The sequence below is a fragment of the Sinohyriopsis cumingii genome, chromosome 6 (genome assembly GCF_028554795.1).
Source record: "Sinohyriopsis cumingii isolate HCF-2022 chromosome 6, ASM2855479v2, whole genome shotgun sequence".
In the NCBI taxonomy this organism is placed as follows: Eukaryota; Metazoa; Mollusca; class Bivalvia; order Unionida; family Unionidae; genus Sinohyriopsis; species Sinohyriopsis cumingii.
In genome coordinates this window covers 51,080,905-51,307,031 of record NC_142966.1, presented here as the reverse complement: position 1 = coordinate 51,307,031, position 226,127 = coordinate 51,080,905, and the positions used below count along the sequence as shown (strand labels likewise).

The following is a 226,127-nucleotide window of genomic DNA, read 5'->3' as shown; positions in this document are numbered from 1 at the left end:
TCTGAGTTGGTGTTCATACTGAAACATCAATTCTACTCTATGTTGGTGTTTATATTGGTACATCAATCCTACTCTGAGTTGGTGTTCATACTGAAACATCCATTATATCCTACGTTGGTCTTCATATTGATACAGCAATCCTACACTATGTTGGTGTTTATATTGATACATCAATTCTACTCTGAGTTGGTGTTTATATTGATATATCAATCCTACTCTACGTTTGTGTTCATATTGATACATCACTCCTCCTTATTTTGGTGTTTATATTGTTACACCAATCCTACTCTATGCTGGTGTTAATATTGATACATCAATCCTACTCTACGTTGTTGTTTATATTGATACATCAATTCTACTCTGAGTTGGTGTTGATACTGAAATATCCATCATATATTAGGTTGGTCTTCATAATGATACATCCATCCTACTCTACGTTTGTATTCATATTGATACATCCATCTTACTCTGCATTGGTTGTCATAGTTATACATCCACCCTAATCTACGTTGGCGTTCAAATTGATACATCCGTTATAGTCTACATTGGTGTTCATAATTATACATCAATCCTGCTCTACGATGGCTTTCATATTGATGCATCCATCCTACTCTACGTTGGTGTTCATATTGAAACATAAATCCTACATTACGTTGGTGTTCATATTGATACATCCATCCTACTCTACGTAGGTGTTCATATTGATACATCCATACTGCTCTCCGTTGGTATTCTTATTGATACATCCATCCTACTCTACGTTGGTGTTCATATTAATACGTTGGTGTTCATATTAATACACCCATCCTACTCTATATTGGTGTTCATAATGATACATCCATCCTACTCTACGTTGGTGTTTATATTGATACATCCGTACTAGTCTACGCTGGTGTTCATATTGATGCATCCATCCTACTCTATGTTGGTGTTCATAATGATACATCCATCCTACTCTACGTTGGTGTTTATATTGATTCATCCGTACTCGTCTACGTTGGTGTTTATATTGATATATCCATCCTAGTCTACGTTCGTGTTTATATTGATTCATCCGTACTAGTCTAGGTTGGTGTTCCTATTGATGCATCCATCCTACTCTATGTTGGTGTTCAAAATGATACATCCATCCTGCTCTACGTTGGTGTTTATATTGATTCATCCGTCCTAGTCTACGTTGGCGTTCATATTGATACATCCATCCTACTCTATGTTGGTGTTTATATTGATACATCCATCCTACTCTGAGTTGGTGTTCATAATGATACATCAATAATAATGCTAATAATGAGGACTTTGTATAGCGCCTAATCTTTAGAAGCTCTGAGCGCTTTCAACATTAGACAACACCTATAAGATAAAAAACATATAATGATATCATTACAAAAACAAACATCATGAAATTAGAAAACATTAAAAAAAACATGGTGATAATATTTAAGGTAGGAAACATTATTAGGTCTTTAAGTTTGTTCTTGCAGATGAAATAAGTGAGTTTTGAGAGCCCTCTTGAATGTGCTCACTGTGTCTTTGTGTCTAAGTTCAGTGGGCAATTCATTCCACGTTGCTGGGCCCTGGTATGCAAAAGAACGCTGTCCATATGACTTTGTTTTCATAGTGGGAATAACGAGTATACTATTGTCAGAAGAGGAGCGTAAGTATCTTGCTGGTGTATACACATGGGTGAGGCGGGATAGGTATGTTGGACTAGAGCCTGACAGTGAAACGTAGCACAGAGAACACATTTTGTGTTTGATTCTGGATCAAATGGATATCCAGTGTAGGGTACAGAGCAGCGGGGAGGTGTGCTCTGATCGTGGTACTCTAAGTATGATCCGAGCGGCTGTGTTTTGAACTTTTGTGAAGTTTCTGGAGCAGATATTGAGATGAACCAGACATAGTTGAGTTACAATAGTCCAGTAGTCCTACTCTGAGTTGGTGTTCATACTGAAACATCCATTATATCCTACGTTGGTCTTCATTTTGATACATCCATCCTACTCTGCGTTGGTTTTTATATTGACACATCCATCCTACTCTACATTGGTGTTGATATTGAAACATCAGTCCTACTCTACATTGGTGTTCATATTGATACATCAAGCCTACTCTATATTGGTGTTCATATTGAATCATCATTTCTACTTATGTTGGTGTTCATATTGATCCATCAATTCTACTCTGAGTTGGTTTTCATACTGAAGCATCCATCATATCTTACGTTGGTCTTCATAATGATACATCCATCCTACTCTACGTTTGTATTCATATTGATACATCCATCCTACTCTGCGTTTGTATTCATATTGATACATCCAACCTACTCTGCGTTGGTTGTCATATTTATACATCCAACTTACTCTACGTTGGCGTTCATATTGATACATCCGTCTTACTCTACACTGGTGTTCATAATTATACATTAATCCTACTCTGTGCTGGCGTTCATATTGATACATCCATCCTACTCTGAGTTGGTGTTCATACTGAAGCATCCATCATATCTTACGTTGGTCTTCATAATGATACATCCATCCTACTCTACGTTTGTATTCATATTGATACATCCATCCTACTCTGCGTTGGTTGTCATATTCATACATCCACCTTACTCTACGCTGGCGTTCATATTGATACATCCGTCTTACTCTACATTTGTGTTCATAATTATACATTAATCCTGCTCTACATTGGTATTCATATTGATACATCCATCCTACTCTGCGTTGGTGTTCATATTGATATATCCATCATACTCTACGTTGGCGTTCATATTGATACATCTATCCTACTCTATATTGGTATTTCCTCATCCCAAGAATACTAAAAGCTTAAGTTGCTATATATGCACAACACACAAGAAATAATAATGTGTCTGTATATTTTTGGTGATGCCCTCGCTTTGCACTTATGTAGTCCTACGTTCAAATTATGCCTCTATCATAGGCTATGTCCGTTACTTATTATAGGTTCTATTCTTTCCTCCCTCTCAAGAACTACACCAGCGAACATTATTTCCAATAGGCTGTTTGTTTAAGCCATTAGACCTCGTATACAAGCAATCTACATACATATATACACACACAAATGTATGTTTCATGATATATATATTTAAAAAGTACATTATTAAGTATTGTTTGACGTTCAGTTACCGTTGCCTCGAAGTATCATCTTGCTTGGGGGCTGATTCTATCAGGCTGTCAGATTGTATTTACCTATTGTGAGCCCTGGGGTTCACCGCTGACACGGGCATGAATATTTCTGTGAGTATTTAGTAGTGACCTGAACAGTCATGATGAATTACGTATATCTGCAAAGCCTAGGTCCAGATGACCCGGACATATTAGATATACACAAAAGTATCGAATAATTTATATATCGCATAGGACCACAGACGCTAAATTGTATGCATAATTTAGAGAGTATATGAAGCCGAACGCGAAGACTGGTGCTCATATTATGCCAAGTTTCCCAAACACCGTTTTACTTAGACTGTCTTTCGTCGTTGTTTCCTTTGGCTTGTAAAATGTTATTTTTCTTGCCTTATATTTTATCTTGTTTGGCTAACTCATTGTTTTATATCACACGATAAATCCTTGACGTCAATGATTTTGCTCCTGGGATTACTTATTTTGTCTGCGTTTCTGGAAAACATAACCTTTCTGAACTGTTCATGGTTGTTATTACTTTAGAACGTATTCAAAGGTTTAAGTCAGTCATTCACAACGTAATGACAAACGAGCTTTAAACATGCATATCTCGTCACAAGAAAAACACAATTTTCCAAACGCTGTGTGCAGGATCACACGTGGCAATAGCTTGGAGCACCGTATCATGAATAAGAAAATTCGTAACAATATGGTCAATCGTCAAATGTAATTCCAATATTTGAAAGGATATGTCTCTTCAAAAAACACTAGTAAAGCAGCTACAACATAAGACTTATACGAGTAAAAGCATATATACAATAGACGTGAGCCCTGCATTCAGCATAAGCAATGTTCTCATGCACTAAGGACAATGTCAAATTGCTACATATTTTATTAGCTACAACCTAAATATCGAGAGTCGAAATAATTTTGAACAAAATCTGCAAGATATCTGATTGTCTTCTAGTATATTCTTCAAAATTTAGCAAGACACAGCCAACTGGCAAGTTTGCTTACCGATGTTATTTCCTATTGTAATTTCTGTCACTCAGCTTGGCACGTTTGGCGTGATACGAATACAACCATAGCTTGAAAACTTTGAAATGTACGAGAGCGGTCTGTGATATTTTGTATGATGATTTCCCATCATTTACATAAACAAGTCCTTCAGGCAAAAACACCAACCTTGGATGTGCATATACTTAGATCAATGACTTTGAGACACGTTAAATTATTGATTTTGGGTTGTTCCCCAAGTGTTTGGACGACCTACTATTTTAAAACGACATAAATACCATTTTCAGATACCAATACTCGCTGCCGTACTTTGCTCCACAGTGATTGGTATGTCGCCATTGGGCTTTATTCTAATAAAATCGGCCGAAGGGATTCCGACAATAGTCTCGCGGGGCTAAACACAGCGAGCAAAACTTTAAAACGTGCCACCTTGCAGTATCCCCAGGAGTAGTTATATCAAATGTATGTGATCCGATAAAACTACCCCCGTTAATACTGTAAGATGCCACGTTTGACATAACAAAAGTCAAAAACTGTTCCATGATTTTTGTTCCACATTTCCTTAAAGGCTAAGATATATGTCTTACAAGAGCTTTTACTTCTGCCTGTTTGGCTTTGTGCACGCGTCTTTAGATAAGCAGAAAGGAAACCGGAAGCCACTATCAAGGAGAGGGGCGAAGATTGACCCCACAGCCAAAAGGCAGAGAGAGGACGTTAGACTCAAATAGACATCAACGCAATCTGAAAGTCGCGCCCCGGTCAAGGGGTTGGGTTGGGTGGGGTTGGGTAGAGTCGCATTAGATATGTGTCGTTACCATACAGAACTTCGGACCGCTCATGCTCGTGCTCGATGACGCCGTGACGAATGATTTCTTCTTTCAACTTTCGGTGGTCTCCTTGCTCCATCAGTAACCAAAACGTTTATTTGGTACTGAGGTTGCTCCTCAGTTACTTCTTTACCTCTCCTTACTTCTCTCGATTGTCTGGCGCCATCATATTTATATATCTATATGGTAAACACATTGCTCTAAATATATTAATTGGCTACCAGTCAATAGCGTTAAGAGTAGGAAATTCCAGAACCGAGCATTTTGTTTTTCCTGTGGAACCGCATTTGCACTCTCACTGCGTACGCACATGGCATATCTTGCCTTGACCTCCACAAAATTACCTTGTATAGGCATAAGCCCCCTCCTTTTCTGTGAATATTTAAGTTGTAGTATGCTCAGAAGCAGCTCCAGCTGCATCTTTCTTCCAGTCAAGCGGGTTCCAAGAGCACGTGCTTGTTGCGCGGATCATTTCGACCAATGTATTCCAGTATATTTAACGGTTTCAATTTTATATACCTTTTGAGGATCACGTTTTTTTTTACCAAACAAGCAATTTCGAACAAGCTAGTTTGTTTTGGTCTTAATATTTAGATAATGAGCTTACATGTGACTCGGACGTTTTAAGCAAAACAGTCAGCCGGCATCAGAGTTTAATATAAAGGCACACAATCTTGAGTTTTCCTATTATATCTAAGGAATTCTGAGGGCTCTACTCAAATTCGAGGAATTGTTCAATTCTTTTTCAAGAATTAGAAAGGTTTCTATTGTTAATTTTTTTAAGGCTTAAAATAGATTTTCACCATTTCCGCTCCTCAACTTGTGACAAAAATATTGATATTATCTCATGTTTTTGTGCAAGATCGTATCAAATCCCAATTCAAGAACGTTAGCGAAAGCGGGGCCTACCGGTCTAATTATTCTTTGTTTAACCTTTCACTCTACTTTTGTTTACATTTTGCACTGCGTTAAGTCACCACCATAAATTAACACATGCATTTTTCTATCGTCATAATACTCCTTCTCGTCATCATAGTCATAATAAATATCATCCTTATCATCGTAACCATTGTTAATATTATTATGACAATTGTTGTTATTTTTCCAGGTTGAATCGCATAATACTCGAAGCATACTTGAAACAGAAGAAATTTTCCAGAAAAATTTCGACATCGATGGAAATATATGCACATGTTGAAAACAAGTTACAACTTATCACAGTTTAAAAGCACAAATACTATCATTTTAATGTAATTTCGTGGATTAAAGCATCGGTTGCATTATTGTTTTTCTGTGACTTCTTTGTATCCATCCTGCTTCTTTATAATATATGAATCTCCTATTAGGTGGACATAAAATACAAAGAAGTATAAACGTTTTTTTTTTCGAGAAAAATATAAACCATGGAAATAAAAGTACAGTATCATCAAACTGAGAAATAATTTTGTTGATATTTTTTATGGCTACAATTTCCTATTTAGTTTGATGACCCATGTTCTTAATTATTTTAAACAGACATCGCAGATCTCCTCATAGTCTGTATAGTCATCTGTCGACAGTATTCAGTTGCAAATTTGGTTGTGAAGTTGAATGTATCTGATGCATAAATATGTTCCAAGGTTTCATTTTTTCATTTGTTTCTATGTAACTGTTTAGAACTTTACCTAATCGGCGTGGCGGAACCACTATTGTGCTGACGTTGGTGTTTGACCATGGTACAAACATACATACTTTCCACCATCTTCTCTTATTAAAAAATACTTTATCTATTTCTCGTAGTATCCATTATGAGAGATGTAAAGCTAAAAGCAAGAAAAGTACAACAATACATTGTAGATGGCGCCATATGAAATACAAAATCCACGATATGACGCAGTTAACTAGGTCACCCCAAACAGCTTATCGACATTAAGCAAATAGCTTTAAGCAAAATATTTTGTCCATTTTTCTTAAAAGATAGATCCCATCCTATAACATATAGTTATTTCCATTTATTCCTTAAGTTTAGACCTTTTCATTATCTTTGATAATGTTTCTTCTCTGTGCCTATGTAAATATTTCATGACATTCACGTGCTACTTTCTGGTATATGTTTATCTGTGAAGATCAATCATTGTTTCCTAATTGGTAAGACCTTACTTAGGTCGAAACATTAGGAAATGTTCTCATGCCTTTTTCCAGTATGTATGTATGTATGCATGTATGCATGTATGTATGTATGTGTGCATGCATGCATGCATGTCTGTCTGTCTGTATGTATGTATGTATGTATGTATGTATGTATGTATGTATGTTTGCGCTAAAGTATGCAAAATATACGAGTATTGTAAAAAAATACCCTTCAAGCGGAAAAATTAGAGGAAAACATTTAATCACCCCAGGGAAAAAGTCAGCGAGAAGGAAATGCTAAAGCAAAACGGTCAAGAAATACATGATAAAAGAAAGTGCAAACATTTTAGAAGAACTGTAATTATTTACATTGGACTAGCACATTGTAAATGAATTATCGAATAAATTATCACGTTAATTGTGAGTGTAATTCTTATCAAGTATATGGAAGGTAGTCAAAAGAGAAATAAGTCCATTGACATAATCTAATAAACAGATCGTTGTTTATTTGTTCTTCTATGCATCAGCTCTAATCCTTCTACCGCCATACACTTGAATTGTTGCCACGTTAAGTCATCCATATAGGCACAGTTTTCCACTTCCTTGCCGAACAGGATGTGACGTAGAGTGTCATCGTTCTGACAGAAAACACAGTGTGAGACTAATGTGACTATTCAGTATATTATTTACTCATTTATAATATTGCGTTCATGGTTTTGGTTTGGCAGAATAGAAACAAATATCTTTAACAAAATCAGTGCTCTTACGCACGTATCAATACTCAAAGTAATCAGATATTCCACACTGGATTAGAACTGATATAGACAACATCTGCTTTATGTTATATGTTCACTGGGGTTTAAGTTCAATGGGAAAATACTTTCAGGGCAGTCTTTTGTCCCCTTCCTAACTCTAGTGATGTCTTTTATTTAATAAATAGTATAGAAAACCTTCTGCATTTATTCTTCAATAAGAATAACATTACACTCTGCTATTTAATATCTAATAAACTGGTAACTACATTAATACAACTGGTGGGATTTACGGAATATACATGAGTTATCGGTGTTCTTTAAACTAATGTACTAAACTAATCAACATCATTCATATTTTTGCTACCTGTTAAAAGATTCATTCAAATACATAATCCAGTTTGCATTTACCATTTGATACTAATTTTGAAACTACTTTTTACCTTTTTGTCATTTCTATAACTTTTCTCTCCCGATACTATTTTTTCATTATAATTTTATTGGCATGTTGTTTCAACGGATTGCGTTATACATGTTTAATTAACGATGTGCAACCTCACGAGCATAACTGCAAATCTAATTATTCAATCACAGAGTGCCGGCTTGTTTAATATTATTTGCCTCTCTGTATTTTATAGCTACCATATTTGCTGCTACTAAAACAACATTTATTATTTGTATTCGATGCAATATACCGTATTTGCTTTTGTGTCCAGTGAGTTTTCATGTTGATCAGCTTTTAGGAGACTTCATACGTACGTGACGTAATTATTCCAGATATGCTTGGTTCGTCATCGGATATTATTTGTATTAAAACTCATCGCAATTATCAGTAGAGTATTAATTACTCGTAGTGATTCTAAATAAATTTTAATATAACTGATGTGTATATGTGATTTGCCACACAAAGGAACAAAGTGAATTCTTCACCATGCGAGCATTCCAAGGTTACACAATCTACTTTTTCTTCATAAATGATCATTGGAGAAAAAAAAATGTCAGGGACGAATAAATGAACATCTTTTATATCATTTGAAATATAATCTTTTTTCTATCTGTTTGGATGATATTCTCATGAAAGACATTGTTCTTTTCAATAATAATAATAATAATAATAATAATAATAATAATAACAGCAGTTATACTAAAAGTTGTGGATGATGAGAAATATAACCCAGTGGGTTTTGTTCTTTATCCTCAGCTATTAGGTTGGATGATGAGACACATAACTCTCTGTTGTGAAAAGAGTGGAAATATCAAAATGGGATTCATAACTGATTTTCATTTTTTTAAAAATGCCATAGTTGCAAAAGTGATACAGAACCAGTCGTCAGAATGGTGCAGGCAGTGTACGATAGGGTATTCTCGATGTGTTGGTACCATCAACTAAAGAAATGGCCAAATAAGATGACAGTAATGTTTGTGGTACGACACTGATTCTTTATATGCATGTATGTATGTATGTATATATATATATATATATATATATATATATATATATATATATATATATATATATATATATATATATATATATATATATATATATATATATATATATATACATAGAGAGAGAGAGAGAGAGAGAGAGAGGGAGAGAGAGGGAGAGAGAGAGAGAGGAATCTTGCCTTTTTGCTAATTTACTTTTCGTATCTCAGTCGGTTCGTACCGGCTAGGTGCATCTCGGTCATCAAGAGACACAGCCATTGCTATTTTCTTTTGGCTTGATGGAATTGTTTTCAAATCAAACGAACGCCGAAAATTTCAGAAATTTACCCAAAAAGTGTTTGGCTGAGAGAAACAAAATAATTTTTAAAAATAGATGATTAGAACAACAAAACAAAAGATAAGACAAAATGAAAATGTACTAAAAGTTAGTGAACAGCTCGTAAATGTGTACAACCGACTAGGTACATATTCCATGTATACTGTACATTTTGGACGGTGCAATTCCTCAAAATTTTGCTAAGCACGAACGCGTAATCTGTGAAAATAAATTCACCAAATCATGAGACACAAGATCTTTCCTCTCTTCATGATGACTGGGAAACAAATGAAATACATGTGTCTCTGAAATCCAAGCAACTTTTATCTGAGAAACAACATTATCCGGTGATGAAATAAGAAACGCAAAACGTTCATAGAAAGCAGATTTACAACAGTAAAGTCATAGATAGCAGATTTACAATTTGTCACAAACTTTGTTTTAGAGCATGAAAATGTGACTACCAAAAGTAAAACACTGAGATACATAAAGCTTCTAGAAAAATATCTGGAGTTAAACAGTGAGATACGCTCTATATATGAAGTGCCAGCACCTGACCTAAGCAACGTTCTCTCAAGAAATTTCTTTTGGATTTGTCAGAGTGATGGAAACGAATATGAGCCAACAACGTTGGGAGGTAATAAAAGGTCAATATATTGACTACAAAACACAAACGTTGAATTTAAATAATACTGTATGAGCAAATAGAATGATGCATAGCTCAAATATAGTAGTTTGAAATTGTTAATAGAGAAATGAATTTGTGAATGAGTACACAAATTAATGAGATAACTAATTACTATAAACATGATGTAATGACCAAAAAGTATGTTTACAGAGAGTTAAAACGTAAATTAAAATACTATATAAAGAACTGGACTATTACATAATTTAAGGTTTCCACAACGTCGATAACACATCATACTAAACATTGAGAGAGAGAGAGAGAGAGAGAGACTTGGTACACCTATATACATGACTTTTTATGGGAAATTTTGAACGGCATCTGAGAAGGCATAAATACAATTGCACCTTGGTTTATGGTCTTGAATTTTACAAGGCAAAATGGCCCTAAAAGGTAAACAGAATGATCTGAGGAAGAATGGGAAATGAAACAAACCCAAAATTGCTTAGGCCGTCACTTATGATGACATTGATAAACTGTTTGAATCTTTGCTTTTGGACCTCAGCACACCAACAAGTTTACTGAAAACTTTATGGTTTATCAATACTTTGCACTTTTGGGTATGGGGAGGGAGTGAAGAACACAGAAGCATCATGTGAGAAGACATCTCATTAAATCAAGATTGCGAACTTACACTAGAATATTTGCAGTTTAACGAGAGACAAATGAAGAGAAGGACATGGGAGGACATACAAAACGCAAGCAATGAAAATCCAAGGATGTATGCTAACTCTCTATATCCAGACAGATGTCCAGTAACTATTTTCAAATGTTATATGAATAAACGTTCGAGTGAAGTTTTTTACTTTGACCATCCATTTTACCTTGCCCCTGTATCTTACGTGTATGTACCTGGGACACATGAGCAATGGATTTACGGGCAGCAGTTGGGGCAAACAAGCTTAACTTATTCATGCAAAATATGGCTATGACTTCTAGTTGACTTCTAAACGCATTACAAACTCGAGCGTGAGAAAATATCTATACCAGAAACTAAAATAAAACAATGTTACAGACACACAATCTATACACATGTCTGGCCACATACATCCTAACTCTCTCTCTAAAACTACCGAAAACTTAATAACAGTCAGAAATGTGTTATGTCGAACATGCTTTCTTCTACCTTTGTCAAAGATCTTCTTTGTGCTCCAGCTGAATCAAAGATGTACATGCAATCACAAATTACAAATAATGCACTTACCAATCACAAAGAATAAGTTATTCGTCCACACGCTATATCACATGCAGATTTCCCTGTTGCATATCCCTGCACTACCAATAGGAACACATATTTCCGAGACCAATATATATATTTTTCCAATAAACCGTAAACGTGAAAGTTCAGCACATGGTTTTCCACTAGGGACTGTGTTTAGAGGGTCTTTCCCACACGGGTTAATTTCGCAATCAATATTAATTACAACACCAGCATGTCATAAACAGATTTACCTCCCCCAAAGAGAAGGAGATAAGAGTTATATATGATAGTGACACAGATTTCTGATCACCAATGAATAATCAAACGCACGGTCATTCACACTACAAGTTACTTTTCATTATGGTATATTTAGAGCTGTGTACCTATTATATAACGTTTATAGAACGTTTACAAATTAGAACTGATGAAATTTGAAACATTTTCTTGGAATAAATATTACATATTTATTGTTAATTTCATATAACATACATCTATTAAATGTGACAATGCCTCAATACTATTTAACGATCTATGTTGTTATTTTCTCACTGGTAAACATTGTGTACTTCGGATGGACAGGTCACGCCACAGCCCTCATTAACACATGGCTTTAAACTCTTTGCGTGATATTTACAATGCGTAACAATCATGACATGTTCCGAATAAATGGCATGTTCAGTTTTAGCTGTTTGTGGAGGAGGGTGTATAAGCGGTAAATATAGTTGGATTCTACGGTAATGATTATTCTGATTTTCTTAAATCATTATAACACCGAATGACCTACAGATAAAGGTGAAGACAATATTATGTTGTTGTTGTTGTTGAGTTTAATTATAGTAGCGTTCGCACAATTGTGCATGTGCCACTTTTTTCTGACTGCACCGCAGCCTGCTAGTTGTTCTTGGGGAAGGGATGGTGCCACCTCCCCCAGGCTTTTATGGATTCAAGGAACCCTGATAGTTTGGCCTCAATCTGTGGGTCCATAAAGGTCCCTACAGTTGAATGGTTGGCTGTCATTAGTGGGAAGGAGAGCTCGGGAACGGTCCTGCTTGCTTTACATCGCTGGTTTCTTGTTACATTTGCCTTTCTTTTTTTTCTTTTTTTTTTTCGAGATTTTTTTTTCCTCTTCAAAATGTTCTAAAAGGAGGGGGGATGTTCTATGCTGTTTATACAGGTTCTTAGTAGATATCATGTATGAAGAGAGATTTTCAAGATTATTATGGTATTACTAGTCCAGGTGTTTAGGGTGTGTTTCCTACGTTATGTTATTTATAAGTTTTTAGATATTACCTCTTTAAGTTATTTATTAATTGATGTTTTTAGAGATTGAATGTTATTTATACTTTATTTAGCAAGAGACCGGAGTCCTAGCCGATTACACGGTTCGTTAAGGACATCTAGGACAGGAATCCTAGCTGATTACTCGGTTCGTTAAGGACATCTAGGGCATCCGATTTTGCGGTTTCCTTAGTTTTTTATAGGTGCTTCGTAAGTGAATTATTTATTAATACTTTTATAAAATTGAATGATATGTTATGGTTTTTTATGTGGTGGCTTCTACATTTATTTAGCTAGTTACTGGGTCTTTTGGTTTTGTGGGGATAGTAATTATATTTTGTTCCTAAGTCCTGCTGAGTCTATGAATTGATTTATATTTTTATATGCTGATTGTTTATTTTTATTAGAGTCCATAAGTAACTCTGCGTATGTGTGTGGTAATCCAATCTCTTTTTGGTTTTTGATAAATATTTTCCGAGCGAGTTGATATTTTGGGCATATATTGAATACGTGGTGTAGATCTTCGGTGGTGTGGCAGTTAAAGCAGTTAATGGTTGCTGGTTTGGGTCCTATAAACCTTCCAAAACTGCTTGCTAGTTTAGTTTTTCCAGTTATTATCCTGTTTATGGTTTTCTGTTCTAAATAGGTACCCTTAGGTAGCTGTATGTTCCTATCTACGTTTTTTTGGGGTTTCATGGTGATTTTTCCCTTTTGTGGAGGAGTTCCAAAAATCTTGCCATGTTTGGTCTATATATGTTTGTGCGAAGTTCATTGCTTCTGTAGAGCTATAGTTAAGCTTGATAGAGTTTTGATCTCCTAGTTTGGTTTTTGCAACTTTGTCTGCTGTTTCGTTGCCAGAGATTCCAGTGTGCGACGGTATCCACATGAGCTCGACTAATTGATGTGCTGTGGTGATATCGTCGATTAATTGGCATGCTCTGTCGAGGAATTGTTCCCTAGAGTGTGTATTGCGATTTTGGATCGATTTGATAACGCTTAGGGAATCGCTTATAATGACTGCTTTAGGTATTTGATTGTCTTTGATCCATTGTAGTGATTCAAGTATAGCCCAGAATTCAGTGGTGTAAATGGAGCAATAGTCAGGTAATCTGGATCCCGTTTGTATATTGAATTCAGGGATGACTATTGCTGCTGCTGTTCTTGGTGGGTTGTTTGTTTTTGATCCATCGGTATATATTTTAACATAGTCCGGGTATTTTTTGTTGATTTCGTTTACCAGTACAGGTTTTAGTAAGTTTTCTTGTCCTTCTTTATTGCCTAATTTGGTAGTTTCAATGTTAATCCTTGGTGATTTTTGAAACCATGGTGATTTGTTCTGGTCTCTATTGTTTGTTACCTGTTTTTTTAGTAGAGGTATCTTTTCTCTTAGTTCAAGGATTACTTTGCCACTTGGTGTGATAGGTATGATTTTGGGTTTGAAGACAACTTTACACTTATTTATAGCTATTTTGGTGGGATGGGTGTCTGGGTGGGTATCTAATCGAATGGAGTATCGGAGGAGCAGTTCTTGCCTACGTAATTTTAAGGGTAGTTCTCCTGTTAGTGTTTGTAGTTCTTCTAATGATGTTGAGGGGAGTGTTCCTGTGCATAATAGCAAGGCTTTTCTCTGGATAGTGTCAAGTTTTTGTAGTACAGGCTGCTTAGCTGAGTTATATGCTTGGCAACTGTAATCCAGTTTTGATCTAATTAGGCTTTTATATATCGTGAGGAGGGTTTCCTGGCTGGATCCCCAGTTAGTCCCTGTGATGTTCCTGAGTACATTGAGATCTTTGTTACAATTCTGGGTGAGTTGTTCAATGTGCTGTTTCCATGTGAGGTGGTTGTCAAAGAACATTCCTAGGAATTTTACTACTGTTACGTATTTGATTAATTGATTTTGTATATAGAAGTTTGGATAGACTAGGTTGTTATTTCGTTTGGGGGTGAATATGATTGCCACAGTTTTTTCATGAGATATTTTGAAACCCCATTTGTCCGCCCATCTCCCTATGTTGTCTAGGCTCTGCTGGATTTCTTTAACTACTGTGTTATTGGCAGGATTTCCATTCCTCCATATGCCACTATCATCTGCAAATTGTGACAAGTTTATTTTTCTGGAGGCTACATTGAGGTCAAGGTCGTTTACCATTAGGTTAAATAGTAACGGACTTATTACACTGCCTTGCGGTGTTCCATTTTCAAGTGAAAATATTCTTCCGAATGGGTGTTGCCTATTCTTGTGGTAATTTTCCGGCCTGTGAGGAAATCGCCAATCCAGTTGAACAAGCGTCCAGTTATTCCAAATTGGTTTAATTTGGCCATTAGTCCATTGGTCCATACTAGGTCGAACGCTTTTTCTAGGTCTAAAAAAAACCGCTATGAGGTTGCGATCGGTTTTCCTATGTGCGTTAAAAGCGAGTTTGATGTCTGTTTCCAATATTCACAATATTATGTGATGAATACTGTGTGTGTTGAATGTGATAAGCTATACTTCAAAATGAAGAGCTTTTTACTCTAATGGAAAATATTGGGTGCGAAAAATAATCTTTATTGGGGATTGCACCGAGACAAGGAAATCCCAGTCGCAGGGTTAAATTATTTGTCCACGAGCCAAGCTCCTTGTAACTCCTTGACTTGGATTTCGTTTGTTTCAATGTAAACTTCACCATCGATTATATTAATCACAGGTGTTTTCCGCGACTATTACGGTTTGGATTTAACACTCATTTGTTTCATTATTTAGTGTTCTAATTCAGCACCTGCTACTGCTTCGATTATAAAAATCAAGGCTAAAAAATCTGGCCAAGTAAACTTGAATCAAATGCTCTGTAATATTTTATGCAATGCAACCAACATTAAAAATTTTCAGGAGTCATTTATTTGGAACAATCAGTCAGACATGCTGTATCTCTCTAATGCCTATGACACATGTCAATTCTCACAGAAGCCAGACTATTCGTAATCAAGAGGAGTGTTGCGTAAGACTTGGATCATTAATAATGCAGTGGTGTGTTATTATTTTTGTAAGTATCGATTTCATTTTGTCTCTTTGTATTTACATCTAATTATTCAATTTCAAAAGCATTTAAGAGCATGAGGTTGGTTATGAAATGGTCTGTTACGTCACAGCAATATAAATAGGCTAATTAGTACCAAGTCTATTAGAGCAATGTGTCTTGCGTAAGGGCACACCACGGTATCTTACCAGGTTGATCCAACGGTAGAATCCAGCACGTTTGCCACTGAACCAGCGCGGCTTCTATAAACATGGGATTCTTCTACTAGAGACAATATTCCATATATTAATATCAGGAGTTACTATTTCAATATGAGAGTGCTGACATCGAGTTCATCGTTTCAAGAACTACAATATTTGGCATCATATGGTGAAATGAAAGAACGAGTGTCATCTATAGCTTATGCTATATTAAATGATTCCTTCAACGTTCATCTTCTAATATATAATCAGGTTACCCATCACACATTTGTATGTTGTTTGGATTTAATTGATTAGTAATTGAAAGTAAATATATATATTTAATAAAACCAAAGTGACTCTACAATGAACATGCAGAATATTACATTTTGTGTCAGGGAATATTTATCGAATATTTGATACCTTTCAGTGACACAAAAAACGCGAGTAGAGCTGGGACAGAGATTTCCAGTTCAAAAACTAAGTTTTAAAATAAGTTTCATTGATTTTGTCTTCGTAGGCTCTATTAAAACCCAGAGTTGACAATAATGTCATCAAAATCAACTCGAATAGTCAAATAAGATTATACTATCAAAACCGTTTGAGCAATACCTGAACAGCTTCTCAGTTATCCAAAATCTAGTTGTAAAAAAAAATTCTTCCCCTAGCCATACTTCAGTGATATAATTTTAAAGCAATACTGAGAGCTTCATTTATTGAATTTTAAAACCAGAAAATCTAATTGGATAAGCCTCTTTCGAACACAAAAACCAAGTGGCTCAAGCCATGACGACTCCATAAGGGCACCACATGCAAATAAACTTGTCATCTATTTACAGTCTCTGTTTTTTCAATAAAGTTTTACGGTATAGCAATACAAGTAGGTTATTTAGTGTGAAGGTAATTCGAGTAAAATGCCTTGCTCAAGGAAACACCATGGTAGTTAACCCGGAATGGTCCGTTGGTAGTATTCGAAAACACACCCTCTCAGTCGTGAGTCGGCACGCCAACCATTGAGCCACCGCAGCTCCATGTTTTAATATACGGTTACACTACTTCATGATATAAAAACCGATGACGTTATTGGTCCTCCTTTTCAAATTCAACACCAACTAGGTTGCGTTTATTATTATCTGAATTGAAACTAACTAGGCGCCACAGCAAACATTTTCAAACTTTAATTCTTTTAGAAAGAATCATATAAGTCTTTGCAGTTTCAATGCCTTCATTGTGTTTATTGTTTGTCTAGTCTCTTTGACAAAGACAGAGTTGTAAGCGCTTAGGCTAGTTAAAAAATATTTTACACTGTTCGGAATCTCTCTCTCTCTCTCTCTCTCTCTCTCTCTCTCTATATATATATATATATATATATATATATATATATATATATATATATATATATATATATATATATATATATATATATATATATATATATATATATATATATATATATATATATATATATATATATATATATATATATATATATATATATATATATATATATATATATATACCACATACATTAAAATGAACATGGCTTTTAAAGTGTAGGTATACAGCAATTTGATAGACCAATGCTATTGTATATCAAACTGTGATTCGCCAATGGCGCAATAATATGCTTATATAAACATTTTTGCAAATGTGTGCTGTTGATTCTAGATCAATGATGAATCTCCAGTAGTTAGTCATTAGTGACGTATGAAAATAATGATAAAAACTAACAATAATCCCCGCTTTCTAAACGAATTTTATATGATACACAATTTCACCGCAATCATTCATGCTTTCAATTTCCCCTCCCCTCTCATGCATAATTGACAAACTACGCAACAATAGAGAGTGAGAGAAAAAAGAATTTGGGCTCGATGAAAACCTTGATGAATATAACAGACTTGAACACTGTCATTTAAAACATGTAGTTTGTAAGTCTAGATATAAAAAAAAAAGAAAGAAAAGAAGAAAAATAAAACCCAAAACAAACATAAACCGATGACTTAATGGAAAAGTTGATGGGGAGCTACAAAATTAAATATTATGTAAATACTGTCCACACTAACAATGTTGTGTGGGCGTTGTAACTGGATATTGACGAAATACATGCAACACATTGCAATGTCTGATGTACACTGGAAGTCTTTATTCAGGCAAAATGGTCTCAGTCTGTCTTAATCAAATATCTGAGTGAGAGCAACATGCATCAGAGTAACGAAAGGGAGGGCATACATTATCGTGCTAGTTGTTGTCTTATAAATCATATATATTCTTTCAAGAATGTTGAGTCCTCTGCCAACAAGATGAGTACATCCAAATGTTGAACACCGGAGCGGTAACATGATGAATCACACCTGAATGTCAGTACAGCTATTTAAAACACTTTTAAATCACTTTTAATATATCACAATACGCGTAAATAGTGTTCATTTTTAGATCTAACTTGTTTCTCAGCTTTGTCTTTTGTTTTGCCAAGAGTAAAGTGCTGTCCATCATGTTTCGCAACTGCATGATGTTGTTTCGTAGAGGACTTCGCTCAGGAACTAGTGGGTCTGGGTCGTCATCTTGCTCCTTTAACAATACCAATGATAGTTGTTTGCAATCTCTGTAACCTCGTGGTGGACACAATATTAAAATTTGGGTCATAACTCTGTTGCTATCGCCATCTTGTACATTCACGTTCAGGTGACAATCATTCTCGTAAACTCGGGTTGTTGTGGTATAGATTCTTGATGCTGCTGTTGTTCCAGACCCGATATATCACTGGAATGTAAGCTTTGAATGCAAGGAAAGGGCGTCTTAAAAGATTTTGAAGTTTACAGGCTCTAGCCTTTTTATTTAATATTTTACGCACAACAAAACCATACTAAACTGTATGATAAATGATTGAATACATGCATTGTAAGAAATATAGTATACATGAGTATATGCATTGGTCTCTCTCTTTCTCACTCATTCCCTCCCTTTCTCTCAAACATGCCATTGTTCATTATTACAAATATACTACAGCATTAAACTTATAACTAAAATATCATCAATACTTAATTTTAATATTTTAAACATATTTGGCTCTCTCTGTGGGGGCTACTCATGGACTAGAATCTGAATGTAAAAAGACTGATTCTCAGTCAATGCTAGGCTGATCCCAGCATTACAGTGTATTCTGGACCGATCCCATCTCAAGTAGAATTGGTGCTAGGCTGATCCCAGCGCAATGTAAAAGACTGATTACCAATCGGTGCTAGGCTGATCCCACCATTACAGTGTATTCTTGGCTGATCCCAGCTCAAGTTGAATTAGCGCTAGGCTGATCCCAGCGCAAGTAAATTCTGTGATATGCTGATCCCAGCATTAGAGTATATTCTGGGCTGATCCCATTTTCAAGTAAATCTATGCTAGGCCGATCTCAGCATTATTGTTTATTCTGGGCTAATCCCAGCTCTAGGATAATTGGTGTTTTTCTGATCCCAGCATTACATTGTAATCTGGGCTCATTGCAGCTTCTACGGACTGTGCTAGGCTCATCCCAGCTCAAGTAAAATCTGTATTGGGCTCATCCCAGCATTCAGGTGTATTCTGGGCTGATCCCAGCTTAAGTAGACTATGTGCTAGGCTGATCGCAGCATGCTAATGTATTCTGGGCTTATCCCATCTTAACTAAATCTATGCTAGGCAGATCCCCGCATAAGAGTGTATTCTGGGTTGATCCCAAATTCGTGGAATAGAGCTAGGCTGATCATAGCATGAAGAAAATATTCTTATATTTTTCCTATTTAAAACTGTAAAAGAAATGTATTTAATGGGCATGACCTTTACGTTATTAGCATAGCTTATGAGTATCCGATTGGGGAAAAATATCCTATCTCATGGTAGTCCCATGCGCATGAACAACATAACGGCACAACCCACGATGTATTCATTAATGGGTGGTGACTAGGGTGGTGGTGGGCCATTACAAATCCATAAGAAAATTTTCCTGACCTTACGGTTCAATATTTGCTTGTAATAATCGTTTTTATTTATTACAATACCATGTTAAACACAAACTGTACTTGGATTTGGTAAGTATTAGGTATATATATATATATATATATATATATATATATATATATATATATATATATATATATATATATATATATATATATATATATATATATATATATTGCAGTCATTGCTTTTGAATGGATTTGTCCGGTCCGAATGGATAAAGGAGGGAGCTTGCAACGTGTCACGCACAGGTAGGTATGCATATATAAAGACAAATAGAATATTTACATATAGCATGTCTTACTTAATATAACAATTACATAAAAATATCCTTCCTCTCTCCCAGCACGCACACACACAGACAGACACCCCCCATAGAGACATCTCTCTCTCTCTTTCTCTCTCTCTCTCTCTCTCTCTCTCTCTCTCTCTCTCTCTATATATATATATATATATATATATATATATATATATATATATATATATATACATACATACATACATACATACATACATACATACATACATACATACATACATATAAAGACGTCATAATGAGACAACTCATGACTGATAAAGATTCATTATAATTTGTTTTCAATTGCTAATTGTAGTGAAAGAATGTTTGCAATAAATATGATTGAAACTGTACACAGTGATGTTTCATCACAGCGTTATAATCTCTCCAACTATTATATCAACCAGTAACTCTAACCGATATTCTAAATTATCCTCTTGATTGATCACCATCACGTTTTCAAGACTAATTTACACGTATTTGTTGTTGCAGTAAAGCCACAGTGTCATCGAAATGAACAATATGTTATGTGTAGAGAACTGCAAAATCTTCTTCTATATTTTCTGAAATATATACACCTCTATTACATTGAAGTTTTAGTTGTAAAACTGAATCATTGGAAAAATGAAGGAACGACAGCAGCATTGTTCGATGCATAAATATAATCAGTGTGGCCCTTATAAAACTTCTGAACCTTTCCATACATACTTCGGTTTTTATAATTTATTCCTTTACCTGTTACTGATATCCATAATCTACTTCATCAAATGTGTTTGTTCTCAAATCGAAAAGAGAAGAAAATACAGCCTAACTTCCGCTTTTAAATATATTTCCACACAGAAGATAAAAGAGTAAACATATTGTCCATCGTCGAAAAATCTTATTTGTAAATCCAACATGTGCATAGCCTATGAAACAATTTTCACCCCCTCCCTCAAGTGTTTAATAGTAAGTTTAAAATAGCAGTAAAAGTATTTCACAAAGTATCTTCAAGAGATATGCATCAAAAGATCCTCTTGTCATTTCTCCAGCCAAATTGACAAATATGACGTATAATATTTGTAGCTACCGTTTCGAAAAGATCATCAAAAACCAGTCAAGGTAGGAACATAAAAAGATGGACGTATATGCATACAATGTGTCATCGGAATCATCTTAAGTCTGGGTAGTTTGTATTTTAGCAAGGACGTATATGCATACAATGTGTCATTGGAATCATCTCAAGTCTGGGTAGTTTGTATTTTAGTCTGCATAAATCGTGTACTATTTCATCATTTCAGATCATATCATTTATCAGACTTTTCATCGCCTTCATCGCCTTCAAACTCTATTTTTTAGAGATTTAAAATAATCTTGCCAATTCTGATAAAAAAATAGAAATTAACATTCCAAGTTATAGGATTTAAATCTTCTCCACGGAATTTAAATGTGTCTACATTTAGATTTTGATTTAACCTATCTTCTGATTAAATAATTCTATACCATCAAGGTAAGGGCCATCAGATATAAAAGGGAACTGTCAGAATGTATGTAATGGACAGCTTTAACATCTGTATTAATCTGCAAGTTGAAGGATTTAACAAGTAGACATGCACAGTCATCCAAGTCAGGAACATTTACGTTACAATGACAATTCTGCACATTTGAATTTGGAAGAAAAGCAGTTAATCTTCGTGAATATAGGCTCCCTCCCCTATTTACGAAATGTACAAGAAGATCGTAACCATCAAGGAGAGGTTTGTAAGTTTCTGTTGATTATCTCCATGCTTCACATTCTCCGATTATGTCATGTCGTCTACGATATTCGATATAGATATCAGAAAAATGTTTTCTTCTGGTGTTCCTTGCTAACAGAAATTTAAATAATTATCTTTACAACTGCTTCATAATCCATTGTTGATGATGGACCATTTGTAAACCCCAATAGATTTTAAAAGTTTGATGCAATGAAACGTTCCAACAGAGTTTTATGTTCCATTTCGAATTGAGTTAATGTTCTATGTGAACCATCTATAGACATCTAGCGGTGATAGCTACACTAAACTAAATATGAAGGTGTTAGTGAAAATAATATAGGCACAGGTTATGTTAGCCCATACTCTCTCTGTAGGGAAAATAAGGTATATGATAGGTAGTAAAATGACTTTAAAAATAGGAAAATGCCATAAACGAAAAATAGAAGATCAGAAGAAACGGGTTGATTAATTCAAGACGGCTAACTTCATTATTGCATAAATCTCGAACAGCGCTGCCAAACATATTTTCCATGTTATACTTTATCATATCATGGACGGAGCCTGTTGTAATAACAACTATTTAACCAAATGTCATTAACATTATCAGATTCTTTTTTATCTTTTGATCGTTTGCAATGTATTTCTTTCATAGTTATCAAAGTCGCACTCGTAGGAGATAGAGGTAAAACTATCTTATATGACAAAAATCCATCAAAAGTATCTCGTGATGTTTGATGAGTACATTTTGTAAAATCTGCAATTGCAGATTGGAAGAAATGTTTTAATTATTGATATCACCATATACGACATCTGGCAATGATCTGGAAATTTTACTATGATTTCATACTACTTCCTGATTTATTTCTCTTCTATTTTCCCGATTCATTTTGAGTACAATGTTTACTAGTTATCTATAACTATGTTAGAATAATTATCTTCAATGCCTCAGTGTACTTTTCCGATTCTTGAAAATTAAAGTTATTTATGGGTTTATGTTCAACAAGTCCCAATTCTTTTTCTATGTATGCTTACCCATTTAAATAGCACAAACAAATGGCTGAGATGGTGGATATTTTTGAGAAAGATTTTAAAGATCCTGTTTACTTTAATGGTTTGGTAGATGCGCAAGTCCAAAGAAAAATAAAAGATTCGGCAAATCTGGCAGATGAGTTTTATGGTCAATATATTGTTACATTGTTTCCTCAAGAACGATACAAAAATAAATTTACTTTTTTCCAGAAATTCTGACTTAAACGTAAACAATGATATTATTTTAAAATATGAAACAAATATGCTCATAGTGCTTGATTTTGAAACATGCCTTATTTAAGGAGCAATAGGAACGTTAGTACAAAACTTTTAGAACCCACGACCTCCCGCCTCCGAGGCGGACGCTCTAACCACTAGGCCACCGGAGCGGTATAACAGGTAATAGAAGCGAATAGAATAACTTATGACTTAAGACAGAAAAAAGTAACTAAAAGGAGTAGAACATCTACTGCAGTGAAAAGATTATTTACAGCACAAGATGAAAGAAAATTAAGCGATTATGTAAATGATGTAAAAGTGTAAAATTTGGTACGTGAAAATAGAATCTATGAAAATTTATGGTGAAACATAATTTTAAAAAAATCAAAGAGCTAGGAAAAACCGTAAGCAAAATCAACACCAAGAAAAACAATGCCAAAGAGTAGAAAACATAAAATAGAACAACAACAACAATAAAGACAACATCAATCTCATTGCCTTTAGTTACTGGTTCTATCATAAACCGTTTGCTTAGGTATATTTTTGAAAATCGAACTTGAAAATAAATAAATAAATAAACATAAATAATATATATATATATATATATATATATATATATATATATATATATATATATATATATATATATATATATATATATATAAATATTGATAAATTTAATCGACTAACTTAAAACAGATATTTTTCTAATATCCAACTATACCATTGGTGAGACGGTCAGGATCTCTTGATATAACTCTGTATTTCCTAAATTTCATTCAAATGTTACAACAGAGATTTTTATAATCAAAGATATTGAATTACGAGACCAGGTAGTAAATAAATTAGAAGACCCTGATTAATGGTCATAAAGTCCGATTACATGTTATGTGTGTCATCAAATTAAGCCAATATTTAAATGGAACGCTGAAATGCTATACACACACAACGAAAAGATTATACAAAGGTAATACCCAAGAGTAATGGAGGCAATGATACAATCAGAGAATGCAACTATAAAAAATAATTATTTATGAATACAGAATAAAGAAAAAGAATCATCAATATTTTGTTACTAAGTAGAACTAACACTAATTTTATGAATAGAAAAATTCTTAAAAAGCAAAATTTATTTAAATAAAAGTGCTGAAATAAATGGCACAATGGTAGTTTGTTACACAAAATACCAAAGTCTGACAGATGGATATTACCGTCTCCTCAAAATCGTTTCCCAACTAAGAGAGAAGTTAAAAATGTGAATGAAAATAGAACGTATTTGCCGAAAGACTATTATTTTAAAAATGTTTAATGAGCATAGATTTGAATCTGAAAAAGACACAGTCCTGTAGGTCTTTAAATCACACTTGAAGAAGTCAGTAACCATTATCGTGAACGTAGGACTGACCAAAATATCAACTAAAGGCTCCTTTTGTTCCTCAGTGTTTTTGAAAGTGTCTTTAAGCCAACAAGACTGAGCCTGGATATTGTCACGACCTAAATATGTAATCGATAATAAGGAGAAAACATACCAGCTGGATTTGGTCCTTCTGTTAAACTAACTCACAAGAGCCGATAGTTTACAGCTAAATAATATGTACATTTTGCATAAATTGCAAAACCTGCTTATGAATAACAAAAACCAAGTAATGCTGCTAAACAATATATAGTAACAAAGATGATAAACATTATAATTCATTTCTCTGAAAATGAGTCCTACAAAAGCATCTACAAAGTATGAGATCATGATAACTTAACCAAAAAATGCAAAAGCTTTTTCACAGTCAATAAATATTGCATAGAATCTACTCCTACATTTTCTTAAATATGTAGAAATTAATGTACATAATATAAATATATTATCTGCCGTGGAATACCCAGCTCTAAATCCTGCTTGTTCTTCGCCCAGTAATTCGTTTTCCTCCACCCATTAATTTATTCTGTTATTTAAAATCGATGTAAACACTTTGCTTAATACAGGAAGTAAACTAATGCCTCTATAATTAGAGATTTCATTTGCATCCCCTTTCTTCAAATTTGGTATGATGATAGCCGTTGACCAATATTCTGGATAATATCCAACATCGAATAATTTATTAAATAATATTGTTAATAATGGTGCAATTATATTGCTCGTACATATATATAAGTCGCTGGATAAAGCATATATTCCCCCAGCTTTGTTATGTTTCAGTTTACTAAATGTTAGGCATACCACTTCTGCAGTGATTGTTCTATCTAAAGTCTTGTGAATTACTTGAATGTTTTCAGTTTCCTGTATCTGGTCAACCGAGCTGGAATAATTAAATAATTCAGAAAAATATTCATACCATATTGCGCCAGAAAAGTTGTTGATCTTTAGAGCATAATGCAGATAAAAGGCTATTTATGTTTTAATTTAATATGCTTTTGCTTGCAATTAGTAAAATATTTATACATATTTCTATAAAATTTATAATCAGCAAGTGATTCACTTGTACGTTTTAATCTAAACTGTTTCAGATATCTTAAGGCTTTGCTTTTGGCGTTTGTGCAAAATGTATCAAACCAAGACTGGCATTTAACAATTCTTCTTGGAGATATCACAGCCGGAATTTGCTTTCTATTGATTGTTTGTATTGTTCTTGCTGCATAATGGTATATATCCGTAATCGTTTCGACACATTCATTAAGTTTGTTATTGTTTATATCATTTAAAATCGTGTTCATATTTTGAGATAATAGATCTTTGCAATTTTAGATAAAAGATAGACCTTCTTGATTGTTCCATATGTATTTATTTATTTCGTTACCCCCAGAGAAACCTAGAGCCTTTTCCTCTGGTTTACCCACGTAGACAAGTGAAAATATAATGGACATGTGTATTGGTTCCAATCTATCATCTATGTCAAAGGATGATATATCGTTTAAAACACATACATCGGCTAAGACATCTATTGTTGAGGCTGAATTGACGTGCAGACGTGTAAATTTCCCTATCCCTTTTTCTGATCCACATCTACCATTGGCGATTCTCAGTCCAGTCATTTGGCACAGTTGTAAAAGTTTTTCTCCGTAGCGATTTATCTCCCTTAAGTCTTGATTAGCCCGATCATACATAATTAAAGTCTTGAAGTTGGACAAAATCATATTTGATAACATCTGGTTCCGAACCAGCATAGGCGTTAAAATCACCTACAATTATTATTTTATTGTCAGCATATTTAATTTTTAGGTGAGCTAACTCATTTTCTACCACTGCGTATGCATTTTTTCTGAATGGATAGAGGACTATTCAGGTGACAAATAGACAAAACCAAAAATTAAGTTCCACTTCAGTATGCAAGCCTTAAACGAAACAACCAAATAATATTTTTGAGGCACCTTTTTATCCAGATATATTAAAATGCTTGAAGAGGGGTTCACGAACGAAAACCGAGATTCCCCTGAATTTCTTCTAGCAGACTGTTATTTAATTCTTACGCTATCAAAGTTTTTGTAACCGTTAATATTAGACTGATCGATAGTTTCTGCCCATGTTTCAACAAAGCCTAATATATCTAAATGTTTCAACATAATTAAAAAAAATCTGACCTCTCTTCTCTAGAAAGTTTCTCACTTAAACCATATATATTCAATACCAAAAAACTTAGCACAGAAGTAGAACCGTTCTCCTCATACACATTTTGCAGTCCTATCTTTTGTCTAAAAGAAGATCATCGTTTCTAACCTCATCAAATACATACGTGTGACCGTCTATTATTAGCTTGTCATATTTGTATAATAGTTTTTTCCTTTGTTCAATGGCTTTTTTCAATGTCGGGTAGAGATTGTCACGAGCTTTCCTCACGCTAAATGGAATATCTTCAGCTACACATACGTGAACTGCTCTACTAGCTGACGCTGTGCTATTGTTCTCAGACGTGGTCCTCCTGGCTATTCTACGGGCTTCTTTCCTTGTTTTTATGTAGCGTTGCTGCACGTTCTGCAATCACGGGTCTTGGATTTTCATTTGATCTCAGCCTATGGGATCTTTCTGAATATAAACCAAGTGCATCCCTCATATACACTTTAATCGATGTTTATGTATCCTCCCACTTCTCTATTTTCTGTTTGTAAGCCTTGTTCTACATAACTGTTGGAGAGATAACGATTGCATAATTAAAGCAATATTTATATTCCAGCTGGTTAAAAGTACTACCGACTTTGTTTCTCCACAATGTATTTAAACACAACACACATAAAGTAATGTCATAATGTTCTTTTAAATACATTATTTCAATGTTTAATAATGTTCTGTGTGAATATCAAATTCAGTATTGGTTTATGTTGTTAACAACTCACTTTGTTATTAGCATATACAGATATAGCAATTCCTTTCATATTATTCGATTGAAGTTTACTTCCTCATAGTTTTAATGTTAAATAGTTTTTTATATTTAGACAAATTTCGAATATATGTTGTATAGAACGAATACAGAGGTTATGTTTTGATCATCGTATGTCAAAATACCTTCTCATTTTCCTTACAGCATAATTCATCATTTAATCATAACAAATGTATCGATGTATTATTAACTTATAGCGTATTTACGTAACTTTATTGTTTGTAAGCATTTCAACCCTACATGCCAAACTCGTCTTCACGCCTTTTTTGTTCAACTGCAGCATTCTTTCAAACATGTAACGATAATACCGTTATGATCATACACATTCCATTTATCCACATCCACGACTTTTTAAAACATTGAAGAGTTAATTAGTTCTGAAAAATCATGAAAGTATCTACAACAAAGTATATATAAATTTATGAGCATCTGCGTATCATTTTGTATTTATCTGCTAGTGTATTAAGCTAACATTGTAAAATCTATATAATACTTCCTGTGTTCTTTCTAAATCGTGCCATATACTATGGTTATTTGTATAAACAAAACAAATATCTACGTTCTGCATACAAAATGTACTTGCTGAATGTTTGTGCCGATGCTTTATTAATGCTCCTCTATTAATGCTACTGGTGTCTTCTATTTAATAGTATCAAGGCTGATTTTTCATCGAGAACATTATATTTCTGAGCTCTTAGTTTGGGATTAAATATGTAATTTGATATAAATTGTATATAAGTCTAATTGTTTAACATTTTAATTATGTACTTTTGTAAAACTATCTATTGTGTGTGACATGTATTCCGAAAAAGGTGATGGCGTATACATAAGGCCGTAAATGTCGCTTAATTATTGAGGTATTGTTTCAGCTTTGTATGTTTCTAATACATTAATATTGTTCTTGAAATGTATCTTTTTAGTCATGATTACTACTACTGTTACTACTTATTCACCATACCTGTATACAAAATAACAATTTTATAACAATACACAACCAGGTATAACTATTGTCTCCACTTCAGACTCCGTTTTGTGTTCTAATTCTATCAAAGGACGCCATATTATTGACAGCCATTACTGTGACCATTTCAGTCAAAAATCTATGATTTGTCCACTTCAGTGCGTCCTTTATCCACTTCACGTTTCAACGAATCCCTTCAGTCGTAAACCGTTGTTCCATATCATTAAAATTTTCTCTTAACCGTGCTCTTCTTTGTCTAATTTGCAAAGATTACCATGTACCACACATATATTTTAACCACTTCTTCATCAATACATATTTTATTATTTGTATCGTGTAGTTCTGTTACAGCATCAAGCTAATTTGATAACAGTGACAAAATCTGTTCATTTAGCACTTTGATCTTTTTCTGAAATCAGTGATAGATAAATCATTAGTTGTTCTCGCTGGTTTGATATTACATTCATACTTTGTCACTGCTTTTCTTAATTTTTACGTTATCTCATTTCAAACATTCATGTTTTGCAACTGTGACCAAGAAAAGTAGTCCTAATTATGACCTTGTTGTTTCAGTCAGCAATTATGTGGTAAAACAAATTATCTTATCCTGAACGTTTTATTGTATCCCTTTGTTTAAATCACATTGTTATTGTTCAAGTTTTGATAATAAAGTATTATAGTGGTTTAGACATTTCTTTATTTTTTCCATTGGAATCACTAATGCATCCATCTTTATATATCATTTGTTTTAATAGGTTTATAAGTATTGTAGAAAGTATAGTATCTCTTCTTGTCGATCTGTATTTGCAATAATAATTTTGCATCAGGTAAAGCGCTAAAGCATGTTTGTTTTGTTGAATATCTATTTCATGCGTTCACTAATCTATTTTTGTATCTATTTTAGCTTTAATGTTTCTTTTGCAACGCCCTGTTCAGTCAATATAATTTTGATATCTGCTTGATCTGTCCTTGTGTGAACATCTTTGAAGATGTTATCATTTAAAATCTTTTTTTTGCATCTGACTACTAATGCGTACAGTTTTAGTAGCAGCATCGTTTGCTAGTTTTGGTTCGTCTGAGTCGATTGATAAGAAGTTCATTCATGTTTAAAGTACGCTAAATATTTAATGCGTACTTTGTTTTCCCTCCGATATTTCATGTCTTTTGTCTTGCAGTAATTTACAATCTCTCTATATTTATTTTGCATGGGAAACGTAGATTATGGTCTATGACATATCCGTGTTCATATTTGACACATATAGTTTGCTTATTGATCCACTTTGTAGCTGCTTGCAAAGGCTATTAACAATTACGAAACTATAATCAACATTCAAACGCTTTTAGGCTTTCACCAAAAAGGTTTCATTTTATTAACATACTTGTTTAAAAGAGATTGGTTTCAACAATATTTGTCTACCAATACTATCATGGTAGAACGTAGGTCAAATTAAACAAGCGATATTGAGGATTTGATCAGCAAGCATAAGCTTATTTTGATCTGTCTCCCCTATAACAATATGTATTGTTGTTATGCGGCTGATGTGAATAACGAAGACATGTTATCGCAAAGATTGAAACATGATAATGAGGTACTAAAGTAACAGATTGTAAATACAATATTGTAATAATGTCAGACAGTAACAAATCAGTGTTTACATGTTACTGCAGACATCCAATTCAACAAAAGAAGAGATAAAAGAAAAGAAAAGAAATAATAAATTAAAAGCATGTTGTCACTTATGGAGCTGGGGAGGGTAGATAAAGTACTTTTAACTTTTTCCTCGGGTGGTATGTATTTATGCCGGAGATATGTCAGCTTAATGTAAAGACGTCATTAATGATCAGTCAAATCTTTTAAATGTAAGTATGTGCTTATGGAACGAATTAGAGATTGAAATCAAACTTTTACATATATGTCAAAGCTACCTTTCCCGTCCAAGAGTAAGCTTGAAATAAATATCAGTTACCTAAATGGTATATGCTTGTTTTAAATTTCGCCTTAAGTGTTCAGCTGCTAAATAATGGGCCTTTGCGTGTGAAGCCTTTAATAATTTCAATCTTATATACTTGTATTACAATTTCCCCATAAGACTTCAGTTGATAAATATTTATAATTTTCTTATGAAACCATCAATTCATCTTGATCATTAAATAGAAATAATTAAAAATAATAGATTATAATGATTGTAAAACAATTTTAAAATAAATGTTTGAAAATTCACAGTGTAACTTTTATGCCCTTGACATTTTGTCCTGCATGCCCAACATTACTATGATAATTCAAATTGTGACTTTTCTGTCCAAAGTGTATTTATAACCTCTTGTGCTATGACTTTCTGTCATTTTTCGTCGATTATCATCTATGTTACCACTTGTGTCCGTAAAACATGTTTCTTTGTCAGGTTATTCTTCTGCCATAGCATGGGTCATTCGTACATAATCAATGTATTTCCCTCTGCTTAGTTGCGCAGTGCTTTTACACAATGTTATGGTGTTCTATCAATCTATGTTCTCTTTAATTTAATCCATTTTTAAAACCTAAATTTAAGTTCTTGCCCTCCTCTATATATTTAATTTAACTCACGTGTGCTTCAATATCTTCAGTAAAGAAACCAGATTAATAAATGTAATTTTTCACTAATTTAAATGACATCTTGAGCCTATTGCAAACTTTAAAATCGTCCTCACTAAACTACAAAGATACCATAAATACTGAATTTTGCGTTCTTTCCTATACTATATTGATAATATTTGTTATTCTGCATGCCATTTATTAGTCTTTTTTGCCAAAGTGTGTAATAATATACACGGATAAAGACATGTTGATTCATGTAATTTTCTATTAAAATAACATAAACTAAAGTTATCATTTGCTTTAGTGATTCGACAGGTGTATAGGTTATTTTAGTCAGATATTAGTTCTCAAGTAATTTTGGCATCAACAACTCCGACTCCAAATCACCAAGTTCTATGTCATGTTTTGGTGAGGGTGTTGCCATTTTATTGTTATGCAAGAAGAATTGAATCAGTTTTTCGTCTCTAGGAGCATCTCAAGAAAGGGACATTTTATGTTTTCGACGTGCGATTACTTGACTGTTGCTGCTTTATTGCAAGTTTTGTGGAATGGTTGTTTGTGGAAAAATACCAGCAATTATAATTTCATCACCTATTAAGTAAAGCTACTTTCTTTTTTCATCTTCAGTTAGTATTCATTTTTCCCTCAGTATGTGTTAAGTTTTCCTGCTTCTTGTGCATTTTTTAAAAGTCTTTTCAATGTTTAACAAGTTGTTAACCATTTTATACCCAACTTGTATCTTTCTTAGTTTGTGTTTTATTTGTTCAATTTTGGAATCATAATTTGTTCCTCTGTATTTTAATTCGAGAGATTCGAAAATGTTATTGGAGATGATATAAAAAATGATATAAAACATAATAGCATAATAAAAAAAATATTATGTTAAAGAAAACAATACGCATTGAAGAAAACAGAGCAAAGGATAGTCAGAAATTGAATGTTAGAGAATGGGAACTAACACGGAAATCAGAAATCGGAAAAAGAACACACTATACTGAACACCAAAATTACCGCAACGACGGACATCGGGTGGATCAATTTGCTAGATATAGAGTTTAAAGACAACTGTCGACGACATGAAATTTGATGATTAAAAAAGTTACAATCGGTAGTCTTTTACCAAAGATATTTCAATTTGCTAAACCTCAAGGTGTATATGTCATTTCAGTCACTGTGCATCTTCTTAAGTTAACCGATCCACAACAACATCAACATGCTTTCACCGGTCAAGCACACGTAATATGAAGGTTAGTGATAGCAGATAAACAAATAATAAAATGCCATCAAAAAAAGAGATAAGAGAACACAATGAGGACTTTAATCTTGTCAATATATCACTTTAATTACTCAGGTGATTTTTCACGATATTCTTTTTGTTCAGATTGCTTGATGTTATGAAAGTAAGATGGTAGTCGTCCTAACTTAAATGACAAAAGTCCCCTTATGTATCGAATACAATTTTAAAGTTATGCGATTTTCTTAAGTTTGTGTGGAATTTACTCAATCCATTAATTCGTTGAACTTTGTTAATTAAACGTGTTGGAAATTGGATGATAACATTTCATAAATACTTTGATATTTTCGGTTATGTTGAACTAACAAAATATTCATATTTTGTCGTGATTTGTGTTCATTCATATTTTCTAACCATTTGTTAGTTAAGATTATTGCACTTATCACTGTTCACGTATAGTTTATAATCTTTAATAGCAGTGGTTGGTCTCTGGATTTTGTTCTTTCAAGTAGAACCTACTTCTTTTTTCAAGTTGTTTATTTCTCATTCAAATGCTTTGAAAATGGCAAAAGGTGCCAGTAAGTGTGATCAGATAAATAGGTAAGCCAAGCTTACGATCTAGGATATGATATGTGTCGGTCTCTGATTCAACCAGTAGGTATGATCACTCCCATAATAATTTACTAATGACGAATTGGAAACTTTGACAAACTCCTTAGCATTAGTGGACGGATGGAAACATTTTCTTAAACATTATGTTAACATATATCAAGCACAATATAAATGAATCAAACCTTTGTAAAAAAACATTAAGGAAATAAACGTTATATTAAGACAAGAATGAGATTTAATACAAAATTATCTAGAAAATATAGTCATAATATATGCTGGCTCCTAACTCTATACAGAGAAGAAGAGGTGGGCCTAATTTTCTTGCGTCTGTAGGCTGAAAAAAGAGTGTGCTGGGCATCAAATGATCAAAACAACCATCTTTGGAACAAGAAGCTACCATCAGACACAACAGAACACTTCCTTAGGATAATTCAAATTAAAACAAAATCCTTGGACCTGCAAGCAAAAGAAGCAGGTGTTCTTACAGATCAAAGAGTAAAAAGAAAGCGGATAAGTCCACAGGGGTAATTATACCTGAGAGGATAAACATATGCCATGAACTTTATAAAATCAGAAACAGATATCAATATAAATATTAAAAATTGGATAGAGGACATTAAGATTTTTTTACAAACAAAGAGATGCACCCAGAATCGATTGGCATGGCGTTGTGGTGAAAAATCCATGACGCGTGGTAAAAGCAATGTGAAGGGGTCTGTCCTCGTTACGATAGGACGTCAGACAGTTCTCTGCATATACTCAGTATGTTAAGTGTTGGAAATTGTGAATCACAAATAACACACACACACACACACACACACACACACATATATATATATATATATATATATATATATATATATATATATATATATATATATATATATATATATATATATATATATATATATATATATATATATATATATATATATATATATATATATATATATATATATATATATATATATATATATATATATATATATATATATATATATATATATATATATATATATATATATATATATATATATATATATATATTATAAGCTGGATAGAGGACATTAAGAAAGATTTTGACAAACGAACATATGCACCAGAACAGATATGTATGTGGTGGTGGTGCAAGAAGTATTATTTGCAATTGCAGTGAATAATGTAAATAAATAAATCTACCCAAACTAAAAATTGAACGCAACTGTAAGACTGAATCCATTTGGATGTTAAGGTAGGAGTGAGTAATGCTTCCAGTAATCAACATTGATATTAAAAACTAAGATACAATAATAGAGCTAAGATATAGGTTAACCTCCTTTCTAAAACATTCAAAGTTGTCAACAAGTTTAGGAATTTCCATTGAAAGATATATGCCCTTGACTCAGATTCAAATAAACATGTTGAATTCCAATGGAAATGATCGGAATATTCAATCTATAATTACAGAGAAATATTAGCTATATTTTAAGCTCTTTACAAAATAAATATCACTAGTCCGCTAGATCATGAAATTGTTTTTGGACTGCGGTCAGTTACCAAGCACAGATACACATAACATATAATCACGGAGAACAGAAAATAAGCAATACAAATTAAATATACAAAACAGTGTAAATGGGGCATACTCCGACATATGTAACAACTACTATACGTTTATGTGACAGTCACCTATTGTTTTTACCAATATCCAGTATGCTACCGATTCTGAAGACAGTTAACATATTTTAAAAGTGATTGTAAAATACTGTGGCCCCAAAGGCTGGGCAAAGGCAATTACCACCATCGCAGTCAATAAATAATGAGAGAGCTGCACAAAGATTTGAAAGGCTTGTTCAGATTCACAGAAAGTGATTGGTTAATATATGACATATCAAACCACAAAGTATGCAAAGTTGACTATTTGGTGAAAGCATTTTCGCAAAGTAATCAAATGAACATAAAGAACAAACAGCCAGTAATTTTTGTATTTCAAGTTAAACATGAAACTTATGTTTTGCACTTAGTGTATATCATTAAGAGCAAAACACAAGTTTCATGTTTACCTTGAAATTTTGTATATTTGTGGATCTTAATGACATTACCATATTCCATATGTTGACATTCATGCTGGCTAATTTCGCGGTTTTTTTCGAAATCTCATCTTACTCTCCGCTCTGTATTACGAATAAAATCACTGACCAGTTGTATAAAACAAATGTTTTTGGCGGTTACTCCTCATGTTACAAGATTTAAGAAAAGCGGTTTATTTAAATGTTGTCCAGAAATTTCATGTCAAGTTTCAGAAATGTAGGAATTATGTCATCCTCAAAAACTGGTAAGTTTGTTTTGTTGTTAGAATATTAGGAGAAATCGAAACTTGTAAGTCAGCTTGCGGTCAATTATCATGTTTATATATATATATATATATATATATATATATATATATATATATATATATATATATATATATATATATATATATATATATATATATATATATATATATATATATATATATATATATATATATATATATATATATATATATATATAGTCACTACTCTATGATCATAATGTAAGCAAAAGAAATAAGTGAAATCAACTTTTAGAAAAATTTGCCAATTTATTATCAAAGTCATCAAATCAAAATATATGAGAAACTTATGAAGCGAATGCAAAATAATTATAAACGGTTCTGCTCAAGCCTAAAAGAATCAAATCTTCCGAATCAATTTCAGAGTTTCGAATGTACTGGTCTGCCAACAGCCCTGATGTATCAAAATGGCATTGTCCAGAACTCCTTTGGATAAATTCACAATAGTCCTATAATAATATTTTAGTCCAATGAGCATATTGTAATTCCAATGAATAATCTAATGTTGACTCTCATATATCATCTAAACCCAATATTAAATACATCTGCAGACTGATGTCGCAAAGAAAACGTAGGAAATAAGAATGAAATACTTGTCCAACTCTACTAACTTATATACAGGCACAGAGTCCTAAAACGCAATTTTGTCGCCTACTCACTACGCGACACTTAGCTAATATCCCACATCGTAAAAGAACCCCTGACCGAACCATCCAATGGGAAATAACTTAATTCTTTTAAGAACCCACCTGGCCGACCTGTTGAATGAGAAATTACCCCAAAGTTGTAAACACGTGTTATTATTAGAGCCTTGACAACATCTTTTTAAAGATCATATGTAATCTAGAATCACTCTTTATATCTTAAAATATAATCTTTACCCGTGTACAAACATTAGCTATGTAACATATTTATATATAATCACTACACTTTATAGCCTTGAACAAAAATACCAATACATATATATATATATATATATATATATATATATATATATATATATATATATATATATATATATATATATATATATATATATATTAAGGAAACAGATGTCTAACTGATACACACGTGACAGTCATCTACTAAGCGGCCACTGAAAAATGTTGAACTAGAAATACAATTCTATCAAGCGGTGAGCAGCCACGTTTACTTGTTCCTATTATTACTCGCAAATACAGGTCGGAAATCACAAAAGCCATTTAATGAGATGAAATTCCTCTGAGGTCATCATGCAAGTTTAAGTTCTCTCACTTGGACTCTTCTCGGACTTTGTTTACTTTGCTCATAGAAATGATCACCGGTACACTGAAATTGTAATATTAAGTATTTATTGGTGAATGACAATTTGTGTTGTTTTGTTTCTGATATAAATATTTGACCAATTTACTTTTCAGGAAACAAGGGGAAAGAGTTCATACTAGTATCTGGCTTCAGTGCCCATGGGCCGTTCGACGTAAAGCTTTTCGTTTCATCAACTGAAAATGTGTCAGTTAGTGTCGAATCCTCTAACCCTGGATTCAGAACGCAGCTTATCATAAACAATGCAGGAACACAAGAGGTTATTCTCGACAGTAGTATCGTGCAGACTGAAAACGGTATCAGTAACAAGACCATTATTATTCGTTCTTCTTCTGAAATATCTGTCCACGGCCTACGCGATCCTATCGATTATTTAGCGGAGGCTTTTACAGCATTACCGATCGAGTCGCTGTCAACAACGTATGTTATATCATCATATCATCCCTTTTACCATAGCTACATTGTTATCGCCAGCGTGAACGACGGAACGTCCGTTTCTATAATATTGAATATTATTGATAGAATAGTATTTGAAAACATCAATTACAATAATGGAGATACTATACATGTACATCTTAAGAAATTTCAATCATTCATGTTAAGACATACATCAGACCTATCAGGAACCATTGTAAAGAGCAACAAGCCGATCTCTGTTATTTCTGGTGGAGAGGTCGAAATTCCGATAACAATGACTGATGAGGATTATATACTATCTCAGCTTCTACCAGTTGAGCACTGGGATACGAAATTCATAATCCCTCCTTTATACCCGCGTTCGGACTCGCTAATAAGGATATATGCTTTTAACCCAAATACAAGTGTCACCATCAGAAACGAAACGCATTATAAGACACAAAACCTTACAAGAGGAAATTTCTTAGAACATCTTTTGGGGAATGGACCAGTTGTAGTGAATAGTAGTCAGCCAGTCAGTGTGGTCCAATATGCCTTCAGTGAGGAACATGATTCCTCTTCGCATGGCGATCCGATAATGATGGTTATACCCGGGATTCATCAATTTTCTTCAGACTACTTGTTTCCTACAAAAACAAATCACAACGAAATGAAGCATTATGTCTCAGTAATTATAAAAAACAATGCACTTTCCGGGCTTAGATTAGACGGACATTTGCTTGCAGATAAAATATTTTCTGTGCACTTCAGTGAAGAAGATTACGTAGTTGTTGTTCAAGAATTGAGAGGATCCTTTCATAAATTAACCCATAATGACCACACGATAAAGTTTGGAGCTTTTGTATACGGATTTGGAGAATATTTGGGATATGGGTTTCCAGCTGGATTCGAATTCACAGATATAGGTACGTAGCACGGTAGAAAAATAATTACGGAATTATATAGCTGTATTATTATTTTGATGAGAATGCTTATTTTTGGCCGTGTGAAATGCAGAAAGGCGAATCTCTGAAAATCTATCTACATGTTATCAGTACAGCAACTTTATCTGCATGCTTGTATGCCATCGAATTTGATTGCAGAAGGAGACTGAATCTCTCGAGACTCATCGGGACGCCATACAAGTTCCATGATAAAAAAGCTATATCGTAACAATCATTGTATAATAATCATACAACATTATGTTGTTGCGATTATTCTTGCACACCTGATACTAGGTGCACGCTGAAGTGAGTGTAAGTTCATCCTCTACTGCACTGTAAACTTCATGGTACTATTCGGCTAAAATCAAAAACGTCTCAGGTCCAGCGTTGCCACATGTATTATGAAAGGAATATACTTGAGGTCAGCATTCTTGTAAAATCTGGCCCACATTAAAAATAAAAGCTTAATGTCGAGTTAAGACTATTCCAAAATAGGAGAACAATTTTAGCGCAATAATAGCAGTTTGGATCTTGTATCTAATAATGAGTGAACCAAGATGTAGTATCTTTTAGATATAATTATGTAATGATTTAAGCCAAGTCCGCGATAAGTTATATCCTTCATATAAGCAAACATTATATTAAAGAGCAAGAACAATAAAAATACAGCTGTTGGTAGATAGTTGGAACTTCAGTTAGTGGATTGCACGAATTAGCATCAACGATAGGCATAAACGGAGCCACGTATAAAGGGGTGAAATTATAGCTAAGCTATCTGTTTCCTAGCAACCGAGACAAACATATATGAACATCTACAATACACTAGCAAAAGTACACAAAGATTAATCTTCCAAAATATTGTACAATTTCATCCACAGCTTGAATATGGGCTTGTAAATGCGAAACAGAAGATCTTTGACCATAAATGTTATGCCCTGTTATGCACTGAATTTGATTCATTGTACACTTTTTAATATGTAATACTTTTGATAGCTACTTTATATAAGTTCTAGAAACTGAGTCTTTGTAGAAGCTCACGTATATTCTTTTCTGAAGTCTTCAATGATCCAGCATCATTGTAATTTCTTAAAAATACCGAACTTGAGAAAGGCATTATTATGTTTATAATTGGTCCTAAAATGAAGCGAGACATATCTGACCTTATGAAAGTCTTCATATTTGCTTGTGAAAAACGGAATTTAAAACATTGACAAATAATATCGAAAGTCTTTGACAAATCTATTGACCCCGTGATTGAACATACACAACACATGAACGGAATCTGATAGTTCAACTCGAATACTTTATTTCGAAATACGGTTAAGTTACAGTCTTATTGTGCCAGTAGCTCGAAATATGTTCCATAGTATTGAACAGGTTTAGAAGAAACCTTGGAAAATGGCTAATACAAATAATTTCGACAAGCCAATGTGAATATGAATTTTCAGTTTTAATTTATATCTTAACATTTTTGTGTCTGAATATGTAAGATAAATATTCATCATATTGGAACAAGGTTTGTCCGGCTCTATAACGATTGTTAAATTGCTGATATGAGACGGACATATTTGATCTTAATATCCGTGAATATATGCCTTATTGTAATTTAAGACGCGTACATTTTCTTGATTATTTGACATTTAGAATTTATGCAAATATATCATATACAATATTGAATTGCAGTTAGCTGTGAAACAACACAAGTCCCCTCAGCAACTACAGATTTCTTTTCGAAAGGTAAGTAAAGAATGAAATTTATACCGAAATATTTGAAGAGTAAGACTGTGGTATTTTTCGATAAATAAAATCTTTTGAAATTGATACCATGGCTCAAGTGTTCTTAGATGAATATATAATTCCTTGAAACATTCAAACAGCAATATCTCAAAATTGTTAAGTTAACTCATTTTTATTATAATTTTAGTGGTATCATTATGGGGCGTATGGAGTTTTGTTACTGATATAGCCTTCTATACCCCATGACTTTACCCTCGAATAACATGCGAGTCCATGAGTTACGCAAGTGAGCGAGAAATAGTGTTGAGACCCATATAAAGAATGCTCAGCTGGCCACCCCAAGCGAAATTACAGTAAAGTTCCCCATTCGGGCCATTACACTACTGGGTAGATTGATATACACTGGCAAAAATAAATTCAATTTTCACTACCTGTTAATCAGTTGCATTGTTTGTGTCTCTAGCGCCGGTGGTTTTCCATTTCCACGAGCACCATTTCAAAATCAGCAATGCTAATTGCTTTATTCTCAATATCATTCGATGACAGCTTGGTATTTGTATTTGAGACCTCTTTATCCCACCGGGAGAAGTTCTGAATAGACATGTATTCGCGTATGCAGACGTAGCGATATTTTTGTCAGCACCACCTGCAGAACCGATTCGTATCGATACACATCCAACAACAATTCCGATAGGTGTATTTATGATAGTTGCAACGCAAACTAAAACAGTGGCCTCTGCGGTGATTCCACATATAACATTTAGAAAAAAGGTACTTGATTAAATTTCACGAGTAGTGCATTTCTTCTGATATCATCTCGCCGCAGTGGTACAATTTCAATACTTTTCCGCTTCGGTAAGTCCGAGGCCATATCTTATTTCTTCTGTCAATAATGTGACGGCGAAGTATAATGGCGTGAAAGGTTGGACTTTTTCAGGTGCAACACGCATCCCACTTCTAATTACTCTTTTTACTTGCACAAGCGCCATACAAGCATGAAAATTATGTACATGGGCAATTGTTCGTTCTGTGGACATAGCACCACATTCACTTAGAACTATATTGATGGGTGTCGAAAACGATTGTTATCACTTTCGCCGAAGAACTGTTACATAGACAAGTACGTCCTTGTTGAATAGCAGTCGAGATTTTTCTCTTCTTGTTTGAGTCACTGTTGGTGCAACATACTTGACTCAGAACGCAACCGGAGTGGATCTGTCGGTGAATTCTACTTTTTCTTTGCAGAAACAAGGACTGAGTGCTTTCACGCCTGGTGGCGTAGTCATCGACAGCGCATTATCACCTGCTAATACAATGTAGCCGTCCGGATAAAAGTTTAACTGAATTTCATCTCTTCTACTAATTTAACTCATGCTGCATATGTAAAAGATGTTTTAAAATTAGTACCTGTGCCATGTACTTTATGTTTAGGATGTTTCATATCAAATTCCCCAAAAGAGTATTGAATATAAATCGACCATTTTTGCGTACTGGCTGGGTATTTTTGCCTCGACGATAATTATGTTGCCGATCTGGTTCTGTGCTATTAGTATGTGTTGTGGTGACAGCAATTCTGCAATGATACATGACAGTCGCTTGAAGGGCACCTACTGCGCTTCCGTGACCAGCGGATAATCCTTATGTGTGTTATTCTGCTCATCTGCATACTCCAAGTCAACATCAAGAAAGTATTCATAGTCGCAGTTACTGTCGTACTTGTGTGCATGTTTGTGAATGTCTCCACCCGAGAGATCGATCCCGTGAACCTCACCAACGAACATTAGTTGCATCATCGTCCATACTTACAAGTTGTTAGTATAGAAATACACGATGAAACTATTTGAACAGCGGTGTCGTATCTATCCACCAGACTAGCGGATTATATAAGCGAGCGAAAACTCATTTATAAGTTCGAACTCGTCCTTAATTTTTATGCAAATATGAGTCTTAGGCCATTCCCGGGGATGAGAAATAGTGCGAGTTTTTATTTTATTTACCAGCATGACTGTATCATGAAACGTCTCGAAGACATCCGCTAGCTGAGGAACATCTGTTCTCAAATACAGATCGTGATAGCCGCCAAGTATTTGAAAATCAAGTGCGGACCAAACATCGTTTTCATTTATGTAGTCGTTGGCTGAAATACCTTCGTGAGACAATGACGAATCGAATGAGTCAGTTGGTGGTAATGGAGTTTCAGTAAACTTTTCCCAATCGCTCATGTACTCGTAGTAATAAACTTCTTTACGAGTAAGCAAGATAAACATTCCATTATCAACAGCGCCACCATATCTACGAGTGATTGTAAAATGATCGCTACCATTCTCAGAAAGGTTGCTTACGAGTTTGTCCAAATGGGAGGGAGTTAGAAACTGCTGAGAATCAATGAACTGCAGGTGGCCCTGCGATAACGTCATGCATTTATTCTTGTTTTTGGGAATGAGAATTATTGGTGTATTCCATGCCTTTGCGATTGCTTGCAGTATTAAATGACCATAATATCCACGAATATTACATATCGCTAGGGGAATTCGTGCTTTATTGGGATAAACTCACAGCGGTACATTATATGTATTGCGTGAGGCTCTTATGTAGTGATCTGACATTGATCAAGATCTTATTCATTCAAGTTGAAATCTCCTTTACAGATCCAGGTAAGAGTGTCATCTTTAGCTAATCATGTCTGTCGGCGACGGGAGCTGTAACCTTGAGCGATTTAAGAACCTCAACCGAGTTCTGACCACGATACGTCATTGGTGGCTCAGCTTCTCTGTCGCATCTGACCACAGTGTAGCCAAACCCACACAAGTTTTGTACAACAACTTGTATTTGTATTTGACTGAACCTGTAGATTGGCGTTTGCAACCTTCATTCTCACGGCGACGTTCAATCAATCAATGTCAGCGTAAATGATATGCAGTACATTTTTTTCTTTGCATACCGTTGAATTTGAAAACATTTGTTCCGCGTTCTGGCATTATTTTGAGCTACGGCTTTTCACTAATTCTACCATAGCTAAAGTCATGGTCTACGGGAAGCTATTGGATGTCAGATATATGCATGCATGAACACTGTGCTACCCTTGTTCTTTCTGTGCAAAAACATTTTATCCACACATAGTGATAGAGTACCACGAAGTTATCTGTGTTGCAGAACAACAACAAACCAATATTATACCGCGCTCTTCTCATCGTGGATAGTTGAATTGGCTGCGGACCTTCATTCCCGACAAACACATTAGCAGTGATGTTAGGGCTGAGTCGCTCAAACTTATTAATGTCAGTGACTTGTACAGGAAATTTAATGTTACCAAACCTACGTTCGCCCAGGTATTGCTCAAATCGTTTAGTTTGGTCTTAAATATCGCAACGCGGAGAAGAGCGCATTTCAAATCGAAGAATTCGTTGTCCGGATTTTTCACATTGATTCTTTGCTGTAGAAGAATAAATGCTGGTATTGGATGTTAACTCGATCCTCGGAAAGTTTTTCACGGGAAAATATAAAGCTGAAGCTCCAAGCATCTGACAAGCACCCATCCTGAACCTCCTCGGGAGTATTTTTCAAACTCTTCGATGATCTTTGCATAACTTGTATCATTTTCATTATCTATTGATTCGGTGTCTTTGTGGTTCAAGATTACACAGGCGCCACTAAGAAACAAATGCTGTGATATCATAAACGGTGCAATGCCGTCTTTTATTACATGACCAGGCATGGTAAATTCTACATTCAGAACAATATTATTTGAGATATATGTTTTAATTATAATATAGTTTTCATTTAAGTCATTTGGGTCCATGTCAGTTATGTTTTAAATTCTATAATTCAGTTGCTGGCTTGTACTCAGTAAAGAACATACACTTCTTTGTAAGAATCTCATTCACAAGTCAAGGCCGATCGCTAAGTCATTACTGTATTCTAATTTCACCATAATTACGGTCATTACACACACACACAATACTGCCTCAACGCATATTGTGTAAGCAAGAGGAAAATAAGCATCATTTGCTCCTTTTCCTGCATATAATCACTGTCAATGTACCATTTTGTTCAGAACATCATACATAATGATATGCAAATAAGAAAATAACTGCTTAAATGTTCGCATTTATTTTAAGGTGGCGCTCACAATTTTCCTTTTCTGCATAGGGTTAAAATTCTAAAGAAAAACAATTTGCCCCGGTTTCATCACTTGTTATACTGGTTATTTAAAAAAGACCTTGTACATCTTAGGTATTATTCAACGAACCTGTAATTCCCTTTATTTTGGTGTATGATTGATGGGTGTAACATTGGTTAAAGAGTATACAGCTTGTCCTTACTTCAGATGTGCCCCTCTCCAAAAAAGTGCTGGTTATTTCCACTTTCTGGCACTTAGAGGGAAATTGTGAAAAAAGAGCTGATATCTGTTTTTACATTTTATATATTCGGTAATTTATTCATCGCACTTTCGGAAGCTGGTATTATCTAGTCTGGCTAAATTCATTTGTCCAATTTTAATAACTGCTGAAGATAATGTACATTATACTAACTCAGGTTGATTTTTTGATCAGTCATTTTTGTTAGTTATGTGTTTAGATCATGTGCACAAGTACAATATCGAAAGAAATTTCAACCAAAGTACTTGAAAGTAACTTATAGGTATACTAACATTCTCTCCGTTGTACATTTTGAAAATGTAAACCACTTAACCGTATACCCAACATTCTCTCTCTGAAGTTCATAGTATCTGTAGAGCGCACCCTAGATAGCTTTTCGTGCTCCTATATAATTTTCTTCAATCCAGAGTTTGGCCAAATGACTGCACGCTGACCGATATAAGTATAATGCCAACCCTTGAATGACCGCCCTTTTACAATGAAATTTAATTATTAGAAAGTCGTGTACTGCTTGTATATAGACTCTGTAGTTTCTGCGTCTTTGCACGTTAATCTCTTCTCATAAAATGTATGACCTTAACTGCATCGCTTAGACTATTCATCTTGTTGATATTTCTCATTCGTAGGTTAAAGTGTCGTTGGTGTTTCCATATATTCTAATGCTGATGGCATCTCTCTAATAAGTTTATTCTTGATAATCTTCGCTCTCATCGTTTTCTTCACTAGTTATTTCAATATCACCATTTTCTTCACTAATCATTTCAATGTCTTTGTTTCAAGTCTTCAAGTTTTCTTACACTATCATACAACGACATACCTGATTTATTATTATAAGTTTCACATAGCATCGTTCTTTCTTCAAGACAATCCCTAAGTCAATTAATTTATCAAACCGGTCCGTATCCGTATTTGAAAACTCATAATCGTTTGAGCATGTTTAGTACATCTGTATGACGCATTGAAGCGAAATACGGATTTGATCTTTTCTATGATGTTACAGACACTCCATTGTTAGGATCTTATATAGATACGCTCATACGTCCTTTCAAATTACTATATGCATCAATCGATGAAGTTTTTGTAATATATGCCGCATTAGTTCTTTTGATAAAATATTAACAGGAAAAAGGAAACAATCACTAAGAAATATAAAGCTTACAAAACAATAAAAAATATTCTCACACAAAGAAAACATTATTACCAGAATATTCTATGCACGGTATAGTTGTAATTAATAATCATATTACTGCAGTAGTAATTTGGTCTCTCAGAAAAGGAATCTCCTCAAAATATATTATACGAGGTATAGTCATGATAAGTAATATTTACTGTAATAACTTCGCTTGGGATCCCCCAGGGGGTTCTCTGTCACTAGGCTCACTACAGGCTCGCATGCACTTGCGTACATCATGCACTCGAGTGTGATTCGAGAGTAAATTCATGGGGTATGGAAGGCTTCGACCAGTATTGTTTGAGGGTAAATGCATGGGGTATGGAAGGATTCTACCAGTATCATTCGAGGGTAAATTCATGAGGTATGGAAGGCTTCGACCAGTATCATTCGAAAAACTACAAGCGCCATAGCGATATTACTTCTTTACACACAGATAGATTAAAGAATCTGTGTCATCATTATTGGTTTGAGCCACTGTCGTTTTAAATATGTCCCATAATACTATATATCTTAGTGTGCATACAAAATAAATACACATCCAAAGTCCAACTACTTTGGCTCATACAACAGTGTTCATAGAAGAGGAAAGAGGGAAAGAAGAAAGTATAATGAACATAAACAGGAATTGGGTACAAAAACGTGGCAAACCCAACTTGCTGATTTTAATTTATTACAAAGAATATAGCAGTTTTTTGCTTTTCCTTTGATAGTCTGAAGCGTGTGGTGCAGTCTATAGAAAACAAGGAGAATATATTTGTAAATGATTAAGATTTAATAATTTTCCGTTGCTTTTTGTTTTATTCAGAGAATCATATAGTTTGTTTCTCATGTACTGAGATGACCCACTTAAAATACTGCGATCAGCTGGAGAAATGCGTTGACGACTTGGTAAGTACAGAAGCATTGAATTAATATTTTCCTATTTATTTTTGTAACCAACATATCCTGTAATATATTTAAAGGTGTGCAAATGAAGACATGATAAAAAAAGAAATTCTAGGAAAATATCGTCGTCTGCTTCCCAGCTAGATACAGATATATGTGCTCTACTAAATGCCCTCGAGCTTGAATACTGGGTTGCATGAATACTGCTTTAATATGATAGGGATTTCTCCAAGGATTAGTAAAATTGACGCATAATAAAGTCAGCATAATAGTTAACCAAAATTTTCTATGATCGATCAAACCTTAGTCGATTTTACTTAATTCAGAGTTTTAAATAACCTTGACATACCGGATGGTCAGAGTTAAAGTGGAGTTATTGTATATTAAAGGAGGAAACTATTTATTTATACAAACCTAGTATAAACACTATCCTTGAAATGAAACGGGTTTATGACCATAAAGGAGCACTTTTAGAAATAATTATTTCTTTCCATGATGGCATGAAACATTTACATAACAAATAAACACAAAATGGATACATATACCCTGAAGAACACACATGCACACACACATATGTAACTCTCATATATAAGTGTTTGTGTGTGTAATCAATAGTTGAAAGATATCAAAAACTTCCAAGAAACTCAATTAATATTCTCGAATTTTATTTGACAAACAGAAAAATAGATCTTAACGTTATTGCTTTCTTAGAAGAGTCACAACATATGTAATTGTGATCAGTAGAAAGATTGCAAAATATTGAATGTATGTCTGACCATTCGCACAAGAGGTTTTTTCCTGGACTCCTTTTCTATTGAACTGTATTTCCCAACTTTGAAATATATATAAATCATTCTTCAGCCACTTCACTGTCTTAATCCATATATGATATACTTCTTGCATTTTAAAGCAAATGTGTAATTTACCCCTCCAATTCAAATAACTACACTTATTGTTATCTAGTATTCTACCCTAAGTACGAGTAAGTACTTGCATGCAAACTTTTGTGCAATATTTTAAATTGAAAATACCTAATGACATATTGTCAGTGTAAGCAAATAGAAATATTTTATCTGAATCAATATTTTAAAACCCCTTCCACTTTTGGTATAGACTTCTACTCTTTTACTCAACAATATTGTCATAATAACTTTAAAATATAATACATAGACTTATAGCATTCTGTAAATGTCTTTGTTATATTCTTGAACCATCCCTATTTCATTCTAATTAAATATCTCCCATTTTGTAGCATTTTCTGTATCACTTATATATACGGTATAAATATTCCTTTCAATCCATACCTATTTTAAAATTCATCATAAGAGTACAAGCAACCATGACCTTCATCCCACGTACAGATGCGTGACTTACAGAGAAGTAAAACCACTGCTCTTACATTTCTTCAACAGTTCTATATGACTTTTCCTTATTACTGTAGTTGACAAAATGCGAATAAGGAATGGACAACTTTTTCTTATTATTGATATTCTGGATCACAGCTTTATTTGTTTTGTTTCGCAGATTGAGAGAGAGAGAGAGAGAGGAACAGGGTTGTCTGGAAATATGCGCCATTGGTCAACGGTGAAAGTCACTGGTCAATTTTCAATGTTGTAAAATGATTATTTGTATTTTGTCACTTGTGAATACCCTGAAAGTTGTTAATCTTTAAACATGATCGACATCAACCATGTATTAACCTCTATATAATACAGCCTGTGTAAATCTAATTAACCACAGCAAATACTTCTACGATGACACAATGTACAAGCAGATTCAATAATATTTAATTCATCCAGACACTCCAGAAAGACATTTCGGCAATATTTATTTGATCCAAACACTTCATAAAGGAATGTTCTTTCAGTATTTGTATCGAAACCATGTAGACGAGAAGTGACAATCATATTAGCATGCATGTATAAGGAAACTATTATTATGGCTACAATTATATTTTGACAGTCCTGGAGTTACTTTGATAAATCAAATTGAGGAGGTAAATTCGAAGAAGAGAGAACAAAAGTATATGCAAGGTTTATACACATACATCAAGGGATGCAATAACTGCACTTATCACAGACCCATAAGCATGATTCTGGTAAAAGATGGTGATGTTCAAAACAGGTCCAATGTATGGTTTATTAGCTTACTTGCAAATGACACTTATGTGAAGGCTTCGTATAGGATAGGTCGCATTTTGTGAACATTTCCAACCACAACACAATCTCTGAAGAGGGATATTTTCATAACTTTACTGTGTATATATATAGTATTGAACTAGCGATATTAGGATACCAGTTCTTTACAAATCAGAAAATGTAAAAGAGAAAATATAAAGTTTTTATTTATCGAAAAAATGTATCATCTGATGTGTTGAAATGCAAACATTACAACTGGGAACTTAAAGAAGCGTTCATTTATTTGAAACATATGATGATCAGAAAGACCTGCACATTCATTCACTTCAGTCATATGAAACCTTCGTTCCCGTCCAAAACCACTTTTACAGTAACATGAAAAGTTTATTCTTTGCAGATCATCCCTATGTAAATAAGTGTCTTACCACCAGGATCTCCAAGCATATTTTCTTTTCCTTTTGGACGATGAGGTCAACACCAGGATTGCCAAAGCCAGAGTAGCATTGGCAGACTCCGCTCAAATGTCTGGGATAGGAGAGGCATCAAGCTTGCCACCAAACTCAAAGTATACGCAGCATTTGTTCTCCACACCCTCCTCTATCCTTGCGAGACTTGGACTGTGTATAGCCGCCATGTTACAAAACTGAACCAGTTCCATGTGAGCTTCCTGAGAAAACTTATGAAAATCAGATAGCAGGACAAGGTACCGAACACAGAGGTGCTCACTCAGGCTGGCATGGCAAGCATCCACACCATACTGTGCAAGGCACAACTCCGATGGGCAAGCCATGTTCTGCGTATGGCGATAGAACTCCTACCTAAGAAGGTCTTCTATGGAGAGCTACGGCAAGGCAAGAGATCTCACGGTGTTAAAAAAAAGAGGTACAAGGATACCCTCAAGGTCTCGCTGAAGAACTTAGGCATTGAACCTGACAACTGAGAGAGTGTCGCTGCTGATCGATCTGCTTGGTGCAGTCAAGTTAATGCCGGTGCGGCAGCCTTTGAGCAGAAAATACTGGTGGACGCAGTTGAGAAACGTAATCTGCGCAAATCCAGGAACAGCAGTTCACAGTCAGCAGCCAGTACATCCATGTCCCCACTGCAACAGACGCTTCCGGGTGCGGATCGGACTGATCAGCCATCTCCGGACCCAACCCCAGTGAATCGATGACATTGAATGGTCCTCATCGACACCGATGGACGAACATCATCATTATCATCATCATCATCACTACTTAAGTTTCTATTTTTACCCGTTTTTGAACTAGTTTGAAGAAATGACTCCATACAGTTAAGAACAATGTTCAATAAATTAACGGACTGGTATGATATTATGATTTTTTAAAGTGGTTTATATTCATTCCCTCTGGTAAAATATACACACAAAAAACAATTAACCCGTGCATAGTCATACAATTGGAGAACAAAGTGTAAGAAATACAACCTATCAGATATATAAAAGGGATTCTAATGCAATAACCTCCATTCATACGTTCTCAGACAAGAAAAAACGTTAAACCGAACAATTCGACACAATGTGAAATATGACTAATAAAAAAGATTTAAAAAAGATGTTATCTTTCTAGTAAACAAATCCATAAATCATGATTGAAAATAGGTTGCGTATGTATACTATAGAGAAATATAAAGACTGTTTTAAAATTGTCCCCTGTAAAAAGGAAGATATTGTAAAATTTGAAAATGAATTTAATCTAAGTTTAATCGTCTATAAAAACTTGAAGAAAAAAAATTAATGTTGAACCAATAGCAATTTATAATGATTAAAATAACAGCCAATCGATATGTTGATAGAGCTTGATAAGGTATATAAGTGGAACATAACATTATTGTGGAATAAGGAATTCATCAGAATTAATGTTTTACCACTTAGACAGAGGTGATGGAAACAAACTGTAAAATATGTTTTAATACTTTTGACACTATAATTAAATAAACATACAACAGAAGAAGATATGTAGTATAATTTAAAAATGTCCATACCAATTAAAATGTCTCTTCTTTAATTATTGTAAATTCGAAAGTATAACCCAACTTGTTTACAAAGAGAAGAACGGCCAAAACGCAACAAAGCGTGAACCCTTCCAACAGCGAGAGACTTATTTTCATTGTTTGATCTTAAGGTCAGAAAGGCCAGTGATGAATGTAACATTATTCTCGACTGTGGGAACTACTAAAAATTTGTGAACAATAACACAAACTGACCAGAATAGTTGATGTTGAATTAAAATCGATAAATACTACTGAATGGTAATAACCGAGGAATACAATATATTTTTATATTTCACCAGCTAATGTCATATTTGTTAGAAAATGATCTATGAAAATTATAAGTGACTACGAATATATTACTCAAAATTAATCATGTGTTCAAACGCAAATTAGACAAGTTATATCTAATTATAGATTATATTATTTTGTGCACCCTTACAATTAAGAAAGTATGCAAATATTTTATTGAAATTTAAAGGTGCCTTTACAGCAAGGTCTAAAACTGACAGAACAACAACCATCACTTAAAATATAAATCAAACTGAATTGTAACGTAATATAAAGGACAACCACTGAGTTCACAATTGTTTTTTTTTTATTTCTTTTGTTGTGAATGATGAATGATTATGTTTATGCACGGTTGTCAGTAATCTCAAATATGTGTTAAACTTGGAGAATAAAATTAATTAAACCCTAATAAAATTACCTTATGTCGATGTTTCCTCTGTGAATAAAATGGTTAATGTAATATTAGAATTATAACCAAATAAAAGCAACTACGACGACCATGTTCTTAGTGTTTCCAACAATTATTCCATTTTCTATACGAATAAATATCGAAAGAAACAATTACGACCATGCCGTAAAAGGTAATATAAATTATATGATAAAAATGTATTCAAAAGACGATATATTTCAGAAGACATCAGCAAACGAAAGATTCCTACATATTAATGAAATAGTGTTGTTTAATATCATCCCAAGAACTTTGAAAATTGAGATAAAAGATTCATTATTTTATGACTGTTAATGCTTTCAAAAAAGTTTACAAATGCATTAAAAATGTGAGAAGAAAGAAACTAAACTTTGACATGAAGAGGGTTAAGTTGTTTAATTGTGATAAATAATTTGAAAGATTTATATTTCTGACTTCCCTACATTAAGGTTTTGAGTGAATAAATATAGTTTTCTATGGCAGAAGATACATATAGCTGCCACATGGATTCACTCCTGTAGCTTTGAATTTTCTAGTCTAGAAGAACAGATAAAATCACAGTTGCCTATCTTTAACATCCATGGTTCAACTTCATGGCATTAAACTGTGACAAGGAATTTTGAGCTATATAGAGTAGGAATCACTAATAGAGACAATACAGTGACTTGTTTGATGGAAAAGGACATCTATTTCTAGCGTGTCAAGGTTTGTAAATTCTGCCATAGTACTACCTACCGTTCGTCCCATTTTATTTTGCATAGTCTTAAATATTTGGTGTCAAAATTGAAGGCTATATACAGCGATACTCCTCGCAAACAAAACCACCCGAGATCATACTTCATTTTCGGTTTCCTGAGGGTATAGCAGACTTGAAATGTATGTGCTTTTATGCGTAAGACTATGTACAAAGTATGTCATCATCATTAAAAGGTTTGATTCTTAACAGCAAAATATTCTTTTCATTCTTAAAATCAAAACAATTTGGTATTTTTTCGTGTGATTTGAGACAGAAAACTGTGTTCGTGTATGTGTGTGTTTGTGTGAAATAGGTTCAAATATTTATGTATGGAGAGAGAGAGGGAGAGAGAGAGATTGAGAGAGAGAAGTTAATTATGGGAGAACATCCTTGTCTGTATGTGCAATATTGCAAACAAGCAGGAAAACTGTTTGGTTTCTTACTGTTTAATGGAAAATTAGCTGAACAACTAACATTTTGTTCAAAACGTTATAGTAATTTCACATGAATTGATACAGCTTGTCCACATAGCGTTGCAATCTTCGTCTTAAGAAATATTCAAGAAATGAGATACCTGTTATAACCTTATTATTATTCCGTTAGAATTATGAATGATAACCAACATAATCTGACTACTTCTCCAGTAATCGGAACGATCCGAATCATTGTTAAAATTATATAGGAGCTCAGCGCCAATGTCCAGTTGTAATCCACGGGCCAGTTTTCCTCATCCTCATCATCATCCTGATTAAAGCTGCCATTGTTCCCATTGATAGAGAATCCGGCATCTTCAAGCAGTCCTTGATTGTAATAGGCTTTGTCTCTTGCCAAGATTTTGAAGTCCAGTTGATAACATTAAATAAAGTGATTTTTATTTTACAATGTTCTCTAGCAAACTACATGCTTAATAAATCAGCATTACTGCATACATATTAAAAATTATAAATTCTAATAAACTAAAAATGGGTAATTTTCTTATTAAAAAAACTTTCTGCCACATAAAACAACATATCAAATATTTGGGCTTTGCATAGACAATCTAAGTAACAGTTCCGGATTTGAAAAGTGGCGACATCGTTTTTGAGTTCTATAAATACACAAATAATGCATACATATTAGAACAACTGCGGATGTTACGAATCAATCAATAATTACTGTAAACATCAGAATAGCGAAGACACACGTCGCAGAAGAAAAAAATGTATTTTATGGAAAATCCGCCTGTATAGGCGGGCTTAGTTTGATCACGTAGACGGAGAAAGAAGAATAGAAGAAACTACGAAATGATACAGTAGAGATAAATGCTTCCAACCAGTCTGGAAAATGGCTATAAGTTGATACGAGAGAACGATGAGCATTAATGATCTAGTTGGTACCACGATTTCCAGTCGACGCTTGCAGCAAATTTAAATCATAATTGAGTGCATAACTGCAGTTCATGCGATCTTCATAACCAGAAACATTTTCTAACATTCTTAATAGTGTTAATTCAGAGAGCGTAACTGTTAAATCACAACTGAGTTACTTTAATCTTTGCTGTGCATTACATGGACTGCAGATGCATTCAACGGGTTCCCATACTTCATGAATTTGTACTAGTTTATATTCCTTATTCATTGTCTATTTCGCGTATTGTTTCACGTAAAGGTCATTAAAAACATTGTCTGACAGAATTATTCAAGCCATCTTAGCAGGGATCTCGCAGTGATTCTCATATACTAGAATCCAAAACAATTTTGTCTCTTCAGACTCAATGTGTAACTCTTCAGACTCATTGTGTAACTCTTCAGACTCATTGTGTAACTCTTCAGACTCATTGTGTAACTCTTCAGACACATTGTGTAACTCTTAAGACTCATTGTGTAACTCTTAAGATGAAGAGTCTATGTATGTTTTTACCCTGATCAGATCTATATTGTACCTGCAGTGGTTACAACGAACGAGTTTTGTTCCTGTTTACGAAATACATTTAGCTTTGTTTTGTTGGAAAGAGGAAAGTGATTGTTCGTATGAATATTTGCACGTAAATAGCGTTTCTGTCCAGTATCACAATATAGATAATAATTTCATTATCTAAAAATGATCATCGGAAGGAAATAAATCCAAATTTGGTGTTTGCCAACATTAGCAGACTTTGAATAGCTAGTAATCTGTGGAGTTGGGCTATCACAAATACCAGGAGTTCACTTACAAACAGTTTCACACAAAATCCACATACTTTTGAAACCACTGTTCCCATTTCTGAAACTAGAGAAAATATCTATACTACTAATACTACTACTAATAATAATAATAACAATAAACTGCAATGCATTTAGGTTGTGTGGTTAACTATTTCCTATTCACTACTTGTATGTACCTCATAACCATTCTTGACTAATACAACCATGCCAATTGACTGGAAAATGTACATTTTATGAAAAATTGGAAGACATTTGTTACGTATTAATGGGCTAAATGGAAAAATAATTGTAGCTATAGTTTTTGTTGTTTATAGTTGTTATAAATGTACACTTTGTATTGAAAATTAAAATAAAAGTCTTGCTATTAAATAATTGTGTGTGGTTTTTAATTATATCATTATGTTCAAATCCAAATTTATATAAAATTGTTTTGTGCTACTTATTTCGTGAAAAGCTGTTGCATAAAAGGTTTACTATTTCAACCAATCAAGGATTTATCTCAAATTTTTGTGCAGCAACACAATTTCACATTTACAGTCAGATACATATTTTATAACTATCTGCTCTACATTAACCTTTCTTTTCCCTCATATTAGTATTTCATTATTTTTTTATTTTTGTCGTGGCTAATTTCTTGAAAATTTGTCGATCGATGACATGTCCATGCATACGATGAGATATTAAGTTAATTTTTGATGTACCAGATTATGTGAGTCTGTTGCACTGTGGGTAAAAATAAATAACCTCAACAAATATACTTATCGAGGGATTTCATTTTATTTCATTGTAATATGTACTTGTCGTCTTAAATGCATAATATTTGATAAACGCAGTGAAAATTAACTTTATTTCCAATACCAGATGATTAATTTATTCACCAAAAATGTAGAAATATGACGAAACTATGAAACAACTGGGGTGTGGTATTACCAAGATACAAAAATTCATCGCAATATACGAACAGAAATAGTTTTACAAATGTACGGATGATCCTGTGAAGGTATACAACTGTTTTGACATTTAATGACTGGTGCATTCTCCTATCCATTAGTAGAAAGCAATATGGCCATCCCTCATTAGTCATGTGGCCATACTGAGTACATCCAAATAGATCTGTAAACGGAATTAGATGACAATATAAATTCATATTTATACTGAAGTGTAGAAATATTTACTGAAATACAATGTCCACGTCAACACAAACGAATTGACTTAAGTGAAACAAACTATATTTTTATTTCAGTGAAATAGTTATTTACATTCAAAAAAGCTGAAAAAGACACAAGTTCAAAATCCAGTTTAGTGATTTTAGTCTGTTTCATGTCTGATCAAGTCTTATTTTTTCAAAGTGACGTCAGGAATTGAACTTCAATTAAGTATTGGAAATACATTAGCAGCTCGAGTCTATGAAGTAATTGCAGTAGACACGTACATACAGAGATATTTTTATTCCCTGGATTCGGGCATCGAATATATTTGGAGACTTGTTCCCCATTGTCATGTACCACGTTTACTGTACGTGTCATTATGATTGCAGGATTGAGGATGAAATGCGCTTTTTTGCATGCCTTAAGATGCGTATAATGGAGACTGATTATCGTAGGTTGTCTCTAAGTGGATGAACCTGTCAGTTGAGCAAAAGAGAAGCTGTTTTGTAATAATAATAATAATAATAATAATAATAATAATTATTATTATTATTATTATTATTATTATTATTATTATTATTATTATTTTAGGGCTGCTTTGTAGAACGGAACCATATTCGAAGCCATGTAAGTTACAACTCAGGATGCGTCAAATCAAATAAAGAGGTGAGCAAGCTCTTATTTCGTCACATTTGAAAGAAATAGTTTATTTCATGGATTTGTTCTCCCAAGGTGCTTTGTACCAGTAGGTGACCTGAATCATCAGAATTTAGTTCCTCGGGAATTTTGAACTGGAATAACATCGAGAGTTGTTTCAAGAAAGAGAGATGGGTTTTATTTGCAAGAAAATTTATTTTTGGTAGAGAGCGTTGTATTAAATGGCAAGGGCCGTAACAATCTCGTTTCCTGTGAGAAAGAGGTAGGGATAATCCAACTTGAACAACTTCCAGATTATTATTTGCTTAAAGACATAGCACTAAGATTAGGCTGCAGTTAAAGATCAAATTAGTAATAATTTATGGTAAAAGCAAGAAAAGTGTTAATATTAAAGCACAAGACAAGTGATAATATGGTAGACTGTTATTGCTCGAATTATAAATAACCACTGTTTCATGTGAAGTCATTAATGTTTCTTTGACTTATTGGCCGCGTGATCGCAGAGTGATTCGTCCGACATAGCGGAATGACACGTTGCTCTTAATAGTAATTTACAGTTACAGGTCTGCATATACCAGAAGTAAATGGCAACAATCAGTGTCTCAAAATGTAGAAAATCGGCTGAGTCCTAAGAAAATAGCCCACCTAGGTCAGTCAATCGCATTTCATGTCGGGTTCTTTAGGTTTTAGATGCTCTATGAATTTCTTCGTTAACCTGGTAGGGTTAGTTGTTTTATATTAGACTTATACGTTGGTGGCTTTTAATATAATATAGCATTATTGGCAACTTTAGCAATGTTATGATTCAAAGACACGTCAAGACAAAGATCTGTTCTTAGCTCCTTGTAAAGATCTAATAGAATAAACGCACCTATTGCATAATAATATTTAGACGATAATGTTTCTAATCCCTTAATTTGTTTTAAAAAACATTTGTCCCATAACCACGTCTTCGCATGTTGTTTTTATTTCAAATACTTTACTGCTGGTAAATGTTTCATCAGATACAAATAAGAACTGAATGACAGTTTTCAACATCAATTTGTTATTTGGAATGTGTAACTTAACTTATTATTTGCTCTTCGATTACATATTTATTAATCATTCTGAACAATAATTAAACAAGTTGCAATTTTAACAAATTCATAAATTTCTGCTGCTATGATTCTTTTTTCTTGTTACTCGATAGAGGCTGAGTGCTCTATTCCTTCTTTTTTAAGTCGTGCGAGGAGAACAATAACGTTCCTGGTAGATGTTCAAGATGTTGTAAGACTTCTTTCTGCAATAGTCATGGATGTGGTGACGATGGTAGGTTGTGACGTTTCCTTATTTCCTTCTTGTGCCTTAATCTCCATTTTATAATTAAATGCTACATCCATCCAAAATTATATTATGCAGACCGTAAATTGTGTTGCTTGTTGTAATTCATTTATATTGATAGATTCCTATTGAATTAAACACATTTTATGTTATTGACTAAAACAAGCAGAGGCTGTGTAATATTTATGGTGATCTCGATCATTCTATGGATTCAGCGCACATGGTTAACTGAAATTATTTTGTAAATGTTGACGTTTCATATTTTATCTCATTATTATTATTATCTGTCTCATTTATATATCTGTCTGTCTCTCTGTCTGTGTGTATGGTATGTTGCGTTATATTTCTTTTCGTACCATTATTCCATTATTTTTAAGTATGATGAATCTTGTTAGCTTCTAAAGATAGAACCGTTCCAGTGGCCTAGTGGTTAGAGCGCATATCATGACGGTTAAAATCTAAAACGGTGACTGTCTCAGTATTTAGCTGAACCTTTTTTTAAAGAAATTTTGTTAACGTTCGTTGACCCCTGATTATGAGAGATTGTTCAAAATTGCTACAACTCCACTTTTAGGATTCGGTAGCAATAACTCGAGAGGGCCTCTCTGTTATGACTGCCAACATTTAAGCCATCCGTCGGAGTGTCTCAATGTTGTGCAATGTGCGCATGGAGAGGTATGGTAAAAATGGCTGTTATGTGATGTAATTGCTCTAATCTTCGGGCTATTTATGATTAAATATTAAGAGAGGTTGTGTGTTGTAATAATTCTTATCTTCGCTTTCGAATAATTAACATATATGTCATTACCTATAACTTTTTCCTTAACAGCAGAAAATTAATTGATGTTCGTTTCTGTGTATATGCTGAAATATAAAGAAAGAAAAGAATGGAGAACACCATACGTTTATTAGGTTAAATATTGCATGAAAAAATAAACTGCAATCAGTGTTATATATAGCGTTGCTGATAAATATATTCATGCTAATTATTGTTTAAAAAAATGAATTACACGTTGTTTGGGATTAAGATTTACACATAATTCATAGTTTATTTTGCATATAAAATATTCCGATGATGCAAATATCAAAATGTTTTTAAAGTCATTATATCAATGAATATTTCTTTGTTATGTGCTAACATGTTGTGAACTTCTTTGCACATTATAGTTCTGCTACATCGAAGAACGTCTGTGGGGTGACAACGATAAAGTCTACTCGGTTGGATGTCGACCTAAATATGTAATATGTTATGAAATGTCTCTTTAGAACATACGTGTATTCAGTACATCTTTTCCATATCTTTAATATTCTATTCTTTTCACTATTTAATAACTGTTCTTTTACATATATGTTACAGTACAGCACAGATATGCCTATCCAAATGTGATATTTCTGCGGTTTGAAAAGTCGCTTTTATGCCACTATATACTAGAAATCAACACATAAATAACATCTATTAGACACGAAATGTATCTGCAGAAATATACGATAAATACTATGACATATTTGGCTGTTTTGCATGTTCTTTTATAGGATAAAAATATGCCTAGTATATCATTGAAAGCTATATCTTAACAAGCATCATATCTTCAACTGATATTTTAAATTTATGTGATGGACTCGAAACAAAATAACTGAATCTCCTATACCTATCACTGCTAGCTAAACTTTTGAGTAATATAAACTTTCTTTTCCCAACCCGAAACTCTATCGGTCACTTCTTTAGATCTAAACATTCTGAGAGAGAGAGAGAGAGAGAGAGAGAGAGAGAGAGAGAGAGAGAGAGAATTAATACGGTTAGGCTGATGGAATACGCACGCTCAGAAGTTTACGTGTAATCTACATTTCAAAGAATGAAACATGAGGCTGGACAAGTCAGTCTACATCTTCTTGAATGAAGACCTTTTTTTGTATATTGGAAGGGTATGCTGGGGAGGTTGGGTCTGGATTACATGGTTCGTCATTATATGACTCATATCACGATACAGAGTCCGGATTCGACATGCATTGTGTGTGTGTATGTATGTATATATATACAGACACACAGACAAATTAAAATATTATTAAAGCATGATGAATGATATTATGATATTTCATGAATTCATAAGGTTTTGAAGCGATTTTCAATTAAATGAACTGAAACTGGACAGTAGGTCGGATGTGCTTTGGTTGTGTGGAATTTAATTCCATTTGTTCAGCACATTATAGGCTATACATGATAGCTAGTATATTTGGTGGAGGAAGAACCCGGGATCACCATGGCAAGAACCACCGACCCACTAGAAGCTCCTAGCAAAGTGACCGAATACTCGAATCCACGCGAACAATGGGAATAATCTGTAAAGGCGAGTTCCTTAGATCATACCGCCGTGAGGGGCCTAGGTTGAGATGGGCGAACTTAACTTAATAAGAAGCTGTTTGATTGGCGATCTTCATAAAATCAGAAACTTTGTTTTATCTTTGACTTCGTGCCATTGTCTAACTAATGTGTGATCATGTTATACGTGATGTCAGTCTATAACCAACAAAGTATTATCACTCGAGTCGCAAGACTGATGCAATGCGTTGCGGAATCAAAATATCAGACTTAAAACAGTGAGCTCGATCCGTGTGCAATTTTAATACATTGCTCGTTATTTTTGTTATTCATTTACTTCATTTATGAGAGTGTGTAAATATGTTTATCTATGGGTGAGCGCTCATATCGTTTGGTTTGCGTATGAGTGGGAATTACTTGCTCCTAACGGTCAGTTGGATAGTAAATGTGGGTTTTGGATGGGTAATGGATATTGGATGACTAAGTGTTGGTTCTTGCAAAAAGCGTGCTGGATGGTAAATGTAGTTTCAAGGTAACATTTCCTGTAAGAGGTCATACCGACACATAACGTTAAACCTAAGGACATTTTTAAGATTAAATTTTCCCCTTTTCTCATACATGCTTCATCATGGAGTCCTGATGTTTAATTCCCCTCATGGCTATAACAACCCTTAATGTTAATTCAATTCTAATGTTAAACCTATGGGTTAATGTTAAATTATCTACGGATAGGTATATAATAATGAGCACCACTTTCTTGACATCAAATATTGTATTTAGTACCTCTTTAAATTTGCTCAAGGTGTATTTATAGAACGTTTCTAACCAATGATCCCTTAAATATTTCGTTATTTATCATTCCAGTAGCGACAGTTTACAGTAAACAGAAAGCTGAAGAACATAAAATGGTTATGTTAACATTTTAGGTACTTTGTTATAATTTTAGGGGTTTTGTTTTATATTGTCATTTAAACTATTGAACGTGGCACATTAGACTAAATTTCAATATTAGTCAACGTCATGTTTCATCTGGTTCAAACGGATCTCAATACATATCGCTTATATGTACATCATTTCATTTCTATTATTTTCCTCAGCATTGCCATTCAGCTTCTAGCTTCCTAAACCCCGACCACGCCATCATTGGACGATCTGTATCTACATGCAGCGAGTGCTGTGAAGGAGATTTCTGTAATACTAACTGCACCGTATTGGCATTGTCCCCTATCATAGGTGATCGCTCTCTCTCTCTCTCTCTCTCTCTCTCTCTCTCTCTCTCTCTCTCTCTAAAGTAATATACATAACAATAAAAGACATTTAATCAAAGAACGTTTCTCTATGTACGTACATAAGTCATTGCTTCCAATGAGAGAATGCTCCTTGACCATATTACAAAAATGACTCTAAGTTGGTGTTTATATTGATACATCAATCCTACTCTACGTTGGTGTTCATACTGATAAATCCATCCTATAAAACGTTGGTATTCATATCAATTCATCTGTACTACTCTACGTTGGTGTTCATATTGATTTATCAATCCTACTCTAAGTTGGTGTTTATATTGATACATCAATCCTACTCTACGTTGGTGTTGATATTGATACATCCATCCTACTCTACGTTGGTGTTCATACTGATAAATCCATCCTATTAAACGTTGGTATTCATATCATTCATCCGTACTACTCTACGTTGGTGTTCATATATATATATATATATATATATATATATATATATATATATATATATATATATATATATATATATATATATATATATATATATATATATATATATATATATATATATATATATATATATATATATATATCGTACTCTACGTTGGTGTAAAAATTGATGCATGAATCCTACTCTACATTGGTGTTGATATTGATACACCCATCCTACTCTACGTTGGTGTTGATATTCATACATCCATCCTGCTCTACGTTGGTGTTCGTATTGATTCATCAATCCCATTCTACGTTTGTGTTTATATTGATACATCCATCATACTCTACACTGCTGTTCACACTGATACATCCATCCTATTAAACGTCGGTGTTCATATTAATTGATCCGTAATACATTGGTGTTCATATATCCTACACTACATTGATGTTCACATTGATACATCAATCCTACTCTGTGTTGGTGTTCATACTGATTCATCCGTACTACTCTACGTTGGTGTTCATATTGATACATTAATCCTACCTATGTTGGGGTTTATATTGATACAACAAGCCTACTCTACGTTGGTGTCCATATTGATTCATCAATCCTACTCTTAGTTGGTGTTCATACTGAAACATCCATCATATCTTACGTTGGTCTTTATAATGATACATCCATCCTACTGTACGTTTGTATTCATATTGATACATCCATCCTACTCTGCGTTGGTGTTTATATTGATACATCAATCCTCCCAACGTTGGTGTTCATACTGATACATCCATCATATTAAACGTTGGTGTTCATATTAATATATCTATCCTACTCTATGTTGGTGTTTTCATTAGTACATCAAGGCTTCTCTGAGTTGGTGTTCATACTGAAACATCAATTATACTCTATGTTGGTGTTTATATTGGTACATCCATCCTACTCTGAGTTGGTGTTCATACTGAAACATCCATTATATCCTACGTTGGTCTTCATATTGATACATCAATCCTACACTATGTTGGTGTTTATATTGATACATCAATTCTACTCTGAGTTGGTGTTTATATTGATATATCAATCCTACTCTACTTTTGTGTTCATATTGATACATCAACCCTCCTTATTTTGGTGTTTATATTGTTACACCAATCCTACTCTATGCTGGTGTTAATATTGATACATCAATCCTACTCTACGTTGTTGTTTATATTGATACATCAGTTCTACTCTGAGTTGGTGTTCATACTGAAATATCCATCATATATTACGTTGGTCTTCATAATGATACATCCATCCTACTCTACGTTTGTATTCATATTGATACATCCATCTTACTCTGCATTGGTTGTCATAGTTATACATCCACTCTAATCTACGTTGGCGTTCATATTGATACATCCGTTATAGTCTACATTGGTGTTCATAATTATACATCAATCCTGCTCTGCGATGGCGTTCATATTGATGCATCCATCCTACTCTACGTTGGTGTTCATTTTGAAACATAAATCCTACTTTACGTTGTTGTTCATATTGATACACCCATCCTACTCTATATTTGTGTTCATAATGATGCACCCATCCTACTCTACGTTGGTGTTCATATTGATACATCCATACTGCTCTCCTTTGGTACTCTTATTGATACATCCATCCTACTCTACGTTGGTGTTCATATTAATACACCCATCCTACTCTATATTGGTGTTCATAATGATACATCCATCCTACTCTACGTTGGTGTTCATATTGATACATCCATACTGCTCTCCTTTGGTATTCTTATTGATACATCCATCCTACTCTACGTTGGTGTTCATATTAATACACCCATCCTCCTCTGTATTGGTGTTCATAATGATACATCCATCCTACTCTACGTTGGTGTTTATATTGATACATCCGTTCTAGTCTACGTTGGTGTTCATATTGATGCATCCATCCTACTCTATGTTGGTGTTCATAATGATACATCCATCCTACTCTACGTTGGTGTTTATATTGATTCATCCGTACTAGTCTACGTTGGTGTTTATATTGATATATCCATCCTAATCTACGTTCGTGTTTTTATTGATTCATCCGTACTAGTCTACGTTGGTGTTCCTATTGATGCATCCATCCTACTCTATGTTGGTGTTCAAAATGATACATCAATCCTACTCTACGTTGGTGTTTATATTGATTCATCCGTCCTAGTCTACGTTGGCGTTCATATTGATACATCCATCCTACTCTATGTTGGTGTTTATATTGATACATCCATCCTACTCTGAGTTGGTGTTCATAATGATGCATCAATAATAATACTAATAATGAGGACTTTGTATAGCGCCTAATCTTTAGAAGCTCTGAGCGCTTTCAACATTAGACAACACCTATAAGATAAAAAACATATAATGATATGATTACAAAAACAAACATCATGAAATTAGAAAACATTAAAAAAAACATGGTGATAATATTTAAGGTAGGAAACATTATTAGGTCTTTAAGTTTGTTCTTGCAGACGAAATAAGTGAGTTTTGAGAGCCCTCTTGAATGTGCTCACTGTGTCTTTGTGTCTAAGTTCAGATTGCAATTCATTCCACGTTGCTGGGCCCTGGTATGCAAAAGAACGCTGTCCATATGACTTTCTTTTCATAGTGGGAATAACGAGTATACGATTGTCAGAAGAGGAGCGTAAGTATCCTGCTGGTGTGTACACATGGGTGAGGCCGGATAGGTATGTTGGACTAGAGTCTGACAGTGAAACGTAGCACAGAGAACACATTTTGTGTTTGATTCTGGATCAAATGGATATCCAGTGTAGGGTACAGAGCAGCGGGGAGGTGTGCTCTGATCGTGGTACTCTAAGTATGATCCGAGCGGCTGTCTTTTGAACTTTTTGAAGTTTCTGGAGCAGATATTGAGATGAACCAGACATAGTTGAGTTACAATAGTCCAGTAATCCTACTCTGAGTTGGTGTTCATACTGAAACATCCATTATATCCTACGTTGGTCTTCATTTTGATACATCCATCCTACTCTGCGTTGGTTTTTATATTGATACATCCATCCTACTCTACATTGGTTTTCATATTGAAACATCAATCCTACTCTACATTGGTGTTCATATTGATACATCAAGCCTACTCTATGTTGGTGTTCATATTGATACATCAATTCTACTCTGAGTTGGTGTTCATACTAAAGCATCCACTATATCTTACGTTGGTCTTCATAATGATACATCCATCCTACTCTACGTTTGTATTCATATTGTTACCTCCATCCTACTCTGCGTTTGTATTCATATTGATACATCCATCCTATTCTGCGTTGGTTGTCATATTTATACATCCAACTTACTCTACGTTGGCGTTCATATTGATACATCCGTCTTACTCTACACTGGTGTTCATAATTATACATTAATCCTACTCTGTGCTGGCGTTCATATTGATACATCCATCCTACTCTGAGTTGGTGTTCATACTGAAGCATCCATCATATCTTACGTTGGTCTTCATAATGATACATCCATCCTACTCTACGTTTGTATTCATATTGATACATCCATCCTACTCTGCGTTGGTTGTCATATTTATACATCCACCTTACTCTACGTTGGCGTTCATATTGATGCATCCGTCTTATTCTACATTTGTGTTCATAATTATACATTAATCCTGCTCTGCGTTGGCGTTCATATTGATACATCCATCCTACTCTACGTTGGCGTTCATTTTTATACATTCATCCTACTCTATATTGGTATTTCCTCATCCCATGAATACTAAAAGCTTAAGTTGCTATATGTACACAACATACAAGAAATAATAATGTGTATGTATATTATTGATTATGCAATCGCTTTGCACTTTGTAGTCCTACGTTCAAATCCTGCCTCTATCATAGGATATATCCGTTACTTATAATAGGTTCTTTTCTTTGCTCCCTCTCAAGAACAACATTCACCAACATTATTTCCAATAGGCTGTTTGTTTAAGCCATTAGACATCGTATACAAGCAATGTACATACATATACACATACAAATATATGTTTCATGATATCTATATTTAAAAAGTACATTATTAAGTATTGTTTGACGTTCAGTTACCATTGCCTCGAAGTATCATCTTGCTTGGGGGCTGATTCTATCAGGTTGTCAGATTGTATTTACCTATTGTGAGCCCTGGGGTTCACCGCTGACACGGGCATGAATATTTCTGTGAGTATTTAGTAGTGACCTGAACAGTCATGATGAATTACGTATATCTGCAAAGCCTAGGTCCAGATGATCCGGGCATATTAGATATACACAAAAGTATCGAATAATTTATATATCGCATAGGACCACAGACGCTAAATTGTATGCATAATTTAGAGAGTATATGAAGCCGAACGCGAAGACTGGTGCTCATATTATACCAAGTTTCCCAAACACCGTTTTACTTAGACTGTCTTTCGTCGTTGTTTTCTTTGGCTTGTAAAATGTTATTTTTCTTGCCCTATATTTTATCTTGTTTGGCTAACTCATTGTTTTATATCACACGATAAATCCTTGACGTCAATGATTTTGCTCCTGGGATTATTTTGTCTGCGTTTCTGGAAAACATAACCTTTCTGAACCGTTCATGGTTGTTATTATTTTAGAACGTATTCAAAGGTTTAAGTGAGTCATTCACAACATAATGACAAACGAGCTTTAAACATGCTTATCCCGTCACAAGAAAAACACAATCTTCCAAACGCTGTGTGCAGGATCACGCGTGGCAATAGCTTGAAGCACCGTATCATGAATAAGAAAATTCGTAACAATATGGCCAATCGTCAAATGTAATTCCAATATTTGAAAGGATATGTCTCTTCAAAAAACACTAGTAAAGCAGCTACAACATAAGACTTATACGAGTAAAGGCGTATATACAATAGACGTGAGCCCTGCATTCAGCAGAAGCAATGTTGTCATGCACTAAGGACAATGTCAAATTGCTACATATTTTATTAGCTACAACCTAAATATCGAGAGTCGCAATAATTTTGAACAAAATCTGCAAGATATCTGATTGTCTTCTAGTATATTCTTCAAAATTTAGCAAGACACAGTCAACTGGCAAGTTTGCTTACCGATGTTATTTCCTATTGTAATTTCTGTCACTCAGCTTGGCACGTTTGGAGTGATACGAATACAACCATAGCTTGAAAACTTTGAAATGTACGAGAGCGGTCTGTGATATTTTGTATGATGATTTCCCAGCATTTACATAAACAAGTCCTTCAGGCAAAAACACCAACCTTGGATGTGCATATACTTAGATCAATGACTTTGAGACACGTTAAATTATTGATTTTGGGTTGTTCCCCAATGTTTGGACGACCTGCTATTTTAAAACGACATAAATACCATTTTCAGATACCAATACTCGCTGCCGTACTTTGCTCCACATTGATTGGTATGTCGCCATTGGGCTTTATTCTAATAAAATCGACCGAAGGGATTCCGACAGTAGTCTCGCGGGGCTAAACACAGCGAGCAAAACTTTAAAACGTGCCACCTTGCAGTATCCCCAGGAGTAGTTATATCAAATGTATGTGATCCGATAAAACTACCCCCGTTAATACTGTAAGATGCCACGTTTGACATAGCAAAAGTCAAAAACTGTTCCATGATTTTTGTTCCACATTTCCTTAAAGGCTAAGATGTATGTCTTACAAGAGCTTTTATTTCTGCCTGTTTGGCTTTGTGTACGCGTCTTTAGATAAGCAGAAAGGAAACCGGAAGCCACTATCAAGGAGAGGGGCGAAGATTGACCCCACAGCCAAAAGGCAGGGAGAGGACGTTAGACTCAAATAGACATCAACGCAATCTGAAAGTCGCGCCCCGGTCAGGGGGTTGGGTGGGGTGGGGTTGGGTAGAGTCGCATTAGATATGTGTCGTTACCATACAGAACTTCGGACTGCTCATGCTCGTGCTCGATGACGCCGTGACGAATGATTTCTTCGTTCAACTTTCAGTGGTCTCTTTGCTCCATCAGTAACCAAAACGCTTATTTGGTACTGAGGTTGCTCCTCAGTTACTTCTTTACCTCTCCTTACTTCTCTCGATCGTCTGGCGCCATCATATTTATATATCTATATGGTAAACACATTGCTCTAAATATATTAATTGGCTACCAGTCAATAGCGTTAAGAGTAGGAAATTCCAGAACCGAGCATTTTGTTTTTCCTGTGGAACCGCATTTGCAGTCTCACTCTCACTGCGTACGCACATGGCATATCTTGCCTTGACCTCCACAAAATTACCCTGTATAGGCATAAGCCCCCTCCTTTTCTGTGAATATTTAAGTTGTAGTACCCTCAGAAACAGCTCCAGCTGCATCTTTCTTCCAGTCAAGCGGGTTCCAAGAGCACGTGCTTGTTGCGCGGATCATTTCGACCAATGTATTCCAGTATATTTAACGGTTTCAATTTTATATACCTTTTGAGGATCACGTTTTTTTTTACCAAACAAGCAATTTCGAACAAGCTAGTTTGTTTTGGTCTTAATATTTAGATAATGAGCTTACATGTGACTCAGACGTTTTAAGCAAAACAGCCAGCCGGCATCAGAGTTTAAAATAAAGGCACACAATCTTGAGTTTTCCTATTATATCTAAGGAATTCTGAGGGCTCTACTCAAATTCGAGGAATTGTTCAATTCTTTTTCAAGAATTAGAAAGGTTTCTATTGTTAATTTTTTTAAGGCTTAAAATAGATTTTCACCATTTCCGCTCCTCAACTTGTGACAAAAATATTGATATTATCTCAAGTTTTTGTGCAAGATCGTATCAAATTCCAATTCAAGAACGTTAGCAAAAGCGGGGCCTAGCGGTCTAATTATTCTTTGTTTAACCTTTCACTCTACTTTTGTTTACATTTTGCGTTAAGTCAGCACCATAAATTAACACATTCATTTTTTATATCGTCATAATACTCCTTCTCGTCATCATAGTCATAATAAATATCATCCTTATCATCATAACCATTATTAATATTATTATGACAATTGTTGTTTTTTTTCCAGGTTGAATCGCATAACACTCGAAGCATACTTGAAACAGAAGAAATTTTCCAGAAAAATTTCGACATCGATGGAAATATATGCACATGTTGAAAACAAGTTGCAACTTATCACAGTTTAAAAGCACAAATACTATCATTTTAATGTAATTTCGTGGATTAAAGCATCGGTTGCATTATTGTTTTTCTGTGACTTCTTTGTATCCATCCTGCTTCTTTATAATATATGAATCTCCTATTAGGTGGACATAAAATACAAAGAAGTATAAACGTTTTTTTTTTCGAGAAAAATATAAACCATGGAAATAAAAGTACAGTATCATCAAACTGAGAAATAATTTTGTTGATATTTTTTATGGCTACAATTTCCTATTTAGTTTGATGACCCATGTACTTAATTATTTCAAACAGACATCGCAGATCTCCTCATTGTCTGAATAGTCATCTGTCGACAGTATTCAGTTGCTAATTTGGTTGTGAAGCTGAATGTATCTGATGCATAAATATGTTCCAAGGTTTCTTTTTTTCATTTGTTTCTATGTAACTGTTTAGAACTTTACCTAATCGGCGTGGCGGAACCACTATTGTGCTGACGTTGGTGTTTGACCATGGTACAAACATACATACTTTCCACCATCTTCTCTTATAAAAAAATACTTTATCTATTTCTCGTAGTATCCATTATCAGAGATGTAAAGCTAAAAGCAAGAAAAGTACAACAATACATTGTAGATGGCGCCATATGAAATACAAAATCCACGATATGACGCAGTTAACTAGGTCACCTAAAACAGCTTATCGCCATAAGCAAATAGCTTTAAGCAAAATATTTAGTCCATTTTTCTTAAAAGATAGATCCCATCCTATAACATAGAGTTATTTCCATTTATTCCTTAAGTTTAGACCTTTTCATTATCTTTGATAATGTTTCTTCTCTGTGCCTATGTAAATATTTCATGACATTCACGTGCTACTTTCTTGTGTATGTTTATCTGTGAAGATGTATCATTGTTTCCTAATTGGTAAGACCTTACTTAGGTCGAAACATTAGGAAATGTTCTCATGCCTTTTTCCAGTTTGAATGTATGTATGTATGTATGTATGTATGTATGTATGTATGTATGTATGTATGTATGTATGTATGCATGTATGTATGTATGTATGTATGTATGCATGCATGCATGCATGTCTGTCTGTCTGTCTGTCTGTCTGTATGTATGTATGTTTGCGCTAAAGTATGCAAAATATACGAGTATTGTATAGAAAATACCCTTCAAGCGGAAAAATTAGAGGAAAACATTTAATCACCCCAGGGAAAAACTCAGCGAGAAGGAAATGCAAAAGCAAAACGATCAAGAAATACATGATAAAAGAAAGTGCAAACATCTTAGAAGAACTGTAATTATTTACATTGGACTAGCACATTGTAAATGAATTATCGAATAAATTATCACGTTAATTGTGAGTGTAATTCTTATCAAGTATATATAAGGTAGTCAAAAGAGAAATAAGTCCATCGACATAATCTAATAAACAGATTGTTGTTCATTTGTTCTTCTATGCATCAGCTCTAATCCTTCTACCGCCATACACTTGAATTGTTGCCACGTTAAGTCATCCATATAGGCACAGTTTTCCACTTCCTTACGGAAGAGGATGTGACGTAGAGTGCAATCGTTCTGACAGAAAACACAGTGTGAGTCTAATGTGACTATTCAGTATATTATTTACTCATTTATAATACTGCGTTCATGGTTTTGGTTTGGCAGAATAGAAACAAATATCTTTAACAAAATCAGTGCTCTTACGCACGTATCAATACTCAAAGAATTTGCGAAAATTATGGATTCAGGCATATTACAAGTAGTCCAAAATATCCACAGAGCAATTGTCTCACCGAAAGGGCCGTTCAAACAATTAAAATAATGTTTAAAAAAGCAAACTCTCCTTACATAGCTCTTTTGACATATCGTGCAACACCATTACCGAATGGATACCGCCCTGCCGACTTATTGATGGGAAGAAAATTACAAACTACTTTGCCAATGGCACCAAAAAACTTACAACTGAAATGGCCAGATTTAATGAAACTGAAGAAATCGGAAAACTATCAAAGGCAAATTTAAAAGAGAAATTATGATCGTCGACATCACGTTCGAAATATGACAAAACTTCAGGTAGGGAATAAACTATTGATTAAAGATCATTTTTCTTCAGGCGTTGTTAAGTTTGATGCATCCACACCTCGTTTATACATGGTAGTAACTGACGCATGAGATACGACGTAATAGGAGAAATTTAATTCCCTTGCCTACTACATTATCGGAGCCACTCAGAGTGACTGTTAGAAACCCTGATACTTTGACTCAGAAGAAATCAAAACAGTGCCAACCAGTCAAAGCGGATATTTCACACGTTCCGGAAGATTGTTAAAACCACCCGAAAGACTGAACTTGTAAAAACGAAACTTATGTAGCTTCTTTAGAAATGCGGTCATCAGATGATATTTTGTTTTAATGTTAACTTACTCAGGAGGGGAGAGGTAGTGTAAGCCTTAATCTAATTAGCTTTGTAATACCACTTGACAGTAAAGGTAATCAGATATTCCACACTGGATTAGAACTGATATACACAACATCTGCTTTATGTTATATGTTCACTGGGGTTTAATTTCCATGGGAAAATACTTTCAGGGCAGTCTTCCCTCCCCTTCTTAACTGTAGTGATGTCTTGTATTCAATAAATAGTATAGAACACCGTCAGCATTTATTCTGCAATAAGAATAACATTACACTCTGCTATTTAATATCTAATAAACTTGTAACTACATTAATACAACTGGTGGGATTTACCGAATATACATGAGTTATCGGTGTTCTTTAAACTAATGTACTAAACTAATCAACATCATTCACATTTTTGCTACCTGTTAAAAGATTCATTCAAATACATAATCCAGTTTGCATTAACCATTTGATACTAATTTTGAAACTACTCTTTACCTTTTTGTCATTTCTATAACTTTTCTCTCCCGATACTATTTTTTCATTATAATTTTATTGGCATGTTGTTTCCACGGATTGCGTTATACATGTTTAATTAACGATGTGCAACCTCAGGAGCATAACTGCAAATCTAATTATTCAATCACAGAGTGCCCGCTTGTTTAATATTATTTGCCTCTCTGTATTTTATAACTACCATGTTTGCTGCTACTAAAACAACATTTATTATTTTTGTATTCGATGCAATATACCGTATTCGCTTTTGTGTCCAGTGAGTTTTCATGTTGATCAGCTTTTACGAGACTTCATAAGTATGTGACGTAATTATTCCAGATATGCTTGGTTCATCATCGGATATTGTTTGTATTAAAACTCATCGCAATTATCAGTAGAGTATTAATTACTCGTAGTGATTCTAAATAAATTTTAATATAACTGATGTGTATATGTGATTTGCCACACAAAGGAACAAAGTGAATTCTTCACCATGCGAGCATTCCAAGGTTACACAATCTACTTTTTCTTCATAAATGATCATTGGAGAAGAAAAAAATGTCAAGGACGAATAAATGAACATCTTTTATATCATTTGAAATATAATCTTTTTTCTATCTGTTTGGATGATATTCTCATGAAATACATTGTTCTTTTCAATAATAATGATAATAATAATAATGATAATAATAATAATAATAACAGCAGTTATACTAAAAGTTGTGGATGATGAGAAATATAACCCAGTGGGTTTTGTTCTTTATCCTCAGCTATTAGGTTGGATGATGAGACACATAACTCTCTGTTGTGAAAAGAGTGGAAATATCAAAATGGAATTCATAACTGATTTTCATTTTTTTAAAAATGCCATAGTTGCAAAAGTGATACAGAACCAGTCGTCAGAATGGTGCAGGCAGTGTACGATAGGGTATTCTCGATGTGTTGGTACCATCAACTAAAGAAATGGCCAAATAAGATGACAGTAATGTTTGTGGTACGACACTGATTCTTTATATGTATGTATGTATATTGACATATATATATATATATATATATATATATATATATATATATATATATATGGAGAGAGAGAGAGAGAGAGAGAGAGGAATCTTGCCTTTTTGCTAACTTTACTTTTCGTATCTCAGTCGGTTCGTACCGGCTAGGTGCATCTCGGTCATCAAGAGACACAGCCATTGCTATTTTCTTTTGGCTTGATGGAATTGTTTTCAAATCAAACGAACGCCGAAAATTTCAGAAATTTACCCAAAAAGTGTTTGGCTGAGAGAAACAAAATAATTTTTAAAAATAGATGATTAGAACAACAAAAGAAAAGATAAGACAAAATGAAAATGTACTAAAAGTTAGTGAACAGCTCGTAAATGTGTACAACCGACTAGGTACATATTCCATGTATACTGTACATTTTGGACGGTGCAATTCCTCAAAATTTTGCTAAACACGAACGCGTAATCTGTGAAAATAAATTCACCAAATCATGAGACACAAGATCTTTCCTCTCTTCATGATGACTGGGAAACAAATGAAATACATGCGTCTCTGAAATCCAAGCAACTTTTATCTGAGAAACAACATTATCCGGTGATGAAATAAGAAACGCAAAACGTTCATAGAAAGCAGATTTACAACAGTAAAGTCATACATAGCAGATTTACATTTTGTCACAAACTTTGTTTTAGAGCATGAAAATGTGACTACCAAAAGTAAAACACTGAGATACATAAAACTTCTAGAAAAATATCTGGAGAAAAACAGTGAGATACGCTCTATATATGAAGTGTCAGCACCTGACCTAAACAACATTCTCTCAAGAAATTTCTTTTGGATTTGTCAGAGTGATGGAAACGAATATGAGCCAACAACGTTGGGAGGTAATTAAAGGTCAATATATTGACTAAAAATACAAACGTTGAATTTAAATAATACTGTATGAGCAAATAGAATGATGCATAGCTCAAATATAGTAGTTTGAAATTGTTAATAGAGAAATGAATTTGTGAATGAGTACACAAATTAATGAGATAACTAATTACTATAAACATGATGTAATGACCAAAAATTATGTTTACAGAGATTTAAAACGTAAATTAAATACGATATAAAGAACTGGACTATTACATAATTTAAGGTTTCTACAACGTCGATAACACATTATACTAAACATTGAGAGAGAGAGAGAGAGAGAGAGAGAGACTTGGTACACCTAGATACATGACTTTTTATGGGAAATTTTGAACGGCATCTGAGAAGGCATAAATACAATTGCACCTTGGTTTATGGTCTTGAATTTTACAAGGCAAAATGGCCCTAAAAGGTAAACAGAATGATCTGAGGAAGAATGGGAAATGAAACAAACCCAAAATTGCTTAGGACGTCACTTATGATGACATTGATAAACTGTTTGAATCTTTGCTTTTGGACCTCAGCACACCAACAAGTTTACTGAAAACTTTATGGTTTATCAATACTTTGCACTTTTGGGTATGGGGAGGGAGTGAAGAACACAGAAGCATCATGTGTGGAGACATCTCATTAAATCAAGATTGCGAACTTACACTAGAATATTTGCAGTTTAACGAGAGACAAATGAAGAGAAGGACATGGGAGGACATAAAAAACGCAAGCAATGAAAATCCAAGGATGTATGCTAACTCTCTATATCCAGATAGATGTCCAGTAACTATTTTCAAATGTTATATGAATAAACGTTCGAGTGAAGTTTTTTACTTTGACCATCCATTTTACCTTGCCCCTGTATCTCACGTGTATGTACCTGGGACACATGAGCAATGGATTTACGGGCAGCAGTTGGGGCAAACAAGCTTAGCTTATTCATGCAAAATATGGCTATGAAAGTAAACTTGCCATAGTTGACTTCTAAACGCATTGCAAACTCGAGCGTGAGAAACTATCTATACCAGAAACTAAAATAAAACCATGTTACAGACACATAATCTATACACATGTCTGGCCACATACATCCTAACTCTCTCTCTAAAACTACCGAAAACTTAATAACAGTCAGAAATGTGTTATGTCGAACATGCTTTCTTCTACCTTTGTCAAAGATCTTCTTTGTGCTCCAGCTGAATCAAAGATGTACATGCAATCACAAATTACAAATAATGCACTTACCAATCACAAAGAATAAGTTATTCGTCCACACGCTATATCACATGCAGATTTCCCTGTTGCATATCCCTGCACTACTAATAGGAACACATATTTCCGAGACCAATACATATATTTTTCCAATAAACCGTAAACGTGAAAGTTCAGCACATGGTTTTCCACTAGGGACTGTGTTTAGAGGGTCTTTCCCACACGGGTTAATTTCGCAATCAATATTAATTACAACACCAGCATGTCATAAACAGATTTACCTCCCCCAAAGAGAAGGAGATAAGAGTTATATATGATAGTGACACAGATTTCTGATCACCAAGGAATAATTAAACGCACGGTCATTCACACTACAAGTTACTTTTCATTATGGTATATTTATAGCTGTGTACCTATTATATAACGTTTATAGAACGTTTCGAAATTAGAACTGATGAAATTTGAAACATTTTCTTGGAATAAATATTGCATATTTATTGTTAATTTCATATAACATACATCTATTAAATGTGACAATGCCTCAATACTATTTAACGATCTATGTTGTTATTTTCTCACTGGTAAACATTGTGTACTTCGGATGGACAGGTCACGCCACAGCCATCATTAACACATGGCTTTAAACTCTTTGCGTGATATTTACAATGCGTAACAATCATGACATGTTCCGAATAAATGGCATGTTCAGTTTTAGCTGTTTGTGGAGGAGGGTGTATAAGCGGTAAATATAGTTGGATTCTACGGTAATGATTATTCTGATTTTCTTAAATCATTATAACACCGAATGACCTACAGATAAAGGTGAAGACAATATTATGTTGTTGTTGTTGTTGAGTTTAATTATAGTAGCGTTCGCACAATTGTGCATGTGCCACTTTTTTCTGACTGCACCACAGCCTGCTAGTTGTTCTTGGGGAAGGGATGGTGCCACCTCCCCCAGGCTTTTATGGATTCAAGGAACCCTGATAGTTTGGCCTCAATCTGTGGGTCCATAAAGGTCCCTACAGTTGAATGGTTGGCTGTCATTAGTGGGAAGGAGAGCTCGTGAACGGTCCTGCTTACTTTACATCGCTGGTTTCTTGTTGCATTTGCCTTTATTTTTTTTATTTTTTTTTTCGAGATTTTTTTTTTCCTCTTCAAAATGTTCTAAAAGGAGGGGGAATGTTCTATGCTGTTTATAGAGGTTCTTAGTAGATATCATGTATGAAGAGAGATTTTCAAGATTATTATGGTATTACTAGTCGAGGTGTTTAGGGTGTGTTTCCTACGTTATGTTATTTATAAGTTTTTAGATATGACCTCTTTAAGTTATTTATTAATTGATGTTTTTAGAGATTGAATGTTATTTATACTTTATTTAGCAAGAGACCGGAGTCCTAGCCGATTACACGGTTCGTTAAGGACATCTAGGACAGGAATCCTAGCTGATTACTCGGTTCGTTAAGGACATCTAGGGCATCCGATTTTACGGTTTCCTTAGTTTTTTATAGGTGCTTCGTAAGTGAATTATTTATTAATACTTTTATAAAATTGAATCATATGTTATGGTTTTTTATGTGGTGGCTTCTACATTTATTTAGCTAGTTACTGGGTCTTTTGGTTTTGTGGGGATAGTAATTATATTTTGTTCCTAAGTCCTGCTGAGTCTATGAATTGATTTATATTTTTATATGCTGATTGTTTATTTTTATTAGAGTCCATAAGTAACTCTGGGTATGTGTGTGGTAATCCAATCTCTTTTTGGTTTTTGATAAATATTTTCCGAGCGAGTTGATATTTTGGGCATATATTGAATACGTGGTGTAGATCTTCGGTGGTGTGGCAGTTAAAGCAGTTAATGGTTGCTGGTTTGGGTCCTATAAACCTTCCAAAACTGCTTGCTAGTTTAGTTTTTCCAGTTATTATCCTGTTTATGGTTTTCTGTTCTAAAGAGGTACCCTTAGGTAGCTGTATGTTCCTATCTACGTTATTTTGGGTTTCATGGTGATTTTTCCCTTTTGTGGAGGAGTTCCAAAAATCTTGCCATGTTTGGTCTATATATGTTTGTGCGAAGTTCATTGCTTCTGTAGAGCTATAGTTAAGCTTGATAGAGTTTTGATCTCCTAGTTTGGTTTTTGCAACTTTGTCTGCTGTTTCGTTGCCAGAGATTCCAATGTGCGACGGTATCCACATGAGCTCGACTAATTGATGTGCTGTGGTGATATCGTCGATTAATTGGCATGCTCTGTCGAGGAATTTTCCCTAGAGTGTGTATTGCGATTTTGGATCGATTTGATAACGCTTAGGGAATCGCTTATAATGACTGCTTTAGGTATTTGATTGTTTTTGATCCATTGTAGTGATTCAAGTATAGCCCAGAATTCAGTGGTGTAAATGGAGCAATAGTCAGGTAATCTGGATCCCGTTTGTATATTGAATTCAGGGATGACTATTGCTGCTGCTGTTCTTGGTGGGTTGTTTGTTTTTGATCCATCGGTATATATTTTAACATAGTCCGGGTATTTTTGGTTGATTTCGTTTACCAGTACAGGTTTTAGTAAGTTTTCTTGTCCTTCTTTATTGCCTAATTTGGTAGCTTCAATGTTAATCCTTGGTGGTTTTTGTAACCATGGTGATTTGTTCTGGTCTGTATTGTTTGTTACCTGTTTTTTTAGTAGAGGTATCTTTTCTCTTAGTTCAAGGATTACTTTGCCACTTGGCGTGATAGGTATGATTTTGGGTTTGAAGACAACTTTAAACTTATTTATAGCTATTTTGGTGGGATGGTTGTCTGGGTGGGTATCTAATCGAATGGAGTATCGGAGGAGCAGTTCTTGCCTACGTAATTTTAAGGGTAGTTCTCCTGTTAGTGTTTGTAGTTCTTCTAATGATGTTGAGGGGAGTGTTCCTGTGCATAATAGCAAGGCTTTTCTCTGGATAGTGTCAAGTTTTTGTAGTACAGGCTGCTAAGCCGAGTTATATGCTTGGCAACCGTAATCCAGTTTTGATCTAATTAGGCTTTTATATATCGTGAGGAGGGTTTCCTGGCTGGATCCCCAGTTAGTCCCTGTGATGTTCCTGAGTAAATTGAGATCTTTGTTACAATTCTGGGTGAGTTGTTCAATGTGCTGTTTCCATGTGAGGTGGTTGTCAAAGAACATTCCTAGGAATTTTACTACTGTTACGTATTTGATTAATTGATTTTGTATATAGAAGTTTGGATAGACTAGGTTGTTATTTCGTTTGGGGGTGAATATGATTGCCACAGTTTTTTCATGAGATATTTTGAAACCCCATTTGTCCGCCCATCTCCCTATGTTGTCTAGGCTCTGCTGGATTTCTTTAACTACTGTGTTATTGGCAGGATTTCCATTCCTCCATATGCCACTATCATCTGCAAATTGTGACAAGTTTATTTTTCTGGAGGCTACATTGAGGTCAAGGTCGTTTACCATTAGGTTAAATAGTAACGGACTTATTACACTGCCTTGCGGTGTTCCATTTTCAAGTGAAAATATTCTTCCGAATGGGTGTTGCCTATTCTTGTGGTAATTTTCCGGCCTGTGAGGAAATCGCCAATCCAGTTGAACAAGCGTCCAGTTATTCCAAATTGGTTTAATTTGGCCATTAGTCCATTGGTCCATACTAGGTCGAACGCTTTTTCTAGGTCTAAAAAAAACCGCTATGAGGTTGCGATCGGTTTTCCTATGTGCGTTAAAAGCGAGTTTGATGTCTGTTTCCAATATTCACAATATTATGTGATGAATACTGTGTGTGTTGAATGTGATAAGCTATACTTCAAAATGAAGAGCTTTTTACTCTAATGGAAAATATTGGGTGCGAAAAATAATCTTCATTGGGGATTGCACCGAGACAAGGAAATCCCAGTCGCAGGGTTAAATTATTTGTCCACGAGCCAAGCTCCTTGTAACTCCTTGACTTGGATTTCGTTTGTTTCAATGTAAACTTCACCATCGATTATATTAATCACAGGTGTTTTCCGCGACTATTACGGTTTGGATTTAACACTCATTTGTTTCATTATTTAGTGTTCTAATTCAGCACCTGCTACTGCTTCGATTATAAAAATGAAGGCTAAAAAATCTGGCCAAGTAAACTTGAATCAAATGCTCTGTAATATTTTATGCATTTCAACCAACATTAAAAATTTTCAGGAGTCATTTATTTGGAACAATCAGTCAGACATGCTGTATCTCTCTAATGCCTATGACACATGTCAATTCTCACAGAAGCCAGACTATTCGTAATCAAGAGGAGTATTGCGTAAGACTTGGATCATTGATAATGCAGTGGTGTGTTATTATTTTTGTAAGTATCGATTTCATTTTGTCCCTTTGTATTTACATCTAATTATTCAATTTCAAAAGCATTTAAGAGCATGAGGTTGGTTATGAAATGGTCTGTTACGTCACAGCAATATAAATAGGCTAATTAGTACCAAGTCTATTAGAGCAATGTGTCTTGCGTAAGGGCACACCACGGTATCTTACCAGGTTGATCCAACGGTAGAATCCAGCACGTTTGCCACTGAACCAGCGCGGCTTCTATAAACATGGGATTCTTCTACTAGAGACAATATTCCATATATTAATATCAGGAGTTACTATTTCAATATGAGAGTGCTGACATCGAGTTCATCGTTTCAAGAACTACAATATTTGGCATCATATGGTAAAATGAAAGAACGAGTGTCATCTATAGCTTTTGCTATATTAAATGATTCCTTCAACGTTCATCTTCTAATATATAATCAGGTTACCCATCACACATTTGTATGTTGTTTGGATTTAATTGATTAGTAATTGAAAGTAAATATATATATTTAATAAAACCAAAGTGACTCTACAATGAACATGCAGAATATTACATTTTGTGTCAGGGAATATTTATCGAATATTTGATACCTTTCAGTGACACAAAAAACGCGAGTAGAGCTGGGACAGAGATTTCCAGTTCAAAAACTAAGTTTTAAAATAAGTTTCATTGATTTTGTCTTCGTAGGCTCTATTAAAACCCAGAGTTGACAATAATGTCATCAAAATAAACTCGAATAGTCAAATAAGATTATACTATCAAAACCGTTTGAGCAATACCTGAACAGCTTCTCAGTTATCCAAAATCTAGTTGTAAAAAAAATTCTTCCCCTAGCCATACTTCAGTGATATAATTTTAAAGCAATACTGAGAGCTTCATTTATTGAATTTTAAAACCAGAAAATCTAATTGGATAAACCTCTTTCGAACACAAAAACCAAGTGGCTCAAGCCATGACGAATCCGTAAGGGCACCACATGCAAATAAACTTGTCATCTATTTATAGTCTCTGTTTTTTCAATAAAGTTTTACGGTATAGCAATACAAGTAGGTTATTTAGTGTGAAGGTAATTCGAGTAAAATGCCTTGCTCAAGGAAACACCATGGTAGTTAACCCGGAATGGTCCGTTGGTAGTATTCGAAAACACACCCTCTCAGTCGTGAGTCGGCACGCCAACCATTGAGCCACCGCAGCTCCATGTTTTAATATACGGTTACACTACTTCATGATATAAAAACCGATGACGTTATTGTTCCTCCTTTTCAAATTCAACACCAACTAGGTTGCGTTTATTATTATCTGAATTGAAACTAACTAGGCGCCACAGCAAACATTTTCAAACTTTAATTCTATTAGAAATAATCATATAAGTCTTTGCAGTTTCAATGCCTTCATTGTGTTTATTGTTTGTCTAGTCTCTTTGACAAAGACAGAGTTGTAAGCGCTTAGGCTAGTTAAAAAATATTTTACACTGTTCGGAATCTCTCTCTCTCTCTCTCTCTCTCTCTCTCTCTCTCTCTCTCTCTCTCTATATATATATATATATATATATATATATATATATATATATATATATATATATATATATATATATATATATATATATATATATATATATATATATATACCACATACATTAAAATGAACATGGCTTTTAAAGTGTAGGTATACAGCAATTTGATAGACCAATGCTATTGTATATCAAACTGTGATTCGCCAATGGCGCAGTAATATGCTTATATAAACATTCTTGCAAATGTGTGCTGTTGATTCTAGATCAATGATGAGTCTCCAGTAGTTAGTCATTAGTGACGTATGAAAATAATGATAAAAACTAACAATAATCCCCGCTTTCTAAACGAATTTTATATGATACACAATTTCACCGCAATCATTCATGCTTTCAATTTCCCCTCCCCTCTCATGCATAATTGACAAACTACGCAACAATAGAGAGTGAGAGAAAAAAGAATTTCGGCTCGATGAAAACCTTGATGAATATAACAGACTTGAACACTGTCATTTAAAACATGTAGTTTGTAAGTCTAGATATAAAAAAAAGAAAGAAAAGAAGAAAAATAAAACCCAAAACAAACATAAGCCGATGACTTAATGGAAAAGTTGATGGGGAGCTACAAAATTAAATATTATGTAAATACTGTCCACACTAACAATGTTGTGTGGGCGTTGTAACTGGATATTGGCTAAATACATGCAACAAATTGCAATGTCTGATGTACACTGGAAGTCTTTATTCAGGCAAAATGGTCTCAGTCTGTCTTAATCAAATATCTGAGTGAGAGCAACATGCATCAGAGTAACGAAAGGGAGGGCATACATTATCGTGCTAGTTGTTGTCTTATAAATCATATATATTCTTTCAAGAATGTTGAGTCCTCTGCCAACAAGATGAGTACATCCAAATGTTGAACATCGGAGCGGTAACATGATGAATCACACCTGAATGTCAGTACAGCTATTTAAAACACTTTTAAATCACTTTTGATATATCACAATACGCGTAAATAGTGTTCATTTTTAGATCTAACTTGTTTCTCAGCTTTGTCTTTTGTTTTGCTAAGAGTAAAGTGCTGTCCATCATGTTTCGCAACTGCATGATGATGTTTCGTAGAGGACTTCGCTCAGGAACTAGTGGGTCTGGGTCGTCATCTTGCTCCTTTAACAATACCAATGATAGTTGTTTGCAATCTCTGTAACCTCGTGGTGGACACAATATTAAAATTTGGGTCATAACTCTGTTGCTATCGCCATCTTGTACATTCACGTTCAGGTGACAATCACTCTCGTAAACTCGGGTTGTTGTGGTATAGATTCTTCTTGCTGTTGTTGTTCCAGACCAGATATATCACTGGAATGTAAGCTTTGAGTGCAAGGAAAGGGCGTGTTAAAAGATTTTGAAGTTTACAGGCTCTAGCCTTTTTATTTAATATTTTATGCACAACAAAACCATACTGAACTGTATGAGAAATGATTTAATACATGCATTGTAAGAAATATAGTATACATGAGTATATGCATTGGTCTCTCTCTTTCTCACTCACTCCCTCCCTTTCTCTCAAACATGCCATTGTTCATTATTACAAATATACTACAGCATTAAACTTAAAACTAAAATATCATCAATACTTAATTTTAATATTTTAAACATATTTGGCTCTCTCTGTGTGGGCTACTCATGGACTAGAATCTGAATGTAAAAAGACTGATTCTCAGTCAATGCTAGGCTGATCCCAGCATTACAGTGTATTCTGGACCGATCCCATCTCAAGTAGAATTGGTGCTAGGCTGATCCCAGCGCAATGTAAAAGACTGATTACCAATCGGTGCTAGGCTGATCCCACCATTACAGTGTATTCTTGGCTGATCCCAGCTCAAGTTGAATTAGTGCTAGGCTGATCCCATCTTCAAGTAAATTCTGTGATATGCTGATCCCAGCATTAGAGTATATTCTGGGCTGATCCCATTTTCAATTAAATCTATGCTAGGCCGATCTCAGCATTATTGTTTATTCTGGGCAAATCCCAGCTCTAGGATAATTGGTGTTTTTCTGATCCCAGCATTACATTGTAATCTGGGCTCATTGCAGCTTCTATGGACTGTGCTAGGCTCATCCCAGCTCAAGTAAAATCTGTATTGGGCTCATCCCAGCATTCAGGTGTATTCTGGGCTGATCCCAGCTTAAGTAGACTATGTGCTAGGCTTATCGCAGCATGCTAATGTATTCTGGGCTTATCCCATCTTAACTAAATCTATGCTAGGCAGATCCCCGCATAAGAGTGTATTCTGAGTTGATCCCAAATTCGTAGAATAGAGCTAGGCTGATCCCAGCATGAAGAAAATATTCTTAAATTTTTCCTATTTAAAACTGTAAAAGAAATGTATTTAATGGGCATGACCTTTACGTTATTAGCATAGCTTATGAGTATCCGATTGGGGAAAAATATCCTATCTCATGGTAGTCCCATGCGCATGAACAACATAACGGCACAACCCACGATGTATTCATTAATGGGTGGTGACTAGGGTGGTGGTGGGCCATTACAAATCCATAAGAAAATTTTCCTGACCTTACGGTTCAATATTTGCTTGTAATAATCGTTTTTATTTATTACAATACCATGTTAAACACAAGCTGTACTTGGATTTGGTAAGTATTAGGTATATATATATTGCAGTCATTGCTTTTGAATGGATTTGTCCGGTCCGAATGGATAAAGGAGGGAGCTTGCAACGTGTCACGCACAGGTAGGCATGCATATATAAAGACAAATAGAATATTTACATATAGCATGTCTTACTTAATATAACAATTACATAAAAATATCCTTCCTCTCTCCCAGCACACACACACACAGACAGACACCCCCCATAGAGACATCTCTCTCTCTCTTTCTTTCTCTCTCTCTCTCTCTCTCTCTCTCTCTCTCTCTCTCTCTCTCTCTATATATATATATATATATATATATATATATATATATATATATATATATATATATATATATATATATATATATACATACATACATGCATACATATAAAGACGTCATAATGAGACAACTCATGACTGATAAAGATTCATTATAATTTGTTTTCAATTGCTAATTGTAGTGAAAGAATGTTTGCAATAAATATGATTGAAACTGTACACAGTGATGTTTCATCACAGCGTTATAATCTCTCCAACTATTATATCAACCAGTAACTCTAACCGATATTCTAAATTATTCTCTTGATTGATCACCATCACGTTTTCAAGACTAATTTACACGTATTTGTTGTTGCAGTAAAGCCACAGTGTCATCGAAATGAACAATATGTTATGTGTAGAGAATTGCAAAATCTTCTTCTATATTTTCTGAAATATATACACCTCTATTACATTGAAGTTTTAGTTGTAAAACTGAATCATTGGAAAAATGAAGGAACGACAGCAGCATTTTTCGATACATAAATATAATCAGTGTGGCCCTTATAAAACTTCTGAACCTTTCCATACATACTTCGGTTTTTATAATTTATTCCTTTACCTGTTACTGATATCCATAATCTACTTCATGAAATGTGTTTGTTCTCAAATCGAAAAGAGAAGAAAATACAGCCTAACTTCCGCTTTTAAATATATTTCCACACAGAAGATAAAACAGTAAACATATTGTCCATCGTCGAAAAATCTTATTTGTAAATCCAACATGTGCATAGCCTATGAAACAATTTTCACCCCCTTTCTCAAGTGTTTAATAGTAAGTTTAAAATAGCAGTAAAAGTATTTCACAAAGTATCTTCAAGAGATATGCCTCAAAAGATCCTCTTGTCATTTCTCCAGCCAAATTGACAAATATGACGTATAATATTTGTATCTACCGTTTCGAAAAGATCATCAAAAACCAGTCAAGGTAGGAACATAAAAAGATGGACGTATATGCATACAATGTGTCATCGGAATCATCTCAAGTCTGGGTAGTTTGTATTTTAGCAAGGACGTATATGCATACAATGTGTCATTGGAATCATCTCAAGTCTGGGTAGTTTGTATTTTAGTCTGCATAAATCGTGTACTATTTCATCATTTCAGATCATATCATTTATCAGACTTTTCATCGCCTTCATCGCCTTCAAACTCTATTTTTTAGAGATTTAAAATAATCTTGCCAATTCTGATAAAAAAATAGAAATTAACATTCCAAGTTATAGGATTTAAATCTTCTCCACGGAATTTAAATGTGTCTACATTTAGATTTTGATTTAACCTATCTTCTGATTAAATAATTCTATACCATCAAGGTAAGGGCCATCAGATATAAAAGGGAACTGTCAGAACATATGTAATGGACAGCTTTAACATCTTTATTAATCTTCAAGTTGAAGGATTTAACAAGTAGAGATGCACAGTCATCCAAGTCAGGAACATTTACGTTACAATGACACTTCTGCACATTTGAATTTGGAAGAAAAGCAGTTGATCTTCGTGAATATAGGCTCCCTCCCCTATTTACGAAATGTACAAGAAGATCGTAACCATCAAGGAGAGGTTTGTAAGTTTCTGTTGATTATCTCCATGCTTCACATTCTCCGATTATGTCATGTCGTCTACGATATTCGATATAGATATCAGAAAAATGTTTTCTTCTGGTGTTCCTTGCTAACAGAAATTTAAATAATTATCTTTACAACTGATTCATAATCCATTGTTGATGATGGACCATTTGTAAACCCCAATAGATTTTAAAAGTTTGATGTAATGAAACGTTCCAACAGAGTTTTATGTTCCATTTCGAATTGAGTTAATGTTCTATGTGAACCATCTATAGACATCTAGCGGTGATAGCTACTTTTAACTAAATATGAAGGTGTTAGTGTAAATAATATAGGCACAGACCATGTTAGCCCATACTCTCTCTGTAGGGAAAATAAGGTATATGATAGGTAGTAAAATGACTTTAAAAATAGGAAAATGCAATAAACGAAAAATAGAAGATCAGAAGAAACGGGTTGATTAATTCAAGACGGCTAACTTCATTATCGCATAAATCTCGAACAGCGCTGCCAAACATATTTTCCATGTTATACTTTATCATATCATGGACGGAGCCTGTTGTAATAACAACTATTTAACCAAATGTCGTTAACATTATCAGATTCTTTTTTACTTTTGATCGTTTGCAATGTATTTCTTTCATAGTTATCAAAGTCGCACTCGTAGGAGATAGAGGTAAACCTATCTTATATGACAAAAATCCATCAAAAGTATCTCGTGATGTTTGATGAGTACATTTTGTAAAATCTGCAATTGTAGATTGGAAGAAATGTTTTAATTATTGATAACACCATATACGACATCTGGCAATGATCTGGAAATTTTACTATGATTTCATACTACTTCCTGATTTATTTCTCTTCTATTTTCCCGATTCATTTTGAGTACAATGTTTACTAGTTATCTATAACTATGTTAGAATAGTTATCTTCAATGCCTCAGTGTATTTTTCCGATTCTTGAAAATTAAAGTTATTTATGGGTTTATGTTCAACAAGTCCCAATTCTTTTTCTATGTATGCTTACCCATTTAAATAGCACAAACAAATGGCTGAGATGGTGGATATTTTTTAGAAAGATTTTAAAGATCCTGTTTACTTTAATGGTTTGGTAGATGCGCAAGTCCAAAGAAAAATAAAAGATTCGGCAAATCTGGCAGATGAGTTTTATGGTCAATATATTGTTACATTGTTTCCTCAAGAACGATACAAAAATAAATTTACTTTTTTCCAGAAATTCTGACTTAAACGTAAACAATGATATTATTTTAAAATATGAAACAAATATGCTCATAGTGCTTGATTTTGAAACATGCCTTATTTAAGGAGCAATAGGAACGTTAGTACAAAACTTTTAGAACCCAGCAAACTAGATAAAATATTTGGAGGATAAACTGTTACGAAAGATTAAAATATGCAAATTGAAGAGAGTGTGTGTGTGTATGTGTGTGTGTTTGTGTGTGTGTGTGTGTGTGTGTGTGTGTGTATGTGTATGCGTGTGTGTGACTTGAATTTTTAAAGTAGTTTTAAAAATTTTTGAGTCGTATCGCAACGATGTCTGAAGTATGGCAGTTTATAGCGATGTCTAGCACTAGGGCATCATGCCACAGACATGTAGCATGATGTCCCACCCAGTCACATTATCCTGACAAAAGGCCGACCAGTCCTAACACTAACCTCTTAATGCTAAGCGCTAAGCGAGGCAATTGTTAGTACCATTTTTGTAAGTCTTTAGTAAGACTCGGTCAGTGATCGAACCCACGACCTCCCGCCTCCGAGGCGGACGCTCTAACCACTAGGCCACCGGAGCGGTATAACAGGTAATAGAAGCGAATAGAATAACTTATGACTTAAGACAGAAAAAAGTAACTAAAAAGAGTAGAACATCTACTGCAGTGAAAAGATTATTTACAGCACAAGATGAAAGAAAATTAAGCGATTATGTAAATGATGTAAAAGTGTAAAATTTGCAACGTGAAAATAGAATCTATGAAAATTTATGGTGAAACATAATTTTAAAAAAATCAAAGAGCTAGGAAAAAGCGTAAGCAAAATCAACACCAAGAAAAACAATGCCAAAGAGTAGAAAACATAAAATAGAACAACAACAACAATAAAGACAACATCAATCTCATTGCCTTTAGTTACTGGTTCTATCATAAACCGTTTGCCTAGGTATATTTTTGGAAATCGAACTTGAATATATATATATATATATATATATATATATATATATATATATATATATATATATATATATATATATATATATATATATATATATATATATATATATATATATAAATATTGATAAATTTAATCGACTAACTTAAAACAGATATTTTTTTAATATCCAACTATACCATTGGTGAGACGGTCAGGATCTCTTGATATAACTCTGAATTTCCTAAATTTCATTCAAATGTTACAACAGAGATTTTTATAATCAAAGATATTGAATTACGAGACCAAGTAGTAAATAAATTAGAAGACCCTGATTAATGGTCATAAAGTCCGATTACATGTTATGTGTGTCATCAAATTAAGCCAATATTTAAATGGAACGCTGAAATGCTATGCACACACAACGAAAAGATTATACAAAGGTAATACCCAATAGTAATGGAGGCAATGATACAATTAGAGAATGCAACTATAAAAAATAATTATTTATGAATACAGAATAAAGGAAAAGAATCATCAATATTCTGTTACTAAGTAGAACTAACACTAATTTTATGAATGGAAAAATTCTTAAAAAGCAAAATTTATTTAAATAAAAGTGCTGAAATAAATGGCACAATGGTAGTTTGTTACACAAAATACCAAAGTCTGACAGATGGATATTACCGTCTCCTCAAAATCGTTTCCCAACTAAGAGAGAAGTTAAAAATGTGAATGAAAATAGAACGGATTTGCCGAAATACTATTATTTTAAAAATGTTTAATGAGCATAGATTTGAATCTGAAAAAGACACAGTCCTGTAGGTCTTTAAATCACATTTGAAGAAGACAGTAACCATTATTGTGAACGTAGGACTGACCAAAATATCAACTAAAGGCTCCTTTTGTTCCTCAGTGTTTTTGAAAGTGTCTTTAAGCCAACAAGACTGAGCCTGGATATTGTCACGACCTAAATATGTAATCGATAATAAGGAGAAAACATACCAGCTGGATTTGGTCCTTCTGTTAATCTAACTCAAAAGAGCCGATAGTTTACAGCTAAATAATATGTACATTTTGCATAAATTGCAAAACCTGCTTATGAATAACAAAAACCAAGTAATGCTGCTAAACAATATATAGTAACAAAGATGATAAACATTATAATTCATTTCTCTGAAAATGAGTCCTACAAAAGCATCTACAAAGTATGAGATCATGATAACTTAACAAAAAAATGCAAAAGCTTTTTCACAGTCAATAAATATTGCATAGAATCTACCCCTACATTTTCTTAAATATGTAGAAATTAATGTACATAATATAAATATATTATCTGCCGTGGAATACCCAGCTCTAAATCCTGCTTGTTCTTCGCCCAGTAATTCGTTTTCCTCCACCCATTAATTTATTCTGTTATTTAAAATCGATGTAAACACTTTGCTTAATACAGGTAGTAAACTAATGCCTCTATAATTAGAGATTTCATTTGCATCCCCTTTCTTCAAATTTGGTATGATGATAGCCGTTGATCAATATTCTGGATAATATCCAACATCGAATAATTTATTAAATAATATTGTTAATATTGGTGCAATTATATTGCTGTTACATATAAATAAGTCGCTGGATAAAGCATATATTCCCCCAGCTTTGTTATGTTTCAGTTTACTAAATGCTAGGCATACCACCTCTGCAGTGATTGTTCTATCTAAAGTCTTGTGAATTACTTGAATGTTTTCAGTTTCCTGTATCTGGTCAACCGAGCTGGAAAAATTAAATAATTCAGAAAAATATTCATACCATGTTGCAGACGTGATACTGTTTTGCATACCAGTGCTTGGGTTCTTTACAATGCGCCAGAAAAGTTGTTGATCTTTAGAGCATAATGCAGATAAAAGGCTATTTATGTTTTAATTTAATATGCTTTTGCTTGCAATTAGTAAAATATTTATACATATTTCTATAAAATTTATAATCAGCAAGTGATTCACTTGTACGTTTTAATCTAAACTGTTTTAGATATCTTAAGGCTTTGCTTTTGGCGTTTGTGCAAAATGTATCAAACCAAGACTGGCATTTAACAATTCTTCTTGGAGATATCACAGCCAGAATTTGCTTTCTATGATTGTTTGTATTGTTCTTACTGCATAATGGTATATATCCGTAATCGTTTCGACACATTCATTAAGTTTGTTATTGTTTATATCATTTAAAATCGTGTTCATATTTTGAGATAATAGATCTTTGCAATTTTAGATAAAAGATAGACCTTCTTGATTGTTCCATATGTATTTATTTATTTCGTTACCCCCAGAGAAACCTAGAGCCTTTTCCTCTGGTTTACCCACGTAGACAAGTGAAAATACAATGGACATGTGTATTGGTTCCAATCTATCATCTATGTCAAAGGATGATATATCGTTTAAAACACCTACATCGGCTAAGACATCATCTATTGTTGAGGCCGAATTCACGTGCAGACGTGTAAATTTCCCTATCCCTTTATCTGATCCACATCTACCATTGGCGATTCTCAGTCCAGTCATTTGGCACAGTTGTAAAAGATTTTCTCCGTAGTGATTTATCTCCCTTAAGTCTTGATTAGCCCGATCATACATAATTAAAGGCTTGAAGTTGAACAAAATCATATTTGATAACATCTGGTTCCGAACCAGTATAGGCGTTAAAATCACCTACAATTATTATTTTATTGTCAGCATATTTAATTTTTAGGTGAGCTAATTCATTTTCTACCACTGCGTATGCATTTTTTGTCTGAATGGATAGAGGACTATTCAGGTGACAAATAGACAAAACCAAAAATTAAGTTCCACTTCAGTATGCTAGCCTTAAACGAAACAACCAAATAATATTTTTTAGGCACCTTTTTCTCCAGATATATTAAAATGCTTGAAGAGGGGTTCACGAACGAAAACCGAGATTCCCCTGAATTTATTGTTATTAATTCTTACGCTATCAAAGTTTTTGTAACCGTTAATATTAGACTGATCGATAGTTTCTGCCCATGTTTCAACAAAGCCTAATATATCTAAATGTTTCAACATAATTAATAAATTCTGGCCTCTCTTCTCTAGAAAGTTTCTCACTTAAACCATATATATTCAATATAAAGGAACAAAACGAACACTGGCTTAATTATAATGCCCAAGAAAATAAAGAAAAATTCTAATTTTTACCGCAACTTGAAACTTTGCATTCACTTTGGATAATAACTTTTCATTGGATAGGATTACTTGACTAAGAATCTTGGTTCAAACAATACTTTAACTTCAATTACAATTTTCAAATAAAAGAAAAATAACAAAACCAAACAAATATATATTTTTAGCTAATGACTAAATCTATATTGATAACGAAGGTGGAAAATGTACTTAAGAGTGTAACTGTTAAACTGTGTTCAGCTGAGCAATTGTTTTCGTCAAATATCAGAAAGCTCTAATATTTGCTACGAAGATAACCAAAGATAAAAATAGATAAATAATTGATATTATACAATATTCAGAAATATATAGTAAAGAAAACGTTTAAAAGGTTATATATACACAAACATTTTTATCTACTCAAAGTAGAAATTAGAAAGAAATGTTTTATTTACGACCGTACTAGTTATATAACATTGCTCTAAATATATTAGCTTTATGATCATAGGATACATTTACTTGATATATTTAGTTGATCAAGTATATTACCTTATCTCACGCAGATCGTTTATGACAGAATTTCATTTCTGCGTTATCACTCGCAGATATGATCCATAACATTTGCTATAAAATGCTACCTTCCTCAGGTCAGTGACCCTTTTTTTAACATCCTTAAGATTAGAATGATCATCTATAAAAAATTAAATATTAGTTCCTTGGTAAACACTGACTAGTAATTCTAATCAGAAACAATCCCAATTACTATGATGTCTTTAAATAACTATTTTCTGTTTGTAAGCCTTGTTCTACATAACTGTTGGAGAGATAACGATAGCATAATTAAAGCAATATTTATATTTCAGCTGGTTAAAAGTACTACCGACTTTGTTTCTCCACAATGTATTTAAACACAACACAAATAAATTAATGTCATAATGTTCTTTTAAATACATTATTTCAATGTTTAATAATGTTCTGTGTGAATATCAAATTCAGTATTGGTTTATGTTGTTAACAACTCACTTTGTTATTAGCATATACAGATATAGCAATTCCTTTCATATTAATCGATTGAAGTTTACTTCCTCATAGCTTTAATGTTAAATAGTTTTTTATATTTAGACAAATTTCGAATATATGTTGTATAGAACGAATAGAGAGGTTATGTTTTGATCATCGTATGTCAAAATACCTTCTCATTTTCTTTACAGCATAATTCATCATTTAATCATAACAAATGTATCGATGTATTATTAACTTATGGCGTATTTACTTTAACTTTATTATGTTTGTAATCATTTCAACCCTACATGCCAAACTCGTCTTCACGCCTTTTTTGTTCAACTGCAACATTCTTTCAAACATGTAACGATAATACCGTTATGATCATACACATTCCATTCACCCATACCCACGACTTTTTAAAACATTGAAGAGTTAGTTAGTTCTGAAAAATCATGAAAGTATCTACAACAAAATATATATAAATTTATGAGCATCTGCGTTTCATTTTGTATTTATCTGCTAGTGTATTAAGCTAACATTGTAAAATCTATATAATACTCCCTGTGCTCTTTCTAAATCGTGCCATATACTATGGTTATTTGTATAAACAAAACAAATATCTACGTGCTACATACAAAATGTACTTGCTGAATGTTTGTGCCGATGCTTTATTAATGCTTCTCTATTAATGCTGCTGGTGTCTTCTATTTAATAGTATCAAGGCTAATTTTTCATCGAGAACATTATATTTCTGAGCTCTTAGTTTGGGATTAAATATGTAATTTGATATAAATTCTGTATATGTCTAATTGTTTAAGATTTCAATTATGTACTTTTGTAAAACTATCTATTGTGTGTGACATGTATTCAGAAAAAGGTGATGGCATATACATAAGGCCGTAAATGTTGCCTAATTATTGAGGTATTGTTTCAGCTTTGTACGTTTCTAATACGTTAATATTGTTCTTGAATTGTATCTTTTTAGTCATGATTACTACTACTGTTACTGCTTATTCACCATACCTGTATACAAAATAACAATTTTATAACAATACACAACCAGGTATAACTATTGTCTCCACTTCAGACTCCGTTTTGTGTTCTAATTCTATCAAAGGACGCCATATTATTGACAGCCATTACTGTGATCATTTCAGTCAAAAATCTATGATTTGTCCACTTCAGTGCGTCCTTTATCCACTTCACGTTTCAACGAATCCCTTCGGTCGTAAACCGTTGTTCCATATCATTAAAATTTTCTCTTATCCGTGCTCTTCTTTATCTAATTTGCAAAGATTACCATGTACCACAGATATATTTTAACCACTTCTTCATCAATACATATTTTATTATTTGTATGGTGTAGTTCTGTTACAGTATCAAGCTAATTTGATAACAGTGACAAAATCTGTTCATTTAGCACTTTGATCTTTTTCTGAAATCAGTGATAGATAAATCATTAGTTGTTCTCGCTGGTTTGATGTTACATTCATACTTTGTCACTGCTTTTCTTAATTTTTACGTTATCTCATTTCAAACATTCATGTTTTGCAACTGTGACCAAGAAAATTAGTCCTATTTATGACCTTGTTGTTTCAGTCAGTAATTATGTGGTAAAACAAATCATCTTATCCTGAATGTTTTATTGTATCCCTTTGTTTAAATCACATTATTAATGTTCAAGTTTTGATAATAAAGTATTATAGTGGTTTAGACATTTCTTTATTTTTTCCATTGGAATCACTAATGCATCCATCTTTATATATCATTTGTTTTAATAGGTTTATAAGTATTGTTGAAAGTATAGTATCTCTTCTTGTTGATCTCTATTTGCAATAATAATTTTGCATCAGGTAAAGCGCTAAATCATGTTTGTTTTGTTGAATATCTATTTCATGCGTTCACTAATCTATTTTTGTATCTATTTTAGCTTTAATGTTTCTTTTGCAACGCCCTGTTCAGTCAATATAATTTTGATATCTGCTTGATCTGTCCTTGTGTGAACATCTTTGAAGATGTTATCATTTAAAATCTTTTTTTTTTGCATCTGACTACTAATGCGTACAGTTTCAGTAGCAGTATCGTTTGCTAGTTTTGGTTCGCCTGAGTCGATGATAAGAATTTCATTCATGTTTAAAGTACGCTAAATATTTAATGCGTACTTTGTGTTCCCTCCGATTTTTCATGTCTTTTGTCTTGCAGTAATTTACAATCTCTCTATATTTATTTTGCATGGGAAACGTAGATTATGGTCTATGACATATCCGTGTTCATATTTGACACATATAGTTTGCTTATTGATCCACTTTGTAGCTGCTTGCAAAGGCTATTAACAATTACGAAACTATAATCAACATGCAAACGCTTTTAGGCTTTCACCAAAAAGGTTTCATTTTATTAACATACTTGTTTAAAAGAGATTGGTTTCAACAATATTTGTCTTCCAATAATATCATGGTAGAACGTAGGTCAAATTAAACAAGGGATATTGAGGATTTGATCAGCAAGCATAAGCTTATTTTGACCTGTCTCCCCTATAACAATATGTATTGTTGTTATCCGGCTGATGTGAATAACGAAGACATGTTATCGCAAAGATTGAAACATGATAATGAGGTACTAAAATAACAGATTGTAAATACAATATTGTAATAATGTCAGACAGTAGCAAATCAGTGTTTACATGTTACTGCAGACATCCAATTCAACAAAAGAAGAGATAAAAGAAAAGAAAAGAAATAATAAATTAAAAGCATGTTGTCACTTATGGAGCTGGGGAGGGTAGATAAAGTACTTTTAACTTTTTCCTCGGGTGGTATGTATTTATGCCGGAGATATGTCAGCTTAATGTAAAGACGTCATTAATGATCAGTCAAGTCTTTTAAATGTAAGTATGTGCTTATGGAACGAATTAGAGATTGAAATCAAACTTTTACATATATGTCAAAGCTACCTTTCCCGTCCAAGAGTAAGCTTGAAAAAAATATCAGTTACCTAAATGGTATATGCTTGTTTTAAAATTTCGCCTTAAGTGTTCAGTTGCTAAATAATTGCCCTTTGCGTGTGAAGCCTTTAATAATTTCAATCTTATATACTTGTATTACAATTTCCCCATAAGACTTCAGCTGATAAATATTTATAATTTTCTTATGAAACCATCAATTCATTTTGATCATTAAATAGAAATAATTAAGAATAATAGATTATAATGATTGTAAAACAATTTTAAAATAAATGTTTGAAAATTCACAGTGTAACTTTTATGCCCGTGACATTTTGTCCTGCATGCCCAACATTACTATGATAATTCAAATTGTGACTTTTCTGTCCAAAGTGTATTTATAACCTCTTGTACTATGACTTTCTGTCATTTTTCGTCGATTATCATCTATGTTACCACTTGTGTCCGTAAAACATGTTTCTTTGTCAGGTTATTCTTCTGCCATAGTATGGGTCATTCGTACATAATCAATGTATTTCCCTCTGCTTAGTTGCGCAGTGCTTTTACACAATGTTATGGTGTTCTATCAATCTATGTTCTCTTTAATTTAATCCATTTTTAAAACCTAAATTTAAGCTCTTTCCCTCCTCTATATATTTAATTTAACTCACGTGTGCTTCAATATCTTCAGTAAAGAAACCAGATTAATAAATGTAATTTTTCACTAATTTAAATGACATCTTGAGCCTATTGCAAACTTTAAAATCTTCCTCACTAAACTACAAAGATACCAAAAATACTGAATTTTGCGTTCTTTGCTATACTATATTGATAATATTTGTTGTTCTGCATGCCATTTATTAGTCTTTTTTGCCAAAGTGTGTAATAATGTACACTGATAAAGACATGTTGATTCATGTAATTTTCTATTAAAATAACATAAACTAAAGTTATCATTTGCTTTAGTGATTCGACAGGTGTATAGGTTATTTTAGTCAGATATTAGTTCTCAAGTAATTTTGGCATCAACAACTCCGACTCCAAATCATCAAGTTCTATGTCATGTTTTGGTGAGGGTGTTGCCATTTTATTGTTATCCAAGAAGAATTGAATCAGTTTTTCGTCTCTAGGAGCATCTCAAGAAAGGGACATTTTATATTTTCGACGTGCGATTACTTGACTGTTGCTGCTTTATTGCAAGTTTTGTTGAATGTTTGTTTGTGGAAAAATACCAGCAATTATAATTTCATCACCTATTAAGTAAAGCTACTTTCTTTTTTTATCTTCAGTAAGTATTGATTTTTCTCTCAGTATGTGTTAAGTTTTCCTGCTTCTTGTGCATTTTTTAAAAGTCTTTTCAATTTTTAACACGTTGTTAACCATTTTATACCCAACTTGTATCTTTCTTAGTTTGTGTTTTATTTGTTCAACTTTGGAATCATAATTTGTTCCTCTGTATTTTAATTCGAGAGATTCGAAAATCTTATTGGAGATGATATAAAAAATGATATAAAACATAATAGAATAATAAAAAAAATATTATGTTAAAGAAAACAATACGCATTGAAGAAAACAAAGCAAAGGATAGTCAGAAATTGAACGTTAGAGAATGGGAACTAACACGGAAATCAGAAATCGGAAAAAGAACACACTATACTGAATACCAAAATTACCGCAACGACGGACATCAGGTGGGTCAATTTGCTAGATATAGAGTTTAAAGGCAACTGTCGACGACATGAAATTTGATGATTAAAAAAGTTACCATCGGTTGTCTTTTACTAAAGATATTTCAATTTGCTAAATCTCAAGGTTTATATGTCATTTCAGTCACTGTACATCTTTTTAAGTTAACCGATCCACAACAACATGAACATGCTTTCACCGGTCAAGCACACGTAATATGAAGGTTAGTGATAGCAGATAAACAAATAATAAAATGCCATCAAAAAAGAGATAAGAGAACACAATGAGGACTTGAATCTTGTCAATCTATCACTTTAATTACTCAGGTGATTTTTCACGATATTCTTTTTGTTCAGATTGCTTAGTGTTATGAAAGTAAGATGGTAGTCGTCCTAACTTAAATGACAAAAGTCCCCTTATGTATCGAATACAATTTAAAGTTATGCGATTTTCTTAAGTTTGTGTGCAATTTACTCAATCCATTAATTCGTTGAACTTTGTTAATTAAAGGTGTTGGAAACTGGATGATAACATTTCATAAATACTTTGATATTTTCGGTTATGTTGAACTAACAAAATATTCATATTTTGTCGTGATTTGTGTTCATTCATATTTTCTAACCATTTGTTAGTTATGATCATTGCACTTATCACTGTTCACGTATTATTTATAATCTTTAATAGCAGTGGTTGGTCTCTGGATTTTGTTCTTTCAAGTAGAACCTACTTCTTTTTTCAAGTTGTTTATTTCTCATTCAAATGCTGTGAAAATGGCAAAAGGTGGCAGTAAATGTGATCAGATAAATATGTAAGTCAAGCTTACGATCTAGGATATTATATGTGTCGGTCTCTGATTCAACCAGTAGGTATGATCACTCCCATAATAATTTACTAATGACGAATTGGAAACTTTGACAAACTCCTTAGCTTTAGTGGACGGATGGAAACATTTTCTTAAACATTATGTTAACATATATCAAACACAATATAAATGAATCAAACCTTTGTTAAAAAACATTAAGGAAATAAACGTTATATTAAGACAAGAATGAGATTTAGTACAAAATTATCTAGAAAATATAGTCCTAATATATGCTGGCTCCTAACTCTATAGAGAGAAGAAGAGGTGGGCCTAATTTTCTTGCGTCTGTAGGCTGAAAAAAGAGTGTGATGGGCATCAAATGATCAAAACAACCATCTTTGGAACAAAAAGCTACCATCAGACACAACAGAACACTTCCTTAGGATAATTCAAATTTAAAAACAAAATCCTTGGACCTGCAAGCAAAAGAAGCAGGTGTTCTTACAGATCAAAGAGTAAAAAGAAAGCGGATAAGTCCACAGGGGTAATTATACCTGAGAGGATAAACATATGCCATGAACTTTATAAAATCAGAAACAGATATCAATATAAATATTACAAATTGGATAGAGGACATTAAGATTTTTTTACAAACAAAGAGATGCACCCAGAATCGATCGGCATGGCGTTGTGGTGAAAAATCCATGACGCGTGGTAGAAGCAATGTGAAGGGGTCTGTCCTCGTTACCATAGGACGTCAGACATTTCTCTGCATATACTCAGTATGTTAAGTGTTGGAAATTGTGAATCACAAATAACAGATATATATATATATATATATATATATATATATATATATATATATATATATATATATATATATATATATATATATATATATATATATATACATTTTATAAGCTGGATAGAGGACATTAAGAAAGATTTTGACAAACGAATATATGCACCAAAACAGATATGTATGTGGTGGTGGTGCAAGAAGTATTATTCAGCACTTTGCAATTGCAGCGAATAATGTAAATAAATAAATGTACCCAAACTAAAAATTGAACGCAACTGTAAGACTGAATCCATTTGGATGTTAAGGTAGGAGTGAGTAATGCTTCAAGTAATCAACATTGATATTAAAAGCTAAGATACAATAATAGAGCAAAGATATAGGTTAACCTCCTTTCTAAAACATTCAAAGTTGTCAACAAGTTTAGGAATTTCCATTGAAATATGCCCTTGACTCAGATTCAAATAAACATGTTGCATTCCTACGGTAATGATCTGAATATTCAATCTATAATTACAGGGAAATATTAGCTATGTATTAAGCTCTTTACAAAATAAATATCACTAGTCCGCTAGATCATGAAATTGTTTTTGGACTGAGGTCAGTTACCAAGCACAGATACACATAACATATAATCACGGAGATCAGAAAATAAGCAATACAAATTAAATATACAAAACAGTGTAAATGGGCCATTCTCCGGCATATGTAACAATTACTGTACGTTTATGTGACAGTCACCTACTGTTTTTACTAATATCCATTATCCGATTCTGAAGACAGTTACCATATTTTAAAAGTGATTCTAAAATACTGTGGCTCCAAAGGCTGGGCAAAGGCAATTACCTCCATCGCAGTCAAGAAATAATGAGAGAGCTGCACAAAGATTTGAAAGGCTTGTTCAGATTCACAAAAAGTGATTGGTTAATGTATAACATATCAAAGCACAAAGTATGCAAAGTTGACTATTTGGTGAAAGCATTCTCGCAAGGTAATCAAAAGAACATAAAGAACAAACAGCCAGTAATTTTTGTATTTCAAGTTAAACATGAAACTTATGTTTTGCACTTAGTGTATATCATTAAGAGCAAAACACAAGTTTCATGTTTACCTTGAAATTTGTATATTTGTGGATCTTAATGACATTACTATATTCCATATGTTGACATTCATGCTGGCTAATTTCGCGGTTTTTTTTCGAAATCTCATCTTACTCTCCGCTCTGTATTACGAATAAAATCACTGACCAGTTGTATAAAACAAATGTTTTTGGCGGTTACTCCTCATGTTACAAGATTTAAGAAAAGCGGTTTATTTAAATATTGTCCAGAAATTTCATGTTAAGTTTCAGAAATGTAAGAATTATGTCATCCTCAAAAACTGGTAAGTTTGTTTTGCTGTTAGAATATTAGGAGAAATCGAAACTTGTAAGTCAGCTTGCGGTCAATTATCATGTTTATATATATATATATATATATATATATATATATATATATATATATATATATATATATATATATATATATATATATATATATATATATATATATATATATATATATATATATATATATATATATATATATAGTCACTATTCTATCATCATAATGTAAGTAAAAGAAATAAGTGAAATCAACTTTTAGAAAAATTTGCCAATTTATTATCAAAGTCATCAAATCAAAATATATGAGAAACTTATGAAGCGAATGCAAAATAATTATAAACGGTTCTGCTCAAGTCTAAAAGAATCAATTCTTCCGACTCAATTTCAGAGTTTCGAATGTACTGGTCTGCCAACAGCCCTGATGTTTCAAAATGGCATTGTCCAGAACTCCTTTGGATAAATTCACAATAGTCCTAGAATAATATTTTAGTCCAATGAGCATATTGTAATTCCAATGAATAATCTAATGTTAGCTCTCATATATCATCTAAACCCAATATTAAATACATCTGCAGACTGATGTCGCAAAGAAAACGTAGGAAATAAGAATGAAATACTTGTCCAACTCTACTGACTTATATACAGGCACAGAGTCCTAAAACGCAATTTTGTCGCCTACTCACTACGCGACACTTAGCCAATATCCCACATCGTAAAAGAACCCCTGACCGAACCATCCAATGGGAAATAACTTAATTCTTATAAGAACCCACCTGGCCGACCTGCTGAATGAGAAATTACCCCAAAGTTGTAAACAGGTGTTATTATTAGAGCCTTGTCAACATCTTTTTAAAGATCATATGCAATCTAGAATCACTCTTTATATCTTAAAATATAATCTTTACCCGTGTACAAACATTAGCTATGTAACATATTTATATATAATCACTACACTTTATAGCCTCGAACAAAAATACCAATACACACACACACACACACACACACACACACATATATATATATATATATATATATATATATATATATATATATATATATATATATATATATATATATATATATATATATATATATATATATATATATATATATATATATATATATATATAATGAGAAAATTAATTGCCGATTTAAGAGATAGTGTATCTCAGCAACGCTGATGGGTTAATGAAAATATGGTGAAACTGATGCGTCTTACGAATATTCATATTAAGGAAACGGATGTCTAACTGATACACTCGTGACAGTCATCTACTAAGCGGCCACTGAAAAATGTTGAACTAGAAATACAATTCTATCAAGCGGTGAGCAGCCACGTTTACTTGTTCCTATTATTACTCGCAAATACAGGTCGGAAATCACAAAAGCCATTTAATGAGATGAAATTCCTCTGAGGTCATCATGCAAGTTTAAGTTCTAATCTCTCACTTGGACTCTTCTCGGACTTTGTTTACTTTGCTCATAGAAATGATCACCGGTACACTGAAATTGTAATATTAAGTATTTATTGGTGAATGACAATTTGTGTTGTTTTGTTTCTGATATAAATATTTGACCAATTTACTTTTCAGGAAACAAGGGGAAAGAGTTCATACTAGTATCTGGCTTCAGTGCCCATGGGCCGTTCGACGTAAAGCTTTTCGTTTCATCAACTGAAAATGTGTCAGTTAGTGTCGAATCCTCTAACCCTGGATTCAGAAAGCAGCTTATCATAAACAATGCAGGAACACAAGAGGTTATTCTCGACAGTAGCATCGTGCAGACTGAAAACGGTATCAGTAACAAGACCATTATTATTCGTTCTTCTTCTGAAATATCTGTCCACGGCCTACGCGATCCTATCGATTATTTAGCGGAGGCTTTTACAGCATTACCTATCGAGTTGCTGTCAACAACGTATGTTATATCATCATATCATCCCTTTTACCCTAGCTACATTGTTATCGCCAGCGTGAACGACGGTACGTCCGTTTCTATAATATTGAATATTATTGATAGAATAGTATTTGAAAACATCAATTACAATAATGGAGATACTATACATGTACATCTTGAGAAATTTCAATCATTCATGTTAAGACATATATCAGACCTATCAGGAACCATTGTAAAGAGCAACAAGCCGATCTCTGTTATTTCTGGTGGAGAGGTCGAAATTCCGATAACAAAGACTGACGAGGATTATATACTATCTCAGCTTCTACCAGTTGACCACTGGGATACGAAATTCATAATCCCTCCTTTATACCCGCGTTCGGACTCGTTAATAAGGATATATGCTTTTAACCCAAATACAAGTGTCACCATCAGAAACGAAACGCATTATAAGACACAAAACCTTACAAGAGGAAATTTCTTAGAACATCTTTTGGGGAATGGACCAGTTGTAGTGAATAGTAGTCAGCCAGTCAGTGTGGTCCAATATGCCTTCAGTGAGGAACATGATGCCTCTTCGCATGGCGATCCTATAATGATGGTTATACCCGGGATTCATCAATTTTCTTCAGACTACTTGTTTCCTACAAAAACAAATCACAACGAAATGAAGCATTATGTCTCAGTAATTATAAAAAACAATTCACTTTCCGGGCTTAGATTAGACGGACATTTGCTTGTAGATAAAATATTTCCTGTGCACTTCAGTGAAGAAGATTACGTAGTCGTTATTCAAGAATTGAGAGGATCCTTTCATAAATTAACCCATAATGACCACACGATAAAGTTTGGAGCTTTTGTATACGGATTTGGAGAATATTTGGGATATGGGTTTCCAGCTGGATTCGAATTCACAGATATAGGTACGTAGCACGGTAGACAAATAATTACGGAATTATATAGCTGTATTATTATTTTGATGAGAATGCTTATTTTTGGCCGTGTGAAATGCAGAAAGGCGAATCTCTGAAAATCTATCTACATGTTATCAGTGCAGCAACTTGATCTGAATGCTTGTATGTCATCGAGTTTGATTGCAGAAGGAGACTGAATCTCGCGAGACTCATCGGGACGCCATACAAGTTTCAAGATAAAAATGCTATATCGTAACAATCATTGTATAATAATCATACAACATTATGTTGTTGCGATTATTCTTGCACACCTGATACTAGGCGCACGCTGAAATGAGTGTAAGTTCATCCTCTACTGCATTATAAACTTCATGGTACTATTCGGCTAAAATCAAAAACGTCTCAGGTCCAGCGTTGCCACATGTATTATGAAAGGAATATACTTGAGGTCAGCATTCTTGTAAAATCTGGCCCACTTTAAAAATAAAAGCTTAATGTCGAGTTAAGACTATTCCAAAATAGGAGAACAATTATAGCGCAATAATAGCAGTTTGGATCTTGTATCTAATAATGAGTGAACCAAGATGTAGTATCTTTTAGATATAATTATGTAATGATTTAAGCCAAGTCCGCGATAAGTTATATCCTTCATATAAGCAAACATTATATTAAAGAGCAAGAACAATAAAAATACAGCTGTTGGTAGATAGTTGGAACTTCAATTAGTGGATTGCACGAATTAGCATCAACGATAGGCATAAACGGAGCTACGTATAAAGGGGTGAAATTATAACTAAGCTATCTGTTTCCTAGCAACCGAGACAAACATATATGAACATCTACAATACACTAGCAAAAGTACACAAAGATTAATCTTCCAAAATATTGTACAATTTCATCCACAGCTTGAATATGGGCTTGTAAATGCGAAACGGAAGATCTTTGACCACAAATGTTATGCAATGTTATGCACTGAATTTGATTCATTATACACTTTTTAATATGTAACACTTTTGATAGCTACTTTATATAAGTTCTAGAAACTGAGTCTTTGTAGAAGCTCACGTATATTCTTTTCTGAAGTCTTCAATGATCCAGCATCATTGTAATTTCTTAAAAATACCGAACTTGAGAAAGGCATTATTATGTTTATAACTGGTCCTAAAATGAAGCGAGACATATCTGACCTTATGAAAGTCTTCATATTTGCTTGTGAAAAACGGAATTTAAAACATTGGCAAATAATATCGAAAGTCTTTGACAATTTAGCCAAATCTATTGACCCCGTGATTGAACATATACAACACATGAACGGAATCTGATAGTTCAACTCAAAGATTTTATTTCGAAATACGGTTAAGTTACAGTCTTATTGTGCCAGTAGCTCGAAATATGTTCCATAGTATTGTACAGCATTAGATGAAACCTTGGAAAATGGTTAATACAGATAATTTCGACAAGCCAATGTAAATATGAATTTTCGTTTTTAATTTATACCTTAATATTTTTGTGTCTGAATATGTAAGATACATATTCATCATATTGCAACAAGGTTTGTCCGGCTCTATAAAGATTATTAAGTTGCTGATATGAAACGGACATATTTGATCTTAATATCCGTGAATATATGCCTTATTGTAATAGAAGAGGCGTACATTTTCTTGATTATTTGGCATTTAGAATTAATGTAAATATATCATGTGCAATATTGAATTGCAGTTAGCTGTGAAACAACACAAGTCCCCTCAGCAACTACAGATTTCTTTTCGAAAGGTAAGCAAAGAATGAAATTTATACCGAAATATTTGGAGAGTAAGACTGTGATATTTTTCGATAAATAAAATTTTTAGAAATCGATACCATGGCTCAAGTGTTCTTAGATGAATATATAATTCCTCGAAACATTCCAACAGCAATATCTCAAAATTGTTAAGTTAACTCATTTTTATTATAATTTTAGTGGTATCATTATGGGGCGTATGGAGTTTTGTTACTGATATAGCCTTCTATACCCCATGACTTTACCCTCGAATAACATGCGAGTCCATGATTTACGCAAGTGAGCGAGAAATAGTGTTGAGACCCATGTAAAGAATGCTCAGCTGGCCACCCCAAGCGAAATTACAGTAAAGTTCCCCATTCGGGTCATTACACTACTGGGTAGATTGATATACACTGGCAAAAAAAAATTCAATTTTCACTACCTGTTAATCAGTTGCATTGTTTGTGTCTCTAGCGCCCCAGTTCCGTAGCTGTGCATGGAGGCGTCGGTGGTTTTCCATTTCCACCAGCACCATTTCAAAATCAGCAACGCTAATTGTTTTATTCTCAATAGGATTCGATGACAGCTTGGTATTTGTATTTGAGACTCCTTTATGCCACCGGGAGAACTTCTGAATAGACATTTATTCGCATATGCAGGCGTAGCGATATTTGTGTCTGCACCACCTGCAGAACCGATTCGTATCGATAAACATCCAACAACAATTCCGATAGGTGTATTTATGATAGTTGCAACGCAAATAAAAACAGTGGCCTCTGCGGTGATTTCACATATAACAATTAGAGAAAAAGGTACTTGATTAAATTTCACGAGTAGTGCATTTCCTCTGATATCATCTCGCCGTAGTGGTACAATTTCAATACTTTTTCCGCTTCGGTAAGTCCGAGGCCATATCATATTTCTTGTGTCAATAATGTGACCGCGAAGTATAATGGCGCGACAGGTTGGACTTTTTCAGGTGCAACACGCATCCCACTTCTTATTGCTCTTTTTACTTGCACAAGCGCCATACAAGCATGAAAAATATGTACATGGGCAATATTTAAGTGTATGGCAATTGTTCGTTCTGTGGACATAGCACCATATTCACTTAGAACTATATTGATTGGTGTCGAAAACTATTGTTATCACTTTCGCCCAAGAACTGTTACACAGACAAGTACGTCCCTGTTGAATAGCAGTCGAGATTGTTCTCTTCCTGTTTGAGTCACTGTTGGTGCAAAATACTTGACTCAGAACGCAACCGGAGTGGATCTGTCGGTGAATACTACTTTTTCTTTGCAGAAACAAGGACTGAGTGCTTTCACGCCTGGTGGCGTAGTCATCGACAGCGCATTATCACCTGCTAATACAATGTAGCCGTCCGGATAAAAGTTTAACTGAATTTCATCTCTTCTACTAATTTAACTCATGCTGCCTATATATAAAGATGTTTTAAAATTAGTACCTGTGCCATGTACTTTATGTTTAGGATGTTTCATATCAAATTCCCCCAAAGAGTATTGAACATAAATCGACCATTTTTGCGTACTGGCTGGGTATTTTTCCCTCGACGATAATTATGTTGCCGATCTGGTTCTCTGCTATTAGTATGCGTTGTGGTAACAGCAATTCTGCAATGATACATGACAATCACTTGAAGGGCACCTACTGCGCTTCCGTGACCAGCGGATAATCCTTATGTTGGTTATTCTGCTCATCTGGATACTCCAAGTCAACATCAAGAAAGTATTCATAGTCGCAGTTACTGTCGTACTTGTGTGCATGTTTGTGAATGTCTGCACCCGAGAGATCGAACCCGTGAACCTTACCAACGAACATTGGTTGCATCATCGTCCATACTTACAAGTTGTTCGCATAGAAATCCACGAGGAAACAATTTGAACAGCGGTGGTCGTATCTATCCACCAGACTAGCGGATTATATAAGCGAGCGATAACTCATTTAGAAGTTCGAACTCGACCTTAATTTTTATACAAATATAAGTCTTAGGCCATTCCGGGGGATGAGAAATAGTGCGAGATTTTTTTTATTTACCAGCATGACTGTATCATGAAACGTCTCGAAGACATCCGCTAGCTGAGGAACATCTGTTCTAAAATACAGATCGTGATAGCCGCCAAGTATTTGAAAATCAAGTGCGGACCAAACATCGTTTGCATGTATGTAGTCGTTGGCAGAAATACCTTCGTGAGACAACGACGAATCGAATGAGTCAATTGGTGGTAATGGAGTTTCAGTAAACTTTCCCAATCGCTCATGTACTCGTAGTAACAGACTTCTTTACGAGTAAGCAAGATAAACATTCCATTATCAACAGCGCCACCATATCTACGAGTGATTGTAAAATGATCGCTACCATTCTTAGCAAGGTTGCTTACGAGTTTGTCCAAGGGGGAGGGAGTTAGAAACTGCTGCAAATCAATGAACTGCAGGTGGCCCTGCGATAACGTCATGCATTTATTCTTGTTTTTGGGAATGAGAATTATTGGTGTATTCCATGCCTTTGCGATTGCTTGCAGTATTAAATGACCATAACATCCACGAAGATTACATATCGCTAGGGGAATTCGTGCTTTATTTGGATAAACTCACTGCGGTACATTACATGTATTGCGCGAGGCTCTTATGTAGTGATGTGACATTGATCACGAACTTATTCATTCAAGTTGAAATCTCCTCCTTTACAGATCCAGGTAAGAGTGGCCGTAGGAAACATGTGAGTGTCATCTTTAGCCGTAATCATGTCTGTCGGCGACGGGAGCTGTAACCTTGAGCGATTTAAGAACCTCAACCGAGTTCTGACCACGATACGTCATTGGTGGCTCAGTTTCTCTCTTGCATCTGACTACAGTGTAGCCAAACCCACACGAGTCTTGTACAACAACTTGTATTTGTATTTGACTGAACCTGTAGATTGGCGTTTGTAACCTTCATTCTCACGGCGACGTTCAATTAATCAATGTCGGCGTAAATGATATGCAGTACCTTTTTTTCTTTGCATACCGTTGAATTTGAAAACATTTGTTCCGAGTTCTGGCATTATTTTGAGCTACGGCTTTTCACTAGTTCTACCACAGTTAAAGTCATGGTACACGGGAAGCTATTAGATGTCAAATATATGCATGCATGGACACTGTGTTACCCTTGTTCTTTCTGTGCAAAAACATTTTATCCACACATAGTGATACAGTACTACGAAGATATCTATGTTGCAGAACAACAACAAATCAATATTATACCGCGCGCTTCTCATCGTGGATAGTTGAATTGGCTGCAGACCTTCATTCCCGACAAACACATTAGCAGTGATGTCAGGGTTGAATCGCTCAAACTTATTAATGTCAGTGACTTGTACAGGAAATTTAATGTTACCATACCTACGTTCGCCCAGGTATTGCTCAAATCGTTTAGTTTGGTCTTAAATATCGTAACGCGGAGAAGAGCGCATTTCAAATCGAGGAACTGGTTGTCCGGATTTTTCACATTGATTGTTTGCTGTAGAAGAATAAATGCTGGTATTGGATGTTAACTCGATCCTCGGAAAGTTTTTCACGGGAAAATATGAAGCTGAAGCTCCAAGCATCTGACAAGCATCCATTATGAACCTCCTCGGGAGTATTTTTCAAACGTTTCGATGATCTTTGCATAACTTGTATCATTTTCATTATCTATTGCTTCGGCGTCTTTGTGGTTCAAGATTACACAGGTGCCACTAAGAAACAAATGCTGTGATATCATAAACGGTGCAATGCCGTCTTTTATTACATGACCAGGCATGGTAAATTCTACATTCAGAACAATATTATTTGAGATATATGTTTTAATTATAATATAGTTTTCATTTAAGTCATTTGGGTCCATGTCAGTTATGTTTTAAATTCTATAATTCAGTTGCTGGCTTGTACTCAGTAAAGAACATATACACTTCTTTGTAAGAATCTCATTCATAAGTCAAGGCCGATCGCTAAGTCATTACTGTATTCTAATTTCACCATAATTAAGGTCATTACACACACACACACACACAATACTGCCTCAACGCATACTGTGTAAGCAAGAGGAAAATAAACATCATTTGCTCCTTTTCATGCATATAATCACTGTTAATGTACCATTTTGTTCAGAACATCATACATAATGATATGCAAATAAGAAAATAATTACTTAAATGTTCGCATTTATTTTAAGGTGGCGCTCACAATTTTCCTTTTTTGCATAGGGTTAAAATTCTAAAGAAAAACAATTTGCCCCGGTTTCATCACTTGTTATACTGGCAATTTAAAAAAGACCTTGTAATCTTAGGTATTGTTCAACGAACCTTTAATTCCCTTTATTTTGGTGTATGATTGATGGGTGTAATATGGGTTAAAGAGTATACAGCTTGTCCTTACTTCAGATGTGCCCCTCTCCAAAAAAGTGCTGGTTATTTCCACTTTCTGGCACTTAGAGGGAAATTGTGAAAAAAGAGCTGATATCTGTTTTTACATTTTATATATTCGGTAATTTATTCATTGCACTTTCGGAAGTTGGTATTGTCTAGTCTGGCTAAATTCATTTGTCCAATTTTAATAACTGCTGAAGATAATGTACATTATACTAACTCAGGTTGATTTTTTGATCAGACATTTTTGTTAGTTATGTGTTTAGATCATGTGCACAAGTACAAGATCGAAAGAAATTTCAGCCAAAGTACTTGAAAGTAACTTAGAGGTATACCAACATTCTCTCCGTTGTACATTTTGAAAATGTAAACCACTTAACCGTATACCCAACATTCTCTCTCTGAAGTTCATAGTATCTGTACCCTAGATAGCTTTTCGTGCTCCTATATAATTTTCTTCAATCCAGAGTTTGGCCAAATGACTGCACGCTGATCGATATAAGTATAATGCCAACCCTTGAATGACCGCCCTTTTACAGTGAAATTTAATTATTAGAAAGTCGTGTACTGCTTGTATATAGACTCTGAAGTTTCTGCGTCTTTGCACGTTAATCTCTTCTCATAAAATGTATGACCTTAACTGCATCGCTTAGACTATTCATCTTGTTGATATTTCTCATTCGTAGGTTAAAGTGTCGTTGGTTTTTCCATATATTCTAAAGCTGATGGCATCTCTCTAATAAGTTTATTCTTGATAATCTTCGCTCTCATCGTTTTCTTCACTAGTTATTTCAATGTCACCATTTTCTTCACTAATCATTTCAATGTCTTTGTTTCAAGTCTTCAAGTTTTCTTACACTATCATACAACGACTTACCTGATTTATTATTATAAGTTTCACATAGTTAGCATCGTTCTTTCTTCAAGACAATCCCTAAGTCAATTAATTTATCAAAACGGTCCGTATCCGTATTTGAAAACTCATAATCGTTTGAGCATGGTTAATACATCTGTATGACGCTTTTAAGCGAAATAAGGATTTTCTATTTTCTATGATGTTACAGACACTCCATTGTTAGGATCTTATATAGATACGCTCATACGTCCTATCAAATTACTATATGCATCAATCGATGAAGTTTTTGTAATTTATATAATATACGCCGCATTAGTTCTTTGATAAAATATTATCAGGAAAAAGGAAACAATCACTAAGAAATATAAAGCTTACGAAACAATAAAAAATATTCTCACACAAAGAAAACATTATTACCAGAATATTCTATACACGGTATAGTTGTGATTAATAATCATATTACTGCAGTAGTAATTTGGTCTCTCAGAAAAGGAATCTCCTCAAAATACATGGTACGCGGTATAGTCATGATAAGTAATATTTACTGTAATAACTTCGCTTGGGATCCCCCAGGGGGTTCTCTGTCACTAGGCTCACTACAGGCTCGCATGCACTTGCGTAAATCATGCACTCGAGTATCATTCGAGGGTAAATTCATGAGGTATGGAAGGCTTCGACCAGTATCATTCGAAAAACTACAAGCTCCATAGCGATATTACTTCTTTACACACAGACAGATTAAAGAATCTGTGTCATCATTATTGGTTTGAGCCACTGTCGTTTTAAATATATCCCATAATATTATATATCTAAGTGTGCATATAAAATAAATACACATCCAAAGTCCAACTATTTTGGCTCATACAACAGTGTTCATAGAAGAGGAAAGAGGGAAAGAATAAAGTGTAATGAACATAAACAGGAATTGGGTACAAATACTTGGCAAACCCAACTTGCTGGTTTTAATTTATTACAAAGAATATAGCAGTTTTTTGATTTTCTTTTGATAGTCTGAAGCGTGTGGTGCAGTCTATAGAAAACGGGGAGAATATATTTGTAAATGATTAAGATTTAATAATTTTCCGTTGCTTTTTGTTTTATTCAGAGAATAACATAGTTTGTTTCTCATGCACTGAGATGACCCACTTAAAATTCTGCGATCAGCTGGAGAAATGCGTTGACGACTTGGTAAGTACGGAAGCATTGAATTAATATTTTCCTATTTATTTTTGTAACCAACATATCCTGTAATATATTTAAAGGTGTGCAAATAAAGACATGATAAAACAAGAAATTCTAGGAAACTATCGTCGTCTGCTTCCCAGCTAGATAGAGATATATGTGCTCTACTAAATGACCTCGAGCTTGACGGAGAATCCGAAGTTCGGTAGGGTTGCATGAATACTGCTTTAATATGATAGGGATTTCTCCAAGGATTAGTGAAATTGACGCATAATAAAGTCAGCATAATAGTTAACCAAAATTTTCTATGATCGATCAAACCTAAGTCGATTACTTAATTCAGAGTTTTAAATAACCTTGACATACCGGATGGTCAGAGTTAAAGTGGAGTTATTGTATATTAAAGGAGGAAACTATTTATTTATACAAACCTAGTATAAACACTATCCTTGAAATGAAACGGGTTTATGACCATAAAGGAGCACTTTTAGAAATAATTATTTCTTTCCCTGATGGCATGAAACATTTACATAACAAATAAACACAAAATGGATACATATACCCTGAAGAACACACATGCACACACACACATATGTAACTCTCATATATAAGTGTGTGTGTGTGTGTAATCAATAGTTGAAAGATATCAAAAACATCGAAGAAACTCAAATAATATTCTCGAATTTTATTTGACAAACAGAAAAATAGATCTTAACGTTATTGCATTCTTAGAAGAGTCACAACATATGTAATTGTGATCAGTAGAAAGATTGCAAAATATTGAATGTATGTCTGACCATTTGTACAAGAGGTTTTTTCCTGGACTCCTTTTCTATTGAACTGTATTTCCCAACTTTGAAATTTATATAAATCATTCTTCAGCCACTTAACTGTCTTAATCCATATATGATATACTTCTTGCATTTTAAAGCAAATGTGTAATTTACCCCTCCAATTCAAATAACTACACTTATTGTTATCTAGTATTCTACCCTAAGTATGAGTAAGTACTTGTATGCAAACTTTTGTGCAATATTTTAAATTGAAAATACCTAATGACATATTGTCAGTATAAGCAAATATAAACATTTCATCTGAATCAATATTTTAAAACCCCTTCCACTTTTGGTATAGACTTCTACTCTTTTACTCAACAATATTGTCATAATAACTTTAAAATATAATACATAGACTTATAGCATTCTGTAAATGTCTTTGTTATATTCTTGAACCATCCCTATTTCATTCTAATTAAATATCTCTCATTTTGGAGCATTTTCTGTATCACTTATATATACGGTATAAATATTCCTTTCAATCCATACATATTTTAAAATTCATCATAAGAGTACAAGCAACCATGACCTTCATCCCACGTACAGATCTGTGACTTACAGAGAAGTAAAACCACTGCTCTTACATTTCTTCAACAGTTCTATATGACTTTTCCTTATTGCTGTAGTTGACAAAATGCGAATAAGGAATGGACAACTTTTTCTTATTATTGATATTCTGGATCACAGCTTTATTTGTTTTGTTCAGAAAACCCCAGTTTCGCAGATTGAGAGAGAGAGAGAGGAACAGGGTTGTCTGGAAATATGCGCCATTGGTCAAGGGTGAAAGTCACTGGTCAATGTTCAATGTTGTAAAATGATTATTTGTATTTAGTCACTTGTGAATACCCTGAAAGTTGTTAATTTTTAAACATGATCGACATCAACCATGTATTAACCTCTATATAATACAGCCTGTGTAAATCTAATTAACCACAGCAAATACTTCTAAGATGACACAATGTACAAGCAGATTCAATAATATTTAATTCATCCAGACACTCCAGAAAGACATTTCGGCAATATTTATTTGATCCAAACACTTCAGAAAGGAATGTTCTTTCAGTATTTGTATCGAAACCATGTAGACGAAAAGTGACAAGCATATTAGCATGCATGTATAAGGAAACTATTATTATAGCTACAATTATATTTTGACAGTCCTGGAGTTACTTTGATAAATCAAATTGAGGAGGTAAATTCGAAGAAGAGAGAACAAAAGTATATGCAAGGTTTATACATATACATCAAGGGATGCAATAACTGCACTTATCACAGACCCGTAAGCATGATTCTGGTAAAAGATGGTGATGTTCAAAACAGGTCCAATGTATGGTTTATTAGCTTACTTGAAAATGACACTTATGTGAAGGCTTCGTATAGTCGTATAGAATAGGTCGTATTTTGTGAAAATTTCCAACCGCAACACAATCTCTGAAGAGGGATATTTTCATAACTTTACTGTGTATATATATATATATAATATTGTACTAGCGATATTAGGATACCAGTTCTTTACAAATCAGAAAATGTAAAAGAGAAAATATAAAGTTTTTGTTTATCGAAAAAATGTATGATCTGATGCGTCGAAATGCAAAAATTACAACTGGGAACTTAAAGAAGCGTTCATTTATGTGAAACATATGATGATCAGAAAGACCTGCACATTCATTCACTTCAGTCATATGAAACCTTCGTTCCCGTCCAAAACCACTTTTACAGTAACATGAAAAGTTTATTCTTTGCAGATCATCCCTATGTAAATAAGTGTCTTACCACCAGGATCTCCAAACATTTTTTTTTCCATTTGGACGATGAGGTCAACACCAGGATTGCCAAAGCCAGAGTAGCATTGGCAGACTCCGCTCAAATGTATGGGATAGGAGAGGCATCAAGCTTGCCACCAAACTCAAAGTATACGCAGCAGTTGTTCTCCACACCCTCCTCTATCCTTGCGAGACTTGGACTGTGTATAGCCGCCATGTTACAAAACTGAACCAGTTCCATGTGAGCTTCCTGAGAAAACTTCTGAAAATCAGATGGCAGGACAAGGTACCGAACACAGAGGTGCTCACTCAGGCTGGCATGTCAAGCATCCACACCATACTGTGCAAGGCACAACTCCGATGGGCAAGCCATGTTCTGCGTATGGCGATAGAACTTCTACCTAAGAAGGTCTTTTACTGAGAGCTACGGCAATGCAAGAGATCTCACGGTGGTAAAAAAGAGGTACAAGGATACCCTCAAGGTCTCGCTGAAGAACATAGGCATTGAACCTGACAGCTGGGAGAGTGTCGCTGCTGATCGATCTGCTTGGTGCAGTCAAGTTAATGCCGGTGCGGCAGCCTTTGAGCAGAAAAGACTGGTGGACGCAGTTGAGAAACGTGATCTGCGCAAATCCAGGAACAGCAGTTCACAGTCAGCAACCAGTACATCCATGTCCCCACTGCAACAGACGCTTCCGGGTGCAGATAGGACTGATCAGCCATCTCCGGACCCAACCCCAGTGAATCGATGACATTGAATGGTCCTCATCGACACCGATGGACGAACATCATCATTATCATCATCATCATCATCTACTTAAGTTTCTATTTTTACCCGTTTTTGAACTAGTTTGAAGAAATGACTCCATACAGTTAAGAACAATGTTCAATAAATTAACGGACTGGTATGATAATATGATTTTTTAAAGCGGTTTATATTCATTCCCTCTGTAAACCAGTATAGGTAAAATATACACACAAAAACAATTAACCCGTGCATAGTCATACAATTGGAGAACAAAGTGTAAGAAATACAACCTATCAGATATATAAAAGGGATTCTAATGCAATAACCTCCATTCATACGTTCTCAGACAAGAAAAAACGTTAAACCGAACAAATCGACACAATATGAAATATGACTAATAAAAAAGATTTAAAAAAGATGTTATCTTTCTAGTAAACAAATCCATAAATCATGATTGAAAATAGGTTGCGTATGTATACTATAGAGAAATATAAAGACTGTTTTAAAATTGTCCCCTGTAAAAAGGAAGATATTGTAAAATTTGAAAATGAATTTAATCTAAGTTTAATCGTCTATAAAAACTTGAAGAAAATTTTTTAATGTTGAACCAATAGCAATTTATAATGATTAAAATAACAGCCAATCGATATGTTGATAGAGCTTGATAAGGTATATAAGTGGAATATAACATTATTGTGGAATAAGGAATTCATCAGAATTAATGTTTTACCACTTAGACAGAGGTGATGGAAACAAACTGTAAAATATGTTTTAATACTTTTGACACTATAATTAAATAAACATACAACAGAAGAAGATATGTAGTATAATTTAAAACTGTCCATACCAATTAAAATGTCTCTACTTTAATTATTGTAAATTCGAAAGTATAACCCAACTTGTTTGCAAACAGAAGAAAGGCCAAAACGCAACAAAGCGTGAACCCTTCCAACAGCGAGAAACTTATTCTCATTGTTTGATCTTAAGGTCAGAACCGCCAGTGATGAATACAACATTATTCTCGACTGTGGGAACTACTAAAAATTTGTGAACAATAGCACAAACTGACGAGAATAGTTGATGTTGAATTAAAATCGATAAATACTAATCAATGGTAATAACCGAGGAATACAATATATTTTTATAATGTCATAATGTCATATTTGTTAGAAAATGATCTATGAAACTTATAAGTGACTACGAGCATCTTACTCAAAATTAATCACGTGTTCAAACTCAAATCAGACAAGTTATATATAATTACAGATTATATTATTTTGTGCACCCTTACAATTAAGAAAGTATGCAAATATTTTATTGAAATTTAAAGGTGCCTTCACAGCTAGGTCTAAAACTGACAGAACAACAACCATCACTTAAAATATAAATCAAACTGAATTGTAACGTAATATAAAGGACAACCACTGAGTCTTTTTTTTTTTTTTTTTTTTTTTGATTTCTTTTGTTGTGAATGATGAATGATTATGTTTATGCACGGTTGTCAATAATCTCAAATATGTGTTAAACTTGAAGAATAAAATTAATTAAACCCTAATAAAATTACCTTATGTCGATGTTTCCTCTGTGAATAAAACGGTTAATGTAATATTAGAATTACAACCAAATGAAAGCAACTACGACGACCATGTTCTTAGTGTTTCCAACAATTATTTCATTTTCTATACGAATCAATATCGAAAGAAACAATTATGACCATGCCGTAAAAGGTAATATTAAATCATATGATAAAAATGTATTCAAAAGACGATATATTTCAGAAGACATCAGCAAACGAAAGATTCCTGCATATTAATGAAATAGTGTTGTTTAATATCATCCCAAGAACTTTGAAAATTGAGATAAAAGATTCATTATTTTATGACTGTTAATGCTTTCAAAAAAGTTTACAAATGCATTAAAAATGTGAGAAGAAAGAAACTAAACTTTGACATGAAGAGGGTTAAATTGTTTAATTGTGATAAATAATTTGAAATATTTATATTTTTGACTTCCCTACATTAAGGTTTGAGTGAATAAATATAGTTTTCTATGGCAGAAGATGCATATAGCTGCCACATGGATTCACTCCAGTAGCTTTGAATTTTCTAGTCTAGAAGAACAGATAAAATCACAGTTGCCTATCTTTAACATCCATGGTTCAACTTTATGGCATTAAACTGTGACAAGGAATTTTGAGCTATAAAGAGTAGAAATCACTAATATAGACAATACAGTGACTTGTTTGATGGAAAAGGACATCTATTTCTAGCGTGTCAAGGTTTGTAAATTCTGCCATTGTACTACCTACCGTTCGTCCCATTTTATTTTGCATGATCTTAAATATTTGGTGTCAAAATTGAAGGCTATATACAGCGATACTCTTCACAAACAAAACCACCCGAGATCATACTTCATTTTCGGTTTACTGAGGGTATAGCAGACGTGAAATGTATGTGCTTTTATGCGTAAGACTATGTACAAAGTAAGTCATCATCATTAAAAGGTTTGATTCTTAAGAGCAAAAAATTCCTTTCATTCTTAAAATCAAAACAATTTGGTATTTTTTCATGTGATTTGAGACAGAAAACTGTGTTCGTGTATGTGTGTGTGTTTGTGTGAAATAGGTTCAAACATTTATATATGGAGAGAGAGAGGGAAGTTAATTATGGGAGAACATCCTTGCTTGTATGTGCAATATTGCAAACAAGCAGGAAAACTGTTTGGTTTCTTACTGTTTAATGGAAAATTAGCTGAACAACTAACATTTGTTCAAAACGTTATAGTAATTTCACATGAATTGATACAGCTTGTCAACAGAGCATTGCAATCTTCGTCTTAAGAAATATTCAAGGAATGAGATACCTGTTATAACCTTATTATTACTCCGTTAGAATTATGAATGATAACCTACATAATTTGACTACTTCTCTAGTAATCGGAACGATCCGATTCATTGTTAAAATTATATAGGAGCTCAGCGCCAATGTCCAGTCGTAATCCACGGGCCAGTTTTCCTCATCCTGATCATCATCCTGATTAAAGCTGCCATTGTTCCCATTGATAGAGAATCCGGCATCTTCAAGCAGTCCTTGATTGTAATAGGTTTTGTCCCTTGCCAAGATTTTGAAGTCCAGTTGATAACATTAAATAAAGTGATTTTTATTTTACAATGTTCACTAGCAAACTACATGCTTAGTAAATCAGCATTACTGCATAAATATTAAAAATTATAAATTCTAATAAACTGAAAATGAGTAATTTTCTTATAAATAAAAAACTTTTAAGACTCATTGTGTAACTCTTAAGACTCATTGTGTAACTCTTCAGACTCATTGTGTAACTCTTAAGACTCATTGTGTAACTCTTAAGATGAAGAGTCTATGTATGTTTTTACCCTGATCAGATCGATATTGTACCTGCAGTGGTTACAACGAACGAGTTTTGTTCCTGTTTACGAAATACATTTAACTTTGTGTTGTTGGAAAGAGGAAAGTGATTGTTCGTATGAATATTTGCATGTAAATAGCGTTTCTGTCCAGTATCACAATATAGATAATAATTTCATTATCTAAAAATGATCATCGGAAGGAAATAAATCCAAATTTGGTGTTTGCCAACACTAGCAGACTTTGAATACCTAGTAATCTGTGGAGTTGGGCTATCACAAATACCAGAAGTTCACCTACAAACAGTTTCACACAAAATCCACATACTTTTGAAACCACTGTTCCCATTTCTAAAACTAGAGAAAATATCTATACTACTAATACTACTACTACTAATAATAATAATAAACTGCAATGCATTTAGGTTCTGTGGTTAACTATTTCCTATTCACTGCTTGTATGTACCTCATAACCATTCTTGACTAATACAACCATGCCAATTGACTGGAAAATGTACATTTTATGAAAAAGTGGAAGATAATTGGAACGTATTAATGGGTTAAATGGAAAAATAATTGTAGCCATAGTTTCTTTTGTTTATAGTTGTTATAAATGTACACTTTGTATTGAATATTAAAATAAAAGTCTTGCTGATAAATAATTGTGTATGGTTTTTAATTATATCATTATGTTCAAATCCAAATTTATATAAAATATTGTTTTGTGCTACTTATTTCGTGAAAAGCTGTTGCATAAAAGGTTTACCATTTCAACCAATCAAGGATTTATCTCAAATTTTTGTGCAGCAACACAATTTCACATTTACAGTCAGATACATATTTTATAACTATCTGCTCTACATTAAGCTTTCTTTTACCTCTTATGAGTATTTCATTATTTTTTTATTTGTGTCGTGGCTAATTTCTTGAAAATTTGTCGATCGATAATATGTCCATGCATACGATGAGATATTAAGGTAATTTTTGATGTACCAGCTTATGTGAGTCTGTTGCATTGTGGGTAAAAATAAATAACCTCAACAAATATACTTATCGAGGGATTTCACTTTATTTCATTGAAATATGTACTTGTCGTCTTAAATGCATAATATTTGATAAACGCAGCAAATATTAACTTTATTTCCAATACCAGATGTTTAATTTATTCACAAAAAATGTAGAAATATGACGAAACTATGAAATATCTGGGGTGTGGTATTACCAAGATACAAAAATATATCGGAATACACGAACAGAAAGAAAAAAATGTACTTATGATCCTGTGAAGGTATACAACTGTTTCGACATTTATTGACTGGTACAGGCTCCTATCCATTAGTAGAAAGCAATATGGCCATCCCTCATTAGTCATGTGGCAATAATGAGTACATCCAAATAGATCTGTAAACGGAATTAGATGACAATATAAATTCATATTTATACTGAAGTGTAGAAATATTTACTGAAATACAATGTCCACGTCAACACAAACGAATTGACTTAAGTGAAACAAACTATATTTTAACTTCAGTGAAATAGTTATTTACTTTCAAAAAAGCTGAAAAAGACACAAGTTCAATATCCAGTTTAGTGATTTTAGTCTGTTTCATGTCTGATCAAGTCTTATTTTTTCAAAGTGACATCAGGAATTGAACTTCAATTAAGTATTGGAAATATATCAGCAGCTCGAGTCTATGAAGTAAGTGCAGCAAGACACATACATATACAGATATTTTTTTTACTGGATTTAGGCATCGAATATATTTGGTGACTATTGTTCCCCTTTGTCATGTACCACGTTTACGGTAAGTGTCATTATGATTGCAGGATTGAGGATGAAGTGCGCTTATTTGCATGCCTTAAGATGCGGATAATGGAGACTGATTATCGTAGGTTGTCTCTAAGTGGACGAACCTGGCAGTTGAGCAAAAGAGAAGCTGTTTTGTAATAATAATAATAATAATAATAATAATAATAATAATTATTATTATTATTATTATTATTTTAGGGCTGCTTTGTAGAACGGAACCATATTGGAAGTCATGTAAGTTACAACTCAGGATGCGTGAAATCAAATAAAGAGGTGAGCAAGCGCATATTTCGTCAGATTTGAAAGATATAGTTTATTTCATGGATGTGTTCTCCCAATGTGCTTTTTACCAGTAGGTGACCTGAATCACCGGCATTTAGTTCATCAGGAATTTTGAACTTGAATAACGTCGAGAGTTGTTTCAAGAAAGAGAGAAGGGTTTTCTTTGCAAGAAAATTTATTGTTGGTAGACAGCTATCTATTAATTAGCAAGGCCGTAACAATCTCGTTTCCTGTGAGAAAGAAGTAGAGATAATCTGACTTGAACAACTTCCAGATTATTATTTGCTTAAAGACATAGCACTAAGTTTGGGCTGCAGTTAAAGATCAAATTAGCAATAATTTATGGTAAAAGCAAGAAAGGTGCTAATATTAAAGCATAAGACAAATAATAATATGGTAGACTGTTATTGCTCGAATTATAAATAACCACTATTTCATGTGAAGTCATAAATGTTTCTGTGACTTATTGGCCGCGTGATCGCAGAGTGATTCGCCCGACATAGCGGAATGACACATTGCTCTTATCGTAATTTGCAGTTACAGGTCTGCATATACCAGAAGTAAATGGCAACAATCAGTGTCTCAAAATGTAGAAAATCGGTTGAGTCCTAAGATAATAGGTCACCTAGGTCAGGCAATCGCATTTCATGTCGGGTTCTTCAGGTTTTAGATGCTCTACGAATTTCTTCGTTAACCCGGTAGGGTTAGTGGTTTTATATTAGATTTATACACTGGTGGCTTTTAATATAATATAGCATTATTGGCAACTTCAGCAATGTTATGATTCAAAGACACGTCAAGACATAGATCTGTTCCTAGCTCTTTGTAAAGATGTAATAGAATAAACGCACCTATTGCATAATAATGTTTAAATGATATTTCTAATCTCTTTTTTTTTCAAAACATTTGTTCCATAACCACGTCTTCGGATGTTGTTTGCATTTCAAAATTTTTACTGCTGGTAAATGTTTCATCAGATACAAATAAGAACTGAATGACAGTTTTCAACTTATTATTTTCTCTTCGATTGCATATTTATTAATCATTCTCGACCATACTTAAACAAGTTGCAATTTTAACAAATTCATACATTTCTGCTGCTAAGATTCTTTTTTTCTTGTAACTTTATAGAGGCTAAGTGCTCTATTCCTTCTTTTTAAGTCGTGCGAGGAGAATAATAACGTTCCTGGTAGATGTTCAAGATGTTGTAAGACTTCTTTCTGCAATAGTCATGGATGTGGTGACGATGGTAGGTTGTGACGTTTCTTTATTTCCTTCTTGTGCCTTAATCTCCATTTAATAATTAAATGCTACAACCATCCAAAATTATATTATGCAGACCTTAAATTGTGTTGCTTGTTGTAATTCATTTATAAATTCCTATTGAATTTAACACATTTTATTGTATTGACTAAAACAGCCAGAGGCTGTTTAATATTTATGGTGATCTCGATCATTCTAAGGATTCAGCGCATATGGTGAACTGAAATTGTTTTGTAATAGCTGACGTTACACATTTTATCCCATTATTATTATCTGTCTCATTTTCTATACCTGTCTGTCTGTCTGAATGCATGCATGCATGCATGTATGTATGTATGTATGTATGTATGTATGTATGTAATGGTCTGTTGTGTAATATTTGTTTTCGTACCATTATTACATTTTTTTAAATTATGATGAATCTTGCTAGCTTCTAAAGATACTATCACTCCAGTAGCCTAGTGGTTAGAGCGTCCGCCTCGGATGCGGAAGGTCGTGGGTTCGATCCCCGGCCGAGTCATACCAAAGACTTACAAAAATGGTACTAACAACTGTTTAGCTTGGCTGTAAGCATTAAGAGGTTAGTGTTAGGACTGGTCGGCCTGGTGTCAGGATAATGTGACTGGGTGGGATATCATGCTACATGTATGCGGCATGATGCCCTAGTGCTAGACATCACTATAAACTGCCACAATGCAGACATCGTAGCGATATGACTGAAACATTGTTAAAGCTACGTTAAAATCCAAAATACACATACAATCTAAGGATATGTTTTTGTTGTTTTCTAACATTTGGACCAGATATTCTGGTTACGCATATCACGACGGTTAGATTCTAAAACGGTGACTGTCTCAGTATTTAGCTGAACTTTTTTTTAAAAAGAAATTTTATTAAGGTGCGTAGACCTCTGATTATGAGAGATTGTTCAAAATTTCTACAACTCCACTTTTAGGATTCGGTAGCAATGACTCGAGAGGACCTCTCTGTTTTGACTGCCAACATTTAAGCCATCCGTCTGAGTGTCTCCATGTTGTGCAATGTGCGCATGGAGAGGTGTGGTAAAAAATGGCTGTTTTTTTTATAAATTAAATAACGTTAATGGTATGGCATGTAATACATAATTTCCTGTGTTAGTCATGATATCTGTTAACGTTAACCGTGTGTTGTCTTGTTAGGGAAAAATTAAAAACCTAATGAAATTCATGATTAATTGTTTCCTATTAATACGTGAGCGGCATGATTGCTTTAATTGACGAACAAAAGATATAATCCTTGCACGGAATGCCTTTGATAGGAACCTTATCCAAAATTTGCCAATAAATATGGCCCATTTAATTTAAGCATGTAGCCTAGAAAAGTACAGCATGTAGGAAAGGCGGACATATTCATTGTATTAGGAAATCTGGTAACATTTGGACATTTTATTAACTTTTCCAAACATTATTTGTCAAGCATTTTGTCACATTTATTTTTAGATCTAATACTTATCAGACTGTTATTGTTTAAAGAGAGGTTATGTATTGTAATTGTTCTAATCTTTGGACTATTTATGATTAAAGAGAGGTTATGTATTGTAATTGCTCCAATCTTCGGACTATTTATGATTAAAGAGAGGTTATGCATTGTAATTGTTCTAATCTTTGGACTATTTATGATTAAAGAGCGGTTATGTATTGTGATTGTTCTAATCTTCGCTTTGAACAATTAAGATATATGTCGTATTACCTCTAACGTTTTCCTTAACAGCAGCAAATTAAATGATGTATGTTTCTGTGTAGAGAGCTGAAATATAAAGTAAAGAAAAGAATGAGGACACCAGAATTTTATTAGGTTACATATTGGATGAATAAATAAACTGAAATCATATATATATATATATATATATATATATATATATATATATATATATATATATATATATATATATATATATATATATATCGTTGCTGATAAATAATATCATGCTAATTATTGTAAAACAAAAAATGAAGGACACGTTGTTTGCCAATGTTGCAAATATCAAAAAGACTTTAAAGCCATTATATCAATGTATATTTCTTTGTTATGTGCTAACATAGTGTGAACTTCTTTGCACATTATAGTTCTGCTACATCGAAGAACGTCTGTGGGGTGACAACGATAAAGTCTACTCGATTGGATGTCGACCTAAATATGTAATATATTATGAAATGTCTCTTTAGAACATGCGTATATTCAGCACATCTTTTCCATATCTTTAGTATTCTATTCATTTCACTATTTAATAACTGTTCTTTTACATATATGTTACAGTACAGCACAGGTATTATTATCCAAATATGATATTTCTGCGATTTGAAAAGTCGCTTTTATGCCACTATATACTGAAATGAATACATAAATAACATCTATAACAACCCTTAATGTTAATCAGTGGCTACAACAACCCTTAACGTTAATTCAATTATAGATGCTAATAATTAAACCTATGGGTTAATGTTAAATTATCTACGGATAGGTATATAATAATGAGTGCCACTTTCTTGACATCAAATATTGTATGTAATACCACTTTAAATTTGCTCAAGGTGTATTTCTAGAAAGTTTCTAACAAATGATGCTTTAAATATTTCGTTATTTATCATTCTAGTGGCGACATTTTACAGTAAACAGAAAGATTTTGAACATAAAATGTTTATATAATATGATAGGTACTTTGTTAGAATTTTAGGGGTTTTGTTTTATATTATCATTTAAACTGTTGGATGTGGCACATTAGACTAAATTTCAATATTAGTCAACGTCATGCTGCATCTGCTTCAAACGGATCTCAGTATATATCTATTATTTTCCTCAGCATTGCCGTTCAGCTTCTAGCTTCCTAAACCCCGACCACGCCGTCATTGGACGATCTGTATCTACTTGTAACGAGTGTTGTGAAGGAGATTTCTGTAATACTAACTGCACCGTATTGGCATTGGCCCCTATCATAGGTGATCTCTCTCTCTCTCTCTCTCTCTCTCTCTCTCTCCAGTTAATATACATAACAATAAATGACATTTAATCAAAGAATTTGTCTTTTTGTACGTACAGAAAGTCATTATTCAGCATAGGTTTCAGAAAAATTTCGTATGAATATGTACTTAATTGACCTGATCCAAAATCGACGATATTTGTGTTTATTCCAAGTAGAAAATAATCTTTGCATCCAATGAGAGAATGCTCCTTAAGCATGTTACAAAAATGACTCAATCCATGTTGAAAAGGATATGGTATGTTCCATCTCTCAGTTTCTAAATTAATGTATGTGATGATATCCTTAATGTTGAAAAATCTCTTTTTTGGAAATTTCTGTATTGTAAAAGAAAATGTAAATCCACTATATATACGAACCGCAAAGGCAAATGTACGTATATTTTAGATCTCGAGTATTTCTCTATCCTTGGATATCATGTTTCAAGGACTGATCAGCTAAGCATTGATTGACATGAGGTTGGAGTATGTTTGAATATCTCCAAAAGTTTGATACATCAATCCTACTCTAATTGGTGTTCATACTGAAACATTCATCCTACTATACGTTGGTGTTCATATTGATACATCCGTCATACTCTACGTTGGCGTTCATATTGATACATCTATCCTACTCCTCATCCCAACAATATTAAAGGCTTAAGTTGCTATATGTACAAAATACACAAGAAATGATAATATGTCTGTATATTATTGATTGATGCACTCGCTTTGCACTTCTGTAGTCCTACGTTCAAATCCTGCCTCTATCATAGGCTATGTCCGTTACGTATTATAGGTTCTTTTCTCTCAAGAACAACATCCTCCAACATTATTTCCAATAGGCTGTTTGTTTAAGCCATTAAACATCGTATACAAGCAATGTACATACATACATATATACGCATACAAATATATATTTCATGATATCTATATTTAAAAAGTACATCATTAAGATTTGTTTGACGTTCAGTTACCGTTGCCTCAAAGCATTATCTTGCTTGGGGGCTGATTCTATCAGGCTGTCAGATTGTATTTACCTATTATGAGTCCTGCGGTTCACCGCTGACTCGGGCATGCCTATTTTTGGGAGCATTTATTGTGACCTGAACAGTCATGATGAATTATGTATATCTGCAAAGCCTAGGTCCAGGTGACCCAGGCATATTAGATATACACAAAAGTATCGAATAATTTACATATCACATAGGATCACATACGTTAAATTGTATGCATAATTTAGAGAGCATATGAAGCCGAACGCGAAGACTGGTGCTCATATTATGCCAATTTTCCCAAACACCATTTTACTTAAACTGTCTTTCATCGTTTTGGGTTTTTTGGGGCCTGAAAAATGTCACTTTTCTTGCCCTATATTTAATTTTGTTTGGCTCACTCACTGTTTTATATCACAAGATAAATCCTTGACGTCAATGATTTTGCTCCTGGGACTACTTCTTTTGTCTGCGTTTCTGGAAAACATAACCTTTCTGAACCGCTCATGGTTGTTATTACTTTAGAACGTATTCAAAGGTTTAAGTCAGTCATTCACAACGTAATGACAAACAAGCTTCGAAACATGCTTATCTCGTCACAAGAAAACCACATTGTTTTACAAACGCAGTGTGCAGGATCACGCGTGGCAATAGCTTGGAGCACCCTTCTCATGAATAAGAAAAATCATAACAATGTGGCCAATCGTCAAATATAATTCCAATATTTGTTAGGATATGTCGCTTCAAAAAAAAAAAACACTAGCAGTTACAACATAAGACTAATAAGAGTAAAGGCATATATACAATAGACGTGAACCCTGCATTCAGCAGAAGCAATGTTGTCATACACTAAGGACAATGGCAAATTGCTATATATTTTATTAGCTACAACATATATATCGAGAGCCGCAAATATTTTTGAACAATACCTGAATGATTTCTAATTCTCTTCTAGTTTATTCTTCAAACTTTAGCAAGAGATATGCAACTGGCAGTTTGCTTGCCTATGTTATTTCCTATTGTAATTTCTGTCACTCAGCTTGGCACGTTTGGAGTGATGCGAATACAACCATAGCTTGAAAATTTGAAATGTACGAGAGCGTTTTCTGACATTTTGTATGACGATTTCCCAGCATTTACATAAACAAGTCCTTAAGGCAAAACCACCCACCTTGAATGTGGATATACTTAGATCAATGACTTACAGACCCGTTAAATTATTGAGATGGGCTGTTCCCCAATGTCTCGATGACTTGCTATTTTAAAATATCATTAAAATAAATGCCATTTTAAGATACCAATACTCGCTGCCATACTTTGCTCCACATTGATTGGTACGTCGCCATTGGGCTTTATTTTAATCAAATCGACCGAAGGGATTCCGACAATAGTCTCGCGGGGCTAAACACCGCGAGCAAAACTTCAGAACGTGGCACATTGCATTATCCCCAGGAGTAGGTTTATCGAATATATGTAATCCAATAAAACTAACCCCGTTAATGTCACGTTAACAACTTACAAAAATAGTAGTAACAGCTGCCTCGCTTGGCGCTCAGCATTAAGAGGTTAGTGTTAGGACTGGTCGGCTTGGTGTCAGAATCATGTGACTGGGTGAGACATTATGCTACATATCTGCGGGATGATGCCCCAGTGTTAGACATCACTATAAACTGTCAAACTGCATATATCGTAGCCATATGACTGAAACAATGTTAAAGCTACGTTAAAAATCTAAATCACACACACATACACACACACACACACACACACGTTAATACTGTAAGGTGTCACGTTTGACATAGCAGAAGTCAAAAACTGTTCCAAAATGTTTGTTGCACATTTCCTTAAAGGATAAGATGTATGTCTTGCAAGAGCTTTTGCTTTCTGCTGTGTGTCTTTGTGCACGCGGCCTTAACTAAGCAGAAAGAAACCGGAAGCCACTATGAAGGAGAGAGGCGAAAATTGACCCAATAGCCAAAAGGCATGGAGCAGATGTTAGACTCAAATAGACACCAACGCAATCTGAAAGTCGCTCCCCAGTCAGTGTCGGGTGGGGTGGGGTTGGGGTAAAGCCACAATAGATACGTGTCGCTATGTGTCAATATGTGTCTTGCTCGTGCTCCATGACGCCGTGACGAAAGATTTCTTCTTTCAACTTTAGGTGGTCTTTGCTCGATTAGTAACCAAAGCTCTTCATTGGTACTGAGGTTGCTCCTCAGTTACTTCTTTATCTCTCCATTTTTCTCTCTCGTCTGGCGTCATCATATTAATATATCTATATGATAAATATTGCTCTAAATATACTAACTGGATACCAGTCAATAGCGGTTAGGAGTAGGAAATCTCAGAACCGAGCATTTACTTTTCCCTTTGGAACTACATTTGCACTGACACGCTATCACTGCGTACGCACATGACATATTTACCTTGACCTCCACAAAATCACCCTGTACAGGCATAAGCCACCTCCTTTTCTGTGCATATGTAAGCTGCAGTACCCTCACAAGCAGCTATAGCTGCATCGTTCTTCCAGTCTAGCGGGTTCCAAGAGCACGTGCTTGTTGCGCGGATCATTTCGGCCTATGTATTCCAGTATATATAACTTTTTTAATTTTATATACCTTTTGACAAGCACGTTATTTTATTTATTACCAGACAGCAATTTCATACAAGCCAGTTTGTTTTGGTCTTAATATTGAGAAAATGAGCTTAAATGTGACCACGGAAGTTTTAAGCAAAACAGTCAGCAGGGATCAGAGTTTAAAATAAAGGCACACAATCTTGAATTTTCCTATTATATCTAAGGAATTCTGAAGGCTCTACTCAAGTTCGAGGAATTGTTCATTTCTTTTTCAAGAATTAGAATGGTTTCTATTGTTAATTTTTTAAGGCTAAAACTGGATTTTGCACCATTTCCGTTCTCTCAACTTATGACAAAAATATTTATATCATCTGAAGATTTTGTGCAACATCATCTCAAATCCCAATTTGGCACCAAAAATTCTAGAACGTTAGCGAAAGCGGGGCCTAGCGGCATAATTATTTGTTGATAACAAAATATATGATAACTATGTTTTTTCCTTTGTTGTCTGAGTCGGACTGCAAGCCTTCTCGTGGTGTCAGGTTCAAACAAAGATTGTTTAACCTTTCACAGTATTTTTGTTTACATTTTGCCCTGCGTTAAATCAGCACCATAAATTAACAATTGCATTTTCTTCTATCGTCATAATATAAATTCCCGTCATCATACTCATGATAATCATCATCCTTATCGTCGTACCCATTATAAATATTATTATGAATATTGTTGTTATTCTTCCAGGTTGAATCGCATAATAATTGCAGCATACGTGAAACAGAAGATATTAACGCGAAAATATCGACATCGATGGAAATATATGCACATGTTGAAAATAACTTGCAACTTATCACAGTTTGAAACCAGGATTGCTATAATCTTAATGTCATTTCGCGAATTAAAACATCAGTTGCATTATTGTTTTTCTGTGACTTTTTTGTCTCCATTCTGCTTTTTTATAAGATTTGTATCTTAAATTAGGTTGAAATAAAATACAAAGAAGTATTAACGTTTGGTTTGTTTTACGAGGAAAATATAAACCATGGAAATGAAAATATAGTATCATCAAACTGAGAAATAGTTTTGTTGATTATTGTATGGCTACAATTTCCTATTTAGTTTGATGACCTATGTATTTAATGATTCCACATAGACATCGCAGATCTCCTCATAGTCTGAATAGTCATCTGTCGATAGTGTTCAGTTGCTAATTTGGTTGAGAAGTCGAATGTATCTGATGCATAGATATGTTCTAAGGTTTCATTTTTCCATTTTTTTCTATGTAGCTGTTTAGAACTTTACCTAATCGGCGTGGCGGAACCACTATTGTGCTGACGTTGGTGTTTGACCATGGTACAAACATGCATACATACTATCCACCATCTTCTCTTATAAAAACATACTTTATCTGTTTCTCGTAGTGTCAATTATCAGACATGTAAAACTAAAAGCGAGGAAAGTACAACAATATTTTGTACATGCCGCCATATGAAATACAAAATCCACGATATTACGTACTTAACTAGGTCACCCCAAACAGCTTATTATCATTAAGCAAATAGATTTAAGCAAAATATTTTGTTCATTTTTCGTAAAAGATAGATCCCATCCTATAACATATAGTTATTTCCATTTATTCCTTAAGTTTAGACCTTTTCATTATCTTTGATAATGTTTCTTCTCTGTGCCTAAATGTAAATATTTCATGACCTTCACGTGTCACTTTCTTGTGTATGTTTCTCTGTGAAGATGTATCATTGTCTCCTAATTGGTAAGACCTTACTTAGGTCGAAACTTTGGGAAGTGTTCTCATGCCTTTTTCCAGCTTGAATATATGTATGTATGTATGTATGTATGTATGTATGTATGTATGTATGTATGTATGTATGTGTGTATGTTTGTGTGTGTTTGTGTGTGTGTGTGTGTATGTATGTATGCATGTATGTTTGCGTTAAACTATACAAAATATACGAGTATGGTAAAGAAAATACCATTGAAGCAGAAAAACTAGAGGAAAACATTTAATCACATCAGGGAAAAACTCAGTGGGAAGGAAATACAAAAGCAAGACGATCAAGAAATAAATGATAATATAAAGAGCAAACGGCTTGAAAAAACTGTAGTTATTTACATTGGACTAGCACATTTTAAATGAATTATCGAATAAATTATCACGTTAATTGTGAGTGTAATTCTTATCAATTATATGTAAGATAGTCAAAAGAGAAATAGGTCCGTTGACATAACCTAATAAACAGATTGTTGTTCATTTGTTCTTCTGTGCATCAGCTCTAATCCTTTTGCCGCCATACGCTTAAATTTTTGCCACGTTAAGTCATCCATAAAGACAGTTTTCCACTCCCTTACCGAACAGGATGTGACGTAGAGTGTCATCGTTCTGACAGAAAACACAGTGTGAGTCAATGTGGCTATTCAGAATATTATTTACTCACTTATCATATTGCGTTCATGGCAGAATAGAAACAAATATCTTTAAGAAAACCAGTTCTCTTACGCAAGTATCATTACTAAACGAATTTGCGACAAATTAAGGAATCAGGCATATTACAAGTAGTCCAAAATATCCACAAAGCAATGGTTTCACCGAAAGAGCCGTTCAAACAATTAAAAAAAGTTTAAAAAGTAAACTATCCTTACATAGCTCTTTTGAGAAATCGTGCAACACCATTACTAAATGGATACCGCCCCGCCGAATTATTGATGGGAAGAAAATTACAAACTACTTTGCCAATGGCACCAAAACACGTACAACCGAAATGGCCAGATTTAATGAAACTGAAGAAATCGGAAAACTATCAAAGGCAAATTCAAAAGAGAAATTATGATCGTCGACATCACGTTCGAAATATGACAAAACTTCAGGTAGGGAATAAACTATGGATTAAAGATCATTTTTCTTCAGGCATTGTTAAGTTTGATGCATCCACACCTCGTTCATACGTGGTAGTAACTGACGAGGGAGAGATACGACGTAATAGGATAAATTTAATTCCCATGCCTACTACATTACCAGAGCCAATCAGAGTGACTGTTACAAACGCTGATACTTTGACTGACTCAGATGAAAGCAAAACAGTACCAACCAGTCAAAACGGAAGATTGTCAAAACCACCCGAGAGACTGAACTTGTAAAAATGAAACTGATGTAGCTTCTTTAGAAATGCGGTCATCAGATGATATTTTGTTTTAATGTCAACTTACTCAGGAGGGGAGAGGTAGTGTAAGCCTTAATCTAATTAGCTTTGTAATACCACTTGACAGTAAAAGTAATCAGATATTCCACATTGGATTATAACTGATATACACCAAACAGAAGGTTTATGTTATATGTTCACTGGGGTTTAAGTTCCATGGGAAAATACTTTCAGGGCAGTCTTTCCTCCCTTTCCTAACTCTAGTGATGTCTTTTATTTAATAAATAGTATAGAACACCTTCTGCAGTTATTCTTCAATAAGAATAACATTACACTCTACTATTTAATATCTAATAAACTTGGAACTGCATTAATACAAATGATGGGATTTGCGAAATATACGTGAGTTATCGGTGTTCTTTAAACTAATGTAGTAATCAACATCATTCAGATTTTTGCTACCTGTTAAAAGATTCATTCAAATACATAATCCAGATTCCATTTATCATTTGGTACTAATTTTGAAACTACTCTTGACCTTTGTGTCATTTCTATAACTTTTCTATCCCGATACTAATTTTTCATAATAATTTTATTGGCATGTTGTTTCAACGGATTCCGTTATACATGTTTAATTAACGATGTGCAACCTCACGAGCATAACTGCAAATCTAATTATTCAATCACAGAGGACGTGGGAGGACATAAAAAACCCAAGCAATGAAAATCCAAGGATGTACGCTAACTCTCTATCTCCAGATAGATGTCCAGTAACTATTTTCAAATGTTATATGAACAAACGTTCGAGTGATTATTTTTTACTTTGACCATCCATTTTACCTTGCCCCTGTGAGCAATGGGTTTTAGGGGCAGCAGTTGGGGCAAACAAGCTTAACTTATTCAAATTCATGAAAAATATGTCTATGAAAGTAAACTTGCCATAGTTGACTTCTAAAAGCATTACAAACTTGAGCGTGAGAAAATATCTATGCCAGAAACTAAAATAAAACAATGTTATAGACACACAATCTATACACATGCCTGGCCACATAAATCCTAACTCTCTCAAAAACTACCGAAAACTTAATAACAGTCAGAAATGTGTTATGTTGAACATGCTTTCTTCTACTTTTGTCAAAGATCTCCTGTGTGCTCCAGTTGAACCAAAGTTGTACATGCAATCACAAATTACCAATAATGCACTTACCAATCACAAAGAATAATTTATTCGTCCACACGCTCTTCCACATGCAGATTTCCCTGTTGCATATCCCTACACTACTAATAGCAGCACATATTTCTGAGACCAATACATATATATTTTCCAAGAAACCGTAAACGTGAAAGTTCATAACATGGTTTTCCAATATGGACTGTGTTTGGAGGGTCTTTCACACACGGGGTTAATTTCACAATCAATATTAATTACAACACCAGCATGTCATAAACATATTTACATCCTCCAAAGAGAAGGAGAGGAGAGTTATATATGATAGTGACACAGATTTCTGATCACCAATGAATAATCAAACGCACGGTCATTCACACTACAAGTTACTTTTCATTATAGTATATATAGAGCTGTTTACCTAGTATCGTTTCATTATTTACCATAGAACGTTTCGAAATTAGAACTGATGAAATTTGAAACATTTTCTTGGAATAAATATTACATATTTATTGTTAATTTCATATAACATATATCTATTAAATGTGATAATGCCTCAGTACTATTCAACGATCTATATTTTTATTTTCTCACTGGTAAACATTGTGTACTTCGGATGGACAGGTCACGCCACAGCCCTCATTAACATATGGCTTTAAACTCCTTGCGTGATATTTACAATGCGTACCAATCATAACTACATTCATGTTCCAAACAAATGACATGTTCAGTTTTAGCTGTTGGTGGATGAGGGTGTATAAGCGGTAAATATAGTTGGATTCTACGGTAATGATTATTCTGATTTTCTTAAATCATTATAAGACCGAATGACCTACAGATAAAGGTGAAGTCAATATTAAGTGACGAATACTGTGTGTGTTGATTGCGGTAAGCTATACTTCAAAATGAAGAGCTTTTTACTCTAATGGAAAATATTGGATGAGAAAAATAATCTTCATTGGGGATTGCACCGAGACAAGGAAATCCCAGTCGCAGGGTTACATTATTTGTCCACGAGCCAAGCCTTGTCGGGAGATCAATAATGTAACTCCTGGACTGGGATTTCCTTTGTTTCGATGTAAACCCCTCCATCGATACTATTAATCACGTGTGTTTTCCGCGACTATTACGGTTTGAATTTAACACTCATTTGTTTCATCATTTAGTGTTCTAATTCAGCAGCTGCTACTGCTTCGATTATAAAAATGAAGACTTAAAAATCTGGCCAAGTAAATTTGAATCAAATGCTCTGTAATATTTTATGCATTGCAACCAACATTAAAAATTTTCAGGAGTCATTTATTTGCAACAATCAGTCAGACATGCTGTATCTCTCTCATGCCTATCACACATGTCAATTCTCACAGAAGCCAGACTATTCGTAATCAAGAGGAGTGTTGCGTGAATTGATAGTAAGACTTGGATCATTGATAATGCAGTGGTGTGTCATCATTTTTGTAAGTATCGATTTCATTTTGTCCCTTTGTATTTCCAACTAATTGCTCAATTTCAAAAGTATTTAAGAGCATGAGTTTGGTCATGAATTGGTCTGTTACGTCACAGCATTATAAATAGGCTAATTAGTACCGAGTCTATCAGAGCAATGTGTCTTGCGTATGGGCACACCACGGTATCTTACCAGGTTGATCCAATGGTAGAATTCGCTAGTCCAGCACGTTAACCACTGAGCTAGCGCGGCTTCTACAAACATGGGATTCTTCTACTAGAGAAAATATTCCATATATTACTATGAGGACTTACTATTTCAATATGATAGTGCTGACATCGAGTTCATCGTTTCAAGACCTACAATATTTTGCATCATATGGTGAAATGAAAGAACGAGTGTCATCTATAGCTTTTGCTATATTAAATGATTCCTTCAACGTTCATCTTCTAATATATAATCAGGTTTGCCCATCACACGTTTGTATATCGTTTGGATTTAATTGATTAGTAATTGAATATATATATATGTATATGTATATATATATATATATATATATATATATATATATATATATATATATATATATATATATATATATATATATATATATATATATATATATATATATATATATATATATATATATATATATATATATATATATATACATATATATATATTTAAACAAACCAAAGTGATTCTCCAATGAACATGCAGAATATTACATTTGTGTCAGGGAATATTTACCGAATATTTGATACCTTTCAGTGACACAAAAAAACGCGAGCAGAGCTGGGACAGAGATTTCCAGTTCAAAAACTAAATTTTAAAATAAGTTTCATTGATTTTGTCTTCGTAGGCTCTATTAAAACCCAGAGTTGACAATAATGCCACAAAATCAACTCCAATAGTCAAATAATAATATACTATCAAAATCGTTTGAGCAATACCTGACCAGCTTCTCAGTTATCCAAAATCCAGTTGTAGAAACATTTTTTTCCCCTAGCCATACTTCAGTGATATAATTTTAAAGCAATACTCAGAGCTTCATTTATTGAGTTTTAAAACCAGAAAATCTAATTGGATAAGCCGCTTTCGAACAGAGAAACCAAGTGGCTCAAGCCATGACGACTCCATAAGGGCACCACATGCAAAAACAAACTTATCATCTATTTACAGTCCTTGTTTTCTCAATAAAGTTTTACGGCACAGCAATACAAGTAGGTTATTTAGTGTGAAGGCAATTCGAGTAAAATGCCTTGCACAAGGACACACCATGGTAGTTAACCCGGAATGGTCCGTTGGTAGCATTCGAAAATACACCCTCTCAGTCGTGAGTCGGCACGCCAGCCACTGAGCCTCTGCAGCTGCATGTTTTAATTTACGGTTACACTACTTTATGATATAAAAACCGATGACGCTATTGTTCCTCCTTTTCAAATTCAACACCAACTAGGTTGCGTTTATTATTATCTGAATTGAAACTAACTAGGCGCCACAGCAAACATTTTCAAACTTTAATTCTATTAGAAATAATCATATAAGTCTTTGCAGTTTCAATGCTTTCATTGTGTTTATTGTTTGTCTAGTCTCTTTGACAAAGACAGAGTTGTAAGCGCTTAGGCTAGTTAAAAAAATATTTTACACTGTTCGGAATCTCTCTCTCTCTCTTTATATATATATATATATATATATATATATATATATATATATATATATATATATATATATATATATATATATATATATATATATATATATATATATATATATATATATATATATATATATATATATATATATATATATATATATATATATATATATATTAAAATGAATATGGCTTTTAAAGTGTAGGTATACGGCAATTTGATAGACCAATGCTATTGTATATCAAACTGTGATCCGCCAATGGCGCAGTAATATGCTTATATAAACATTCTTGCAAATGTGTGCTGTTGATTCTAGATCAATGATGAGTCTCCAGTAGTTAGTCATTAGTGACGTATGAAAATAATGATAAAAACTAACAATAATCCCCGCTTTCTAAACGAATTTTATATAATACACAATTTCACCGCAATCATTCATGCTTTCAGTTTCCCCTCCCCTCTCATGCATTATTGACAAACTAGGCAACAATAGATAGTGAGAGAAAAAAGAATTTGGGCTCGATGAAAACCTTGATGAATATAACAGACTTGAACACTGTCATTTAAAATATGTAGTTTGTAAGTCTAGATACAAAATACGAAAGAAAAGAAGAAAAATAAAACTCAAAACAAACATAAGCCGATGACTTAACGGAAAAGTTGATAGGGGAGCTACAAAATTAAATATTATGTAAATACTGTCCACACTAACAATGTTGTGTGGGCGTGGTAACTGGATATTGACGAAATACATGCAACACATCGCAATGTCTGATGTACATTGGAAGTCTTTTTTCAGGCAAAATGGTCTCAGTCTGTCTTAATCAAATACTGAGTGAGAGCAACATGCATCAGACTAACGAAAGGGAGGGCGTACATTGTCGTGCTAGTTGTTGTCTTATAAATCATATATATTCTTTCAAGAATGTCGAGTCCTCTGCCAACAAGATGAGTACTTCCAAATGTTGAACACCGGAGTGGTAACATGATGAATCACACTTGAATGTCAGTACAGCTATTTAAACACTTTTAAATCATTTTTATAATATCACAATACGCGTAAATAGTGTTCATTTTTAGATCTAACTTGTTTCTCAGCTTTGTCTTTTGTTTGACTAAGAGTAAAGTGCTGTCCATCATGTTTTGCAACTGCATGATGATCTTTCGTAGAGGACTTCGCTCAGGAACTAGTGGGTCTGGGTCGTCATCGTGCTCCTTTAGCAATACCAATGATAGTTGTTTGCAATCTCTGTAACCTCGTGGTGGACACAATGTTAAAATTTGGGTCATAACTCTGTTACTATCGCCATCTTGTACACTCACGTTCAGGTACAGATTATTGATGCTGCTGTCGTTACAGACCCCATATATCACTGGAATATAAGCTTTGAATGCAAGGAAAGGGCGTCTTAAAAGATTTTGAAGTTTACAGGCTCTAGACTTTTTATTTAATATTTTATGCACAACAAAACAATACTGAACTGTACGAGAAATGATTTGACACATGCATTGTAAGAAATATAGTATACATAAGTATATGCATTGGTCTCTCCCTTTCTCTCATAAATGCTATTGTTAGGCTAGGTGCTAGGCTGATCCCAGCTCAATGTAAAAGACTGATTCCCAATAGGTGCTAGGCTGATTCCAGCATTACAGTGTATTCTTGGCTGATCCGAGCTCAAGTTGAATTAATGCTAAGCTAATCCCATCTTCAAGTAAATCTATGCAAGGCCAATCTCAGCATTATTGTTTATTCTGGGCTGATCCCAATCTTAGGATAATTGGTGTTTTTCTGATCCCAGCATTACATTGAAATCTGGGCTGATTTCAGCTTCTGTGGACTGTGCTAGGCTTATCCCAGCTCAAGTAAAATCTGTGCTAGGCTCATCCCAGCATTCAAGTGTATTCTGGACTGATCCCAACTTAAGTAGACTGTGCTAGGCTGATCCCAGCATGCTAATGTATTCTGGGATTATTCCATTTTAACTAAATATATGCTAGGTTGATCCACGCATAAGAGTATATTCTGGGTTGATGCCAGATTCGTGGAATAGAGCTAGGCTGATCCCAGCATGAAGAAAATATTCTTATATTTTTCCTATTTAAAACTGGAAAAAAATGTATTTAATGGGCATGACCTTTACGTTATTAGCATAGCTTATGATTATCCAGCTGGGGAAAAATATCCTATCCCATTTTAGCCCCATGCGCATGAACAACATAAGGGCACAACCCACGATGTATTCATTAATGGGTGGTGACTAGGGTGATGGTGGGCCATTACAAATCAATAAGAAAAGTTTGATGCGGAGACTCAGAATCCATTGGCTGTACCTTGAAAAGCCAGAGAAGTGAAACTGTACATTGATTGTCTGTACATTTAACAAACCAGAGAAGTGACTGATCACGTGGTATTCTATATGATCATGCAATGTTACGTAAGATTATCTAATTTGCTTGGCTCTTTGAATTCTGTTGCCAATGCCAACCAGTAGGAATAGTTCTGCTCATGCCCTGACACCCTCACGTCATCATCCAACAAGCCTCATGAAGACAGCAAGTAAGAGGCTAATAACAGTCTCCTGCATAATTCCCTGACTGCCACTCAGTTTCAAGGTACATGTATAACACCCCTATCCAAGTGTTAGCCATTGATTAAGCCTTATAATTTGGCATTGCATCATGTTACAACACCACCAATTCCTCCCTCAGTGGTCATTATTAGACAAACCCAATTGCAACACTGGCAATATGTACCTACAATAACACAAGATCGTCAAGTTGTGCATAAACTAAAATTTAATAAATTATCATTATGGACTAAAAATAACGTATCACAGGTGGATTGTGTCCCCTCCAACACATTCACACCGAACAGTTTTATTTTGTCTTTCTTGAACATTGAAATGAAAAGACATATGCACGCTGCAGATAAGACTCAATCTTATTTACATAGTCTGAAGGTGATATAGCCTCACGCAAAGTGCTTAGTTTGGCAAACGGACTCCTAACCGTTAAACTTCGCATTGAACATGAGTCTGTGTAGTGTAAAATTGGTAGCCGAGAGAAGTGCAGCGTGTCTCTTCTATATGCTGTTAGAAACAGTGGGTAATCGGTCATCCAGATGGTTCTGGTCTTTCAAACATGATAGTAAAGGTTGTTTTCGTTTGTTCTATACGCAGATGACAGCATGGGTTTTTGAAGAGATTACACCGGAAATTGCTATTCTGGTAGTATGGAGCTCTAAAAGTACGTCAAATATTTCTGTGAACCACTTTGCAAGTTTTATTTTCCATCAGTCTGACCCACCACGTTGTGGATTTAGATATGGTTAGACCACTTGTCAACCTGATCATTCATAAGAAATACATATTTATTACCGCTGGAGCTTCCCTGAAGTGGCTACAATGTAGCACAATTATATCAGAAGGCGCACCAAAAAATAGGAATTCGTATAATTTTTATGGTGTCGTCTGTATTTTGTGGGTAAGTCAAAGCTCTTAACAAAATGATCGATGCGTTTCCTCGATGTAAACAAATGAAATTAATGTTTCTTCCTTATAAAGGTCCTGGCGACGTTCTGGTAAATTAAAATTTCTGATAGATTACGGGCGATTTGTGTATATGTTTCAAATAAAGGTCCATTTTCAGCACAATGGATTTCTAATCTTTTTTCCCCATTTTTAATAGAGGAACCATTCACAATAAAGTGCATACAATGTTAACCATTACTTTATAATAGCCGGCCACCTTTCATTTCAGTTACGGAGGTGTAGGGGGATTGTGTTCGATATTTGTCATCATGACTTTCGGATATCTATTATGATTTCTGAGCTTCTAAAATATCTTCACGGTGGGATGGTGTGGTGTAGATCGAGTCAATTGCGCTGAAGTTAGTCTACATTGTGACTCGCTCACGTACACCCCTACATGTCGCAAAGGACCCAATCTAATCAACGTCATCACTTAAACTAAGTCTTATGCAGGTTATGGTTCTGACTGCATCAATATGGTTTCTAGGTCTAAGCCAGCCTGATAACATTCACATTCATCACGAGACGGCCCTGTTCTAGAAAGAGCATCAGGTGTAAAATGAAAATCTCGGACTGTCTCAGCTATTGTAACAATCTTGCATGTAGATTCGATGGTTGAATGAATCGGAAGACAGAGAGAAGAACTCATAGTCTTCAGGTCAATTGTTCTTTACAAGAAGGTATTCCTTAAAGTGCTTTGTAAAAATCACAACAGCAAGAAACCCCCTTCTGACCACAGCTGTTAAATATAGCAAATGCCTTTATATCCCCACTTCTTACTGACTCTGATTGTTCAAGCTTCTTCCTGACACAAGAGAAAATAAAATTGAAATCGATCCATGTGCAAGTGAGATGTTCATTCATGCATTTATGTCAGTACTAGAGCCACGACCAAAAAACCCTCGTTAAATGTATTCGGATTAAGGTTAATTTCCTCTGTCCATTTGTAAAAACATAGTTTATTTGGGTACATTTTCGAAGATATAATGCACACTGAGGATATTGTTGTATCAATCAATATTCTACAGCAGTTTGTCTGGAGAAGGAATGACTGGAGGTCCACCACATTTTATAGGAGCTCCATTACCCGTTGAAAATTTGATAGAGTTGAGTGGTTTAAATGCTCCGTAGAGTCATGAATAATATTGTCTTGTGCTGGTTCTTCTCTGCTTCATCATTTTATAAAGTCATGACTGCTGATCAGGTTGAATCTACTCTCTATATCCAGATACAGCTAAAAGGCGGAAGAGAATCTGTGTCCTGGGGATTTATGGCATTTAATGTTCTGTAATCTATATACAAACTTATATCCCATCCTGCCTTCTGACCAGCACAAAGGGCTTCACCACCTATGCACTTTAGCTTCTATCTATTTACTCACCTGCTTATCTTCTTTGGACGAAAACCTGGGCATGTGTTTGTGGCCTATTGTTTAATCGATGCAGCTATTTCACGTTGATTATATACGTCATTAACTTGAAATATCCAAGCTCGAACCCATTATTTGCAAAGACATCACGAAACTGGTACTTGAAATAAGCAGTTTCCTTACAGTCACTGGGAATCTATTTTTGACATTTCATGAAAGTCTTACATGTACAGGACTGTATCCTTCTCCTTAAACTAGGAACCCGTTTTTGAATGTTTTGGACTTTTCTTTGTCTTGATTTCATCCACATATGTGGTCTCCGTCAATTTTTCTAAACTGGTACACATTTTGATTTTGCTCCTCATGGTAGAGCATTCTTATCGGAATTATCCTATTCGCTGTTACAATCACATAATTAACGTTCAGTCCTGTACATAAAGTTGCAGGGTACAGAAACGACACCTGGTCAGAGAGAGACTGCATTATTTTTCTGGTTTTGATCCTCTCGAAAAGTGAATGGATAACATCTTCCTGATTCGTAAGTATACTGTATGCAGCAATTTCACAGGCATGACACTAACTTGTTACATATCGGTAAGTCAGAACCTTAGTTTCAGAGTCTTTGAGAAAATGGATTTAGTGTAGATCATCTACTCCTTTCCTGTTCGGCATCAGTAAAAATCGCATCTACTCGTCTGCATGCAGGCATTTCCAAGTTTCCTTGTTTACATTTTCTTCCCTTTATAAATCTCAGTTTTCTGTTTCTTTGTCCCCATTTGTGGAAACGGGCACCATTTTCGCCTACAGCATTCAATGTTTTGTCTTCAATACACCTTATAAGGCTTACTTCCTGAGTTCTGGCATATATTGCAGAGCGCAAACTCCTCTTGCGCTGGGTCTGAACGTCCATTTTTATTTTAAAAAGTGGCATACAAGACCTTATTCTGCAATAGGTTACCTAATTTAGTTTCTCTTTACAACAAAAAATAGACATTTGTCTCATCTCTATCAACGTTGCGGAGACTTTTGTAACTCGTGCCGGAGCTTGCGCTTCCTCCACTTACTTAAATGTGATTATTGGTTAATTTTACAATTTTGGTTTTCAACCTTCATTTAAATGTATGACGGTAATGTACGTTTGAACACGGCTTTTTTCCGCCTTGTTTTCTTTAAAATTTAGAGAAGCAATATCATTATCACCATATGAAAACTCATCGAATCAACGGACTCCTCTAGGCCGGTCTATAATTTCAGCCTCTCTTTCTATGGTGACCATGCAGTTATGCTACAGGAAGATTACTTATGCAGCATGTTCAGACCTACTGATAATCAAATGTTTGAGGGCGACATCCACAGAGTTTGCGAGAGAGAGAAGGCATGCCCTAAAAATCCCGCTGAAAATGATGCTCTGACTCGCGTAAAGTTTTCATTTCTGTAAGCTGTAGCATATCGCCATATTACCTTTCAGTGGTACATTACTGAAAACTCAGTAAAGCGTAGACTAATATAAGGAACGATGTATCGCTAAAGGTGTTAATCGTCATCATTATTTTGAAAAAGGTTATGCAACATGTGTATTCAGAAATCTTATATATTTCGCATCCGGAATTCAAAATTAAAGAAAATTTTCCTGAGCTTCAATATTAACCTGTAATAATCGTTTTTATTTATTACAATACCATGTTAAACACAAACTGTACTCGGACATACCATTTGGTAAGCTGATAAGTTGTGTATTTTAGCTCGCTGAAGTATTATTCACCAACTGGTGTCCTTCATATCTGCTGACATTAACTCGTCTATACTTTTTAAAATAGACAATACTATTAGTGTCGGCCTATATGATCTAAAGAAAACAGGGAAAACATGAAGGACGTAAGGCAAATAAAATATATGAGCTCGCTCAGACTTCGAATCACGCTACAGATAAATAATAACGCGCACTATAAGAAACTTTCCGAATGCATGTAAACTTCGAGAAATATAATTACTCGTTTAAAGAGAGGTGTTTAAAGATTTCTTTTGTTATTTTGTGCTTGTTCTCAAGATGCTTATTAGTGATTCTGACTTTCCAGAAAAGCTTTTGTAGATCTCGAAAACTACACAGGCTACTTGAAGGTAGTTTAAGCTTCGCGCTCTTCTAATTCTCTTCTCAATAAAATATTTTCCTAATAAATGAATTCTATCGAAAATATGATGCTTTCGTAATTATTAGCAGATGTCAGAAATATAACAATAGTATTATACAGCTGTCGTTTTGTGTGTATCTTTGTAGCAGACGCCGATACAATATTTCTTGGCAATGTTAGGTAATTTACCTTGATGTTTATAAATAATAACATGACAGTTACGTAATTCATGTCGTAATTATAATTAATTTTGTTGGAGGAACCTTATATACCCTGTTCCTCATAGGATTCATATCTCGAAATGTGCTGACTCTCATTCGCGCCCGTACAATATATTATGTTTTTCTTGTAAACATTCAGCGACAAAATATTTTAAAATTTGTAATAGCATGGTCATTCGAACTGGAATACTGAGACGCCACTTCATATTTGTTTCCCTATAGGATCATACATATGATATCTGAGTTTGTTATTTCTTTCCTACACAGACACACACACACACACATAACCGTGGGGCATTAGTGCTCCGGATACATGATATTTCACAATAACTATGTTTGCGTATATATATATATATATATATATATATATATATATATATATATATATATATATATATATATATATATATATATATATATATATATATATATATATATATATATATATATATATATATATATATATATATATATATATATATATATATATATATATATATATATATTGCAGTCATTACTTCTGAATGGATTTGTCCGGTCCGAATGGATAAAGGAGGAAGCTTGCAACGTTTCACGCACAGGTAGTAAAGAATATATAAAGACAATTAGAATATTTACATATAGCATATCTTTATGTTTACTTAATATAAAAATGACATAAAATATCCTTCCTCTCTCTCTCTTTCTCAGCACACACACAGAGACAGACAACCCCCCCTCTCTCTCTCTCTCTCTCTCTCTCTCTCTCTCTCTCTCTATATATATATATATATATATATATATATATATATATATATATATATATATTGTGCTCCTTGTTTGTTTACATTTAAATCCAGGTTTCATTATATGAACTAATAGTCACAGTCCTACATGCAGACGCCGATATATATATATATCCATAATCATATACACATAGACATACACACACACAGATATATATATATATATATATATATATATATATATATATATATATATATATATATATATATATATATATATATATATATATATATATATATATATATATATATATATATATATATATATATATATATATATATATATAACAAACAAATAAAAGACAAAAAAACTGTTGCGGTTACAAATCTTAACGTGACTATTATGAGTGAAGATATGTTAAGATCCTGACCAAATATCCAGACGATACACATGTAATTTTAAGTATCCAAAATTCGTCTGCTTGTTCATAGATAATTTATTTTGCTATAACAGCAAATACAAGAAATAAAGTTGAAGTCATACCTGATAATGGTTAAAAATACATTTCGTTTAGAAAAGACTTTGTTGCTTATTGTTTCTGAAAGGATGGACAATCCTTTAAAAATAACATTCATATTAATATATAGCCTAGAGGTAACTGACCAGTCTCCCGATTATTTGTCGTAGAATTTAAAGGATGATACGTTCACTGAAACAATGACTTCATGGGGCCTGCTCCATGCATGCAATTAAACCTTAATATCTAAGAAATGAAACATACCCACACCAGAACATGGATAATTTCCAATGATTCGATGAAACAACAATATGATCCAAAGAAATCTTGCACTCGTCACATAATGATTTGAATGAAAATAATAAGTATGTATATAATGCTACGATGCACTTTCTTATGAAAACGCTCAAAGATCTACGTGATTAGAAGATTCTTTAATGGTGCGTGACATCTTCAAAGAATTCATGACCTTAACTTTAGCAAACTATTAATCAGACCAAGTACACTATTACAAGACATCTGGAGTAGCTGAAGGCTTAAATATATCTAGTATAGAAATTGAGCTCTTCACATCCTCCTACATGTTTTTATCTAATTAAATGTTGAAAAAGAAGTGGAAGCAACCTTATACATCATAGGCACACTGGAACAAATGACGAATTGCATGCAGGTGGTGAAGGAATAAAACGTAAAGAATGACAGTATTAGGAGAGACAAATACAAATCGCGTATCACTTGCCAAAATTATGCAAATCTTTCTTGTTTCGGAATGAGCCAATACATGCTGGTAAAACGGATTATACGGGTACATGATTAATAAATTGGACACAAGGTAGTTAGTCGGTTGAAAATACACGAGAACATTAATACTAAAAGCATACTTAAATCTGCATCCCATTTGAAGTACTACCCGTTAGCTCCAGTTAACTACAGGTGAATAGTATATATATATATATATATATATATATATATATATATATATATATATATATATATATATATATATATATATATATATATATATATATATGAGCTGCTAAGGAAACAGACTTATGACTGAAAGGTATAAAACCGAAAACCAATGTTCACACTGAAAAATATATAGAAATATGGGATAAATTGCATAAATTTAAGATTTATATGCAGTTGGATTTCAAACTGAATATATTGCATTGTTTTAACAGTAAAACTGGCTTATAATATATCTTTAAATGAATATGAGTTTAAGATAAACATATTAATTTAATTTAGGAAATACTTCTCTATGTTAACGTTTTCGGGAAAAAGAGAAAGATTTATGAAAAGGAACAAAATATTAAAAATATGCATTAATTAAAATACATTTTTGCAACCGATGGAAAAACTATCCTTCGTCAACATAAAACAAAGAGATGAAAATTTGATGTTCGTCAGTCTCAAACACAAAATAAAAAATTAACCAAACCGATCTTTTATGGTTTTACAATATTAGAGCTATTCCAATTATTGATGCACAAATGATGCTATACAAAATAAACCCTAAATGCGATGGCACAATGAGACAACTCATGACTGATAAAGATTCATTATAATTTGTTTTGAATTGCTAATTGTAGTGAAAGAATGTTTGCAATAAATATGATTGAGACTATACCATGATGTTTCATCAGCGCGTTATAATCTCTCCAGCTAGTAACTCCATCAGATATTCTAAATTAATTCTTGATTGATCACCATCACGTTTTCAAGACTAATTTACACGTATTTTTCTTGCAGTACACCCACAATGTCATCGAAACGAACAATATGTTATTTATAGAGAATTGCAAAATCTTCTTCTATATTTTCTGAAATATATACACCTCTATTACATTGAAGTTCTAATTGGAGAATTGAATCATTGGAAAATAGGTACAACTTTATAGAAACAAGAACATCATTGTTCAATGCATAAATATAATCAGTGTCACCCTTATAAAACTTCAGAATTTTCCACAATACCTTGCCATTTTTCAATTTATTCCTTTATCTGTTATTGATATCCATAATCTGCTTGATCAAATGCGTTTGTTCTCAAATCGAAAAGAGAAGAAAATACAGTCTGTTTCATCCCCTATTTACGAAATGTACAAGAAGATCGTAACCATCATGGAGAGTTTTGTAAGTTTCTGTTGATTGTCTCCATGCTTCATATTCTACGATTATGTCATGTCGTCTACGATATTCGATATAGATATCAGAAAAATGTTTTCCTCTGGTGTTCCTTGCTAACAGACATTTGATCAATTATCTTTACAGCTGCTTCATAATCCAAGAGAAACTCAAAGATTATCCGCATCTTCAGCATATTTTAAATTATAAAACTCCAAAATATATTTTCCTATTTATTCAAAATCTGTCTGGATGTAAATCTCATCTTATCATCAAGCCTTAAGAAGAAAAATTTTCCAGGTCATGGACGTTCAATAAAACTAAAACATGATTAAAATTATCTCGTTTAGCACATTTATTTATTGTTAATAAGTTCGTCAAAATTGGCGAAGAAGCTTTCTTAAAAGGACATTAAAATTTCTTGATGGTTCTCGATTTATGGGTCAATCATACGAATAGAATTCTACAATCAAATGATGATACATTTACATAGACAATGAAATCATTTAGCATATATTCAAATCATGGGTATTATTAAGATATTAAGGATAACAAAATAAGAAATAAGTATAGATTATGAGCTAAGAATTGAAACATATTAGACCCGAGGTCATGACACATCATATGAACAAAGGCCCATTATTGAAATACTCAGTCAATAACCTTTCAAGTATGTGCCTAAAATAAGCATATCAATAAGTTTGTTATGAGGTAGAAATAACAATTGAAGCTGGATATTTGTATATTGTTTGCTTGACTTTTGCACGTGATTGAGGATTGGGGAAAGGATATTTACTTACCTGACTTTTATATAATTGTAATTGGTAAACAAGATGTTCATTTGAATCTGAGTGCTAGGTTTTACCTTGCGTACGAGTTCGTGAAATTTTCCATTAGTTTTCGAGAAAATGCCATTGCATCATAAATGCCATTGCATCATACGTCACTGTCTCTGTCTCTGTCTCGCTCTCACACACACTCTAAAAGCATCAAACTTGGGTCATTATCCATCCATTTTCAATACTTGTACAAATACTTATACTTTTTTTATTTTTCTCCTGGCAATTTAAATCTTTTCATGAAAAATTATTACTGTAGATTTTTTGTTAATTTTCTTTGTAAAAGCTTCGTAAGAATGTTGCATTGTCACAAAAATCTTTTATAACAGACTTATATTTTGTTACTAATACTGTTATGTAGGTTTAATTTATATTGTGTGCTTCATTTTTGTCCATGATTGTAAGTTGTAAACAACATGTTTGCATAACTAATATTTATCCGTGATTGTAAGTTGTAAACAATACGTTTACGTAACAATAGTTCAAAGTAAGTTTTGGCTGAAGTTTCACGTGCTTTTATCCGTTGGAAGGCTTCACATTCTATTACGCTATAGATAACGTGAAAATGTGTATAAACTGGGACTTGATAAACAACTAATTTGTCATGTTCTTATAAGATCTTGGAATCCATGATCACAGTTTGCATTCGTGTTTTTGACAATAGATCTAATTCGAGAGGACTATTATATTGAATATATTCATTACAATTATTAAAGAACTCACTGACTTTGGAACTATTGTCGAATCATTCAAAGACATTCTGGATTACAACATTATGAAATATCAGGACATTAAAGATTATGGAGTTCATTCGGAACATGATATATTGTTGGGCTTGTGATAGGATATTTAGTATTAATTGGACTTTAATTCACAATGCTGTAGCGATCTCTTAAGTTGTCACATTGTATTTTAAGGAAATCAATTGCTTATTGATTTTACTTAAAATTGGGTTGCATTTTCTTTCTGTTACATATTTTAAGACTTAGAGTAGTAACATTATATATCATGATATTCCATAATATCCACCACTGAATAATAACTTTGCTAAAATGTTTTTGGTCGATTTTTTTACATAATCAAAATTCCCGCTCTCCTGTATAAGGAGCTAGTTTCCTAGTATTTACTACTAAGTAATTTTAGAAATTGATTTAATTTATAATTAGGATTTATTAGAAGTATATTGCTTCACTATAACAGCCAGTATTTGTTGGAAATCTTATTGTACATAATGGTTGCATAGACAGAGACAATCAAATGTTTAAAAAAAAAACTTTGATGTACTCTTTCTATCAAATCTAATGAAAACCTTATCTTTCCCAGTTTGAAACACAAAGTATAGTATGACGTTCTTGTAGGTATTGATATTGACTATATAATATGACTTTACGACTCTCCAGTCAATAGAAGAGAATATAATTTATTTAATTCGTTGTTCTCGATATTTTCCTTCGAATAAAAAACAAGGTGCTTATACTTTTTGTGTGCATACACGTTTCTTTTTATATTTATTTGTAGGTGTATTGTTATTTGCACATTTGCTAGCTTATGTCTTGTTCCAAGCAATAAATTATCATGTCAACTTATTCCTTCCAGCTATAAGCTATCGTGATCATTCTGAAAATTGTTCACAATAATATCAAAAATATATTATTTTTTATTGTCAATGCAGAAGAAGATGCTCCACAGAAATATTTATTCTGTGGCTGAGTATACTATTCTATGTCTGTTCTACCCGCTATCATTTTGAGTCCTTTTTCCAACGCAGTTATAAATCTCAGATCCGCAGAAAAAATAAAATTACAGCAATTGCAACAAGCTATTATTATCTAGAAATGGTTGATATTTCAAATAATTTTGAGTTCTTAAAGTTAAAAGACTTAGAGTTATTAAAGACAATATCCGTACGGCTAGTGACAATTGTGTCATGATCTATTTGACATTTTTAATGCTACCTAATTTGAATTATCTCACACATTGAAATCTAAGCTTGTATAGTCTCAACTATTATAAATGAAATAATTGTTATTTCTAAATAGTACAAAGTTGACCATCTCATATATATATATATATATATATATATATATATATATATATATATATATATATATATATATATATATATATATATATATATATATATATATATATATATATATATATATATATATTGAGGTAAATGCAAATATATTACAAATTATTTATCAGTATTTAATCGATTAATGAATACATTGCATTATTTACTATTAACACAATATAAGAAATTAAATTATCTGGAGACTGGTGATTCATTCATTTTTTAAACTTGATGTAGATTAATTAGAGAAATATTATAATGATCGGGTTGAATACAATGTGTAATTGTATTTAGTACTATGTGAATCTGAAATATAAATGTAGTATTGCTGCTCCTGGTATTGTAAGACTATACAATATATCTACAAGTCTGTTGAATTTGATAATACAATAATTAGAGTAAATACTTTTGGTGTTTAACGAAAGCAAAATGTAATATAATTTTGGATAATTCATTATTAAATTCATGCAGATTATCCAACCATGTTCTATAACTTTAGGTCGAAAATTGTGTTGTTTTGCAGGTATCATAATTGTGCATTTATTCTACTGTTTTAGTTTTGATTTGCAGGGTAGATAAACTATGATATTTAATTGAAGCAAAATCATTTATAATTTTTTCATAGGGTAAAATAAACGCAGTTGACAATTCTAGAGAGGCAAATATGTAAAATCAAATGATATGACTTATTTGTTCGTTTTTGCTTAAAAGAAAATAATTAGAATGACATATTTTCATGATAGAGTCTGATACTGTAGGAGGAATTGATTGGCATGGCACATAATAGATATGCTAAATCCATTAAAGAGTAAAGGACAATGAATTACATCTAAGGTCAAGTTCAAGTTGATTTAGTATGTTCATGAGGGTTAGTATTTTTTATGATTCATCAATGTACAAGTTATGTCTGAAGAAAGCTTTAGATGGGAAGACACTAAACATTTAACAAGAATAAATTATAATTTATTGATCTAAAAGATGATGATAATTGAGGTGGTGTTTTAGAAGGATATTTAGCATTAACAAAAGATCTAATTGATTATTATTTTTATAATGATATTTCATTTATACCAAAAGAAACATCATCCAAGTATGAAATCTGGTTGATTCATGAAAATAAATGAACAAACCGAACACTGGCTCAATTATTATGCACGATAAAATAAAGAAAACAATCTAATTTATTTGATTCCTTTGTTTGAATAAAATTGTTTTTGTTCAAGTTTTGATAATAAAGTATTATAGCAGTTTAGAGATTTCTTTATTTTTTTTTCCATTAAAATCACTAATTCATTCATCTTTATATATCATTTGTTTAATAGGTTGTATTGTTGAAAGTATAGTATCTCTTCTTGTCGATTTCTATTTGCAATACTTATTTTGCATCGGGTAAAGCATTAAATCATACTTTCCTTTTGAATATCTATTTCATGCGTTTACTAATCTATTTTTTGTAGCAAGTGTAGCTTTAGAGGTTCTTTTGCAACACCCTGTTCAGAAAATATAAATTTGATATCTGCTTTCTCTGTCCTTGTGTGAATATCTTTGAAGATATTATCATTTAAAGTCTTTCGTATCTGACTAATAATGGGTACAGTTTCAGTAGCAGCATCATTTGCTATTTTTGGTTCGTCTAAGTCGATGGTAAGATGCTTATTCATGTTCAAAGTACGGCTAAATATTTAATGCGTATTTTTTTCCCCTCTGATATTTCATGTCTTTTGTCTTGCAGTAATTTACAATCTCTCTATATTTATTTTGCATGGGAAACGTAGATTATGGTCTTTGACATATCGGTGTTCATATTTGACACATATAGTTTGTTTATTGATGCACTTTGTAGGTGTTTGCAGACGCTACTAACAATTACGAAACTATAATCAGCAAAAAGATTTCATTTTATTAACATACTTCTTTAAAGAGATTGGTCTCAACACTATATGTCTACCAATAATATCAAGGTAGAACGTAGGTCAAATTAAACAAGCGACATGGTAGATTGATCAGCAAGAATAAGCTTATTCTGATCTGTCTCCCCATTAACAATATGTATTGTTATAAGGCTGATGACGTGAATAACGAAGACATGTTATTGCAACACTGAAACATGATAATGAGGTACTAAAGTAACAGATTGTAAATGCAGTGTTGTACTAATGTCAGATAGCAGCTACAGTGTTTACATGTTAATGCAGACTTCCAAATCAACAAAGGAAGAGAAAAAAGAAAAGAAAAGAAAAAAGAAAGTATGGAGTTGGAGAGGGTAGATAAAGTACTTTTAACTTTTTCCGTGGGTGATATGTGTTTATTCCGGGGATATGTCAGCTTAATGTAAAGACGTCATTAATGATCAGTCAAAACTCTTAAATGTACGTATGTGCTTATGGACTGAATTAGAGATTGCAATCAAACGTTTACCTATATGTCCTTATCAAAGCTACCTTTCCCGTCCAAGAGTAAGCCTTAAATAAACATCAGTGACCTCAATGGGATATAATTGCAATGCCAGTAGCTGGTAAAGGAAAGTAACATTTCCATTGGTCAGAATGTTACCACGTGATCAAGATGAATTGCGTTTATTTCTGTATGAACTATAAGGAGAACTACTTTTCTCAGAGTACCCACTTCTATAAATAGAGTCACATGTACAGCATCAGATAAACACTGCCAGTTAAGGCAGATACGAAGTAAACATTAAAAAAAAATAACATTCTAACAATTTAAAATAAAAACTTGAATAAATTTGGCTTCCATTGGTTGAAGGACTGGTATTATGATGACCTTATTACGATCAAGAAGGACAATCCCAAGTGCTATAAATAGCTGCGTAACAGAAAACCCCAAACATTTATTACTACGCTCAATTAAGATTTCTGTTTTTTAATGATGCAAACAAAATAACATAACGAATAATTGAAATTTCAATTATAAGAGTTTAATGTTGTTTCTTCTGAGTTTATCGTGGTATAAACTGTCAATTGCCGACTCACGCACCTTACATAACACTCATCGGGCGTCATTTGCTGTGTGAGTCGGCAACTGACAGTTTATACCACGATAAACTCAGAAAAAAGCAACGTTGAACTCTTAAATGCTTGTTTTAAAGTTACGCCTTAAGTATTCAGTTGCTAAATAATTGACCTTTGCATGTGAAACCATTAATGATTTCAATGTTATATACTTGTATTACAAATTCCCCTTAAGACTTCAGTTGATAAATATTTATAATTTTCTTATGAAACCATCAATTCATTTTGATCATTAAATAATAATAACTAAGAATAATAGAATATAATGACTGTAATACAATTTTAAAATAAATGTTTGAAAATTCAGTGTAACTTTATGCCCTGTGACTTTTTGTACTGCATGCCCAACATTACTATGATAATTCAAAATTTAGATTTTTCTGTCCAATTTGTATTTGTAACCTTTTATCCTATGATTTTCTGTCATTTTGCTTAGATTATCTTCTATGTTACCACTTTTGTCCGTAAAACATGTCTTTGTCAGGTTATCCTTCTGCCATAGTACGGGTCATTCGTACATAGTCAATGTCTTTCCCCCTGCTTAGTTGTGCAGTGCTTTTATATAATGTTATGGTGTTCTATCAATCCAACTATGTTCTCTTTAATTTAATCCATTTTTGAAACCTAAATTTAAACTCTTGCCCTCCTCAACATATTTAATTTATCTCATTTATTTCAAGTATGCTACAATATCTTCATTAAATAAACCAGAGTAATAAATTTAATTTTTCACTAATTTAAATGACAAGTTGAGCCTATTGCAAACTTTAACATCTTCCTCACTAAACTACAAAGATACAATAAATACTGAATTTTGTGTTCTTTGCTATACTGTATTGATAATAGTTGTTGTTCTGCAAGCGATTTATGGATTTTTTTTGCCATAGTGTGTTATAATGTACACGAATAAAGTCCTGTTGATTCATGTAGTTTTCTATTAAAATAACATAAACTAAAGTTACCATAGTGATTCGAGAGGTGTAGATTTTATTCTAGTCAAATATTAGTTCTCAACTAATAATGGCATCAACAACTCCGACTCCAAATGATCAAGTTCTCTGTCATGTTTTGGTGAAGGTGTTGCCATTTTATCGATATGCAAGAAGAATTGAATCAGGTTTTCGTCTCTAAGTGTATCTCAAGAAAGGGACATTTAATATTTTAGACGTGTGATTACTTGACTGTTGCTGCAGTACTGCAAGTTTTCTTGAAAGTTTGTGTATGGAAAAATATCAGCAATTATAATTTCATCACCTATTAAGTAAAGCTAATTCTTTCCTTTTTCATCTTCAATTAGTGTTGATTTTTCCTGCAGTATGTGTTAAATTTTCTGCTTCTTGTACATTTTAAAATTTTAAAATTCTTTTGTAAACCATTTTATACCCAACGTGTATCTTTATTAGTTTGTGTTTAATTTTTGCAACTTTGGAATCATACTTTCTTCATCTGTATTTTAATTTGTGAGATCCAAAAATGTTATTGCAGATGATGTAGAAAAGAAATTAAAACATAATAAAAAGTATATGTTAAAGAAAACAACGCCATTAAAGAAAACAAAGCAAAGGATAGTCAGAAATTGAACGTTAGAGAATGAGGACTAGCGCGGACATCAGGCATCAGAAAAAGAACACACTATACTGAACACCAAAGGTACCGCAACGACTGACATCATCAGGTGGCTCAATCTGCTAGATGTAGAGTTTAAAGGCAACTGTCGACGACATGAAATTTGATGATTAAAAAAGTTACAATCGGTAGTCTTTTACCGCAGATGTTTCAATTAGCTAAATCTGAAGGTGCATGGGTCATTTCACTCACTGTGCTTCTTTTTAAGTTAATTGATCCAAGACATGAACATGCTTTCACTGGTCAAGTACACGTAATATGAAGGTTAGTGATAGCAGATTAACAAATAATAAAATGCCATCAAAAAAGACATAAAAGAACACAATGAGGACTTGAATCTTGTGAAATTATCACTTTAATTACTCAGCTTCTTAGAATCCATCTGCTAAAGAGTTATGAAAGTATTATGATATTCCTAACTTAAATGACAAAAGTCCCTTTGTGTATCGAACACAATTTAAAGTTGTGAAATTTTCTTTAGTTTGTGTGCAATTTACTCAATCCATTAATTGGCTGAATATTGTTAATTAAAGATGTTGGAAATTGGAGGATAACATTTCATAAATGCCTTGATATTTTCGGTCATGTTGAACTAACAAAATATTCATATTTTGTCATGATTTGTATTCATTCATATTCTCTAACCATTTGCTTGTTAAGATTATTGTACTTATCACTGTTCACGTATTATTTGTAGTCTTTAATATCAGTGGTTTGTCTCCAGTTTTTGTTCTTTCAAATTGAACCAACGTCTTTTATCAAGTTTTTTTCTTCTTATTTAAATGCTGTGAAAATAGCAAAAGGTGGCAGTGTGATCAGATAAATATCAAACGTCCAGCATACGATCTAGGTTATTATATGTGTCGATATCTGATTCAACAAGTAGGTATTATCAATCCCATAATAATTTACCTAATAACGGATTGGAAACTTTCACAAAATCCGTAGCTTTAGTGGACGGATGCAAACATGCTCTTAAAGATTCTGTTAACATTATCAAGAACAATATCAATGCATCAAACCTTTATGGAAAAAAACATTAAGTAAATAAACGCTATATTAAGTCAAGATTGAGATTTAATCTTTTTAAAAAGTCTAGAAATTAATATATGTTAATTCTTAACTCTATAGAAAGAAGAAGAGGTGGGCCTAAGTTTCTGGTGTCTGTATGGTTATGATGGGCATCACATAAATAAAACAACCATCTTTGGAGAAAAAAAAGCTACCATGAGAGACAACAGAACACTTCCTTGGGATAACGCCAATTAAAAATCAAAATCATTGGACCTGCTAGTAAACGTAGCAGGTGTTCTTATAGATCAAAGAGTAAAAAGAAGGCTGCTAAGTCCACAGGGATAATCATAACTGAGAGGATAAACAAATGCCATGAACTTTGTAAAATCAGAAACAGATAGCAATATAAATATTATAAGTTTGATAGAGGACATTATGAATTTTGACAAAGAGATGCACCCATAATCGATTGGCATACGGCTGTGATGAACAATCCAAGACGCGTGGTAAAAGCAATATGAACTAGTCTGTCCTCGTTACGATAGGCCGTCAGGCATTTCTCTGCATATACTCAGTATGTTAAGTGTTGGATATTGCGAATCACAAAAACATATATATGTTGTACAATAGCATTATTCAGCACTTTGTAATTCCAGTGAATAATTTAAATAAATAAATCTACCCAAACTAAAAATTGAACACAACATTAGACTAAATCCATTCGGATGTTAAGGTAGGAGTGAGTAGTGTTTCAAGTAAACACCACTGATATTAAAAGCTCAGATACAAAAATAGAGCCAATATATAGGTTAGTCTCCTTTCTAAAACATTCAAAGGTGTCAACAAGTTTAGGAATTTCTATTTAAAGACATATGCCCTACACACATATTCAAATAAACATGTTTACGTCCAATGGTAATGATCTAAATATTTAATCTTCAATTACAAAGAAATATTAGATATGTATTATGCTGTTTACGAAATAAATGTCTCTAGTGAGGTAGATCATGAACTTGTTTTTGGAATAATGCCAGTTATCAAGCACAGATACACATAACACATAATCATGGAGAACAGAAAATAAGTAGTACAAATTAAATATACAAAACAGTGTAAATGGGCCATATTCTGGAGTATGTAACAACTACCGTACGTTAATGTGACAATCACATATTGTTTTTACTAATATCCATTATGCTACCGATTCCGAAGACATTTGCCATATTTTAAAAGTGATAGTAAAATAATGTGGCTCCAAAAAGCTGGGCAAAGGCAATTCCCACAATCGCAGTCAATAAATAATGAGAGAACTGCACAAAGGTTTGAAAGATTTATTCAGATTCACAAAAAGTGACATGTTAACGTGTAACATATCAAATCACAAACAAAGTATGCAAAGTTTACTATTTGGTGAAAGCATTCTCTCAAGGGAATCGAAAGAACATAAAGAACAGTCAGCCAATAATTTTTGTATTTCAAGGTAAACGTGAAACTTGTGTATTGCTATTATTGATATAATTGTGTGTGGATCTTAATGACATTACTATATTCCATATGTTGACATCCATGCTGGCTAATTTCGTTTTTATTTCTTCAGAAGTAATATCTTACACTCTGCTCCGTATAACGAATAAAATCAACCACCAGTTGTATAAAACAAATGTTTTGGCGGTTACTTCTCATGTTACAAGATTGAAGAAAAGCGGTTTATTTAAATGCAGTCCAGAAATTTACTTTTAAGTTTTAGAAATGTATGAATTATGTCATCCTCAAAAACTAGTAAGTGTGTTTGTTGTTACAATATTAGGAGACATCGAAACTTGTCATTCAACTTGCGGTCAATTATCATCTTCATATATATATATATATATATATATATATATATATATATATATATATATATATATATATATATATATATATATATATATATATATATATATATATATATATATATATATATATATATATATATATATATATATATATATATATATATATATATATATATATATATGAAAATGTAAGAGAAACTTACAGCATTATGAATTGAATCCAAAATAATTATAAAAGGTTCTACTCAAGTCTAAATGAATCAAATGTTCCGAATGAATTTCAGAGTTTCGAATGTACTGGTCTGCCAATAGTCCCGATGTATTAAAATGGCATTGTCTAGAACACCTTTGGATAAATTCACAATAGTCCTAGAATAATATATTAGTCCAATGAGCATATTGTAATTCAAATGAATAATCTAATGTTAACTCTCATATATTATCGAAACCCAATATTAAATACATCTGCATACTCATGTTGCAAAGAAAACATAGGAAATAAGAATGAAATAATTGTCCAGCTCTACTGACTTATGTACAGGCATAGAGTCCTAAAACTCAATTTTTGTCGCCCACTCACTACGCGACATTTTCAAATATCCCACATCGATAGAGAACCCCCTGATCGAACCATTCAATGGGAAATAACTTAATTCTTTTAAGAATCCATCTGACCGATCTGTTGAATGAGAAATTACCCCAAAGTTGTAAACAGGTGTTATTATTAGAGCCTTGACAACATCTTTTTATAGATCATATTTAATCTACAGACACTCTTTGTATCTTAAAATAGAATATATGCCCGTATACAAATATTGGCTATGCAACATCCTTATATATAATCATAACAATTTACCGTCTCGAACAAAAATACCTATATATTTATGTATGAGAAAAGTAATTGCAGATCTAAGACATCATGTATCTCAGCAACGCTGATGGGTTAATGAAAATATGATGAAACTTAGATGCGTCTTACGAATATTCATATTAAGGAAACGGATGTCTAACTGATACACTCATGACAGCCATCTACTAAGCGGCCACTGAAAACTGTTGAACTAGAAATACAATTCTATTAAGCGGTGAGCAGCCACGTTTATTTTTTCCTATTATTACTCGCAAATACAGATCTGAAATCACAAAAGCCATTTAATGAGATGAAATTCCTCTGAGACCATCATGCACGTTTAAGTTCTAATCTCTCATTTGGACTGTTCTGTGACTTTGTTACTTTGCTTATAGAAATGATCGCCTGTACACTAGAATTGTAGTATTAAGTATTTATTGGCGAATGAAGATTTGTGTTGTTTTGTTTCTGATATAAATATTTGACCAGATTTTCTTTTCAGGAAACAAGGGGAAAGAGTTCATACTAGTATCTGGCTTCAGTGGATATGGGCCGTTCAACGTAAAGCTTTTCGTTTCATCAACTGAAAATGTGTCAGTTAGTGTCGAATCCCCTAACCCTGGATTCAGAACGCAGCTTATCATAAACAATGCAGGAACACAAGAGATTATTCTCGACAGTAGCATCGTGCAGACTGAAAACGGTATCAGTAACAAGACCATTATCATTCGCTCTTCTTCTGAAATATCTGTCCACGGCCTACGCGATCCTATCGATTATTTAGCGGAGGCTTTTACAGCATTACCGATCGAGTCGCTGTCAACAACGTATGTTATATCATCATATAATCCTAGGGACCCTGTCTACATCATTATCGCCAGTGTGTACGACGGTACGTCCGTTTCTATAATATTGAATATTATTGATGGAATAGTAGTTGAAAACATTAATTACAATAGTGGAGATACCATACATGTACATCTTGAAAAATTCCAATCATTCATGTTAAGACATGTATCAGACCTATCAGGAACCATTGTAAAGAGCAACAAGCCGATCTCTGTTTATTCTGGTGGAAATGTCCAAATTCCGGTATCATCGAATGATGTAGATCCGATACTGTCTCAGCTTTTACCCATTGAACATTGGGATACGAAATTCATAGTATCTCCGTTATACCCGCGTTCAGACTCTCTTATAAGGATATATGCCTTTAACCCAAATACAAGTGTCACCATCAGAAGCGAAAATCATTATAAGACACGAAATATTATAAAAGGGAATTTCTTAGAAGAACTTTTGCTGAATGGACCAGTTGTAGTGAATAGTAGTCAGCCAGTCAGTGTGGTCCAATATGCCTTCAGTGAGGTACATGACTCCTCTTCGCACGGCGATCCTATAATGATGGTTATACCCGGGATTCATCAATTCTCTTCAGACTATTTGTTTCCTACAAAAACAAATCACAACGAAATGAAGCATTATGTCTCAGTAATTATAAAAAACAATTCGCTTTCCGGGCTTAGATTAGACGGACATTTGCTCGTAGATAAAATATTTCCATTGCACTTCAGTGAAGATGATTACGTAGTTGTTGTTCAAGAATTGAGAGGATCCTTTCATAAATTAACCCATAATGACCACACGATAAAGTTTGGAGCTTTTGTATACGGATTTGGACTATCTTTGGGATATGGGTTCCCAGCTGGATTCGAATTCACAGATATAGGTACGTAGCACGGTAGAAAAATAATTACGGAAATAAATAGCTGTATTATTATTTTGATCAGAATGCTTATGTTTGAACGTGTGAAATGTAGACAGGCGAATCTCTGAAAATCTATCTACATGATATCATTACAGTAACTTGATCTGAATGCTTGTATCTCATCGAGTTTGATTGCAGAAGGAGACTGAATCTCTCGAGACTCATCGGGACGCCATAGAAGCTTCAAGATAAAAAAGCTATATCGTAACAATCATTGTATAATAATCATACAAGCATTATGTTGCTGCGATTATTCTTGCACACCTGATACTAGGTGCACGCTGAAGTGAGTGTTAAGTTCATCCTCTACTGCATTGTAAACTTCATGGTACTATTCGGCTAAAATCAAAAACGTCTCAGGGCCAGCGTTGCCACATGTATTATGAAAGGATTATACTTGAGATCAGCATTCTTGTAAAATCTGGCACACTTTAAAGATAAAAGCTTAGTTTCGAGTTAAGACAATTCCAAAATAGGAGAACAATTATAGCGCAATAATAGCAGTTTGGATTTTGTATCTAATAATGGGTGAACCAAAATGTAGTAACTTTTAGATATAATTATGTAATGAATTAAGCCAAGTCCGCGATAAGTTATATCCTTCATATAAGCAAACATTATATTAAAGAGCAAGAACAATAAAAATACAGCTGTTGGTAGATAGTTGGAACTTCAATTAGTGGATTGCACGAATTAGCATCAACGATAGGCATAAATGGAGTTACGTATAAAAGAATGAAATTATAACTAAGCTATCTGTTTCCTAGCAACCGAGACAAACATATATGAACATCTACAATACACTAGCAAAAGTACACAAAGATTAATCTTCCAAAATATTGTACAATTTCATCCACAGCTTGAATATGGACTTGTAAATGCGAAACGGAAGATCTTTGACCATAAATGTTATGCCCTGTTATGCACTGAATTTGATTCATTATAAACTTTTTAATATGTAATACTTGTGTTAGATACTTTATATAAATCCTTGAAACTGAGTCTTTGTAGAAGCTCACATATATTCTTTTCTAAGTCTTCAATCATCCATCATCATTGTAATTTCTTAAAAATACCGAACTTGAGAAAGGCATTATTATGTTTATAATTGGTCCAAAAATGAAGCTAGGCATATCTGACCTGATAAAAGTCTTCATATTTGCTTGTGAAAAACGGAATTTGAAACATTGGTAAATAATATCGAAATTCTTTCACAATTTAGCCAAATCTATTGACCCCGTGATTGAACAACACATGAACTGAATCTGATAGTTCAACTCAAAGACTTTATTTCGAAATACGGTTAAGTTACAGTCTTATTGTGCCCGTAGCTCGAAATATGTTCCATAGTATTGAACAGGATTAGAAGATACCTTGGAAATTGGTTAATACAAATAATTTCGACAAGGCAATGTAAATATGAATTTTCAGTTTTAATTTATATCTTAACATTTTTGTGTCTGAATATGTAAGATAAATGTTCATCATATTGGAACAAGGTTTGTCCAGCTCTATACCGATTATTAAATTGCTGATATGAGATGGACATATTTGATCTTAATATCCATGAATATATGCCTTATTGTAATAGAAAAGGCGTATATTTTCTTGATTATTTGACATTTAGAATTTATGCAAATATCTCATGTGCAATATTTAATTGCAGTTAGCTGTGAAACAACACAAGTCCCCTCAGCAACTACTGATTTCTTTTCGAAAGGTAAGCAAAGAATGAAATTTATACCGAAATGTTTGAAGAGTAGGACTGTGATATTTTTCGATAAATAAAATATTTAGAAATCGATACCATGGCTCCAGTGTTCTTAGATGAATATATAATTTGTTGAAACATTCAAACAGTAATATCTCAAAACTGTTATACTAACTATTTTTATATTATAATTTTGGTAGTATTATTATTGGGTGTATGGAGTTTTGTTGCTGCTATAGCCTTCTATACCCAACGACTTTACCCTCGAATAACATGCGAGTCCGTGATTTACGCAAGTGAGCGAGAAATAGTGTTGAGACCCATGTAAAGAATGCTCAGCTGGCCACCTCAAGCGAAATTACAGTAAAGTTTCCCATTCGGGTCATTACACTACTGGGTAGATTGATATGCACTGGCAAATATAAATTCAATTTTCTCTACCTGTAAATTAGTTTCATGTTTTGTGTCTCTAACGACCCAGTTCCGAAGCATGTCTGGAGACGTCGGTGGTTTTCCATTTCCACCAGCACTATTTCGAAATCAGCAATGCTGATTGCTTTATTCTCAATAGCATTCGATGACTGCTTGGTATTTGTATTTGAGACTCTTTTATGCCACCTGGAGAAATTCTGAATAGACACGTATTCGCGTATGCAGACGTAGCGATATTTTTGCCCGCATCACCTGCAGAACCGATTCACATCGATACACCTCCAACAACAATTCCGATAGATGTATTTATGATAGTTGCAACGCAAATGAAAACAGTGGCCTCGGCGGTGATTCCACATATAACATTTAGAGAAAAACGTACTTGATTAAACTTGACGAATAGTGCATTTCTTGTGATTTCATCTCGCTGCAATGGTTCAATTTCAATACTTTTTCCGCTTCGGTAAGTCCGAGGTCATGTCATATTTCTTATGTCAATCATGTGACCGCGAAGTATAATGGCGCGACAGATTGCCCTTTTATAAGTGCAACACGCATCCCACTTCTAACCAATTACTCTTTCTACTTGCACAAGCGCCATACAATTATAATAAATATGTACATGGGCAATATTTAAGTCTATGGCAATTGTTGGTTCTGTGAAGATAGCACCACATTCACTTAAAACTATAATGATTGGTGTCAAAAACGGTTGTTATTGGTTTCACATTATCAGTGATGTCAGGGTTGCGTTGCTCAAACTTATTAATGTCAGTAATTTGTATAGGAACTTCAATGGTACCAAACCTAAGTTCGCCCAGGTAATGTTCATAATTTTTTGGTTAGTCTTAAATATCGTCAGGCGGAAAAAAGCGCATTTTAATTTAAAGAATTTGTTGTCGGATTTTTCACATTGATTCCTTGTTGTAGAAGAATAAATGCTGGTATTGGATGTTAACTCGAACCACGGAAATATGAAGCAGAACCCCCAAGCATCTGAAAAGCATCCATCCTGAACCTCCTCGGGAGTATTTTTCAAACTTCTTCATGATCTTAGCATAACTTGTATTATTTTCATTATCTACTGCTTCATTGTCTTTGTGGTTCAAAATTACACAGGCGCCACTAGGAAGCAAATGCAGTACTATCATAAACGGTGCAATTCCGTCTTTTGTTACATGACAAGGCATGGTAAATTCTACATTCAGTACAATATTATTACAGATATCTGTATCATCTATTTTAATTATAATATAGTTTTTATTTAAGTCATCTGGGTCCGTGACAGTTATATTTTAAATTCTACAATTCAGTTGTTGGCTTGCACTCAGTAAAAAACATATACACTTCGTTACAAGAATCTCATTCATAAGCTTAGGCCGATTGCTAGGTCAAGTTAACAACTATGTCGGTCTGAAATGTTGATACTATCCCGAACGCATAGTCAAGAAAAGTTTCGCAGCATCTCTGTTTGGTATATATCCCCGTGGTATAACTGCCCGCTGATCTTACTCTGAGACATTTTGTTGGTAAACATACGCAGCATCTTCAGCGGCGTTAGAATCCTCGTCAACGACCACGCGTGCAACTTTAGCCCGTTTGGTTAGTGGAAGAATTTTCATATTTAATCTAGTTGATGTGGCACGAAGCTGCATAACAGTCGGAGTGAGACCTAATATCACAAGTAAATCTGTTTTTCTTGCGACTATTCTTATTTCTATTCCACAGCGTAGCTCGGATTGTTTTAATTGATTTACAGCTGGTGTAATCGGCCGTGATTCATCCATTGATAGTTCTTGCACAACTGGCCGTGGTTCATTCGAGAGTCCTAATTACTGAAATACAGCAGCTTTTCGCATACCACTTGGTATTCGTATATCACGCTCAAGCGTGTTGCCTAAGATGGTTCACGATAGGCACCCTGAAATATAATCCTTTAATTTCAAATTTCGTCTATCTTAGGTATTGTTCAAAGAACCTTTAATTCCCTTTATTTTGTTGCATGATTGATGGGTGTAATATGAGTTATATGGTATGTAGCTTGCCATTACTTCAGATGTGCACCTCTCAAAAAAACATTTATTTATCGCTTGTTTATTTTCACTTCCTGGACTTAGAGGGAAATTGTATTTAAAAAAGTTCATAACTTTTTCCTTTTACATTTTATATATTTGGTAATTCATTCATTACACTTTCAGAAACTGGTATTGTCTAGTTTGGTAAAATTCATTTTCCCCATTTTAATAACTGCTAAAGATAGCGTACTTAATACTAATTCAAGCTGATTTTTGTGCACATGAGAGGAGTCATTTTGGTTAGCTGTGTACTTATATTATGTACAGGTTCCCACAGTTAGAAGATCCACAAAATATTTCATTCACAGTACATACAAGTAACATCGAGGCATACCAACATTCTGTCCACTGTGTATGTTGAAAATGTAAACAACATCATATTATACCCACCACTCTCTCAGAAGTTCATAAAATATGTAGAGCGCTCCCATCCAGAATATCTAGAAATTATTATTTTATGATTTAATTTTGTATCTATGGCTGAAACATTTTAACTTGCAAGCATCAAAACTTTCCTTCAAAAATTCTCCTGTATTTCACCCCTCTCAAAGAGCGGTATTTATTAGTGTTAGGGTCAAACAAAAGCCCAGTCGCCCCCCCCCCCATGATGACAGTACATTTTGTCAACATAGCAAACAATGTTATGCTGAAAGACAGATACGTAAATCTTGCCGTAATTGTTCCTCAGATGTCACCAATAAATGTTACAGTTTGAAAAGGGACGGAACAGATGAGGTTCTTGGAGGCCAAAAGTAAAAAGTTAAAATATTTGCTTATTGCTTAACATGGAAGAGAGCGAATTTGCTTTGTCATTATTTATCTCTTAATTTCAATACAAGTAAATGAAAAGACACATTTTCACTCTATATTTTGTCACTTAATGTGACTTTTACATTTATGGTGACTTCACTACTGTATTATAATTTCACCATAATTAAGGTCATTACACACACACAATACTGCCTCAAGGCATAATGTGTAAGCAAGAGGAAAACAAGCATAATTATGTTATTTTCATGCATAGAACCAATGTTAATGTACCATTTTGTTCAGAACATCATATATAATGATATACAAATAAGAAAATAACTGCATAAATGTTTATTTTAAGGTGGCGCTCACCATTTTCTTATTTTGCATAGGGTTAGAATTTTAAAGAAAAGGAATTTGCCCCGGATTCATCACTGGTTCTACTGGCTATTTAAAAAAGAACTTGTATATCTTAGATATTGTTCAAAGACCCTTTAATTCCCTTTATTTTGGTGTATGATTGATGGGTGTAATATGGGTTATAGAGTATACAGTTTGTCCTTACTTCAGATGTGCCCCTCTCCCAAAAAGCGCTAGTTACTTTTACTTCCTGGAATTTAGAGGGAAATTGTAAAACAAAAAGCCGATAACTGTTTTTGAATTTTATATATTTGGTAATTAATTCATTGCACTTTCAGAAGCTGGTATTGTCTAGTCTGGCAAAATTCATTTGTCTAATTTTAATAACTGCTAAAGATAGTGTACATTATACTAATTCAGGTTGATTTTTTATGAGTCAGTTTTGTCAGCTATGTGTTTAGATCATGTACACGTTCCACAAGTACAAGATCCAAAGAAATTTCAGCAACAGTACTTGAAATTAACTTAGAGGTATACAAATATTCTCTTCATTGTGCATTTTGAAAATGTAAACCACTTCACCTTATACCCAACATTCTCTACCTGAAGTTCAAAGTATCTGTAGAGCGCCCCCTAAATAGCTCTTCGTGCTGTTATATACGTTTCTTCAATCCAGAGTTTGGCCAAATCACTGCACGTTGCCCGATATAAGTATAATGCCAACCCTTGAATGACTGCCGCTTTTACAATGCAATTCGATTATTTCAAAAGTCTTGTACTGCTTGTATATTGACTCTGTAGTTTCTGTGTCTTTTCATAAAATTCATGGACTTAACTGCATCGTTTAGACTATTCATCTTGTTGATATTTCTCATTCTCAAGTTAATGTGTCGTTGGTGTTTCCATATATTCTAATGCTGAAGGCATCTCTCTAATAAATGTATTGTTGATAATCTTCGCTCTCATCGTTTTCTTCACTAGTTATTTCAATGTCATCATTTTCTTCACTAATCATTTCATTGTCTTTGTTTTGGAGTCTTCAGGTTTTCTTACACTATCATACAACGGCATATCTGATTTATTATTATAATTTTCACATAGTTAGCATCGTTCTTTCTTCAAGAGAATCCCTAAGTCAATTAATTTATCAAAACGGTCCATATCCGTATTTGAAAACTCATAATCGTTTGAGCATGGTTAATACATCTGTATGACGCATTTAAGCGAAATAAGGATTTGATCTTTCCTATGATGTTACAGACACTCCATTCTCAGCAAAATATATGTGGTATAGTCATGATAAATAATATTTACTGTAATAGCTTCGCTTGGGTCCCCCAGGGGGTTTTCTGTCACTAGGCTCACTACGGGCTCGCATGAATTTGCGTAAATCATGCACTCCTGTGTGATTCGAGGGTAAATTAATAGGGCATGGAAGGCTTCGACCAGTATCACTCGAGGGTAAATTCATGAGGTATGGAAGGTTTCGACCAGTATCATTCGAAACACTACACGCTCCATAGCGATATTACTTCTTTGCACACAGATATAAAGAATATGTGTCCTCGTTAGTGGTTTGAGCCACTGTCGTTTTAAATATATCCCATAATACTATATATCTTAGTGTGCATATAAAATAAATACACATCCGAAGTCCAACTACTTTGGCTCATATAACAGTGTTCAAACGTTTGAAACAATTCTAAGTTGATTACATGTAATGTCAAAAATGGAACAACATTTTTAAAAATGAAAAATAGAAACATGAGAAGAAAGAAACGCGACTGAGATCATAGAAGAGGAAAGAGGGGAAGAGGGAAGTATAATGAAAATGTACAGGAATTGGGTGCAAATACTTGGCAAACCCAACTTGCTAATTTTAATTTATTACACAGAATATAACAGTTTTTTGCTTTCTTTTGATAGTCTGAAGTGTGTCGTGTAGTCTATAGGTAACAGGGAGAATATATTTGTAAATGATTAAGATTTAATAATTTTCCGTTGCTTTTTGTTTTATCCAGAGAATAACATAGTTTGTTTCTCATGTACTGAGATGACCCACTTGAAATACTGCGATCAGTTGGAGAGATGCGTTGACGACCTGGTAAGTGCAGAAGCATCGAATTAATATTTTCCTATTTATTTTGAAACCAATATAACCTGTAATATATTTAAAAGAGTGTAAATAAAGACATGATAAAACAAAAAATTCTAGGCAAATATCGTCTTCTGCTTCCATGCTAGAGACAGATATATGTGCTCTTTTAAATGACCTCGAGCTTCACGGAGAGTCCGAAGGAGGGTAGGGTTGCATGAATACTGCTTCAATATGATAGCGATGCCTCCAAGGATTAGTGAAATTGACGCATAATAACGTCAGCATAATAGTTAACCAAAATTTTCTATGACCGATCAAACCTAAGTCGATTACTTAATTCAGAGTTTTAAATAACCTTGACATACCAGATGGTCAGAGTTAAAGTGGAGTTATTGTATATTAAAGGAAGAAACAATTTATTTATACAAACCAAGTATAAACACTTTCCTTGAAATTAAAGGGGTTTTTGACCATAAAGGAACACTTTTAGAAATAATTATTTCTTTCCATGATAGCAAGAAACTCTTTTCATAAAAAATAAACAAAAATGGATACATATACCCTGAAGAACACACATGCACACACACACACATATGTAATTCTCTTATATACGTGTGTGTGTAATCAATAGTTGAAAGATATCAAAATCTTCCAAGAATATTCTTGTATATTACTTGATTAACACAAAAATAGATCTTAACGTTATTGCATTCTTAGAAGAGTCACAACATACGAAATTGTCATCAGTAGAAAGATTGCAAAATATTGAATGTATGTCTGACCATTTGTACAAGAGGTTTTTTCCTTGACTCCTTTTTTAAACTGTATTTCTCAAATACAGATATAAATCATTCTCCAGCCACTTAACTGTATTAATCCATTCATGATTTACTGCGTGCATTTTAAAACAAATGTGTAATTTACCCCTCCAATTCAAATAACTACACTTATTGTTATTTAGTATTCTACCTTAAGTAAGTGTAAATGCTTGTATGCAAACGTTTGTGCAATATTTTAAATTGAAAATACCTAATGACATATTGTCAGTGTAAGCAAATAGAAAGATTTTATCTGAATCATTATTTTAGAACCCCTTCCACTTTTGGTATAGACTTCTACTCTTTTACTCAACAATATTGTCATAATAACTTTAAAATATAATACATAGACTTATAACTTTCTGTATGACTTTTCTTTATTACTGCAGTTGACAAAAAGACAATAAGGAAATGAACACCTTTTCCTATTATTGATATTCTGGATCACATGTTTATTTGTTTTGTTCAGAAAACCCCAGTTTCGCAGGTTGAGAGAGAGAGAGAAAGAGAGAGGGTTTTCTGGAAAAATGGGACATTGGTCAACGGTGAAAGCCACTGATCAATTTTCAATGTTGTACAATGATTATTTGTATTTAGTCACTTGTGAATACCCTGAAAGTTGTTAATCTTTAAACATGATCGACATCAACCATGTATTAACCTCTATATAATACAGCCTGTGTAAATCTAATAAACCACAGCAAATACTTATAAGATGACACAATGTACAAGCAGATTCAATAATACTTAATTCATCCAGACACTCCAGAAAGACATTTCGGCAATATTTATTTGATCCAAACACTTCAGAAAGGAATTTTCTTGCAGTAATTGTATCGCAACCATGTAGAAGAGAAGTGACAAGCATATTAGTATGCATGTATAAGGAAAATATTATTATGGCTATAATTATATTTGGACAGTCCTGGAGTTACTTTGATCAATCAAATTGAGGAGGTAAATTCCAAGAAGAGGGAACAAAAGTGTATGCAAGGTTTCTACACATACATCAAGGGACGCAATAACTGCACTTATCACAGATCCATAAGCCTGATTCTGGTAAAAGATAGTGATGTTTAAAAAAGGTTCAATGTATGGTTTATTAGCTTACCTGAAAATAACACTTATGTGAAGGCTTCATATAGGATAGGTCATATTTTGTGAACATTTCCAACCACAACATAATTTCTGAAGAGGGAATATTTTCATAACTTTACTGTTTGTATATATAAAATTGTACCAGAAAAACCTGCAGATTCATTCACTTCAGTCATATGAAATCTTCGTTCCCGTCCAAAACCACTTCTATAGTAACATGAAAAGTTTATTCTTTGCAGATCATCTCTATGTAAAATAATTGTCTTACCACCAGGATCTCCAAGCATTTTTTTTTTCCTTTTGGACGATGAGGTCAACACCAGGATTGCCAAAGCCAGCGTAGCATTTCGCAGACTCCGCTCAAATGAATGGGATAGGAGATGCATCAAGCTTGCCACCAAACTCAAAGTCTACGCAGCAGTTTTTCTCCCCACTACCCTATATCATTGCGAGACTTGGAAAAAGTATAGCCGCCATGTTAAAAAAAAAAACTGAACCAGTTCCATATGAGCTTCCTGAGAAAACATCTGAAAATCAGATGGCAGGACAAGGTACCGAACACAGAGGTGCTCACTCAGGCTGGCAAGGCAAGCATCCACACCATACTGTGCTAGGCACAACTCCGATGGGCAAGCCATGTTCTGCGTATGGCGATAGAACTCCTACCTAAGAAGGTCTTCTACGGAGAGCTACGGCAAGGCAAGAGATCTCACGGTGGTCAAAAAAAGAGGTACAAGGATACCATCAAGGTCTCGCTGAAGAACTTAGGCATTGAACCTGACAGCTGGGAGAGTGTCGCTGCTGATCGATCTGATTGACACAGTCAAGTTAATGCCGGTGCGGCAGCCTTTGAGCAGAAAAGACTGGTGGACGCAGTCGAGAAACGTGATCTGCGCAAATCCATGAACAGCAGTTCACAGTCAGCAACTAGTACATCCATGTCCCCACTGAAACAGACTCTTCCGGGCCCGGATCGGACTGATCAGCCATCTCTGGACCCACCCCCAGTAGTAGTGAATAGGGATACCCTAGGGACTAGGGGACTTCCATGCTAAATTAGAGAGTTGTACCCTGAGGACTATGTAAAATTTAACATTAGAGAACAAAATTTGTACCCTAGGGACAATGGGAATTAACATTGGGGAACAGTTCGTGGGACTGTCTAAGGACAATGGGAAATTTAACATTACGGAAGCTCCTGGGGGGATATAGCCTCAACGGAATTTAACATGGGAAAAAGTCTTGGGTAACTCTAGCCTCAAGGGGAATTTAACATATGGAAATTAAACATGGTGGGTCTGTATAGCGTCAAGGGGAATTGATCATGGTGGGACTGTCTAGGGACAATGATGGTAGAGGGTCAAACACAACAGAGACAGAGACAGACATACACTAGAACAAGCGTGAGATTTATATATAAAGCATTACCAAGACCTGAAATCTTGCTGGGGAGTTCAAAAATTTGCATAATTGTAACGCATACAAAACCCCAAATATACTATCCATTCAAACGTACGCGAACGCATGCAAACCCCAAATATACTATCCACACAACGTCGCTAACGCGTACAAACCTAAAATATACTATCCACACAAACGACGCGAACGCATACAAACCCCAAATATACTTTCCATACAAACTTACGCGAAGGCATACAGACCCCAAATATACTATTCACACAACGTCGCTAACGCGTACAAACCCCAAATATACCATCCACACAACGTCGCTATCGCATACAAACCCAACATATACTATCCGCACGGAAGGGAGGGAAAACAAACCCAAAATATACTATCCACACGGAAGGGAGGGAAAACAAAACCAAATATACTATCCATACAAGCGTACGCGAACGCATACAAACCCAAATATACTATCAACACAACGTCGCCAACGGGTACAAACCGTAAATATACTATCCACACAACGTAGCTAGCGCATAAAAACCCCAAATATACTATCCACTCAACGTCGCTAACGCATACAAACCCCAAATATACTGTCCACACTCGGGAGGAAGAAAAGAAAACAACCAAATATACGATCTACACAACGTACGCGAACACACACACACACACACAGAGGGAAGAGGAAAAAACAAACCCCAAATATACTATCAACACAGAAGGGAGATAACACAAACCCCAAATATACTATCTACACATAGAAGAGGAAGAATACAAATCCCATACCTACTGTCCACACGGAGGTGAGATGTAAAAAATTAAACCCCATATCTACAATCCACGCAGAGGGAAGAATAAATAAATAATCCAATATACACTATCCTCAAAGAGAGAAGAGGAAAAAGCCATAATATACTAACCACACAGAGGGAAGAAGAAAACCATTATACACTATCCACACGGAGTGAAGAAATAACCCTTTATATATACTATCAACAGAGAGTGAAGAAAATAACCCATTATATTCCATCAACACAGAGTGAAGAAGAAAAAGTCTTTTGAAAGCACCTAAGGCCTCACCTGCAATGACCAACTCTGCCAAACACCTACACCCCACACCCCACCCCCAACACTACAAAACCCATTCAACCCGTTATTTTATGGCATCAGTGTGTCATTTAGGAAACATCAAGACACAAAATGATGGATGAATAGACTGACTATTGTTTGCCGACTTGCATGCCTAAAGAGCGTGCGTGAAGGAAAACATCCTTCCATTTCAATTCTAACTAAAACATGATCCAGAGGTGAAAGAGCACAATTTCATAAAGTGTGAGTAAAAACAAAACACGCCATTCTTATTATACAATGTCAAGACCAAGAGACACTTACGTTTTCTTTCTGGTCTATTCTCTTTTAGAAGGTAACATGAAATTTCACATCAGGGCCAACGCATTGGCTCACATTGTCAATTTTTCCATTTCCATGTCTTCACTGGCACAAGTTCTTCCTCATCTTCAATTTCTTCTTCTTTTGAATCCCTCTTCTCTTTTTCGTCTTGTTTCTGTTTCTTCACTTTTCTCTTAGGGCACTCTGAATCCCAGTGTCCTTTCTCCTGACAACGATATTAGGTATCTTGACTTTTGTCTCTCTTTCTTAGACGAAGCAGGTATTCTGGAGACAAATACCCATTTTTACCTTTGCAGATATAGCAAACTTCACCAGCACTTACACACTTTCGTATGACTCTCATCAAATCAACGACCAAAAGAATAAGTTGTGTTGCCACTTTCGCCTGTGAATTATGCTTTCGTATGACTTTTAGCATATATTTGACCAGCAGGTCGATCTGTGATGACTCTTCCATCTTCTTGATCGTTTGAGAGTGGAATGAATACTCTGACGCTAAGACACTCTCCCTATATACAGGGACCTGCTGCATATGAAACCTAGTCAAATGTAATTTTGCAATAAGATGAAACGATTTTATTGAGAAAGTAAAAGGCAATGACGTGCCGTATCGCCTCACACAAGGCCTGAAGTGTTAGCTCAAATCCGTGTCAGTGATTTCGAAGACGACATAACTGAGCTTTAATAAATGCTCTCCATTTATGCCACAAAACCACGAGTCCTGATTCACGCCAAAAGAAATTTCGTTCCGTCCATAAAAAATAGTATCACATCTGAGAAACGCAAAAACGAACTTCCAGAAAACTGAGAACGACGGCTTACACCTACAACGTGAAATGTATGAGTTCAAATGGTGCGTAAAACTTAGTCAAATTAAATTTTTATAGTCAAGACGAAACGATATCTTTACGAAGAAGAAAGCAGACACCAAGCGACAATGGCGATCCGTGTCACACAACACTTTTCAAAATGTGTATTATTAGAGGTTTGTTCTAGCGATCTGCGCAGTTAAATTAAATGTTGATGTATTTTGCAATAAGACGGACACAATTTCCATGGGATCGCCCATGGTACCATTGTTCGTGCATTAGTTTAATTTTTTTATATAAATCGCCTATAGGATAGACCCAGTAAAGCATGGCCATTCTCGTAACTGTGTGAATAGCTACTCAAGTCAATTCGAAGTGAACGCGGTAAGAAAATAAGTATAGCCAATGAAATGGCTTACAATGGGTGATGCATTGTTTTGTTCTAGGACTGTGTGGCATAACAATCCCTGCGCTCTTGCGTTGTTACCATTACAGTGCAGACAGACTGGAATGTGAACCTACAAGCCCTCTTTGTGTATTGTACCATTTCTTCTTACCACATCAAAATACTGAGCGTCACAGTATTGGTTCGCGTTTTCAAGCTGACCATTTTTTTATATCTTACTTAAACATTTTAACATAAACACTCACACTCACATCGGTAGAGTCAGAACAGACGTGTTACAGTATTGAGGGGCATGTTATCTTTTTTATTTCTTCAAACTAATAAATTTGGGGTTTGTATGAAGTAAAGAACCGAAAGTACAGTGAACCTCAAGGATGATGACCCAATCTGTCTGTCTATTGATGCGTGTATTTACTTAAGAAGAAATATGACCTCTAAAACACAAAGAGATACAGCAAGCATGATTAGAATGAACACAACGATGTTTTCCTTCACGTCCGTGTAATTTAGAGTTTCAATCCTCTTTCAAGACAAACTTGGTCTCCTTTTGTAGGGCTTGAAATAAAGAAACCTGAAAAATCTTAAGCACTTTGCTATAGATAATTTTATCAACAGACTAAACAACATAAATAACGTTACAACACCAGAAAGCCTTAAATCTTCTATCAAAAAGAAATGCATCAAAAAATTAAAGATTAACGATAACTAACCAATGAAACCGAATTTAACAAAGGCAATGATATGTGAAGAAATGTCTCTCACTTTGGAAAGGTAGGCGAATGTAATCTGTCATGCACCATCAACTTGAAAAAATTATAAACAGAGAGAAATCTGAATTCAAAATTCATTTTTTTTAAAAATTGTTTCGTTTCTTTTTTCTTTTTTGGAATAAATCTAAGCACTAATATAGAGTGGAAAAGGGAAAATGCACATAAAAGCTTTGATATTGCTGAAAAAATGAAGGGATATTCCTAACGTTTATAATCACCTATATATGCTTGGACTTGTCTGTGACTTATCCACAAAACAAGATGTACATATTTCTGGTCAAGCTGCAAGTGTGTGCGTGTTTGAAAAATGGTAAAAATTGGATATACAATTTTCTCGTGACACTTATAAAGTGAAGAGTCTGTGCAAGTGTCAAAAGCCAAAGTCATATAAGTTTTGTATTTTGTACGGCTTGTAAAGATTTCCACTTTAGAAAATGTGAAGTATCATAAGTTATTATCACAAACACATTCTGCCACGTGTACGATGTCCGAGCTTGGTAAAGCAGAAAAAAGGTGCTCAGCAAGCCAGCGATGGATGTTAAGTACTCCTCAAAACGCTAGCCCGTACTTATTTCAGATCAAGTCGTGTCACCAGAAAAGAAGACGTGTACGACATCGAAGGCATTCTGGAACGCAGAGCCCGTAAGGTGGGCAAACGACGTGTCAAAGAAGCCAAAGTACGCTGGAAAGGATATCCACCCAGTTTTGATTCTTGGATCGACGCTTCGCAAGTCATCGATTATAAAAAGAAGTGACCATCATGCCCTTTCACACAGATTCCGCTACGGCGATCACTCCTTCACCCAGTTCTTCTCTGCAAGATTTGCAAAAGCAACCCTTGTGGGTGTGGTGTGGAGAACGTGTGCCTAAAACGCAAATCCTCTTTTTCTGCCAAATCTTCGTGGTGTATTGTGTCATCGGGGCAGCCATTGCCAATTTGAGTTTGCAACAAGGAGACAAACAATTGTGGACCATTTTATTAAGCAGTTGCATCGGTTACCTGCTTCCCAATCCCTTCCTGAAATTCTCCTCGAACGGGAAGAACGGGAATCTTGCGTCCAGTGTCAGTCACCACTCTAACAACAACAACAACAACAACAACAATCCCATTTTGGGCGGAGACACTCCTCTGACTTCCAGCAACCCCTCGGACAGTCACAGAACTCTGGAATTATGAACAATAACAACCAATTTTACTTAACCGTACCCAGTGACAGTTCTATGGAGGTGTTTCCCAACAACACTTTGTGCTGTTACACTGTCAAGTTACCTCAGACCATCCAATTAGATCACGAAGCCCATTGGGAAGTTGCTTTGGTGGAAATCATTCACCCAACACAAATCCAAAACATCACCGAAAAGCAAAACACTTTCCAGGTGGAAATCCTGAATGCCCAATTGGAAGAAGAAATCAATAAAATCGGGTTTTTAGGGGACACAAGACCAGCCAGCAATCCAGCCTTCATTATCTACACCTTCAAAATTCCTTCAGGTATTTATTTTAGTGGTGAACATTTGGTGGACAATATTGGGGACAGGTTCAACTTAGCCTTTGGCAAAGCACTGAACAGAGCCAACAAAAGTGTGAAGATTGAATACCATAAAGTGGCTCATCGTCTCATGATCAAATTTCAAGATACGGACACATTGTCCCTCAGGTTCAATGGTAGTTAGTTTGAAATTTTGGGTGGACATGGGCCCCAAGATCAACAGTAATATGGATTTTTGGAAACCCGGTAGAAGTGAACCAAGGACTGAATTTGATCTTTGTGTATTCCGATGTGGTGGAGTACAACGTGGTGGGACACACCTCCGTACCGTTACTGCGTGTCATTCCTTTCAAAGTGGATAGTGCCACGACCAGTGACCAGGAAAGTGGAAACACCTATCACGTACACCGCGAATTTGTACATCCTCATTATTTGCCCGTCAGTCAACATTGCTATAAAAGGAGATCTGGGATAAAATATTCCATTCACCAAAGGGAAAGTTACAGTGAAACTCCATTTTCGAAAACGGTTCTCTAACGAATTGTAAGTCAAGACAGCGACAAGGGACATTTCCACCCTATAAAATCCGGCCAGATTCGTGTGGAAATTCAGTTTGCAGAAAATCTAAGCGCACATAATATGGTGAACGTCTTCCTGTATACTGAATTTGACAATACGATAGAAATCAACAGTTTGAGAGAAGTCATTCCAGACTATTAGAAGTCATGGAAAACTTTTATCAATGTTTATATAGCAGGGATTCTTTGGACATGGAATGTGAAGATCCTGAGGAAGGAAAACCCCAAGACAAAGACGAAGAAGTCACCATGATGAAGTCAAGATGGCCAGAACAAGAAGCCCATTTAGTTTCCTGATATGCTACAGTCTTGGCAGAAAAAAATGAAGGGATTGATCAAGAAAGATTGCCATGGATGTCATAATGATTATTCGAGTCAAATTCAACACGATAAATGCCTGATGTTGAGTCAACAAGAAAACTTGGACGAATATCTGGTGGAAGCTTGGAGTCTCATCTCGGAAGAAGACGTGTTGCAACAGTGGTATAAAGGCTTACGTGAACATTCTTTTCCTCCATTAACAACTCAAGAGATCCATCGCATCGAAGCTCTGTTGGATCAGAGTTGGGAGACGAGGCGAAGAATCGGTTACTTGTCAGACATTTTCAAGCAAAAAGTCAGGATCGAATTGATCACTTATCATTACCTGTGAAGAAAAAAAAAACATGTATACCTGGGAACTTTATTACCTTTTGAACCACAGCTCGTACACGGCTTCTTCGAATCCTGTCGTCTGTGCAAAAGATGAACTCCCTCATCGCAAACCTCAAGACCATCTAGCTTATGTGATCAACACGGACGACAGTCATCTCCCAGGAACCCACTGGGTAGCCGTCTACTTTCCTCAAGAAGGATGTGTGGAATATTTCGATTAGTATGGATTGCCTCCTTTGGAAGACGATATCATCGACTTTATGAGAAGAAATGCTCAGACCACCCGATTAAATAATGTGAAATTACAAGGCACAGATTCCTTGGTGTGTGGACAATATTGTGTGTATTTTCTGCATCATCGCAGCCTGGGCTATTCCTTAGAACATTTAGTGACTCATTTTGATCCTCGTTCTTCTTCTAGAAACGATGTGAAAGTAGATAAATGGTTTTGTGACCATTATACTGATCTTTTGTCTCAAGCTAGGAAACGTAGTGTCCATCAATGGCCTAATGACTTCCAACAGTGGAAATCACAATTTCATTCACAACGTTGTCAGCCCTGTCCAAATTAATGTGTTAGTTGAGAAAAAATGTTTGTGATTGGAAAAAAATGTTTGATGTTATATTGTTTAATTATTGTTAGTGTTAAGTGATTGTGAATAAAAAATGTTGTGTTTTGAAGAAAGAAAAGCTGCCTTTGTGATTTGTTTGGCTATAGGTATCCTGACTCATGCTCTTTAACTTCTTACTATCCCTCTCATGACATTCATTGAACGTTCCGACTCGAAAACCATGTAGGGATGTTTTCCTTTGCGTCCGCGCTTTGACCATAAAAACGGGATAGTCTCCAGTCTGCCCATCCATTGTCGACTCATCTTCCTACGAAGATGTGCTCCAGACTAGCTAAATTGAACGAAGCCTATGTGAATTTGCATAGGGTCATGACAAGTCTGATATCGCGACCTGAAGAGATAGACAATGTGAGAATGTTGAAAGTCACTGAAGACCTGAAAGAAGAGCTCTTCAAGGTGGAAATCAAGAAGGAGAAAGAAGAATGGACGGAGAAGTACAGACTTCATAAACAGCAGAGAGAGCACAACAGCAGCAACAGTAGCAGCAGCATGAACCTGACAGAGGCTTTGTGGACTGTCGTATAGATACCAAAGAGTTCTTCTTCTCTTTCCGAGGAAGCAGACCTTATCCTGTGAGAAAGCCTGTCGTCAGAGGAGGCCGCCATCTTATAACCTAAAAGATCGCCATAGCTTCAAGTTCACAAAAAACAAAAAACAAAAAAACAAAATGAAAACAAAAAAAAAACTTTTCAGGGCTACCCCATACTCTCGAAAAGAAATAACATTCCATTGCCTATGATATGTTTTAGTCAGTTAGAACAAAAAACAGAAGTGAGTCTATAAGCACATGATTTCTTTATCTTGGTTAGAAAGTGTGACTCTAAGCCCTTCGTTTCCGTCGCCTATCAAAATTTTTAAAATACTGATGGTCAGTAAATGGTGAGTGAGTGTTTCTTTTAGGTCTGTGCGTTTTACCGTGTTACCTTCTAACAGAAAAAAACAGCTTTTTTTTAGGGCTCCAAAAGATTGCCTTTTATTAAATAGGAAACCATATTTGGCTTGGTATCCCTCCTTGACTAAATTATTCTCGAAACAAACTTGACCCATTGGAACACCACAACAAACTTAACTTGTTAAACCTAACAGTGACAAAACCTGTATATGTCGCTTAGACATATTACTTTAATTAAGACCAGTATGGTTATTTTTATTTATACTAAGTACTAATATTAGATAGATACGTTAGGAAGTAGGAAATTTAAGAGACTCGTTAGATTTCAACTAATTGCACAGGTGGAAAACACATTATTGGTACTTTTTATTGTCCATTAGCAAAAACGGGACTTGATTTGAAATAAGTACGGGCTGGCGTTTTGGGGAGTACTTAACATCCATCGCTGGCTTGCTGAGCACCTTTTTTCCTCCTTTATCACGCTCGGACATCGTACACGTGGCAGAATGTGGAACGATTTCCACCTGCCACACGCCCATGTGTCCTAATGTGACGTCATCGCTACCGACCAATCGTAGCGGGCTTTACATACTGCTTGGGTTGACACCTGAGGCATTTCAAACCAACTAAGAAAAATGAGTGTGTGGTGAGACTGTTCCCACTCATGTTTAAAGCCTTTCCGTCAGGTTGTTAAGGACTAGTTAGTCCTACACCTGAGTGGCTAAATTTAAAAGTAGTCTGTGAGTACATAAAAGCCTGGGGGATGAGGCTCTCTTTACTTCCCCAGGAGTAATTAAAAATCACGCGGTGCGTGATTAAACCAGTGATACATGCTTCATTGGAGCGAAAATCACTTTAATTCAAGTAAGCAAGCAAACAAGTTCGGGTACCGTCTCTAGCACTCTTGATGACACCAACTGTCTGGGTTATTTTCTTTCTTGCAAGCCCCTATGTTCCACTTCTGTTTGTGATAATAACTTATGATACTTCACATTTTCTAAAGTGGAAATCTTTACAAGCCGTACAAAATACAAAACTTATATGACTTTGGCTTTTGACACTTGCACAGACTCTTCACTTTATAAGTGTCACGAGAAAATTGTATATCCAATTTTTACCATTTTCCAAAACACGCACACACTTGCAGCTTGACCAGAAATATGTACATCTTGTTTTGTGGATACGTCACAGACAAGTCCAAGCATATATAGGTGATTATAAACGTTAGGAATATCCCTTCATTTTTTCAGCAATATCAAAGCTTTTATGTGCATTTTCCCTTTTCCACTCTATATTAGTGCTTAGATTTATTCCAAAAAAGAAAAAAGAAACGAAACAATTTTTAAAAAAAAATGAATTTTGAATTCAGATTTCTCTCTGTTTATAATTTTTTCAAGTTGATGGTGCATGACAGATTACATTCGCCTACCTTTCCAAAGTGAGAGACATTTCTTCACATATCATTGCCTTTGTTAAATTCGGTTTCATTGGTTAGTTATCGTTAATCTTTAATTTTTTGATGCATTTCTTTTTGATAGAAGATTTAAGGCTTTCTGGTGTTGTAACGTTATTTATGTTGTTTAGTCTGTTGATGAAATTATCTATAGCAAAGTGCTTAAGATTTTTCAGTTTTTTTTATTTCAAGCCCTACAAAAGGAGACCAAGTTTGTCTTGAAAGAGGATTGAAACTCTAAATTACACGGACGTGAAGGAAAACATCGTTGTGTTCATTCTAATCATGCTTGCTGTATCTCTTTGTGTTTTAGAGGTCATATTTCTTCTTAAGTAAATACACGCATCAATAGACAGACAGATTGGGTCATCATCCTTGAGGTTCACTGTACTTTCGGTTCTTTACTTCATACAAACCCCAAATTTATTAGTTTGAAGAAATAAAAAAGATAACATGCCCCTCAATACTGTAACACGTCTGTTCTGACTCTACCGATGTGAGTGTGAGTGTTTATGTTAAAATGTTTAAGCAAGATATAAAAAAATGGTCAGCTTGAAAACGCGAACCAATACTGTGATGCTCAGTATTTTGATGTGGTAAGAAGAAATGGTACAATACACAAAGAGGGCTTGTAGGTTCACATTCCAGTCTGTCTGCACTGTAATGGTAACAACGCAAGAGCGCAGGGATTGTTATGCCACACAGTCCTAGAACAAAACAATGCATCACCCATTGTAAGCCATTTCATTGGCTATACTTATTTTCTTACCGCGTTCATTTCGAATTGACTTGAGTAGCTATTCACACAGTTACGAGAATGGCCATGCTTTACTGGGTCTATCCTATAGGCGATTTATATAAAAAAATTAAACTAATGCACGAACAATGGTACCATGGGCGATCCCATGGAAATTGTGTCCGTCTTATTGCAAAATACATCAACATTTAATTTAACTGCGCAGATCGCTAGAACAAACCTCTAATAATACACATTTTGAAAAGTGTTGTGTGACACGGATCGCCATTGTCGCTTGGTGTCTGCTTTCTTCTTCGTAAAGATATCGTTTCGTCTTGACTATAAAAATTTAATTTGACTAAGTTTTACGCACCATTTGAACTCATACATTTCACGTTGTAGGTGTAAGCCGTCGTTCTCAGTTTTCTGGAAGTTCGTTTTTGCGTTTCTCAGATGTGATACTATTTTTTATGGACGGAACGAAATTTCTTTTGGCGTGAATCAGGACTCGTGGTTTTGTGGCATAAATGGAGAGCATTGATTAAAGCTCAGTTATGTCGTCTTCGAAATCACTGACACGGATTTGAGCTAACACTTCAGGTCTTGTGTGAGGCGATACGGCACGTCATTACCTTTTGCTTTCTCAATAAAATCGTTTCATCTTATTGCAAAATTACATTTGACTAGGTTTCATATGCAGCAGGTCCCTGTATATAGGGAGAGTGTCTTAGCGTCAGAGTATTCATTCCACTCTCAAACGATCAAGAAGATGGAAGAGTCATCACAGATCGACCTGCTGGTCAAATATATGCTAAAAGTCATACGAAAGCATAATTCACAGGCGAAAGTGGCAACACAACTTATTCTTTTGGTCGTTGATTTGATGAGAGTCATACGAAAGTGTGTAAGTGCTGGTGAAGTTTGCTATATCTGCAAAGGTAAAAATGGGTATTTGTCTCCAGAATACCTGCTTCGTCTAAGAAAGAGAGACAAAAGTCAAGATACCTAATATCGTTGTCAGGAGAAAGGACACTGGGATTCAGAGTGCCCTAAGAGAAAAGTGAAGAAACAGAAACAAGACGAAAAAGAGAAGAGGGATTCAAAAGAAGAAGAAATTGAAGATGAGGAAGAACTTGTGCCAGTGAAGACATGGAAATGGAAAAATTGACAATGTGAGCCAATGCGTTGGCCCTGATGTGAAATTTCATGTTACCTTCTAAAAGAGAATAGACCAGAAAGAAAACGTAAGTGTCTCTTGGTCTTGACATTGTATAATAAGAATGGCGTGTTTTGTTTTTACTCACACTTTATGAAATTGTGCTCTTTCACCTCTGGATCATGTTTTAGTTAGAATTGAAATGGAAGGATGTTTTCCTTCACGCACGCTCTTTAGGCATGCAAGTCGGCAAACAATAGTCAGTCTATTTATCCATCATTTTGTGTCTTGATGTTTCCTAAATGACACACTGATGCCATAAAATAACGGGTTGAATGGGTTTTGTAGTGTTGGGGGTGGGGTGTGGGGTGTAGGTGTTTGGCAGAGTTGGTCATTGCAGGTGAGGCCTTAGGTGCTTTCAAAAGACTTTTTCTTCTTCACTCTGTGTTGATGGAATATAATGGGTTATTTTCTTCACTCTCTGTTGATAGTATATATAAAGGGTTATTTCTTCACTCCGTGTGGATAGTGTATAATGGTTTTCTTCTTCCCTCTGTGTGGTTAGTATATTATGGCTTTTTCCTCTTCCCTTTTTGAGGATAGTGTATATTGGATTATTTATTTCCTCTTCCCTCTGTGTGGATTGTAGATATGGGGTTTATTTTTTTACATCTCACCTCCGTGTGGACAGTAGGTATGGGATTTGTATTCTTCCTCTTCTATGTGTAGATAGTATATTTGGGGTTTGTATTACCTCCCTTCTGTGTTGATAGTATATTTGGGGTTTGTTTCTTCCTCTTCCCTCTGTGTGCGTTTGTGTGTGTGTGTGTGTGTGTGTGTGTGTTTGTGTGTGTTCGCGTACGTTGTGTAGATCGTATATTTGGTTGTTTTTTTTTCTTCTTCCTCCCGAGTGTGGACAGTATATTTGGGGTTTATATGCGTTAGCGACGTTGTGTGGATAGTATATTTGGGGTTTTTATGCGCTAGCGACGTTGTGTGGATAGTATATTTGGGGTTTGTACGCGCTAGCGACGTTGTGTGGATAGTATATTTGGGGTTTGTATGGATAGTATATTTGGGATTGTGTGCCTTCGCGTACGTTTGTGTGGATAGTATATTTGGGGTTTGTATGCGTTCGCGTACGTTTGTATGGATAGTATATTTGGGGTTTGTATGCGTTCGCGTACGTTTGTATGGATAGTATATTTGGGGTTTGTATGCGTTAGCGTACATTTGTATGGATAGTATATTTGCGGTTTGTATGCGTTAGCGTACGTTTGTATGGATAGTATATTTTAATTTTGGTTTTATTCTTCGATCTATGTGTGTGTATGTGAGTCATGTTTACCCCGACCCAGAGTAGCCCAGTTTGAAACATGTATAATCAAGGCAATTCTGACGGGTCATTGTTTGATGTCGAACATTGCCGAAGGCTAGCACTAATCCGTTACGTAAGATTGTTGTGGCTAGAATCGAAAAACCGGACATCGGAGTTGCGAGGCGCCCGATAGCCAGTTATCACCTAGGTGTCGAAATGTTCCCAGATCAAAAGAAATTGCCTGAAGAAGTGGGAGTGTCCTAACTTCTTTCCCCTGCAAACAGACAGACAGGTTGAACTGGCCGCTAAGACGATTGGACAGGGGCACAGCGCCACCCAATCAGAATCGAGATAGGGGGGAGACCTTGATTTGGGTAGAATGATATCCCTTCGTTTTCCGGCAAAAGTTAGTTCGCTGAGAGAAATTACCCAGAGAAGAGGTTAGCGTAACTCCGAATAGCCATTCGTTATTGGCGGGAAAATCTTAGAGCGGGAAATTCTAAGTACAGAAAGCTTGAAAAGGTCAGTAGATATTTGTTCGGTCTTTGTGGAATGCGACTGTATTTTAATTGTAGGTCGTATGCATACTTTATTAGTACTAGAATCGTAGTACGAAGAATTACTTTGTTTTGTTAATATGTTTGCATATTTTGAAGAAATGAGTTGATATTTGTAAAGAATTATATAGCTTGCCAGCCGTCGTAAGAATTAATATTGTAATTTACTATGTGGGTATTTTATAGTAGACTAACACATATGTTCATATGATTATAGATTTTGCCATTGTTGAATATTTGTATTGTACAGACATGCGTCTGATTTTGTCAGATTGTAGTACGAAGAGATTAAATATATATGTGTATATACTGACGTGACGCAATATATTGCTGTCTGTATAACAATTCGCTGATACTGTGTTATTATGCCATTGTTTACCCTGCAAGAAGTGTGTGGGAATTTCGATGTGTATGCATGCGTGGCCGAAACAGTGACAGCTATCTGATGGTTAATTGTCGTTATAGTGTGAGGTGAGGTTCGATAAAACATTTGTTAACGCCTTGTGGTTTTTCACAGGAAACTTTGAGGGACAGACCAGCTAAAGTTTGGTCCCGTTGTCTCGGATAGAGAGATGGAGGAAAGGAGGGAAGAAGAGGGAGAAGTTGAAGTCTGGGAGCGGAATTGGAGGAGGAGATAATACAGAGGGAAAGGAGAAGAAAGGAGAAGTTGAAGTCTGGAGCGAAGCTGGAGGAGATAGTAGAGAGGAAACAGAGACAAAGAAGGAGTTAGAGGAACGGAAAGAAGGAAGAATCAGCGGGGAGAAATAGATGAGTAGATGCAAGGACAGGGGGAAAATCGAACTCACACTGTAAATCACGGGATGAATTAGGCTGTCACTTGGTCCAGGGAAAGACGAGTGATTGGAAGTTATCGTTCTAAATTATCACATTTATTAAATTGTTATTGATTGAATTTCATCTTCGTGTTCTCTATAATTTAACCGTCGGCATTGCTGACTGGGGGCTCAGAGCTGTAAATCTACATCATCGCTAATTTAACTTTCTAACCTAACGAGCCAGGGTGGAACTTTCAATTTAATTTAATTAAATTATATTGGGAGAACCCCACCCCAATACGACAGAACGCCACAATGTGTGTGTGTAAGAACGTCTGGGTAGTATATTTGTTGGCTTTTTTCCTCTTCCCTGTGTGAATAGTATATGTGGGGTTTGTTTTTTTCTTCTTCCCTCTGTGGTGTGCGTGTGTGTGTGTGTCTCTGTGTGTGTCTGTGTGTCTGTGTGTGTATGTATTGGTCTCTGTTTGTCCCTATAAAACTCCATTTATCCCTATCAAATACATTCTACCTACCTACCTACAGTAGCGCGTATTCAGGTCACCCACTTGCAACACCGTTGCCATTTATCCCCTAGTGACGTCACTGACACTGGAAATTTTGAGAGTATAAATATGTACTTGGGGTTTTCCACGGGTTGCAGCTATGCATAAGTACTAGAGTTCATAAACTGGAACGTCACTCAAGCTGAGGCTATGAAAAGATAGTGGGGTTTTCCAAAGGAATAACCCACAAGTTGTAGCTATAAATAGATAGTGAGGTTTCATAGGAATTTCAGCTGGTTATAGCTATAAATAGATACATGGGTGTTTATCCACGATCCTCACATAAGTTGATATTGTAAGTAGTTTCTAAATTTATCAATTTTAGTCTAAACCATTGTAACCCAAGTTTCGGGGATATGTTTATTTTCCTTTAAATTCTGGGACAATTTCGTCATTTTAGCGTTACTTTTAGTCACATCCATTTTGTCGTTGAGCATTTCCTTGACTATAGCTATTTATAGCATCATTACAATTATGCAAATTTTTGAACTCCCCAGCAAGATTTCAGGTCTTGATAATGCTTTATATATAAATCTCACGCTTGTACTAGTGTATGTATGTCTCTGTCTCTGTTGTGTTTGACCCTCTACCATCATTGTCCCTAGACAGCCCCACCATGTTCAATTCCCCTTGACGCTATACAGATCCACTATGTTCAATTTCCATATGTTAAATTCCCCTTGAGGCTACAGTTGCCCAAGACTTTTTCCCATGTTAAATTCCGTTGAGGCTATATCCCCCCAGGGGATTCCGTAATGTTAAATTTCCCATTGTCCCTAGACAGTCCCACGATCTATTCCCCATGTTAAATTTCCCATTGTCCCTAGACAGTCCCACAATCTATTCCCCATGTTAAATTTCCCATTGTCCCTAGACAGTCCCACGATCTATTCCCCAATGTTAATTCCCATTGTCCCTAGACAGTCCCACGATCTATTCCCCAATGTTAATTCCCATTGTCCCTAGAGTACAAATTTTTTTCTCCAATGTTATATTTTACATAGTCCCCAGGGTACAACTCTCTAATTTAACATGGAAGTCCCCTAGTCCCTAGGGTATCCCTATTCACTACTCCCAGTGAATCGATGACATTGAATGGTTCTCATCGACACCGATGGACGAACATCATCATCATCATCATCATCATCATCATCATCATCATCTAGTTAAGTTTCTACTTTTACCAGTTTTTGAACAAGTCTGAAGAAATGACTCCATACAGTTAAGAACAATGTTCAATAAATTAACGGACTGGTATGATAATATGATTTTTTAAAGTGGCTTATATTCATTCCCTCTGTAAACCAGTATAGGTAAAATATACACACAAAAAAATAACAATTAACCCGTGCATAGTCATTGATTATATAACGCCAGACAATTGGAGAACACACAGTGTAAGAGATACAACCTATCAGATATATCAAAGGGATTCTAATGCGATAACCTCCATTCATATGTTCTCAGACAAGAAAAAAATTAAACCGAACAATTCGACACAATATGAAATATGACTAGAAAAAAAGATTTAAAAAGCTGTTATCTTTCTAGTAAACAAATCCATAAATCATGATTGAAAATAGGTTGCGTATGTATAATATAGAGAAATATAAAGACTGGTTTGAAATTGTTCCCTGGAAAAGGAAGATATTGTAAAATTTGAAAATGAATTTAATCTAAGTTTAGTCGTCTATAAAAACTTGAAAAAATTAAATGTTGAACCAATAGCAATTTATAATGATTAATATAACAGCCAATCGATATGTTCATATAGCTTGATAAGGTATGCACATATTTTAGTGACTTTACAAGTGGCATATAACATTATTGTGGAATAAGGAATTCATCAGTATTAATGTTTTACCACTTAGACAGAGGTGATGGAAACAAACTGTAAAATATATTTTACTACTTTTGACACTATTATTAAATAAGCATACAACAGAAGAAGATATTAAGTATAATTTAAAATTATCCATACCAATTAAAATGTCTCTACTTTAATTATTATAAATTCGAAAGTATAACCCTGCTTGTTTACAAAGAGACGAAAGACCAAAACGCAACAAAGCGCGAACCCTTCCAACAGCGAGAAACATATTCTCATTGTTTGATCTTAAGGTCAGAACCGCCAGTGATGAATGTAACATTATTCTCGACTGTGGGAACTACTAAAAATTTGTGACGAATAGCACAAACTGACAAAAATAGTTGATGTAGAATTAAAATCGATAAATACTACTGAATGGTAATAACCGAGAAATATAATATTTTTTTTTATTTCACCAGCCAATGTCATATATGTTAGAAAATGATCCATGAAAATTATAAGTGACTATGAGTATCGTACTCAAAATTAATCACGCGTTCAAACTCAAATTGTAACGTAATATAAAAGACAGCCATTGAGTTCACAATTTGTTTTTGTATTTCTATTGATGTGAATGATGAATGATTATGTTTACGCAGGTTGTCAATAATCTCAAATATGTGTTAAACTTAAAGAATAAAATTAATTAAACCCTAATAAAATTTCCTCTGTGAAAAAAAAATGGTTATGTAATATTAGAATTACAACCAAATAAAGCAACTACGGCGACCATGCTTCTTAGTGTTTCCAACAATTATTCCATTTTCCATACGAATAAATATCGAAAGAACTAATTATGACCATGCCGTAAAAGATAATATTAAATCGTATGATAAAAATGTATTCAAAAGACAATATATTTCAGAAGACATCATCAAACGAAAGATTCCTGCATATTAATGAAATAGTGTTGTTTAATATCATCCCAAGAACTTTGAAAATTGAGATAAAAGATTCATTATTTTATGACTGTTAATGCTTTCAAAAAAGTTTACAAATGCATTAAAAATGTGAGAAGAAAGAAACTAAACTTTGACATGAAGAGGGTTAAGTTGTTTAATTGAGATAAATAATTTGAAAGATTTATATTTTTGACTTCCATACATTAAGGTTTTGAGTGAATAAATATAGTTTTCTATGGCAGAAGATGCATATAGCTGCCACATGGATTCACTCCAGTAGCTTTGAATTCTCTAGTCTAGAAGAACAGATATAATCACGGTTGCCTATCTTTAACATTTATGGTTTAATTTCATGGCATTAAACTGTGATAATGAATTTTGAGCTATAAAGAGTAGGAATCACAAATATAGACAATACAGTGACTTGTTTGATGGAAAAGGACATCTATTTCTAGCGTCTCAAAGTTTGTAAATTCTGCCATTGCACTACCTACCGTTCGTTCCATTTTATTTTGCATGGTCTTAAATATTTGGTGTCAAAATTGAAGGCTATATACAGCGATACTCTTCACAAACAAAACCCCCGAGATCATACTTCATTTCCTGAGGGTATCACAGACGTGAAAAATATGTGGTTTTATGCATAAGTTGATGTACAAAGTAAGCCATCATCATTACAAGGTTTGATTCTTAAGAGCAAAAAATTCCTTTCATTCTTAAAATCAAAACAATCTGGTATTTTTTCATGTGATTTGAGACAGAAAACTGTGTTCATGTGTGTGTGTTTGTTTGAAATAGGTTCAAACATTTATATGTGGAGAGAGAGACAGAGAGAAGTTAATTATGGGAGAACATCCTTGTCTGTATGTGCAGTATTGCAAACAAGCAGGAAAACTGTTTGGTTTCTTACTGTTTAATGGGAAATTAGCTGAACAACTAATATTTGTTCAAAACGTTATAGTAATTCCATATGAATTGATACAGCTTGTCAACAGAGCGTTGCAATCTTCGTCTTAAGAAATATTCAAGGAATGAGATACCTGTTATAACCTTATTATTATTCCATAGAATTATGAATGATAACCTACATAATTTGACTACTTCTCCAGTAATCGGAACGATCCGAATCATTGTTAAAATTATATAGGAGCTCAGCGCCAATGTCCAGTCGTAATCCACTGGCCTGTTTTCCTCATCCTGATCATCATCCTGATCAAAGTTGCCATTGTTCCCATTAATAGAGTCCGGCATCTTTAAGCAGTCCATGATTGTAATAGGCTTTGTCTCCTGCCAGGCGTTTGAAGTCGAGTTGATAACATTAAATAAAGTGATTTTTATTTTACAATATTCACTAACAAACTACATGCTTAATAAATCAGCATTACTGCATAAATATTAAAATTTATAAATTCTAATAAACTAAAAACGAGTAATTTTCTTATATAAAAAAAAAAAATTCTGCCACATAAAACAACATATCAAATTTTTGGGCTTTGAATAGACAATCTGAGTAACAGTTCCGGATTTGAAAAGTGGCGACAATGTTTTTGAGTTCCATAAATACACGAATACATATTAGAACAACTGCGGATGTTACGAATCAATCAATAATTACTGTAAGCATCAGAATAGCGAAGACGTCGCAGAAGAAAAAAATGTGTTTTATGGAAAATCTGCCTGTACAGGCGGACTTAGTTTGATGACGTAGACGGAGAAAGAAGAAATAGAATAAACTACGAAATAATGCAATAGAGATAAATGCTTCCAACCAGTCTGGAAAATGGCTATAAGTCGATACGAGAGAACGATGAGCGTCTCATAATCATTATACAAACGCTGAATCATTAATGATCTAGTTGGTACCACGATTTCCAGTCGACGCTTGCAGCAAATTTAAATCATAATTGAGTGCATGACTGCAGTTCATGCGATCTTCATAACCAGAAACAGACACATCCTTAATAGTGTTACTTCAGAGAGCGTTGCTGCTAAATCACAACTGAGTTACTTTAATCTTTGCTGTGCATTACATGGACTGCAGATGCATTCAACGGGTTACCATACTTCATGAATTTGTACTAGTTTATATTCCTTATTCATTGTCTCTTTCAGGTGTTGTTTCACGTAAAGGTCATTAAAAACATTGTTTGACAGAATTATTCAAGCCATCTTACCAGGGACCTCGCAGTGATTCTCATATACTAGAATCGAAAACAATTTTGTCTCTTCAGACTCATTGTGTAACTCTTCAGACTCACTGTGTAACTCTTCAGACTCATTGTGTAACTCTTAAGACTCATTGTGTAACTCTTCAGATGAAGATTCTATGTATGTTTTTACCCTGATCAGATCTATATTTTACCTGCAGTGGCTACAACGAACGAGTTTTGTTCCTGTTTACGAAATTCATTTAACTTTGTGTTGTTGGAAAGAGGAAAGTGATTGTTCGTATGAATATTTGCATGTAAATACCGTTTCTATCCAGTATCACAATATAGATAATAATTTCATTATCTAAAAAGATCATAGGAAGGAAATAAATCCAAATTTTGGTGTTTGCCAACATTAGCAGACTTTGAATACCTAGTAATCTGTGGAGTTGGGCTATCACAAATACCAGAAGTTCACCTACAAACAGTTTCACACAAAATCCACACACTTTAAAACCACTGTTCCCATTTCGATACTAGAGAAAATACCTCTACTACTACTACTACTACTACTACTAATAATAATAATAATAATAAACTGCAATGCATTTAGGTTGTGTGGTTAACTATTTTCTATTCACTACTTGTATGTACCTCACAACCATTCTTGACAAACACATACAGCCATGCCAATTGACTGAAAAATGTACATTTCATGAAAAATTGGAAGACAATTGGAACATATTAATGGGTTAAATGGAAAAATAATTGTAGCTATACTTTCTGTTGTTTATAGTTGTTATAAAAGTACACTTTGTATTGAAAATTAAAATAAAAGTCTTGCTGATAAATAACTGTGTACGGTTTTTAATCATATCATTATGTTCAAATCCAAATTTATACGAACAGAAACAGTTTTAAAACTGTACGTATGATCCTGTGAAGGTATACAATTGTTTTTCCATTTGGTGCCTGGTGCAGTCTCCTATCCGTTAGTAGACAGCAATATGGCCATCCCTCACCAGGCAAGTGACCATACTGAGTACATCCAAATGGATCTGTAAACTGAATTACATGACAGTATAAATTCATATTTATACTGAAGTGTAGAAATATTTACTGAAATACAATGTCCACATCAGCAAAAACGAATTGACTTAAGTGACGCAAACTATATTTTAATTTCAGTGAAATAGTTATTTACTTTCATAAAAGCTGAAAAAAGACACAAGTTCAATATCCATTTTAGTGATTTTATTCTGCTGCATGTCTGATCAAGTCTTTTTTTTTTTTAAAGTGACGTCAGGAATTGAACTTCAATTAAGTATTGGAAAAACATCAGCAGCTCGCGTCTATGAAGTAAATGCAGTAAGACACATACATACACAGAGAGATGTTTTTTTTTCTCTCCTGGATTCAGACATCGAATATATTTGGGGACGATTTTTATCCGTTGTCATGTACCACGTTTACGGTAAGTGTCATTATAATTGTAGGATTGAGGATGAAATGCGCTTTGTTGCATGCCTTAAGATGCGTCTAATTTAGACTGATTATCGTAGGTTGTCTCGAAGTGGATGAACCTGGCAGTTGAGCAAAAGAGAGGCTGTTTTGTAATAATAATAATAATAATAATAATAATTATTATTATTATTATTATTATTATTATTATTATTATTATTATTTTAGGGCTGCTTTGTAGAACGGAACCATATTGGAAGTCATGTAAGTTACAACTCAGGATGCGTGAAATCAAATAAAGAGGTGAGCAAGCGCTTATTTCGTCAGATCTTAAAGAAATAGTTTATTTCATGGATTTGTTCTCCCAAGGTGCTTTGTACCAGTAGGTGACCTGAATCATCGGCATTTAGTTTCTTGGGAATTTTGAACTTGAATAACGTCGAGAGTTGTTTCAAGAAAGAGAGAAGGGTTTTCTTTGCAAGAAAATTTATTGTTGGTAGGCAGCTATGTATTAAGTAGCAATGCCGTAACAATCTCGTTTCCTGTGAGAACGAGGTAGGGATAATCTAACTTAAACAACTTCCAGACTATTATTTGCTTAAAGACATAGCACTAAGATTAAAAGTTAAAAATCAAATTAGCAATAATTTATGGTAAAAATAAGAAAAGTGCTAATATTAAAGCGTAAGACAAATAATAATATGGCAGACTGTTAATGCGCGAATTATAAGTAACCACTATTTCATGTGAAGTCATAAATGTTTCTGTGACTTATTGGCCGCGTGATCTCAAAGTGATTCGCCCGACATAGCGGAATGACACATTGCTCTTAATCGTAATTTGCAGTTACAGGTCTGCATGTACCAGAAGTAAATGGCAACAATCAATGTCTCAAAATGTAGAAAACTGGTTCAATCCTAAGATAATAGGTCACCTAGGTCAGGCAATCGCATTTCATGTCGGGTTCTTTAGGTTTTAGATGCTCTACGAATTTCTTCGTTAACCTGGTAGGGTTAGTGATTTTATATTAGACTTATACGCTGGTGGCTTTTAATATAATATAGCATTATTGGCAATTTTAGCAATTTTATGATTCAAAGACACGTCAAGACAAAGATCTGTTCTTAGCTCCTTGTAAAGATCTAATAGAATAAACGCACCTATTGCATAATAATGTTTAGACGATAATGTTTCTAATCTCTTAATTTGTTTTAAAAAACATTTGTCCCAAAACCACGTCATCGGATGTTGTTTTTCTTTCAAATAATTTACTGCTGGTAAATGTTTCATCAGATACAAATAAGAACTGAATGACAGTTTTCAACAGCAAGTTGTTAGTTGGAATGTGTAACTTAAGTTATTATTTTCTCTTCGATTGTGTATTTATTAATCATTCTGAACCATAATTAAACAAGTTGCAATTTTAACAAATTCATAAATCTCTGTTGCAAAGTTTTTTTTTCTTCTTGTAACTCGATGGAGGCTGAGTGCTTTATTCCTCCCTTTTTAAGTCGTGCGAGGAGAATAATAACGTTCCTGGTAGATGTTCAAGATGCTGTAAGACTTCTTTCTGCAATAGTCATGGATGTGGCGACGATGGTAGGTTGTGACGTTTCCTTATTTCCTTCTTGTGCCTTAATCTCCATTTTATAATTAAATGCTACATCCATCCGAAATTGTATTATGCAGACCTTAAATTGCGTTGCTTGTTGTAATTCATTTATATTGATAGATTCCTATTGAATTTAACACATTTTATTGTATTGACTAAAACAAGCAGATGCTGTGTAATATTTATGGTGATCTCGATCATTCTATGGAAACAGCGCACATGGTTAACCGAAATTATTTGGAAATGTTGACGTTACATATTTTATCTCATTATTGTTATTATCTGTCTCATTTTCTATATCTGTCTGTCTCTCTGTCTGTCTGTATGGTATGTTGCGTTATATTTCTTTTCCTACCATTATTCCATTATTTTTAAGTATGATGAATCTTGTTAGCTTCTAAAGATACCACCGTTCCTTTGTCCTAGTGGTTAGAGCGTCCGCCTCGGATGCGGAGGTCGTGGGTTCGATCCCCGCCCGAGTCATGCCAAAGACTTACAAAAATGGTACTAACAGCTGCCTCACTTTTCGCTCAGCATTAAGAGGTTGGTGTTAGGACTGATCGGCCTGCTGTCAGGATAATGTGACTGGGTGGGATATCATGCTACATGTCTGCGGCATGATGCAAGACATCACTATAAACTACCACACTGCGGACATCGTAGCGATATGATTGAAACATTGTTAAAGCTACGTTAAAATCCAAATCACACACAGAGTCTGAGGATATGTTTTTGTTGTTTTCTAACATTTGGACCAGATATTCTCTTTACGCATATCACGAACGTTAGAATCTAAAACGGTGACTGTCTCAGTATTTAGCTGAACCTTTTTTTTAAAGAAATTTTATTAAGGTGCGTTGACCCCTGATTATGAGAGATTGTTCAAAATTTCTGCAACTCCACTTTTAGGATTCGGTAGCAATGACTCGAGAGGACCTCTCTGTTATGACTGCCAACATTTAAGCCATCCCTCGGAGTGTCTCAATGTTGTGCAATGTGCGCATGGAGAGGTGTGGTAAAAATGGCTGGTTCTTTTATAAATTAAATAACGTTAGTGGTATGGCATGTAATATATAATGTCCTGTGTTAATCATGATATCTGTTAACGTCAATCGTGTGTAGCATTGTTTGGTAAAAATTAAAAACCTAATGTAATTCGTGATTAATTGTTTCCTATTAATACGTGAGCGGCATGAATGCTTGAATTGGCGAATAAAAGATCTAATCCTTGCACGGAATGTCTTCGATGGGAACCTTATCAAAAATTTGCCAATAGATCTGGCCCATTTAATTTAAGTATGCAGCCTAGAAACGTACAGCATGTATTAAAGGCAGACATATTCTTTGTATTGGGAAATCTGGTAACATTTGGACATTTTATTAACTTTTCCAAACATATCATTAATCAAGTATTTTGTCACATTTATTTCTGATGAAAACAAAACCTTTTTTGTATCTAATACTTATCAAATTGTTTTGTTTAAAGAGAGGTTATGTATTGTAATTGTTCTAATCTTTGGACCATTTATGATTAAAGAGAGGTTATGTATTGTAATTGCTCTAATCTTTGGACCATTTATGATTAAAGAGAGGTTATGTATTGTAATTGTTCTAGTCTTTGGACTATTTCTGATTAAAGAGAGGTTATGTATTGTAATTGTTCTAACCTTTGGACTATTTATGATTAAAGAGAGGTTATGCATTGTAATTGCTCTAATCTTTGGACTATTTATGATTAAAGAGAGGTTATGTATTGTAATTGTTCTAATCTTTGGACTATTTATGATTAAAGAGAGGTTATGTATTGTAATTGTTCTAATCTTTCGACTATTTATGATTAAAGAGAGGTTATGTATTGTAATTGTTCTAATCTTTGGACTATTTATGATTAAAGAGAGGTTATGTATTATAATTGTTCTAATCTTTGGACTACTTATGATTAAAGAGAGGTTATGTATTGTAATTGTTCTAATCTTTGGACTATTTCTGATTAAAGAGAGGTTATGTATTGTAATTGTTCTAATCTTTGGACTATTTCTGATTAAAGAGAGGTTATGCATTGTAATTGTTCTAATCTTTGGACTATTTCTGATTAAAGAGAGGTTATGCATTGTAATTGTTCTAATCTTTGGACTATTTATGATTAAAGAGAGGTTATGTATTGTAATTGCATTAATCTTTGGACTATTTATGATTAAAGAGAGGTTGGGTGTTGTAATAATTCTTATCTTCGCTGTTGAATAATTAAGATATATGTCATTACCTTTAACGTTTTCCTTAACAGCAGAAAATTAATTGATGTTCGTTTCTGTGTATATGCTGAAATATAAAGAAAGAAAAGAATGGAGAACACCATACTTTTATTAGGTTAAATATTGCACGAATAAATAAACTGCAATCATTATTATATATATCTAACGTTGCTGATAAATATATTCATGCTAATTATTGTTAAAACAATGAAGTACACGTTGTTTTGTGATTAAGATTTACACATAATTCATAGCTTAGTATGCATATAAAATAAACCGATGTTGCAAATATCAAAAAGTCTTTAATGTCATTATATCAATGTATATTTCTTTGTTATGTGCTAACATGGTGTGAACTTCTTTGCACATTATAGTTCTGCTACATCGAAGAACGCCTGTGGGGTGACAACGATAAAGTCTACTCGGTTGGATGTCGACCCAAATATGTAATCTATTATGAAATGTCTCTTTAGTACATGCGTATATTCAGAACATCTTTTCCATATCTTTAATATTCTATTCTATTGATTTCACTATTTAATAACTGTTCTTTTACATATGTGTTACAGTACAGCACAGGTATGCCTATCCAAATGTAATATTTCTACGGTTTGAAAAGTCGCTATTATGCCACTATATACTAGAAATCAATACATAAATAACATCTATTAGACACGAAATGTATCTGCAGAACTATACGATAAATATTATAACATATTTGGCTATTTTGCATGTTCTTTTATAGGATAAAAATATGCCTAGTATATCATTAAAAGTTATATCTTAACAAGCATCATATCTTCAACTGATATTTTAAATTTTTGTGATGGACTCGAAACAAAATACCTGAATCTCACTATACCTATCACTGCTAGCTAAAAGTTTGAGCAATATAAACTTTCTTTTCCCAACCCGAATCTCTATCGGTCACCTCTTTAGATCTAAACTTTCTGAGAGAGAGAGAGAGAGAGAGAGAGAGAATTAATACGGTTAGACTGATGGAATACGCACGCTCAGAAGTTTACGTGTAATCTACATTTCAAAGAATGAAACATTAGGCTGGACAAGTCAGTCTACATCTTCTTGAATCAAGACCTTTTTTGTATATTGAAAGGGTCTGCTGGGGTGGTTGGGCCTGGATTACATGGTGAGTCATTATATGATTCATATCACGATACAGAGTACGGATACGACATGCATTGTGTATACACACGCACACACACACAGACACACACAGACAAATTAAAATATTATTAAAGCATGATGAATGATATTATATTTCATGAATTCATAAGGTTTTGAAGTGATGTTCAATTAAATGAACTGAAACTGGACAGTACATTGGAATCGAGCGCGTCGGATGTGCTTTGGTTGTGTGGAATTTAATGCCATTTGTTCAGCACATTATAGGCTATACATGATAGCCAGTATATTTGGTGGAGGAAGAACCCGGGATCACCATGGGAAGAAACACCGACCCACTAGAAGCTCCTAGCAAAGTGACCGAATACTCGAATCCACGCGAACAGTGATGAGATGTGAATAATCTGTAAAGGCGAGTTCCTTACATCATACCGCCGTCAGGGGCCTAGGTTGAGATGAGCGAACTTAACTTAATAAGAAGCTGTTTGATTGGCGATCTTCATAAAATCAACCAATCAGAAACTTTGTTTTATCTTTGACTTCGTGCCATTGTCTAACTAATGTGCGATCATGTCATACCTGATGTCAGTCTATAACCAACAAAGTATTATCACTCGAGTCGCAAAACTGATGCAGTGCGTTGCGGAATCAAAATATCAGACTTAAAACAATGAGCTCGATCCGTGTGCACTTTAAATACATTGCTCGTTATTTTTTGTTATTCTTTTACTTCATTTATGAGAGTGTGTAAATATGTTTGTCTATGGGTGAGCGCTCATACCTTTTTGTTTGCGTATGAGTGGGAATTGCTTGCTCCTAACGGTCAGTTGGATAGTAAATGTGGGTTTTTGGATGGTTAATGGATATTGCATGACTAAGTGTTGGTTCTTGCTAAAAAGTGTGCTGGATGGTAAGTGTAGTTTCAAGGTAACATTTCCTGTAAGAGGTCATACCGACACATAACTTTAAACCTATGGACATTTTTAAGATTAAAATTTCCTCTTTTTTCATACATAATTCATCATGGAGTCTTTATGTTTAATTCCTCTCATGTCTATAACAACCCTTAATGTCAATTTAGTTATATATGCTAATAGTTAAACTTATGGGTTAATGTTAAATTAACTACGGATAGGTATATAATAATGAGTGCCACTTTCTTGACATCAAATATTGAATGTAATACCTCTTTAAATTTGCTCAAGGTGTATTTCTAGAACGTTCTAACCAATGATATCCTAAATATTTCATTATTTATCATTCTAGTAGCGACATTTTACAGTAAACAGAAAGATTTTGAACATAAAATGGTTATATAATATTTTAGGTACTTTGTTAGAATTTTAGGGGCTTTGTTATAATTTTTGGGGTTTGTTTTATATTGTCATTTAAATTGTTGGATGTGGCACATAAGACTAAATTTCAATATTAGTCAACGTCATGTTTCGTCTGCTTCAAACGGATCTCAATACATATCTGTACATCATTTCATTTCTATTATTTTCCTCAGCATTGCCGTTCAGCTTCTAGCTTCCTAAACCCCGACCACGACATCATTGGACGATCTGTATCTACTTGTAGCGAGTGTTGTGAAGGAGATTTCTGTAATACTAACTGCACCGTATTGGCATTGTCCCCTATCATAGGTAATCGTTCTCTCTCTCTCTCTCTCTCTCTCTCTCTCTCTCTCTCTCTCCAGTTAATATACATAACAATAAATGACATTTAATCAAAGAATTTTTCTTTTTGTACGTACAGTAAGTCATTATTCAGCATAGGTTTCAGAAAAATTTCGTATGAATTTGTACTTAATTGACCTGACCCAAAATCGACGATATTTGTGTTTATTCCAAGTAGAAAATAATCTTCGCATCCAATGAGAGAATGATCCTTGAGCATATTACAAAAATGACTCAATCCATGTTAAACAGGGTATGGTATGTTCCATCTTCCAGTTTCTAAATCAATTTATGTGATGATTTCCTTCATTTTGAAAAAGCTCTTTTTGGAAATTTCTGTATTGTAAAAGAAAATGTAAATCCACTATATATACGAACCGCAAAGGCAAATGTATAAATATTATAGATCTTGAGTATTCCTCTATCCTTGGATATCATGTTTTAAGGACTGATCAGCTAAGCATTGATTGACATGAGGTTGGAGTATATTTTAATATATCCAATAGTCTGATACATCAATCCTACTCTAATTGGTGTTCATACTGAAATATCCATCCTACTCTACGTTGGTGTTCATATGTATACATCCATCCTACTCTACGTTGGCGTTCATATTGATACATCCATCATATCATACGTTGATATTCAAATTGATATATCCACCCTACTCTACGTTGGTATTCATATTGATACATCCATCCTACTCTGCGTTGGTGTTCATATTGATATATCCATCATACTCTACGTTGGCGTTCATATTGATACATCTATCCTACTCTATATTGGTATTTCCTCATCCCAAGAATACTAAATGCTTAAGTTGCTATATATGCACAACACACAAGAAATGATAATGTGTATGTATATTATTGGTTATGCAATCGCTTTGCACTTATGTAGTCCTACGTTCAAATCCTGCCTCTATCATAGGCTATGTCCGTTACTTATTATAGGTTCTTTTCTTTCCTCCCTCTCAAGAACAACACCCGCCAACATTATTTCCAATAAGCTGTTTGTTTAAGCCATTAGACCTCGTATACAAGCAATGTACATACATATATACACATACAAATATATGTTTCATGATATCTATATTTAAAAAGTACATCATTAAGTATTGTTTAACGTTCAGTTACCGTTGCCTCAAAGTATTAGCTTGCTTGGGGGCTGATTCTATCAGGCTGTCAGATTGTATTTACCTATTGTGAGCCCTGGGGTTCATCGCTTACTCGGGCATGCGTATTTCTGGGAGCATCTAGTAGTGACCTGAACAGTCATGATGCATTAGGTATATCTGCAAAGCCTAGGTCCAGGTGACACAGGCATATTAGATATACACAAAAGTATCGAATAATTTACATATCACATAGGATCACAGACGCTAAATTGTATGCATAATTTAGAAAGCATGTGAAACCGAACGCGAAGACTGGTACTCATATAATGCCAATTGTCCCAAACACCATTTTACTTAAACTTTCATCGTTTTTATTTGTTTTGGTGTTTTTTGGCTTGTAAAATGTCACTTTTCTTGCCCTATATTTTATTTTGTTTGGCTAACTCACATTTTATATCACAAGATAAATCCTTGACGTCAATGATTTTGCTCCTGGGATTACTTCTTTTGTCTCCGTATCTGGAAAACATAACCTTTCTGAACCGTTCATGATTGTTATTATTTTAGAACGTATTCAAAGGTTTAAGTCAGTCATTCACAACGTAATGACAAACAAGCTTCGAAACATGCTTATCTCGTCACACGAAAACCACATTGTTTTACAAACGCAGTGTGCAGGATCACGCGTGGCAATAGCTTGGGAAACCCGTCTCATGAATAAGAAAAGTCATAACAATGTGGTCAATCGTCAAATGTAATTATAATATTTGAAAGGATACGTCGCTTCAAAAAAACACTAGCAGTTATAACATAAGACTTATAAGAGTAAAGGCATGTATGATGACAGATCATAAAATAGACGTGAACCCTGCATTCAGCAGAAGCAATGTTGTCATGCACTAAGGACAATGGCAAATTGCTCCATATTTTATTAGATAGAACATATATATCGAGAGTCGCAAATATTTTTGAACAATACCTGCAAGATTTCTAATTCTCTTCTAGTATATTCTTCAAACTTTAGCAAGACACATGCAACTGGCAAGTTTGCTTGCCTATGTTATTTCCTATTGTAATTTTTGTCACTCAGATTGGCACGTTTGGAGTGATGCGAATACAACAATAGCTTGAAAACTTTGAAATGTACGAGGGCGTTTTCTGATATTTTGTATGACGATTTCCCAGCATTTAAATAAACAAGTCCTTAAGGCAAAACCACCAACCTTGAATGTGCATATACTTAGATCGATGACTTATAGACCCGTTAAATTATTGAGATGGGTTGTTCCCCAATGTCTCGATGACTTGCTATTTTAAAATACCATTAAAATAAATGCCATTTTAAGATAACAATACTCGCTGCCGTACTTTGCTCCACATTGATTGGTATGTCGCCATTGGGCTTTATTCTAATAAAATCGACCGAAGGGATTCCGACAATAGTCCCGCGCGGCTAACACCGCGAGCAAAACTTTAGAACGTGGCACACTGCATTATCCCCAGGAGTAGGTTTATCGAATATATGTAATCCAATAAAACTACCCCCGTTAATGTCATACTAACGACTTATAAAAATGGTACTAACAGCTGCCTCGCTTGGTGCTCAGCATTAAGAGGTTAGTGTTAGGACTGGTCGACCTGGTGTCAGAATAATGTGACTGGGTGAGACATTATGCTACATGTCTGCGGCATGACGCCCCAGTGCTAGACATCACTATAAACTGTCACACTGCATATATCGTAGCGATATGACTGAAAAAATGTTAAAGCTACGTTAAAAATCTAAATCTCTCTCTCACACACACACACACACACACACACACACGTAAATACTGTAAGGTGCCATGTTTGACATAACAGAAGTCAAAAACTGTTCCAACTTTAGGTGGTCTTTGCTCCATCAGTAACCAAAGCGCTTCATTGGTACTGAGGTTGCTCCTCAGTTACTTCTTTACCTCTCCTTTTTTCTCTATCGTCTGGCGCCATCATATTTATATATCTATATGATAAATATTGCTCAAAATATATTAACAGGATACCAGTCAATAGCGGTTAGGAGTAGGAAATCTCAGAACCGAGCATTTACTTTTCCCTTTGGAACTGCATTTGCACTGTCTCGCTATCACTGCGTCCGCACATGACATATTTTACCTTGACCTCCACAAAGTCACCCTGTATAGGCATAAGCCCCCTCCTTTTATGTGCATATGTGCAGGACCCTCAGAAGCAGCTCTAACTGCATCTTTCTTCCAGTCAAGCGGGTTCCAAGAGCACGTGCTTGTTGCGTAGATCATTTCGGCCTATGTATTCCATTATATTTAACTTTTTCAATTTTATATACCTTTTGACAAGCACGTTTTGTTTTAATTGCCAGACAGCAATTTCATACAAGCCAGTTTTTGAGCTAAAATGTGACCACGGAAGTTTTAAGCAAAACAGTCAGCAGGCATCAGAGTTTAAATTAAAGGCACACAATCTTGAATTCTCCTATTATATCGTAGGGATTCTGAAGGATCTACTCAAATTCGAGGAATTGTTCATTTTCTTCCCAAGAATTAGAATGCTTTCTCTTGTTAATTTTTAAAGGCTAAAACTGGATTTTGCACCATTTCCGTTCTCTCAATTTGTGATAAAAATAATTATATCATCTGAAGATTTTGTGCAAGATCATCTCAAATCCCAATTTGGCACCAAAAATTCTAGAACGTTAGCGAAAGCGGGGCCTAGCGGTCTAATTATTCTTTGATAATATAATATATGATAACTATGTTTTTTCCTTTGTTGTCTGAGTCGGACTGCAAGCCTTCTCATGGTGTCAGGTTCAAACAAAAATCGTTTAACCTTTCACTGTATTTTTATTTACATTTTGCCCTGTGTTAAGTCAGCACCATACAATTGCGTTTTTTCTATCGTCATTATACTCCTTCTCGTCATAATAATCATCATCCTTATCGTCGTAACCATTATAAATATTATTTTGACTATTGTTGTTATTTTTCAAGGTTGAATCGCATAATAATCGAAGCATACGTGAAACAGAAGATATTTTCCCGAAAATATCGACATCGATGGAAATATATGCACATGTTGAAAACAAGTTACAACTTATGACAGCAGGACTACTATCATTTTAATGTCATATCGTGGATTAAAGCATCGGTTGCTTTATTGTTTTTCTGTAACCTCTTTGTCTCCATCCTGCTTCTTTAAAAGATATGAATCTCAAATTAGGTGGACAAAAAAATACAAAGAAGTATAAACGTTTTTTTCGAGAAAAATATAGACCATGGAAATTAAGGTACAGTATCATCAAACTGAGAAATGATTTTGTTGACTTTTTATAGCTTCAATTTCCTATTTAATTTGATGACCTATGTACTTAATTATTCCACACAGACATCGCAGATCTCCTCATTGTCTGAATAGTCATCTGTCGACAGTATTCAGTTGCTAATTTGGTTGTGAAGTCGAATGTATCTGATGCATACATATGTTCTAAGGTTTCATTTTTTCATTTATTTTTCTATGTAACTGTTTAGAACTTTACCTAATCGGCGTGGCGGAACCACTATTGTGCTGAAATTGGTGTCTGACCATGGTACAAACATACATACATACTTTCCACCATCTTCTCTTATAAAAATACTTTATCTATTTCTCGTAGTATCCATTATCAGATATTTAAATCTAAAAGCGAGAAAAGTACAACAATACATTGTAGATAGCGCCATATGAAATACAAAATCAACGACATGACGTAGTTAACTAGGTCACCCCAAACAGATTATCGCCATTAAGCAAATAGCTTTAAGCAAAATATTTACTCCATTTTTCTAAAAGGATTGATCCCATCCTATAACATATAGTTATTTCCATTTATTCCTTAAATTTAGACCTTTTCATTATCTTTCATAATGTTTCTTCTCTGTGCCTAAATGTAAATATTTCATGACATTCACGTGTCACTTTCTTGTGTATGTTTCTCTGTGAAGATGTATCATTGTCTCCTAATTGGTAAGACCTTACTTAGGTCGAAACTTTGGGAAATGTTCTCATGCCTTTTTCCAGCCTGAATGTATGTATGTATGTATGTATGCGCTAAAGCATGCAAAATATACGAGTATGGTATAGAAAATACCCTTCAAGCTGAAAAATTAGAGGAAAACATTTTATCACCCCAGGGAAAACTCAGCGGGAAGGAAATGTAAAAGCAAAACGATCAAGAAATACATGATAAAAGAAAGTGCAAAGATCTTGGAAGAACTGTAATTATTTACATTGGACTAGCACATTTTAAATGAATTACCGAATACATTATTACGTTGACTGTGAGTGTAGTTCCTATCAATTATATGTAAGGTAGTCAAAAGAGAAATAGGTCCATTGACATAATCTAATAAACAGACTGTTGTTCATTTGTTCTTCTGTGCATCAGGTCTAATCCTTCTACCGCCATACACTTGAAATTTTGCCACGTTACGTCATCCATATAGGCACAGTTTTCCACTCCCTTACCGAACAAGATGTGACGTAGAGTGTCATCGGTCTGACAGAAAACACAGCGTGAGTCTAATGTGACTATTCAGCGTATTATTTACTCACTTACAGTATTGCGTTCATGGTTTTGGTTTGGCAGAATAGAAGCAAATATCTTTAATAAAACCAGTGCTCTCACGCACGTATCAGGAAATCAAGAATTCCTGTGCTGAACACATATTGAACACATATGTTGAACACCTTCCATGCTCATTAGCCTTTTGCTCTACAGATTGTATTGAAGAAACCTAGTTTGATTTCATCAACATATCCCTCAACTGACCACAATGGAAGACTGCATATTGTTGTCTATTTAGGTTCCACTGAGACATCAAATTCTTCTTGAGGAGTTTCTTTGACAAACTTCTGGGTCTTTTTAGTCACGCTTCAAAGCTATCTTCACAGACCTACCACTGACCTACCAACTGGTTTGCTGAATATGGTTTCGAATGTTGATCGATGGGCAAAACTAGGACCCTGACATCTCTAAAAGGAATTATGAATCAGTCTCCACAATTTCCTTTTACTCCAAGAGAGTAAAGCGTATAGAAAAGGCCATTATGCCACACTGTATTGAAGACCCTCGCATTGTCCAAGAATGTTGCATATAGCTTGGAGTGACCTTCAAATAAATGGGCTATTCCCTCTTTTATTATACCGGCAGCAATGCCGCTTCATTAGTCTCGAAATCCCTGTTGTAATGTGTGAGGTAAATTGTTCCATTCACTAAATTGTGTAAGCATCTCTTACAGCAATGTTCAAGTAATTTTTGAAAGATGAGAGCGATTGAGTTGTCTCTGTAGTTATTCATGTCAAGCCATTCTTTCCTTCCAAGTTTGTAAATAGGAAGAACAATCACATTTAAAATATTGGAGATAAGTGTCCAAGGAGACTGTATGTTGAATATACGGCACAAAAATGGATTTAATCGATTGATCAACATACATTACATATTCCGCATATATTTGTTTATAATGACCACAGGATTTATTTTTTATTGAGCTCTCCCACATCCTCTTCATTGTTACTTTGCATTATGTTATCACAAAATGTCTTGTCCGTTCCTTCTACAAAAGTTAAATTCACAATATTCTTCACTGTAGTCCATATTGCACCGGCAGCAGATTGATTGAGATGATCGTCCAGTGTTTCAGCTCCTAATTTTCAAAATGCTGACGGCAAAGACACGAATCAAACGAGGGTCTCGATTTATGTTTCCATCTACTTGTAACTCAAGATATCCTATCTCTGTCCCGTCTTAGGCAGTCTTCCTATTCCACAGCACTTCCCTACATCCAATTCTGCAGCTTTTTCTAACTCATCGAAGTGTTCCTGTTTATACCGGTTTGTTTTGCTTTTTTAATTGGTTTCTGAACTTTCTAGTCACAGTCTTGTATTCTGAATATGCCATATTGTATACCACGGGGACGTTAGTCCTTAAAGCCATACAATTCCTTTTCTTCTCATCTCTTTATTTAGCTCATCCACATTAAGAAATTTCCCAAAGAAGCGGCTGGAAAGATTTCTTTGCAAGATTTATATCAGCTGAATCAAGTAAAACAGTTGCAATAACATCAGGAGCGTATTGTACATATGCAATAACATCAGGAACGTATTGTACATATGCAATTCGCTTATAATTAGAACAATTCTAATTGTTTACTGATTTCACTTTTGTACGTCTCCAACTGGTCTAAACAAGCTTTTCAACAGTTGATTATAACTGAACTGTGCGAAAAGGTAAATTCCAGGAATTGTTCCGGAATTGTAAACTGTGCTCATTTAGGTAGGTAATCAGAGAGATTAAGATTACGATAATCCTTGGATGATTTATAGAAAGTGCAGTTGTTCTGAAGAAAGTGTGTTCGTGGCATAATGCCCTTCGCGTTCCAAGTCAGTGTGTTTAGAAAAGTAATGCAGATTATAACCAAACACTACATCGTAGATAGATTGTGTACACTAGATCATGTGTCTATTGTATTATTCTCTGGAACATACAAAATTAAGCATATACCCCATGTTGCAAAGTTCTGTTTCCGGAACCTTTAACTTGAAAAGTATAAGTTACCCCGCAAGCATTTGACCCCTTTTTTCGTTTAGAGGTTTAAAATTGGGAATCTGACCTAGTATGTAAGGAACTAAAATAAAGATAAACTCTAATTAAAAAATATTAAATGGAAACGTTTTCTCTTCAAATTTCGCTTTTATCCTTTGTAAGAGACTATCCATATGAAAGATGGGGTATTGACCTTATAAAAAGCCTTTCAAATTTTCGACACAAAGGATTTATCGTAAGGACTACTAATTTAACATAGCTGGGGGTCCAAGAATTTCCACAAAAATGGAATTTAGATATTTGTCTTTGTTAATGTTTATGTATGAAATGTTTATATATGAATCATATATATATATATATATATATATATATATATATATATATATATATATATATATATATATATATATATATATATATATACCGTAAAATAATACACAATAAGTCGCAAATGCCAGATGACGCTTCACTCCAATTAAAATTCATCTGAATTTGAATCATGTGATTTACAATATTTGCATAGATAAAACACCACTCAGAAATTTTGCAAAACTACCAACGATATATTTTCTTTATTTTTACCCAATGACGTGTACTGAAAGATAGCTGAAGGTATAAAGTGGCGTCTTACTGAAGATCCTTATGTTGGGCGAATTATTAATTTCGGTAAAAGATAGTTATTCCTACACATCCTAGACAAGATTCTCAATGTATGATCATGATGTATTCCAAGGAACATATTACGAGGTTTCACAATGATAACATCCACCATATATAAGCATAACCCCATCCGGTACAATTTTGAGTAAAATCTGTTCATGTTTTAGGTATATTACATCTTTGTTATAAAAACCGTGTTTCCGTTCTCTCTCTCTCTCTCTCTCTCTCTCTCTCTCTCTCTCTCTCTCTCTCTCTCTGCCGGTGTATCGTACTGGCACCCGTGACATACAGCTTTTGGGATTATATGGGATTGGTAACATAACCTGTTTGACCTTAAGTGCTAGTCATTCATATTTTAGATTTTCCTCCGGAATTGAACTGTCGGTTTACAGAGCGCTACTGACTCATAGTCCTTGTTTTTTCTGTTCAGCTAATAAAGCAGTTTAAATGGTTCAAGTTTAATTTAAAAAATTGTTTAATGTATTTGTCATTTCTTGTAAACGTTGTTTAGACACGAAGAGGTGAGATCACTTTAGTTACCTTATAGACATCTTGACATGAACAGAAATGTAGAATATGAACGTATCTCCAAGTTTCATGTTCCAATAGATGACATCCTGTTTCGTTATCTCAGTAGCCAGCATCCATTTCACATATCGTCCTACACTCGAGTTTCCGTACCATGTTTGATTCACGATACCGTCTCAACAAGACACAAAACTGAAACCCTCAAAATTTTGGTTCAGTGTGATAAGATTTGATCTGTCCAGGTTAAGTGGATATAGAAGACGAGTGTCTCTACAAAATTTGTCTTTCTGAAAGCATAAGGAATGGACGAAACAAAACCTTATAACTTAAGAGCGGGAACTCGGTTGAATGAATATGGGTAAGTTAAAAGCCACGCGTTCGATGCGATATTATTATGCTAATGTTAAGAGATAATACAGACCAAGAAAGTTCGATTACACTAAGGCACAGCCAATCAAAATGAATACATAAATAAATCATACATCCGAAATACAAACTATCAGAATGCGTTGAAACTTTGTTTCACTCAGGATTTTCGAGATTGCTTGCAGATTTGTTATTCTTGTTGATATGAAAATGCCAGCAGCATAACTGTATCTGTTTCACCACATACAGATTCTATTTAATCTTTATTTCATCAATGTATTTAGATGGTACTTCCTAGATTAATATGTTAACTGCTTACACCCTCTGAGTGTGCTAAGTCATTTACGGGTAATACATCAAAATCCTTTGTAATCCAGAAATCTAAGAGCTTGTTAAATTGCAAATTCACTGTAAATTTGGTTGGAATTTTTACAAATGTAATATTTGAAATATTCACATTTCATTGACGCATTTAAGGTCGATGAAGGGCGATATCTTTGTATAGCATGATACACACCACTCTACTCGGACATCCTATAAATGAATCTTCGTAATATTTTATTATATAATCAAAAATGGTGCTGCCGAAGTATTTTTTGCGTCAGCCCGTTATACGTCGATCATGACCCATTACTTAAAACAGCATGTTAATCTCGACGTTATTGTCATCCGTTTTAAGAAAGAGCATAGCAGATAATTTAAGTTTAAAACAAAAAAGGTTAAAGCGTACAGCGTATGATAGTTGTTAGGTTGTAAGAAATTTGAGTATCGAAACTCTCGAAAAAGCTCAAAATATGCCATTGACTGAATCTACGATCTTGTAAAGATGAAACTTGCACGTGTATATGGGTGAAGCTACATGTAGAATGTTTGGTTGTTAACATGCCGTTCAAACGCCTAGTTTTAGAAAAATGTAGGCCAAAACTTGCAAACCGTGGTCACAATTTATTGTTTATACTGCGTTTATACTTAAACGACTTACCGAATCTGTGTTAAATTTTTGAAAGTATTTCCATGTGTCCATGAGAAAGATTGTCTTGTTGAGAGGTGTGACTGTTTCCACTACGGATCACTAAATATATAATAAGAACTAATTACGAATATTTAAAAAAAAAAAAAAAAAAAAAAAAAACAAGCCACAGTTTAGTACGAATACATTTAAGTAATTTAAATGCGAGCATAATGGAGCATTACTGTTGCTGTATGCATGTGCCGAGTCCATTTGCAATGTTTGAAGTCGAGTGCACTTTATATGTTAATCGAATCGCTTTATTCGATCTTGCCGATCAATTTAGCGCAATGTTCGCACAGATGTGCCCTTGTGAAAATATTTCTTTAAAGAGTGTTTAAGTTTTTACTACTTCCTTTTGGATTTGGTACCATTCATATGATTGAAAATATGTACTCATAGTGAGTGAAACGTTGAAAATCATGAACATAACAGGAAAATGCTATAATCTGAAAGCTCAAACTCGATAATTTTACTTGTCGAAATTTTGCTAATAGCATTTAAAATGGATTTTAAATACTCTTTGTTTAAATAAGATGGTTACTTTTAATACGTAATGTCTCAATCTCGTATGAGTTGCCAATTTCTAAAATTATTGAAATTTATCCTTTCTGTAGTTGTTATTTATATTATACGTCGGCCAGTACTGACTACTGCTGTAAACTGGGACTGATTAAAGGTACTGAAAACCTTTTGGTAATTTAAGGTGTACACATATTATGTGCAATCTGCTACCGACAAATTGTTTAGAATGAAGCAAACGGTGCGCACGTTGCATATTTGAACCAGTTATAAATATCAGGGTCCACCTCTCGATTGTAGGACAAATAAATGTATCGGATATGTTGCCACAAAACTTCCAAATGATAAATATAACTGGGCAAATACGGCGTAAAGAGTACTCCTTACATGTATATAGCACTTTTATAACGATAACATACTTTCTAAAGCCGAAGATTAAAAACATAGAGCACAAATCCCTGGACCCCTCCCCAGGCAGCTGACTTCAACCGGTGTAACATGCAATAGTATACCCCCAGTCCGGAGTATACCTGGGGTTAAAGCGGCCTAGGCTAGATTATACCCGGGCATATTATGGCCTGGGCCAATTTATACCCCTGAGGATTCAGCTTTGTCAGGTAAGTTAAGTGACATGTTTCAGTCGTACTCGAAATCTGCCAAGGTATATACATACAAGATAAGATTATATATATATATATATATATATATATATATATATATATATATATATATATATATATATACTCTTCATGTCCAGAGACAGTGTTAATTATGTGGTACACTATCGTGGTAGTGTCAATGCACAACACTTTGAGCTTTATGTGGAAAACTTGAAGAAGGAATCAAGAATCATGATACAATATACACCTCACATTCTTCCAGTCCAATTGTATTGATTAACTATTATATTTCCAACACTCCCATCAACATGTTCTAGTTTTTAAATCACAATGGTATTGTTATTTCTTTAAGCTGAAGCTAAAACATACCTCAGTAAACTCAGAAGAGGCGGTGATGATTGTTGTTCATGTTTTCCTGCTACAAGTAAAGACCAGAACGATAAGTAAATATTAATTTAATATACAAGTGGGGCATATTCTGGCCTGAAGGGGTATGGTCTGGCCCAGGCTATTTTACACCCCCGGGCATAATTTAGCCTAGGACACTTTATCCCCCGGAGTATACTCTGGCCTGGGCCAAACTATACCCCGGTTTAATCTGGGCAGGGGTTAATTTGGCCTGCTACACCGGTTTTGTCTTGATTCGGTGACCCACATTTTAACAAATACTATAAATGCAATACGATAGATACAATACAAATACATTATTGCAGCACTCTGTAAATAAAATTATGAACCTTCTTCAATCGAGGATAAGTAATAGACATAATAACGTGCCATAATCCGCAAAAAATGAAATACACATTGATATTTCGACAACGTAATCTTCCCTCTACACACACTGTACTCAATCTGAAATGGTGATGCTACAAAAGATACATGTACGATATCAGGACTCATGAGAAGCATATATCTTTAAAATATATTACATTTCTGCCTATTTATACGGAATATAAGCTAATTTAAGGACAATTATTAATGTATCTCTTTATGAGTAGATTAGACAAAGATATAAACCAATTTTAACTGAAACTAGCTCATTGGGCCTTCAACATAATGTACTTTTTACACTAGCCAGACATAGCCCCGTCAAATTTGAAAGCAACATTTTAGAACATTTGCGGAGTACGTACTGGAAATAAAGTTAATTAATGTTTTTCAGACCAATCAATTGTTTCTAAGAAAAATATTTCCGAATTATATATATATATATATATATATATATATATATATATATATATATATATATATATATATATATATATATATTCAATTCTTATACCTTTTTACCGAAACTTTACTAGAAAATAAAAGAAAACCTAACCCTCATGCTTTAGTAATCTAATCCTGGGCAGACACTGTTTGTATCTCGTTTCTGCACATTATGTTTTTAGGAGGAATACAGATTTTCCTTACTCTTTCATTTATATATGGGTCATTATTTCAAATTAAAGTGTAGGTCTCTTCTATTTACTAGATAACTAGTGTACAGTTGGAGTTGTAATTGCACTCAAAGAAAATCCACAGTTTAAAAAGTTTAGGACATTGAAATTACCTCTCGTTTTCGAAACATGGATCAGTTTATGTGTGTAAGAAAGGTTACAAGGTGTCACATAATTAACTAGATGCGTATGAATTCACTAATTTAAGGTACATAATGGCATATCAATATTAAAGTCGAATAAAAAATAGGTTATTTATGTGAAATTCAGTTATCTAACAGCAATAGATGAAAGCCGTAAATTCGTTAAATATACATAATGTTGGATGTGCAGGATTAGACAAATAGAACTGGAGGAAAGGAATTGCATAAGAAAGACAGCCTCACATGATGCTGAGGTAGATATATAGATCCTGTGTTTCAAACGAAATATAATATAATCCTCGTGTGCACGGCCACATTGGGGCTTCAGGAAGCTGAGTGGTCTAAACGGCTCGCCTTTTCCGATAACTGCCATCTCACCTCTGTCAGCGTGGGTTCAAGGTTTTGGCTTGGCCAATGTGGGTATGTGAGAATGCTGCCAGTAGTTTCCCTTTTGGGTCGGTGGGGTTTTCCCGGGTTCTTCCTCCAACAGTTATACTGGCCGCCTTATATAGTCTATCTTGCGTTGAGAAATTCTGTCAAATCGAAAAGAAAAAACACAAACCACCAACCCAACATCCACATTGAACGTTTCTCACTGGGAACGCCAGAAATATCTCACCAACGACCACTGGTCCTAAAATAGATAGGTGAAATATCATTACAAACAGTTAGCCAAATTTGCCTTCTTGTGACTGTAAAAGCTGGTAATACAATAATAAGCCAATATCTCATAATTATAACCCACTTGTCCACAGTTTGTTCGTCGAATTTGTATGACGTATAACCACCATATGAGAAGGTTTAGCACGTGATCCGACCGAATGTGAATTGACACTTAAGGATTTCTTGGAAGCAACACATAAGCATTCCAATGTCATACTCGAACTAGTAACATTGGCCTTTGTTCAAAGGTTTTGCGAGATACATTTAAATCAATGCATATAAACTGAAACTTCGAATCGGTTCCAGAAACATTTGCACTATTGCGGCAGTTAAGTATTCGGCCAACTAATTAATTTATATAAAAAAAAGAAATAGCATAGTGTTCAATACATTATGATTAATTTATTTATAAAATACTTATATATTTATAATTATTGCAAGTGTTATACAGATCATATATTTTATCATATAATTAGAGTTCTATTGGACTAATGAACAATCTTCAATACTTTTACTAGATATAATAGATTGAAAATAATACATTAGACATACTAATATAAATATTAATAAACTGTTGAACTCTACTTATTCATGAATTTTGTATATATATATATATATATATATATATATATATATATATATATATATATATATATATATATATATATAACGTGCAGAATAGAGCATGTAATTTATCTCGTCGCATGGAAGATCTGTAGCCTTTAGTAATTCGGAGAAACTGAAAAGCTACACGAAAGGATCAATCTTCATAGATCTGATCGGATGACAAAAAAGCTGTACAGAAGCCCAGTCGCAGAACACTGCTCCTCCCCCCTGACCACACTTTCAGTGGTATAACACTTACTGGAGTTGCTCACAACCCCAACTGGAGTTCCGAAACCAGGATACGCCGCCTTAGAACATTGAAACCAAGTCGCTTAAACCAAGAAGACTAGAAAAAGACAGCCATGCACAAATAAAATTACCTTTTTGCAGTCGACACATTTTTTTTAAAATAAGTCTCTAAATTTGTTTAATAGCCTATAATTACTACTATAACAATGAAATATCCGGGATATAATTTAAGCTTGCATAAGCTTCCAGTGGCCGAGTGGTCTAAAGCGCTCTTCGTTACGGATCACTGCCATCTCACCTCTGTCTGCGGCGGTTCGAGTCTAGGATTCAGCCAATGTGGGTATGTGAGAAAGCTTGCCAGTAGCTTCTCGTGGGTCGGTGGTTCTTTCCGGGGTTTTCTCGGGTTCTTCCTCCACCATTAATACTGGCCGCCATGTATAGCCTATCGTGTGCTGAAAAATGGCGTTAAACCCCACAACAACAACAAATACTCCCATAGCGACAAATACATCAGCTATCAAGTAGTACCATTTGTACCATATTTAACACAATCAACTTTCGTTTTCTTAGCAACCATAATACTTATTTTTATTGTGCTTTGACTTTGGTAAATTCTTCAAAGCGTTTTTGAAGTTTTTGTCCAATGTAAACTTTCCAATGATGGTTTTGTCATTATTGGCGTTACATTATCTATTGATTTCGGGACCTTTAAAATTTCTTCACTTTCAATTTCATCAGGGTCCATTTATTTTGCAATAAGCAATGAGTTTTCCTAAGCAGTCATTCTAAATATTTCTAAGTTACCTTAAATTATTTTAATGATACTTTCAAGTTATATCGAGTTATTTTCAAGTCATGTTCGAGCTATTTCTAACTTACAATAAGTGTCTTAAATAATATGTATAGTTGCAGAGTTTCGAATGCAATCACGTCTTGGGTTTCTAGAATTTGCTCCTCTTTTCTAGCGTTCTTCATTAAACATTATGTTCTTCAAACTTTGCACTTAATGCTTAAATTGGTAATCTGCACATAAAAGATCAAACAGAAACATTAAGTATATAATTGTTTTTGTGGTTAAATTGTTTTCTTTCAGCTTTTTCTGTAATTCGTTTAAATTAGTGTGAAGAGTTTGATACTTTAGCTGATCTTGCATTTGTAACATTTTAAGGTTTTCTTGTCTTACAATAAATCCATTTTATTTAAGTACTTATCGGTGAATTGTTTGCCTGGTATTGCTTTGAATGTTCAGTTAACTTAGAAAATTGTATACTTTGAGGCTTTCATTATTTCGTTTTCACATAAAACACTAGTGCTAGTATCTTTTCTACATTTTAAAAATACCGAATTGTTTGTCAAGCGGATTTTAAATGAAACAGTGTAAAATGCCAGGTGGTTTTGGTTACGTAATTGAAGAACCTCCTAAAGAAATGGTCCTCCTCCTGATGATCCTCTTAAAGTACAGTAGCATACACTCCTCCTCATATAATACCACCACGAGCTGGACTACCTGTATAACAACGATTTGTTTATGTATTCAAAGAAATATGAAACAATTTTAAATGAAGTGAAGACATGACAAAATTATATAAACCACAAATGACAAGGACATTACAAGTATTGTTTTCCTTTGTAGAGTGCATATAATATATTTTTAGCTTTACAGATCGAATGCCAGAAGAATATAAGTAACAGCCATCGTCGGTCATCCGTGTTATGTTCGAAACTCAGTTAACCGTTAGTTTGTTATCGCTTCTCCCCATAACTGCTAGGGCAATTGCCATGAAGCACATTGAGAGAATGGCATTGTTTTTCAAAATTACCTCTATCAACTGCAAAGTTACGAAACGCTTTCTTCACCACTGAGAAAGTGTTAGTTATATTACGGTTTGGAGAAATTATGAAATCGATGGCTAATCATTAAGTTTAGTTGACCTGTACTTTATAAATTATCGATTTAAAATTGAACATATCGATCACGGTGCTCAAACGAACGTTAAGATAATTATCGGATCTAAAGTAATGCTCCGATATGAATCCTTGATGTGTTGATTAAAGCTAAGACTTTACAGAAGGACGTTTAACAAATAAATAATATGTAAACAGGAACAGTCAGACTTTAGTTTTCCCTTTGTTGATTTGGCTCACGTTTATGATAAAAGTTAAAATAGAGCACTGATTGGCACTTAGAATGTTAAAACGGAGTCGTTGAGTTTAATTTTTAATTAGGAATGCTATTGTTCTTTATATAATTTTCATCGTTTCCATAAATTACTGACCAAATATGAGCAAACTGATTAAAAACTAGAATATTTCAAAGGGTTTTCGCCATGCCAAATCGCCATGCTTTTTAACCAAACACTAGTACTCGAGCCCTTTATTTGGCTGAATCCCTTTATCAGAGATTCGATGAGAGGTAGACGATTTTAAAACTGTTGTCTGAAGTGGTTTTCTAGTGCATAAACAACGTACCAAATTGGATATGAAATTAGCATTAAATATTTGGATATTTAGACTAAGAAAGTGTTTAGATATGCGTGTGGAGTTCTTTGAGAAGATGCAATAATCTTCTGTTCACTAATAAAAAAATTGTTGTACAGCGCACACATATTCAGAACTTCTTAAGTAAACTTCATATGAATACATAAACAATGTTTGGTGAAAGAATATTCTACACAAAATTAATGTAACTAAATTTTTAGTACATTTGACCTTTGACTCATCCAGAGACCCAAAAAAAGTGGATAAAACCCATTACCCTCTCGCAGCTGCTCACACCTTCGACAACGTAAAAACCAAGTTTGTGACGATTTTGGGCGCTAGGGCGGCAAAAGGAATAACTCACGGATGGATGGATACACGGAGAGTATAACGTTATCTGCCCATGAGGATACAAATACAAAATAAAGTCATCATAGAGAAACATTTTCTTACCATAATTATTGGTAAAACTTCACTGCAAATTATTATTAAACCAACTTCTCTCCTCCTGACAATATTTACTTATGTTTAAATATAGTTATCTACCACTAAAATACAGCTAACTCACAACTTACGCTTGGTTTGCCAAGATTGGTCGCGTACCTCGAAATCGCGGTTCTCGAAATCTTCGGTTTCGCTGTCTTTCAAATAAAAAAATCCTTAAAAAATATATAATTCAATAAACTTTAACACCATTCGTTTTAGTCTTCTAATAGTTCTAGGTTTAGGCAAATAATTTCATAATATTTCACTCGAAACAAATTAAAAATATTAATATTAAACCATGTTAAAGCGAAATTTTCTTAAGTCGAAATCGCATAAGTCGGCGGATACTTGTATTTTCTTCCCAGCTGACCAAATGTAGCATAATAAATCGGGCATGTCGATATGGAATACAACCTAAAGAAATAATCTAAAATCTGATTTTTAAAATAACGAATTGGAAATATGTGTACCTGTTGTTTTTTTTTAGCAGATATATATACATAGGCAGATTATGTCATTCTTCAAACATAGCCAAAAACAACGCAGAGCATCTATCACACCGTGGAGTCCTTGAAAAATAGCATTTAATTGAAGAAAGCACGTAGGTACGTGTACTAATGGTGCTTGTTGTGTTTGTTCTCATCAGTAAAATTACTAGTGATTCTGAAGGAAGTTATAAGCAAATCTTCACATTGCTGGAAAACAAAAATCCAAGTTTCGTAGATGGGAACTACAGTACAAAGGCAAATACTACAAGAACCTAGCAAGATTCATGCCTGTAAACATAGAATATAAGTTTTTACACAATTGGTACAGTTTGCTCACATATACTCAAGACGTAATATTTACTAAACTCTTTACTTTCTGAAATATTGAATTATTTACTTTGTTAATAATCCAGTGGAAGCTAGTACGATTAGAACATTCCTATATATATATACAACAAATAACATGAAACTAGTCATTCATTCAAATTACTGTTCTATCGTGCTCTCAGTTTCTAACTAATATGTATACCCCCCCCCCCCCCCCAGCGCATGACAGAAGGAGACAATGCTTGTTTCTTTGGTATGAGAAAAAGAAATACCATTGAGTGAGAGGCCACTTCTTTAACTCCTTCACCTTTTTATATATGTGGATTAGGTCTGTCCTGTACCTTACTTCTGAAATGCAAATTATATTAAAATCTTGCTAACACCTTAAATGGCGTTGATAAAATGATACGAGTGTGGTATTTAAAGTCCCGAAGACAAATAAAATGAAGTCGTACTCAATGCTCGAGACACATAATCTTTCTATATAGTAAGCAATTCGATTGCGAGAAATCAAATCATTCTGGAACACTCCGTTATTACACATGTATTTCTATAAATGGTAGGACTATACAATAAACATGTTTTCACGGGCATACTAAAACAAATACACACAATAGTTCACCAGATAAATAAAAATACATTCAAAATTGGATTTAAATAATGATGCCCAAAAGTACAAAGAAATACAATACTTTTGTCCCTGCAAAACACGTTGCCTTGTGGCAAGTATGCAAGCCATGCACAAGAAACCATTGAACAGGGTAATGAGAACAAATGTGTCATATTTTATGCACCGATTGATCTAAGCAAATGGTTGGCTGGTTAATTACATCCATGCGCTCTCATTGCCTGCTATACTGACCTCTACCTAGGGAAGGCCAGGGTTCTTCTTTGACAAATATTTTAATTATATGATCTACAAGTCTCCTGTGGTGGTGACTAATCACATACAGGTAAGGAGCAGTCGTATCAGAAGAAAAGCTTGATATCTGGTAAAATTAATTCAGCTTCTGGGAGATACTGAAACACGCATCTATTCATTTAGGCGGTTTTAACTAGTCAACGATTTTTAACGCAGTTTTGCCAGATCCCTGTGCCTGTTGGAGCAGTTTTGTCAGATCCCCGTGCCTGTTGAATCAGTTTTGCCAGATCCATGTGCCTGTTGGAGCAGTTTTAGTATGTACATATTATTAACTTGTAGGGACTCACTTTTATTACTGCTTGAAGCAGCATGTTAAAACAGTGCTTTTACTGCCCAAACATTTCAAGGCACATGTAAAATTAACTAGTCATGTGAAAAATGAACATTCGGACAAATTAGCTGAATTCACCAAATCAAAGACGCGAGCAACTTGGCCAAGATGTATTTCAGAAAAAAAAAAACTATAAAAAAACTATGAAAACAACAAACTTCACACTACGGATAAACAAGATGCCTATCATGAAGATAAATATCATTCAATTTTGGCATCTGGCTCATACAATGTTGGCTTTACGTAACGTCTTCACTTGCCATGAAACATATCACTCAGGGGATGAAGGAGTTATCTTTTGTTTTGAATGAAGTAGCTGTTTAGGTATGTGGCTTATGAAAAATACATTATCGGGACACACAAAAGCCACATATACTACAGTGTTATTGTTTTGTTAAGCACCTGCTATATAGGATTACAATGATGTTCTATTTAATAATGTATGCAAAATCAAAGGCTTTGTTATCATTTATATAATTAGATTCTCTGCATAACCGAATGACAGTTTCTAATTTTATGTGGAAACTGGATGGCAACATTCCACAATGCAACTTGTAAAGGTGCTTTTAATGAAAATATATAACAGAGAAAATAAGTGTTAGCCACCAGCAGTTAAAAAAGAAGATACAAACAAGCAGAACAAATAACCCAGTCACTCGACAACCGGAAGTTCTCCACTACATGGACTAATATTTTGCACCATCTTGGACGTATGACTTTATGATGCAAAGACTTTATGATGCAAGTCGATCATAATCCTCTGAGGTTACAGTCACACACCAAGTGACGTTAGGGAAATACTGAAATCTTTAACAGAATGCATTTTATAGGTACACCACTGTTATCACGCTGCAATTCATTTTTCTTTGTTAACTGCAAAAAAGATGATTTGTCTCTTACAAGTTAGGTCTATAGGATACTAATATTCATCAGCCTCGCAGTAGCAGAGGACGAATACCTTGGTCAGTGAACTCATCAGCAAATGTAGTTGAGAGTGTATCATCTGGAAACATTCATATAAATTCACGCATAAGCTGTGAAGAATGGATGTTGCAGTGGACATTAACAGGTAAAGACTGGCTTAGTCTAACAGTCTGTACAGCAGTAATATCTGTTAAATGATTACTTTTCCCTGTCACCGATGAATTAAAATATTTGTTAAAGGAACAATAGTGAAGAGACGACATAACATGATAGGACGTCTATTCCACTACGTGTTATCAAAGAGACGGTCTGATTAGACAAATACGGCCTAGATATATTATTACCATAATCAGTTGCCTTTGCGGATTGGGATATTCAGGCGCATGAGTAATACTCAGGGCTCACATAGAAGAAGATCAAGTTCGATTAATGGTTGCATTTTTATATCATTCTCTGAGAAACTAAGGATAAGATGGTTGGTTCCTGAGAACATAGTTCATCTTTTGCTGGAGTCAACAATCACGTGGATGTCGGATTTCTACCTCGCCTAAGATGCTCATTTTCTTTCTTCGTTAATTTTACATTGTCAGAATCGTGCAATATTACCCGGTACTGAACTCGCCTGCAAATGCACATATTGCATTCACGTGCATAAAAGAACTACTTTCTATTGTAAACAAACAATGGACGCAGACGCCAAAACTTTTGATTTGTAAACAAGTCATGTACATTCGCGTAGTAGGCGCTTTACGTTATGGTTGTTTAAATTTTTTTCTGAATGAACTAAAGCAGATGTTCGTAGACTACCACATACCAGCTGCTTTGGTGCATTCTGCGTTAACTTTGTTGATACAATGTTTCGGATTTAGGCTAGCTATACAACAGACGCAAGAAAGGGTCCTTACAAATAACATACAAGTGACAAGTCATATACTGTCTTCTTTAGCTGGTGATAAGAATGGCCAATAATATACTTACAGTTTTATATCCTGAATTTCCTTAAAATGTACTTTCTTAGTTCTGCAAATCTGAATTACATGAGCCATGTCATAGGTTCTCAATCTTAATTACACATTTCAAAATTGTACTCTAATTTCGAATAAAAGTGCAATTATGTCCTCCTTAATGCACTCAAAATGAAATAAGCATTAAATTCTATTGCGTCCTTTTGATAATTGCAACTGAACGACTTCATATTTTTCCACATTATGATTTAAAACATTCAATGACAGAAACAGAAACACATTTGCAGATGTCGACACGCTTCTTCCTCGCTTCTTCAATCCGATGTATTCCAGTCCATAATCACGAAATTTCGTAGAATCGAAAAAAATACAAAAATCTATTCATTCACAATAAAAGTCCAAATTTCAATTTTAACTAGACACGCCATTTTCTTTTGAAAGTTATGTCGAGCGCGCGACTAAGTTAAAATTTATCTGGATGGAGTTATGTGCGCAGTAATAATGTTGTTGTTGTGTAATGATGATTGTGCGCTTGTGTGTTTAGTTTGGAATACGGCATACATTCAGTTACTTTGTTTCCTGTAGTGCATTTTGTTAATATAATTGAGCATTAGGTAGAATAAAAAAATAGCATATAATAAAAAGGTCACTGTATTTGTATGGGAAAATATGAACTCGTTTTGTCAGATGGACATTCTGCACTCCCAAGGTCGTACATTATTTCCATTCGAAAAACTCGTTCATATTTTCCCATATATATATATACTCTCTTTCCATGATATATGCCAAACGTGGTCCGGATGCGTAGACCCCCAGTGTAGTGATTGAGCGAGTTACTGAGGTAAGTGACACATTAAGAATGGGACATTCCTTCTAACTTGTTTGTGCTTTTATCTTATCTCTAAAGTATGGAAAGAAATATCTTATATTAAGGTGCGACATTCCACTTTTAAATTTTTTTTTACCATGAGAGATATCAGTCTGGATGTGAACTTTGAAGATGTTGGAGATAAAAAGTGTGTGTGTGTGTGTGTGAGAGAGAGGGGGGGGGGTGGCGAGGGAGGAGAGTGTCCAGAGGTTAGTTAAAAAAACCTTTAGAGCTTGATTGTATTTCTACCTATGGAGTAGGTAGCCTGAAAGGGGGAGGTATGACCTAATACAATGTCCATGAAAAGAAAGAAGTCAAACTAAGAAAGGAAACGAAATAAATCATAAATAAAACACATCCCTTCTCTCTGTTATCTTGCTCATATGATAATGTTCTTGCCAACTGCATGTTCTTGCCAACTGCATGTGAATAGGCAGCTAAAATTTCAATTTCGGGCGGAGTAACTTGCCGTATTGTGAAATTAATATTGTTCTATGTTACCATCGAATGTTCTTTGGGATTAAATATATTCCAAGAACACAAGCACTCTCTGTCTCTGTTTCTCTGTCTATGTGTCTCTGTCTCTGTCTCTGTCTCTCTCTCTCTCTCTCTCTCTCAATATGTTAATAAGTGCATTGGCATTTACCTCCAAATAATCCAAATAGAGTACATGGAAACTGGATTTACGGGCAATTTTAAAATTTCATTTTTGGCTACTGAGTCATTCAGAAGTAGTTGGTCCTTCTTCCATACAGTACTATCAGAATTACCTTTTCAGAGACTTTCCAATCACCGCTTGAAGAATAAGTGAGAAATGTCAAGTTGTGTATTCCATTTCCTGTTCAACAGTCAAAGACGTACTCTTATTTTTGTCTCTCTTTTTTTTCCCAAACAACTTTATACAGAGGAGTTAAAAAGGCAAATAATGACTTAAGTATGCTTGACCAAAAAAAATTATCTATGGACAGTACCATTTTCTGGCAATAGCTTTAGAGAGAATCCGAATATTAACTCCTAAATCTCAAGCAGTTGATTAACGCAAGCTGTAATTATGATGGTCTAGTGAAATATATTACGTAACACTGCCGAATACAAAGTGGTAAATTTACAACTTTCACTTGAGACTGATTATGTGCAGAATCGATGTATGTTTTTTAAAATATTGTTTCTAAGTGGAAGCAATATAAATGAACTCTTAAAATGCTTCAGAAATTTAGGTAAAACAATAAGATTTGAGATTGTGTGTGGTAAACTTAGGTCAAATTGTGCGTGAATATTTGTAAAATCTGCTGGAACAAATATTTCCGTGTTATTAGAAATTTTGGATAATGTGGGGTGAATGCCGTTTGTTTTAATTTTGAGTGCATATTAACTGATATCGCCGTACGAATAAACTTCATAATTCAACATTTACAAAGTCAAAACAGGGTATGTTCATACAGCACCTACAGTAAAATGTTTGGTTAACATGATGAATAAAGTCATGCTGTATCGTATGTACAAATAGATAGACAGAGATATATATATATATATATATATATATATATATATATATATATATATATATATATATATATATATATATATATATATATATATATATATATATATATATATATATATATATATATATATATATATATATATATATATATATATATATATATATATATATATATATATATATATATATAGATGTGTGTGTGTTAATTGGATTTTTAACGTAGCTTTAAGAATTTTTCAAGTCATATCGCTACGATGTCTGCAGTGTGACACCTTATGGTGATGTCTAGCACTGGGGCATCATGCCGCAGACATGTAGCATGATGTTCCACCCAGTCACATTATCCTTACACCAGGCCGACCAGTCCTAACACAAACCTCTTGATGCTGAGCGCCAAGCGAGGCAGCTGTTAGTACCATTTTTGTAAAAGTCTTTGGTATGACTCGGCCGGGGTCGAACCCACGACCTCCCGCACCCGAGGCGGACGCTCTAACCATTAGGCCACCGGAGCGGATAGATAGGTAGATATATAGATAGATAGATAGATAGATAGATAGATAGATAGATAGATAGATAGATAGATAGATAGATAGGTAGGTTGGTAGGTAGCTAGGTAGGTAGATAGATAGATGAGAAGAGATGATTTTCCTCTGACATTATATATATGTTCTATAAACGTTAATGTATGCCATACATTCAGACCAAATAGATTATTGGCAATAGGTCTATATGCACCTGTTGATATATCTGGACACTAGTACTGCCAGGTGCCAAGGTGTAGACGTGGACCATCGTTCCACTAACAGCCATGGACGTAGGCTCATAGCTCGGCAGAAACACGTGTAGCCTCTGCGGTAGTTCTCCTTCTCCAGATAGCACAGACCCAGTAAATTTAGCGCCACATCGCGGTATTCTATATACAGGTCAAATCGTTTCTGTGGGGCGATTCTTATAATGTTAAAAAAAGCAGACGGCGCATTTGCTTTATCCCGCAGTTCTGTGTGACATTTATACAGCATGCAGTGTTATGTATATTTGATTTAATTTATATCTAATTTAATTGTAAGTTTTAAACTTTTTCTATTTTTTAATTTATTTTATGACAAAATAATGTAGTTCTGTTTACTAGGAACCCACAATTTTTCCAGAAAATAGTTTGACCTTCACTGTTCATTTTTGTAAACATAAGGCTGATCTGGTTCCCAACCCTAATTCAAAATTAGTACTAGCCACGTGAACAAGTTATTTTTAATTTATTTTTATTGTAGGAATAATAAGGTTGAGATCGAGGCTGTGTTGGATACGTGACCCTCGACTTGCAAATAGTTTTTAGTGAAGCAAACAACTTTGATTCTCGGAGTAAAATGATTGGTTGTCATCAAGGACATACTGGGGCCACGTGCTTGTTTATATATGCAAACATGATCACGTGATCTTTATCCGGGCATCTGTTTTGCGTAAAATTCAAGTTTTAAACCATCGTTTTAGAGAAATAATCACAGCTGGGCTTCTAAACAGTGAGATGTAAAGGCGTTTCCTTTGTTGTGTCATTTAGGGAATTACATTTTAATGTTTATTCAATTATTTGGATTCAAAAGGATTAATTCGTTCTCTGAAAATATTTTGAGCGCTCAAAGAGAATTCTTGAACAAAGACATTTCTTAAAATTTTTATTCGGATTTTATACACAGGATTACTTTTTGTGTTTGTACAAGGAACTGTAGACCACACCACAATACAGGATACAGCATACGTCATCGCCTTCCTTTATGGATTCTTCATCGGGATTCGACCTTGATTTCATTAGAACATTTCAATATTAGGACTTCTAGAATATTATTCCTGGATTGTTCTTGGATTAGTTTTGGATTTGATTCTTAAAACCGTAAGTTCTTATATTTTTCTCTACATTTTTACAGTATTTTTCCTGGGAAATAAATTATTTGTTAAATTTTTAAAAGATTGTTCTTTTCACTCTTTCTTGTGTTGCTGTTGATTCGAGCCTAAACACCTAACATAAGAATTGGGCGCTCGTCTTAAGATAAGTTTGAATTTTGGCTAGAATATTTCGGAAAACTTTGTTTTTTGAAATTTGAATTCCCCTGGTTTTTGAAATCTTAGTGAAAATGGCAAGCTTTTTCTAAAATGTCATCAGACGTGGAAATCTTTCTTTCAGATCCTACCCAGGAACAATTAGATCTTTAAGTTTTGATCTTACAGAGAATATTAGATTAGTGCCCCATTTTAGAGAAAATAGTCAAATATTTTCCTTTTTTTGAAAAAGTTGCTGAAAATTTTAAATGGCCAAGGGAGCATTGAACTCAGTTATTACAATGTGTACTCACTGATAAAGCTAGTGATATTTACCGTTCACTGTCAGTTCAACAAAGTAGTGACTATGATACGGTTAAGGAATGCATCTTAAAGGGTTATGAGTTAGGCCCTGAAGCTAATCTGCAAAAATTCAGAAACTACAGAAAAGAATCTGGACAGACCTATATCGAATTTGCATTGGAAAAAGAACGACAATTTGATAGGTGGTGCTCTTCTAGAAAGGTTAATAAAGATTACGAAAGTCTCAGACAACTCATAATGGTTGAAGAGTTCAAGAACTGTGTCCATGGTGACATTAGGGTTTATTTTGACGAGCATAAGATCGAAACCTTGGAAAATGGTGCTCGTACCTCTGACAATTATGCTTTAGCTCATAAAGTTTCTTTTGTAAATAAGACTTCTGGCAGAAAGATCTATAGAAAATGAGATCCCTGGTTTATATCTCGCTTTTGCATTAATTGATCTATGGTAAAGAAAGCTTTTGAGAATGATGTTATTCTATTAGCTGAAGCATTTATGGGTCAGTCTTTTATTGAGGTCGATTTCGCTCCAAGTATGGACCAATCAAGAGGTATTGATCACAGCTGTACTCTTTGCTCCTCATTCTCGCAATTCTAAAAAGGTGATAAAAAGACAATCACTAGTTCCTCTGCAGGAACAGTACCTTGAGATATCCTGTTTGTTTCAGATGGCAGTTAGCTAAACTAAAGCCACGCAATTACAATTTGTTATTTTGTGAAAAATGGGTTTCTTTTGTGGAAATGGAGGCCACATGAGGTACCTACTGGTGATGAGTGGGTAGTATAATATCAAATTGTTGTTCCTAAGTAATATCGACAGGAATTTCTTGGTCTAGACTATTGAACTCTGTTTCCTGGTCATTTAGGAGTGAGTAAGACATATCACAAGATCATAAATGATTTATATTAGCCGATAATTAGAATTGCTGTTTGTAAATACCGTATATGTTGTCATACTTATCAGATACAAGGAAAATCTAATCAAAAGATGCATGACGCTCATCTGTAAACGATTGCTACATTTGACGAACCATTTAATGGAATAATTGTGTCGGTCCATTACCATATTCCAAAGTAGGTAACCAATACTTGTTAACGATAATGTCCATAAGATGTTAAAAGCATATTTCATTTGAGAAATATTAAAACTCAAACCAAAATAAAATCTTTGGTAAATTTATAAATTTGAAAAGAAAATAAATGACTTAAATTACATCATTAATACTCCCAGTTGGGACAAGAGAAACAATTTTGTCATGCTGATATATTATTACAGGAGTATGTTCATAGAGTCATCCCTATATTATTCAGTCAATTTAGTTGTACTGATCCCATACAGGGAGGATTTAAACGAACGCATGAAATAAGATAGTAGTGACTTTGATGTAACCAATCTTCACAATTCGAACATATTGGGCAATATGGATCAGATAATTTCGCATCTGCCGTCACAAGAGAAGAGTGAGTTAAAACAGCTATTAAAAGAATTATGACCACTGATTTCCAGACTTTCCAACACGAACAAGTAAAATCAACCATGTCGCTGAACTTGTAGATCCTAACACCTGTGAAACAACATCATTGCAGGATAATTCCTCTCAAATAAGACTCTTTGAAGAAAGAAATTCAATATTTGCTGTAGAATGACTTCATGGAACCAAGCAACATTAACTGGAGTTCATCATGTATTCTAGTGCCGAAATCGATAATACTTTTTATATGTGTACAGATTATAGAAAAATATACAGTGTCACGAAGACAGATTCATTTCCAACATCAAGAAGCGGCGACTGCATTGACAGAAATGGAAATGCAAAATATATCACCAAGTTTGTCATTTTGATGGCATTCTGGTAAGTTCTACTTACGGAAAGGAAATTTAAGCATTCGTAACTCCAGATGAACTTTGCCAATATAAAGATTATGCCGTTTGGGATGAAAGGTTCCCCTTGTACTTTCCAACTTTTGATGAACATGCTAATATGTGGTATAGCTAATTATCACGCTTACATCGGTGACGTCATAATCTACATCACAACTGGAAAGATCACTTCGAAACCATCAGGAATTTCTTATTTCGACTCAGTGATGCAAAGTCGACAATTAATTTAAGAAAAAGTAACTTTTGCTGTGCTTATATAAAATTTTCAAGAGATGTTGTAGGACTCGGTCAAATAAAAATTGTAGAATCTGTGAATTCCCAGTGCTAACAGTAAGAAGTAACTGATTCGTTTTTTTGAGATTTGCTGGATATAATCGGTAACTTTTCTCTTTTCCATAAATGCTGAACCCCTGACAAATTTGTTAAGTACTTATTTGATAGGTTGAAGGCCATACTCATGAGTGCATCTGTTCTTTCGGTTACAGATTTCAATCACTCATTTAAAATGTATGTTCATGCGAGTGATGTTTGTGTTGGTAGAGTATTGATAAATAAAGAAATACGTGGTGTGGATCATCCAGTGTACTATTTTCTAAACAATTGAAGAAGCACCAGAGAAATTATTCCAGGATTGAGAAAGAATTATTCGCTTTAATTTGGCTCTGCATCGAATTAAAGTGTATATTAGTTTAACTTCTTCTCTGATTGTTGTATTCAGTGATCAAAACCACCTTACATTGAATAATAAAACGGAAAACAAGAATCATATATTTTAAGATGGGTTTTGTTATTACTAGTGATGATAGCAAAATCAATGGAACATAGAAATGTTATTGCAAACGCACCTTCACGTTATATAAATAATATATTGCATTGGTTTGTATATATGTTGAATTATTCATCAGATCTATTCCCATCCAATATAAATTACATATATGTTTGACTTAAAGTTGTACTGCATAAATCTTTCATTTCCTTTATGAGATGAGGTGTTATATCAATCTATATTATGTGTATTATTTTCACAACACTACAGTTGTAATGGTTATTTATTTAATAACAATTTAAATAATACATTTCCCTAATGATTGTAGCACCTTAAAGATGTCATACTTTTGAAGCGTATATTGATTCATAAAATTCCAAGGTTGTGATGGACTATAATTCAGCTAAGCATCATGTGATCCGATAACAGGACATAAATTTTAGTGAAAGGCCACGTTGATCTAACTGATAATTCGTAAGTGGTGAAACACATGATCTATTTACTGATAGAACTATTTCGAAGTACCAAGATGATTCATTTAAGTTTCGTATTGCTTTATCTGAATTACGGCTTCGCTTTTTGTATAAGAGATGAATTACGCAGAATCAGTCATTTTTAGTAGTACCGCCAGTCTTGGCAGTTATTTAGTTATATTAAGAGAAATTTATATTTACTTTAATTATTCGTTAGATTTAAATTGCTTGCAAATGCTTGAACTATTTGGACTAACTAACAGCTGTCAAGTAAGTTCTGTGAATGCACTTAAAGACATTTTGATATTTAATAGCGGTCCGTGACGTAATGACAATTGTACGTGTTTATGATGTCATAGTGGTACGAATTTTAACTCTGAATGCCATTGTATCATTTAATGATGGAGATTATATGAATCTATTTAAATGTATTTGTTACCAATTTTTTTTAGCTGTTTTGATGGAAAAGTCAACTGAGTCTTAATAGAATAATTATGGCAGTTGTATGTTAATTTTAATTAGTATATAGCCAAGCAATGCATGACTTTTAATGGAAATGCATTTCGTTATGTGTTCAAGTATCTTTGCTAAAATATTGGACGCAGTAAATCACCTGTTGGATGTGGCTTAATACTCGTAGGGCCCACTAAATTGCTACGTAACATGACACCACAGCAGGCATATAATAACGCAACAATACGTAAAACCTTGTCAAATTACGCCGAGTAGGATTTCTCTATCCAGACATAACTATAATTAAAATATGATTTATATTGACACATTAGTGTGATCACTTGAATTTTATGTAAATAAAATTTAAATGTAGCTACCTGTTACAATGTTTGAAATTACCATTTATTTCATAGATTCACGGGATCACTAAATAAGATATTATAATGTTCATGCCTAAATATTACTGATCAGCTAGCTGTCCTTGTTGTTGTTGTTGTTATGGGTTAAGGTCATTTATCGAAACATTATAGGCCATACATGGCAGACAGTATATTTGATGGAGAGAGAACATGGTAAAGGCCACGGAAGGACAACCGACTCATGGTAAGCCTTCTCACTTCCCTACCTTGGCTGAGCCCGAAACTCGAACCCAAACAGCCATGTGAAATGTTAGTGATCTGTAATGGCGAAAGTCATAGATTACGCGGCTTCTAGTGGCCAGCTCACTATCGTATTTCTCTGAATAATCAATGAGGAAAGTGCACAACATTACAGTTTTCTAGTACTTTCTAGCTTTCTTGTCTTGATCATATTAACCATCGTCCTCTTCCTTGTTATCATCTAACTGATGTCATTTCGAGGGAATCCTGCATATCTTGCAATATCTTTCATAATCCTCTGATATAGCAAATGAGAAACACGAATAGATACCTTTTGCGTACCACAAAACACTCTCACTGTACAACAGTTGCAATAAGTGATATAGAAGACCATCAATATCCTTGAGTATGTCCACCCTGTGTTTGTCCCGACCATTCTGGGTGTG

At 34.2% G+C, this 226,127-nt stretch overlaps 3 protein-coding genes and 2 long non-coding RNA genes across 8 annotated transcripts; all 5 read left to right on the top strand.

The window, feature by feature from the left end:
• Positions 1–15,751: 15,751 nt before the first annotated feature.
• LOC149796919 (uncharacterized) lies at positions 15,752–37,124 on the top strand. Its single transcript, XR_016421480.1, has 3 exons — positions 15,752–15,806; positions 20,151–20,220; positions 36,748–37,124. It is a non-coding gene; the product is annotated as an uncharacterized LOC149796919 (long non-coding RNA).
• An 11-nt stretch (positions 37,125–37,135) lies between these two features.
• Positions 37,136–55,793, top strand: LOC149796918 (peptidylaminoacyl-L/D-isomerase polyprotein 2-like). Its single transcript, XM_089960662.1, has 4 exons — positions 37,136–37,974; positions 39,676–39,729; positions 46,088–46,170; positions 55,689–55,793. The coding sequence occupies exons 1-4, from the start codon at positions 37,248–37,250 to the stop codon at positions 55,791–55,793; spliced, it is 969 nt and encodes a 322-aa protein (XP_089816788.1). The 5' UTR covers positions 37,136–37,247.
• Positions 55,794–56,972: 1,179 nt separating this feature from the next.
• LOC149796917 (uncharacterized) lies at positions 56,973–60,592 on the top strand. Its single transcript, XR_016421479.1, has 4 exons — positions 56,973–57,062; positions 57,649–57,749; positions 58,242–58,313; positions 60,489–60,592. It is a non-coding gene; the product is annotated as an uncharacterized LOC149796917 (long non-coding RNA).
• Positions 60,593–78,512: 17,920 nt separating this feature from the next.
• On the top strand, positions 78,513–127,126 carry LOC149796916 (peptidylaminoacyl-L/D-isomerase-like). Of its 3 annotated transcripts, XM_089960307.1 has the most exons (12): positions 78,515–78,563; positions 82,766–82,835; positions 95,726–95,804; positions 100,159–101,385; positions 103,096–103,149; positions 109,505–109,587; positions 118,322–118,396; positions 119,567–119,654; positions 120,624–120,724; positions 121,774–121,845; positions 122,508–122,643; positions 126,980–127,126. In XM_089960307.1, the coding sequence occupies exons 4-12, from the start codon at positions 100,659–100,661 to the stop codon at positions 126,982–126,984; spliced, it is 1,341 nt and encodes a 446-aa protein (XP_089816433.1). In that variant the 5' UTR covers positions 78,515–78,563; positions 82,766–82,835; positions 95,726–95,804; positions 100,159–100,658; the 3' UTR covers positions 126,985–127,126. The 3 variants fall into 3 exon arrangements, 2 of the variants coding, with proteins under 2 accessions (XP_089816432.1, XP_089816433.1); XR_016421478.1 differs by lacking the exon at positions 95,726–95,804 and having other exon boundaries at positions 78,513–78,563; positions 120,624–120,729; XM_089960306.1 differs by lacking the exon at positions 95,726–95,804 and having other exon boundaries at positions 78,513–78,563.
• Positions 127,127–131,949: 4,823 nt separating this feature from the next.
• On the top strand, positions 131,950–199,614 carry LOC149796915 (peptidylaminoacyl-L/D-isomerase-like). 2 transcript variants are annotated; one of them, XM_089960304.1, is made up of 11 exons: positions 131,950–132,015; positions 141,424–141,493; positions 156,058–157,284; positions 158,990–159,043; positions 164,673–164,755; positions 188,887–188,961; positions 190,170–190,257; positions 191,180–191,280; positions 192,897–192,968; positions 195,176–195,311; positions 199,464–199,614. In XM_089960304.1, the coding sequence occupies exons 1-11, from the start codon at positions 131,992–131,994 to the stop codon at positions 199,466–199,468; spliced, it is 1,935 nt and encodes a 644-aa protein (XP_089816430.1). In that variant the 5' UTR covers positions 131,950–131,991; the 3' UTR covers positions 199,469–199,614. The 2 variants fall into 2 exon arrangements, with proteins under 2 accessions (XP_089816430.1, XP_089816431.1); XM_089960305.1 differs by lacking the exons at positions 191,180–191,280; positions 199,464–199,614.
• The last annotated feature ends 26,513 nt before the right edge of the window (positions 199,615–226,127 follow it).

What these genes read in the sequence shown, in the direction of transcription:
- LOC149796918 (XM_089960662.1), top strand. Translation starts at nt 37,248, where the DNA reads ATGTTAAGACATACATCAGACCTATCAGGAACCATTGTAAAGAGCAAC. An exon ending in ATTCGAATTCACAGATATAG is followed by an intron (nt 37,975 to 39,675) that starts GTACGTAGCACG and finishes ATTGAATTGCAG; the next exon opens with TTAGCTGTGAAACAACACAA. An exon ending in AGAAATGCGTTGACGACTTG is followed by an intron (nt 46,171 to 55,688) that starts GTAAGTACAGAA and finishes TTATTATTTTAG; the next exon opens with GGCTGCTTTGTAGAACGGAA.
- LOC149796916 (XM_089960306.1), top strand. Translation starts at nt 78,540, where the DNA reads ATGCAGTGGTGTGTTATTATTTTT. An exon ending in TTGCAACGTGTCACGCACAG is followed by an intron (nt 82,836 to 100,158) that starts GTAGGCATGCAT and finishes TTTACTTTTCAG; the next exon opens with GAAACAAGGGGAAAGAGTTC. An exon ending in GCGTGAAATCAAATAAAGAG is followed by an intron (nt 118,397 to 119,566) that starts GTGAGCAAGCGC and finishes CTTCTTTTTAAG; the next exon opens with TCGTGCGAGGAGAATAATAA.
- LOC149796915 (XM_089960304.1), top strand. Translation starts at nt 131,992, where the DNA reads ATGCAGTGGTGTGTCATCATTTTT. An exon ending in TTGCAACGTTTCACGCACAG is followed by an intron (nt 141,494 to 156,057) that starts GTAGTAAAGAAT and finishes TTTTCTTTTCAG; the next exon opens with GAAACAAGGGGAAAGAGTTC. An exon ending in TCATGGATGTGGCGACGATG is followed by an intron (nt 190,258 to 191,179) that starts GTAGGTTGTGAC and finishes CTCCACTTTTAG; the next exon opens with GATTCGGTAGCAATGACTCG.